Consider the following 230,534-nt stretch of genomic DNA (forward strand, 5'->3'; position numbering starts at 1 on the left):
GATGATACAGAGTTGATGATGGTTTAAAAAATTAAATAAGCTCATAAAGATCAATTCTGGTATTCAGTTTTTAGTTGTATCACAAAATCAATGTAATTTAATATTCTTTAGATGATTAATATGGTTTAAAAATAATCTTTACCCTATTTTTTAAAGACGGTGCAGAATACTGGATTCTGTTCATTGCACATGATTGGACTATATCCTGCCCAAAGAAGTGAGTGCCATAAAAAATAAAATGGTTTTGAAAGCAGTGCTAAGTATTCATTAGTGCTCAGTGATTTATATCAACAGTAACCATGTCTCTCCAGAACAAAGAGGCAGAGAGAGCAAGAGTTTCCTGTAAAACGACTGAGCTCATATCCCCTCGAGCAACACTGAATATATGATGCCAGTCATCTGCATCCAAATAAAGAGAGAAACGCCAGCTCTGTCTAAACCCATTAAGCAAATTGCCATTTTTGATAAATGCATTTGTCTGTTTATTTTGATTTATTTAAACAAATCGACACCCAGAGGGCTCCTTTCCTTTAGAAATCCCTAGATGTTGAGTGATGTCTCAGAATAGCATTGTACTTGTAGAGTTAAACGCATGCATATTCTAAACCCAACTCATGTAATAAAGCATTCTTGTTGCTCGTAGTGCTGTGGAACTTCATTTTGCTCAAATCATTTATTTCACATCTGTTCAGTGCACATCATGACTTTCATTCATTTTGACAAGGTGTATCATCTTCAATAGCTCTGAACTGTGTGCCACACTGAATTATTCCCTGGGAAAGAGTCTATTATCAAGGAGCGAGATAAAGTTGAGGTGTCGATGAAGCTGTCTGATCGTAAAATAATGCAAACAGCTTGCTCTCTGTGACTTGTACCAGTCAGTGGCAGCCTTGCCTTTATTACTCTGCTGTATTTCATTACTGTCACACCATAATGAGCACTTTTTGACCTCAGTAAACTGTGAAACCGGCTGTTTATTGTGAATTGCATCTTCAAAAAGTTGAAAAAGAGTGAAGAGGCTCATTGCAATTAAAATGACTCTAATAAAATAAAGGTCATACTCGTGAAATATGATGCGCACAAGCTGATTACATTTAGCAGATGCTTTTATCCAAATCGACTTACAAAAGAGGAGCAAAGCATTCATCAATGAGCTAACAATCATTGTATTACACAGTGCCAGGTTTATTAGACAACTAGATTAGGAAACCAGCTAGAGAAGAGAAGTAATGCAGAGGAGATTTGTTTGTTTGTGTGTTTGACAGGTGTCCCGAGGTAAAACAGAAAATGCAAATGGAGAATAATTAGCGTGGCTGCTGTTCATAACATTAAGCAAAGATAGACATGTGCAATTGATCTGGTATGAGATGCATTATGTGAACGCTTGGCTAAAGAGATGTATCTTTAATCTAGATTTAAACTGGGTGAGCGAGTCTGAGCCCCGAACATTATCAGGAAGGCCATTCCAGAGTTTCAGAGCCAAATGTATAAACACTCTCTTTCCTTTAGTGGACTTGGATATCCTAGGTACAACCAGAAATCCAGAGTTTTGTGATCTTAAAGAGCGTTGTAGGGTGATAGAAGATCAGTTAAGTACACAGGAGCTCAACCATTTAGAGCCTTATAGGTCATTAGCAATACTTTATAATCGATATAGAACTTAACCAGTGTAGAGATGATAAAATTGGTGTTATATGATTATATTTTCTTGACCTGGTAAGAACTCTAGCAACTGCATTTTGTACTAATTGTTGCTTATTTATTGAGGAAGCAGGACAACCAGATAATAATGCATTACAGTAATCTAGTCTAGACGTCATGAAGGCATGAACTAACTTTTCTGCATCAGAAACAGATAACATATTCCGTATCTTAGCAATGTTTCAGAGGTGGAAGAAGGCTGTTTTTGTCACATATGAAATATGATTTTCAAAGGACAAGTTGCTGTCAAAGGCCAATTCACACCGCCCCGACGACGGCCAACAAACGCCAAAAAACTCGTTTGTTGGAGTTTGTTGGTTTGGTGTGATACCCCTGTTGGCGTTTGTTGGCCGTTGTTGGCGTTGGTCGGAGTTGGTTTTCACCCGACTGAACATGTTTAATCGGCGTTTGTCGGGTCGTGGAATGTCTGCGCGGTGTGAACAGTTTTCCAACAGACGGCAACCAACTCTGACGTAATCTGACCTGTTAACGAACCGTTGCCATGACGATGAGGGAAGTCCCCGACAGCTATTTGATCGCGCCCGCGCCTCACACACACACAACAAAGCACTGGAAACGTGACATCACAGCTTGTTCGTTATAAAAAATAAAATACAGTTAAAAAAAAAAAAAAAAAAAAAAAAATATATATATATATATATATATATATATATATATATATATATATATATATATATATATATAAAGGTACAATAGTCCATAGTGCAATCCGTGCCATTCAGCAAGAGCAGCTGCTCCACTTCACCGAAAGAGAGAGGTAACGTTATAACCACCATGAGAGCAACGCAGGTTTACCTTCAGTTTCGTTTTTTAATAATTCGTTTTGACTTGTTTAGTTACATGGTTTTATATGCTTATGGGTCTCGTTAATAAAAAGGGTCGCGCTAAAAAAAGTTTAAAAACCGGTACCAACCGCAGCGCAATAGGTTACGATCAGATCGATGGCTACAGCGCTTCAGATTTCAGGTTAGTATTTTTGTTTTGCCTCAATACTTTAATACAATGACAATATATATGATACTATATTTTTAATATAGTAAACTAACCTGACATATTGTTAACATGGTTACTTGTGTAGTTGTGGAATTTTCCCAGTCAGACGTCACTCGTTGGTCGGTGTTTGTTGGGGCGGTGTGAACATGACAGTTTTTTCTCATAGAATTCTAAATCCAACGACCAACTTGTTCGTTGGCGTTTGTTGGTGTTTGTTGGCCGTCGTCGGGGCGGTGTGAATTGGCCTTAATATAACACCCAGGTCTCTAACTGTCGAGGATGGAGTAACAGTACATCCTTCTAAATGCAAATTGTAGTCTCAAAGATTCTGTGTACAGGTTTTTGGCCCAATAATATACAGTTTGTATAGTATAAAAATCATTATGTCTATGGAAAATCAACATAAAACATGGAAACCCAAAATGTGCTTGCGGAAGAGGTGAAAAGTGTTTGGGAAGAGGAGTGTCTTCAGCTGCTTTTTGAAAGAAGTGATGTTCTCAGCAGTTCGGGTGCAGGTTGGCAGTTCATTCCACCAGAGAGGAAAAGAAAGCATTAAAATCCCCCTGTAGTCAATAATATTATCCATTAAAACTCATCTTTGATCACCAAAATGACATTCCTGTGAAAAAAAAATTCTTCATGCCTTAAAATAGATTGAATGTAACTCTACACTCTTGGCTCATTTAGTATACACGGATCAATGAATATGCAAATTAGCCCCACCTCCACTCACTCGCACGAGCTCAGAGATCCACTCGCTCAACTTACTGAGGTAAACCTGAGGTAAACGCGGCACAGTTGAATTGCTCTTTACAACATCAGACACATAACGGTAATTAATATGATTAGCCTTTTTCATGACTATGTTATCAAACAGCTAACAATGTGTTGCTAATGTTACACAAACCATGTACCCGTTCGCCATGTCATAGTCAAACAGCAGCCTTCTAACAATCAGTATTACGAACGCTTTGAACAACTCAGAACATCAATAGAGAAAGGCATATCCTAAGTTCATCATAACATCGTAATATACACCATACACCTGCCAAATTTTTAATTTCAACAGAAAAGACTCCCCTGCTAGTTCTCTGTTAATGATATGCTAAAGCCTGCCAGCATGTTGATTGGTTAGAAGGTAAGTTTGTGACATCAGTAACACCAGCGATTTCAAACCACAGTTTTTTTAACTGCAGTTTTTAACATAAAATACTCAGCAATGGTGCTGACATATGAATTTGCACATGGTTTGTCTTAAAGCATATTAAAAACACCACATAAACATATTAACAACATTAAAAACTTGATTTTCACCACAGGGGGTCTTTAAAGTTTTGGAGAGTGACCTTTTGCCTCGTTGTGAGGGAACAACAAGGCGTCGCTCATTCAGTGACCTGATCTGGAGGGAAGGAGCATACATTATTAGTAGTGAGTTGAGGAAGCCATGTGCTGAAGTGGTCCTGAAAGCCAGCATTAAAACTTTAAATTTGATTCTGGCCACAACTGGGAGCCAATGGAGTGAAATCAGCTGCTGTGTAAAATGGGTTCTCTTTGGCTGATTGAAGACTAGACGAGCTGACGCATTCTGGATCATCTGCAAAGTCTTAGTCTTGCTGGTGGGAAGGTAGTAGTCCAGTCTTGAAATTACAAGTGTTTGGATGAGTAGCTGTGGTCTGACTGAGCATTAAACAACCAAAAAAATCAGCAAATCTTGTGTAGATGATATACTCTTTATTGTTAAAACAAAATAAACAGCTTTCTTATAAATTCACCTGAGACTTTTTCAAAAAAGCTTATGGACTTATTGATTAACAGCATCTTCCTCAGTACCTGTATGCTGAGTTATGAGTCCAGTAATTGCATTAAATGCCCCATTTTACTTTTGACAATGAAATTGATAACAAAACAGATGTCAAGGTCAGCTTGCTTGCTGATCCTCATAAAGTCAGCAGAGTGAACAGCACCCTAATGTGCTGCAAAGGAAACTTTGCTGATGGGGAGATATTTGAGACTCCTGCAAGAGGAAACCTGCAAGGATTTTCCACAACGGTTGCCATGTGCAAACAACTGAAAAAGTCAACGTGCTTTGAGAGATAAATAGTTATAATTGCCGATGCTACGTGCTCTTTATAAGAACCCTTGTGTACTCTTCTGTGCATATCCTCTTTTGTTTTGAATGTATCATGACAGTGAAATCCCCGGCTTTATCGTCTTTTAAACCCAGCTTTTAAACTGGGGTAAAGCAACATTTCACACTTTCAATTTTAAAAAGGGGTTTAGCACTGCTTTCAAGGGTTATTTTTCCCATAAGATTTTTTTAAGTCTTCATTTAGCTTAAGAGTTAAGCCGTGAACCAAACCAACCAGCTAGGTGAATCACAACATTACAAAACATTGATTTAAAGCAAAAAAAGCATTTGAAAATCAGACAAAAAGACAAAGGTACAAGACTGTGTACATAACAGCTTTAATGAGGGAAAGAACTACAAACTACCTGAAGCACTGTGAATGACATAAAGAATTAAAAATGATGAGAAGTATAAAAACATTAATTTAAAGGAATAGTTCACCCAAAAATCCATCTTAGGTGTATATGACTTCTTTCAGCCGAACACAATCAGAGTTATATTAAATAATATCCTGATTCTTCCCAGCTTTGTAATGGCATTGAATAGTGCCTGAGTTTTTGAAACTCAGAAGGCCTTTACTAACCTACTGGATTTGTTTGGATTACTTTTATGATGGATGGATGCACTTTTAGGAGCTTCAAAAATCTTTCCTTGTGCATACAAAAATCTAGCTGGATTGTTACAATTAATAGGAAAAGGAATGTCTTGAAATGCAAACTGATATTTCCTACAGACACACTATAGGAAAAGATATAAATAACTGGCTTAAAACCATTTTTTGTTGGTGAAAATACTAATGTGCCTAAGACTTTTGAATAGTACTGTAACTCTTTAAGTGTCAAAGGCTCTATAGAGTTGGTCTAACATTGCACACAATAAGTAAAATCAAACTCTTCTCCTTTTGTTTTCTTGGCAGAAACACACAGAGGTAATGCCAAACCAATGTATATTTTCCTGCAGGAAAGACAATTGCTCACAGTTTAGTGCTGCACAACATTTCATTATGCTAGACCCAGCTGCAGTGATAGGCACTTTGTAATTATGTGGTTGTAGGAGGTTTGTGATGAAGGGACACCCAGGGTCATCCTTCTGCATGAAGCATTTGAACATGTATTATTCAGCAGCCTGGCACAGAACATTTCCAGGACCCTGACAGAGCTGAGCTGCACAGCTTTACCTTTCACAAACCTCTCATTTACTGCAGGAAAAATGCATTTAACATTGAGAGAGAACAAATATTGAATGCTACTCAATACATGGTAGGTTAAATATACAAATGTTGTTCTACATGGTCAATAATAGCTTGCATTTGGTGCAGTAAGGATATAACGGCTGTTTGCATTTCATATGTGGAGTCTGAGGCCATGCATTGAACTGTGCTGGAGATATAAAAAAATAAATTCACGGTTATTTCCAATGGCAAGCTTTTTCAATTCATTGAAATAAAGTATTTAAGAGTGAGCTCCTAGAGGGAGCTGGGGTTTTTGTTGTAAGGTTATTGGAGAAAAAGTAATGCTTGACTTTCATAGTATATAACTAGTAAACAAACAGTATACCAAAAGTTCATATTTAGTATAGTTGCAATACTAAAGAAACTCTAAGATGTGTACTTAAAATTTACTACAGTTATACATAAAGTACTCTCAAACGTTAACTTTTATAAACTAAATAAATGGGCCAACTTTCTCCCAAGAAGTATTGAAACAGTACAAGTACATGTACAATAATGAAGCGTAGTGTTAGTTCTGGCAGGTCACGTCAGTCAAGCTCGCATCAGCTGACTCTCAGCTGAACAAACGACGACTATTACAGCATGCTATAAGGTCCATTCAGTATTATCAGCAGCTTTATCACGTTTCTCAGGAATTACCCTCCTCCATCCCCAGCTCCCCCTCTCATCCACAGTCATGATTGTCAATCATCCTTGACAATAGTGGTCCTGACAGAACTGTCATGTGTTTTTTACTGTATTTTGTAGCTGTTTTGCCTGCCTGAGTTCTCTAGTTTCCCTAGTTGTTAATTAGTTCCTCACACCTGTTTCTGTTCACTTTAATTACTCTCCCCATGTATTTAGCCCAGAGTTTCCTTATTTCATTTGTCTGGTATCGTCTAAGTTGAACTACTGATGTGTTTCCAAATTTGTGTGCCATATGCATCTTAAGCCAACGGTCCGTGGCCCCAGCAAGATCCTGTCCAGAATGGCACACGAGCGCCCCCTTTGCGGCCGATATGATGTATACTTTTGCAGCAGACTCATACCCAACAATCAAAACAGCATTATACGTCACAAAAGTGCGGACTCAGAGGAAGATTGTGAGGGCTTAGGTTAGGCCTGATTTGTATACTTTTGCCTGGCTCCGCACCACAAGCCTCTACTGACTGTGCTCATCTCCCCAAACGGACATGACGTTTATACTGGACATGCTCACCGTTGTTCTGTTCTTTGAAATGACAGTGGGCAACTCTGAGAAATTGTTCTCTAAATCAGCAGGAAGCAGCGGTGAGAAGAAGTAAGGTACACGTGACGATGTTTATTCTAGTAACTTACACTTCACCAAAACCACACTGCATAAAGAATCGTGTAAAACCGAGTAAATCTTGAGATTATTATTTGTGACATTAGGACAAAATATATGGATATGAGAACATGTACACAACTAAATTAACGATCTCTTAAATATTTTCTAATTTCACATTTTCATTACATTTTTATTAAACATGGACTTTTATTTTCATTAAAAGGGATTATTTCTGGTATTGTTGGCACATTTTGTAAACGTAAGCATCTAATTTAGACGCACAAACTGGGTGCTGCATTTGCCTCGCATTCGTGCATCTTCAGATAAGGAGTCGTGCGGAAAGTTACAAAATTTGCCGTGCACACCACCACGTGAAATGGGTTCACCTGCACTCAATGCACATTTCCGGCAATGATGCAATGACGTAATTTTTGTCGCACGCACCCAAGCGAACCTGCGGACGTTTTGAATATAAATCACCCTTTAGGGTTCCATTTGGGACAGAGCCCAACCACCAGAACACAAACCGCATAGCAACACACTAAACACAAATATGAGGGCAGTTTCAGAATCAGACCAGTTGTCTTTGATTGTCTTTGGGTCTAGCGTTTGTATAGGAGTCAGAAGAGCATTATGTTGCCCTATAGGTGGTCTCTCCATCTTCCTGGCCCCTGGACAGAAGGACCGATCTGGTTCAAGTGCAGTAATCAGCTTTCATTAATCAGCCACTGTTTCTCAAAAACAACCTGAATACTCAAATATTACATGGTAATTGTGGGAATTTGTTTCTGCTCTTTAATGCACTGATGAGCTTCAGGAGTCAAGAGGCTCCACTCAAGAGAAACTGAATCAGTGAAGCTTCTTCCTCAAACGTTCCAGGTTATGAAGAAGGGCAGACAGGCCCTAGAGATGAGTGCACTTCACCAAAGGTCAATGCTATGACATTTCATACAAGGGTAATCTTTTAAATGGCAGTTCTTGATTTGTGATGTCAAATTTTAGAAAAGGTATGAACTCTTCCAAAAGGGGCCTTTTGCAGTGATGCCATAGTAGAATCATTTTTTGTTCTCAAACAACCTTTCAGTTCTTAAAAGAAACATTTTTTTTTTTTTTCTTAAAGGTTTTCTTTCTTAAAGGGTTACTTTGGCAGTTTGATAGATTTGATTCATTTAGGAATGAAACTGATACTGGGCTGCTTTGAAGTTGATTCTGTTTTGACTTCATTTGAAAACTATACAAAAATAGAAAAGATAACTGCAAATTTTGTGTCCAAAATGTAAGTCACTTAGTATTAAATTTCTTGTTCTTGCTTTGTTGTATAACAGTGATATCACAATAGCAATGGTGTAATCTTGCTTCATTATGGTCTGATTCTCAAATTAAATAAGTACAGATCAATGCATTGAAACACTGAATTTATATTATCGTTATATTCCATGTGACAATCTCAAACATTCAAAAAGTTAATTCTTGTATGAAGAACCTGTCTAGCGAGACTTGACTACCTTGCTAAAGTGAGCGGAAAATATGTGGTGGACCCCTGTGTGTTAATATAATTAAGCCTGAGCTGTTACAGCTCGGCTCAGATATGCTCCAATTTCACAAGTGAATATTAATGTTTTATTAGAGACTAAATCTAAATCTAATATAATGATATTAGATTATTGTTTTCCTCTAACCTGATGACAGATGATGCCACTGTGTCCTATCCTTCAAATACTATATTCCAGCACAAACAACATTTAATATGCAGCTCTGCACATATCCTGAATTCTGTTAGACAATTTCATACATCATAAACATTGTCTGCGCAGACTGGCTCAGTTATAAATTTAATATCAAAAGCTTAGACGGGTCACTGTCCCTGGATTTGTTTATTTGTTTTGGTAGATTATGTTGCAGAGTCTTACTCGCATTTTTGTTTGCATTACGTATTGTGCATCCCATTGGAATATCCTGATGGCTTTTTCTGATATGAAATACAGCATTATCTATAATGCATTTCCCCTCTCACAAAATCCATTCTTGTAGAGGCAATGCTGGAAACACAGAGGCCAGAACTACATAATTAATGGTTACTTTTAAAATGTGATCTTACATAAATTAACATGAAATGCTAAAATCTAACCTTAAAGGGAAAGTTTACCCAAAAATGAAAACTCTTTCATTTACTCATGCTCATGTTTATCCAAACCTGTTTTGGATGAACTGACCCTGCAACACATGAAAATGTCTGCTTTTGAATGCACATCAGCCCTTTTAGATAGATCCAAATAATGCTAAAATACACTGCTCAAAAAAATTAAAGGAACACTTCTTTAATCAGAGAATAGCATCAAGTCAATTAAACTCCTGGGATGTTGTTCTGGTCAGTTAAGTAGCAGACGGGGTTGTTAATCAGTTTCCGCTGCTTTGGTGTTAATGAAATTAACAACAGGTGCACTAGATGGGCAACAATGAGATGACCCCCAAAAGAGAAATGGTCTTACAGGTGGAGGCCACTGACATTATTTTCCCTGCTCATCTTTTCTGACTGTTTTTTACTAGTTTTGCATTTGGCTATAGGGTCAGTGTCACTGCTGGTAGCATGAGGTGATAGCTGGACCCTACAGAGGTTGCACAGGCAGTCCAACTCCTCCAGGATGGCACGTCAATACGTGACATTGCCAGAAGGTTTGCTGTGTCTCCCAGCACAGTCTCGAGTGCATGGAGGTGATCCCAGGAGACAGGCAGTTACTCTAGGAGAGCTGTACAGGGCTGTAGAAGGTCCTTAATCCATCAGCAGGACTGGTTTCTGCTCCTTTGTGCAAGGAGGAACAGGATGAGCACTGCCAGAGCCCTACAAAATGATCTCCAGCAGGTCACCTGTGTGAATGTCTCTGACCAAACAATCAGAAACACACTTCATGAGGGTGGCCTGAGGGCCCAACATCCTCTAGTGCTCATTGCCTGGCACCGTGGAGCTTGATTGGCATTTGCCATTGAACATTAGAATTGGCAGGTCCGCCACTGGCGGCCTGTGCTTTTTTCACAGATGAGAGCAGGTTCATCCTGAGCACATGTGACCGACATGAAAGGGTCTGGAGATGCCGTGGAAAATGCTATGCTGCCTGTAACATCGTTCCGCATGACCTGTTTGGTGGTGTTTCAGTGATGGTCTGGGGAGGCATATCCATGGAGAGACGCAAAGACCTCTACAGGCTAGAGAGTGACACCCTGACTGCCATTAGGTATCGGGATGAAATCCTTGGACCCACTGTCAGACACTACACTGGTGCAGTGGTTCCTGGGTTCCTCCTGGTGCACGACAATGCCGGCCTCATGTAGGGAGAGTATGCAGGCAGTTCCTGGAGGATTAAGGAATTGATACCACTGAATGGCCCCCATGCTCGCCTGACCTAAATCCAATAAAACACCTCTGGGACATTATGTTTCGGTCCATCAGACGCCGCCAGGTTGCACCTCAGACTGTCCAGGAGCTCAGTGATGCCCTGTTCCAGATCTGGGAGGAATACCCCAGGACACCATCCGTTGTCTCATTAGGAGCATGCCCCCACATTGTCAGGCATGCATACAAGCACGTGGGGGCCATACAAACTACTGAGTACCATTTTGAGCTGCTGCAACGAAATTTCAGCAAAATGGACTAGCCTGCCGCGTCATTTTTTCACTTTGATTTTCGGGGTGTCTTTGAATTCAGTCCTTTGTAGGTTGATAATTTTCATTTCCATCAAACAATGTGGCATCCTTTCATTCCTAACACAATACCCAGTCCATATCAGTATAGATATCCAGCATGATATTTTTCCCCATTGAGATCTGATGTGTTTTCAAAGTGTTCATTTAGTTTTTTTGAGTATTTGAGTATTTTTTTGTGTATTTGCCTCACTGTTAAAAGGGACCTACTGTATAATACCCTTTTTCAAAGTCTTGTTTTTGGGTCTACTAGAGCAGGTTTTTATGCTTGAATGTTGAAAAAACACATATTTTACATTTTTGCAGCACCTCCTTTCCAAGTTTGTCAGTAATGCTCTATTTAGCTCTATGAAGCCTCTTCTTCTGAAAAGCTCAATGAGCTGTGATTGGTTGGCTGGACCAGTGTGTTGTGATTCATCAATAACTTGCTTGACATCACAATGTATCCTGACATACTGACTCGTCACAACTCACAACCGATGTGTCTTCAGCACTATAACATTCTCCCTTAGGAGGTAAACACCTTTCTAATCCTGGATTTACCTTCTATTCATTATTTATAGAGGTCAGTGATTTTTCTCTGCCATTTCTCTAGAGACCCCATACAGATGTCTTCACACTGATTAAGTTATGAGTAATGTGTAGATGCTGCAAATGTCACAGGGGTTTCCTTCGGCTTCTAGCCCAGATTTCCAAGATCAGCTCAGCTGCACAGTCAGAGGTGAGATAACGAGACCTCCTCCTGTAATATGTTTGTTAACGAGGGTACAATTGGCATGCTGGGTGAGTGGGCTGATTTTCAGGCTGACTCCAGTGGTGACCACTCTAGTGATGGGAATAGCTTCCCAAATGATACACTTCCAAGACATTAAGTAGCGGTCTGATGTTTGTCATAATGGCTCTATTTATGTAATACGAAACTGTTTGAATCTCTTATTGGGTACCAGCCTGTTGGTATGTAAGGATTTCATGAATTTGGCAAGCTGGTAATACCTCACCTCGTTGTAATAGAAGGCTTGGAAGGCAACAGTGTTTTGTTTTTTGTTTTTTTATCTCGCTTTGACCATTCACTCACACTCATGTCATTCAAAAACCTGTATGAATTCTTCTAAGCAGATGTTTGGCAGAAGGTTCATGCACCCCTTTTCCATACATTGAAAGTAAATGGTGACAGGTGAAATACAAGGTTTGTGTGAGAAAAATTAAGTACCCTGTTGTTCTTAAATGTCAATAGTGCGATTTGAATATGCACATATTCAAATTTGGTGCATCACACTCAGTATAAAACACATGCTGTTTGGCATTGACAGCATACCTGACATGACAAGTTATATTTGAATATTAAAGTCGGCATGAAATGGAAGTTGTGTATGGAAGTTGATGTATATCTGAGAGAAACAGCTTCTCGAACAAGAACAAATGTAGGACAGGACTTGATTTTGTACATTGTACAGTGAAAACAAGACTGTGAGGGAATACAGTGCATTCAATGGATTATATACTGTTGTTTAACAATCTGATTGTTCAACTGAAAAAAAAAATAAGTAGACAAAACAGTTTTAACAGTTGTGAGTTGTGAAAATTACGCGATCTAGTACTTTTATACAGTGCATGCCATTGTAAAGGCTGTAAATCTATCCTTCACAGCCTCATTTTAATCTGTGTTAAATTCAATATGGCATCTAATCTGACTAAGGTCTATTGCAGTGATGTCATTAGTGATGCCAGTAAACACCCCTCATGCCAGGAAACACAGAGAAGAGAAGAGATGTCACTGCAAGAGGGAGGAGGGAAAGTAATTTTGATTAAAGATCATGAGGGAAATTTAATGGAACATTGCAAAATACAAACATGATCCTCAAACACTCACATAACAATGGCCAAACTGACTCCATCAAAGGCTTCTCAAGGTTCTCAAACAGAGGAGCTGCTGCAATTTAAAAACAGAAATCCAACTCTGCATGTGCACTGAGCTCACATTATACCACCAACTCCGACAAATCAGAAAATGTGACCTCATTACTTTCCCCTGCCTTCATTCTCCACAGACAGAACGGACACCTATGAAGCGTTGAAGGGCCAGTATCTCCTGCACTAGAACAGAATAATATAAAATGGATAATTCATCTCTAAAGCCTAACTGAATAAACCACGCTCTACAATAAACACTAGTGATTTGCCAATATTTCCACTGAGAAAATTTCTTCTTTCTGTATTTGAGTTTTATGACAATATTTTCTGAGATGCTTTAGGTGCTAAAGGCTGTCAAATGCTGAAGCTCCAATCAACCAAAATCAGAGGAGCAAGTACAGATACAATCCTTCATTCATGTCCATCCTTAGACATTTTATGCAATCAGTGGTTCAGCTGCACCTTTGTTTCATCTACTGATTGAAGCTAATATTAGTTTAAGCAATAAATGTCAGGCCCTGTAGGGTCTCAATCCAGAGTCATCCGTTCCTAGTTTTTATTCATTTGAAAGCACTGACAATGAAAGGGTAAAACAAAAATATAATGCACTTTCATATTTGTAAAATCAATGTATTGCATTCATTGAGTGTTCAGGGTAATATTGGTGAAATTCCACATTCAAAGCCATTGCCTACAATCACTCTCTGTGTGTAAATAACACTCTATTCTTGAATAAACCAAGGTAAATTTGTATGTGTATGGCCCATTAACAGCAGATGGCATTCACTCACATGACTGCCCAGTGATCAGTCCCTGTCTAACCACTTTAGGGCAAAGTCACCTCCCTGCCCATAGCTAGTAAAGTTAAATTTACTGAAGAAAGTACAGCTTTGGAAGCCGTCAAGCCCAATGGTGGCAAGGGGATATATAATATCTGGAGAAAGCTATCATTTAGCATTCCCAAACATTTCCCTGGTAGCAACTATCATGAGCTGTGATGTGAAAGGCAGCAGACAAGTACACTTTAGTCTATTTTAATCATTCTGCATTTATTAATTTAATTACATTTCTATCCAAATTCAATATAAAAACCAGTTATCCAAATTTAGTTTGAATAAAGGAAAACGTCTTAACCAATTCTGTACAAAAAATGAAATTTTGACTAATATTGATTTATGGATTTTTATGTTTAGATTTTTAGACTTTGTTGTTGTTGTTAGATTGCAATTGACATCAAATATAAAATAAAAAAAAAACTTCAAAAAGAACACTTTTACTATTTAAAATGATCCTGTAATGAATGACTAAACTCAGCATGTAATAATACTGTCACATTTGGTTTTGGGTTTTGTTTATGCTTCATGTCTTTTATTTTGTAATTTGGCATAGTCATGTTTCCTGGTTTGTCAAGTGATTCCCTTGACTTTCTGTTCATTTTCATTTCAAGATTCAAGTCAGGTCTTTGTTTATTTTGTTCGTGTTTTGGTTAATAAAATGGGTTCAGCTCTGCTCGCCTTCAGTGGAATTTCGTTACAACTATATATTAAGAAGTTATATACATATTTTAAATTAATGTTGTTTGATAGTTGATGGAGACCCAATAGAGTACCTCAGAGATGACGTGTTTTTGTATGCAAAACCCAGAAGCGAGTTAGCATTTTAGGACTTACGGTTCCATCGGCCTAAAGTCTATGGGTTTTTAAAATGGGTTTTTACTAAATCGCCTGACATAAGGTCCGTGGTTAACAAAGCCTCTAAATATTTTCATGTTTTGATCTATGATATAAAACACACCAGTTATAACCCACTTATTTTTTAAACCTTTATTGTGTCTTAAAAACAGCGGTTGCTAACAAGTTGCTAAAAGGGACTACTTCCTTTGGCAGGGATTTTAGACGTCATCATTAAAAACGGGACATTTGGACAGCATTTCTTATGAAAAAGTGGATAAGTATTCATACACAGCGCAGATCATAATCAGCGAGCATGTTTTTAAATAAAGTTCTACCAGAAAGACTCGGGAGGCAAGATAACGGAACACTGATATTTATTACCAAACAGCAAGCAGAATATATAAGGTTAATGATCTTTGGCGTAGGCCCCGTCCGTAGCTCACGTCCTGAGGGTTGGAGACTCTGCATTTCCTGCCTGAAGCTGAAGGCAGGGGCGTAGCCAACCCCCGGGGAGTATGGACAGGGACCATCCTGGTGGTGGTGGGGAGGATGTAGGTGAAAGTTTGCGTCAGCATCTGCGAACTCAGACAAGTGTAAGTACCAATCTTTTATACTCCAAGTGTTAGATAATGATTGGTTAGATCTGAATTAATAAGTGACGTAACATTTGAGTCTTCCTGGCAGAACTTGCGCTAGAGCTTCATTTCTTTTAAAGTTTGAGGAAGCTTGATGGTGGTGACGTTGATCTGCGACCATGGTGTGCTGTAGTCCGTTTATAGCCTACTGTTAGCTTTTTATATCTGACGACTTTATATAGGCTTCAAAATGTATAAAAGTTGTTTTAACTTGTAAAGATTATCTTGATAGACACGTCATCTCTGAGGTACTCTATATCAAATGAAGGACCCAATGTCTCACAATGAATTCATACAATGTACTGTATTTAAGGTACCACCCAAACAAACAATCAAACAATCAAACAAACAAATATATATATATATATATATATATATATATATATATATATATATATATATATATATATATATATATATATATATATATAAATATTTTATTTTACTTTTTTTTTTTAATTACTTGTAGAGATTAATGAAAAACAGACCAGGAGCATAGCTATGCGGAAACACATTTTAGAAACAGGACATTTTGTTGTTTGGTTTTGTTTACTGAGAATTTCAGGATCTTCAAAATGTTCAGGATCTTTTGTGTGAATTTCCATCTTTGTACTGGTGTGTTTGCATTTCTCTTATAGTATTTCGGCAGACTGGACATCACTGCATCTATGTACGGATTAGTTATGGAATTCAAGATTAAAATTTCCTCTCTGACGTCTCCATCTGTTGTGCTTATTTCACTCAACAACTCAATGTCCTTTATCATCTCACAAGGTTAAAAGGTAATTCTGGACATTTCTATCATGATTTTTTTTCTCTCTCTGTGAAGGTCAGTTCCTGAACCAGTCATGTTCTAAGAAGTGCTGTAAGGTGAGCCATGACTTTGCATTTTGCTGGTATTTCTGAAGAAGATCCTGACTCATGTAAATGTTTCCAGAAAAGAGACAGTTCACATGACAGTCATAAACAGATTGAGTTACGTAGTTAACGTTAACATGAAATACATTACAAATGCTGATCGTAACTATGACATTTTCTAAACATTTATTCACATTCATTGTCAGTCTTGTGTTTTACACTGTGCGCAGTTGTCACCTTGATTTAAGATCATAATTTTTTTTTGTCACTTGTGTCATATATCTGGAAAGTTTTTTTTTAGATTTATGTTTTTTAAGCATTGTTATTTTCATTTTGTTCTTGAAAATGGTCACACCATTGGACAGACGTACTTCTTTCCAAAAATCAAGTCATTTCACTAGCAAATTCGTTTTTATCTCTGACCTAAGAGCAAATTCATCTATTCCTGCGTCATTTCTACATTTCGGTGGATTTTGGATTGAGTAGGTTTGTTGGGGAAAAAAAAAAAAGTAAAATCCAATTGTTTCAGTCTTATGGGTTGGTGGGCTTCCTATCAGCTGCCAGTGTAGGGTTACTCAACATCAGTTGAGCATCTTCTGCTCTGCTGCTGCTGCTCTTCAGCCCAGTGCTGGAGAAAAGTTTGAAGACATGACATGTTTTGCACCTTGTTTCTAGTCCTGTATAAAGATAATTTACAACAGTTTGACCAAAACATTTATTTTTCATTTTTGAACGATTTCTGCTTTGACATTCAGATGGTAGGGTCAGATTTTGGTATAAACATGAAAGCATGGATCCTGCCTTGTATCAGCGGTTCAGGTTGGTAGTGGTGATGCAATGGTGTGGGGAATTTTGGTTTCACTTTATTTTGATGGTCCCTTTAACACATTCTGTTGACTGTAAATAATATTGCACCAATATGTCTAGTTACTCTCATTAGCATGTTAGTAGAGTATTAGTAGACTGGTAGGATTAGGGTTAGAATAAGTTGACATGTAGTTGTAAAGTTATAGTCAGTTGAATGTCTGTTGGGGAGCATCAAAATAAAGTTTTAGTAGGTATTAAACAGACAGTCTACTAATACTCTAATGAGAGTTAGTTGACATGGAATTGCAAAGTTACTTATAGTCAACAGAATGTTCAAAAGAGACCATCAATATAAAGTGTTACTGGAATATTTTCTTGGCACAATTTGGGCCCCAAAGCAACTGAGCATTGTTTAAAGGCCACAGCCTACCTGAGTATTGTTACTGACCATGTTCATCCCTTTATTACCACAGTGTACACATCTTCTGATGGATACTTCCAGCAGGATAACGTGCCATGTCACAAAACTCAAATCAAATCAAATCAAGTTCAAATTTCTTGAACATAAATATGAATTTACTATACCAACATGTCCTCCAACCAATACGCCCCTAGCCTATAGGTTGTTTGTCACTTCCCTGAAATACAACCCATAGGAGCGTTTACTAAAGTTGCACCCCTATCGACAACAGGACACTTTCATTTTAATGCATTGTTCTCTTTTATCTGCGTCATATTTCGGGTTTCGCATAGTCGTTAATTAAAGGGGAAATAGGACAAATAGTGGGTAAGGGACCGTGTTTAAAAAGTCCACACATTGCATTTAAATGAACACGCATTTTGAATGTTAACAACGGTCATATGTCATTTCATGATGACAGATGTAACACGACAGTTATTATTTTTTCGCCTGCTAAAGGGCCCATGACTTTAAAACGTAAAAATAGGTCATAAAAGGATGCTTGAAAAAACAATCATCAGATCTCAATCCAGTAGAGCAGCTTTGGGATGTGGTGGAACAGGAGATTCATGTTATGAATGTGCAGCCAACAAATCTGCAGCAACAGTGGGATGCTATCATGTCAATATGGACCAAAATCTCTGAGGAATGTTTCCAGCACCTTGATGAATCTATGTAATTAAATTGATAACACTTTAGAATAATGGTCCGTCATTAATAAGCAACTATGCTTATACTAATGAGTAGTACTGCTTTAACACTTCAGCTACTACTATTAAATAATATAGAAACAAGCTTAACTAATCAGTAAGTAATATCAAATTTAGAACTAAAATAGTTCCTTATTAGCTAATCAGTAATTACAGAATGAGATTGGCATCATTAAGAACTAATAGGTAACTATGACAAATGATAAAGAATTACTACATTAAAAAACATTAAAGTGTCTGAGATGTGAGCAATTATATTTTTTTACTCTCAACGTGGTCATGAAATGCAACTGTTACATAGTCACTATGCAGGAACTACTAGCAATCTGGACCATTTTTTAAAGTGAAAAACATCTTTTTCACTTTTAAAATAATGGTCCAGGTCAATAGTAGTTCTTGAAGATTGTCCTTTTTACTCGGAACATGGTCATAAAATGCATCACTTATTACTCAAGTACCTAGTCATTCCTCAAGAACTACTAGTGATATTGACCATTATTTTAAAGTGAAAAAGATGTTTTTCACTTTAAAAAATGGTCCAGATCAATAGTAGTTCTTGAAGATTGTCCTTTTTTACTCAGAAAAATGCATCACTAATTACTCATGTACCTAGTCAAAAAGAAAGTCCAGTTCACTCATCACTTAAAAGCTATATCTAGCCTTTTAAAAAGCTTCCCTAGAGTCTCTCTAAAGCAAAGCACCATTAAGTTTAATACTGATATTAAGGGCACGTATTTGAATGGACATGACTAAAAGCTGTTCCCCTCTAGGGAAGGTTCTCTGTCTTCGTCCTGTGAATATGCTTCTATATCATTGAAAGGAACAGCATCTGAACCTGTCCTCCAGGTGTGCTGTGCCTATGAACTAAAAATCAAAATAACATCTAATCACCCTCTTTGCTACAGTTTGCTGCTCTCCCATATCCTATTTCACAGTTCAGTGAAATCTGCCATGGCTCCAATTCCAACCTAGAGGACTAGAGGGATATGCTTAAAAGTCCACATGTCTTTAGATCACACAGCTGTGGGTCTGTGGGTCAAGATATGTTTTAGATTGCAAAATATAAAACACAGTGTTACTGTTACCGTAAGATCTCGTCATGACATCTGATCTTAAAATTATTTATTGTAAACATACATAAATAACATAAATAAATAAGTCATAAAACTGTAAAAGCTGCACAGGGAGTGCGTTGAACTATCTGGGTTAATGTGCATGATGGAGAAGAGTTGGAGGGAATTGAAGTGCTTCTGTGCCATCGGACCCTCTTAAAGAAAGGAAAAAATTTACTGGACCACTAATCGTTGCCCTCATGAGAGCCACTGCTCAGTTAAAACTACCAGATGTAAGCAACCACACGCTCTTGTAAAATAAACACACATACTTAGACACAATTTATCCAATAAGAGGCAAATATTGGAAACACAATGTTGCCAGTTCCTTTGCCTATTTTTGCTTCAAAGAATTAGCCATTGCATCCCCAAACGACAAAGCATTGTTGATTATTTACTGACTGAATTAGTGTTTTTGAATTAACTGGTTGAGTGCATGATTCAATTACTCACTCATAAAGACCACCTACTGGTGTACTGATGTAACCTGTAGAAAGACTATAGTTATAACCCCAAACCTTACTCACTCAAGGTATGCTGGTTCCAAAAACGCGTCCGGGAGTAAGTTCATCCAACCCAGAGTATGTTCATGGTTAACACACAGTCTTTTATTATAGAAATACATTATAGCATAAAAAAATAAATAAAAATGTCTGAATGCAGATCAACGTTGTGTGAGATGAGAATTAAATAGCTATATATTATAATAAAATTAACATTACCTTGTTTTAATAGCACTTTATATATCGATATAACTATATATTGTAGTATCTGAGGAATGACAGACAAGGGAGGCTTCGTTCTGAATTGTTTTAATCGGAACGCAGAACAACTGCAACACACCCGCATCAGACTAACTAACTCTCTGTCCGCCTCTCTTCCGGGCTCATTAACTTCCTGCCTTAACCCTAGAACTGCGGAGCAAAATAATAAACAGCAATTTCAAAAACAATTACAAAGATTCTGTGTGCTACACTACCCTCCCCTTAAGAGACAACTGTCCCAGTGTCCATAAAAGAGCTCAGTAGCGCACAGCAACTTCTATTTGCAACAACTTTAGTCCTTCATCTGTTCTTATAAATGAGCAGCGTAACAGATGTAGTCTTGTAAGGATCTTGGCTTCCTCCGTTGTCGCTGTGGTCGTCCTTCCCCCATCGTAGCAGGTGGGCTTGCTGGGGAATACACTGTGTATGGCATTGCGCTAGCCTGTGTTGTTTCCTCTTCTGGATTCTCTTCCGAACGCTCCCTGACCATGGGCTGATACGGGGCAAGTCGATCGCGATGGAGCACTACCATTCGCCGTCGTCGCCCTCCCATCTTGACCCGGTACACAACATCAGAAATCTTGGCCAGCACTTCACATGGGCCATGCCAGTGACTGTATAGTTTCGGAGAGTAGCCCTTTTTCCTTTTCGGGGAGTAAACCCAAACTCTGAAGCGAAGTATCTGTCATTACTGTGAACATCGTAAGCCCGCTTCTGCCTGGCTGATGCAGCTCCCTGCCTGTCCCGGGCTCCCTTGTGCACTACATGGAGTCTGTTCCGAAGCTTCTGCAAATACTCCAACCCCGGCCCCCCAGGGATTTCTGGTTCGGGGGGGGGCCAAAGACCAGTTCCACCGGTGTTCGTAGTTCCCGGCCAAACATGAGCATAGCTGGTGTGCAACCCGTAGATTCTTGAACTGCTGTTCGTACCAGGGGTATGTGCCGGTCCCAGTCGCGTTGATGCTCACTGGCTAGGATAGCTAGCTGGGTGGTCAGGGTACGGTTGAAGCATTCCACCAATCCATCGCTTTGTGGATGAAGGGAAGTTGTGCACGTCTTGCGTATCCCCAAAAGTCGGCACACCTCTTGGAATACTTCAGCTTCAAAATTCCCTGATCACTGTGGATCTCGTCTGGGGCTCCGAATCGGCAGAACATCTCCTCCACCAGCTTCTCTGCCGTGGTGGACGTACTCTGGTCAGGTATTGCATATGCCTCTGGCCACTTGGTGAAGTAGTCCATGGCGATTAGGATGTAACGGTTCCCAGCCTCTGAGACCGGGAAGGGGCCCAGGATGTCAACCCCCATGCGCTCCATGGGAGCCCCGACCAAGTATTGTTGCAGCGGGGCATGGGGTCGCCGTGTGGGTCCCTTCTTGGCCGTGCATGCATCACAGCAGTGGACGTAGAGTTCGACGTCCAGCCGGCATCCTGCCCAATAGAACCGGCTTCTCAATCTCTGTAGGGTCTTCGCAACTCCAAAATGCCCCGTCCCCATTGAACCATGCACGAGCTGTAGGACTTGGCGTCGCAAGGAGCGGGGAACTAGCAACTGCAGTAAGGTAGCCTCACCATCGGGTGTCTGCCACTGACGGTAAAGCAGACCATCATGGAGAGTAAGGGTGGCCCACTGCGAGTAATAGGCTTTCACTTCCGGTCCGAAAGCCATTATTTCCTGCCGCTCAGGCCGCTGCCCTGCTGCCAACCACTCACGTAGTCTCTTTAAGACAGGGTCTGCCTCCTGCTGCAGTTGCAACTCACGAGGTTCCAGGGGGTCGCAGGCTTTATCCTCTCTGTCCACCTGGTACACCATAGCTTCGTTGATGGCCTTTTCCCGTTCTTCCTGCTTCCGACAATTTCGGCAGTCGATTACTTCGCAGGGACGGCGGGACAGGGCATCCGCGTTTCCATGTTGCCAGCCAGCCCGGTGCTGCACTTCAAAATTGTAGTCCTGGAGAATCTCCAGCCACCGAGCCACCTGACCCTCAGGATTTCGGAAACTTAATAGCCAGGTGATGGAGGCATGATCTGTCCGCAGCCGGAACTTCTTTCCATACAGGTAGGGCCGAAAGTGCCGGAGTGCCAGCACCACCGCTAGTAGCTCTCGGCGGGTAACGCAGTAGTTTCTCTCTGCCTTCTTCAGAGCCTGGCTGAAGTATGCAACAACATGTTCTCCATCGTTATCTTCCTGGGATAACACTGCGCCAACACCAACATTACTGGCATCAGTGTCAATAATGAACAGCCGGTCTGGATTAGGGTATGCTAACACTGGAGCCTTGGTCAATACTTCACGTAAGTGGTTGAAGGCGGCCTCACACACCTCATCCCAGATAAAGGGTCGGCCCTTTTTCGTTAGCTGGTGCAACGGGCTAGCAATGGTGGAGAAGTTCTGGACAAAACGTTGGTAGTATGATGCTAATCCCAGGAAGCTCCGTAGCTCCGCAATGTTCTTTGGGATAGGCCACTCCTTCACTGCTGCTACTTTTGCTGGGTCAGTGGCAACTCCTGCAGCACTCACTACATGCCCCAGGAAGGTGGTCTTTTCCCGTAGTAGATGGCATTTCTTTGGATTGAGTCGTAACCCAGCTCGGCGGATAGCAGCGAAGACCACTTGGAGGTGCTGCAGTGCTCTCGCAAAGTCTGGTGCATGCACTAACAGGTCATCCAGATACACCACGCAACAGCGGCGAGAGATACCTGCCAGGACCTGCTCCATCAACCGGGAGAAGGTGGCTGGAGCATTACAGAGACCAAACAGCATTACCCTGAACTGACATAGCCCCTGGCCGATGGTAAAAGCAGTCTTCGGTTTGGCCCCCGGAGCCAACTCCACCTGCCAGTACCCGCTCCGGAGGTCAAGGGAGCTGAACCAGCATGACCCCGCGATGTAGTCCAGGGTGTCGTCGATTCGCGGTAGCGGGAATGAGTCTTTTCTCGTGACAGATTTTAAGCGGCGATAGTCCACACAAAACCGCCAGGAGGAGTCCTTCTTTTTGACCAGCACGGCGGGGGCTGCCCACGGGCTGTTGGAAGGCTCAATTACTCCTGCTTTTTCCATCTCCTGGATCTTTTGTTCTGCTGCGGTCTGTTTAGCCAGCGCTAACCGGTGGGGTCGTAGCCGGATGGGCGGGGCTTCACCAGTATAGATGTCGTGCTGTACAAGCTCCGCTCGTCCGCAGTCCTCGTCTCGTGCCGCAAAAACATCCTGGTTGCGGTCAAGTACTTCCTGTAACTGTCGGCGGTAAGTCCTTCACTGCACCGTTGCCACAACTCTTGTACGGCCTGTACAGTCTCTTTTGACAGGGTGGGCACTGGAGCAGTGCTAACATCGACAGGGGTAGCTTTCCATGTGGGTGCTTGCTTATTCTGCCCAGCTGCTTCCCCTCCCGCTTGGCCAGAGGGCACATCAACTGTCTTTTTTCCTTTCTGTAGGGGAACGACTTCATGACCAATCTGAAGGTAAGCTCCAGCCACATTTATTCAGGCCCCACTCAGTGTCAAAAAGTCTAGTCCCATAATACAAGCATCCTCTATGTCTGCCAGCCAAAACTCATGGACGAAAACACCTTTGCCCACTGTCACCTGTAGGCACCTCCCTCCTTTGAGGGCAGCCCGCTCCCCAGTTACAGTTCTCATCTGAATCGCAGTAGCTGACCACCCAGCTGGGGTTGACCCTTCTGTTCCAGGTAGGATTCCCGGCCGAACAATGGAAATGGTGGACCCCGTGTCAATGAGGGCCTTACAGGCATAGCCATTTAGAACACACAACACATATAATCCCTGGGTGTGGCCCACTAGTGAACATTTTCCATGGAGGGTTGTAGACTGTGGTGGGAGCGGCCGTCCCTCCGCCCGACCGTTCTCTTCTAGTTTTCCGAAAAAGCAGGCTTGCAGGGCAAATGCGTAGGGGCAGGACAATCACGGGCCACATGTCCTACTTCCCCGCAACGGTAACATGGATCTCCTCGTGTAGAACGCCCTCGCCGGTTCATGGGCCGTTCTCTGCTCTCGACTTGTTGCATATAATCATCCATACGACATATCCCTTCAGTATTGTCGACATCAGTATGCTCGGCCTGGCGAACTCGGGCAGGAGGGTGGTAAAATGGGGCTGCCGCTCGTGTTGTCATAAATACAGACTCCGCTCGCTCAGCCTCTGCCAATGCTTGAGCCAGTGTTTGTGGGGCAAATAAGCGAACATGCTGTCGCAGCTTCTCCGGAAGCAGGGCTTGCAGGAATGCGTGGAGAGCCAGCTCCTCCTGGGCAGCTGCGTTGCATTGCGGGTACCCACGCCGCACATAGAACCTCACATCCGCGGCCAAAGCACCCAAACTCTTCCCTTCTTTCCTCCGTCTACCAGCCAGCTTTTCCCGTCTTTGCTCTGCTGTTTGCCGCACCCCAAAACGCTGTTCAAGTGCCCCCGTAAGAGTTTCGTAGTCTCTCTGCTCTGCTGGTGTGAGATCAAGCAGGACTTGTAATGCTGGCCCCTCCAGCGCCAATGCCAGCTGAGTCGCTGAATCCTCTTTACTCCACCCAGCACGCCAGGCTGCCAGCTGTACTTGTGCAAAATAGGGCTCAGTTGGCACAGATCCGTCATACCTGGGCAGCTTAACATGAACCCGTGCTGAGCTGCAATCAACCCTGTTCACCTCTCTTCCAGGCAGAATTTCCACTGCTGCACCCAAACTTCCCATTATGGGGGAATGGCACTTTCTCAACAATTCAAAACCAGCATATTCACTCTCACCGGCTGAAGCAATGTCCTCATTTTGGCTCACTTCCAATTCGCATGGATCTCGTGCTATTGCCTCTAAAGAGTCCATTGAGCCGTCACGGAAACGATCGCGGCACTCCCGCGGGCGGAAAGTTCGTGCACTGGCCCCAGCCACCTCTCTCTCTCTCAGCGCGGGTGTCCGCATCTCGGCAGGCGCGGTGTTTTTCCCGCCGCGGCTTCGCACGTCGTCTCGCATCTCATCCACGAGACTGCTTAATTCGTGCAGGACGCGTTCTAATTCGCGTTCCGACATCCCACTTCTGACACCAGTGTAGTATCTGAGGAACGACAGACAAGGGAGGCTTCGTTCTGAACTGTTTTAATCGGAACGCAGAACAACTGCAACACACCCGCATCAGACTAACTAACTCTCTTCCCGCCTCTCTTCCGGGCTCATTAACTTCCTGCCTTAACCCTAGAACTGCGGTGCAAAATAATAAACAGCAATTTCAAAAACAATTACAAAGATTCTGTGTGCTACAATATATATAATATTGTATGCAATCTGTCATGCCCACTAGAGCTTCATTAATAGGTCACACATGCCCTGAACATCTCTAGAGTAAACTAACCCTGGAACATCAGCTGCTCCAGAGCAGGTTATGCTCAGAGAGTAAGTTGCTATGGCTACTTACATACTCTGAAAGTTACCTCCGTTTTTGGAACCGAAAGTTGAGGTTATCCGCTTCCTTACTCTTAAAAATACCCCGGGTATGTCACATAACCTGCTTTCTGGAATAATTAATTATTCAGAAGTCCAAGTTTATAAAATGGATATTGTCATAGGTGGCTGTAGTGGAGCTCATACAACGAATGAGATAGATAACAAAAACAGTCTTTAATAAAATAAACAAAGAACACTCGGGCAATTGCAGGAGAATACAAAACACAACTACATTAACTTAGACAATGCTGTGGCCTGTTGCACAAAGCCGGTTTCAGTTGCTACCCAGGTAAGTTCAAGTCTAGTTTGAGCAAACTCAGGTTTTTCGGGCTTATGAAGGTGGATTGGTTTTTAGCAGGGTTCATTGCTATGGTAACTTACGCTACACGGCTAACCTGCTCCGGAGCAGGTTTTATTCTGAGTTATAGATCACAAACCCAAACTTGACCAATCAACTGTGAATAAAGTTATCTGTATCTGATGCAATAAAGCCACGCCCCCTGTATCTTTCGCTCCAAATTAAATCAGTTTAGAGTGAAAACATTTTAGAGACAAAATTCATGACATATTCATATAATTAGGCTATTATATTAACTGACAATATTAAACTTTGCTTTTAAATTAAAACAAATATAATACATGCATAATATATAAAGCTTTTAAACAGATTAAGCTTACATGTATTCTTTTGAGCTCTTTGTGAAACTATATTAATTATTTGTGCTATTTGTTTGATTCACATGCATTGATATAGTCAGATATTTTCTTTCAGCTGCCTTCTCAAACTTTCAAGGCATCAGTATTTATTCCTGCTTTGTAAATGCGTTTAATTTCATATTTTTCATAACGATCTCTTAATCTTCAGAAGATACATGAATTGCGCGGCTCTCTCGCGAGAAGTGAATCAAACTGACGTTCTCCTTGTGAGTGGCTGTTTGCCGCACATATCACACTTTCAGGTGCACTGGACAATGAACTGAACAAAACAGGGAGTATATATACAGAGAAGCAAACAAGGGAACTAAATGGGACACAGGTGTAATTAATCAATCAATTAACAAAGAATTAATACAGGGAATCTGGAAACAGGGGCTGTGTCCGAAAACTTAGGTAGCTATCTTGCTGCCTCGCTGTCTTATAAGAGAATGACTTGTACGGCAGCATTTGTACATGAAGGTACCTCACGAAACTGATTTCGGACAGACTTCTGAGGCAGCGTAACAGTTTAATGATCTACAGCAATATAGCGTGAGCTTTGGTGAGAACTAAACAAATATTTAATTACTACAGTAGTAATTTCTCGATAGAAATGATATCAAAATTGAAATATGTTGGTCAAAATCGTACATTTATACACAAACTGAGCAGCAAATGCAACTTTCGGACGCCATCTTTATTTTTCTAGCTCAACTGTCACAGAATGGAAAGCACAGGATTCTGGGATATCAAAGGCAGCTAAGGATACATCTATGCTTCCTTAAATAAATCGATCAGATGAAGGTATCTCAGAAAACAGGAAGTGAGGCTAACATTGGATTTGGACGTGCCTTGATGCCTTCCTACCTTGAAATGTGTCCTCAGAAGGCAGCATTTTACAGTTTTCGGACGCAGCCAGGGACAACCAACCTTCGACACAAAGCAACTAAACATAACCGTGACAGATATAGGTTATACGGTATTTTTGTTACATCAAGTCAGCTTAAATAGTGATTCAACTTATCTGAAATCACACAGCAATCTGTGATGACTCTGATATATTGTCAGAATAATGTTGTTTTGATTAAAAAAAAATCATGATTCACACTGTGAACAAACCTTCATATTTCACTGACCTGATATTCTAAGGCACTAAAAATGGATTAAACAAACAAAATCTTGTCCCAGGGCATGATGTGGCTAAAAGCTTAATGCGTGGAATCTTAAAGAAGGATTAGCACATGGTGTAGAGGTGCATTTGACAGATAAGAACATGTGGCCCCTCTCAGTGGGGAATACTGAAGTAATTTAGGCTTCATTCACATCACTGTTCATGTGATTTTTCGCCGTTCACACTTGCTAAATCTGATTGGATTTCAATCAGATATGCACAAAAATCGGATTTGGACTGATAGTCTGAACATAGCCTAAAGCCGGATGCACACTGTGCGATATTGGCCACGATTTGGTCGTCAGATTTTGAAAATCCTAAAAGATTCCTCTGATCCTAGGTTAAAATCTGTAACCTTTGGTCGTTAGTTTGACATGTTCACCGTCAACCGATTAATGACTGTTGCGATCAAATTTTACCCCTGACGAAAATCTGGCAGTGTCAGAAGATTTGGCACACAGTCCTGCAGTGTGACTTCTCCTACGACGACCATCAAATTGACTTGTTTTTCAAGACAAGCCATGATCAACATTAATGCTAGAGATTTCTTTATTTAGGTCCGGGCAAGTTTTCATGCAAGTGTCCATTTTTAAAGAGTCTTGACCGTCATACAGTCTGACATAAATGACAGCTGAGATCCCACAGTGTGACACAAGGATCATCGTACAGTCTGACAAGCAACAATTGTAAGAAATCACACAGTGTGCACCCGGCTTTAGAATAAAAGGGCAAATAACAGCCAGTTAATTTTATAGCTTATTTTTTGATCACATGCTAAAGACAACAAAACTAGTTGACCTAATAAAAAAAGACAATTATTACACATGGTTCTTTGCATCAAATTTCTTGTAAAGACCTTACATTTAAGTACTGTGGAAGATAATCAGATGTCTGATTGCATCATCTCACCTCTCTGAAAACACTTCTATTTTCTGAGTTCTGCAGATCAGTCATTGTCTGACAGCCAATTCATTGGGCACTTGTGCCTATGTAATGATAATGGAGCTCGCTGAGAAGTAAACTTTGTGACCCTGATTGGTGCTCTCTAACCCAGCGACTGCATCCCAAACAGTTGCTCTCATTATCAGTGAGCTTCTCATCTTTGCTCATTATCCTCTTCAAAGATGGCTAAAAACCTCTCAGTCGAGTAATTGCACTCAAGCCAACCCTCCAGTTCAGCATGGTCTCTGCATAAACTGAAACCATGTTAAAGAAGCCTAATATAAAGTGTGGCCCATCTTTCAAACTCTTAATAAAACTGCCGTAACTGAAAAGGAAAGAAAAACTGCATCTCAGGAGCTTTTGTAAGAAGTGGATCTCAAAGGTGATTTGATTTGTGCTACAATGTATTTTGTGCATGGAAAGTGAATTATTGATTTTTGTTCATGTTATTTATGATAATATTAATACATTTCCGTGAAATAAATTAAAAAAATATATAAATACATTTTAATCTTTAATTTTACATTTACTTTTGTTGGGTCACCACATAGTCAATGTAAACTCTGGGTTCTCAAATGAAACCTCTTGAGAGCCACTGAGTTAGAGGACATCCCTGATTGTGATGATTTCTGAGCTAAAGACTGTTTGAATCACCTCCATGTTTGCATGGGAATCCCGACAGGCAGCTGTGACTGGGCTAATGACAGCAATCAATGAATACACACACACACTTATTCACACTCTCAGGCATTATCTATCACCAAGGAAACAAAGTCTTCCATCATGGGAAAGTCCTTGATTGTTTCATTCTCTGATAACAAAGACAAAGACAATCAAAACTAATGGATCTGTTATCGTCACTAATAGAAATGACTGCAAATGATGCTATTCCTTCTACTGCAACAAGAATATGAAATACAACATGTTGCCAAACTCTGAGCTTTCCATATTCATGGAAATGAGCACCACCTAAATGATGTAACCCACAGATGAAGCTTAACATTGCTAATGTCATATTCAACTGCTCTTGTATGGCTGGAATATTGAAATGCTTCCCACTGTGTCTGTAAAACATGAGCATTGAGGATTTGTGGACATATTTTAAAATGGCAGTGGTCATGTGGGATTTTGTGGCATGATCTCTAAACCACTTCAAAAATGCCTGAAGGATGGGATGATGACACTCAATGGGATGGTGCGCATTGACATGACAACCACTCTGATCCTGGTAACCGCCTCATTTACAGCACTGCATGGGTCCAAGAGTCTAATGGCACAGGGCTGAGCTGAGAAACAAGCCAAAAGTGCATAACATCAGCATGAATCTCAGGCCCTGTGTTTGTTAATTCATCATCATTATTTCAGTAGAGTTTTATTTGATGTGCTTGAAACAGCTGCATTCCTGTTTCTTTCAGAAAAACGCTTCATCGCCTACTGTCAAAGTTACCATCAGCAGTTTGGTCCTGGTGTGATGAAGAGTGGCGAGCAGATGGAAATTTACAGATGCAGGTGTCTGGGTTTAGATTTCACATATTCCTCAATGGTTGTAACTGCAAACAAGCATTGAAATGAGAACACTGATTTGTTTTCATCTTGAAGCTTCTCCTAAAAACTGAAATAAAGAAAGCACAACAGCCATATGGATGAAATTCATATATTTACTCACACTATATGCTGTGCTCTGACAAAGATTTGATGCAGAATTTGTATTCAAAACCTGGAAGGTTCTTTTCAGTATTCTTAAAAACCTCTGATTTCAACAATAGATCAAGTTAGCCAGTGCAAGGTTATTTCCTTGTCACTGCACTTTGTGTTGAATGATGAATAGCTCTAGAATTTCTACATCCATTGAGGTAATTCACCAATACAATCATAAACTGAAAGAGCCCTGACTTGCACTGCATGCTAGTATTTTACACATTTGATTCTTCAAAATACATACAAATACATACAACTCATTAAATCACATAGATTGTAATCATAAATATATTTTCACATTGAATATTTCTTCTCTCTTCATATTAAATATTTGTTAAATGGCATATTTTTACCAAGTACTATGAATGAAGATCAATATACCAATACACAGATACTGTAGCCTCTAAAAAATGTTATTTTTATTTATTTATTTTTTATTTTTTTCATCAATACCCTGGATTTTTTATTTTGTAGAAACCATGGAAACACCAAAGACGCTTTAATATATTATGTTTTATTAGACAGGTGAGCAACTGTTTGGATATATTCATTGACAGAAAGTTAATCATTGTTATATAGCTCACCAGAGTAAGTCTTATTGTTTAAATCTCGTTTTCTTGATTTACCACAAGTACCATGTTTTACCATGCCTAATATCGATCTGGCTTACTGCAGTGCAACAAGTGTCTCATAGTAGCCACTGAGCGAACGCACAAAGTAGCATTATATCAACTTTCAACACACAAATGTACAAACCCGATTCCAAAAAAGTTGGGACACTGTACAAATTGTGAATAAAGACAGAATGCAATGATGTGGAAGTTTCAAATTTCAATATTTAATCAGAATACAACATACATGACATATCAAATGTTTAAACTGAGAAAATGTATCATTTTGAGGGAAAAATAAGTTGATTTTAAATTTCATGGCATTAACACATCTCAAAAAAGTTGGGACAAGGCCATATTTACCACTGTGTGGCATCCCCTCTTCTTTTTATAACAGTCTGTAAACGTCTGGGGACTGAGGAGACAAGTTGCTCAAGTTTAGGAATAGGAATGTGGTCCCATTCTTGTCTAATACAGGCTTCTAGTTGCTCAACTGTCTTAGGTCTTCTTTGTCGCATCTTCCTCTTTATGATGTGCCAAATGTTTTCTATTGGTGAAAGATCTGGCCTGCAGGTTGGCCATTTCAGTACCCGGATCCTTCTTCTACGCAGCCATGATGTTGTAATTGATGCAGTATGTGGTCTGGCATTGTCATGTTGGAAAATGCAAGGTCTTCCCTGAAAGAGACAACGTCTGGATGGGAGCATATGTTGTTCTAGAACTTGGATATACCTTTCAGCATTGATGGTGCCTTTCCAGATGTGTAAGCTGCCCATGCCACACGCACTCATGCAACCCCATACCATCAGAGATGCAGGCTTCTGAACTGAGCGCTGATAACAACTTGGGTTGTCCTTGTCCTCTTTAGTCCAGATGACATGACGTCCCAGTTATCCAAAAAGAACTTCAAATTTTGATTCATCTGACCACAGAACAGTTTTCCACTTTGCCACAGTCCATTTTAAATGAGCCTCGGCCCAGAGAAAATGCCTGCGCTTCTGGATCATGTTTAGATATGGCTTTTTTGTCCTATAGATTTTTAGCCGGCAACAGTGAAATGATAACTTCAAACTCTGCATTTTTTCTCTGAGAAACTCCTTTCTGATATTGCTCCACTATTTTTTTGCCGCAGCATTGGGGGAATTGGTGATCCTCTGCCCATCTTGACTTCTGAGAGACACTGCCACTCTGAGAGGCTCTTTATATACCCAATCATGTTGCCAATTGACCTAATAAGTTGCAAATTGGTCCTTCAGCTGTTCCTTATATGTACATTTAACTTTTCCGGCCTCTTATTGCTACCTGTCCCAACTTTTTTGGAATGTGTAGCTCTCATGAAATCCAAAATGAGCTAATATTTGGCATGACATTTCAAACTTTCAACATTTGATATGTTATCTATATTCTACTGTGAATAAAATATAAGTTTATGAGATCTGTAAATTACTGCATTCCTTTTTTATTCACAATTTGTACAGTGTCCCAACTTTTTTGGAATTGGGTTTGTATCTAATATGATAAAACAGTGCTCTGTTACCCCACATACACATGACCGGAAGAAGCGGAAGCGGTGACCGTGGCATAATAAAAGCTCCACTGCTCTGTGGCAGCCATGTGTTGCGCTTGTCTCTCATTAGCAATCATTCCAACGGCCTTGTTCTGCTTCAAATGCTTTCAGCCACACCCTGCTTCATACTATTGTTAATAAATCTTTAATACATTAACTCCTCCATAAATATGATTTCTGCCTAAATCCTGTCAGATTCTTTTCCACCTGCTGTAGACATGAAGACAAAACCTATGATTCCATGAAATCAAGGCATCACCAAGCTACGCATTTGTTTCAAATAAGCGACCTCTAGTGGCAAAAATTACATATTGTGCCTTTAAGTGAAGAATATTCACATAAAATCCATTATAATAAATGTTGCATTTAGCTGTACCTTTTATATGGTGTGTTTGATGTTGTTTCTGTCTCTGTCAATAGTAATAATCAGCTCTCTCTGTTTGAATGAGATCTGGCAGTTTTTCCCCACACTTTAAAGTTCATTTTTTGCATTAATTTTCACAATACAGCAATAATAAAATCACTGGTAAAACATTCTATCTATATATTTTAATGTGAGGTCTGATCCCCACAATACATCAGTATCATCGAGACAAACATGTTAATTTCTTGAGTAAATCTACAATGTCGCTCTTGATTTACATAAACAACATTCTAGACAGTCATTGTCATCTTCTTTACCGTTTGCTTTTTTAAAGACTGCTAGTTAGTTATAGACATCCCTAGTTAATTATGTTCCTATCAGTCTATTGGGTTGTTCTAACCTGACAGATCACATCCTGCCGTGACTCACAAATCGCTGCAGATTGTACTCAAAGTGAAGGAAACCAAGCAGAGAACTAACAGGTTCAGCATGCCTCAGCCAGCAACACAATCACTTATCATAACGGCTGCAAGTAGATGCACAGCATGACCCCAGACAACCTTGATTGGAACTTCCACAGCCAAAGACCATGAGCATTCACACAGTAAATGTTATTCACAGAATGTACATTTGTACCAGCTGGATTCTGATCCTGACCAAAAAAGTTTCCTGCAGTGGGTCGCAACCCACCATGATGATTTGCAGGTTTGTGACTGCAAGGGAAAGACGGAAATAATGCAAATAATCACTTTTTAAAAATATATTTAATATTAATAATTTAAAGGTGCCCTAGAACGCTTTTTCACAAGATGTAATATAAGTCTAAGGTGTCCCCTGAATGTGTCTGTGAAGTTTCAGCTCAAAATACCCCATAGATTTTTTTTTATTCATTTTTTTAACTGCCTATTTTGGGGCATAATTAACTATGCGCCGATTCAGCATGCTTCCCCTTTAAATGCTTGCGCTCTCCACCCCCAGCTCGCAACTCTATAATACATTGCAAAATCAAAGTTTACACAGCTAATATAATCTTCAAAATGGATCTTTACAAAGTGTTTGTCATGCAGCATACCCGATTATGTATTTATTTGGATGTTTACATTTGATTCTGAATGAGTTTGATAGTGCTTCATGGCTAACGGGCTAAAGCTAACATTACACACTGTTGGAGAGATTTATAAAGAATGAAGTTGTGTTTATGAATTATACAGACTGCAAGTGTTTAATAATGAAAATAGCGACGACTCTTGTCTCTGTGAATACAGTAAGAAACGATGGTAACTTTAACTACATTTAACAGTACATTAGCAACATGCTAACGAAACATTTAGAAAGACAATTTAAAAATATCACTAAAAATATCATGTTATCATGGATCATGTCAGTTATTATTTCCCCATCTGCCATTTTTTGCTATTGTTCTTGCTTGCTTACCTGCATAAAGTCTGACGATTCAGCTGTGCACAGATCCAGACGTTAGTACTGCCTTGTCTAATGCCTTGAACATGGGCTGGCATATGCAAATATTGGGGTCATACATATTAATGATCTTGACTGTTGCGTCACAGTCTGTGTTATATTGAGATTCGCCTGTTCTTCGAAGGTCTTATAAACAAATGAGATTTACATAAGAAGGAGGAAACAATGGTGTTTGAGACTCACTGTATGTCATTTCCATGTACTGAATTCTTGTTATTCAACTATGCCAAGGTAAATTCAATTTTCAATTCTATGACACCTTTAAAACAATCCTTCACTTTCTTTCTTTCTTTTTTTTTATTTTTAATTGGAATATCCCTATTCTGTTCTAGTTCATGTGTTTAAAAAAGTGTTAATTTTCTATTTACCCAATGCCATGTTAATAATTTTGAATATAGTTTGCACTTAATAGTAATACTATACTATTACTATACTACTATACTATATAATAGAAAATATTAATATTAATTTAGTTATTTAATTAAATTTAGTTATTTTATTACCGCTGAGGTACTATTTGTCCATGTTCAGTTTGTTTAGTTTTCATGGACTTTTAGTTTGTATTCTCTAGTCACATGTGTCTCCTTTGTCTTAGTTTCCCACCACTGATATGTTACCATGGACACTAACTCAATCATCACAGCTGTTAAACATTTAGTTCATTGTCATTGTGTATTTAAGTTCCTCCTTGTGCACTCTTCAGTTTTCTGGTCATGTTTACATTTAGTGTGTGTTGCCTTGCCTGTGATTTATTTATTTTATTTAAGTTTATTTAAAATAGGGACAGTACAAAGAAACATGATTCCAGTCAACACTGGAAAATATGTTTTGTACATTGAGAGTATAGCATAATCTAATTTGCATTTCAGGTCCTTAGAAAGGCTTAAAAAAAAAAAAATCTGCTAATCATAAAATAAATCTAACACAAAATAACCTATAGCTATATTAGGGATACTTCTAACCCTGGTAACATGAATAACTACAACAACAATTCAATTTAAATATGTGTACAGCTCTGGTTTGTTTTAAAACAGTGCTTTACCATCAAAGTAAAAAGACTTAATGTACTATTTTTAAATAATGTGGCAACATGTTCCAGAGTTGGGGGCCCTTTACAGAAAAGACTCTTTGCCCTTGTGTGGTTCTGCAAAAATCAATCCTACAGTTTCCACCCCCTGTACTCCTGGTGGTTCTACCTATGACATCTTGTCTTTTTATCAATTTACATAGAACAGATGGTGCCTTATTGTGCAAACATTTAAAAAAAAAAATGTATATATGATGAATTTTTTACATTTGTAAAACTAAGCATACTCCATTTTTAAATATGACAATGATGCTTAAAAAGCTGAGCTGCCTCCACTGTTATATATTGTCTAATCAGTTTAAAACAACTGAGGTTAATCCTTGCCATTTTTTATTTTTTTCATAAAATTTAAGTTGTGAGTCTAAAACAACACCTAAAAAAATTAAACTCCTCTACCTCTTCTATTTCTTCATTATGATCCCTAATTTTTACTTTTTGCTTTCTATTTGAAAAGCACATTAAAAACTGATTTCTCAACAATTAAAGTGAGACGATAATGATTTTCCTTGAGCCATATAGATATCCTTTCCATTTGTTCATTTAAGATTGCAGCAACCTTGGCAGGTGACTTAGCAGATGTATAGATTACTGTCTTATCAGCATAAAGCTGACATTCAACATCTGGGCAACAACATGGCAAATCATTTATAAACAAGCTAAAAAGCAACGATCCTCGAGGTAAGCCCATTTTGTTTCTCATAAACGATGATTTTGTTTCCCCAATTTTTACACACTGCTCTCTTAGATTTAAATACGAGGTAAACCACTCAATTGAACGTTCACTAAAATTATTCTTATTAAGACTTTGTGTTGGAACTCTAATCTTCATCTTTGTCTGTTTGCCTGAAACTACCAGTGACAGATGACTGGACCTCCAAAAATGGATCTAAATGCCCAATTTATTTTGGTGGCTCAGGACAGCACCAGTCTTTTGAACTTTATTGAAAAGTTTAGCAATCTTGCCATCACCTGCCCCCTCGACGATGAGACCCTTAAAGGGTCATGAAACACCAGAACACATTTTTTGAGCTGTGAACAGATATGTATAGGTTGCACATCATTGAAAACACTAAAGGTACTCATTAATTTTATTTAAAAGTTAAAATTAGTTATTTTTGCATCTTTCAGAGTGATTTCTGTCTTCCGTTTGAAAAGCAAAGTCGGAGCAACGTCACAAAATCTGACGTCATCGTGTACTACCGGCAAGATTCGGAGAGCTGGTTGGCTCCAAGTATAGGCTGGTCGAACATGCTGATGTCAACAGTTTCTACATTTGTTCATGACTTAAATCTCATTCAATCCAATCACTGCGCTGTAGTATGCATAAGATTATAATTGCGGTATTATGCATGAGGAAGTATCACTTCTCTCGCCTCGGTCTCTTGTCATTCAGAGACATATCGTTGTTGCTCGTTTCCTCAGTGCTACAACACAAAAATGCATTTTCCTGTGACGCGACCAGAGCAGAAGTTTGGGTGCATGTGGATTGTTTTGTTGCAATCTACCGGCACAAATGGAAAATATGTTTGCATAAGATCGCATTACAGCTAGGGCTGCACGATTAATCGCATGCTATTCTCACGCGCATTTCGTCAGTAAAGCCGGTTCCCTGATTACCGCTAAATCACCATCACCTGCTTTCAAATGAAGCGGTATTTAATAGACAGAGCCGTGGATCACGGACAAGCCACGCAATATCGCGTTCATTATCGCAGGCGATTCATCTGCGATATGAACGCGATATTGCGTGGCTTTTCAGTGATCTACGGCTCTGTCTATTAAATACCGCTTCATTTGAAAGCAGGTGATGGTGATTTAGCGGTAATCAGGGAACCGGCTTTACTGACGAAATGCGCGTGAGAATAGCATGCGATTAATCGTGCAGCCCTAATTACAGCGGAGAATCCAAATGTCAAAAAAATGCGAGTCATTCACTTCTGCCTGCTCTAGCTGCGTTCAAACACGCGAGCCGTAGGCTGTTTCCTTCAGCACAGCAGCACATGTGTTGTTTGTATTTTGCTCGCGATGCGGTCAGAACTGGAGTTTGAATATGAACACATGAAAAATGCAATTGTTATGATATACACGCCAGCGCACATATGATCGGTTTCAGCATGGAGCTTCGTGTTAACAACATTAGCCACATCGCTCATAGCTCATACAGAATAAAGTATCTGTATTTAAAGTTTTTATAGACATATTTCACACATTCATCTGCACCAAACATGAACCAGCATGGTGTATGCACATATTTCATAAAATCTTCTTCAAATGAATTATAATGTGCAAACTGGACACTGATACACTGATCTGAACGCGATGACGCGATTATTCTAATAGACAAAAGACTGATTTTGAGACTGCAGTGCTCATAAATGTAATCAAAGTAGCCTATATTATTTGCCCTATTAAATAATATTTCGCATTTCTCCCTGAAACCCATGTCTTGCATACGTCTGCGTAGTGGTTCTTGAAGCACTGACTTCAGCTGCAGTCCACTCTTTGTGAATCTCCCCCACATTTTTGAATGGGTTTTGTTTCACAATCCTCTCCAGGGTGCGGTTATCCCTATTGCTTGTACACTTTTTTCTACCACATCGTTTCCTTCCCTTCGCCTCTCTATAAATGTGCTTGGACACAGAGCTCTGTGAACAGCCAGCCTCTTTTGCAATGACCTTTTGTGTCTTGCCCTCCTTGTGCAAGGTGTCAATGGTCGTCTTTTGGACAACTGTCAAGTCAGCAGTCTTCCCCATGATTGTGTAGCCTACAGAACTAGACTGAGAGACCATTTAAAGGCCTTTGCAGGTGTTTTGAGTTAATTAGCTGATTAGAGTGTGGCACCAGGTGTCTTCAATATTGAACCTTTTCACAATATTCTAATTTTCTGAGATACTGAATTTGGGATTTTCCTTAGTTGTTATAATCATCAAAATTAAAAGAAATAAACATTTGAAATATATCAGCCTGTGTGTAATGAATGAATATAATATACAAGTTTCACTTTTTGAATGGAATTAGTGAAATAAATCAACTTTTTGATGATATTCTAATTATATGACCAGCACCTGTATACTGTAAACCTTGGAGGCAACCCAGCAGGGCGTTGGTGGAGGCATTTGACTCGGGGAGCATTTCATCAGACCAGGTGATGGGGCTGACAAAGAGTTTTTCAGAAAGGATGGGCTCTGGATTGTCTGTACTTTCCTTGGGACCATGAATACGTGACAGAGCATCAGCTTTTACGTTCTTTGATCCAGGGCGGTAGGAGATGGTGAAATTAAATCTGGTGAAGAAAAGAGCCCATCTTGCTTGGCGAGGGTTTAATCTTTTGGCGTCTCGTAAGTACTCCAGGTTTTTATGGTCAGTCAGAACCACAAAAGGATGTTTGGCTCCCTCGAGCCAATGCCTCCACTCCTCCAGGGCGAGCTTGATGGTGAGGAGCTCCCTGTTGCCGGGTTGAATTTGCGGTAGAAGAAGGCACATGGGTGGAGTCTACGGGGATTCCCCTGCTGTTGGAATAGGACCGCTCCTGCTCCTGTGGTAGAGGCATCAACCTCAATGACAAAGGTGAGTTCTGGATCAGGGTGAACTAGGAGGGGAGTGGAGGTGAATGCTTTCTTGAGGGTGTTGAAGGCTTGCATGGCGGCTGGAGTCCAGAACAGAGACTTGGGCTTGTTCTTTAGTAGATCCGTGATGGGGGTGGTGATGATACTGTAACCCTGAATTAATCTTTGGTAGAAATTTGCGAAACCCAGGAATCTTTGAAGTTCTTTGACGGAAGTGGGAACGGGCCAGTCCTTGATAGCTGTGACCTTCCACTCGTCCATGCGGATGCCACTGCGATCTATGATGTAACCCAGGAACTGCACTGAGGGCTGATGGAATGTGCACTTCTCGGCCTTGAGAAACAGATGGAAAGCCCTCAGGCGTTGGAGGACCTCCGCAACATGATGGCGATGTTCGGCCATGCTCCAGGAGTAGATCAGGATGTCGTTGATGTAGACCAGAACTGACTTGTGCAGGAACTCCCGGAGCACCTCGTGCAGGAACTACTTAAATACGGATCGGGCGATGACGATCCATCCGCGATCACAAGATATTCATAGTGGCCAATAGAGGTCACAAAAGCTGTCTTCCATTCGTCCCCCTCACGTATTCGGATGAGGTTGTAGGCGCTGCGGAAGTTGTGCTGCTCAAGCCAGGGGCTCCCTAGAATCACGTCAGCCATTGACTCCTCCAGAACCAGCAGGTGGATCTCCTCCGTATGGAGAATACTAACTTGGAGGTGAAGAGGTCCCACACTGTAGCATACTTGACGAAGAGGTTTTCCCGTTACCGAGTGCGTGGCTATCATTTTGAGTCGAAGCTGGCGGCAGAGGGCTCCGGAGATGAAGTTTCCGGCTGAGTCAATGAGTGCATTAACTGGAAGACAGAAGTTGGCAGCAGTAAGGGTTACAACAATAGTGAGTGGCTTCATCTTATTCAGCGTATGCATGATAACACTCATCTGCACCAAACATGAACCAGCATGGTGTATGCACATATTTCATAAAATCTTCTTCAAATGAATTATAATGTGCAAACTGGACACTGATACACTGATCTGAACGCGATGACGCGATTATTCTAATAGACAAAAGACTGATTTTGAGACTGCAGTGCTCATAAATGTAATCAAAGTAGCCTATATTATTTGCCCTATTAAATAATATTTCGCATTTCTCCCTGAAACCCATGTCTTGCATACGTCTGCGTAGTGGTTCTTGAAGCACTGACTTCAGCTGCAGTCCACTCCTTGTGAATCTCCCCCACATTTTTGAATGGGTTTTGTTTCACAATCCTCTCCAGGGTGCGGTTATCCCTATTGCTTGTACACTTTTTTCTACCACATCGTTTCCTTCCCTTCGCCTCTCTATAAATGTGCTTGGACACAGAGCTCTGTGAACAGCCAGCCTCTTTTGCAATGACCTTTTGTGTCTTGCCCTCCTTGTGCAAGGTGTCAATGGTCGTCTTTTGGACAACTGTCAAGTCAGCAGTCTTCCCCATGATTGTGTAGCCTACAGAACTAGACTGAGAGACCATTTAAAGGCCTTTGCAGGTGTTTTGAGTTAATTAGCTGATTAGAGTGTGGCACCAGGTGTCTTCAATATTGAACCTTTTCACAATATTCTAATTTTCTGAGATACTGAATTTGGGATTTTCCTTAGTTGTCAGTTATAATCATCAAAATTAAAAGAAATAAACATTTGAAATATATCAGCCTGTGTGTAATGAATGAATATAATATACAAGTTTCACTTTTTGAATGGAATTAGTGAAATAAATCAACTTTTTGATGATATTCTAATTATATGACCAGCACCTGTATACTGTAAACCTTGGGGGCAACCCAGCAGGGCGTTGGTGGAGGCATTTGACTCGGGGAGCATTTCATCAGACCAGGTGATGGGGCTGACAAAGAGTTTTTCAGAAAGGATGGGCTCTGGATTGTCTGTACTTTCCTTGGGACCATGAATACGTGACAGAGCATCAGCTTTTACGTTCTTTGATCCAGGGCGGTAGGAGATGGTGAAATTAAATCTGGTGAAGAAAAGAGCCCATCTTGCTTGGCGAGGGTTTAATCTTTTGGCGTCTCGTAAGTACTCCAGGTTTTTATGGTCAGTCAGAACCACAAAAGGATGTTTGGCTCCCTAGAGCCAATGCCTCCACTCCTCCAGGGCGAGCTTGATGGTGAGGAGCTCCCTGTTGCCGGGTTGAATTTGCGGTAGAAGAAGGCACATGGGTGGAGTCTACGGGGATTCCCCTGCTGTTGGAATAGGACCGCTCCTGCTCCTGTGGTAGAGGCATCAACCTCAATGACAAAGGTGAGTTCTGGATCAGGGTGAACTAGGAGGGGAGTGGAGGTGAATGCTTTCTTGAGGGTGTTGAAGGCTTGCATGGCGGCTGGAGTCCAGAACAGAGACTTGGGCTTGTTCTTTAGTAGATCCGTGATGGGGGTGGTGATGATACTGTAACCTTGAATTAATCTTTGGTAGAAATTTGCGAAACCCAGGAATCTTTGAAGTTCTTTGACGGAAGTGGGAACGGGCCAGTCCTTGATAGCTGTGACCTTCCACTCGTCCATGCGGATGCCACTGCGATCTATGATGTAACCCAGGAACTGCACTGAGGGCTGATGGAATGTGCACTTCTCGGCCTTGAGAAACAGATGGAAAGCCCTCAGGCGTTGGAGGACCTCCGCAACATGATGGCGATGTTCGGCCATGCTCCAGGAGTAGATCAGGATGTCGTTGATGTAGACCAGAACTGACTTGTGCAGGAACTCCCGGAGCACCTCGTGCATGAAATACTGAAATACGGAGGGGGCGTTGACGATCCATACGGCATCACAAGATATTCATAGTGGCCAATAGAGGTCACAAAAGCTGTCTTCCATTCGTCCCCCTCACGTATTCGGATGAGGTTGTAGGCGCTGCGGAAGTTGTGCTGCTCAAGCCAGGGGCTCCCTAGAATCACGTCAGCCATTGACTCCTCCAGAACCAGCAGGTGGATCTCCTCCGTATGGAGAATACTAACTTGGAGGTGAAGAGGTCCCACACTGTAGCGTACTTGACGAAGAGGTTTTCCCGTTACCGAGTGCGTGGCTATCATTTTGAGTCGAAGCTGGCGGCAGAGGGCTCCGGAGATGAAGTTTCCGGCTGAGTCAATGAGTGCATTAACTGGAAGACAGAAGTTGGCAGCAGTAAGGGTTACAACAATAGTGAGTGGCTTCATCTTATTCAGCGTATGCATGATAACACTCACTATGGGTCGTACGGGACGAGTGGGGCATTCAGCGATGTAATGCCCAGCGCGACCACAATAGATACAGAGGTTCTGGGTCAGCCTCCTCTGCCGCTCAGCAGGGGTAAGACGGGAAATTTCAATCTGCATGGGTTCGTTGGCTGGTTCTGGAGGGCTGACGGATGCTGGCTGGCGGAGGCAGGATGGGAATAATAGTTGGTCCTGGTGCTCATCGAGACACAGCTGCATACAAGTGGCGAATCTGATGGACAACTGGGTGAATTTCTCGAGCCCATTCAGGGTCGGCGCCAGGACATACGGAACGAGGGGGCCTCGTTGTGTCACTGGGGGGGCATACCTCCACAATACACCCACTTTTAAATGAAACAACAACAACCATCAAGTCACCATTTAGGCTACCAGACGAAACGATACAGAGCAAGAACGCTGCCTACAGCATTCTCATAAATAATAAACGGACCAGCACTGGCTATAATCAATATCAGACAAAAAAGCAAAAAACACATCTTACCTTTAGAAAAGCTGCAGTCGACGAGTGGAGGAGTTAAACTTTCTCAGAACGAGGTCTTTCCATTCGTTGCGCATTTTCTTAGTAAGGTCCCGCTCAAACGCAAGTTGCACGAGCTGAGACTTACGTGTGTGGTTCATTGCTCATCTGTTGTCCGTGAAAACGTCCTTGAGCACAGAAAATGAGTTCTCACACATAGCGGTAGAGGCCCCGAATGTGACAGCGAGTTTAAGTGTGGACAAAACACTAGGCATTGCTTTGAGAACTTTGTGATGTTCAGAGAGAAGTCTTCTAGTAGTCATCATCTGCTGGCTTTCCTCCTCTTTGATTCTGGAGATATATTGCTTTGCAACAATGCACTCCATTTCCACAATGGTAGAATTAGTTAAATCCATGATGGGCTTTATGGACTTTACATCCAAAAAGGTCTCATTTTCTGGGTCAAGAGCGGCAAGTGCTGCGGCAAACTTTGAATTACGTTCACTGAAACGCACATTAATTTCACCAAGAATATGATCCAAAGCACTGAAGTACAGCCTGCGTAGCTCCACTTTATCAATGATGTTGGCTCCAGTTGTTTCTTCAACTACATATTCAGTCAGGTTCTTGTTTACCTGTCGCCTCTGTTTTGCTGAGACAGATGTATCTTTTGTGCTCGCTGTAACGTTGTCACAGAGAATGCAGAATTCATCTTCGCTGCGGAGATTGTGCACACATTCGGCAGCTGAAGATACAAGTTTCATCCCAGTTAAAAGGTCTGTATCCTCTCCTTGCAGAATGATACTGGCAGGATTGAGCAACAAAAGAACCTTTTGGGCTTATCAGGGTGGCAACGATTTAATTAAAGGTTGTGTTAACTGAAATTGAACATTGAAGGATATCTCAAAATTAATGTTTTTTTTTTTTTGTTTGTTTTTTTGACATTTAAAAAAAATAAAAATAGGCCTAAATAAAATCAGGTTATTTAAACCCATATTACGACTATCTTTAGTCGAACTGTTTTAACTGAAAAAATGTCATCGTACACTTGACTCAGAATCTTAGACGCATTCAAGCCTGCCTTGGACAGCTCTGAAAGTATCATGTTTGTGATGGTTTGTGCATCACCCGAATTTGCGATGGTCATCACAAGCAATCGTTCTGTAATTTCCAGTGTTTTTTCATTGAAGTAGCGAATTACAATAGAAATGTTTTCCATTCCAGTAGGGTCCCTGGTTCCGTCTACTTTCACAGTAAACCACGAATCGCTGATTTCTTTCACTATTGCGTCGGTCACAATGCTGCTCATTACAGCAACGAGTTCATTTTGAATTTCATGGCTTGTGTAAGTGGCATTTTTTGGAATTGTTTTCACAATTTCAGCCAACTGGGGGTCCTTCCTGATGCTGAATTCCAGTAATGACATGAACAGTCCACTCCCACCTTCATCCATATGATCAAAGGCCTCAATTTTACCCCTCAAGGGTAATTGGTTGGACACCAGAAACTCCACATCATCAATAAGAGACGACATGTAGTATCGATTTCTCTGTATTTGTTCTGCATAGAGTAGCGTCGAGATTTCTTTACCTTTATCAATTCGGCTTACTTTTTCTTTCCACATACTAAAACAAGTCAAATGCTCTTTGGACATTTCATGTTTGCTGAATCCTTTATTTGTTTCCACAGCGTGTTTCCAGTCATGGAAGCCTTTGGTTGTAAAAGCTGGGTCAAGCCTAGTCCCGCTCTGTGGCTGCCAGATCTTGATCTGCACTTCTAGCGCTAAATTTTCTGCAAGGGTAGCAGAAGGCTGCATATGCTTTAACCGAATACTCGAGCCAATCTCTTTTCTGAAACCACGCGTGTAAAAATGATCTGTTTCTGGTGCCAAATAAGCGTATGGGATAAGAATTTAGTCTTATTTGCAAAGGCTCATCTTTTCCCAAATCATCTGGGCAAGTATCATCATCATGACTGGAAGCAGTCACACTAGCTCACCTACCGTCGCTCGGATGGGCCTCTGTCACTGGCCTGTCGACATCACTGGTGGTGCTAGTGCTAGGCATGACAGTTTTCACTGTTGTCGTCGAGGTGGTGGTAAACCATTTCCTTAAATCCATGATTGCTTGAATGATCAAGCGTGTTAGGTGTTTTAGACGAATACAGATTATTATGAATTGAATAAAGAGTAGAAGTTGACTGAAAAAAGAATATGTAACATCATGTCGTATACAGTCATATTTCAACCAATTACATACAAGCTGCTAGTGACGCAATTTAGTTAATCGCCTGTCGCGAGTTTTTCATGCAAAGTTGCAAAGCTGATTTGATTCTAGTAAAACTAAATTAATTTACAAAAAATATATATATATATTTTAAATATATATAATTATATGTCAGGAACAAGAGGGCACAGTGGAACCGTCACCGTGCCTGTTGATGAGTCTCAGCGGCTGAAATCGCGCTCCGAGGCAGGGTGGTGTGCTGACTAGAGGTGAGGGGGCACAGTAACCTAGGTGGCCGGGCCAGGCCCCCTGGGGCCCCCCCGTGGTGCCGACCCTGAGCCCGATGGTGTCCTCATATGCAGAGAGATGCAACCGCACACGGGGATCCAGGCCATGACGATAGGTGATAATAAGGGCTTGTTTGTTCCAACCACTCGCTGCAGCTAGGGTTCGAAACTGGAGAGCATGGTCAGTCACAGACATTGAACCTGGTTTTAGTATACATAATCTCTCACCGATAGATGAATCCCAGGCAAGTTTTCCAAAGACTTCCTTGAAGTGAGCAGTGAAACTTGACAAAGACTGAACTATGGGATTTTTCTGCGACCAGAGTGGTTCAGCCCAGCAAAGAGCTTTTCCATCGAGTTGAGAGATTATGAAGGCCACCTTTGCACTTTCGTTGGGATATAGGTGAGGTTGCATCTCCAAGACCAGCGAACATTGATGCAGGAATCCGTTGCAGTCCTCCTCCGAGCCAGGAAGGGCGCTGGTTTGTCCATGGTACTGGCGACCGCAGATGGCGAAGGAGATGCAGCGGGGAATGCGGAAGTGGGCGCTAGTGAAGGTGTTGTTGTGGAGGTGCTGGTGAGCGTGTGGCGAAGTACATCCACAAGGTCTTGAAATGGATCCGGAGTGCTCATCGTGGTTGTTCTGATGGTTTAGGTCTTGTCTTCTGTTATGGACAGAAGGGGATGGAGCCACAGGTAAAACGTGAATGATGTTTATTGAACAACCAGAGAAATATAGCAGAGTGTAGGTAAGTAAATGCAGATACAGATCTTAGCAGGTGATGATCAGAGGGTTGACGCTTGTCTTGATCTTTCCAGGAAACGTGGATGGCAGGCAGATGTGGAGCAGACGAGACACTGAGACACTCAGATCTTGGGGAACGCTGGAGACAGGTCGTACAAGGAGTCCTTGAGGTAAGCATAACAGGTAGGTATGTGTTAACGAGACCGGACAGTGATTATGTGTGTGTGAGTGTCTTTTGAAGTGCTCATGCTGATGAGGCTGATGCGTGTCTGATTAATACTCTGGTGAGGGAGTGTGCTGTGATTGGGTGACTGTGGAGCCTGGCATGTCTGTGACAGCCTGGCAACACAAACAAGCATTTTATAGGTGAAGGCTATACCTCATTCATTCATCAAGTGCTTTAAAAAGTTTTGAATTCAGACACATCTGCATAACTGAGCAAAGACATATTTGTTAATCATTTTAATAAATCTTTTGTTATTAGAAAAGACCCAAGGGAAATAGTTGTCTGTAGCTATAGTGCTTCCCATCAAAAAAAAAAAAAAAATGTTGCCAGGGTGACGGCCAAGGCTAATCATATGCACCAGCATTAAAACGGCCTCTAAAAGCATCATTTAATTTTCTCCACATGGCCCTCATCTCCCAGGACATTTAACAGTATCTCGCTGATAAGCCCAAGCAAATCCACAGTCAGTTTTGCATCTGTTATGTACCCAAACAGGGACACTGTTAAGCTTTTTGCATTGCTGTCAGCTCCAGAGACATTTGACTTTGAAGTCAACATCAGTTTGGCAAACAATTACAGCATGACATCAGATTAATTCAACATAGTTTTGGTTTGTTTACAATGTCAAAAACTTTAAGAATAAAATGGACCACATGGAATTTGATACTGTAGGTGAGGTTTCTGTAGTTTTTTACTAAAAGCCTTTCCTTTCCCATTCAATTTCCTTCACATGTCCGTTCCTCAGAAAAATATTTTCTGCTTTCCTTAAGCATCTAGACAAAATGGCCACACAACTTCTCTTGCTTTCCTTGTCAGACTGTAACATAACCCTAAAGAAACTGTATTCAATTAAATTTCTCTTTTTCTAGCCCTCTTTTTTTTTATTGCCATTCATCCAAGCCTATGATAATTGTGCATGTCTCTGATACACAAAACAGCATCCAGCAGCAGCGGGGAAGATTAACTCTAAACATTTTCCCCCCTTGCCTATCGGCATTAAAAATGCATCCAGCTTTTTTTTTTTTTTTTTTTTTGTTAAAAGCATATTACGCAAGACTCTAAATATACAATTCAGGGACTGCTTGTTCTCTGTCTTCAGCATGTCCGCTGTGGCAACTGCAGATTTTTGCTTTTCAACAGGGACTTGAGTACCTTTTAGTAGCTCCAATGACCCATTTGCTCTCTGCAACCATCAGCATTGTTGGTCAAAAACCATTCAGCTCTCCCTGTCCCTTCATGCAGAATAAGAGATAATTGAAATGATAATATCTGTGAATAAAGGGAAAATAGGCACAGACTTCTGAAATTGTTATATTATTATTTATTTATTATGAGACGTGCACATTTTAGTTTGTTGGAAAGCAGTGAAAAATACATTCTAAGAAAAAAACTATTGCCGGAATTAAATCCTTGAAATATACTCAGTGTATATGAGACACAAAAGTAGCTAAATAGAACACCATTAAATATAATCTAAGTATAGTTTAATGAGTTATGCCTGTAAAATTGTATTTTTAGTATTCTGTATCTATTGCTATTGGATGAAGTAAAACAATATTAGGTAAAATTGTTGATTTGACTGCACTGACAGTATTGGATGAGAACAAAACTTGAACGATGATGACACTACTGTTTTCTTTAGAGCTGCTTTAAAGCTGATTTAATTTGCAACATTAACACTGTTAGTGAACTGAATTGAATCAACATTGAACTGAATTGAGCTGAATATGGACACTACTGTCTTCTGTATAGCTGTTTATAGTTGAATTAAACTAATTTCATAATTGATTAACTTTAAACAGTTATTGAACTGAACTGAATCAACACTGAAATTACATGAGCTGAATGACAAGACTGTCTTCTGTAGCACTTTACAGCAGAATTTTAATTTGTCTTATATTTGATGAAGTTTGCATCATTGATCGTTGTTTTCCTGTTTATTAATATGAAGCTGAAACAATCTGCATTGTATAAAGCGCTATAGAAATAAAGGTGACTTGACTTGACTCAGATGTTATGTGTCAATGACATATAAGATAAATAAAGAATAAAATCTAGTTTAAATCAGAGGTGTAAAGAGTACCTGAAAACCATCTGTAAAAGTACAGATACCTGACAGCAAAAATGACTCCATTACAATTTGCAAGTCACCAATACCAATACCACCAAGTCTTAGAGTATCTGATTTTAACAGTACTTAGGCATTTTACCCATATTGAAAGTAGGCTAAAAGATGCTCTGCTCCTCAACACCGAAGAGACATGCCAGTGAAAACAAGAAACAGCTCATTTGAGAGGAGATTTGAGAATCACGTTTCTTTTCTAAAATCCATATCCAAACTAATAGAACTAAGAACTACTAAGAACTAATAGGCTACAGGATCATAATTAATATGAATAATGCATAATGTATACTTAATTCTAAAGTGAAGGTAATTGTAACCCACTAGTAATGACTGAAGTATTACCAAATCCTTCAGAAGGAAATACTAATTATTTGGATCAGTATTCTAAAGTGAAAAGCATGATAACTCTCTATTAATGACTGAAATCATTGTAAGCTTTTGATGTTTTTTTACAGTTTTGGATCCTTCCAATGGATTTGGTAACACTTGAGTCATTACTAGCGTGTTACCATGTGATCTTTACTTTAGAATACTGATCCAAATAATCAATTCCTTCTGAAGGATGTAGTAACACTTGAGTCATTACAATCCAAAGTTTACAATACCCTCAAAAGCTTACAATGATTTCAGTCATTAGAGAGTTATCATGCTTTTCACTTTAGAATTAATTATACATTATGCATTATTCACATTAATTATGAATCTGTGTATAGTAGTTCTTAGTAGTCCTGTGGGAGGTATGAAAAAAATAGTATACTGATTAGCTAATAGTGAACTATTAGCACTATTACTTACTAATTAGTTAATCAGAGTTTCTTGTTAGTTAACAGAACTAGAATGTTAATAGTGCATTACTCTAATAGTTATTCATTAATGACAGAACAGTATTTTAAAGTGTTACCCAACTAAGTTACAACTTCCATAGCATCCTGCAGGTGACAAATAAAGATGAAAGAGCAGTTTTAACTGTTTTACAACACCCGTTTCAGGCTGTTAAAAACTTCACTGTCACTGTTGTGGTTACTGCCATGGTTACTGCCAAAAAGTCATTACAGGTTCACAACACGGTGCCATGCTTGACTGATTGATATAAGAGTAAAGCATTCATTCACAGCAGGGCAGGGTTTTAAGGGGTCTCTCTGTGCTGTCGGTCTTTTTCTTTCCTTTGTCTTTTTCAGAGCAGACTTGCCTCCAGTCACATCGCATGCTGCCCTTGCCGTCCTATTAGATGAAAAGTGGCAGTAATTGCCTGTCAACACATACACTGCCCTTGACCAAATGTGACCAAAAGATAAAAGCCCTCCCCCTGTTTAAACAGGGATCCATATTTTAGTAAGAAACAAGCAAATGAGCGCTTATATTTTGTTGGGGAAAAAAAGAGAGAAATGTTCACAGTTTTCTTGATTTAGTATTCATTACCCAAATAAGTTATTTCAGCAATATCAAAAGGCTTGGCATGTAACTGAATTCACATTCAGTAGTTCAAATTTAAAGGCAATGTCATGATGTAAAAATTATTTCTCTTTTATTATTAAATTTTTCCAGTTCAAAGGAACAGTTCCCAACAGAAGCCAAAAATGAAAATTCTATCATATTTTAATCACCCTCATATTGTTCCAAACTTGCATGACTTTCTTACTGCTATGGAGCTCAAAAGGAGATGTCATGTAAGTGACACACTGATGTTAAGGTGTAATATTAACCTGTTTCATGTGTGCTCAAACAGTACAGCATGGGTTTAGATTCAGGGAATGCACAAACTGAAATGTATACCTTCAGTGCAAACTGTTTGAAAACAGTCATTAATTTTCCAATTCCCTTTGGTGCCATTTGTAGAGAAGAAGCAACACAGCTCACCTTTAAACCAGTGGTTTTGCTATGTAGTGTGAGATGAATGGCAATGTCAGGTACTGTAGTCACAGGAGGTTTATGTGACATAAGATAAAGCATGAAAATGCACTAACATCAGCCATGAATTGAAATATTGGTATGACCTTTGCATCATTAAGAGGCTTGAATGTGTAGTCTCTTCATTAAGCAAATGAGTGATTGTATGCTAATGACCAAGCAAAATCCAATTTAATGGGGATCCGTCTCAATTTAATTGAGCTTGGAAAGACCCGGACACCAGCTGCGCTGTCATGTGTAATCCTATGTTCTCGTCACAGAAAAACGCAAATGCACAAATATTCTCACCCTTTTGATCACTCTTCTCTCTCTCTCTCTTTACTTCTATCTAAATGAGGACATACTGTTTTTATAGAAAGCTAATTATAATTATTAAAGAATAACCCAAACCTTTGCATTTTTAGAATACAAGTAAATATAATAAAACATAAATTAAATAAAAATGATCCATGAATTTTTTTCCCAAGAATTTCCTCAAACAACCCAGGCTTATTGGAAAAAACTGCTTGTGACCACATATTGTCACAGTCTAGTTAAAAATAAAGGTGAGGAAAGGATCTAAATGCAGCAGTATAAAGTTTTTACTGAACTCAAAAACCAAACACTCAGGGCGCAAGAAAATAACAACCAGGGAATAACGAGACGAGAACAAAGAACTGAAAGAAACACTTCTTAAATACACAGCCAACCCAATCAATGAGGTGAACCACAGGTGTAACTCAATCAGTAACCAAGGCAACAAAAATGGCAATTAACACTAGAAAAACAGGAAAACTAGAACAAAGGAAACATGCACAAAACACAGGAAAAAATGAGCATAACCCTGACACACATGTGCAAAATGTTACTACATTGCTTCTTGTACATTTTGCAACACTAAAAGCATGTCTAGTTTTTTCCAAAACAAACAAGCATGAATGAAAATTTTATTATGTTAGTTGTTGTACATATCATGGCAGTTCAGAAATGAAATATCCTGTGAGTGGCGCTAAAAGGTTAATGCTCTATTGCATTTGAAAATAACATACCACCTACACTAAACCTAACCGATAGTGTGTGCAAGAGCAAACATGAGATAAAAATGCCTTTGCTACAGCAGCCATGCCATTTTAGCTTGAACACTTTTACTGAGTTCAACATGTCACAAAAGCCATATATATGGAGCAGGTTATGTGAAGCAAAAGTCAAAATTAATTGATTTACTTGAAACTTCTTGGAGGCCTCTTTTCAATCACCTGTTAAAAACCAATGATGAAACAACTTAATATTTAATTTTTTTTATTGTAATTTTTGTTAACCTCTGTCTTTAATTTGACCTCTATCCATTCCATGCTGGGCAAAAATCTGTTTTGATTTCCTGTGCCTGTTTGGCGTTGTCGTCAACTGCAAACACGTTTCTAACTGAAGGAGTTTTTTGTTGTTGTTTTGTGTTTATTTATTTATTTATTATTTTTTTTGTAGTCGTGTTTGTTTCTGTTATGTAATTGTACTGTCCATCTCTCTGTAAATCCGAAAATACTGCAATATATATATATATATATATATATATATATATATAAATCATGCACTATGGTAAATGTGTTTTGAAGTCACAACCAGTACTGGAGGTGATGTTTTACAAGTATTGCCAGGTAAGTAAGCAAATTATTTTTTGCAAGTGTAAAGCATTACTTTACAGATTTAAAAAATCTGAGTTACTTTTTTAAAATAAATAATGCAAGTTACTTTGTTTTCCCATTTATTGACTGATAGCTCTCTTGTCCCCATGTTGAGAGAAATCGGGAGTGAGTGCAGAGGCATAAACATGATGGTTATTGTAGTTCTAAACTATGTGAGGATGCATTTACTCATCTCACTTGTACAAAAACAGATTCAGTAAATGAATAAAAATAGTGAAATGCAAACTCAGAATATTATGCAAACCTGCAATAATTAAATATGTTAAATAATACATAATTTATGCATTTAATGTCACTTTATGAACCAATGTCTTTGCCATTGACCTTCGATGATCCAATTCAACCATACTAATAAGCAAAAATGATTTAGTTAAACATCACGTGTTTCTTTTTTTCTTTTCTTTTTTATTGCTGAATTAAGAGTGTTGAACTTTCTTCTTTTGGTTTTTGTTATTAAAAACAAACTAGCAAGCCTAGCCCAGGGTAGAAAAGTAATGCAAACTTAATGCATTACTTTCCATAAAAAGTAAGCAAGTAACGCAATTAGTTGTAGGGAGAAATGCAATATTGTAATGCAATACTTTTAAAATAACTTTTCCCAACACTTGTCACAACACAGAAAGAATCACACCAAAATAATTCTTTAGTAACTGATAATCTCCCCCTGTTGTAATCATAATTTGTGTAAAAAGGAATAAAAGTTGTTGGTCTTTTACTGCCACTAGTGTTTATTTCAGCTGGAAACTGCAGTGAATTGTATGAATAGGTACATTTTGGGTGTTTTGCAAAAATCTAGGTAGAGGGACATTTTTCCATTTGTCCTCAAATTGAGTTTTTATCTTTATCTAACTTCTGGTGACAAAATGTTGCCCAAAGTATAACTGAGTAAACACACACACGCACACACACACACACACACACACACACACACACACACACACACACACACACACACACACACACACACACACCTACACACACACACACAGAGAGAGAGAGAGAGAGAGAGAGAGAGATAGTGCTGGCAGGAGAGGCCAGTTCTGGAGCTGTGAGGCTGAAGCAGATGGGCTCTCATCTCTGCATGTTCTTTTGATGATATTCTCCATCTTGTGAGATTTGTTGAGATTCAACCAAGTCGCCTCCCTTCTAAATGGTCAGACAGATGGCTTTTTGCTCTATTTATCTGTCTCTTGTAGTGCGTGCGTGTGTGTGTGTTTAGCCTTCAGCTGTTCTTCATTGAGCTTAATATACAATGTATCATCAGAAAGGACACTGATAGACTTAACTCACAAAGGGGCTGAACAGGTGAGGTGCTGAAACACTGAAACAATCTTACAGCCAGAGAAAGGCATTGGCAATGTTCTTTCTAAGTGTGTGTGTGTGTGTGTGTGTGTGTGTGTGTGTGTGTGTGTGTGTGTGTGTGTGTGTGTGTGTGTGTGTGTGTGTGTGTGTGTGTGTGTGTGTGTGTGTGTGTGTGTGTGTGTGTGTGTGTGTGTCTGTGTGTGTGTCTGTGTGTGTGAGTGAGTGAGTGAGTGAGTGAAAGACAGAATCGAGTGTGAAGCTCTCATGGCAGTGTGCCTGGGGCAGAGGGGAGCAGGTGTAACAATTTTTGAATCAACTGTCTTGAATGAAGCTAAACCAGACTCTCTATTCATATCCAACATGAAAAGATTGTATCAAGCTATAAAAAGCTTATTTCAAAACAAAATGTGTTTAATAATTATATAGAGGCCTTACAAATAATACAAATCGTTCTTGTATCACATTGGACAAACATTCTGTTAGAAGCACTTTGGGAATATTTCAGCGCACAGGCCATTGATTAGCTGAGAAGTGCTCACAAAAGACTAAAGATCATGAACCAAAGGCTTCCATCCATGGTTAAAAGGATGCTGCAGGGGTTAGCAATGGATGGTCATGGCCGTCATTCATTTCTGTGTCATTTACCTATATCCAGGCCAGTGTCAGCATTGATTTGTCAGGAAAAAACCAAAAGAATGTGCCTCATTACACCACCAGTGCTTACCTACTGTGAAACTGAGAGCTTTGGGTTCACTTCTTTGTTCACTTTTGTGAAAATGTCCTTTCTGCAGCACAACGGCCCCCTTACATGTCTTCATGCTGCTTCATTGGTCTGCTCTCCTCCCCATGGGTCTCATTTGAGGAAGCTGCCTGCAATTGGAAAGATGTGTGCAACAGAACCGTTTGATAGGGCTGAACTAGCAGGGATCCAGTGGTCCTCTGGGCTTTCATCTGCCAAATAACATCCGGCCCACAATACTTTAACAACGAACTCGAGCCTTTATTTCCTCTCACACTTGCATGTAACACTGCTGTTTTGAGCTTTGGTGACTTTTAATGACTTAAAGAAACTCAGTAGCACCCAAAACACCAGATGTCTGCTGTTTTTGAGATGTGACTACAAAATGAATATTGGGTCTCATTAAATTTAGCATTAACAAATTATGTTTTTATTCATTTAAAACTTTAAATCTGAATGCCTTAGTATATATCAATTTAATTTAATCAATATATCAATTTAATCCTTTTTTTAAAGGATTAGTTCACTTCAGAATTCAAATTTCCTGATAATTTACTCACCCCCATGTCATCCAAGATGTTTATGTCCTTCTTTCTTCAGTTGAAAAGTAATTAAGGTTTTTGAGGAAAACATGCCAGGATTTTTCTCCATATAGTGGACTTCAACGGCTACCAACAGGTTGAAGGTCAAAATTGCAGTTTCAGTGCAGCTTCAAACGATTGGTCATTTTCTAAAGAAAAAAAAAATTGTATACTTTTTAACCACAAAAGCTCGTCTTGCACTAGCTCTATGATGCGGCAGGCATTATGTAATCACGTTGGAAAGGTCACGCATGATGTAGGCGGAAGTAACCCGGTAGGGTGAAAAACTACATCTCATTTTCTCCAAAATCGTCCGACATCATTGTTTTACCTTTTTTTGTGAAAGGCGTTTGACTAAGTCTTTGCCTGATTGCTTTGTAAACACTTTCTAGGTACTTCCGCCTACCTCACGTGTAACCTACGTAATGCACAGAGCTAGTGCAAAATGAGCATTTGTCTTTAAAAAGTATATACTTTTCTTTTTTTCAGAAAATGGCCGATCGTTTCTTTAGATAAGACCCTTATTCCTTGGCTGGGATCGTGTAGAGCCCTTTGAAGCTGCATTGAAACTACAATTTCAACCTTCAACCCGTTGAACCCTGTTGAAGTCCACTATATGGAGAAAAATCCTGGAATATTTTCCTCAAAAACCTTAATTTCTTTTTGACTGAAGAAAGAAAGACATGAATATCTTGGATGACATGGGGGTGAGTAAATTATCAGGAAATTTTAAATCTGAAATTAACTACTCGTTTAACCCAGGAAAATCCTGATTTTCCCGAGTTAGATTCCTGGATCAACATACCTTCAGAAAAATATACTGTCCGAAAATGTAATCATAACGATATCCCTACCCCTAAACCTAACCCTACTCGTAAGTTATAAAATCAGAGGGAAATGACAGGTGAATAACACTGATGGTTAACTGATAACACTAAACCCTGGTTGTAAACCTAAACTTGACATAAACTGTAAACTTGTCTCTCATATCAGGGGTGTGTTTCACATACAAAGGCGTAACTCACTGCTTAAAGGATTAGTCCACTTTTAAATAAACTTTTCCTGATAATTTACTCACCCCCATGTCATCCAAGATGTCCATGTCTTTCTTTCTTTAGTCGAAAAGAAATTAAAGTTTTTGATGAAAACATTCCAGGATTATTCTCCTTATAGTGGACTTCAATGGGCACCAAACAGTTGAAGGTCAAAATTTGTTTCACTGCAGCTTCAAATTGTTCTGCATGATCCCAAATGAGAAATAAGGGTCTTATCTAGTGAAACCATCACTCATTTTCTGAAAAAAATTGAAAATTATATAAGTTTTAATCATAAATGCTTATCTTGAACTAGCTCTCATCTTCTTCTCTATTTGAATTCCAGCAGTGGAGACTCTGCTAAGTGTATTACTGCCCTCCACAGGTCAAAGTTTGAACTAATTGTTATATACTATTGAACTAGCATATTGCATATAAAAATTTGTTCAAAACTTTGACCTGTGGAGGGCAGTAATACAATTAGCAGAGTTTACACTGCTGGAAATCTAATAGAGAAGAAGAAGATAGCTAGTTCAAGATGAGCATTTATGGCTAAAACTTATATAATTTTCTTTTTATTTATTTTTTTTGAAAATGAGTGATGGTTTCACTAGATAAGACCCTTATTTCTCATTTTGGATCGTGTAGAACAATTTGAAGCTGCAGCGAAACTAATTTTGACCTTCAACTGTCTGGTGCCCATTGAAGTCCACTATAAGGAGAAAAATCCTGGAATGTTTTCATCAAAAACCTTAATTTCTTTTCGACTGAAGAAAGAAAGACATGGACATCTTGGATGACATGGGAGTGAGTAAATAATCAGGAAAAGATTATTTAAAAGTGGACCAATCCTTTAACTGTCATAGTACAATGCATCACGATGTACGATGCATCAACTAGCTATTTTCGTTTCCTGAAAATGTATTGTCACAAGTTTGTCGTTCAACCACGTTGGTGAATGATGTCACACAGGTGATGGAGTAATAACTTCTTTTAATGAATGTGTTTGAGATCAAATTTATTTCCAGATTCAATAATAGGCTCGATCTTATGTACTAGAGCACATACGCACATGCACACAAAACGGTGCATCAAATCTCTTGACAAACTAAAAGAGGTAAATGACATTTGTATATATTGAGAATGAATGTACTGAATGTCAGCTTGCTTATTTTGCTCAAGATAAGGATTTATTAAGTCCACTTGTCATACAAACAAGCAACTATGCTTCTAACCACAGGTCAAGAGCTGTCATTCCAACCACACAACTTTGCAATGGTGTTTGTGAATGTTCGTCGGAACTATGGTTTCGAGAAACACCGACTCGTGAACTTTGCTGGTAACGACAGAATTTGAAACAATAGTTAGCTAATGATGCTTTTGGGAAATGCACTTGATTGGTTGATTGGAATGTTGTTCCAGGATTAGGTTGAAATTAGGTTCTGCTTAACCCAGCCACAGCAACAATAACTCATACTAATTCATTATACTAATTCATTTTTCATGGGATTTACATAACGTTTTTCCAACGTTTTGATGCTCTCATTGTTTGCTCTGCTTCACTGTTGTTCAGCTCCCCTAAAGAAATATGAAAAGCTTTCTGTGCCAGTGGATGCATACGGTTAGAGCAATCAAAACACTTTCTGTTCCCTGAGTTGACTGAATGAAGGTGCATGTGCTGAAACAGATGTCAAGCTTCAGTTAGAACAAAATATATGAATCATGTGCCAATATAAGGAAGTTTTATAGCCTATTTTAAATGGGGTTTTTGTGATTCAATAAACACATCAAAAATCCCAATTTCATTAATTCACAGCTCTTATCTAGTGCGTGCTGTGGATGTGCAAAAGCAATTTTTAGCTAAGCTGCATTTTGAACAGATTAAGAGTGGAGAGACAATCTCATAGCTCACAGTATTTCTGTCTATAAGTTGTCATAAAATCAATGCTTCTTTGGAGAAAATGAATGGGATTTTTACTTCCGTAAACCGACTATTGTCTTCAAGAAAGCAGCTTGGCACAGTTAATTTCAAAAGAGTTCAAATGAATAGTTTGTATATATTTTAAATGCCAGAATGAATGAGAGCATTTTTAATGTCCTAATATCTTCCTTACAACTTGGCATGCAGTTTTGTTCTATTAAGTCCATCATACTGATATATCAATCAAAGCAAGGCAAAAATGAGAGAGAATCAAATAAAAACTCTTGAAAATCCATTTCCTTTTGATTGCGCACAAAAAAATCAGCCTCGTTACATCTTGACAAGCATTTTTTTTCGGTTAAAGTAATAATTCTCTCCTCAATTTCTCTGATCCTCCAGAGTCTAACCAGCACAGCGACATCCATCTGGAATCTGTGAAGCGCAAACAGTCTTTGGCCAGTTGACACAACATCAGAATATCTCAATGGGATTACTGTGATTGTACTTAGAAATAGATCAGACACCAAGTGGAAATTCTGAGTGGTGATAATCTCCTGCTTTTGACGGAGAATTGATGATAAATGAGATTGTGTAACAGTGTGTGAATAGCCAGTGTTAAATCAGTAAACGCAAAGACAGTTGAAGTACAACTCTAACAATCTAACGATAAAACACTGGCAGCCAATCAGAATCCATAATTTAAGGGCATTCTTGCGCATTTTAAAATGGCAGAGAGAGGACATTGCGGAGAAGTTAATCGCAGAGGTCCAGAAAAAGCCACCACAATTTGACAAGTCAAACACCCTTTTTTAAGGATACTTTAAAGAAAATGGAAAACAATCGGTCATACCCTCAGAATAAATGTTGAGACGCATTAACAATGAGATAATTATGCCAGGTAGCAAACAGTGTAAAATAAAATTACCTCAGCTATCCAGCGGTAGTTTCGACAACATTGTCTAGCTTCCGTTTAAGTTGCAGTGAAAAAGACTAGGCGTTGTTTTTGTTCCACTATATTAAAGTACGGGGTATCACACACAGTTTTTGCCAATCTCATGTTAATCTTGAGTACCTACAGAGTAGTAGTGCATCCTTCATATTTCCAAAAAGTCTTTAGTTTTATCATATTTATAAAAGATAAATACGCTATACCGAGTCTTTCCGAAAACTGCCGAGCTCCTGAAGGCGTGCCGTGTGAACGGAGATAAAGAGTGACGAGCACGCGCAGCTTTTGTGTAGCGATCGTCTACAAGCTATCAATGGTCAGCTAAACAAATGTATTTAAACACATACAATACACCACTGCATTATCCCTGGATAACTTTTGAATCACTATAATGAATATAGCATATAGTGAATGATGAATAATGAATTTATGAATTCACTACATTCGTGTTGTTTACATTATGTGCACTTAGGTGCCTATTGCCAACAAAACAGACATTTGAAGCAGTTTTACTCTCCACCTGCAGTTCCGACTCATGACCAGGATCATTATCGCTTTGACCGCTTCATCTTTCAGTTTCAAACAATCTGTAAATCCAACTGGGCCTTATTTATAAAACCATAAGCGCCGATCCTGAGGGCTCGAGCAGCCACGGTAAAACATGAGATATTGTCCATTCGTTTTAACCAATAAAAAAGTGCAACTATCAGTTTCTATGGTTATTTTAATAACAAATATCGAGAGCGCATCAATGTAATGCATGAGCACAAAACTCTCAGCTCCACTTAACACTGGGTTCTTTGGGTTATCTTTCCCTTACAACCAAAAACACACTTCTTAGGTGATATTGTTGATTTCGTGAAGTCCTGTGAACTGTGCAGCGCTGCCGACGACTTCCGTAAAACCGAATGCGTGTTGATGGGCGTGCTCTTGCTCTCTCTCTGGTCTCTTCTGGGAGAAGTGCCCGTACAAGGAATTCTGACCTTCATAACGTCACATAGGCCCGTACTCAAAAAAAGACCACGAAGTTTATGAGGATTTGGAAGCGGATTTCTGGCACAAAAATTCTCCGTCATACGTCCAACTTGTGTTTTGAAATTTTGCCAATGTTTAGCATGAACAGTGTAAATAAGCCAGCATACATGAAATAGCATTAGATCCCCCAACACACACACACACACACACACACACACACCCCTAGCATGCAGTGTGAAGTATTTCACTCAGTTCCCTGATCATTTGAATTCAATTTCAGCGAGCAAAAAACACTAGTAATATGCGTTATGTATTATGTAGGTTATCGTCTCTGACAGACAGCATATTGAAGCCGCTCAGGCCGCCATTTTCTCCCTGTTCTCAGAAAGCGAAACATCCAATAGAGTGCCCCAGGGATGACGCGTTTTTGTAGGCCAACCTGGAAGTTAGCGGCGCACTGGTTCCCTTGGTTGAAAGCCTATGCATTTTTCCCATAGACTTTTGGAAAATTGCAGAAAATAAGCTTTGTGTTTAACAAAGGGTTATGTCACTTACACGTTTGTCTATCAAGATAATCTTTACAAGTTAAAACAACATAAATAGATTTTGAAGCCTAAATAAAGTGGTCAGATATAAAAAGCTAACAGTAGGTTATAAACGGACTACAGCACACCATGGTCGTGGATCAACGTCGTCACCACCAAGCTTCCTCAAACTGTATTTTAAAAACAACTTTATTTAAAAACATGCTCGCTAATTATGATCTGCGCTGTTATGAATACTTATACACTTTTTCATAAGAAATGCTGTCCAAATGTCCTGTTTGTCATGATGACGTCTAAAGTCCCCGCCAAAGGAAGTAGTCCCTTTTAGCAATTTGTTAGCAACCGCCGTTTTTAAGACACAGTAAAGGTTTAAAAAATCACAAGCGGGTTATAACTGGTGTGTTTTATATTGTAGATCAAAACGTAAAAATATTTAGAGGCTTTGTTAACCGTAGACCTCATTTCAGGCATTTTAGCAAAAACCCATTCAAAAAACCCATAGACTTTAAGGAGTTGGAACCGGAAGCCCTAAAATGCTAACTCGCTTCCGGGTTTTGCCTACAAAAACGCATCACCCCTGAGGCACTCTATAGAGTGGGTTAAACGCATACTCGCTGGACCTGCTTCTCGTAAATACTACAATGTATTGTGCATGTTATGTTTTTGACAGACATCGATGTCGTGATATTCAAATGATGTGGATATGAAAACAGATGGATCGTATAATTATTTATTTCTTAGCCGGCAAGTATTCAGTGAGATGATTGATGCCCATGAGTGTGTTGATGTTTTTAGTTCTAATATTTCCAACCGACAGCCAGCCCAAGTTTTTGACGGATGTGATAGCGTGTGCGAGGGGTGAATTATGTTGATTTTGGGGTAAATATAAAACTTGCTGGAGACATTCAAAATGATTTTTGCCTAGTTCATTACTTATTTTACAGAATTAATAAAATTAGTTAATGCAGACAGTTGAAGTACAACTCTAATACTAATAATAATACTAATGATAATGCACATTCAGTATATGCACCATTTGAGATGTTTTTTTGGGGGAGAATTTGACAAGAAACATTGCTTGATGTAGTGGATAATTTATCAACTGCATATTAAACAGTTTACTCACCCATTATATGAACATACACAGTAATGAAATACCATTTCAACAAGTTTGATGAGGTAAATTTATCTTTGTCTTTGAAACCCCAAGGTTCAGCATTGTTAATTAACATTCCAGAACTCAACATGCAAATTTAATGTCATTTCAAATAAACTAATTGCTAAACTTGAAGGTGAGAAAGTTGTTGCGGTTTTCTAGATCCAAGACAGTGAAAAATGCAAGCAAGCAGTTTGGTCTTAATTAGATGAACTTCTACAGATTTGAAACACTGCAAAATACAAAAAAAATATAATGGAGAATGAACATTGTCAAAGACTGTGGGGAAAGACGGAATGCTTTAAGAACTAGACAAACCACAAACATGAGAGAAACCCAGACAAAAACAGCTGACAGGACACAAAATAAAGTGATAAAGGGATTATCATTCCCTCCATTATTTAGGATTTCCAAACATTTTGTAACAAGAATAAACATCTTTCACTCTCAAATTTAACATTTATTAGAAGCCTGTTTCTTTTTGTCCAAAGATTCTTCATTTTGAAAATTGTTTAAAATATTTAATCTCTTCTCTTCTGTATTCAGCCCTCCACAATCACTCACACACACCCGTTTACTTTTTAAATGATTAGTCAGGTGGGCCGGGATTTGAGTGTGAAGGGAGCAGAGGGGAAATGTAGTGCCAAGCACTGTGTCATGAGTTTTATCACACATCCACCTCATTAAATTCACTCAACTGACCTGCAACTTCAGCTGTCTGTGCTGAAAACACACATCTTCTTTCCTCAAACAGGCTTTCCAATGCCTAACTAGACCTCGTCTCTTCAGCTTCAAAACACACAAATGCTGACAAACAAGGAACCATATGGAAATATCAATAAGCGGTCAGGCTTATTTAGCAAGCAATGTTCACCCAAGTAGTCCAACCTTCAGAGTAGCTGCTGCTGATTAGAGAAGAGAGAGATTTACATCAAATATGATAAATATTCAGACAACACAAAAGTGCTGAGTGAGTTGAACTGCAGTCTGTTATTGGAGTATGAATACAATATTCATGATATTCACTGGCGGTCAAAAGTGTTGAAGAAAGAAGTCTCTTCTGCTTACCAAGGCTGCATTTATTTGATCAAAAACACAGTAAAAACTGCAATATTGTGAAATATTATTACAATTTAATATAACAGTTTTCTATTTTAATATATTTTAAAATGTAATGTATTCCTGTGATGACAAAGCTGAATTTTCAGCATCACTACTCCAGTCTTCAGTGTCACATGATCCTACAGTAATAATTTTAAAATGCTGATTTGGTGCTCAAGAAACATATCTTAGGGGCCGTTTACACAACACCGTTTTCAGCTAATAATGGAAAACTTTTTATGCATTTTGGCCGTTCATTTACACGACAACAGAGTTTTTGTGGTCTAAAAAACGTAAGCTTTTGAAAACAGGTTTCAAAGTGCAAGTTTTTCAAAATGGTCTCCGTGTAAACAACAAAAATTAGAATCTGCGGAAACGATGACATCATACACATGCGCATTACATGTTAAGACTATAGTGTTTCATCGCTATCTAATGGCCTGCCAGCAGAATATAGCATTTTAGGCATTTTCACGGATTCATATGAATAGGGATCGTTCTGACAATGGTGTCGTCTGTACGCGGAAAACTCAAAGGAAAAACTTCTTAAAACACCGCTTTAACCATATAGTTGTCGTGTAAACGTACCCTTATTATTATTAATGTTATTCAAAAAGTGCACATTAAAGGTGCTAAAGAGGATGTTTTGTTTTATACATTTTTGCAATATTACTTGAAACTGTCTTTACTAACTGATAAAAGACTATTTATTAGGTGCACTGAAAGGAATAATATTAATATACATCATCTGTGCACGAGGTAGGGCCTTAAAAACATCAGCCAATCGTTTACACGATCATTGCGTAAACGATTGGCCCTCTGGCTTGTCAATCACTGCCGTGACGCTGCCGTGAGCTGCACTCTCCAGTAACTTTCCACACTCCACAGGCGCCGCATGCAATGTTTTTGTCAGGAGACAGGAGTAACAACTGCAGATTATGAGTTACCTGCGGTGAGTCCGACATAATGAATCCACAAACACGACACAGCGAATGCCGGTGGTAAACACTCGTGTTCCAATACTCGTGCACGAGTTTTGGGAGGCGTTCCCTCGAAAGGAGGGGAGCTGTTCTTATGCGCTCATTTCAAAAACTCAGTAACAGTCTTTGGATTCTCAGTGGACAAAAAAAATTCTCTCTATCACCTTTAAATTGATTGTGACAATTTAGACATTTATAATGTTACAAAAGATTTCTATTTCGAATAAATGCTGTTCTTTTTATCTCTATTTTTATCTTAATATTACTGTTTTTTATGTTTCAAAAACATTTTAAAAATCCTAATTATTTCACATTTTTTAACCGCCAGTTTATCATTGAAATATCCTGTCAGTAGCCTTTTTTCTATTATCCACATTAACAAACAGCAAAAATAAACAACAAATATTTTTATTATTTATTGTTTACAACTTTTGACCAGTTGTTGGTGCTGTTTGAAACCTCAGAGCATGATGGCTGCAAACTTGATAAAGCGTTATGAAGACACAGGCTCACGTCCTCACTTTCAGATTTGTTGGTTTTGTGCTTCAAAAGTCTAATTAGTGAGACTTCATCTAAATAAGATCTGAGCTAATTATGTTTAAAACTGGGCTTTACTCAAATCTGTTTTAAAAAATGCAGAATGAAAACCATATATGCTCTAATTTGTATGATTACATGACAAATGGTTAATTTAAAAAAGTTCTTTCATTAAGTCAAAGCATTATGAATAAACATGCCTTCCTTTATGGCATTCTTGCCATCAATTTCAATGATGCATCACACACTGAATGCAAATGGTGATGCTAGAGTGTTTGAGAGACCAAAACTGGCACCAGAAATATTGAGACTGAGCATAATCAGTCTTTTCATTGCCCTAGAGGAATATAAAACTAACAAAGATTATAGGAGCCTAACATCTAAGCATCAGAGGTAATGGCTCCTAAACACATAAAAATCTTCAGAGTGTTGGCATGAGGCACTTGAGCTTCTGAACAGAGCATGAACTGTTGTCTGTTTGGAAAGTTATTATTTAGGGGAATAAGGCTAAGGAGATGAGCTGAGGCAGAAATGAGAGAGGAGAGATAGAGAGGTAGACATTGATCATTCATCACTCACTCTTTCAGTGTTGATTAGGATTCTTCCCGAAACAGTGGGATTAACAGTGACGGTTCAAATAGGCTTGTGTCCGCTGTCTCTGGAGCTTTGCAGATGTTTGAGAGGATTCAAGAGAGCAAACAGGAGAGACAATTTGTCTCTGTCCCATGGGAAGGTTTACTGATTAGAGTTGGATTTACTAATGCTTGGAGAGAATTGTAAGAAATTGTAGTCTGCCTCGACCCAGATTCCACTCCAAAGTATATTTTAGAATGAGCTCATCCCCAAAATGGCTTAATCATCATAGAGAAGAAGAAAGTCAACTGGTATATTGTTTATGTACCATTTGGTTGATCAAATCCTGAGCAAATGGTCATCAAAAAACAAAACGATAGGTTTGTGCGAGAAACTGAACAGTGCTGAACGCAGTTGGACATAGTGGTGTTTTAGAGGTAAAAAATGATATAAATACTGTACGGTTTCTCGCACAAACCAATCGTTTCGTGTCTTAGGACATTAATGGGTCGTCACGAGCCGCAGGGTTTAATTTGTCTGCATGTTTTTTTGACTTTTATAGATGGTGTTGCCATTGCCATGCATTATAGACAGACGGCAACGGTTGCAGTTAAAAATCATCATTTTTCATTTTTGGGTGAACTATACCTTTAAAGGGGTTATTACATGGGAAATAATTTTGGCATATAAGAGGAATTTATATCATTATATAAATCTTAAAACGTCCTCGTCATCAATAAAAAAAGCATTTACACAATCAAACTGTAAAAAAGATTTGTTTGGAACAGAGGTGGCATGTGACGTCACAGGGGCACAATCATTTGCATATGACCGCCTCTGGAGCAAGACAACAACACCTACTTTTACATCATGGCATCTTTGTCCCCGCCCCGGCGCCCACTGATGTTCAGTCAATGAGCGGCGAGTGGATCTAAAGTAGGCCTAGTTGTTTACGATAAGATTGTGATAATAACAAGATTGCGACGCCACACAGGCGTTGTGCTGTTCCTGGCTGTAGAAAAACATCATCCTTGCATAAGATGCTGAAGGAAACTGATGTCAGAGAAAAATGGATTCAGTTTATTTTTAACGAACGTCCTACCAGTCAGCGACTGTTTTGAGAACTACTCGCAATACGATACTGGCTTTGCCCAAAAACTTTTTCTCAAAGATCTGGAATCAACTGTTCTGGAATCAGCAAGGATCCCACAAACTCTAAGTAACTTATTTCATTTTTAAACCGGTAATCCTAGTATTCATCTTTCAAAGAACGTTCTCTTCATAATGGCTGAAGCTGTTGATCACACAGTTGACACTTGCAAAAGCTCCCATTATAGTGACGCTCTTACACTACACCATGAATTTCTTACTGTATTTAAATTGTGTTTGCATTGTTAGTTATGGTGAAAGCATTTTGTGTGAAAATTGTGCGAAATTGCGTTGCAATGAATGAGATTGCTGCATTCATGCGATCAACAGACTGTCATCTGTTCAATGTTAATCAATGCAACCTTACATGTGATGGGAATAGATCTAAATATAATCTTTTAAGAACACTTTTCACAATTCGTTCATGACAGCAGTAGTAATAGTAAAAATGGAATAGTAAAACTGTGGTAAAAGTATTCAAAAGGATGTAGCCTAATACTTAATTCAAATGCAAAGATGTCAGCCAATCACAGCAGTGGGTGTTTACACTGAAGTCCCCCAGCAAACATGCCCCTTCAAACAGAGCGTTCAAATCAGAGGACCAAAATCAGGGTAGAAAATAGGCATTTATTTCTAAGTTATGACAATTATTTGATGTAAAAATCATATTAATGTTATTTCACCTCAGGAAACATTATAAAATTTAAAAAAAAAAAAATCCATTTGATGACCTCTTTAAAAGGTTAGTTCACCCAAAAAATGAAATTTCTGTCATTAGATACTCACCCTCATGTTGTCCTAAACACATAAGACCTTCTTTCATCTTCAGAACACAAATTAAGATATTTTTGATGAAATCTGGTTGTATCTGATCCACACATAGGCAGCAACGTCAGTGCAACTTTTGAGGTCCAGAAAGGTATTAAAGACACTGTTGAAAATAGTCTGTGTGACTACAGTGCTTCAACCTTAATGTTATGAAGCGATGAAAATACTTTTTCTGCACAAAAAACAAAATGACTTTATTAACGACTTTATTTAACAATTTGAACCGTTGTCATACACAGTTGACGTAGTGAACGCAGTGCAGGCTTCCGTGTTTAAGTTCGAACACCGGCTCAGTATTTATTTATTTCTGTGATTTGCATGCAATACATGTATGCAATTTAAAAAAAAAAAAAAAGAAGAAAGAAAAAAAGATTTGTATAATGCAGACTTTCATATTTAAATATCTAATATGCTGCATTTGTACTATTTTGATTTAGAGGTTTATAATACTATTTTATTTGCAACATCAAATATGGTTAAAAGCATTTTGCCATGGGCTTTAATTCTCAGATTTATTGGAGGGAAAATGGTTAAAATCAAGAATGGAGAGAACTGCTGAGATGCTGAAAAATGGTTGAACTAAAATAACTGCTCATTACAAAAGCTCACTGAGAATTTCACTGCTTTCTATTGAAAACCTTTTCTCTGAAGAAGAAAAAAAAAAACATTTGCTGGCCTGTACATTGATAAAATGCTTGGCATTTAAGAACAACAGTGCAGATTGAGCCCATATCAGACAATCCATAAAAGCACACAAACCAAATCACCAAAACAAGCACTTAGCACATCTGTCAAAAAACATAATCCAGCCACAATGGCCTTCCACTTATCAGCACAAAGCCCATCAGTATTCGCCGCCAGCGAGCATGCTGCTCTTTCTCATGATAATAGACTGGGGGTGGAGAGGTGATGAGAGGGGAAAACCGCCAGCGTGCCGTATTCCAGGTCAGCGTGGCACACGTCCCTGTGATGTGGAAAACCATCTGCTGAGCCCCCATCTGCACAGTCTACAGACCCATTTACATGGCACTTCATCAGCAGAGTTGTGTTTGCCAGCCCAGCCCTTCCCTCACGGTTTCCCCACTGCATTCGGCCATTCAAACACAAATGAGTCTGCCGTATTCAACTCCCTCGAGAATTTGACGACGGCCGCCGGGTTTTGTTACCATTTCATTTCCATATATTGAATGGAGGAGAAAATTGCTCAGTTTTGGATATGAGATGAAATGAGAGGGGGAGAGAGAGTCCAGAAGCACCTGTGAAATAGGCTGCTCTACATTTGCATACTTTATGGCTGGCTCTACCTTTAACGATTTCATGTGAAGCTTCAAGGAATATTTGCAACGTGTTTCTGTGAATACATGAAGTATAATTATATGCACAGTATAGGGAAGACCTGGGATTGTCAGTGAAGTTGCAAAACGGCTTCATCTTAACAGTAAGGATTTGAGCCAAATCCAGTTAAACCTTGTTCAAAACCCTCTTAAATTAGAATATTTTTTCAAGAATTAAATATAATTATAAATAAATGTTGGTTAGATAAGTGTACACAATGAAACCACACTGGTCTGGCTTTTTACTATTTTTAATTTTAAACTTTTGTGTTTAAATTTAGGGGCCATTTACACGACACCGTTTTCAACTAAAAACCGAAAAAAAATTATGCGTGTTGGCCGTTCATTTACACGACAACAGCGTTTTAGGCCCTATCCACATGGAGATGAGTTTAGCTGTACACGCAAAAAAATTTGTATCGTAGGTGTTTCGTCCAGACGGACCCGGCCTTTTCAAAAGACGAAACCGCTATTTTTTGAAAACGGGTCCCAGAGTGGATAAATCTGAAAATGACACCCTTTGCGTTTTCGTGTGTATAGTCAATCTGTATATTTTGTGAAACAATGATGTCATCACCCCACGTGTCGACCCTAGTCAGTCACCGCTAACAGCACAAAACAGCAACAACAACAACAATAGCAGACTACAGGCTTGTGTTCGTGCTGCAGAAGCTACCGAGCCTAAAGCTTGATTAAATTAAAGCTTTATTTCGAAGCTTTACTAAAGTTTGTATACAGCCCACGAGGTTTATGCACATGCTCCAAGTCTTCTCCATTTTTAGTGTATCTCTGTGGCAGAATTATAGCGCCATATACTGCTCTGGCATGTATACTACATTGTTTTGAGTCGTTTCAGTGGTTTCGTGTGTATGCAATGTGTATGCAAACTATTGAAAACAGGTTTCAAAGTTTACGTTTTTTTAAAACAGTCTCCGTGTAGACAACAAAAACGCTCTACATGTTTAAAGGCCCTTAAAAGGCCCTTCCTGGGTCACACTGCAACTTTCGTTCCATTGACTTCCATTCAAATGCATGCAAATGCGTCAGACCGGAAATGCAAGCTTGTGCAAAAAATTCGCATTTCGCCAGACATTGTATATACTGTAATAGGGAGATAAGAGGGTCTGTATCTCTTACCATTGGAGAAAGCGTAACGGCTAACTTAATCACGTGCGGCACCTCTCAGCCTATCGTGTAATGGCAGTGACGTCAGTCGCAACATTCCCTAGTCTGCCTTCTCTTAAAAAAATACATTTTTATCAAGCTAAAAACTACATATAGTTCCCAACGAAAGTATTGTTTAGTGTAAAACATGCTGAAGGTTGGCAAACAGGCTGTCGATTAATTAAATGATTAGCTATTTCCCCACAATAGTGAAGCCTCTCATCCATTGACATCCATTCAAAAAACAGCCTCTAGGCTGCGTTCCAGTTCGGTTTTAGACACGCACTCGCGAACTTCCCTAAACACTTCCCCTCGGGGGAATCCCTGCCACCATTTTGAAGTGCGTTCCACTTCGTGAAGTGGACGAGGGAAGTTTATATGGACAGACCCTCGCTCCCTCGATTTTGACCGAGGGAGCGAGTCTACTTCATATGTACACTTCAGGCAGCTCCATAACCCACAATACAACACGATTGTGACGTCGCCGCATATCGCGTTTACTTTACCCCACCACAAACAACTCTATGATAAATTGATTATTTTTTAAACATTTAAAACACACATATATACATATAGAATGCTGTATTAAACAATTTTGTAAGGGGAAAAAATAAATAATAAATCAGCTCCATTGCGGATTCCAAGTGATCAAGGGCTTAGGACGTTCCAGTTCAGCCCATACAAAGGTTCCGCCAGAAGTGGGCACTCGTGCAACGTAAGCAATGACGTACATCCGAGTCAACGAAACCGAGTGAAGTTAGCGAGGGAAGGGCATTTAAAAACCGAACTGGAACGCAGCCCTGGTCTCCTTCCCTGCATACCGCCGGGGGCGGAGCGTTAGCTTTAGCCATTACGTTTTTTTTGGCTCAAGGTTGCAGGCTTGCCTTCCAGTGGCTTTGATTTCCCTGCGTTCCAAAGTTCAAGTTTGGTGAACTCTGACCTGCGAATTCGCATCACGCGAAGACGTGCGACCAGTAGAAGATCGATTCGTCATGGCATGACCTCTTGGCTGAATTAAAAGAATTATATTTTTGCAGTTAAGTCGAGTAACGTTAGGTTCTATATTTTTACATTTTAAATGTAGGCCTATTACCTTAAGTTATGTGTTGAATTCATGTTTATAAAAAAGACGCTGTAGGCCGTGACGTCATCTCAAGACCGTTACAGCATCCGAAAAAATTTTGCACGTTCAAAGTCAAACGTGACCGCGGGTTTAGTCTATAGTGTTTCATCGCCATCTATTGGCCTGCCAGCAGAATACAGCATAGTTTTTAGTCATTTTCACGGATTCGTATGAATGGGGATCGTTTTGTCAACGGTGTCGTCTGTACGCAGAGAACTCAAAGGAAAAAATTCTCCGTTTTAAGCATATCGTTGTCGTGTAAACGTACCCTTATAGCTGAAAAGTCTATAATAGGATGTGTAATGGCAGGCTCCGTTGTGACAAATCATGCCATATAAAGGGAACAACAAAAAAACAGTTAACATGTTCAGTGATCTTTTTTTTTCCTGGGCAGTAGCCTTCTAAACATATAAGTTACTGCTCAAACTTTGGAAAATGTACAATCACAGCAACATTATACAACTTTCTAAGTGCACAATGATAGTAAACACTTCACTATGTTCTTTTTCAATACAATATGCACGTGCAAGAGATGGATTCTAAAAATATACATAAAAGCATAATAAAAATATTTTGCCCCATATTTGAGGAGATAGACTGCTTATGTCTGCCTAGCCCAATATTTATCCTACTTTCATCGCACTATTTTAGGTATCATTTCGTTTAAGCGCTTAGAACAATGAAAATCTGAAAAGCTGCTATTGTGCTGTTCTCTCATAGACTGAGTGGCTCATTTGTCACAAGTGCTTCAATAAAATGGAGTAAAACACTTCTGCTATAAACAGGCTGATTACAGATTATAGTACTTTTGTCAGGAAAAACATTCATGCATATGAATTATTCATTTTTTCATGAATAATTAATAAGCACTTCATAATAATGAGTATAAGTGAATACAATAATCAAAAACATTTGCCCCATTTAAGAAGCGCTGGGCTTGAATGGCAATGCATTCCTACTTAGCTGTTTATAAATACACAAAATTTAGTTTTGAAAGGAATTATGTGTACCCTCATTTTTAATGTTTGTTTAATATTTTTAATTAAAAAATTTTGAGGCAGTATGCAAGTGAATTATTAAAACGATGAAAGCATCTGTATTTAAGTTTATCTTTTCTTTCACAGTCAGTTATCCATAATGCTTCAGGGTCAGAAGATTTCAGGCTTGAATGAACAGAGAGACAGACAGAACACAACACTTCAAAACTATTACCTTAATCAGATTCATAGTCTCATCTGACCGCTGGAGTCATTTTCAAGAGGACACCTATGACTCACAATATTATGAATGTATTCTTACCCAGGAGGGCTAATAACACACACAGAACAATAAACATCTGTGCTACTGTCAATTCACAAGGTATAAATGAATGCAACTCATACAATTCATATCAAGCACATTTGAATATCCATTTCAGCCTTTCTTTCTCAGCAAAATCCACACATACAATTTCAATAGTATTCCTCTTCATTTGCATTGTGAATTTGACCCTGTCTCTTCAGCATTGGTTTTCCTTGAAAAATCACTGTTTATGCACGGTTAGTGTAATGAATGTCTGAATAGACTGTGGACTGTGGAGTCAGTCCATGTTGAAGAAAAACAACAACCCCCAAAAAAACAATCTTTGAGGAGAAGAGAAAAGCAATGAATATTTTACAGGGGGAGCGCAGCGGAAGGCTTGGCGGGTGACTCAGAGACATTTATGGAGCTTATCAAACCCAGATCTCCTACAGAGGTCTGCGCACGGACCACAGACTCTGGCAGCTGTTTATCAGGTGAACTATTGGTGAGTTCCTGATCCAGTAGTGGCTTGATTTACCTCAATCAGAGGGACATTATTGTTGCAATGAAGGAGAGAGAAAAAAAAGATCGTCCTTTTGAAAATAAGAATGTTCTGTGGCGGGGGATTCGTGAGATCACAGACCTCATTCGGCGCATGCGTTTCCGTGTGTGTGGTTTCATTGAGCTGACTCAGTGTGTGTGTGTGTGTGTGCTCAGTCTGGTGTGGGCTTATGTATTAAAATATTCATATTTTCAGAGGAATATGTCAACTCTGAAAAGGACACACGCAAAGCAATGTTGGAAAAGCACGAAGATGAACCTGCCATTTGATGTTCTGATTTATTTTTTTATTTTTTATGCAGCATGCATTTATAATGGGGACAATAAATGTCAAATTATGATTAAGATTGCTTGTGTGTTTTCTCTGTGTAATAGGGATAATTCACCCTCAAAGGTAAATTCTGTCATTATTTACTCACCTTTATGTCGTTTCAGGCATGTATGAATTTCTTTCTTACATGGAACACAAAAGGAAAAGAAGAATGTTCATGCTGCTTTTTTATCTTCTTTGGTGACTGTCCCACATGGAAAGAACCTATATGTGGATATATGCGCATATATGAAACATATATGCAGTGTATATGCACATATATGCTGCATATATATACTGCATATATGCGTATATATGCCACATATAGGCAAAATTGAGATGCATATATGTGCATATACAGGAAATATAGGTCTCCTGTATTGCTTCTTCATATCCACATATAAGCCCTATACATACAAGATATGTCTTCTATATAGCTAATGGCAGGATCTGGTCATTTTGTAGCTCATATCTCATTTTTGACTGTCATACATGATGCCTAGCTCATATTTTCTATTATCAAGGCAAAAACTAAGAATTAACGAAAAAAATTATGCAAGAACTTATGTATGTGCGAACACGTGAAATTGGTACCACAAGTAATTGGCATGTTATGGAATTTAACTATGGCAATATATTAACATGATATATTAACTATGATATCTACACGTTTTCCAGAAACATTTACAAGGTCAATTCTTTCTTGTATGAAGATAGTGGAAAAGAAGGAAATGTATAACAAAATATATGTAACATATATGTGTACATATGTGTACATATATGTGTATATGTATGTGTACATATATGTACATATATGTATGTATAAATATATATATATATATATATATATGTGTGTGTGTGTGTGTGTGTGTGTGTGTGTGTGTGTGTGTGTGTGTGTGCATATATGTACATATAATATAGGAAAACGGCCAATTTTATATATGTCACATATATTAAAAACCTATATCAAAACCTATATTGAAACATATATGTTTATATAGGTTTTTTCCATGTGGGATATGCTTTTGTTGTATGGAAAAGAGCAGTATAACATTCTTCAAAATATCTCCTTTTGTGTTCCACAGGAAAAAAGGGGGGTTTGGAATCATTAAATTCATTCTGGGGGTGAACTGTGCCTTTAACAACATTCTATTAGCAACTATTAGAGTGCTTAGACTAAGTATTAGTTTATAAAACAAAAGATGGTCACGCACAAGAGCAGACATAGTAGCATTAAAGGATTAGTTCAAACAAAAAAGAAAATTCTATCATTTATTACTCATCCTCATGTCGTTCCACACCCGTAAGACCTTCGTTCATCTTTGGAACACAAATTAAGATACTTTTGATGAAGTCTGAGAGGTATATGACTCCTCCATAGACAGCAATTTAACCATCACTTTCAAGGTTCAGAAAGGTACTAAAGTGAGTTAAAAAAGTGGTTCAACCTTAATGTTATGAAGTGACCGGAATACTTTTTGTGTATCTTAATTTGTGTTCTGAAGTTGAACAAAGGTCTTACGGGTGTGGAACGGCATTATTTTTAGGTGAACTAACCTTTTAAGAGCTGTCTTGAAATGCAGAGTAACAGACAGTGTGCCAACAAATATGACACCACACAAAGAAGAAATCGATCAGTATCTACTGCAGGCAATGTTTGCATCCTGACATCCACTGAGGAATGAGTGAAGCACATTGCATGCTCCGTTTTTGATACAGCAGCCTGCAGTGCAATATGAGTGTTACTTGTGAAGTCTTTGTATAACTACAAACCTGTTTCTGATGGTGATTTGGGAAAACATTATTAGAATTTGATAATAATCACAAATATCACTATTGTCATTCATACGTAACTAATTCTAAAGCTATGGTCACAGTAGTGAAATTTTGTCAGCAAAAAGGTCCATTCTCTATTGTCAATATTACAGCATTGTAAGAGACATAGCTCACACAGAAGTTAGTTTCAAACCAAGAATTTCACATTTCTGTGGTGAATTTGCGTGATCAGCTTGAACCTGTTGTGAAATCAGCATGTGGAAGTCTTTCGCCTTCATCTCATTCACATGAATTCCTATTGAAATGACTGGATTTTTCCTATGAAATTTCACTGAACACCGGTAAATGCACCGTAAGTAATAACTTGAGCACATACCTCATCCTGTTTCTGATATGCATATGAATGATTCCTCAAATTGTGCAGCATGTAAAATAAAGGTATGTTATTAGGCCTACTACATATTTATAGGAAAATAAACAAGAATGCCATAGCAACCACCCAGAACACCAGAGGAACTGAATAACAACAAACTAAATCACTCAGAACCAGTGTTGGGGGTAACGCATTACAAGTAACTTGAGTTACGTAATCAGATTACTTTTTCAAGTAACTAGTAAAGTAACACATTACTTTTTCAATTTACAGCAAAATATCTACGTTTTTTTTTCCACATTTATTGAATGACAGCTCTCCTGTTCCTATGTTAAGAGCAATAAATTGCAGAGATGTTGTGTGTGCTGTGTAAATATGATGGTTATTGTAGTTATCTAGACTAAATGTGTAATATCTGTACAATACTGTAATGCATTACTTTTAAAAGTAATTTTCCCCAACACTGCTCAGAACACCTCAATCACGATGAACAACGTGGCAGCAAGCACCACTCATGTTTTCTCCAGAAAACTTAAGGATGATTTTTTATTTATTTTTTTTATTTCATCATCCACTGATGGATTCAAATAGCACTACATTTTAGTACCAATTTAGTAACAATTTTGAAGAAAATCCTTTTTTTCTCAAGCATCTAAGCTGATTTTATGACATGGCTAGATACACTAAAATATCATGACCTTTGCAAATTTCATCAGGTTTGACATGTCCGTCGTTTGATCTGAGCTCAGGAAATACTGATTATATTATATCTAGCTTTATGCAGTGTGCCATCTGGCTGGTGTCTTAATCTGGGCAACTTTTTGTTTTAAAACTATTATTCATACTTATCATAAAGGCTGTATCCACAGAGCATGTGAATCTAAAAGTTGGAATTAAAGGACGTTTCACATATAAAGGCAATAACATCTTAAAATTAAAGGCAAAAGAAAAATATTTTTTGTGTGTATACATGAAAATTGCAAAAATATGACCTAAGTAAAATCTTTTCAGTGAGTACCATACCGTTAAAGATAATGACAGTTGAGCTAAAAGAAATCTTTATATCAAAAGACACCTTCTACTCTTTGTTAGACCTGGCAAGAGAACTGAACAATTTGACAATTATGGCCATAATTGCTGGGAACATTTATGACTAATATCAATTATAGTATATAATTTGCATCTGACGTTCATGATGTGCCCTATTCATGTTATGTGTATTGGAATAGGATTAACCTTGATGAAAATGCATTATGTCGGCACTGCAGAGGGCTTTGAATAGTCTTACATAAGTCATTTGAAAGGACAGTCATATTCAGCACTTAGAGTTAGAGACTATTAAATTATCAAAGACCAACAAAGCCTTTTCCTCTCCCAAACTACCAGGAATGTTGAACCTAGCTAAAAATAGTTAAAGCATCATGATAGGTTAAAGCACATTGCATCTGCTACTGTAGTTCCTCTGCTAGAGTATGGTGCTAAGAACACCACTGTTATAAGTTTGATTTCCAGGGAACACACATAAGGAATAAAATGTATACCTTGTCTGTTACTCTGCCTTTTTAAAAGAACATGAAAAATGCATCTAAAGCACTGACCTCTTTGGTGATGGTTGACAAGATGCCAGCTTTCAGTATCACCTCTGCTCTCTAAACTCATAAAAACAGCACTCCTTCAGAATGAGATATTCACTTAGAAGGGTCCAAGGTGGCAAATATTTCACATTTAACTTCATATACTGGTCAACTGGTTACAATATGTTATAATGTGGTAGCAGGTTTAAGACCAGAGGTGTCATTTATTTGTTGCATTTCTTAAAGTTGCACAACAAAACACTGGCCTCTATATCGCCATCAGTGGTGGAATCATAAAGTTGCAAGTTACTTACAAAGTTATTAGGTGTGTTCGACTTAAAGCGGTGCTTGTGTCAGTAGCTCTACCATTGGAAAAAGAATAAAGGCTAACTTGATTCATGTGTGCCTTGATAACCATTCACATTACAGCCTTGAGCCTTGAATTTTGGTGTTCATTAGTTGTGCAACAGTCAATCACTGTTTGCGGACCACAGAAATGAGTGAGAAGTGCCTTAAACTGAATCCTACCTGTCGCACAATTGTCTGTGATTTCTCTTATAAAACAGCATTTTTTTGGTGTAAACTCTAAAAATAAATAAATCCAAAATGAAACATGCTGAATGATTAGCAATTTCCTCACAAAAGTGGTTTATTCAGCACAGTGAAGCCTCTCCTCCACTGGCATATATATATTTTTTAAAAACGGCATCTGGTCTCCTTTCCTGTGTACCACAGCATTAGCAGATGTTAAGCTTTTTTCAGCTAAGGTTGCAGGCTTGCCTTCAAGTGGCTTTGAGCAAACGGAGCCTTTGATGTCATACACTGATCGGTCTGTGCAGCACCGCTTCAGGTTGAACAAGTCTATTGTTTGAGGCTGCATGGTTGCATGTGATCACCATAACTTACTAGCTTCACAACCCAGCAAGCAATTTTGCATTTAAAAGATGCCTAATAGTCGCCCAAACACAGCCCTGACGTCTAGGCTATAATAAGGCAAAATTTCAGTAGCTCCTCACTGCAGAACACAATATCCAGTATCCAGATCCAGGGGGTGGAGACAGGTAGGTTTAGGGATATGTAAAGTGGGAGGACTTGGATCCAGATCCAGGGAGTGAAGATTTAGGGATCAGGGGGTGGAGATAGGTAGGTTTAGGGATCAGGAGGTGGAGATGGGTAGGTTTAGGGATCAGGAGGTGGAGATGGGTAGGTTTAGGGATCAGGGGGTGGAGACAGGTAGGTTTAGGGATGAGGAGGTGGAGACAAGTTTAGGGATCAGGGGGTGGAGACAGGTGGGTTTAAGGATCAGGGGGTGGAGACAGTTAGGTTTAGGGATATGTAAAGTGGGAGGACTTGGATCCAGATCCAGGGAGTGAAGATTTAGGGATCAGGGGGTGGAGATAGGTAGTTTTAGGGATCGGGGGTGGAGATGGGTAGGTTTAGGGATCAGGGGGTGGAGACGGGTAGGTTAAGGGATCAGGGGGTGGAGACAGGTAGGTTTAGGGATATTTAGGGATATAAGGTATTTAGTTCATTTTTATCCAAAAAATCTACCAAAAAATAAACCTCCAAAAAATAAACCTCAAATATAAGATCATATGACAATGAGAGTAGAAATGTAGATCAGAGACAAATGTAAAGTGTAGCAATGTCTTTATGGGTGAAGCATTTTCCTCTACATACAATATTTCTTTTAACACAATGAGTTAATCTTGTCAGACAATGAGAGAGAGAGAGAGAGAGATGCGAAAAGAACAGATAGAGCAAATATGCAGTCTAGAAATATCACACAGTGGTTTCAATATTTTCAATAATCTCCACAATGGATTTGGAAGGGGACAGTAGTGTGCATTCATCCTGTTCCCATAGACTTCCCGGACTAGAGTGTCCATCTGTGCTAAGTTCATCCTCTTCTTCAGACTCTTCCTCACAGGACTCCAGATAATGTCCTCCCAAAGCATTGATCCCTGAGTCCTCGGAGCTGGAGGGCGAAGAGCAGTGGCCCATTTTTGGTCCTTTAACAGTCTCCTCAACTGTTTGCTTGTCTTTAGTGTGCTGTTTCTGTGCTATCAGACAAGCAGGCTTTATCTGAGGTGGGCTAATAGGGGCCTCCATGTGAACTGGAGGCCGCTGAACGTAGCACATCTTGCCGTTGATGCGTTTGACAATGTAATCATCGATGAACAGTTCAGCAATGTTGCAGTATTTCGGGGACTCGGGACAAGGCGGTGGCAGGAAACAGGGGGAGATGCGGAGGAAGCGTTCAGTCAGAGAGATGGACAGATCAATGGTGTCGGTGCAGTCAGATGGAGCAACCGGCACAGGTGTGCTGGGTAGCTGAGCGACATTAGTCATGGGCTGGTACACATATTTACCTGGGCAGACAGAGTAAAAGGAGATCATTACCTGAATATCTATTAGAAAGCACATACTAATTTGTGTACTAAAATTGTATTACATCAACAAGACTGAAGCAAGCAGTAAATTCAAATTAAGGCTTTGAGAATATTTAGGTAGCAAAACTTTAAGTATAACTGAAACAAAAAAAAAGGAGATATGCATTGCATTAAAACTCACAGGATGCTTCATTATGTTCAGTCTCTTGCAGTGCACTGCAGTATTAATGCCAGCCTCTGGTCTGAAAGTCATCATCATTTACAAATAAATCTATTTTGTTTTCATTAAAGCACACATATCAGTATCTCACATGGAGACAGTTATCCAAAAACCTGTGGCGTCCATCTACATGCTAATGAAAACTACTACCACACACCAGTTTAGTACATCTTTGGATTTGCAGTCAGAAAAGAGAGATCAAAAATCTAAAATAGTCAAGTGTAATTCACTGAAACATATTTCATTACATAATAAAAATAAACCTGTACACATAATGAGAGATAAAAAAAGGAATAATCCAAATACAAGGTTATGCTGTAATCCACTGAGGTTGTATTACAGTGCAGTAATACTACTTTCATTGAATTAATTAATGCTTATTCTACACATTGTAGCATTTCATTTTTTTTTTTTTTCATAGTTCATGTTAGTCAATGTTTCTTTTTTACATGATCATTTTCCACCCTTCGTTTGACCCTGTTACTGTAGCTTTAATTCCTCTCTCTCTCTCTCTCTCTCTCTCTCTCTCTCTATATATATGAAATGAGTAACAGCACCACTGCCAAGATGAATCACAAATGATCAAATACTGTATGTGAAATACATTATTAATCTGTTGGCTGTATGGCTGTTAATTATAAAATCCAATCAACATGAAATACAAAAATAGCAGTAAATAATGTACATATATCATATCATATATTGCATCATATAATAGAATAAACAATCTATTTGAATACTTTTACATAATTGGACGGCCTCTTATTATGTTATATTATACACATTTCTATTGTTTACCTCCACAATACATCTTAATGGAATCTCTGTTCCAAACTTTGGAGTTGGGAGTGTTTTCTTCACATTTTAAAGGGATAGTACATGTACATTTCTTTGTTCTGCTGTACACAAAGTAAGATATTTGGAAGAATGTTTGTAAAAAATCTCACTCCCCATTGACAATCACCAAATACTACTTAATATTAGCTACACATTTAACAACATGCACTGTAATACAGAACTAATCTGACAGCTATATGACATACCAAACCAGCTAGGTGGGCTGTGAATAGGATATAATGAAATATGCCACATGTGAGATATCAAATAAAAACGTTTTCAAGGTTGTACAGATAATAAGACGAAAGTTTTATCTGTTTTATTTTATAAATATGTTTAAATAAAATTCATGACATGGGCATTTTTGCTTTTCTTCATGGCATTTTATCCCTGAATCCCCCACGTGAATGTGCTCATGGCTTTGGTGTCAATAATATAATGATTTTTGAATAACTCTTCTCTGCAGCTTTGTTAAAACACTATATTTCAAAATAAAAAAAGAAAACCTTGAAGGTTTTCCATGAAGGATCCCCTTTAAATCATACTGTAAATATTATTGATTAGAATTTGAGAGAACCCAATAAAAGGAATTTTTTTTATTTATTTTTTTGTCCTATTTTTCATGTCATGTTTCAGACGGGAGCTCACTTTGTCAAAATTCAGCTTTGTTAAAAAAACTGTCAAAATGAAAAGTCCAGAGAGGGTGGGAGAGGCAGTAGCATTCAATTCATTTCCGTCTCGTTCCACACATCTGGCAGAATGCAGCCGGGGTGTGATCAGGACATCTATGACAACACTAATCCCTTGTTATAAGGCCCAGATCCACATCCACTCACTCGCTCATGGCCTTTGACAGTAAGTCTCTTGTCTCATATCTCTCTGTCTAAGGGTCTTTCTCACATGCACACCCTCCGTCTGTCTCTTTCTCAAAAGCATCCCCTGAATTATACAGGAGTCAGCTCAACAGAGATAAAATATGACAGCAGCCCCATCCATACTTCCCAGAACGGATTTATACAGGACACTTGAGAATGCATAAGACAACAACTGTCAAATATATTGTGATTGGTCCTGTAAAGATGACTATTCCAGGTTTTAACTAACTAAACTGAATTTTAAAACAGCATCAAGTAAAAAGTTAAATGACTCTTTCATATCAAGCATTTGGGCGTTCGATTCATATTAGATTCATTTAAATTCAAACCATTCAAAAACATAATTTTCAATTCATTTGGGCAGCATTTTATATCCTCGTTTGTACTGATATACAAAATAATAATATATACTGCAATAATTTAATGAAAAAATACAATATCTGCAGTAGTGTAATGAAACAGATACTACTAATACTACTACTAAAGCAGTATATTATTAATACAAAAAAATGATAAATAACTGGACATATAAATATGGAAATTTCTACAAGTAATTGAAGTTCTATAAGCAAACAATTACTGCAGCCCTGAGATTTGATATGATTTCTGTAATAAATTCGGTGGAACTTAAAGGTGCCATCGAACGTTTTTTTACAAGATGTAATATAAGTCTAAGGTGTCCCCTGAATGTGTCTGTTAAGTTTCAGCTCAAAATACCCCATAGATTTTTTTTTAATTCATTTTTTTAACTGCCTATTTTGGGGCATAATTAGAAATGCGCCGATTCATGTTGCGGCCCTTTTAAATGCTCACGCTCGCGCTTGCCTTAAACAGTGCATAAACAACGTTTACACTGCTAATATAACCCTCAAAATGGATCTTTACAAAGTGTTCACCATGAATACTGCATGCATGCGTCGGATTATGTGAGTATGGTATTTATTTGGATGTTTAAATTTGATTCTGAATAAATTTGAGGCTGTGATCTGTGGCTGACTGCTAATGCTACACTGTTGGAGAGATTTATAAAGAATGAAGTTGTGTTTATGAATTCTACAGACTGCAAGTGTTTAATAATGAAAATAACGGCGACTCTTGTCTCCGTGAATACAGTAAGAAACGATGGTAACTTTAACCACATTTAACAGTACATTAGCAACATGCTAACTAAATATTTAGAAAGACAATTTACAAATATCACTAAAAATATCATGATATCATGGATCATGTCAGTTATTATCGCTCCATCTTCCATTTTTCGCTATTGTCCTTGCTTGCTTACCTAGTCTGATGATTCAGCTGTGCACATCCAGACGTCCTGCCCTTGTCTAATGCCTTGAACATGGGCTGGCATGTGCAAATATTGGGGGCGCAAATATTATTAATACCGACTGTTTCGTAACAGTCAGTGTTATGTTGAGATTCGCCTGTTCTTCGGAGGTCTTTTAAACAAATGAGATTTATATAAGAAGGAGGAAACGATGGAGTTTGAGACTCACTGTATGTCATTTCCATGTACTGAACTCTTGTTATTTAACTATGCTAATATAAATTAAATTTTTAATTCTAGGGCACAATAAACATATCTGGCCAAGAAAAGCAAAGACAACAAAAGAAATACAAAAGCAAAACAAACTCATTACATTCTAATGAGATTCCAAACATGTCCTGTGAAGAGAGCGAACGAAGCAAATTGCAGGCGGTACCGACTATCTCAACTGAGCTGAACACAATTATTTCACTGCACTTTTCTCATGTGCAATCAACAATAGAGGTTCCACTTGTACGGTTTGGAATTCATTTACAGACTTTCTGTCGGTTCTTTGTTTTATAAATCTGTTGGACAAGGACCGGATCTCCAAGCCAGAACAGAGCTCAGAGAGGAAATCAAAGTTTGACAGCTGGAGCTGCGGGCACAGAGCCAAAAACAGGAGGCTTCCTTCTCCAACGTTTCACACATGGCCACATAACATCACTAAGCAGCACGTACACGCCTGGAGTGCAGATGCCACTCTCACAGCTTCTGCTCTCTCACCACAGCCCTGGATTTGCTCAGAGTATGACTGGATACTGTCAAACCCAAACACAGCACAGCAAAGCTGTCGGTATCATATGCAGTGTGGTGCTCTGCGAGAGCAATATTAATAAATCATCACAATGTACACCATAACACAGCGGCGTCCTGTTGGGGCTCTCATTGCATCATAAGAAGAGGTAAGACAACAACACAATAAAGACTGTTTTGCTACCCATTCAGTGCGGTCAGTTAGATTTTTTTTAAATGTTTTTACGAGAAATTTCTGATGCTCAACATGGCTGAATTTATTTGATCAAAAATATTATTATAATTCAACATGACAGTTTTCTATTTGTAATTTATTCCTCTGATGGTAAAGCTGAATTTTCAGCTTCATTACTACAGTCTTCTAATTACTGTATATGCTGCTTTCCTGCACAAGAAAACATTTTTATTATTATTATAAATGTTGAAAAAAGTTAATATTAATATTTTTAATATTTTTACTATTCTTAATATTTTTGTGAAAACCGTGATGGGGAAACTGAAATAGACATTTTTTTTTTTTTTTTTTTTGCAAAAATGTAAGTTACTGTTACCAAATTAAAGCATCCTTGCTAAATAAAAGTGTCAATTTATTTCTTTCAAGAAAAAAACAAACAAACAAACAAACAAACAAAAAACTATGCAAAAAATACTATGGAAGTCAATGGGGTCCATCAACTGCTTGGTTATCATCATTCTTCAAAATATCTTCTTTTGTGCTCAGTGGAAGAAAGAAAATCATACAGGTTTGGAACAAATTGAGGGTGAATAAATGATGACAGGGTGACTAAATGATATCCCTTTAAGTGTACATCTCCACTAAAGCAAAAGATCTGTAGATCTATCATGAAAGTGAAAAGTGCTTCCCCTGATAATGAGCCACGCATTGAATCATGAATAGCATTCACAATTTGTCATTTTAGTCTTAGTTCATGCAGTTGCGCAACAAAGCTCCAGGATTTCCATCCATGAATTATTCAACAGATCCAGTATACTAAACAATACATATCAGGGTGAGCATGTTGTGTTTGTAATTTTATGGTACATTTAGTGCTTCTCACAAAGGAGCACCATTCGGCAGTTCTCACAGGGCAAGTGTGCTGGCTGATAAACCAACAGCATGCATTAACATAATCATCTTTCTCTATTGCAATAATGGCAGATTATAGCTGTCATCATGTGCACAAACTGATAAAGGACATACACAAATAAAAAACACTGAGTGTCTCCCACTATCCTACAATCCAAATTCATTATTTTGCAATTTCATATCTCACAATGTGGATGCATGAAATCATACAAATTATAAAACTGCATGCAAATGAGGAACTGCATTTGTAGACCAGTATTACATTAGAATTTATGTTGATTACAGACATGCTTTTGTTTAGATAGATAGATAGATAGATAGATAGATAGATAGATAGATAGATAGATAGATAGATAGATAGATAGATAGATAGATAGATAGATAGATAGATAGATAGATAGATAGATAGATAGATAGATAGATAGATAAACCCTATCTGTGTTGTATAGGTAATCACAAACAACAATGGGATTAATCGAAAATATAGAAGAAACTACTGTGATGGCCATTGAGGATAATATTAATTTACTATTTGATGGCTGAACTCAATAAAGTTCAGTTCCCATGGTAGAAGTGTCATGAGAGGGTATTAAATACGGTTTGATCTGTTCACACAGTTCTAAAGGGCTCTGACATTTACCTCCCTTAAACACAATGGAAGCTTTTACAATCACTCAGGACCTGAACTCAGTCAGAGTGACGTGAACTAGAGGAAGTGAACATCCTGCTAAAGGAGCAGAGCGGATGCTTCCTGTGTGTATATGCGGATGACCGGTGGATTCAGGGTCATGTCCAGATAACGACTGGAGAATATAGAGGTGACGCCAAGGTTCAGGAAGGGTAATGTCTGCTTTGATAAAGTCAGCTATAGAGGTCTCTCACAGTGGATTTGCTGGTGAGATCTACACATCTTGCTTACTAAGAAATTCTCAAGCTTGTGCTCAGGTACAACTGAAGCCAGATAATGCTGAAAAAGCATCCAGGTGACACCAGACAGCAGTTTCTGATGACAACACAATCTCATAAATGATACCAAAACAGCTGTGACAATAAATAAGAAAAACAGGTTGCGTGATCTTACACACAATGCATAGTGTTGTTCAAATAAATGTCATATTTGAAACCCTACAATCTTAGAAAAAAAAAGTTCAGTGTGGTTCTATATTGATCCCTAGGGTTCTTGATTTAATTTTAAAGAACGCTTTACGCCAAAAAAAGTTCTATATAAGGAGAAATGTCTTGAAAGTTTGTGTAATACTTTCATGTTTAATAGGTTATTTAGATTTTTTTTAGTGACAAAGTATGTTTACAAGCTGTTTAATTCATAAAATTTAACTAAAATTAACAATGAATTAAAACAAAATTAAGACTAAATCCATAAAATGCTCCCATGATGGTAAGGATATATACTGTATATACTGTATATCCTGGAAAACATTCCAGGATTTTTCACCATATACTGGACTTCAATGTCAGTTTCAGTGCAGCTTCAAAGTGTTCTACATGATCCCAGATGAGGAATAAGGGTCTTGTCTAGCAAAACATCTAGGTCATTTTCTAAAAAACAAAACAAAATGTAGGCATAAGTACTGAGAATGTGTTTACAAACCGAAGGCTTTTCAAAAAAAAAAAAAAAAAAGATGTTGGACGACTTTGAAGTTGGAGGAGAAAATGAGTTTTTCGCCCTACCGCGTACTTCCGCCTACATCAGCTAGTGCAAGACAAGCATTTGTGGTTAAAAAGTATATATATATATATATATATATATATATTTTTTTTTTTTTTTTTTTTTTTTTTTTAGAAAATGACCCCGATCGTTTCACTAGACATGACCCTTATTCCTCATCTGGAATCGTGTAGAACACTCTGAAGCTGCAAACTGCAATTTTGACCTTCAACCCGTTGGTAGCCGTTGAAGTCCACTATATGGAGAAAAATCCTGGAATGTTTTCCTCAAAAACCTTAATTTCTTTTCGACTGAAGAAAGAACGACATAAACATCTTGGATGACATGGGGGTGAGTAAATTATCAGGAAATTTGAATTCTGAAGTGAACTAATCCTTTAAGGTTTTATATAGAACCTTTTCTTCTAAGAGTGTAGATTCATAAAAATAGTAAAGAAAATGAAAAATTATGCATGTATTTACTACATAACCTTTTTTCTCTTGCAAGATGATCAAGAGTAGACATATTTTCTGCTATATTGAATATCTGGGCAGTGATCTTAAATCATACTGTACTGCGTGAAGTGAATGACACTTTGTACCACTTCTCATTTTAGAGTAGTGCACACTTACTGTAGTGTCACATAGTGTATTTAGAATAGAATAGAATAGAATAGAATAGAATAGAATAGAATAGAATAGAATGTATCTGCATGTTGGAAGTTGACCACTTACAGTGACACCAGCCTAAATGGCAGCACCAGTGCAGTTTGAAACACTTTCCGTGGCTGTGTGTCGCGCAGATGGACAGTCCATCACAGGGGAGAAAGTCCGGTCTGCCTGCACAGCTTTTGGCCAGAGCTTGAGCTTCATCTAACTTATCACTCTTCAAAGCCTTCTGCACTCCGGTGTAAGCCATGGTTACTGTAAGAGAAGAACCATGCAATGAAGATACACTGTCAACCAGAGGGTCACCTATTGATTTAAGATACATTACAAATAGGAAGGTTTTAGTCTCAAATAATAATAAGTGTTAGAGGACTTTACAATATATGACAGGTTTTAATGATAGATTTGATATAGTGTTATATAATATTATCATGTAATACATGTACTACCATTTGTATAATGTAAAATATTACTGTATTAAAAATCAGTGATGAACAGCAGAGTGTACTGTCAAATAATAAGAACTATTTGGAGTTTGGATTTGCTTACCTTATTCAGGTTTGACCACTTACAGCTGATGATATCCTTCCATCACACAACATCTGCATTAAACTTCCCACAACATCTGCATTAAGATCCCTGAAGTCGTACTGAACATTTTTTTTCCCACAATAAACTGATATGGCTTTCGATGAGGATAATCCTTCATAGGTTTCCAGAGAAATATCAATAGAACTGAGTTAAAATATCTGCCAGATCCGTATTGAGGAACAGTCATCAATGTAAGGGGTCCTGGAGCATTCGCTATTTAAAGAGAAATAAAAGGTCAGCAAAGCAGCACAGATTGAAACTTATGCGAAACATGAGCCCGGCGGCGCGTCAGCTCCTCGTGCTGCAGTCGCAGTGGATGCTGCTGCGGGACTGAGCGCTGCTCGCACACCGACGGAAAATATACTGCACACAGCTGCTGGGACAACACTTGACCAGCAGACGGCGCTCAGAGTCATTACACAGGGTCACAATTTTATTGTAAGGAACATAATGAAACCCTTCAGAAAGATTTTCTAAAAAAATATTCTTTATTATTTTTTTCATTATTCATTAAAAATATTAATTATTCATTTTTGTTAATTTGACTACTTTTCTTTATAGGTAATTATTATTATTATTATTTCATTTGGTCTTCATAGTTTGATTCATACACCATCTTGGTCATAGTTCAAAAGCATGAGCACAGGGGTTTAGTGGCGTTTAATTAAAGAGCCTCAAACATATTTGGGTAGCAGTACAGAAGCAATAGCAATTAACTTATCCCTTGCAGCAAAGCACAAATCACATTGTACACACTACACCTAACAGACCAGCTATTCCACATAGATCATCAAAGCCAAATTAATTAAAAGTTTTCCTCAAACTGAATGCACAGCCATATAAATAATAAAACACATTACATTGTTTTTGTATATTTTTTTTATGCAAGGATGCATTCAATTGATCCAAACAATTAAATTGACACATTTCTTCTCATCAAAGAATCCTAAAAAAACAATCATGGTTCCACCAAAATATTAAGCAGTTTTCAGCATTGATAATAATAAGAAATGTTTCTTGGGCACCAAATCAGCATATTAGAATGATTTCTGAAGGATCATGTTACACTGAAGACTGGAGTAATGGCAACAGTGGGGTTTGAAACAAGAGCTGTGCAAAAATGAAAAAAAGGTAATAAGTCAAGTCAAGTCACCTTTATTTATATAGCACTTTTTACAATGTAGATTGTGTCAAAGCAGCTTTACATTGATAACTGGTACATTATTTTGGCTGCACAGCAGCTCTTAAAGAATAGCATCAATGCAGGCAGATCAAAGCATTGTTGAATATCAAATGTCAAGTGTCCCCAACTAAGCAAGGCGAAAGCAGCAAGGAACCCAAACTTCAACAGGTGACATCGGGTGGCAAACAAGTGGTAAATAGGTGTTAAAATGGAGAAAAAAAACCTTGGGAGAAACCAGGCTTAGTCGGGGGGGCAGTTCTCCTCTGGCAAACAGTGCTTTGTTACGACTCAGGTTGTTATCGCAAAAGGAAGTCACAACTACCATCCTTTCTGCCAAAAAATAGATGTCTGCTTCTAAGGAATGCAAAAATACAAGGACATTAAATCTTATTCAAGGGGAAATAATGAGACATGGATAAGAGTTGAAAAAGTCAATTCTTTATTAATAACCTATTTTATGTAGTTTTAGATAAAATAAACATATTTGGCATGTTGTGCATGGTGCTCTTAGAGATGGCTGTGCATTGTTTTGATATGCTCTCTCCATTTTTGGACAGGAGGACTGCCACAAGCCACAAGTTTTTTCAGAAGAGGACTGGGCTCCAAATGAGGCACATCAGGATGGGCTTGGTGGTAATGCTCCAACCTCTCCAGGACTCTTTGCAGGCCCACCATGCTGGCGTAGAACATGGGCCCACCTCGGTGCCTTGGAAAGCCATAACCGAACAGATAGATGACATCAATATCCTCAGGTCGGGCAGCTATGCCATCCTCCAGAATACGAAAGCCCTCGTTGGCCAGTGCAAAAAGGCATCGCTCAATTATTTCCTGATCTGTAATATTGCGCGGTTTAATGCCGTACCTGCTCCGGTACGTCTCAAGGAGGTTCTGGATCAGTGGGTCGGGTTTTGCGTTTGTACCTCCAGGTTTGTCGTACACGTACCAGCCACGACCTGTCTTCTGGCCAAACCTGCCTTGCTCACAGACCATGTCTGGAATGGGGCAGTACTTACGCCCTTGGCGCCTACGTGGGGGATTTTTTGGGTCAACGTCAGGTCCGGTCAACCCAGATTCCTTCCGGACTCTCCAACCAACATCAAGGCCTGCAAGGTCAGACATCCTAAAGACTCCCATTGCGAAACCAAAGTCCTCCAGAGCCTTGTCGATTTGTTCAGGTGTGGCCCCCTCCTCCAGCAGGAAGGTGGCTTGATCAGAGTAAGGCTTCAGCATGCGGTTTCCAACAAAACCAGGGCAGTTTCCAACTGCAACACTCACCTTTCCCATCCTCTTCCCAAGGCTCATCGCTGTAGCGACGGTTTCGTTTGAGGAACGAGGCCCACAGACAACTTCTAGGAGCTTCATGACATGTGCCGGTGAGAAGAAGTGCATCCCAATCACCAGCTGCGGTCTGTCCGTCACACCGGCCAACGCATCCACATCCAGACCAGAGGTGTTGGTGCAGAGTAGAGTGGCTGGTCTACACACCTTGGACAACTCTCGGAAAACACTCTTCTTAAGTGCCATGTCTTCAAAGACTGCTTCGATAACAAGGTCCACATCCTTCAGGTCCTCTAAGCTAAGGGTGAATTTGAGGAGATTGAGAGAGGCACTCACTCCCCGTCTTTTGGCATCTCTCTCAAGCATGCCAATCACCATCTGCCTGCCAGTCTCCAAGAGTTTCTTGTCTGACTCGACAGCAATGACAGGAATTCCCACACGTGCCAGAGACACAGCAATGCCCCTTCCCATAGTGCCCAGACCTAAAAGGGTGACAAATTAATGGTCAATACAGAGTAAAACAAAACCATCAATTTAAAACAACATAGGTACAATTAGACTTGTTAATTGGCAGATGGTGAAACTGAGCAGAGCATATAACTGTGCCAAATTTCTATGCATGATGGTTTGCACACTGCCAGCATCCTTCCTCTATGATAACAGAATATCTCTGCTTGTCTCAGACATCAAGCAAACAGATGGTTTAACACTGCTGAAAAACAACATTGGCACACTAACAACATATAAGTGTGCTGTCCAAGATGAGAATATTATACAGAAATATTTAATTTTTAAATTAACATTTTTTTTTAAATTAATATATTCTTGTTGTTCAGCAGAGAGAGAAAGACATTAGCAATGGGTTCAGTTCCCAGGGAACACAAACAATTCCAAGGTCATGGGTTTGAATCCCAAGCAAAGCAAGAAGTGATCAAATGTAAATGTGCATCTTGAATGCAATGCAAGTAGCTTTGAATAAAAATAAGTCTGCCAAATGCATAAATGTAAATGTAATACTTATAATTGATTTTATTTTTATTCAATTCACAAAAATGTTTTAATAGTTTTAGTTAACCCTGCAACAATCCATAGGTCTTGTTTGTGCACATAAAGACATTCTCTCTGGGTACCTATGACGGCTGCACTCCGGATCTCTTTGGGTTTGGTGTGATTCCATTGCGCTCCACTAGGTAGAGTCCATTTCCCAGCAGTCCTCTCAGCAAAGAAGCAGTACTGAAGAGCCCGGGCCTGGCCAGAGTGGAAAAGAGTGGCCATCAGTTCACTCTCCCGCTTTATTCCCTGGCTGTAAGGCATTGTAGCAGCTGCCCGCACTGCCTGAACACAAGCCAAAGGGGCCATCACTCCCCGAGCCTTCTTTTGAATCTGCATAGTGACCGCTTCTAATAAGGCATCCAGATTTGGAGGGCACGGTGTGGTCAGTGAGCTCAGTCTTCGGGAAGACAGCGGTTTGGCTGTAAAACATAAAGGATATGATTTCTAAGTGGACAGTTTTGAACCTGGCGTAGTTATTATAGTCGTTTTATAACAAACATGAGAATTACTCTGAATCAGTTGAATTTGCAAAAAAAAATGTTTAGTAATAGAACCGTTAACAAGATATTCCACAATATGGTAATCAGTTTCTAAAAAATGTTGGATTATTGAAAGTTCAAGTGTGTTTATCATAGCACTCAAAGCACACAAACACTAGACCTGACTTGAGTCATATTCTGTGCTTATCTCTTCATCTCTGCTGGCATACACCTAGTCACACACACACACACACACACACACACACACACACACACACACACACACACACACACACATATATATTGGGTTTCCATGTTTTATGGGGACATTCCATAGACATAATAGTTCTGTACTAACTGCATATTATATCCCCCTACACTACCCCTTACCCCTAAACCTACCCATCACAGAAATCTTTCTGCTATTTTAGACTTTCAAAATGCATCATTCTGTGTGATTTATAAGGTTTTTTCCTCATGAGGCAAAAAAAAAATGTCCTCACAAGGTCAAAATTGACTGGTATTTCTATACTTGTGGGGACATTTGGTCCCCATAACATAGGGAATACCAGGACCACACACACAAATATTCTTGTACATCTATCTTTGTGAGGACATTCATTGACACAATGATCTCTAGCTCCTTACCCTAACCTTACCCATCACAACTAAGTGCCTAACCCGAACCCTTACCCTAAACCAACCTTATCCCTAAAACCAAGCCTTGACCCTCAAACCTCAGGCCTTTAAAGGGGTGTCAGAGAGTGAGGACCAGCCAAAATGTCTTCACTTTACACTCTTTGTCCTCACTCCGATGGTCTAAAACTCAAACCAGTCCTCACAAAGACAAGTATACACACAAAACTGCTTTTTTTTATTTATTCAGAGGTTCTAGCATTTGACTTCCTGCCTCACAAAAAGGATTACGCAGGGCGGTACCTGATTCAATATAGATTCTAACTGCATTAGATTCATCTTTCTCTCTGGAATCTGGGTCACTCTGATGAGCCTTAAAGGGCCAGCAGGACCAGAAACCAACAGTTCTATCTGTTTTCTGCACTGTCCTGTTTTGAGCAATCAATAGAACATATATTGGCAGGAATAAGCATTTCAAAACAGTGTTATATCTTTCAAGTAACAAACAGAAGCATGAGTGTCCAGTTTGATGTCTAGTGTACTGTGCTATGGTGCATAATACAGATGTTGCTGTGGTTAATCTGTGATGCTGTGGGCAGGACTTGAATCACTAATGCTGTGATTTATTGTGAGTAAGTAGGGATGGGTCAGATCCTGATAGGTGCATGTGGCAGATGTTTCAGCGACTGGAAAACAAGATAAATCTCTGTAGCTATGAATGCAGAGAATGAGATTCTATGAAAAAAAAAAAGTGTTGGGCGAGTATGTGAGTAAGTGTGGCACTTTTTGTGTTTACTTTTTACATTATTTTCTGTTAAATAGCCTAAGTAAATTAATAAAATAAAGCAAACACATAATCTTGGTTCCGCAAGTAAGTTGTAAACTAAACAAACCAGCTACAAGATTTATCACATTTCAATATTTGATTTGAGGTCAATAAAAAAATACTAAATAAATAATCAGAAATCAGAAAAAAAGACATTAATAAAACTTAAATTAATTTACAAGTAAATTAACAACTCAACCAATGAAGCACCGTTAACAACGTTCCTAAATCAAAAGCAATAATACAATATAAAACTACTGAGTTACAATACAGTCATTATGGAGTATAAATTATTTGCAAAACATTCATATGTTACCATTCAAAAGTGTGAAGTCAGTAAGGTTGCATTTATTTCATCAATAGCATAGTAAAAACAGTAATATTGTGAAATAATATCATACATTTAAAACAACTGGTTTCTGTTTTAATATATTTTTAAATGTTATTTACACTATCCATCAGAAATCATTCTAACACGCAAATTTGCTAAACATTCATTATTATTAAAAACAATGCATTTACGGTCACTTTTGAACAGTACAAACACACACACAGGTTTGTTTTGCTATCAGTGAGGACTCTCCATAGATGTAATGGTTTTTATACTGTACAAACTGTAAATTCTATCCCCCTACACTAACCCTACCCCTAAACCTACCCATCACAGAAAACTGTCTGCATTTTTACATTTTTAATAAAACATTGTTTAGTATGTTTTTAAAGCTATTTGAAATATGAGGACTCATGAAATGTCCTCATATTCATGTTTACGTCGTAATACCAGTGTAATATCCATGTCATTATACAAATTTGTGTCCTCATAAATCACAAAAACAAGCACACACACGCACGCACGCACGCACGCACGCACACACACACACACACACACACAGACAGAAATGCTTTATTAGAGTGGGAGGTCTCTGCTGAGCTCTATCAATGGAGAAAATTAATGGGATTTTTACCTCTGAGACCTTACTGTCTCACAATAGCTATTAGGATCTATCGCATACTTGATATTTATCATCCAGATTAATTCTCAGCCATTCTCTTTAAACATATTCTGTGTGGTAACATTTTGAGACCAACCTGTTTACATTCTGACAGATTTGACTGATTTGGACCATTTCCAGTTTACCATTAGTCAGTAAATCAGGCACATTTGGCTGTTATCCACCATACCTATGCCACGTCTGCTCCTCAGTTCCATTTAGTTGACTGTTGCAAGGATTTGGCGGGGTTGATCTTCGCTCAGCGTGTGATCACATTGAGAGCATTAGCTTTTGTGGCCAATCTTTAATCTCCCTCCAGAGCTTATCCTGACTCTAGATGAACCCTGATCTCTCCGTAAGAGTGTCACTCACAACATTCACATTACAAGTGATCTTGCTCCCTCACTCTCAATGTGAATTTGTGGTCTCTGTAGAGCTTAATAAACAGCTGCACTTACTGTAGACCTAGAAAAGTGGCAGAATTTGACAGAAATACTTCAGCGAGCCCGGCAATCTTTTCAATGATTTAATTGCTCTCATATGATTTTTCATTACTGGAGGAAATGGGGGTCAAGCAGAAGGTGAGGAATTGGCATTCATTTTCCAGAAGCTGCAGAGGGAGTCTCTAATTGTTTTTCAGAGAGAGCACGATTCAACACGCTCCAAGCGACAGTACAAAGATTTTTGACTTCACTTGTCCCGTATATCTTTTTTAAGACCGCTGTTCTGAAAGTTTAGTCCCTAAATATAATCATTAAAGGATTAGTTTACTTTCAAATTAAAATTAGCCCAAGTTTTACTCATCCTCAGGCCATCTTAGGTGTATATGACTTTCTTTTTTCTGATGAACACAATCAGAGAAATATTAATAAACATCCTGACGCATCTGAGCTTTATAATCAGTAAGTGTTACCAAATGAGCATGAGCTCATCCACATCCATCCATCATAAATATATTCCACACGGCTCCGGGAAGTTAATAAAGGCCTTCTGAAGCAAAGTGATGCATTTGTGTTAAAAAAAAAATCCATATTCAACAAGTTATATAGTAAAATATCTAGCTTCCGCCAGACCGCCTTCCATATTCTACTTACGAAGAAAGAGTAAAATACTCGCAGTTCAAAAAGTTTACGCTACGTCCTACGCCTTCCCTATCCAACTTAACCGAGTTCCGTTTTTTCCATAACTTGAATATGGAAGGCAGTTGGGTGGAAGCTAGATATTTTACTTCATAACTTGTTTTTTACACACTTCTGAAAGCCTTTATTAACACCCCAGAGCCGTGTGGAATATGTTTATGATGGATAGATGTGGATGGAGACACTCATACTCATTTGGTAACGCTTACTGTCATTACAAAAAGCTCGGATGCATCAGGATTTGTATTAATATTTCTCCAATTGTGTTCATCAGAAAGAAGAAAGTCATATACACCTAGGATGGCTTGAGGGTGAGTAAAGCTTGGGCTAATTTTCATTTGAAAGTGAACTAATCCTTTAACATTTTGCGTTTTTTTAACTGATTCAAGCTAATATAAAGATATATCTTATCCTAAACGTAAATAACATATCTGTATTAATCCTCAAGAACTGTTTTTTTATAAAAACCAAAACACTCATAAAACATGTCATTTGTTTAAATTGTTCTCCAATGCTCAGAGGAGTCACAATTAGTATTCTAATAATGTCTGTTCCTTTTCACTTCTTGAAAAATAGATCAAAAGCACAGAACGACTCTGAAACTCGTTGACAAGGATATGAAACATTAATACCATTTGCTGTGACAAAGGATTTATCTGGTACGTCCCCCGACTCTGAAAGCCTGCCAAAGACTCTGCTTCCCTTTACTATTCAGTCTTTTAATATCCATATTTCTGCTTTGCAAGCTCATGCTGACATACCTACGGCTCTCAGGGCAAACTCCACAGCCACCTCACAAGCATTCTGTTCTGTGACCTGGTCAACGATGCCCAGCTTCAGCGCCTCCTGGGCTGACACATGGCGGCCTGCAATATGAAACAATATTTCTGCTGTTGGTAAAGGAGAATCTGAGCGATGTGGGGTGCTTTACGTGATTATTTTTCTGCTTAATATATTGTGACAATGGGTGAGGAAAATCCCATCATAACTGTAAAACAACTGAAATCTCATTGCTCAATTGTTAAAGGATTAGTTCACCCAGAAATGAAAATAAATTACTCACCCTCACAGAATTTCAATAATGCATACTGTTATTTTTTTTCCAGAGGAAAACAAATTAGAATTTTTAATGAAAGCTCTCAAAAAAGAATATGTATGTGGTCATCATGAAATGTACAGGAAAAAACAAATCACTGCAAAAAGGTTGTGTTCGACCCAAATAAATAAATCAATAAAATAACAATATATACATTTGGAATAACAGGAGGGTGGGTAAATATTACACTATTTTCATGTCTGGATGAACTGTTGCTGTTGCTGATGTCTGAACTGACGTCAGCTGAACTGAACAAAGACGATATTTTCTTTTTAGAACTGCTTTACAGCAGAATTGAACTCTGTTTGCATCACTGAATCATCATTTTTCTGTTTATCCCTGTAAAGCGGCTTTGAAACAATCTCTATTGTATAAAGCACTATATAAATAAAGGTTTGCTACAAGCCCTAAAGAAAATCAATCAGAAACAATGTACAATGCTGACACCTGGTGGGAAAACTTTTATTTATTACTGAAAACAAAATGTTGCTTTCATTTTTATCATAAAGTGCTACAGATTAACTGTAGCACTTCCCACAGTAAAGAATTATTGAATTATTTATGAAGTCTCTTTGAAAATATCAGAGACAGCAGTTATTAAGTATCAAAAAATAAACTAAAATAGGGGCTCAGCTCAGGCATTTTTAGCCTGTTGGGGTGAAATGTGAGTGTGCCAATAGGCTAAGTGTATGATTTACCAGTGGTGATTAGTTCTAAGGCAGCAGGAATGCCGATGAGCCTGGGAAGGCGCTGAGTTCCCCCAGCAGCTGGAAGGATGCCCAAAGTCACCTCTGGAAGTCCAAGACGTGCCTGGAACATTATACACTACATACTTAGTGCATAAACCACAAACCAACAACCTTTCCCCTCTCTGATAAACTTCAAATATTGTTTAAGTTCAAATATAAGTTTAACCCATTAACTACCAACATAGCAGCACTAGTCTAGACAGTATTGCACAATATTCAAGCTAGATGTCAGTATGCATGTTCAGTAGTATAAAATGGTTTACCTTAAAGTGTGCAATACGATAGTGACAGACTAGGGCTAATTCAAGGCCTCCACCTAGAGCCACTCCTTCTATGGCAGCGACCACAGGCTTCTCTCCTGCCTCTATGTGATCCAACAAGGGTACCAGAGGAGGTCCTGTCAAAGGCCCAGCAAACTCACGGATGTCTGCACCTGCAGAAAAATGCATTATCATCAGATGGTCTTATTACATAACTCAGCCAAGCAATTCAGTGAACGACTGGTGCAACATGCGCCAGCATTTGTTTAACCTGAAAACTATTTCTTTTTTTTTTTTTTTTTGGTGGATGTTTGTCTTTGATATTCTAACCTCCACAGAATCTTCCATTCTCTCCACAGATCACCACGGCCGTGACCTTCGGGTCACTCAGGGCTCGCTCCACAGTCTTTGCAATGCCATGACGCACTGCAGAACTAAGGAGAAAGAGCAGATGGACATGTTAAAATCAGTATTTTTTATGTGCACTATAATAATGCATTTTTCAAGTATACTTTGTCTTTATCTATGTGGAAGATCAGTGCAACAATCTTATCATTTATCAAAGTTTTTTTTAACTATGCAAAATTTTGAATTATAACATTGTAGTACATAATAAGAAGAAAATATATGTAGGATTCTATGAATTACTGTAGTTTGGTAACAACAAATAACAACAAACACAAATGGATTGGAAATTATGAACATGCATTATTTTATTTTAGTAAAAAAATAACAAAAACAGGTTTTTACTCACCTTAAGGCATTGACTGGTGGGTTGGTAAGAGTGATCAGAGCAACTGATCGTTTAACTAGTTCATATCGCGCCATTGTGTTGAGCTGAACTGTGTTGTTTGTGTTGTGAGCTGAAGAACTTTGGAACTTGTCCCCAGCAAACTCGGTGCGTCAATGCAATCACACCTACCATGATTTATTATTTGACCATGTGTCTTACAGCTGCTACGTGTCTTCTTCCATGACAATCATTTTTTGTGTGTGATAGTATAAACACATTGCTTTGCCAAAAAAGCTAAAGTTAATCAGATCACATCTGATCATCGCAGGAGACAACACTTCCATTCCCGGAAGCAAATTTACACGTTGTTGTACTACGGTCAAGGACAGGCTCATGAAAATTAATTTTGTGACGTGACGTCCACCCAATAGGCTGAAAGAAAAACGTCATATACAAGTTTTGGATTGTAACAAAAAAAAAAAAAAAAAAAGGAAACTAAATGTGGTTTTGAGTGGAATTATGTATTTCTGATATATTTAAATATATATATATAAGTTACTTTAAATAATACTGAAGCATTTTTTATAAAGACTTTTAGAACAGGCATAGTTAAATAAAATATTCAACTTTTCCAGGATTTGTTTCATTAAACTCTGGCATCTTTTTATTTTCAAAAAGGAAAATGTTGATAATTTCAGTTTGTTAAACCTGCAAATCAACGAAGTCCACTAAAGCGAATGACTTACTTATGAATATTAAATAGATCACGTGTCTATGTGCGTTAAGAAGGTTACCAATCAGCGGCAGCATAGACTAATTAATATTCATAAGTATGGCCTTCGCTTACGTAGGATTCGTACTTTCGTTCCCGGAAGTTATCCGCAGTGAATGAATTGGACATGCAGTATCTGCGCCCTCTAGTTACTCCGTCATGCGCTCGCTTGCTGGACTGATCGCTGTAATAGTGACGGCGACATTTTACCTTTATTTATTGTCCTCCTATCTCCCCCCTGGACCTCAGCTGCCTAAACAGGACCATGAAGAAGACACGGCAAAATCTAATGGTGAAGACAGCCAAAGTGAAATGGAGACTGCAGCCTCCAGGTGTGCCCCTTTGATGCATGTGTGATGATAACTACGGTCTGTCTTTAGCTAGATTCAGCTCGAATTGTAATTTACCAGTCTTATGCAAAACATTATGATGATGTATAGCTTGCATAGTGTAAAACAAGTGTTAAGCATTCCCAAAATGGATGCTCTATATCTTGTCCTTGTCTCCAGCTGTCATTTGTTCTTTGGCAGTGAAATTAGATCTGTACTGTTGCTGCCATGTTCATAAAGCAGAAGTTTACTCGTGAATATCCACTACTATTGTCTGCGATTCTCTACAAACTCACTTTCTTAATTTATTTAGATATTATCTTAAGAACTATTTCTTTAGGATAGCTTTTATTTGATTTTTTTTTCTCTTTATGTATTATTATTTTAATGTGTTTTCCTATGCAAGCACAGAGAAGCTTGCTTTAAAGGGTTAGTTCACCCAGAAATGAAAATGATATAATTTATTACTCACCCATGTCGTTCCACACCCGTAAGACCTTCGTTTATTTTCGGAACACAAATTAAGATATTTTTGTTGACATCCGATGGCTCAGTGAGACCTCCATAGCCAGCATTGACATTTCCTCTCAAGATCCATTAATGTACTAAAAACATATTTAAATCAATTCATGTGAGTTCAGTAGTTCTATCTTAATATTATAAAGCGACGAAAATACTTTTTGTGCGCCAAAAACCCCCAAATATAACGACTTTTAAACTATATAATGATGAGCCGATTTCAAAACACTGCTTCGGAGCTTTACGAATCGAATCAGTCATTCGGATCTCCTATCAAATGGCTAAACTGCCTGCGTGACTTTGGCGCTCTGAGTCACTGATTCGATTCGCAAAGCTCCAAAGCATTGTTTTGAAATCGGCCCATCACTATATTGTTTTAAAATTATTTAAAAAAAGTTATTTTATATTTTTGGTGCACAAAAAGTATTCTCGTTGCTTTATAATATTAAGATAGAACCACTATACTCACATGAACTGTTTTATATATGTTTTAGTACCTTTATGGATCTTGAGAGAGGAAGTACCATTGCTGTCAATGGAGGAGGCCTCACTGAGCCATCGGATTTCATCATAATTTGTGTTCCGAAGATGAACAAAGGTCTTATGGGTGTAGAACGACATGAGGGTGTGTAATAAATTACATTATTTTCATTTTTGGGTGAACTAACCTTTTAAATTGACTGTATAAAATATAATGTATTATTATGTCCCTTAGATGTTTTAAACCACTATTATTTTTATATTCATTTTTTATATTTTGTTTTGGTCCAGGTTGAAGTTCCCATCAGACCTGGAAGAGCTGAAAGAGATGGCGGAGCTGTTGCAGTTTTATAAAACAGAGCACACAGGATATGTGCTGTTACTCTTCTGCAGTGCCTACCTCTACAAGCAGGCTTTTGCCATACCCGGTTCCTCTTTTTTAGTAAGAGCACAACTTAGTTAAAACATTAAACTTTAATGTACAATTGAAAATGGCACACATTCATCCTTCCTATTGTGTTGCGGGTCAATTTGACCCACATTCGATTATTGACTGCTTGAAACACTGGTTAAAATGTATATATTTTTCTGGAAATGTTTCTTATTTAAGTTCATGAATGTGCATGCAAAGTTTCTACACGTATATGTTTTCGAAAGGCTGTACAAATTTTGGTGACTGTGATCAAATAGACTGGTTTCATGAATGACTGGACCCACTGGTTTCCATGCAGTTTGCCTAAAATCAACACAAAGAGTCAGGAAAAAAAAAAAGAAAACATTTATTGTAGCTTGTCAAATATAAAATACACGAGAACTTTGACTCATCTTCTGAATCATCTGTTTCTTCATCTATTTTAGTTTTTACAGTCAGTTGTTAGTTTTTTGGATCTCAATTACTAGACTGTTGCAACACTGACAAGAAGTTTGAGAAACCAATTTTACCCTCACAAGGCTTTGAACATTTTCACCTCAGTGTGCAAATAGTCACAAGTAATGAGAATTTTTTTTTTATTTTGTCTGCACAGCTCATTGTCAACATAACTACATGAGTCAAATTGACCCCAACACAATGAAAGGAACTAATTTCTCATGTGTTATATTTATTTTTTTGTCTCTAACAAGCTGCAGTAGATGTTAGTGTTTTTCGTAGTGTTGATTTTTAGCGAACCGCATGGAAACCAACAGGGGTCAATTTGACCACCCACACAAACAGCGTTCCCATATTATCGACAGCAGACAGCGGGAGGGTTATGTACAATATGCACATTCATATCTTTTGATCTTGACTTCTACTTCAAGCGTATGACTTTTTTCCCACAGAACATCTTGGCTGGGGCCTTGTTTGGGACGTGGTATGGTCTTCTTCTCGCCTGTGTTCTCACCACAGTAGGTGCCACTCTCTGTTTCCTCCTGTCCCAGGCGTTTGGCAAGCAGCACATTGTGAGACTATTCCCTGACAAGGTGGCCATGCTGCAGAAGAAGGTACATCTACCAATCTTGTCTTCCAGCACAAAGTATGCTAATCCTCACTTGACTTCACTGACATTTTTACTTTCTTCCAGGTCGAGGAAAACAGAAGTAGCTTGTTCTTTTTTCTGCTGTTCCTGAGATTCTTTCCCATGAGTCCAAACTGGTTCTTAAACATGACCTCCCCAATATTGAATATTCCTGTCACTCTTTTCTTCATGGCTGTCTTCATTGGTAAATACAGTTAAATAAAGAACATTTCCCTTGATATTTGTAGCATTTTTTTTCAAACATGTTTATTTGACTTTCAGGCCTGATGCCGTACAACTTCATCTGCGTCCAGACGGGTTCAATGCTGTCTCATATCTCCTCTCTGGATGACTTGTTCTCCTGGAGTGTGGTGTTGAAACTGCTCCTTATTGCTTGTGTCGCCCTGCTGCCTGGAGCTCTGATCCGTAAATACAGCACTCGGCATCTCCATCTGGATGGCTTTGAATCAAATGGACTCAGGCAAGACAAGAAGAACAGATAAGCGGCAGTGTTGGGTCATTGATCCAATCCCACTTGGGAAAAAAAGTGCTTTTTAAGAGCTCCATTTTTTTTTTTTTTTTTTTGTGGCCTAACATATTTCAAAGTGTAATTTTTACATACTCTTTACTTGGATGGCTGCCGTGTCTTTTTTGGCACAGATTGTAATGTATGTGAGAGAAAGGACCTTTTTGCTGCCTTTTGGGATGTTCTTTTGGGTCTATTTATAATATTGTTGGTCTGGAATTCTGTATCCTGCTATCATGTACAAATCAGAGATAACTATACATACTGTACATTTATTCTGACGCAAATCAGCTGTCCATAACCGGATTTTGTGATTTTTAAAGACGTGGAATCTTGCAGCAAAGTATTTGAGGTTTTCTTTTAGTACAAACTGTAATGTTATTGATATTGTGGATTTTGGTTGTAGGTTACTGTTGTGGAAATTTTACACAAGCCTTAAAAGGTGAACTACCTCACTGAGTGAGTAAATATTTTACCATGTTGGAGTACTTGTAAATATTAAAATTTAACATCAAGTTGTAAATATTCACTATGGGTTTTTTCTATATGGGAAGGCAGACATCCAAGATGTAAAGTTTTGCCTGGAAACTGAAAGCCTATCCAACGTAGTGTTTAAATGGTGAATTAAAGTAAATTCTTCTCTATGTGCCAGTGCCAATAGCAACGCTGTGAGCAGAATGCACTATTTTTATTCACCAAACACCCACATGATATGAGTAAAGCTGTTTATGATGTGATCAGTCATCTGACAATAAACTCATTCCATTAGCTTCTGTCAGGACATTTAATCACACCTGCATGCTTTTCATTTCAAGTGTAACCCCTCCTGTTTGAACCACCCGCTCAAAGCGGTACTCGAACCCGGGTCTGCCGGCATGGATGTTGGGCCCTCTAACAAAGACCGCAGTCTCTAGTGTCAGTTGCCAGAGTGCCTCTTGAGATCAGGGGAGTGAGGTTTACATGCACAGCCTACGTCCGTTACACAAGCAAGCATTCATATGTACAGTCGATGAATATTATGATTGCAGCTTTTAAATCAAAGGGAAAAAATGCCATCGCATTATGATCAGTGCATTTGTTTGACCCAATGAAACAGGGGTTGTCCAGTCCTGCTCCAACAGGACCATTTATCCTACAGAGTCAAACACACTTGAGAGGAATTTTCCAGGGCTGTGTCTGGAACATTCACACGCTTAATAGTGCTAGGGCTATACGATTTTTGGAAAGAGTCTAATTGGAAGTTCAGTTGTTTAACCCCTTAGCACTCCTGTAAAATTAGCCTAAAAAAGGCAAACCCAAAGTAAACTGCATGGTATTCTTGAACCATTTGGAGTAACTGGTACCATGGGAGGTACTGTGGAATGCTAGGATTTAAGCTAAACTCTGCAGGACAGTGGCCCTCCAAGAGAAGGATAGAACACCCCTGGCCAACAATGTGAACAAGATGAGCTTCGGACACAAGAGTTTTATAAAGAATTTTTATTGCTCAAATCCATGTTGATCAGCAGTACAGTTCGCCTACATTTCAAAACAACATGGTTGTTAGCAAAAAAAAACAAAACAAAAAAAAGATCAGCTCTCAGTCCCCCTCCCTCCCCCCCACTACCCACAATCCAGCTAAGGGTACACGGCAGGCAGTGCAGCAAGCCCAGTCTCTATTTCACGTCGCTCGAAATGAACTAACGTGAGAAGCTAGAGAGCTGCGTAGGAATGGATCTGCCGTGGAAAAGGCGCAAAGAAGTTTTCACAGCCTTTGATTTGCGTTGATTTCTCATGCATCGCTCTGATTTCCTGCTCTCATCCCGAGTTAAACACAACTAGAACGGTGTCGTCATACTGTGAGCAACTATAGATGTGTTTGTGGTCTATTCTAATATCAACCGAATATCGAAAAAACATAGAACAGCACCTACTTTCAGTCTCCGTTCACCCTAAAAGTTTTAGGGCCCAAAGCAGACCACAATGAAATTTCATGCCAAGACTATAAACAACAGCTACCCTAAACTGACCTGATTCGTTCGACTTATATAAGCTATGACTTTTGCCCTAAAGATAATGCAAAGACCTCAATTATCCCTAGCGTTATGTTACAGGATATCGTAATGGATAGCGAGGCAGCTTAATTACCAGATTACAGAGACAATATAACAGTGTGATGTTAGTTAATGCACGTATCGACTAATGCTTCCGTAAAGTTAAATACTGATGCACACCTGACAAAGCTTCGAAATACAAACTCTTTAAGAAAAGTTAACCACTGTTGAATGTTAGATAGGTGTCTATCGACAGCGTGGCGCGTGTTACAGTTACAATAACGCTTAAAAGTGAACCGAGTTATCATACTGCTACACAACCTGAACTCCATCAATGAGCAAACACCTGAGATTAAGCAGAAAGTCTATCATTCAGGGGAAACAACGGCCTCGTTTGGCTACGAGCCTTCACAGAGTCAAGAACCGTGTTTCGGCTTCTCAAGTGAAAACTTGTTAGAAATCCACAAACTTGACTTGTTCTACCAGAAACCTCTAACCTTTACTAATAGAAACACTGTCGGCATCTGACATCTGTGCTGGGCAATTTGCTTCAGTAGGTACAAAACAATTTACACAGGTCTACGGTAACACACCCCTACTGAAAACGGTTACTAAAACTACAGAGCGGGACTTCTTGCAGTTCAGTCCACAGACAACTCATGTGAATTACTGTATGAAAGCCAACCAGCTTTGCAAGTTAACATACTTGGACCTGACCGTCTACTGTCTTCCATCTCGATTTGACATAGGCCTCGGTCTTTGAGAGGTAACACGCATGTACAGTAACAGGCAACAGATCCGAGAGCGATCTGAGGCGACAAAAATACCTGCATTTGTGACTTTTGTGTGATTACAATAAACAAACACAGTGACTCTGTGAATTATTACATCAAGAAAACAGAGTTTTTTTTTTTTTATTATTCGTATCAAACCGGGTTTGTTTTGTGAAAGGCCTTGATAGAAAAACCTCAATTAAAAAATTTGGTCTTACTGCAATTCCTGAATTTGGACTCATTTTTATAAAATGTAAAGAGAAACCTGGCTTACGCGTCAGACAACGTTACGTAATGCTTTGAATTAAGCCATTCTACGTGATATTCATAGTCTTTCAACCATTTGTCATTGATCTAGACATCAGTATACAATATCCACATTCAGAACCCCTTTTCGTGCAGGTAAGTACCCCCCAGTTACACATTCTATAAATCACGAGGTTGTGATCGGTAAAAGAACGCAGTATATTCACATACAGTTTTGAAAGCTTTAAGATCCATTCTTCTTTGTCAGATGGACCTGAAGACTTCAGACTAGTCTTTTTCTTGATCTTTTATTATTATCATTAAAAAGAAAACGTTCAAAACTTTCAGTTTACAAGGCATACAAAATGTTGGGAGAAAAAAAAGGGAAATTAAGATTGGACTGAGGTACCCTGACGCCTGAGGTAGATCACAATACTGACATGCGCGCCAATCACATTCTGATACAAGTGTTGCGTTGATTCATTACTGTTCTTACTGTTAGTATACTACCAATATTCATAGTCTACTTCCAAGAAAATAAACACTTCCCTTCAGAATAACATGGCAGTGTTCCACCAAAAAAAAAGAAAAAAAAAAAAAGACTTTTTTCTGTTTCTTATTATTAGCTCTCGTCACAAAATAGGAAAAAAAAAATAGATTCATAAATATTTCTCTCTCTTTATATATATATCTATATACACACACGCATACACACAAATGGAAGCTGTGCGTATTGGCATAAACCTTGCGTCTGGAAGATGAGGCTTAGCTCTCATTGGGCGAGGGAGCTGTCTGTGATGTCATAGACCGGTGACGTTAAGGCCACAAGCTTCCATGGTCAAAAAGTTAAGAAAATAAAGCACAAAGGGATATCCATGCCTGCACGTCCTGTTGAAATAGTCGATCAATTTCCCAAAACAGCCCAAGTATTGGTAAAAAAAAGTAATATTAATAAAAAAAATAATAATTTCGCTGACCAACCAGCTCACTGAACATGACAGGGTGGTGCTCTCTCTAAAAGGCTGCTTATTGTACATTCACAGATGTCATGCCATTTAGAAAGCTCCCTGACAAAGAGATTTAAAGCCAAACGCGGTCGTGTGTGTACCACAGGTGCCTCCTCGTCCCACAATAAACCTGACCCTCCAATCACATTTTGAGTCGCTCATCTTTTCGTTTGCTTTCAGCATAGATTAAGGCAGAGTTCTTGATGCACATTCGATTTCGCTTCTGCCCGATGCCAAGCCAGTAAAGGTGCGCTGTCTTTCAGGCGCTGGTGCTTGCTTTATATTCTTTTCATACCCCCTAAAGCAAACAAGGGGTGGTGACTCCTAATCCACATCTACTACATACCTGTCTCGTAATGACTACCGCCACAAGAATGTGGAGGCAATGAAATGACAAAATGCAGAGGCCGCAAAAAACACTGGCGTTAAAATAAAAAAAGGAGTGTAAGAGCTGGATAGAAATAAGAATAAACTAAAAACGAAAAGCTAAAAAATGAAAGATATGCACAGTAAGAAATGTTTCAACTGCATCCGTTGGCAAACGCAGGCTTAAGTAACAAGGATCCATTGCGTTGGATGATGTGTCCTGAAATGCAAGCAGGCTAAGATACAAGTAAAGGTTCTGTCCTTTACAATTCCCAACATTCTCGTTCCCAACATCAAAGAAATATGAAAAACATAATGTTATGCGTATGCAACCGCATATGTGCACTACTCGGCCAATGGCTTGTGCAAAACACGAATCGTACTTCTGCTTCAGGTAACAGTATATTTGTTCTAGTGTACTGGTGAGAATACTGCTGAGGATCACTGAAATCGCAATCTGAGCATCAAAAAAAAAAAAATTTCGCCAACTGCTAGTGCACACCCACTCTTTCCTACCCAAGAAAACTGCAACACAACTCAGTCAAAATGCATCAGTGTACACGTGTTAATGGAGCGTCTTATCTTTGTTAACCCTATATTAAGCCTAAATTAAGAAGTTTCTAAAGAAATTGTTACTTGGGGTGACCGTGATGTGTCCCATCCTGATAACAGAAGCCCCATACCTATTCTATTCTCAGTCAGGGTGTGTTTGAACAATAAAAGGAACACTTGTCTTCCTTGCGCTTCCTTCCTTCCCCCCTCCCTCCCCAAGCTGGCAGTGCACTCAGAGCCCTTCTGCCTGTGGCTCCTTCATCTCCCCTAGAAAGAAGTTCTTTGGTTTTGATCCCACGGCTGCTGGTCTGCCCGGCCGGTCCCCTGCATCCGGTCTGGTCTTATTCCAGTTGGGAGGGCTACATTCATTGGCAGATGCCCGCTGGGGCTGCCCTGATGGTCACTTGGAGCGATGTGTCACGGGGGCGCCTTGCTGGTGCTTCTGCTCCTGTTGCTTCACCTGCTGGATGATCTCCCTGATTTTCCTCTGTGCAGTCTGTGGAACCAGAGGAGAGCATGTTTATAGTGGTAAATGTTTGGTACCACTCCGGTTGTAATAGGAGAGAGGTGACTGCTTGACGGTGGTGCTGTAAGACATTACAATTTCATGTTTTTGTCACTGCAGCGTTGGGGAAAGTTACTTTTAAAAGTAATGCATTAAAATTTTGCGTCATTCTCAAAAAAAAATTAACCATTTTTATTAAAAGTAATGTGTTACGTCATCTGAGTTGGGCTGTTTATTTGTTTGTTTGTTTTTATAACACCAAAAAATTCTATTTGTGGCAAATGTTAAGGTCCTTTCACACCAAAAGTGAAATGAATAAGCATCAAGCTGAAGGAAATGCAAATTCACGCCTGTACAGTAGAGGGCGCAGTTCAAACAAACAAGCCTTTCAGCTGAGCTGCTATTCTGGAATACAGAAGAATAGCAAGCAGGAGAAGTAGTAAATGAGTAAATACCTGCTCACATTTAGTCTAGAACTAGTCTAGAAAAACCATCATGTTCACTCAACACCTCTGCACTTACTCCCAATTTCTCTCAACATGAGGACAGGAGAGCTGTCAGTCAATAAATGGGAAATCAAAGTAGCTTGCATTACTTATTTGAAAAATAACTCAGATATTTTGTTGTAAATTTAAAAGTAATGCATTACTTTACTAGTTACTTGAAAAAAGTAATCTGATTACGGAACTCATGTTACTTTTAATGCGTTACCCCCAACACAGATGCCATGTATCATTGACCGATAAGAGGTGATTTTATTTACACCCAATTCAACAGCTTTTAGAACAAAATGAAGTAAAATACATTAACATTAAAAAGTTTGGGGTTGTAAGATTTTTTGAAAGAAGTTTTCAAAAACTTTTTCTTTTCACCAAGGCTGCATTTATTTGATCAAAAATACAGTAAAAAAAAGAAGAAAAAAAAGAAAGAAGAAAAACTGAAAAATATAATTTCAATTCATATAAAGTGTTATCTATTTTAATATATTTTAAAATGTAATTTATTCTTGTGATGAATTGTCAGCATCATTACTCCAGTCTTCAGCATCACATGATCCTTCAGAAATCATTCTAATATGCTGATTTGCTGCTCACGAATAATTTCCTACTTATTATCAATGATGAAAGCAGTTGTGCATGTTAATATTTTTGTGAAAACTGATACATTTTTTTCAGGACTCATGAATATAAAGAAGCATTTATTTGAAATAGAATTATAAATGTGTTTACTGTCACTTTTAATCAATTTAATCTGTCCTTGCTAAATAAAAGTATTAATTTATTAAAAAACAAACAAAAAATCTCAACTTTTGAACAGTAGTGCATAGCACTTGTTGAAATGAAATGTTGTGCAAAGTGACAAAATCATAGTCACAGTTAAGGTGAGCATTATGTTGGACCAATGAGATCTGACTGTAGACGGCCGCCCAGCTTGGAAAAATAAAGCCCAAGTGGCCGACTGTACATTTCCTCATGCAGTGCTCTTGACAGCAGTGGCTGGTTAGGACAAAACCTCATATTAACATGGAAAAAATATGCTTATTTGCTGCTGATTAGGATAGAGTGTAGCATGTTTTCAGAATTCTTTTGAACAAAACAGCAGAAGGTATATGAAAGCAAACACTGTCCATATTTGTAGTGATATATCATGTATAATTTACCTGGCTGGCAAAGAAATGCCCACTGATTTTGACAAAGACCTCATCGTTCTCGTCTGGCGTTTGGTCCCGTGGCACTATGACCTCTGCACTGGTTAGGTTCTGCAGCTCGTTAACCTGAAAGAGGTTCAGAGAAACAAGCTGATGACATCACTACCTAACAGTCATAATGCCAGTTGGGTCAAAGTGAGCCAACATTATGTGGAAATCAGACTCATAAAAGAACAAGCAGCACATATCAAGTTGCTCACTGGTAAAAGAACAATCTGCTGTTATGCCCTTGGGTAACAACTGCAACGGCTCTACTCTATAAATGATGCCCCGGTGGTTGGAGGCCCCATGAATAGAGACAAATATTTACTAGAAACAACATGTACAGCTCCTAAAACATATAACCCTGACTGAAACAGGTCACGGTGATTTAGATCAGCCTGCTCTCTTCAAGCCGTAGACCGGAAAGTAACAGTTATATAACATAATAACCAAACTTTAGACATAATAAAGTTTTTACCCTTTAAATAGCTTGAAAAAAAGCTTTCACAGACTTTTTCAGAGCAAATTACATGGAAAAATGAGTCAGGTACATATTAAATGATTATCAAAAACAATAACATTACATTTTCATAATTTGCACTGGTGGCGTGTATGAGCTCTTTCACGTACTATTCACACCACATTAACTTTGATTAATCAACAATGTTCCTATTTTTTAACAGTGAACATTTCATTGTTTTTGGGAAAGCTACTTTAAATGTTTTATGGATTCTCAGAATCACTGTTTCCTATTGCAAACCCATTTTGACTCATTTATAATGGTGCATAATGAAAGGAATATTGTCTAGTGATGAGTAAAAAGCTGTGATGGTATGTGCTACACAACAACTTGTTGTTTGAAAAGGTGTAAACATTTTATTGAGAATCAGAATCCTATATTAGGTCTGTGACATTACTCTAGCTCAGGGTAAACAGGGCTTTCAGACTCTGAAATAAATAAATAAATAAACCCAATTGAACACTTTATTTCCCCTGTTGTATTTTTTTTAAAGGGGACCTATAGTGCCCCTTTTACAAGATGTAATATAAGTCTCTGGTGTCCCCAGAATGTGTCTGTGAAGTTTCAGCTTTTTGCCTCTGTTTGGGAATGAGCAAAAACACACCGTTTTTGTGTGTGTCCCTTTAAATGGGACACACTACCGGCCGCTTTCCAGAAGAGGGCAGAGCTATAACAGCTCACGCTTCGGTTGCTCAACAACAACAAAGTTGGAGAATCTCACGCAGCCAAAATGAGGATTGTCAGCAACAGTGTTCAGTCTTACATTGTTCAAACTGGAGTCGGACAATGATGGAGAGACTCAGGAAAATATTGCAACTTTTAGAATGCAACTGGACGTTTCTGAAGGGTTAGTGGATAAATTTATGTAGATGCTGTGCAGTTGATACAACTCATCGACTAGCATGTGCCATCATGTTAATCTTTTGTGCAAATCCAGTATTGAATTGACCCTCGTTTGTGAAGCAGTCCGGAGTAAAATGACGGCATGGTAACAACACTCTACTACAACAACTCTTCTCTAAAGCAGCCCAAAACGGCCTCGCCCCCATGTTGCGTGTTCCCGGGGGCAGGTTTTATGTCACAAGCGAGGGTCAATTCAATGCTGGATTTGCACAAAAGAAGCTTGTTGTAGTCCCTACCAAAGAAAATATCTCTCTTTGCATTGACCGTTGAGTGTCGTAACTTTGCAGACGTTGTTTATGCTCTAACAGCAACATTGCACACTAACTAAAGTTAAAAAAGTAAATCACAATCAACCACCCCTTTAAATAAATTCCAAAATGAGGCCTGATGCCACATCAGCTGTGTATGCTCACCCTGTCATAAAAACCTCAGAAATCACTACCACGAAGTAGTCCTACTATATATGAGTCGTACTACAGTATATACAGCACATCACTGAATGATTCTGATCTTACTTAATACTATATTTCACCGTATTCTCACCGTTTTGCCGCCTTTCCCGATGACCCTCCCAGCTGCTGAAGAGGGCACTTTTATATGTGTCTCCAGCTTCACTTCCTCTTTTGCAGTAAAGAAATTCTCTTCTTTCAGTTTCCCAAATATCCTGCCCTGGGCCTGAAATGCAGAAGCAAAGACACTGTTCATTTTTCAGGGGCATGACAGGGTAAAACAGGGCTAAAGACCTAAAGACATTTCTTTTCAACTGTCATATACTTTGGGACCAAAATCACACTTTCATTCATTCATTCATTCTGTCACTTATTCCATTCCACCTAGACTGAATGTAACTAATTGTACTGGACTGGAAGTTTTTATTTTATTCCTTTACCTTAAACTGAGCTTCTGGCGGGCCAGTGATGATGACCATCCTCTGAGTGACGTCAGGACTCTCTGCAGGTGCAATCTGCACATGAACAACAGGAGAATTACACTATGAAAGTATTTCTGTACACACTTTTTTTGTTGTATTTACATACCAAGATATGAATCAACACTATTTTCTGAGATAATCAACAACATGCACAAACGCAGTTGACAGAACTTAATTTGCTTTAAATAATATTCCCTGTATTTCTATAGCTACATCTGAAGTGTGAACCATTCTTTCAGCTCATTCTCTTGAAGTCACATCACACAACCACCAGAGGGATCTGTTCCCAATTAATAGAGGTATACTAGTTCAAACTTCTCCATGTTCAGTTTATGATTCTGTGGTCAAGAATGCATATACTGCAGTTAAATGCACCACACTGTAAAATTACATACAACAATTCACACTTGGTGAAACGTCAGCATTTATTAAAATAGAAAACATCTATAAGCAGTTCTGTTGTTACTGTTAAAGGTCACTGACACTCTCTAAGTGTACATTGTTTCAACAATAATAAGAATTACTGTAATGAAGTATTTTTGATCAAATAAATGCATCCTTGGTGAGCATAAAAGACTTCTTCCAAAAACATAAAAAAAATCTTACCAGCCCCAAACTTTAGAACGGTAGTGTAATAGTTCACTTGCCATTAGATGTGAAATGAACTGAGGCACAAACACATATTGAACCATGGGTTGGTGAACTGTCTCACCCTACTGATTACCCAGCAACCTACAGGGCTGGCTGAATCAACAGTGAGGAGTTTACAGATGATTGGCTCACCCACACTGAGGCACTAAGCCAAATCTGACCGTGATATGGTTTCAAATTAAGGATCTCAGCAATGGGACACAGAAAACTAGATGGATAATTGTGCTTCACGTAACAAAAACATACAAGGAACCTTCATTTTACAGATATGACATGACAGCAGAGGCATTTTAGTAGGCAGGAACTCCTACCTTAATAGAGGCTCCTGCGAATCGTGCCAGTTGTTTAATATGTTGGCCCTTCTTGCCAATAATAGCACCGACAGCCTGAGTTGGGATAAAGAGGTAGACCACCTCCTGTTCAGGAGCCTGCTGTGGAGAGGGCAGAAGAAACATGCAAAATATTCCTCTAATTCAGTGTGATGCTGTAAATCAGGGATTCTCTAAAATCCATCCGAGCATGTGATCATTTTACAAAAGTGGTTTGTGTGTCTGATTACTCCATGTGGAACCCCCCACAATCCCACTCAGGTACTGCACACTTCAGCGCTGGCTGGAGGTTGAGCCCTGAAGGTTCAGTTTGCACGGAAACAAAAACACTCCATTCATCACGAACGTGATGTTGAGGACACAAACCTCTTATCTGTTTCTAAAGGACCTGACCTGCCTGACACCCATGTGTGAACCATAGGAAACCGATGACTCATTGTTCAGACTCAGACTGTAGCATGGGCAACAGTGATATATTGAAGGGGTCTCAGAGATATTTCATTCATAAGTTAACAGCCTTAGCTTGTGGTGCACAGTACTGTCAGATGGAGAAAGAGGCTGTTATTTGGTGAATAACTACTAAGTTATTTATTAAAATGACATGAGACATTGCTGTTACAGTGAAGCTGATAACTGTGTCCATTGTCCAGTTGGTTCATACTGTAGTCACTCAATCTTGTGCCAGTTACAGAGTCTACAAGTACACTGTCAATGGATAGGAAATATTTTCAATGTTTTTTTTGTGTGTGTGTGGCTGGAACACTGTATCCACCAATTATCATCTAGAAGCAGAATTGTCCAGTTTACAGGACAGTTTCAGTTCCAGTACTCACTGTGTGCTGGTGAGAGACGGCACTAGCAGGCGGCACACCATACAGCCCACCCAGCTGTGATGAGTGACCCTGGAATGAATGAGATGGATAATTTACAAATGGTTTATATCTCAAGAACATTTCACTGGCTCTTCTTTATTACACAAATAAATATTGAGAAGATATATTCGTTCAAAAGTCAGTCTTCTTAAGTCCACTTTTTTGCTCTCAACTTAAAGGGGGGGTGCAATGCTATTTCATGCATTTTGACTTATTTACACTGTTGAAGAGTTGGATTCTCATTCTAAACATGGCCAAAGTTTCAAAACATGAGTTGAGCGTATGACAGAGTACTTCTGTGCAAAACGACTACTTCCGGTTTCGGAGAGTTTTTTCTAGTACGACCCTTTATTAAGTAATAAAGTACGGAATTCCTTGTATAGGCACTTCTCCCTGATAAGCGTGCACACACACATCACCCAGAACAAGAGCAAGAGCACGCCCATCAACGCTTTTCTTTCGGGATTCGGAAGCCGAGAGATTTTTCAACAATGGCTGTGCCCCAATTCAGGGGCTGCACCCTTTGAAGGCTGTATACATCATCGGTCTCATTTAAGAAAAATAACCGTTAGATTACAACGTATTTTACACCTCACAATGAATATCAGTCAATTTTATTACAGTTACTTTCCTTAAATATGACATCCTTGATGAAGTATTCAGCCTTCAAATGCGACCTCCGAAGGACGAAGCCTCCGAAATGAGACGCAGCTCCTGTCACCGAAGGAGTGTGTTTTTGGTTGTGAGGGAAAGATGACCTTTTCAGCTTTCCAAAGAACCCAGGGTTAAGGGAACAGAGGATGAAGTTTGTTTTTCCGGGCAGCAACGTATATTTGTTTGTTCCCGGGATTTTGGTGCATCAGATATCTGTGTTTTGTTGGCAATCGGCACGCAAGTGCATATAATGTAAACAACACAAACGTTTTTGTTCCCTTTTTATTTATAATGATGTCGCAGCTAGCAGGCATCTCTGCGCAGAAGCTGCACGCGCTCTTTAGCCCCACCCACGACACTGACGGCAGGCACGCCTCCAGGAGCTCGGCTTTTTCCGGAAAGACTCGTTTTAGCGTATCTACTGTATCTTTTATAAATATGACAAAACTGAAGACTTTTTGGAGATATGAAGGATACAATTTTACTCTATGTATACTCAAGATTAACATGAGATTGGCAGAAACTGTGTGTGATACCCCCCCTTTAACATGATTAGACCACCATGAATTGTCATGCAAATTAACTGAAAAAAAGAGAAAGCTGTGACTGAATGACAGAGACAAAAACAACACCAAACACACTCTACTGTATAAAACGCAAAGCGAAATGTGACATTTGTCATAATGAAGTTTGTGTGAATATTTTTTACTTTAAAAAATAAATTAAATCAAATATTTAAAACACTGTATTTATGTTGTTTTCACATTAATTTGGAGATTCAATGTGAAAATATATTAATGTTAGGATAGGAGTGATTAATCATGATTTTTTCGCCAGCCCTACTTTAAAATTATACATTTATAAGTTATAGCTTTAAAAAAGACATTGGCCCATTCAACAAATATTGGCTCCGTTGGTAAACATGAGCAAAACTAACTGTGAAAATTTGTTTTTTTGCAATTTCTTCTCTTCTCTTTTCATTCAAAACATTCAGAAAAATCTTATCTAATCTAAGTATATATATGTATATTCCACAATTATTGCCACCCCTACTAATAAGTAAAAATCTAACTGAAGTATATTCCCATACATATGGTATGTTTTTAAATTCACCTTAGTGATCAGAAACACTTAAGTGGTAAGTCACGACTTCCTGTTACACTTGGCTCTAAATGTGTAGTGACATACCGGCCAAATTTCTATAGTCATCCATCACTATGGGAAAGACCTGAGAATACATTAATGATGTGTGACAAAATGTTGCTGAGCTGCACAAATCAGGAATTGGCTATAAGATGATAGTTTAATTGTTGGAATACTCATTTCTGAAAAATAACCGTTTAAAGTTTAAAGTCTAAAGTCATCATGAAATCAACATTGACCCTACTTACTTTGCTAATGCATATTATTAGTCTTATGGTGAACAATTAATCCGTGCAAGTTAATACACAGAAAAAAAAAATGTTTGTCATGGTAATCTTTAATCAAAATCTTAAAAGTTAGTTCTGGTCTGGAATGGCGTTCCTTCTCTGATGACATCAGTTTGACGGTTTGGGATGAAAACGCTTAAACCACTCCCCTCCAACCGTTAGTCCTGCTATGAGCGAGAGATGGAGAGGAGGAGCGCTAAAGTAAAACAATGCCCTCTATTCAATATTCTGTTTCACTTGGAAATACGTCACAACACTGGAGAAATGTTGGTTGCAACTTCCGGTTCACAGGACTTTAAATCAACTGGTGATGCAAACAATCTACCTGTAAGAGGACGTGTGTCTTTATTGGCCCCACACACACTGAGGAGGGTGGTTTGAGTCGTCACCAAATTGCAAAGATTAGAGTTGGAGAATTGCAGATGCTAGGTCTTGTGGTTAGAAAGTCTCCAAAACTATGATCATACCTCACCTATAAAAACATGACTTGTTTGGGAAGGTTGCAACACAAAAAGCCTTTAGTGACATCAAACAGCATCTCATGCACCTAGAGTTTGCCAGGCATTACTGGAACTTTCAGTGGAACTTGGTTTTATGGTCAGAAGAGACCAAAATAAAGCTTTTTGGAAAAACACCTGGTTTGGCATAGGACAGAAACATAGCCATGCGGAAAAGCACTGTGAAGTATTGTGGTTTATCTTTAATGCTGTGGGGATCATTTTCTTCCAAGAACCCTGGACAACTTGTTAGGAGACACGGTATCATAAACACCTGACTGACCCTGTCAGGAAGCTTAAACTGGGCTGTGGTTGGATCTTCTAGCATGACAATGATCCAAAGCACATCTCAAAATAAACAACAGGACAGTTCACTGACCACAGAATGAAGATTTTGCCATGGACATAGCAGTCCCCTGACCCAAACTTGATAAATAATAATAAAAAAAAAAAAAAAACAAGCTGAAGAAAAGAATTCACAAGCTTGGACCTCTGAATCTGAAGGATCTGGAGAGATCCTGTATGGAGGAATGTTTTTTTTTTCTTTCAACTATTTGACTTTAATTAAAGGTTAGATTTTTGTGAATATTTTGAATTAAAGACTAAGAGGAGAAATTGCAAAAACAAATGTTCATAGTCAGTTTTGCTCATATTTACCAATATTTGTGGAGCCCACTGTATTTAGCTTTTTTTTTTTTTGGTAACTCATAGCAGTGCTATTTTAGTATAATTTAAATATTATTTAAAGTATATAGTATATATAGTATACTTTTTATATTTAAATATATTTTCCATTTTAAAAAGTTAAAGTTTTTTAAGTGTCTATATAGTTTTTAATTTTTACTTCCTTTTATTTTTAGTTTTTTAGTACAAGTTAAAATAAATAAAAATGGGAAATAAAATAGGTTCAACTTTTTTAAAATATTAATTTTATTTCAGTTAATTTAAAGTTTATTTTAAGTAACTTTTTTTTTTATGGTTTTAGTTTTAGTTATAATAATCCTGACTCACAGTGTAACTAAGTTTTCAAAGGGTATTTCCATGTGGTTCATTTGTGAAGTTTGATAGAGAAGCTGGCTGACCAGCTGGTCGGTTACTAGCGTAACCATTTACTAGCTGGACAAAAGCATTCTGGTAGCTCTTTGCTTTTCAACAACAGTTTGCAAGCAAGATTTGTTACTGACTGTACATGCCAAGGTTTGTAATATTATGTAGAGAGCTTGATTTACCATAAGCAAAGAACTGCATCAATAAAAACCTGCTGTAACAATTTATAATAAATGACTACTCGAGTTTTACAGTACTACTGAGGATGATAAAAATCAGCGAACACTCATTCAGTAATGAGTGCCATCTCACACACCCACACACTCATTCTACCTTCATTAGTTCATCCGTGAGTCTTGTCTGACTCAACACTAAATATGAAGGGGAATCCTGCAGCACGCTAACCGACCGGAAGGATTATACAACTCAACAATGAGTAGGTGTGCTGCATTCTTAGGGGGGTACTCACTGAGAAAGAGACGATGTGTACATTGTGATCAGGAGGCTAAATGTCAAGATAGTGCACCATTTAGATTTGAACTTAGAATTCTGTTTAAAGTCCAATTTAATTCCTGAAATTGAGGTAGAAGCCAGGATGTAGTAGATAGAATAAATTCATTCTTTGTGTAAGTATAGTTTTTAAAAATGTAATTTTTTAGCATGAATTCCTCATTAAAAATGTTATCATATGCAACATATGGGTATTTACAGAAATTCATGATATTCATAACAAATGTTTTAAAGTGCAACCTACAGACATTTGTATTGATTTTAAATCTGTTTTGATGTTTGATGCACAATATTTCACTTAATACAATTTATTTTCGAGAAAAATATGTCTAATTACTTGAAAAAAAAAATATTTTAGAGGTAAAAGTATACATAATTAGTACAAATTATTTATATAATTTTGTTTTTTTTTGAAATAATGAAATTCCTTGTGTGACTACACGGATTTCTGTGTATACAGTACAGTCCAAAAGTTTGGAACCACTAAGATTTTTAATGTTTTTAAAAGAAGTTTCGTCTGCTCATCAAGGCTACATTTATTTAATTAAAAATACAGTAAAAACAGTAATATTGTGAAATATTATTACAATTTAAAATAACTGTTTTCTATTTGAATATATTTGACAAAGTAATTTATTCCTGTGATGGCAAAGCTGAATTTTCAGCATCATTACTCCAGTCTTCAGTGTCACATGATCCTTCAGAAATCATTCTTATATGCTGATCTGCTGCTCAAGAAACATTTAATGTGTACAATTGTACAAAATATTTGTGTACAATATTTTTTTTCAGGATTATTTGATGAATAGAAAGTTCAAAAGAACAGTGTTTATCTGAAATCTAATCTTTTGTAACATTATAAATGTCTTTACTGCCACTTTTGATTGATTTAATGCATCCTTGCTGAATAAAAGTATTCATTTCTTTAATTTCTTTTTAAAAAAATAAAAATTTAAATTCTTACTGACCCCAAACTTTTGAACAGTAGTGTATAATGCTACAGAAGCTTTGTATTTCAGATAAATGCTGTTCTTTTGAACTTTCTATTCATCAAGGAATCCTGAAAAAAAAAGTACACAACTGTTTTCAACATTGAAAATAATCATAAATGTTTATTGAGCAGCAAATCAGCATATTAGAATGATTTCTGAAGGATCATGTGACACTGAAGACTGGAGTAACGATGCTGAAAAATCAGCTTTGCATCACAGGAATAAATTACTTTGTCAAATATATTTAAATAATACACAGTTATTTTAAATTGTAATAATATTTCACAATATTACTGTTTTTTTACTGTATTTTTAATTAAATAAATGTAGCCTTGGTGAGCAGACGAAACTTCTTTTAAAAACATTAAAAATCTTAGTGGTTCCAAACTTTTGGACTGTACTGTATGTGTAATACACAATTCCTGTGTATTACAATTAGTCCATTCTTCCTGTTATTCCCATTCTATATCCATTTTGAGGCCAGTTGTTAAAATCTGAATTTTGCCAAGCTAAATGTAATGCATTCCTGTGGTTGAAACATCCAAATATGTTGTAGTTATAAAATGCAGTCCACATATTGTGGTTTGAACTCACAAGAAAAGGATTGTAGCCAGTTGGGGGTACGGGTGGGACGCCTCTAGGCCCAGCAGCTGGTGGCAATACTGACAGACCGGTTGAAAAGATGCCCAGTGCACTCAAGCTTAACCCGGGGATAAGGTTGGTTTGTTGCTGCAAGACAGAGAAATAACATCATAAATTATAAATGATTACTCAGTACACTCAGAACTCAAGCTATCATGTTTTTCTTGATACGAACTCTTATTCGAGATTAAAAGATATCCACAGATTTCCATGCATTTCTGAGCTGTATGAACAGTCTTAACCATGTGAATATTTGTTATAACATCTTGTAATATCGTTACTGTCACGCTAGGTGGCTCCATCAACCCGGTGCATCAGTTTATGCGGTACGCGCTTGTAGATAAGTTTTTGTGCTGTTTATCCTTGACAGAGATATGCTTGATTTGTCATGTTTAACCCATCTGATTCATCTGCTGTGCCTCTTTCATTTAAAAGGTTCTACTAACAGACAGTTACACATGAAACTGTCGCAAAAACACTTGATCCCAGCATGAATAATTTACCGTTCGTCTGACTGAGGACTGACTAATGCGTGACTATAAATGAAACTGCATAAATTTGATCTGTGTAGTTGATAGAAGCTTCTGCCTCAAAATAAATGACTCACTGAAGATGAAGGGAGGCCTCGGATCATGCAACGGTGTAAACTAGAACGATGATGCTATTGTTACAGTATTTGCACTCAGTATACGGCTTCACCTCCCTCAGGCACAGGCAGTGACGTCATGTGTGTAAACAGGGAGAATGGTGTACATGTGCGTGCATGTCTGTGTGAACGGCTGTTGACAGGATGCGTTCTCCTTATGCACGGCAGGGGATGAACTGACTCAAGGCTGTTTCCTATAAACACAGTCAATAACTGAACACAAGCAAAGAGACGAGCCATCTAAAAGCCTTGTCGTCTTTAAGACTCTGACTCAAGATTGAATATGCTTGGCACACTATAAACAGCATTTTACATAGAATATATCAGTGTTTCTTAAGTTAAATCTGAAGAATGTCATATTGATTATAACATCATCAAAAACAGTGGATTAAAAGGAAGTGTAAAAAATCCTGTCATCAAAATCACAAACACTTACGTTAATAGCAGCAATGTCATTCTCATAGGCTTCCCTCAGCTTCCTCATGATCTCCACTTCAGCCCTACAACAGGCCTCGATACTCCCCTTCACTATTATGGTTCTTTCTGGGTTATATATAGTTAAATCCTGTAACCTGTGGGAATGGACCAAGAAAGAGAAAAAGCAGAGTAAAATTACTGGGACGTATTTAAGAAACACATATTATTCCTTTCAGATCTGAGTAGTGAATTGAGGGCAATTTTAATGATTAATTATTATATTGTGCATATGATCTGACCATATTGGTATTGACTAATATTAGATTATTTGTTTAAATTATTACTTTAATCTGAATGGATAAGTATCTTTTCTATTATTCTTATTATTATGGTAACATTTTACAATAAGGTTTCATTTGTTATCATTAGTAAACTACATTAGTTAACATGAACTAACAATGAAAAATACTTTTAAAGCATTTATTAATCTTAATTTCTACATTTACTAATACATTTTTTTAAATTAAAATCATATATTAACATTAGTTAATGAACTGTAAACTTGGTTTGTAAAAAGGTTGATATATAAAATAAAATAAAAATATTGCTCATAGTTAGTTCATGTTAACTAATGCATTAACTAATGTTAACGAATGAAACCTTTTTGTAAAGTGTTACCATTATTATTTACTTTAATTCCCTTATTTACTAATAATATTATTTACTATTAATAGTAATTCATATTTATTATTAAATAATAATTAATATGGGGAGATTAATTAATTACTATTATAATTCCATAACGATCAGACCGTTATCATGTTTGGACTCGTAACAATAAAAAGTCAGTGCAGAAGCAACTTAAATTGCATTCAAAAGAGCCCCACTACTTGATTTGAAAAAGGGGAAATATTTAGGTGGGATATTATTAATTAATTAATTATTATTATTAACAACATCATGTCAATAGCAACATAAAAATAAAACAAGATAAAATAAAACATTAGTCCTGCTACTTTGATTATTTAAAAATTATTATTATTATTATTATTATTATTATTATTTTTTGTGATGTTCTTTTGCTGAATGTCATGGCAAATTCTACTGCTCTTTATACAGTCCAAATTCCTTTCAGGTGGAATCAGAGAAGAATGCAAGTTATTTGAATCGGTATTGATGAGCATTGGTAAATAAGGCTGTTTTTAGACAGACAGCTAAGCAATGACATCAGGAGTGCTGGTTAGGGTTTAATTGGGTGACTCACTTCCTATGCGATCTGTGTGACCAGCACACACTTTATTTCTGGGAAATACATAAAACCACCTGCACACTGATGCTCTGCACCAGATCCTAGCACTTAGCAGCCCATTACAAAATGTCACATCACATGTTCAGGTCGTGTTATGATCAATATCTTTACTACAAAACTTACTTATGGATACTCACGTAACCCTGGTTCCCTGAGATAATGGGAACAAGCACTGTATCTGCTTTTTAGCAAATGTTTATGGGGAACATTCCTGTTTTCTCCAAATTCTGAAGCCGATTGGTTCACATCTGTGAATGGCATTTCAGCCCACCAGAATGGGCAGGATTGACTGCCTATAAAGTCACACAGAAACGCCGCTATTTAAGATCTTTCGGCTGAGAAGCAGGTAGCATGACTCGCTGGGCAGCATAGTAGCACGGCAAGTTATGCAATCCTCATTCCCATTATCTCAGGGAACCAGGGTCACGTGAGTAACCATAACGTGTGTATTCGACATGGTTCATTCACATTGCGTCTGCTTATGGGGAACTAATCCAATAGTGCAGTGCTACAAGCATAGAATCTAAGCTGATCTTAGGGCAATAGAGGGCCCCAAGACCAGCTCTATAAGGAGAGTCTTGGACACGGTCGGAGCCTGCTACACAATCCATAAGCATCTCAAACTTACAACACATGTGGTTGAAGAGCATGGATGTCCAGGTTATAAAATCTGATAAAAGTGGACGGCAAGGACCACCCGGCCGCCGCACAGATAACTGTGATGAGATTCCGCTGGACCACGCCTAAGAGGAGGCCATATCTCTAGTGGAGTGGGCCGTGACTCCCAGGGAGCATGACAAGTCCACAGACTTATAAGCCAGCACTATTGCGTCCACAATCCTTCCGGATAATCTATTCTTTGAGACTGTAAGCTCTTTCTGCAACCTCTGAAGTAAACAAACAGCTGCTCTGATTGCCACAACTGGCCAGAACGCTCAGTATGCACTCTCAAGGCCCTTACAGGATTGAGTGGATGGGGTGCCTGCTCGTTTTCTGCGAGTGGCAGAGCTAACAGTGCTATCACCTGCATTCTGAATCAGGTGGAGAGCACTTTTGGCACATAGCCTTTCTTTGGCCTAATTCAAGGCAGGAAGGTTCCACAGATGGATCCTGTAGATCACCAACTCGCTTGACTGACGCTAGAGCCAGCAAGAGGGCAGTCTTAAGTGAGAGGGGCCGAAAGTTGGTCATCTCAAGCAGCTCAAAGGAAGGGCCTCGGAGTGCCCTAAGAACTGTGGAGAGGTTCAAAGACGTGACAGAATGAAGGCTGGGAGGATACGTTTTCCTGGAAACCTAGCGACCAGCTCATGTTTCCCAGTCGATTGGCCAGACACCAGGACATGGCTGGCCATGATGGCTGCATATACACATTGCAATATGGAGGGGGCGTGCCCACCATCCAACAGCTCTTGCATAAAATTGTTGATCATTGCTGACATCATTCTCATGACCCCATGGGGGAAGTCTGATGCAGGTCATGCAAACATGCAGTACCCACAACTCTGGTTGGGGGTGCCAAATTGTCCCCTGCACCTGAGAGAGAAGGTCTTCCCTCAGCTGTATTGGCCATGGGGGTGCTGACGGCAGCTGGATTATTTCTGGAAACCAAGGCTGTTTCTGCCAGCATGGTGTCACCAGAAGAAATGAACACTTCTCCCAGACTGAGGGGCTGCAGGAGCAGGGCTACCAGAGGGAACGCATTGAGGCGCAAATGAAGCCATCTCTGGGCCAGTGCATCCATCACCTTCGAGAAGAATGTCTGGCAGTGGGAATTCTCTTTCGTTGCGAAGCAATCCACATCTGCCCGACCGAAGGCACGCCATATCTCATTGACTGCCTTGGGGTGGAGCCTCCATTTCCCCTGGGGAGGAATGCTGCATTACAGCATGTCTGCTCCTATGTTCGAGGAGCCTGGCACATGAACCGCCCTCAAAATTACCACCATCATTTCCATACAGTTGATGACATTTCATTGAGTCACCCATGACACGAAGGCTATTCTGTTGCCGCACAAGGCGCCCCAGCATGTCTTGGAGGCATCTGTAATGATCACTTTCCTCCTGGAGACAGCCCAGCATTGTCCCTTTCAGGTAGAAATGAGGAGATGTCCAAGGGGCCAAGGCCTTGACCAAGCCGTAGGTCACCCTGAGAGTGAGTCAGCCCATGCACCATGCATTTGGCGGGACACAGACTTTTAACCAGAGCTGTAGTGGTCACATGTGGAGCAGGCCCAATGGAACTACTGAGGAGGCTGCTGAAATGAGGCCCAGTAGCTTTTGAAACCTCTTGAAAGGTAGAAGGGACCTACCCTGAATGAGGCTGCCATACTCCTGATTTTCAAGGCGCACTCTTGAGAGAGCCAAGCCTGCATTAGAGCTGAGTTGAAAACCGCCCACAGGATCAAGATGTATTGGCTGGGGAGCAGCGAGCTCTTGCTAAAATTGACCCTGAAACCAAAGTTCTCCAGATGGCTGAGGAGCAGGGATCTGTGGGCAAGTCAACGGTGGAGTCATCACTTCGCATTCTGAGGTGGCCAGAGACACAGAGTCAAACTCATTGTCAGGTCCGCCAAATGAGACCATACCACTCGTGCCAGATGACTGAAGATGATCTTTGCAGGTTAAGCTGAGGGGAGATTGAGGCATGCGGGCATTGGGCCAATACGAGTTCGTGTCTGCCTTGCTGCTCCGGTTCCAATTTTTCTTTCGCCTTGGCTCAACAGGGGAAGGAGATGAGGAAGCAGGCGGGTTGCTGAAGAACACAATTTGGGCATGCAGCATTGCAAGGTTCAGCTGTGTGAAGCTCTCAGTGTGCTCATCTAGAGCGGGCAGGGAAGCCCTGCATGAGCCGCACTTGCGGCGCAACATTTGCAACAACATTGCAAGAAATGCTCTTTGAAATCTGCTCTTAAAATTGGCTCTTTTAGTTTTCGCCAGATAGCCTCAGAGGAAATCGCTGGATCAGCTTAAGGCATCTTCTTTCTGCTGCGAGGGCTCGTTCAATGGTGAGAAGAGAGTCAAGGCTTCAGTCTTCTTCGGAGCAGCGAGATGATCTTTGTGCTGAAGGTCTCAAATACAGGCATTTCTGAGTGACTTTATAGGCAGTCAACCCTATCCATTCTGGGGGGCATTTGTCTGTGCAACTGCACAGACGTGAACAATCAGGCTTTCAGAATGCAGAGAAAACAGGAGTTTTCCCCATAAGCGTTAGCTGAAAAGCAGACGGAATGCGAGTGAACCATATCAAAAGGGAACACAGTATTACCTATTAAAACAAGAGATGTAGGGTGACTGATGTTTTAATTTTAAAAAAACAAAACATAATAGACTTTAAAATAACAGCCATAATAGCGAAATAATTATGAGCTTTCTTTGTTTTCACCTGCTGAAAGCCATCAAACGTAACAGACACTCACGAGGAGATGGTTATCTTGGTCTCTGTCTCTTCTTCAATCTTCTTCAGGTTCCTGCCCTCCTTCCCAATCAGTCTTCCGACCAGACTGTTGTGGGCCAGGATCTTCATAGGAATATCCTCAGTTCTACAGAAGCAAGATCACAAGCTGGCAATTACAGAGATGTATTTAAAGAGTGAAAATAAACAGACTTTAGAAGATTCAGACTTACACCTTCGTGTCATCGGCCTCTTTCTGCATGATGTCCATGATCATACGGCATGCGGCGGAGCAGCCCTCAGGAGTGGAGTGGATGGTGATGGGCTTCTCTGCTGCTCCCGCATTTTCCTTACGATGGATGTCCACCCTATCAGCAGGATGGGAACATGACCATTCAGCAGAGATCAAACAAAGCTTCATGAAGAGTTGTCACTGTCATCAAGCAGGCGTTTATAATCAGAGGTGCACATACATTTTTTAAGTGTGGTTCTCATGAGAGCACTGGGAGATTCAGGTTGGTTCTCACACAGCACATAGTGTGACCCATTAAATATAACAAAAAAAAAAATGAAATAATTGATAATAGCATTATTGCACTTTATTAAGTTTTTTAAGTTCAAATATATATATATATATATATATATATATATATATATATATATATATATATATATATATATATATATATATATATATATATATATATATATATATATATATAAAAAAAATTTACTGAACCCAAACTTTTGAATTGTTGTGCATATCACAATTGCAATTAATAAATTATAAATAATTATAAAAATAATAATTGTATTTATGTTAATTGAGGTGCACCAAATGAAATCTTCAGAATCTTATTAACCACATCAATACATCACTCACTTAGACTGTGTCTGTTTGGTTATGTTTTTGATTGTGAGACCCTCTTTGCCAATGATGGCTCCCACAAACTGCGTGGGCACCAGCATGCGCAGGGGGAAGTCTGGCTGCTTCTGTCGGAGCCCCAGGGAGCCTCCAGAGGTCCCAGGCTGGGAGTCCTGTTCCCGCGAAGTCCTTCCACCCCGGCGATTTCGGGTCGCAGGCAGGGGTGGAGCAGCATCCATATCCAAAATATAAGACACTTTAAAGGAGTAATCCTCAAACGTCTGTCCTGTTAACTTCTCTACAGCTCTGAAGACACAGATGGAGAAAATTATCAGTCGAATACAATGGAGGAGAGTTTTATAATGTTATTTATTTAAATGAAAAATCAGGGCTGGCAGTATAATGGTATATACCTAGTGACAGTTGTGTCAACCGGTGGAGGTTCTGCAGAAGATGTCCAATGCAGACAACTTCAATGCATTAATAACGGCTGATATGCATTTACTTTTACAAGTGTATATTTAGCTGCTATTTTACAATGGCAAACTCATAATGTGTAGCAGTTTTTGCACTAATGTCAGACAATTTTTCACAAAAAGAAAACCACAATGAAGTCTCTTTAATTTAAGTAGAAATGTCACAAAATTAAAATAAACAGACATTACTAATTGATTATGTAATATATAAAACATTTTTGGATCAAAATCTTTAGGAAAAAAATGTATATATACTATTAATGTGACACAATATTTCATTTTATTAAATAGTAATTTTATTTCACAGTAGTGGTGTATGTCAGTTTTTTATACAAGTACTTAAATACATAAATTAAAAATACGATCACCATCAAGCTTAGCAATATATACATTTAATGAAATGTCTAAAATTATATATTTTATATTAAAAATATTAGATATTTTAAAAATATTATTAAGCAAAATGAGCAAACATTACTACAATAAAAAGTTTTTTGACATACCATTACCATGATACATTTATACTGTTACATATGATACCATCCATCCATATGAAGAATAAAAAAAATAAAAAATAAATAAATAAAAAAAACTTTTATTCTTAAATTCTTACATTTTAGCCTCCTCTTTTGTCGAGTATGTCACATTCACCACTGCTGTTTCTGTATCAGTGTTAACTGCAAAAAGAAAGAGCAAATGAAATCAGGTGAGAGAGGGAAAGAAAAATCAATATTTAGAAACTGAGAGCTTGGACATATTCATAAGCATGTGAGACTGCAAGCTTTTGTATTAGATGCATAAAGACAAACAAACGCAGTTTTACACTAATGCTGTGAAGCACCGCTTGTGTGTGTCTGCATATAAAATGAGGACTACTGTGCCATGGCCACATATGTAATTCACAGGAGAAGCACAAAGCAACCCTGACGTCCATGGATCAAAGCTCTGTGTATCATCTAATACAGACACAATGAGGGCAAGACCCTCCAACTTCAAGAGCTTTTGCTGCTACACACGTCCAACTGCTAACTATAGCACCTGCGTACAGCTCATGACCTGTTAAAAGGTCAAACCGTATTATACTTTCTGAAGACTGTGGAATGGGACTAAATGAAAGCTGTGCCACATTACAAGAATTCCTCTAAGGCCATTTCAATAATTACAGACAGAAACCACTGCAGAGACAATGTGTATGTGCACAGTATTTTTAAGAGTAAAGCCTGCCTCTTTATTGATTAGATGGAGTTGTGTATCTAGAGGACTAGACGGTCTGTCTGGAGGAAGTTAAGTGGGATGGCTGGGCAGAAATCCAGAGCTTCACACATGAAGACAACCACAAAGCCTCACTATAAGGCGGCTCAAGCGTTCAATCTCAGAACCAATGAGTGTCACCAATGAAGACACATCAATAGAAAATGGGACTGTTTGGATGAGATTCCTTTTCTAAACAATTCCGGAGTTACAATTATTAACTACATTATTAAGTTATTAAATAATCATTAACCGATTTAGACTGTATTAGAATTTCTGTAGTTTTTGGTATAATGTGATGTTTTTGCATCTATCAACTTATTCAAAGTTGCTTTAAAAAATAGAATAGCTTGAATATACCACTTCTATTATGAGCATGTTTTTAATTTCTACATTTTTTTAAGGGCATACATTCACAAATGTCAGGAGGATAAGCTCTTCTGATATCATATTGAAAGAAAGAACAGATTAAAAAAAAAAACAGATTAAGTCATTTGTCATAATCATTTATTTCTTAGAAAAACATAAAATGCTTTAGCAAATTAATTTAGTGCTTATTAATAGTTTATTGTTATATAAAATATGACAAATTATCAGATGATTTAACTTTTTACAAGACAAAATTAGTTCAGTTGTAACATATCCCCAAAAACTTAATATTACTTATGAATGAATAATTCATGGTTTTTGTAAAAATGTCATTCACATATATTCAAGGTATTCTTTTAAACATTTTTAAATATAAACTTTACTTGAAAAACATTCAAAACCATTTAAAACCAACATAAATACAAAGAATGCATTTCTAAGATCTTTGCACATGTGTTTTTAACCAGTTCTTTAAAATATTTTCTCTTTATTTTAGACTCTCATTCTGGATATCACTTTTACATTTACTAAGACTAGAGTGTTTTGATTATGAACTACATAAAAGGTGTAAACTGTGTCTGATATCAACATACAATGAAAGCTCATGTGAAGCACCACTGTATCAACATTAAATGAACACACTGATAAAGTAAGTGATGTGTTTCATGAATCACAAGTGGCCACAGAAGACACATGTTAAAACCAGGTGTAAACACAATCTGTCTTAGCTGTGAGTGAGAGAGACCATAGGCGCCTACATTTTCCTCCTTATTACCATGCCGCTCCTCCCTGAAAACACACACATTTCAGCTGGAGCCTCGCCACACTCTCCCACTTCAATCCACACACTGTCGCGCTGCCACCCCGCTCATTTCAGCAAAGTTCATCCCTCTCTCATGCACTGTCTGTGACTTCCTCTCATTCACGCAGTCTCACACAGCTCATCCACCACCCCCTCTCTCTCTTTTGGGAAAGACAATTACAGAATCTCACAACTGAGACATCTCTCCACTGGCAGCATGTGTTGATGTGATTTAAGTTTGGATAACGTGTGATCTAAATGCACACATCGTCTCTGTAGTCAATAGTCCTTTACTTCTGTCTGTGGGTTTTGCAAAAAACATATTATATATATATATATATATATATATATATATATATATATATATATATATATATATATATATATATATATATATATATATATATATATATATATATATTATATACAGTGGGTATGGAAAGTATTCAGACCCCCTTAAATTTTTCACTCTTTCTTATATTGCAGCCATTTGCTAAAATCATTTAAGTTCATTTTTTCTTCTCATTAATGTACACACAGCACCCCATATTGACAGAAAAACACAGAATTGTTGACATTTTTGCAGATTTATTAAAAAAGAAAAACTGAAATATCACATGGTCCTAAGTATTCAGACCCTTTGCTGTGACATTCATATATTTAACTCAGGTGCTGTCCATTTCTTCTGATCATCCTTGAGATGGTTCTACACCTTCATGAGTCCAGCTGTGTTTGATTGTACTGATTCGGACTTGATTAGGAAAGCAACACACCTGTCTATATAAGACCTTACAGCTCACAGTGCATGTCGGAGCACATGAGAATCATGAGGTCAAAGGAACTGCCTGAAGAGCTCAGAGACAGAATTGTGGCAAGGCACAGATCTGGCCAAGGTTACAAAAAAAGTTCTGCTGTACTTAAGATTCCTAAGAGCACAGAGGCCTCCATAATCCTTAAATGGAAGACGTTTGGGACGACCAGAACCCTTACTAGAGCTGGCCGTCCAGCCAAACTGAGCTATCGGGGGAGAAGAGCCTTGGTGAGAGAGGTAAAGAAGAACCCAAAGATCACTGTGGCTGAGCTCCAGAGATGCAGTCGGGAGATGGGAGAAAGTTGTAGAAAGTCAACCATCACCAGTTGGGGCTTTATGGCAGAGTGGCCGACGGAAGCCTCTCCTCAGTGCAAGACACATGAAAGCCCGCATGGAGTTGGCTAAAAAACACCTGAAGGACTCCAAGATGGTGTCTTGTCCTTCATGTGTCTTGCACTGAGGAGAGGCTTCCGTCGGGCCACTCTGCCATAAAGCCCCAACTGATGGAGGGCTGCAGTGATGGTTGACTTTCTACAACTTTCTCCCATCTCCCGACTGCATCTCTGGAGCTCAGCCACAGTGATCTTTGGATTCTTCTTTACCTCTCTCACCAAGGCTCTTCTCCCCCGATAGCTCAGTTTGTCTGGACGACCAACTCTAGGAAGGGTTCTGGTCGTCCCAAACATCTTCCATTTAAGGATTATGGAGGCCACTGTGCTCTTAGGAACCTTAAGTGCAGCAAAAATGTTTGTGTAACCTTGGCCAGATCTGTGCCTTGCCACAATTCTGTCTCTGAGCTCTTCAGGCAGTTCCTGTGACCTCATGATTCTCATGTGCTCCGACATGCACTGTGAGCTATAAGGTCTTATATAGACAGGTGTGTGGCTTTCCTAATCAAGTCCGAATCAGTATAATCAAACACAGCTGGACTCAAATGAAGGTGTAGAACCATCTCAAGGATGATCAGAAGAAATGGACAGCACCTGAGTTAAATATATGAGTGTCACAGCAAAGGGTCTGAATACTTAGGACCATGTGATATTTCAGTTTTTCTTTTTTAATAAATCTGCAAAAATGTCAACAATTCTGTGTTTTTCTGTCAATATGGGGTGCTGTGTGTACATTAATGAGAAAAAAAAATGAACTTAAATGATTTTAGCAAATGGCTGCAATATAAGAAAGAGTGAAAAATTTAAGGGGGTCTGAATACTTTCCGTACCCACTGTATACACACACACACAAACATGTATGTATGTATTATATATTTGAGGAGCAGAAAAGAGTGTCTTAAATAGTGTGTGTTTTGGTCAAATGACCAAAATGTATGAAAATACAATGTAATGCACTTACTGCTTCAGATGCGGCCATTCTTAGGATGGACAAAGCACGATTGTCCGAATTCTCAGAAATTCGCTGCTCAGAAATGTAACCTTGTAACTTTGTAACCTCGCAATTTGAGCTTGATTTTGGTATAATGTTAATATCATGACACATGCAAGTGTCTGACCGTAACTAAAGCCACAATAATCAACATTGAAAACACAGTTTAATTATTTAAAAAATACAGTATTTTTTCCAGAAAAGTAATGGTTTTGGACATACAAGGTTTCTGCCCAACAGAGAAGAAATTAATGTATTAAAAGAAAGTGCATTTTGTATATGCTGTAGTTAGTAGGGACGTCAAAAGTCAATACTATTTGTGTGCATGCTCTGCTCATGCTTCATAGTAATGCAGACTCTTTGTGGAGAGCCTAACAGACCTGTCAGTTTCTATTGTCGTTAATATTAATCAAACAAATGAGAAAAAAAAACACACTGCACGTCACGTCACTGTTTTAATAAAATATTTACGCTAATTTTAAATAATTATGGGAATGTGTTCAATTGCATAATATATAAATTTCTGACAACCTTAATTGTGAACATTTTTTTTTAAATTCTTCACCATTGTTTACTATTTTGTCTCACTAGTTCATTTTAATGGTCCTGCAGTGTGACAAATAAAAAAATATTTAATTTTCAAATATTTCATGCAGTCTTTCAATTAATATTAGATCACAAAAGCTGCAAGCACGATAAAGAAGAAAGCAAAACAAAAAATATAGTGCACTATATATGCAAGTATAGTTATTTCATACTATGGCAAGTCTTTACCTTGTTCCACATTTTCTACAGTACCATACTCTGCTAACAGGCTGTCCAAAACCTGTCATGAGAAGAGCACAAACAGTTCAAAACAATCAGCAAAAAATATTATTCACACATAAACTGTTTTAGATAGAATACATCTATGGTACATAGACTGCTGTTCAAAAGTTTGGGGTTGGTAAGATTTATAATGTTTTTGAAAGAAGTCTCTTATGCTCACCAAGCAGAAGAAGAAGCCTAGTCATTTGATCGGGTGGGCCCACGCAGCCATTAAAGAAAGCAGCTCACAGCATCAGACATGTGGACCCTACCGGCCCACAACGACGTGAACATGGCTCAAACTGCTTAACCGGGAAGGCCCACATAGCCTCCGGTGGGAGCAGCTCGAGGTGTCGGACGGGTGGACCCTACCAGCCGATGACGAGGTGCATCGTGATTTGAGCTATCTAATGAGGGGGGTCCACGTAGCTTCCGATAGGAGCAACTCACGGAGCCGGGCCAGTGGGCCCTACAGGCCAACGACAGGGTGAACGTGATTTGAAATGCCCCGCCGGGACAGCTCTCGCAGCATCTGACGGGAGTTCAATACTCTCAGCATTGGACGGGTAAGCCTCTCCAGCAGTCGGATGGAGAAAGGCATAGTTGCTTGACCAGGAGGGCTCTCGCAGAATCCAAAGGGAGTTCAATACTCACAGCATTGGACGGGTGAGCCCCACCCAGGGTTAAACGGAGAAAGCATGGTCACTCGACCAGGGGAGATCTCGCAGCATCTGACAGGGGTTCGAAACTCACGGCCTCGGATGGGTAAGTCCCACTTGCTGTTGCCCAAAGATAGTTTAGCCAATGTGGGTTTGGTGGGCTTTTTTGATGTGGGACCCATTGGACCTGATGTAGCTTTTAAAAGCATCTGAAGAGCATTGTCTGAGAACTTGGATCTGCTGCTGGGAGAGGCCTTTTTGGTCTGCTGTGGTTGCTGCCCCGATGCGAAAAGAGTGACTGGAAAAATGGAGCCACTAGGGGTGGCTCTGAGGCATCAGTGTTTGATGGAACAAGCAGCGGTGTTGCAGTGAAGAGTGTATATTGAGATTTAGACTGAAGGAGAGAGTTGGGAGGCAGAGGAGATGGGCCCTCTATTGTTTGCAGTGGCAGCTTCACATTTGGATCAGCCCCTTGGGCTTGAGGAGGAACGTAGAGAGAGAGAGAGCAAGAGGGAAAAGGGGGAGGAAAATTAGCCTTGTGAACATGTGTCATTAGCAGAGGCAGCCTTGCGCTAGCTTCTGCTGCTGGGACTGTAGGCCACAGGGAAGAGGGAGGGGTTAGAAACAGCTGAGGGAAAGTACTGAGACCCCTGGGCCTGCAAAGCTAACGGAGGCAGCCTCACTCTCTGGAGCTGCTACAGGAGCTGGAGGCAACGGAAAGGAGAGTTGGAGGCGGCAGGAGTGAAAAGGTTGGGAGGCTAAGGGGAAGCTGGCAGGCATAGCAATGAATAGCACAATAGCTGGAGGAGCTGCAGTTACACGCTGAGTGGTAAGGGAGGGAGAGTGAGGTTTTGCAGCGCCGGAGTCTGGGGCACGACCTGATGCTCGTAGAAGGGCTGGCGAGTTTGGGGCCTTGCAGGCTTTGCTCGCTCTCTTAGCTACATTGGAGGGAATCTGACCTGCGGCACTGGCTTGGGCATGCTGAGGCAGCCTGGCACTGGTAAAAGGCCTGTTCCTCTGTTGGAGGAAGCTGGTGTTGCCTAGAGATGTGAGCTTGGGGCTCACATCTCTAGGCAACACTTGCACGGTGCCTTACTTGCACGGTTGGTTTTAGAAAAAGAATTGAAAAACTGCAGAAAAACTTACAGGTTGAATATTTCCATAAAATGGCTTTAAAATGTCCATTTCTCTATGACAGAGTGACTGAGTGGAGAAAGATGCGGTAGGCCTCTGCGTTTTGGGATGCGGTGACCTGATCAGAAGGACTAACGCCTTTGAGACGATGCTGGGAAAACAGCGGCGGTGTTAGGCATAGGATAGCAGCTCCTTAGGCCGGTGGATTGCATGGCGATTCCCTATGGAGGAAAGATTCTTCATCGGATGGGAGAAGCTCATATTCAGGCATGATGGGCACTTAGGGCGGGGCCCAAATGCTGGAAAACTCATGGAACAGACGTAAGTCTGCTGTATATATAACTCTTATCTCACTAATTGTGTTGATTAACTGAATGTGTTAACAGTGTTAAATAGGCTAATTATCTGAACGTGCTCTTGCTGAACGTTGTAAATGAATCATCATAAAATGTTATTTATAGCTGTGATGGCAAAGCTAAATTTTCAACATTATTATTCTAGTCTTCAGTGTCACTTGATCTTCAAAAATCATTCTAATATGATGACTTGCTGCTCAAGAAACATTTCTTATTATTATCAACGTTGAAAACAATTGTGCTGCTTAATATTTTTGTAGAATCAATGATACATCTTTTTCATAGAAAGTTCAGCATTTATTTGAAGTAGAAATGTTTTGTATCATTATAAATGACTTTACTGTCACTTTTGATCAATTTAATGCATCCTTAATGAATAAAAGTATTTAAAAAATATTACTGATCCCAAACTTTTGAATAGTATTGTAACTCTTGTCATTTCATAGTTTTGTTTGAGAAAAAGACTGCATTTTTTATTATTCAATGATATTCTACAGTTCTAACAAAAGTTGTCCATATTCAAAAATGATGTGCAAATGTCACCAAAATGACCTCTTATGTGTGTAGTAACTGCTTGGTATAGAATGAACACATCAATTTTTACACAGTGAACCACTAAACTCAAGAAAGCAACGCAGAATACAGAAGCACAGTGTCCAAATACACGAACGTGTGTGAGAGCGTGTAAGTGGGCCAGAGCTCACTGTGATGATGTCATCAGGATTTACAATCGGGTCACCAGGGCTGAACGCTCTCCAGACAGATTCACACGGACTGCAGAGGAAGTGTATTTGTGTGTATGGGCGGAGCTTCTCTAATGCATCGTCAGTTAGAGAATGAAGCGCTGCAGCCCATAAGAGACAGACAGAGTCCTGACCACACACACACTGTTCTCTCTGCACGAGCAGTTACACACTCACCTCCCACTGGAGATGAGGAGGAATGTTCCGGATCTGAATCTTCCGACTCCTGCAGACACAGAAAGAAAGCGAGAAAGACAATGAGACAAAAAAGAAAGAGAGAAAGGAGATATCAGAAAACAAAAGAGCAGCGATATTCAGTGTATAGGTGCTACAGTGTGAAAACACGCATAACCTGATATTGCTGAGTTCAACATGTTCCTGGAACAACATTCAAATCAACCAATCAGATTTAAGGGACAAGTTTACAGATTGTCAAGTTTAGGCTTAAAATCATGAATTGGTGCTTCTACATCAGTGTTATTCATCTATCATTTCCCTCTGATTTTTGGGATAACTTTTGGGTAGGGTTAGGTTTAGGGGCAGGAATAGGGTTAAGACTAAATTTTCAGACTAGAATGTTGCTCCAGGATCAACAAAATATGTTGATCCAGGAACGCATCTAACTCAGCAATATCAGGACGTGCATGAAAACATACAAGCTGCCTCTAAAATCAATCAGATCCAACAGGGACTAAAGAAACAGAGTGAGACAAACACTTAAGCATCAAAGTGATGCCAATGAAAATCATGATCATCTCTAAAGCGGTGTGTAAATTGGCAGAGATTGACAGCTAAAAAGCAAACAGAACCCATTCATTTTCAATTGTCCACTTACTGCGACATACGCAGCGGTAACCATATTCTTGAAATATTTTTCGATCTTACTAGCAATATAAAATAGAAAAATATTGTGAATATGGCAAGGATTTTAATGTGCCTTTTCCCTACATCATCTCACAACTAAGACAGAAATGTTATAATTGAATAATTTCTGTGAGTCAATTCTAAACTCGGAATCAATGATTCTGACGGATTCAGTGTCACATGATCCTTCAGAAATCATTCTAAAATACTGATTTGCTGCTCAAGAAATATTTCTTATTATTATTATCAATGTTAAAACTGTTTTTGCTGCTTAACATTTTTGTGGAAATGGTGATACCTTTTCAGGATTTTTTGATAAATAGAAAGTTCAATGAACAGCATTTATTTGCATTTATTAAGGTTATTTAATACATTTATTAATGCATTTATTAAATAGAATTTTTTTCATTGTCAATTTTTATCAATTTATTGCATCCTTGATGAATAAAAGTATTCATTGCTGTCTCTCTTTTTAAAATCTTACAACAAATGTATGAATGGTACCATTGTTTCCACAAAAATGTTAAGCAGCAAAAACAACACTGATACATTTTCAATACTGATAATATTAATAATAAATGTTTCTTGAGCACCAAATCAACATATTAGAATGATTTCTGAAGGATCATGTGACACTGGAGACTGGAATAAAATTCAGCTCTGTCATCACAGGAATAAATTACATTTAACTGAATAAATTTATTAAAATAGAAAACAATTATTTTAAATTGTAATAATATTTCACAATATTGCTGATTTTACTGTATTTTTGATTTAAAAAACAGGTACTGTAAAAAAAATTAGTCTGTCCCATATCGCTATGGTCACTGATATATTGTGCATCCATTTTGGAGCATTATTTTTTTAGCATTTTTAATATAGATTGTAGTATTTTGATAAATCTATTGCTATGATTCATATGAAGTCATTACCAAAGTCTTTCTGCACAAATGTAAAATTTTCTAAAATCACAAGCTCTACATTCGCTGCGGGCAAATGTCCAATGACACATGCTCAGAAGAGAGAGAGAGAGAGAGAGAGAGAGAGAGAGAGAGAGAGAGAGAGAGAGAGAGAGAAAGAGAAATGGATTAGTTAAGAGTGAGCAGGTCCCTCATTCACTACTTTGCACCAGAGGGACTCGTCTGTGTCTGTGCTCCATCATTCGTCGAGTCCGACACAAACCAACAGCTTCCAAGCGTACCGACACCAAAGCCACACAAACCGCTCCACCACAAGCTGTTAACAACTACATTAATATGAGTGGAATAGAGCTGGCCAGAGGAAAGAGATTTAAAAGAGCAGTGAGAGAGAGGCCGAACGAGATCTGCAGAGGCACTTTCACACTTAGTACATTAGGGCTCTTCCGCAGGTAGACTTAGATAAGACAAACAAAGAGTAAACACTTGGATAACAATGAATGCAAGGGGCTTACAAATATGCACCGAGCATAATCTTTCACGGTGCCAGAAAGGAAGAGATTAATCTCATTCTTCCAGAGTGCACTGAATACATAGTAAAGCTGCCCTGACTCATGTCTTTACACATTTCCTCACTCTCTGCCCAGCACACTTTGCAATAATCTTTTGAGTGAGCAGCGCTAAACGAGGAATCAAACGCTCACACATCTCTGTAAACCATGACACTTCTTCCACGCCATTCAAACCTTCTAACTGCCTCAGACTTAGCGCATCGCTTCAGCTACAGCTAATGCTGTGGCCTACTAATGGTCACGTAGCCAGATCTTCAGACTGATGGCAGAAGGTCTGGAATCTATCACAGCTTTCATTGGCCAAGGACCGCCCAAGAGGATGTTTGACTGACGTGTAACGCAACAAATCACAGTTCGTTTTGTTTTAGGGGTGTGAAAATGAAAAGTCGAATGAATAATAAATTATTATTATTCATTAAAGAACGTTGTGCAAGTTTACTGCAACAGTGAAGCCACGAACTTCACATACTTTTGAAAATCCAGCATTGATCCTGGTAAGTGCTCTTTCTCAGTTGTAAACATGGCGGCGTTCTTCTTCCAGGAGGGGGTTTGGCGTCACGGCATTTGTTTCCAGGCGGACTGTTAAAGAACGCAACACAAACGTCTCCCGGACATCCTGTAGAATTCAACCAACCAGATGACAACTTCAAAAGTCCTGAAGTGTTTTCAGTTAAATGTGTCTTATGCATCGGACGTCCAGCCAACGGTCTGTGGGCATGACGTCTGAGGCTGAGACTAGCTAACTGTCAATCCCTCTAAGCTTCATGTTGAGAAGGGGCAATTTCCCATTTCAGCACAGCAGTTCAGCTAGCTCAAACCTCCACCTCTTCATCAACTGTAATGCCGTGTCTACAGCGGACATGAGCAGCACGTCTTGATAATCCAAATTGCTCTCCTTATAATCAATTATTCTGTCTACACTGGAAGAGTCCACTGTAGCGAGTTGAGACAGACAGTGAGTTGGCAGAAGTGCTGTTTCCATTCATGATCCACTTGTAAGAGCTACTCCAGCCACACTATTATCCACATCTGTCTACAAATAAACATCTTTTACTTACAGATATTGTATATATGATTTTTTTGGCAATAAATGTAATGTTAGAGATTTTCATCATGTTTCTGGTCTCTAGTAAATATTGGCTGACACTGAACATTTTAAGCAAATCTCAAATATTATCCACCCCTAATGTATAATTATAAATTCATAAAAGGATAGTTTACCCAAAAATGAATATTCTGTCATCATTTACTCACTGTCATATCTTTCCAACCCCTGTATGATATAGCTGCATGATTAATCATTAAAAGATCTTGTTCTCGATTCATGTAATATTATTCCTAAATGACAACATTTCACCTGTGTCTATAAAACCTTCGACAAAATCACAGTGAACATTCAGATCTGCGTTGGCGCTGTCACTGATCCAGAGAGAGTTGTCGTGTATAGGTATGAAAGAGCTTCACAAACAGTCTTTTCAACCACACTGTATCATTATTTCTGTTACAATAATTAAAATGATCACAGAAGTGCTAGAATAAAAGTTTATAGTTTTGATAATAAACACTGCTGTCTAGCGATCAACATAAAAATAAACTTTTGAAAGTAAATTAAAGGGGGGGTATCACACACAGTTTCTGTCTCATGTTAATCTTGAGTACCTACAGAGTAGTAGTGCATCCTTCATATTTCCAAAAAGTCTTTAGTTTAATCATATTTATAAAAGATAAATACGCTATACCGAGTCTTTCCGAAAACAGCCGAGCTCCTGAAGGCGTGCCGTGTGAGCGGAGCTAAAGAGTGACGAGCACGTGCAGCATTTGTTTAGCGATCGTCTACAAGCTATTAATGGTCAGCTAAACAATTGTATTTAAACACATGCAATACACCACTGCATTATCCCTGGATAACTTTTGAATCACTATAATGAATATAGCATATAGTGAATGATGAATAATGAATTTATGAATTCACTATGTTCGTGTTGTTTACATTATATGCACTTAGGTGCCTATTGCCAACAAAACTTGTTTATAAAACCATAAGCGCCGATCCTGAAGGCTCGAGCAGCCATGGAAAAACACAAGATAATTTTCCATTAATTTTAACCAATAAAAATTGATTGCAACTATCAGTTTCTATGGTTATTTTAATAACAAAATGTACATCAGTGCATCAGTGTAATGCGAGAGCACAAATCTCTCAGCTCCACTGGGTTCTTTGGGAAGCAAGGTTATCTTTCCCTCACAACCAAAAACACACTTCTTTGGTGACATTGTTGATTTCATGCAGTCCTGTGACTTGTGCAGCGTTGCCGATGACTTCCGTAAACCCAATCGCACGTTGATAGGCGTGCTTTTGCTCTCTCGCTCTGGTGCGATGTGTGCCACCCCCATTGACGTCACTCAGGCCCATACTCGAAAACAAAAAAACAAAACCTGTGATGATTTGGAAGAGAATTTTTGGAACAGAAATACTCCAACTCGTGTTTTGAAACTTTGGCCATGTTTAGCATGAGAATCCCCCTTTAAGGCTTCAAATAAAGATTGTATCAATTACATTGTTACACCAGTAGATGGCGACAAGACTTTTTTTGAAAAAAAAAAATAATAATAATTGTCAGAACCTCTAGTAGTAAATGATGCTATTTTGTTTAGTTGTCTATCAGAATTGTGATCTCTATTTTAAACAAAAATATTGTGATTCTCAATTTATCCAGAATCGTGCAGCTCTTCTTCTGTGGAACATAAAAGAAGAGAAATGAGAAATTTAGAGAAATGTTTCAATGTTTTTTGCCCATACAGTAAAAGTCAATTGGTTACCAATATTCTTCAAAATATCTTCTTTTGTGTTTCAGAGAGGAAATAAAGTTACACAGGTTTGGAATAACATAAAAGTGAATAAAGAATGGCAGATTTTTTATTTTGGGGTGAAGTGTCCTTTGATGGTTCATTTACAGTTCATTTTACACATATAACCGTTTCTAATACCAAAAGATGGAAGGTAGATTTGTTTAGGACAGTGAGTTATGAAGGGGGAAAAAAGCAGTCAATTGTCCCCCCTGCTACAAAAATTGAGAAAGCTGGATTAGAGGAAAGGAAAGAATAGCAGCAACTATTCATTTCTCTGTCATGACTTGTGTTGAGGTTCAAATGCCGACAACACAACAAGTGGACGGCTTCTTTTTTTCTGTCTGCTCACACTCTCTCTCTTTCTAACCACCATAACCATCCATGTTTTTTCCCTCTCTTCTCCTCCACAATCTCTCCATCTTTCCTCCACCCTGCTGGGGTGGAAAAAGTGACAGTGCTCTCCACAACTCTTCAGGGGCTCCTCATTTTCGGCATGCCTGTGGCAGCACTGGATTCCTGGACGCGCACAGGCTCAGATGCACACGCCCTGCCCATCACAGGAGGATCCTGGTAAACCTCAGCATGGGCATCTCTCTGCCTTTCTTCTATACATTCACAAAAGACATGTATATAGGGACTTTAAGCTGTCCACTTTGTTTGCATGTGCTCAGTCTCTTGCACGGTGGTGCTTGCATAGTCAACACATTAGTTTGATTCCAACTTGCATCATTTCTTCCCGTTTCCAACTTTCGCCCTATTTTTTCCAGGTCTTTTTCTCACCGTTCCTATCAATAACCTGCCAAAATAAAGTCCAAAAATGAAATGTACTGGCACTAAAATGGTTTTCTGGCAATTTTTTTATTATTATTTTAATTTATCAGTATCATAGAGTAGATATTTAACTGTGCACGCTCATTTCGCCTAGTTTGATTACACTAATTTTAAGCTGTACATTATATGTTGTGATGCCTAAATTTGTACCATTTGTAACATTTAAAATGATTGATTACATGTTTTAGTGCTTTATTTTTAATTTATTATGACAAAAAACAAAATTTTATCATAATTTCAGTTTTACCGAATGACACTTTTGGTTATACCGAATTATGATATTTTCAAACAACGCTACCAGGCTGATATCTAGCTAGCTAGCCAGTTAGCAAAAGGAAAATCACAATTTTATATTTAGTAAAAGTTTTCGAAATATTACAACATTTTCCACGTTTTATAGAGGCTGTACCGAAAGACCTGATGTTTCAGGACATGAGCATAAGCAAAGAGAAAACATGAATTTCTCAGATAGTTAATCTGTATTTACGCCACCTCATATTTACTGGAATCTTGAGATGATAACACATGACGTTATATTCGGAGCTGTTCGCGTTCTTGAACTGGGAATTATGCGTTTCCATGGCAACACTATCAACGTCTATGAATCTACAGCGGTCAGGTGGTTCAGCGGCCAGCTTACAAGCTGTAATTACGAGCTCTACGAGGATGTGAACACTTTTTAGAAGCTAGAATCTCGTAACTACAGGAATTACGAGGCCACGTGAAAGCATCTTCAAGACAGAGGCTGCGTCCGAAAACCTAGGTAGCTGTCTTGTTGCCTTGCTATCTTATAAGAGAATGACTTGTACGGCAGCATTTGTGCATGAAGGCACCTCACAAAATTGATTTCGGACAGACTTCTGAGGCAGCGTAACAGTTTAATGATCTACAGCAATATAGCGCGAGCTTTGGTGAGAACTAAACAAATATTTAATTACTACAGTAGTAATTTCTCGATAGAAATGACATCAAAATTGAAACATGTTGATCAAAATCGTACATTTATACACAAACTGAGCAGCAAACGCAACTTTTGGACGCCATCTTTATTTTTCTAGCTCAACTGTCACAGAATGGAAAGCACAGGATTGTGGGATATCAAAGGCAGCTAAGGATACATCTATGCTTCCTTCAAAAATCGATCAGATGAAGGTATCTCAAGAGAGAGGAAGTGAAGCTAACATTGGATTCGGACGTGCCTTGATGCCTTACTACCTTGAAATGTGTCCTTGGAAGGCAGCATTTTCCAGTTTTCGGACGCAGCCAGAGTTAGTTACTTTGCTTCATGATCATGTGGTCCTTTGCAGGTGTCTGAATGATGTCACATCCTGTCACATGATATTGACCACATGACTTGATCCAAAATGGTCCCTTTATATTGGTTATTTTTCCGGACATTCTTTCCAACGACTTCTACACATAATTTTAATACCATTTTGCACTATGTTGATTTATGATGTTATAAAATCATGCCAGAATAAAAAAAATATACATTTATTACATTTTAATATAATATATTAATATAATTTTAATATATATAATATATTATATTTTAATCACAAATGAAATGGCTGTATTGGCCTTTGGCTGATTAAACCGAATGACAGTTGAGATCAAGTTGTACTACCTTACATACTTTGGATGTCATATCTTTGTTGTTTATTATTATTAAAGTTTAGTTCACCCAAAAATGAAAATTATGTCATTAATGACTCACCCTCATGTCGTTCCAAACCCGTAAGACCTCCGTTCATCTTCAGAACACAGTTTAAGATATTTTAGATTTAGTCTGAGAGCTTTCTGTCCCTCCATTGAAAATGTTTGTATGGTATACTGTCCATGTCCAGAAAGGTAATAAAAACATCATCAAAGTAGTCCATGTGACATCAAAGGGTCAGTTAGAAGTTTTTGAAGCATCGAAAATACATTTTGGTCCAAAAATAACAAAAACTACGACTTTATTCAGCATTGACAGTATATGGACATGGACAGGACATGGACAGTATACCGTACATACATTTTCAATGGAGGGACAGAAAGCTCGGACTAAATCTAAAATATCTTAAATTGTGTTTCAAAGATGAACGGAGGTCTTACGGGTTTGGAATGACATGAGTCATTAATGACATAATTTTCATTTTTGGGTGAACTAACCCTTTAAGGCCTTTGGACAAAAAAATGACCCCTCACGTCATTGACCCATTTGCAGAAAAACTATTATTTTCAACTTTCATTCTGACTCTCCATCTGAAATACATTTTAAATTGGCAGCTCCTTGGCTAACGTCACTGCATAGAAAACAGTATCAACAGCTACTCGGCATTGCACGCGAGTAAGCGTTTTGAAACATTATCCATATAGAACTGTCACTTACAGACAAAGCATTATGAAATCATTTACTTACAGTTTGTTGCAGCTGCTGTCAGATACACAATACAATTGGCTGCTTCATCTTTCAACAAAACTTTCTTTGCGATCTCTCATTACACTGTGCCTCATTTGCAAAACAAAAGATCAAGGCAAATTCGATTTCTCGTGACATGACCCCTTGAAACCATTTATCGGTTATCAGCCATAACATGAAAAAATTACCCATTTGGTATCAGTCCAAATGTTCAACATTGGTGCATGCCTAAAAAAACATTTAAAGGTGTAAAAAGTGCATACACAAAATCACTCTCATTGAATCAACTCTTGAATTCTGCATCTGTAACACTCATATACACATGTAATGCCATAAATGAGTTCACACACAAACACTGAGGATCAATTTATGATGTGCCATCAGGAGGGGGCAGGTTTATTAGCTTGTTATTTTCGAATCTCTTCAGTGAGTATTTGTTTATATTTATGTGTAATGGAGCTGAACCCAATGCCCTTTTGAAATCGGTCTCACAGACCCCTTCACCCCAGTCCAAAACCACCAGCACTAGAAGATGCAGACTGAATGCACTGCTTACCGTATGTTTGTTGAACGTAACCAAGCTGTCTGCTGCTGGTTTAGAAAAGGGTGCCAGACAACTAAATAAAAAAACACGCTTCTCAATTTCTGCCTTTGAATATCTGAGGGTGGCCACGTTCAGTTGAAAAGCTAATATTTACAGCAGCCAGATGCAGCGCACAAGCTAGAAAACCATGTCGGCGCACACGCTCGCATACAGATCCTCACATCCGCGTGGACAGTGCGAAGGAACGTTCGCCACTCGAAGCAGCGTGCAGCAGACGGGTCAGAATAGGACCATTCACCTTGGGCCAGGACCTCTCAGACCTGCTAACGACCACCATCCGATCATCCCTGTGAGCCAGGCGAAATGTTATTCACCATACATAAATCACTCAGCCACAACGCGGGCACGTGAGCAGGGGGTGGATAATTGGGCGTCACACGTGTGCAGATAGAGAACAAACTTTCAGCCATTCCTCATTGGAGAATGAGAAAAAGGTGGACCTCACTTCTCTCTAATCCCCTGGCCGTGGACACAACAAAGACAGGAAGCGGCCTCTTATCTGGATCCATGTACAGGAAATGAGAACAAAGTACCAATCAAAAAGTGGCTTGCACTTTGGTTGCAGTGTCATGTGATGAATTCATTATGGTTTTGATCAGCATGACCTCCATCTGCACCTAAAACACCTTCATTGAAAAACTACATTTTTCTTAGAAGGGGTCAAGGCTTGGATGGTTAGGATGCTCCCATTATCCCCTCCTATATGAGCCTCGGTATAAACCTAGTAAAGACCTTTGGTATCTTCAGTTCTCATACTGACCAGCCAACAGGCACAGACTGCAATAAGAAAGCAGCACTGACCAACAAAATGGCCAATGATTAGGGTTGCGGTGGTCCGGAGCGTGAAAGTCAAAGCGTGATTTCAGTAAACGAGGCTTCGTTGCGTCACAAGCGCTTCAAAATTTCAATGGTTCGCATGACTTTGGCAGTTTGATTCACGCTCCGAACCACTGATTCAAAACAAAAGATTTGTAAAGCTTCATGAAGCAGATATTGTTGAATAAAGTCGTTATTTTGTTTTTTGCCACACAAAAGTATTCTTGTCGCTTCATAACATTAAGGTTGAACCACTGTAGTCACATGAACTGTTTTAAATATATCTTTAGTACCTTTCTGGGCATTTGCATGGAGGTACAAGGAGGCCTCACTGAGCCACCGTATTTTATCAAAAATATCTTAATTTGTGTTCCCAAGATGAACGAAGGGTGTGAAACGACAAGAGGGTGAGTAATTAATGACAGAATTTTCATTTTTGGGTAAAATAACCCTTTAAACTAAACATACTAGTCTCATGAAAGGAGCAAACGTTATGATGGGTAACATCCACGGGAACAAAAAACGCACTCATGCAGAGATGAGACATAGTGGCTCCACTCCATATGGGTGGCAGGACACATACACTCACACACTCATGAGGGTGTGCAGAACTGACACCAGGCGGCAACTCGCAAGCCACAGACGGCCAATGTTCCATGTCTGTCCTATACGTCCCACAGTGTGGCCTCATAAAGAGTCAAAGAAGAAGAGCTAAGTTAGCAGTTTCAGGAAGGTTTTGCTCCTTCCTCAGATGCATGAAATGCAATCCTACTTCAAATGGCTGTGAATCTATGCAGACATTTTAAAAAGCTTCACATTCCTGGCTTTAATAGTTTTGGATGCACAGGAACTTTAAAAGCCACAATGGGTTTCCCTCAGTCTCAGGAGCCCTGTGATAAATAAGCATCTATGCCTGCAAATGTGCTGGTTTTCTGAGAATTTCACAGATTCAGGGTATTTTGGAAAAGACAGGAAGAATGTGGACATTTAATTTAGTTCTTGAGAGTCACATGACAGGATCAGAACTCACTTTGCTCTTCCTGAAGAAAATTTCAGTGCGTGGCAGTGCTCACTTCTACAACTGAAATGCTGAATGATGGTGTGGTGACGTAATTAAAAATTTGGGTGGATTACTGGTTTGTAGGAAATGACAGTAGTCTGTACTGTACTGAGAATTACCAAAATAAACGTCACGAAAAAGGCCATTTTATCAAAGTGTCAAACAATAAAGTACATATTTTTAGAGGAATAACACATTTTCATGTTCAAAATCTTCAACACAAATTTCTTTGAAAACAACCAGGGGTTTTCAACCTAGAAGTTGCAAGAGATTGCAAGAGGTTTGTCATAGTTTTATGTTTCTGTTCAGGTTTATACTTTACCATTTAAAAGTTTGGGGTTAGTAAGATTTGTTTTAAAGAAATTAATTATTACTAACTTTTAATCATTTTAGTGACTTTACAGAGTGTTTTTACTGTATTTTTGATAAAATAGCATAAAAGACTTCATTCAAAAACATCTGACAGTACTCTAATGATGATGGGTAGAAAAAGGATAATAGAAAGTGCCATTTTTCCAAGATAATATTTTACACATTTTTGGATATTTTTTTATAAAAAAAATCAAATAACAAAAAAGTGCTAAATTAGATGTCAAAAACACAGAATCAGCTAAAATTGGAAAGCAAAAAAGGTAATACTCTCAGCATTCAGAGCGCACTCAACTGAGGTTAACACCTCAACTACAGGGTCAGTCTTCTTGTCAGATAAGTTGCTGAAGATGGTGCTGCTGAGAGTCCTTTTGCACAAATGTTTTGTCTGTGTTGAGATCAACACAAATGACTTCCTCCCCACTGTTACAACTGACTGAGCTTTCAGTGTTTCCTGAAGTCACTTCAGAACGTCTCACGACAGGAACTAAAACTCAGAACTGTCCAAGTGTCAATGGAACATTCTGTGCTTTTTTAACAGCAACAGAACAGACACTTTTAAAAGAGAAAAGAAGATTGTCACCTTGAAAGTGTTTCCTCTCATAGTCACTGTATTCCAAGAATATATTCAAAGAGAATACAACTTATTTGAAGAAGCAACACATTTGTTTTGCAGTTACTAGTCATCTTTTTAGTATAAAAATTTATATTTTAAAATCCCAGATGAAGAAATGTCAATACTCAGTCTCAGAGTGTAAGGAGGCAACTAGACCAGAGATAACAGATCTCCTGCCAAATAAACATCACAGGGAAAGGCAATGTTTTATACAATGTGCTCAAATGACACCAAAGAAATTTAACATGATGAATGTGCCGTATATGACGTGTAAAACTAATGCTCAGGGATCAGTGCAGAAACCATTAGGATGGTCTGGCCATACTGATCTAAACTGTCTTCTGTCCTCTGCCTTAGACATGCAAAGACCTTAGGAGGACAAAAACACCAAATACACCCTTACCTCTCTCTGTCTTGTTTGCTGTCGCTCTCACTCTCAGAGTGAAGGCTAATGAGAATGCAGTGTGTTCACCTGCCTGGCTGAGATCCTGCAGGAGGCAGATGCTCCTCACGGGTAAATGGAGGCAGCAGCTCCCTGACAGGCTCTCTGCTGCTGTCAATACTCACTCATTGAAACCAGCAGTCAGAGAGTCGTGCTCTTAGGAGCCACTCATGAACTCCTTAACTCGGTTTAAGAAAGAAAACTTTATGCAGTTGTTTAGGAATGCTTAGTACTAGGATGTGAAGATTTAAGGAAGTACAATAAACTTATTACATTAGAAATGGGGTTTTCACTCGGTTAAAGGTGCCATCGAATTGAAAATTGAATTTACCTCGGCATAGTTGAATAACAAGAGTTCAGTACATGGAAATGACACAGTGAGTCTCAAACTCCATTGTTTCATCCTTCTTATATAAATCTCATTTGTTTAAAAGACCTCCGAAGAACAGGCGAATCTCAACATAACACCGACTGTTACGTAACAGTCGGGATCATTAATATGTACGCCTCTAATATTTGCATATGCCAGCCCATGTTCAAGGCATTACACAAGGGCAGGACGTCTGCATGTGCACAGCTGAATCATCAGACTAGGTAAGCAAGCAAGAACAACCGCGAAAAATGGCAGATGGAGCAATAATAACTGACATGATTCATGATAACATGATATTTTTAGTGATATTTGTAAATTGTCTTTCTAAATGTTTTGTTAGCATGTCGCTAATGTACTGTTAAATGTGTCTAAAGTTACCATAGTTTCCTACTGTATTTACAGAGACAAGAGCCGTCACTATTTTCATTTTTAAACACTTGCAGTCTGTATAATTCATAAACACATCTTCATTCTTTATAAATCTCTCCAACAGTGTGTAATGTTAGCTTTAGCCACAGAGCACCATCAAACTCATTCAGAATCAAATTTAAACATCCAAATAAATACAATACTTATGCGATTAGACATGCTGCATGACAAACACTTTGTAAAGATCCATTTTGAGGGTTATAGCTGTGTGAACTTTGTTTATGCAATGATAGAGTCGAGAGCTCGGGAGGCGGCGGAGAGCGCGAGCAATTAAAGGGGCCGCAGCCTGAATCGGCGCATTTCTAATTATGTCCCAAAATAGGCAGTTAAAATAATTTATAAAAAAAATCTATGGGGTATTTTGAGCTGAAACTTCACAGACACATTCAGGGGACACCTTAGATTTATATTACATCTTTTAAAAAAACGTTCAATGGCACCTTTAAGAATTCATCCCAGGTATTCATCAGCTGCTGTTTAACAATGTACATTCCTAAATCCTGGGTTAAAACTTCTTATTTGAATATTTGCGGTATCCGTGTCATTGGATGAACACAGTATGCGAGCCATTTACATTCAAGATTTATGTGAATTAACTTTTCAGATGATAAAAAGTAAGAATAAAACGGTCTCTTCTTTACTCCAATTGATGCATTTTCCCATTTAACATTTTAATCCTCAAACATTGTTTCTGTCCAAATCATGTTAATACGAGGCACACGATTGGCTGTCTGTTGTTAAACATCTGGCCATAACATTCTAACACTTTATCATTTTACACGGTACACTTTTGGCTCTGCAATGTGGGGTCAAATTGCTCCGTAGCAGGGTTTCATAACCCCGGGTAAAAAACAAGGCCGTAACCATGTCTTGAACATTGGGAGGTGGAGGGATAGGTAATAATCATTTTATTTAAAGGAATTAAATAATTAAAAGGTCTTTAAGGGAATAAAGAAAAAAAAAAAAAAGAATGATAAAAGAAGTGCAAGGTCTAATTCTAGTTAAGTAGTAATCAATTGGAACTGTTTGCAAATAATATTTTATTTTAAAATATGCACACATTAAGGCTTTAAAAATGTTTCGCCTTGTCACATTCAGTTATGAATAACATGAATCATGTAAATAACATTTTCGATTCAAAAAGCTGACATTTGTGAAAAAAAGTTGATTAACATTTCAATTGTAAAACAATTGTCAGATATTAAATGTTTAGCTACTACATCTTATCTCACTCTTTCACAGTTAAAACTGAAGCGTTATGCTGTAATTCACGTTTAGCTTCTGTGAACAGTAAGACCCGCCTTCTTTGATTTGATTGGCCATCTCAATCATTTTGACACTGACAAATGCTGTTAGACCTCTGAGGCAGATTCTGTCAGGCAAACTTTTTATCATCCAAACAACTAACCGAGTGGGGTGCATAACGAAGTTCAGCAGAGCCATAGACTAAAAAAAAGATGGAAGATGTATCTCCACTTCCTTCCAGTGTAGAAAAATTAAGCTAAAATATTCCAAAAACGGTCGTTGCCAATTTACGTCATTTGGAGCCCGACTGTGGAGCAGTGATCCTGAGGTGAAGCCGCAGTATCAGTGTCCCACCCACACTCCCACTCCCGCAGACTCAATCGCAACAACAGCTGTCAATCATGATGTTACACCTTGGTTGGAACTAATTGAAAAAAAAAAAAACACTTGAATATATGTCAGCGTGATAAGAACTACATGAAATGACAGAAAGCATCTTCAGGAAAAAAATATTTGAAGTGTAATTTGTTTTTTTAGTTTGACTCGGGTCCCATTTAATTACATGGAGAGGGCAGAGTTTATGACCTATACTGCAGCCAGCCACCAGGGGGCTTTTGTATATTTGTAGATTAACCAAAACACTATTAGAAATGCACTCTTTTAAACAACTTAACAATCAATCACAATCTACCCCATTTACAGTCCTCCCTGCAGGCAAAACTGACACTGAACAATTTAATAAATGAATATAATATGTAGCCAGTAACAGCAGTAACAGATGACAGTGTTTGCAGAGTTTTGCAGAAATTATTAATATTAATACACATAATATATCTCCCATAAAATGCATCTACAGAGAAGTGAGACAGATCTCTGTGAGACTTTGGGTTAGCTACCAGCAGAATTTATATCACTAGTACAATTACATTCTTTCATGCATCTACTCGTGCTCTTTGCAGCTACTGAAGTGTTTTAAAAAGAGCACTACCCTTCAAAAGACAACAGATGCAAACATAAGGTAAACAATTCAGTCCAATTCACTGAGACAATCGTGCTACTGCTTTACATATACACAAGATTATGTTGTTTACTACAATTTACAATGCAGTGCTCACTGCTGCAGGCGTAACTACCACCCGAGCAGCTGCAGTGCAGCTCACTCACACTCACACACATACACAGAGATCACACAGCAGCACACCGAGCAAGCGCCACCCAGTCACAGCCCCGCCCACTGACCAGCACAGCATATCAGAGAGCACTACACTCTCATCCAATGAGAGATGGAGGCGGCAAAACAGTGACAAGAGAACTGAAGCATATTATTCAGGTATATTTAATGTAAATTAATTATAATTTCATATAATTCTTGTTGTTCAATAAGAAGAAAAGAACCATTTACAGAATGGTATCACTGAAAAGTCACTAGACTAGTGACAGAAATATAAAAGAATCACTACAAGAAAGTGTTACGGAACCAGAACTGCTAAATTCCTCATGATTCAAACCCCTTGTTTTGCCACAACATTATGCAAGTCAGTGATGGGGTTTTGGTTAACTTTGACTTCATAGACAAAAAACCATGTGTTATTTCTCAAAATATTTTCTTTTGTCATATTGCTGTCATATTCACTGTTTAATGTAAATAAAATTAGTGTTAGCTGGTGTTTATTTGAAAAAATATGATTCCCATTGCACACAAACTCACTACTTTTTAGTAATGTTTTTAACAACTTCATTATTTGTGAAAAATACTATAATAGGATTATAGAAATAAGGTGTTTCTATATAAAAAATAAATTTTATAATTCTCAAGTTCAAATTGTTTTAATTAATTCATTTTCAAATTATATCTAATTCTAATTATTTCATTAATTATTATTTACAATAAATATACATTTCATTGCAGAAACCGATTATCATTATCTATTATCTTTAAATTAAATAGCATGAACTAATATATTTTGGCTTTATATTGGCCGTGAGCTATCTTGTTCTCTAATAAAAATATATAAATAAAAATCCAAATCGGTCAACTGTTGAAATCTACATAAAAACCAACATCAAGCCAGAAAAGCAAGAAAGAAATTACTACTGCATCCTGTACCCTGCAGGTACATTGTGTTCACAGTTTGCTTAAATGTTCAGCTGAAGAGATCACAGGATTTGTTGGAGGGCATTGTTAGTCCACTGATGCATTAAGTAATCAGCGTGCTGGGAGTTTGCTTTCAAATCATGGCATTCAGAGTTGTTGTTTGGCAAATAAAGGTACAGTCTGCCAGCTGTTTCTAGTCCTGCTCCATTTTATGGGTCAGCCACACACACACACACACACATATAAAAAACCCACCAACACAAATCTGCAAGTATTTATCAGTTATTTGTGCTTTCATCTTTCACGGGCAACAGTGATCTGCCTGTTCTACTCTTTGAGAAATACCTGTTCTAAATAGCAGACCCATTAGAGAAACACAAAGAGTACTTCTGGTAAGGAGCTTGTCCACTTTGCTCCAGGATATTAATGGTTGAGACGGCAAAAGACAGGAAGGAGTGTTTACATGAGGCATCCTCACTGCATCTCTAAAACTGCTAATAGAGTCCTTCCCAAAGCTTCGGTTAGAGCTTGAACAACATGGGATTATTATTTTTCAGTCTACATTACAGCTCTAAAATGAATAAAATGTTTTAACTGAGTTAATTACACAACATGCCTTAATAAATCAAATTAAAGGTACAATATGTAAAATTTTTTTAGTAAAATATCCAAAAACCACTAGGCTAGTGTTATATATTTTGTCCAGCTGATTACTAACAATATCTCTAATGTTTTCAACTACTTGTAAATAATGAGAAAATCCCCATTCTAAACAGTGACACGGGGCAGTGCAGTCGCCTGTCAATGACGTCAGTTACCCTTTGTTACCACCTTTACTGACGTAGAAACCACATGACAACAGTGCCGTGGACAAATGCGGAAGTAGTGTCTAGCGTCCAGCAAACCACTAGCTTGCTTCAAGCAGTTCCTTATTTACTTATTGCACATTTTATGGTGGATTGTGTTACTTATTTATGGAACATAATTACTGTTTACCATCTGCCACTGGTTCTGTCGACAAGGACAGCTCCCGTAAACTCATGACCGGAAAAGCGGAAGCGGCGCCGGCGACTGTGTCATAATAAAAGTCCCGCTGCTCGTGAGGCATGTGTTGATCAATCGCTCCAGCTCCTCGTTCAGCTCCCGCAACACTCGGTCCTGCTCTGCTTCATACTACAGTAACGTTAATAATCGCATCCACGAACATGAGTTCTTCCAGACTCCAATCCCTATTCTTTTGCACCGTCCGTTGAGATGGAGACCACATGTCCCAAGTTTCCGCTCTAAAACTTGGCGTCATCAAACTACGCCTTTGTTTTGAATAGGCTTCTAGCGACCTCTAGCGGAAAAAATATCACAAATTGTACCTTTAATACAATTAACAGCATATAATATTTAATGAAAAGCCTCCATCCTTTAAAAGTCAGATATTATTGTCGCAGACAAAAATAAATGCATAGAAGTTATGAAAAGTGAGTTATATAAATGTAAAAAAAAACAAAAAAAAAAACATCTTAAACAAGCCTAAGTGGATTTGCTGGTCTTAATTTGTCAGACATGTCTGATGGTTTCAGGTAGGCTAAAAAAACAGCTAAAACTAACTGCAGATTCACAAAAACAATGTTACTTACAGCCGTATATGTTTTTATGTCTCTTCAGTAATCATCCAGCAAAAGGAAGCAGCCTTAAATCTAAAAGGGTTTCTGGAAAATCCTAAATCACGTTCTGTCATAGTGTACATTAGTGTGACTTCATGAAACCAGTTCATAAGATTGAGTTACCTAATATAATGAGTAACCCAGTGCCTTAGGCTCTAATTGCTTACAAGATGCATTTATTGTTCTTCACGAAGATGTATGTTCCACTGGGTTTGATAGGAGTGTAAATAAAACTCTGAATCATGCATCACCATGAGGGAGAGAGAAACAAAATATAAAATTATACATTTAATGAAATATATACACCACATTTATTTATAGTTTTTACAGCTGTCTTTTATTACAAAATCAAATCTGATTTATAAGCCTCTGGTTTGATACTACAGCATAATAGAAATCATAAATGTTGATTATTTTCCCTGATACTGTAATTGTCATTATTTTGATTAATAGAATTATGTGACATGTCTGATTGTTTACAATGCTCAACCACTGACAAAAGAAAAAAAAAAAAACACCACGAACAGTAAATCTTGATGCAATGGGAGACCTAAATGGAATACTATAGTCAACACTTTTCACAATTAGTAACCTTGTTTATTTATTCGATTAATTGTGCAGATCTAGTCAAAAATGCCAACAGCAAAGAAGCAGAACCAAACGAAAGCTGAGAACACCAACAGTATTTTAATAAGACATGCACAAGCAACAAGGAAGTTGTAGAGGACATTTTAAAATGTTAGTGTTGACAAAACAGGGATGTGTGAGAGAGACTGGAGCTCATCTGAAACCCAGTTGGCACAGTGAACAGGCTGATGATAGCATGAACTGCCCTTGGCAGGCTTGTGGTTTTTCTGAGCCTGCTCTGGCACACAGAGACCAGTTTCTCCACTCCATAAAGTGACGTCTATCACAATCCACCTGTGCACAGAGTGTTACAGGCCTCCGGATTAATAAAAAATATATATCTATATATATCTGATTATCATATAGCAGTTTGACAGTCTGCAAAAGGAAGGAAAGTACCGTTTCCTGGTGTGTCATGAGCAGTTACAGAAAAGACCTAGTTCTACAACGTACACATACTCCAATGTTTACAATTCAAAGCTCTACCCAGCCTATGGAATATAAGCTGTAAAAACAGTTTATTAAGACTGAAACACTGTTATGATGCCAGAACTACCAGCACATTAACCAGTAGCGGCTCCTGACCGTAAATTCAGGAATGGCAGATTCTGGGTCTTAGCACTAGCATATGATAAACATTTTGTAAGCTTTATATTCTAATAGCTGAACACATGCAGACACAATTTTGGCACGTCCTTGCGTTATTCAGCGTGAGAATGTCGCTCTGATGATGACTCACAGGAACGCATAGAATGCTATCTTAGTATTGCCTTAATGTAGTATTTATTGCCTCAAAATGTTGTTTTAAATTGTTCCAAGTTGTGGAGGAATTCTAGTGAGGAAAGGAAATTCACTTCTATTCTCAGAACAACATGTTATTCACACTAGCAGATTTAAACTTTCATTAATTTGTTACTAAGAACAGACATGCCAACTAGTTACTGAGCTGATGCAGACTAATATACACACAGCTGAAGCGGATTGATATCATATTGGTCTGGAACGTGAAAATAAGCGGGGTGCTGCAGTTCCATTTTTCACCACAGATTTAAAACTGTGGGGCACTGTAGAGCTGGGGAGGACTCAAGCACCCGCTGCCCAGCTTAGTGCTCACTTTACAACTTAAAATAGTCTAGAAAATCTGAAAATATTTGTTACAGAATGCTAAACACATTTACAATTTATTATTGATTTAGTTTATATTGAGGTCTATGTTTTGGATGAATATTCTGGTGGCCAATGCCGCGGCTGACGTTAACATATGCCTGTCTACATTTATTTATGAACAGCAATTGACTCTTCATCCACTCCCTTGGGTTACTACAAGCTTTGAAAAACGTCCCATAGGACTGAATTTGAGATTTCTGTGAACAGTGTTATATTCAGTAAAAGACAAAATATTGAAGGAATAATATTCAAGGAATGAAGCAACAAAACGAAAATTGTTGTTTTCCGAATTTGTTATATAACACAGTAACGTGATTAAACATATCAGGCTTATCACTCATGTTCAACATGTTTTCGCTCTTGTTTATCACATATTCTATTAATAGTCCCAGCAGCTTCAGGATAACTTGAAGCACTAGGAGAACGTCACTGAAATACTGATTCACAAACTTCAGCCTGTAAAAGCACCAAATATCTTCATATTCAATCACTCACTGCACTATGAGCCGACACATCGTAAGTGACACCTCAATATGACCTCAATATGACACTACAGATACATCTGCATGATATCCTATTTCTCAAGTAAACATGCCAGGAAATGTATGTCAACATTTAACAATAGGAGTAATGGCACTCATCTATGGTAAGAAAACTATTTTCAATTCAAGGAGGGACAAATCGTCAGATTTTCAGACTAAACTGATGAAGATGTCACTATAACAGTAAGATAATTACCTGAATTACACATGCATAACCGAATCTACTGAACAGCACCATATGGCAGCACCAACTGCTATTCAAACAGTCTGTTCTGAGTTTTACTTTCATTTTCACCTAGAATATTCCAGAATTTAACAAAATTCAGACTTCTGTTGGTTCACTGATGTATCAGCATCTAATTTGAGCTTGAAGCTTTTGTTAAAATAAAACTTTAGTTATTTTAGTTTTCATTATATGTGCAAATTAAGTTTAGAATTAATGTAATGTATAAGTTTAGAATTAAATTAATGTATAAATATTTTGTATTTCTTTTACAGAAATTAGCTTAAAATTTTGATTTAGATCTTTTTTAATTCAGATTTAGGCTTTTGTTTAAATATAGCTTTATTTATTTATTTATTTTTTAATATATGTAAGGGTTAATCCATGACTAGATGTGCATTAAGTCCTTTTATTAAATATATTCATTAAATAATGTTAATGCACAACGTGAAAGCAATGAAGCTAGCCGTGGATCATCCAGCTTATACCATGGTCACTGGCCAGCACTGACAAGTTCAAGTTATAGATGATTGAGGCAATAACTGACCAGAAGGGTAAAAATGACAGTTATTTTCGTTGGTTAAGGTCCATTGAATCTAGCATTCTGCTTGCTTTAAATCAAACACCGAGATGAAGTAGTGTGGTGTTTAAATGTAGTAGTGTAGTATTTAAATGAATCTTTTATAGCATTTATTTTAATTAATTAATTAATTAATTAGGTGTCTCCTCTTTCTGCTAAAAATGAATTTGTGAGTTGAATTACTTCAAAAACAATGATGTTAACAGCGCATTAATATAGAATAGTAATTATCCCGACTATAACCACGTGTTTATTAAATGGGTTTAGTGCAGTTTTAAAAACAATATATGCATATGTATTTGTATATAAATATATGTCTCTCAGTGCTTTTTTTTGTCCATACGATGGATGTCAATGGGCACCAATGTAGTTTGGTTACCAACATTCTTCAAAATATCTTCTTTTGTGTTTTGCAGAAGAAAGAATGTCATATAAGTTTGGAATGACATGAGGGGCAAATAAATTACGTCAGAATTGTCATTTTTGGATAAAATATCTCTTTAACAATATATTTACAATACCTTTGCCTATATAATGTCATTTTTGTAAATATACATTTTAAGTAGAATATAAAAAAGGCATTAAAGACGATTGGAGACAAAATGACAAAAGACCCTAACACTCTGTCCTAACCAGGCGCGACACGATGCCGCGACAAACAATAAAATGTATCTTTTCCAGTAACGTTTCTATTTCTCCACGATGTCGCAGCTGAAACGGCAACACAAAGTATAGCAATGAAAATATCAGGTACTGTTTATGTGTTTTATTTAATGTTAAAAACGTCTAATGTGAGTTCGCATATCATTCTATGTTCCCAGCATTTTAGCTGTAATGAAAACAACACTGGCTAATTCACCTCAGATCTTGAAAATAAATAAATGGGCACAAGAGCGTTCAAACCGTCAACTCAATGCGAACAAACAAGTGTATTCTATGACAAAGATTGGTTCAGTCACTCCGTATGTACTTTAAACAATGTTTAAATTGTGTAATATTTATGAATTTTACTATGTACTAACCCATTTCATTGCATCTGCTGTGCTCTTGCCGAGAAAGCTCGCCCACACTCTCTACTGATTGGCTGTGGGCTTTGATTGATTTTATCGCTTCTCATCGTCCCGTCGCGTATGGTGTGTAGTCAAATTGCTCGTCGCTGGCATATTATTGCATCGCGTCTGGTTAGTAGGCCTCTATGAAATCCGTTTTATTTTTTCCCAAATTCCATTTTAATTTTTCTGGATTCAGTTTTTTCTGTTTTATTTATTTTTTGACTCCATTTTAATAGTTAAATTAAATTTTAGTAATCAAAAAGCATGTCTAATTAATTGAAATAATGAATCTTGTCCAATTTACCAACAATTTAATAAAAGTTTAACAAAAAAAAAAATACATTTTTTAATGGCCCTATGATAAACGTTTTATTCTTTCCCCTCCAATTTTATTTTTTACCAAATTCTGTTTTCCATTTTAATGGTTTAATTCCATTTTAATAATCAAAAAGCATGTCTAATTAATTTAATTCTTAAAAACAACAATATTTATTAATTAAAAAATATATTTTATGATCATTTTTCAAAAGTTCTGTTGTGTATTTAAATTTTTCTGGCAATCAAATGAACGCATACCATTTAATTTATCTTTTAATCATGAAATTAAACTTTTTTTGTCAAACAATGTGCTGCACAACAGAGCATTACTGTTCAAATTTCAAACATGGAAGAAACACTGAGATTATTGTTTAAAAATATATTTTAATAATTTATTGTTAAATTAATTTATCTAAATTCTACTGTACAACTGTTTCTGTCAAGTTAAATCGAACTTTTATTTTGACGGTTTGCCTAGAGCTTGAGTTTCTCGGTGTTTATGACGGTAGTTTTCTCAAACGAAGCGGTTAAATGCTGATGAAGGGACTTTCAGAGCAGCTCTGGAGATGAATTTGTGCATTCATATAGTGAGGCGACAGAGGATGAAAACATTGCATGTGCTTCAGCGTGTGTTTCTGAGTGTATTTGACCATTAATAAACCGCGAAAAGGAGGTTATTTTGGCACTTGTATGTCAAAGGCGGCTTCATTATGTGTCTGCGCTGTGAATAAGAGGAGGCGCGTGCGTCTCAACTCGCTGGTATCAGTGTATCGTTTCAGATATTTCAGTATCGAAACACATAGAAATATCAATATTTTTGACAACACTAAGCTGTGTACATGGCTTTTTAAAAATTACGGGTCCACAGGTGTTTCCCAACAGCGTACATCACTAGTAGCTTCTTTTATGCTGGGTTAGACCTTTTACACTCTGAAGTAGTCGTGATTCGTCTCTCACAACGTAACATGCTGAAAACACGCAGAATATTGTAAGTGGATATTTTTCCTTGTAATCGCACCTTTGAACGATGACGAAATCGTGGCATCCGTAATCGTAATCCCGATTAGAAATTCGATTAATTGTGCAGCCCTAACTCATACTCCAGTTTAAAGTCCTCAAGCTTGACTCAGACTTCAGATGAAAGACCTCTGGAAAGCTTTCAGAAGTCAGATCAGATGTCTGAGATAAGGATTAAAAAAATACTGTGTCATCTTGGAAAAGGTTATGTTCCTTCAATGAGTGAGGAAAGACTTGGACAGTCACATAAAAGAGAGTGACACATTGAACCGGAGTGGCCTTACAGCCACTTTTAAAGGAAGTGACAAACAAATGACTTACTATCATGTAAACAAGAAGTGAAAGACGGCAGCAAATATTGCATTTATTTCTAAATACGCTTTCAGTAAGTTTGAAAGACACAAACCACTCACCATTTTCAAAGCACTGAAACTCAGTGCCAACTGAAGTAATTTCGTATCCTAGCAACATGTCTGTTAGTGAACAATATCGCTGAGACAGTTAGCGCCATCAAAAGAGAGAGACTTTAACGAAGGCACAGATGGGTCAAATAAACGGAAATGTCTTTTTAGATTTCAGTTTCAACAAATTCACTTCTTCAGTCTGTCTTCAAGGCCACCACACAAGTCCACATGCTATTTTTTTCCTCAGGGGACTGAGTCAACAGCATGGCCCAATATATTCTGAATGAATCACTTTAATGAACTTGGCAGCTAAACCACAAGTCAGTACAGGGGAATTTGAGAGGAATGCATTGTCAATGTTTGTGGCTACTATTTTGGTTCCTTATCATGTTCATCTAAAAAGCTCAATGGCTTAGGCATGAAGTCGTAAGAACTGTCATCGAATAAGGACACATTGACACAGCAGCAGAATATGGAGATCAGTTCTGTATTTGAGTCCTTAATACGGTTACTTTCACACACATTTCAGTTATTTATGGGAATGACAACCACATTCTATAAACAATCTATAAACGATTTTCATGACTGAAAATACGCACGCTGTGTGAACGGAACTGGACTGGACAACTATTGTCTGTCACGTCATACAGTGTGAGAGAGCTGCTCTGCATAAACATGTGGCTACCATTTTTTGTGGGTTTCATGTTTTATTTCGTAACTTACAGTGACAGAGATATGAGCTACATGTCATCTGAAGGTTTTAGATCCAGTTACGGTTCTCCACCGGAGCACCTCCCGTCAATTTTGTGTTCTAATCACGACTCAAATGCTTCGCTCTCCACACAGATATAAAAGCTGCTGTCGGTTAATAAAAAAGTTGACGGGTGAACTCGATTGGACTCTTGTCATGTCAAAAAGTGATAAGACTTTTCAGTTTTACAGAAGTCACCATCTTTGATATTACTTTAGTCACTCTCGCTATGGTTACTGGTGAGAGAGTATGGGCTTGACTCCAGTTTTTGTTTCCTCGATGATATTCTTTATTGATCACCTGAATGTTTGTGTGTGGTATTCTTCATAACACAGCCAGACCACAAGCTTATATTACATTTACAGTTACTCTATTTATTTGTTTATAATTGTTGTAGTTTAAAATAAACAAAAATAAAATGTATTAATATTATTAGATATTTTAACCCTTTCGCATGTAAGTTTGAAATATTCTGGCTGACCCCCCAGCGTGAGTTTTTTGAAGCGACCGTTATTTAGAACGTATCACCAAAGACTATAGAATAACACAAGACATGTCACTCGTATTGTTTTGGATGGGAGAAAGTGTAACGCGCAATATGGCGGAATAAGTCCCGCCTTCTAAAGCCAAGAGCCAATCACCGACTGGTAAAGTCATCGCGTCACTTCAGCGGCCGTTAGAATCACCGGTTTCTATAGAAACAGTCAGACTCCGAAGAGACGCGCATTTAGGTCTGCGCATGCGCATTAGCTTGATCCAGCCTGAAAAAATTAGAGTTTTTTTGTCATGATTCGAGCGTTTAGAAACTAAATTTATGAGTCGGTTGTTGTTAGATTTCATTGGTGATTTCAAATATCAAATTTAATCGTAAGGTTGATGAACAGTTTTGGAGAATCTGATGTTTCCCCATTCAAAGAGATAGGAGCTGCATGATGCCCAGGATGCCCGAGAGGCGTTTCAAAGATGGCCGCCGAGTGAAATGACTTGTCTTAAAGGGACTTTGGTATCACTTTATGGTTTCCATAAAGTCATCGCTTGTTATGTGACACACCAAAGCACTGTATGAATGATAATCTGCTTTCATTTAATTTTTCCTTTGTTATTCAAAATATTCACAAATTTGTTGACTATAGCATGGAATATCTAATATTCTGATTGCCAAATATGTGAAAGTGGATGTGTTCTGCTGTTTAAACACCTTTATAACGATCCTGTTAGTTGAGCCATATGCGCGATGGGCGCCGCCATGTTAGTTTGCACCGCACAGAGAATCGGATCTGTTGGATTTACAACCTGTGAATTTATCCACTTCTCCCGAAATACATGAAAGTAAGTGAGTCGGTGAACTGGAGAAGAATAGAGTAAGCTTTAAAGTTACTTTCACAATGTGTATCTGATATGAATAAAACGTGTCGTCTAATTATAATGGAAAGGGTTGTTATTTCCTCTTCTATAGACATCATTGTGTATTTTACAAACTCTAAATATATTGTTTTGTTAGTACTCGTGTGTATTTAAATGTCTGAAATCTACAATAAACATTATTTGGTTGAAAACACTGCCTATATGTAATATATGAAAAGCGCTGCGCGCGTCCGTCTCTGGTTTAGCGCCAGCCAAAGGGCGCACGCACATTTGAATTTGGCAGTTGATCACGCGGTGCACTGAACGTTCTAATCACACCGGTGTGATCGTACGCTCCTGGGGCCAGACAAGACTGATCACACCGGTGTGATCGTACGTGTTAAAGGGATAATTAATAAGTTACGATTATATTAATAGAAATAATAATAAGTTCCAGTTATCTTATATAGTTAGTGTAGCTGGAAATTGAACAAAAACTGGTTTATATATTAAATAACCATGTAGTAACACCTGTTTTTGCATAACCCAAATACACAGTAAAAAAAATAGTAATATTTTATTACATTTTTAAAATAACTGTTTTCCATTTGAATATATTTTAAATTGTAATTTACACCTGTGATGGTAAAGCTGAATCTTCAGCATCATTACTCCAGTCTTCATTGTCACATGATCCTTCAGAAATCATTCTGATATGCTGATTTGCTGCTCAATAAACATTTCTTATTATTATCAATGTTGAAAACAGTATTTTTGTGGAAACCTTGATACATTTTTTCAGGATTCTTTAATAATCAGAAAGTTCAAATGAACAGAATTGGTTTGAAATAGAAATATTTCTGTAACCTTATACATGACTTTACTGTCACTTCTGATCAATTTAATGCATCTTTATAAGTATTTAAACCTTACTGACCCCCAAACTTTTGAACGGCAGTATATGTAACATGGGTTAAAAACAAGATTCAAAACAGTAAAGCTAACATAAAACGGATAATTAGTCAAAATTCTGTTTGGATGAGTCACATTTGAAGCTGTTGAAAAATATCCAATATGCGCACCTGTGTCAACACACCACAAGAATTCTATATTAATGAAACAAGTTTGTGATGTTGCTCATCATAAACTAAAATCGTTTCCTGCTGTTGCAAGCACCCCTTAGTAACAAGTTATTCCTCATTTTGACTTGTTTGGGACACATCGCTGTTGCAGTACATGTTTCCAAATGCAAATAAAGCAGTTCTGCCCACTGACAGATGCACAAATATAGCTACCTACAAATGTTATATAACAGTCTTTACCATGGCTTGATATACCACCAGCATATGTCCCTGCTCACAGTACTAGAGAGGTAGAGTGACATCTAGCATGTCTGAAAACGACACAGGCACTTTACCTTAAACACACTGGGTTTGTTCTGTTCAAAAGCAGAATATCAAACTCTATAAATCACCCAGTCACACGTATATTGTGGCACACATAATTAGGGCCGTATGATTTCTGCGATGTGATTAATGCAGATGGATTCACAGAATCCAATCCATTCATAAAAATGGAATTTACTGTATATCGTGAATGTCACAGTGATGCAGTGTCGTCTGAGGGCCCGAAGCTTTATAGCTAATCATGTTACAGACCTGATATCAATTAACTTAATAAGTTTTTACATTTACATTTACATTTACGCATTTGGCAGACGCTTTTATCCAAAGCGACTTACATTGCATTATACTACACATTTGTATCTGAGTATGTGCAATCCCTGGGATCGAACCCATGACCTTGGCATTGCTAGTGCCATGCTCTAACCACTGAGCTACAGGAAAGCTTAATAAGTTGCTAGATGTTCTCCCAGCTGATTTTTTTTTTCAAACTTTCTTGCTTTTTCAGCCATTTGTTGCCCCCGTGCCAACTTTTTTGAGACGTGTAGCAGGCATCAAATTTGAAATGAGCTCATTTAGTGGATAAAAGAGTAAAATTTCTCAGTTTAAACATTTATGTTATCTATGTTCTATTGTGAATAAAATATTGGCTCATGTGATTTGAAAGTCTTTTAGTTTTCATTTTATTCAAACTTAAAAACATCCCAACATTTCTGGAATTCGGGTTGTAAATAAATAAAATAAAAAATTTTATAGGGCACTATAATTGTTAATACATTTTATTGATTCGATTAAAATATTAATATTAAAATTAAACCATTAAAAAAATTTAAATAAACAGGATTTTTTAGGGTCTCACACAGAGCTGGGAAAATTACTTATGAATCGGTTACCAATTCCAAATCACATGACAAAAATTGTAGTTAGTAACGTAATCCATTACATTACACATTTAACGAAATATAATCCGACTACTTTTTGGTTACTTTTACATTACTTTTGACCAAACTCATTTATCACATTGATTTGAAAAGGATAATCTTGTACCATATTGATGTAAAAATACAAAGAGAAAAAAAAAAATATATATATATTCCATTCATTGTTATTAACAACATAAAGTGCATTAAATATTACATTACGTCAGGGTTTCCAGAACCGGGTTTGTGAGTTTAATGAAAAACTATTAAGTAATTAAATCATAAAAATGTCAATAAATCATACATTTTATCATTATTATTATTTACTTAATCTTATTATTGACCTAGTCATTACCTTAAAATTTCAAGAAGTACTTCAAGTAAATATAATAGCTGACAAAAAGTTAAATGACTCACTGGGTGATAATTCAAATAATAATTAATGTGTTTTGTCAGGAGCTGATTAGACATGTGTGATGTTGCGATGTTGAGAAAACACTCAAAAATGAAATGATTTCTGTAAATCCACTGATCAAAATCTGTGTGGGTCTCAGTTTTCACTGACTGGCTCATGACTAGTGGCTGGTTCCACAAATCTGAAAGACCATCAGAACGTATATATAAGAAGTAGGCTTTTTAGAAAGGACAATTTTTAAAGTAGTCAATGAATTATAAATAATTTACTGCCATTTGTTAGAACAACCTAATCATCTAATCAATAAAAATAAATAAATAAATAACTGTAGAGTGGTACGAGTATAAGGAACATAATCTAATTACAAGTACTTAATTTTTAGAAACTGATTACATAATCCAGATTACATGTAATCAGTTACTACCCAGCACTAGTCTCACAGTAGTGTCAGTAAAAGCTGGTTGGGATGATGAGCCAGTTTAAAGAAGATTTATGATGAGCCTGTTTAAATCGTCTACCAATGATCGCAAACCGCCTCTCGCTAGCATGATGATTTCAAGGGGTTCTTTCTCTGTGCCTGGCCTGCAGAGTCTGTGTCGAACAGGCTAAATATTTATCAGGGAGAGTTTCATTCAATGTACTCATTGACCGATTCCCACAATGAAGGCTGAGGCAGAGGCGTTTCACTCAGCAAGAGGGTGACAAAGACACACTGTCCAAAAACGGTGTAACTGAAAGACGTGGCTGACATTGTTTCATCCGTTGTCAAACTGCATCCACAACAGAATATCTATGGACATAGAGGCCTTCTGTACAATTGACTAAGCTTCTTGGCTTACTAATGCCTTTATGTATGCCATAAGCACATACTGTAGCAGGTAGACTGTTCGTCACCTCTGAAACACTGCCCTCTGCCAGCGACTCTCAGAGCCAATGCAGACAAGAACCCCGTGGACCACAATATGACTCAATGAAATTTGAACATCAACAGCAGTCCTATTTAATATCTCTGTTCATTTTTTAGTGAACAAATTGTTGACATCAACTGACTGGTACCAAATGTTTGGTTGTGTGATGACGCCTGACATTTGATGATGCATTTTGTTGCCATATTTCTAACAATAACTGCTGCTCTGCATGCAAAGAGCAGACTTCTGCTTCATTATTACAGATGCATTTTATATCTTTACAAACTATCTCGACCTGTTACAGAAGGGCCTTTATTTATGCAACGGAAAAAGTTTAATCAATTTCTAATCAAAAACTGTTTTTGTAATTACAATATTTGGGGTCAGTAATTTTTTTTTTTTAAGAAATTAATCATTTTATTCAGCATTGACGCATTAAATTCATCAAGAGTGACAATGAAGACATTTATGTTACAAAAGATTTCCATTTCAAATAGAAATCTTTCAATTCATCAAAGAATACTGAATCATTGTTTCCACAAAAAAATGAAGCAGTACAACTATTTTCAACATTGTTCATAATAAGAAATGTTTCTTGAGCAGCAAATCAGCATATTAGATTGATTTCTGAAAGATCATGTGACACTGAAGTCTGGAGTAAGGATGCTGAAAAATCAGCTTTACCATCACAGGATTAAATTACATTTTAAAATATATATAAAAAAAAAAAAAAAAAAAAAAAAAAGAATAGTCACAATATTATTTTTTACTGTATTTTGATCAAATAAATACATTTTTGAGTATAAGAGACCTGTCTCAAAAACATTACAAATTCTTACCAACCCCAAACCTTTGAACGGTAGCATATAACATTTACATTACATTACTTTTACATTATAAAGGGGTACAACTGCCACTGAGATGAATGGACATGCAAACAGATTTCTCAAGGTATTACAAACAGTCTTTGGTCGATATTTTGGACAAATGTTTCAATACAGCAGCGTATTTACATTACGTATAAAAAATCAATTTGAACAAAAATTCCAGGACCATCAAATAAAGCACACATTTCACAAACACGCTGAATTAATCATTCAAATGCCATCAAAACTCATTAACAATGTTCTCAAGTCCTGTGGATGGCTGTGATCCCTCCATCACTCTAGTCCACACAGTAAGAGCAGCCTCTTCATTCATAACAAATCACACAGAGCAAAACAATACTCAGAGTTGTGCTCAGGGAGCTGGTGGGTGCCGATTTGCTCAGAGGTCTCTGAGGACATGTTGTTGATGCCCTCTCAATCATACATATGGAGAGACAAAATGTAAATGGCCGATGCACGAGTGGGATTCATGAATAAAAATCTTACTGAAAAGTTTCTCAGTTGCGTAGGGGAAGATCCAAACACCAGAGACATTGTGCTCTAAATGCCAAATGCAGAGATACAGATGGACCATGAGGGATGGACAGTGACAGTTTAATTATTAGCAGGTTTTAAAAGGATGAAACGATCATCATGAAATTTAACAAATGACAATACAAAAATCCACAAGCTTTCTGAATAATACAATTAATTTATTACAGCATTACACTAGCAAGAAAAATCACAAATAACCATGTAATATTCCAAGTGTTTCTCCTAGAGAGCAATGAGATTAAATGTAGAGCAAATGGTGACATTATTTGTAAGTATACAGACTTTTAGTAATCTCAAGGAAGTCTTTTTTAAAAAACAAACTGCTCAGATTTGCCAGCTGTGCTCTCTACATTAATTTTGGATCAATAGAGTGTCTACATAAATTAAATGAAAAGTATTAAAAATCTAGTTAAATGTGTGTGAAGTTGATCTGAAAAAAACAAAACAAAACAAAACAAAAACTTTTACAACAAAACTAAGTGCAAATTTAATGACTAAAAATGTGGTGGAACTGTAATTTTTTTTTTTTTTTTTTGAATACCTTCAAAACAAAATCTTTTACTTTATTTTCAACACATTTTCAAATATTAACAAGCAGTGATGCAGTTTAGTTAAAATATTTTTTCTAATAAATGATAAAAGATTATGCCAAAGGATTTTGTTCATTTAAAGGGATAGTTCACCCAAAAATGAAAATTCTTTCAAACTCCTAGGTATATATGACTATCTTCTTTCAGACAAACACAATTGAAGATGTATTTAAAAATATCCTGGCTCTTCCAAGCACTATAATGGTTGTGGGGGGGACAAAAAAACCCTTCTTCATTATCAGAACAGTTGTATTACCCTGACTTTTGCTGAGTTTATGCCAAAAAAAAAAAAGAAAAAAAGTCTAAATGAATTTAATTCAGAAATTAAAAAAACATGCTCATTAGACAAAGACATGCTAAGAAGACAAATTAACAGATGTGGACAAAAATGAGTCCCATTTAAACACATGCATTAGGTGTTTTTATCCAAAGAAACTTGCATTGCATTCATGGCACACATCTTATCGGTTCATGGATTCCCCGGGAATCAACCCCATGGCATTGAAATTCTACATTCTTATATTTTTATTTGTCTGTTTTGATTCCTCCTAAGGCGTTTTAGCAGAAACTTCCTAGACAAAGTCAATATTTAAATAAAACATAACTGAACAACTTCAGAGCAAAAAAAAAAAAAAAATTCCTTTGGGCCAAAAACAAATACATGCACTTGTACAAAATGCAATGTATAATACAGGATCCTTTTCATTCATCTTTGACCTCTCAAGAAAAATAAATAAATACTCCTATCCGGTTGCCATAGTAACCATAGGATTATTCCCACTGTTGGGTATAGACTCGGTTCTGCCAGAACAGTTGGAGCACTGATAATATTTGCGAACACCGCTGGGCAAGGAAAAGCTCCCTTTAAGGGTATGGCGCACCCTCTTCTGAATGCTGTAAGACGAGGCAGTGTGCCCTTGATGCGGCTGCAATGAAATATTTACAGCCCCCTCTATATTACACATATTTCTTGTGACAGTTGCACAGAAGGACAAGATAAATGGCATCGAGTTCAACAGACTGGCATCTTCAGAGGACAACAAATGAAGCTTCGTAGTAACACAACCATGAATGGTTAGGAGAAGAAGAGGTTGTATTGGACAGGTGCTACTGACCAAGGCTGACACCATCTCACCAGCGCTAGGGGCGAACAACTGCTCCGACACACACACTCACACAGCGTTCAGTCAGAGTGAGCCAGTCAGGGCAGAAGTGCAAGACGTGGCACCTGCTGGGTTCTCAGCTGCCCGTTTCCCCCACCTGCCATGCCACCCAAGAGCATGACAAACCCCAAAGCAGTGCCACCACCGCACCATGTATGAACGCTCCTGCTGCGGCCGCTCAGCAGCACCCTGCTCAGCTGAGATATCCCACAGTCCTCTTCTGCATAGGTAGGCTTCCCTCAAGCTGAGGCTCCTGTGGATACATGCATCTAATGGAGAAATATTTTTTGAGCACATTTTAATCTGAACTTACTACTAGTTCTAAAGCATTTTATCCAAGATTTTTTGTGTATAATGTAACAGAAACAGTATTAGTTTATGTATGCTTGACAACAACAGACAACCTTATGATCATTTTATATTTGTACTGGTAATTGTTACATATTAGAGCTGAATGATTCTGGATAAATTAATAATCACGTTTTTTTTTTTTGTTTGTTTGTTTCAAACAGAGATCACGATTCTGAACAAACAACTAAATAAAATAATGTAATTCACTAGAGGTTCTGGAAAAATGTTAATTCCTGCAGTGCATTTAAAATGTTTAATTCATCTGGATTAATTTAAAAACAAACACAGAATGATTCAATGACTTTCTCTCATTAATACTTCACTCGTTAAATTACTGGGTAAATCAGCATTTTTGAACAAATCTCTTGAATGAATGATTCAATGACAAATAAATTTTTAACAGTCACTTATTGCCACCTTGTGGCATAAAGATGTAATCAAGGCAATCATTATTCGAAGCACCAAATTACTTTCAAAACGTGATTCGCTCTATTTTGATCGCTACTAGGGTTGCACGATACCATTTTTTAAGGACCGAGTGCCGATATTTTTTTCTGGTACCGATCCCAATGCCTATACATATTATTAATTATTAATCTAAATTTTCTTTCTTTTTTTTTTTTTTTTGGGTGATGTGGCAGTTTTCCAAGCACAACACAGTGAGACTAATGAATGTAGGACAGTTTCTTTATTATAACTCCAATGAAAAAAACTAATAATTTTGATGTGCTTGTCACAAACTTAAAGCGCAAATTTCACAGTGTCCAATAACCTTCAAAAGGCATAATTACCAAAGTCATAATAAAAACAAAAACAAAGTCTTTTTTAACCTGCCTTTCAAAAAGTGCTAAACTATTACAGAACAAAATTTTATAACGTAACACTGTGAACCAATGAAAACAACCTAGAGTGACCAGATTTCTCATGGTGCAATACGGTACGAGTGGGCAATATGACCATGATATGAGAAATTGTATTTCTTTCACGATAGATATATATATATACACACACACATTCATTAAACATCATTTGTTGTTTTATTAACATTAAATGGCAAATATTTAATTGGGCTATTGTCATTTTAAGACCGAATCCATGGATGTAATATCTGACACATATCCTGTTTTCACCCACCTGTTTACGTCCACGTATGCCATAACTGACTGTATTTATGTGAAATACTCCACACGATGGACATTTTGACAACTGTTTGTGAATTTGACCATTCAGACGCAATGAGAACTGATCGCACACTGTCTCAGAGAACTGGGATCCCGTGCGAGAGAGAGAGAGAGAGAGAGAGAGCGCTTCTGGTCTATGTCATTCAGTGCGATTTGCATGCAGTTCGCAATGTGTGGGTTGTCATCATTAATTTTGAAGTATCTCCACACCCCTGAGGCTGTCATTGTTTCTGCTGTGTGAGGTCACGTGAGGTATTGGTCTTTGGTATCAAGAGAATTTTTATGAGTACAAGTACATGAGCTTGGTATCGGGCATCCCTAATCGCTACCATAGACAACAGTGTTATCCGAACTATAAACTTTTATCCCAGTACTTTTGTGATAATACAAATATTTGTGACACAGAAATAATGATACTGTGAGGTTGAAAAGACTGTTTGTTAAGCCGTTTCATACCTACACATGATAACAGTTTCCTCATTCCGGTGTGATTTTGTCATAGGTTTATTAGACACAGGCGAATTTTGTGGGTGTTTGATTCGAGATCTCGATCTTTTAACAATTAATCGTGCAGCTCTATTACGTTTATCAGAATAGAATAGGGAAACACAATTTTGTTCGAATTTCTGTTTGTTTTTTGAGTGTGAATAGGACATGATAAAGAAGCAGATTAACAAGGGGTGACAGATCTTTTTTCTTTGTGATGTACATCCGAGTGAAATATCGGGCAGGGACTTAGTTCTATCTATCAGCAGATCTGCATAAAAGCTTACAGTCGATTGTAAGAAAGGGGGTGGTTTAAGAGTACTAAATGATTGGAGAAATCCGGCATACATCACCAGAGAGAAGTCTGTAATTTCACCGGAAGATTGAGTTATGATATTTTGTTTAAACATTATGAGGTCAATTTTTTAAAGAAACGTACACATGGATGAATCATGCACAATAAAAGCAATAATGTGCATTTAGAAAACATACTTTAAACCTTAATTTAAACAAACTTACAGCAGGAAATGATTGTAATTTTTTAAACCGTGTCCATTCACATTAAGCCTTTTCATGCTAACCCCTTCAGCCTTTTTCCTCATCCCAGAAAAAAATACAGACAGACCAAGATTAATCTGAAGATTAAGTGTACGAACAGGGACAGAGTCAGAGTACAGTTTGAGATTATAGCCCCACACCTTTCATGTGCTTCGTGTCACCATATGGACAATTAAACACAATAGGTATATACACAAATAACAAATAGCCAGCTAGCAAAAGAGCTACAAACGACTAACTTTCAGCCACTCAGAGGGCAGAATCCACTCCACTGAATAAAACACAACACGACTAAAACACATTACACCTGTTTACAGGTTCAACAACAACACAGAACCTCTCTCTTTAATAATACTCAACAAATGAGAAACATTATCATTAGCCCGCTAGTCTACAAACAAACACTTGATAAGAGCCAGTGAAGAGAGCAGCCAAAGCTGCTTCAGAGGAGATTACAGCATAAAAGCTTCTAAGACAATCATTCTCACATTCTTTATGATAAAATCCCTTTTCTTCCCTCTGCCCCCTTTATAGCGATAAAGGGATTAACCAATGAGGAATTATGCATTACAGTATTTTAATATCAAGGGAGGGGAGGTTACAGAGGGCATAGAATAAAACTAGAGTAAGAAAATGAATAATTTCTCATTTCTTTCGTAAGGTAAGATATTGTACTGACAAACCAATATGGGGATTTTTGTGCCTGTTGTAAACTTCTGCAAATTGAGACTCACGCTGGACAAATACAGGGTTCAAAGAGAACAAATCACTTGATATTCTATTTGAGCATGTTTTTAGACGCATTTTGAATGTGTGAAAGAAAAGGCGGCAATGAGTTTCATTCACAGAGAGTGCATTTATGAAAACAAACTACATAAGGACGGATGCTTTAAACCTAAAAATACCTAGTCATAACAAAACTGAAATGATTTTTAATATCACATTCGCTGCATACTATTCTCAGAAAAGAAACACTCAAGTGTGCATCAAACTTTGACAAGAATCTTGAGTCGTTGTAATGATCTTTTATGATTTTTCACAAATACTCCAGGATGTATTACAGGTCATATGTCTGCCATATTAAGTGACAATAAATAAAGCTGTGATGGGGGGGAGGGGGGGAGGTATTACTGAATCGACATCATCGCTGAGATCCTAATGCCCCTGGGCTTTGTGACTAGTTCTCTATTGAGAGTTCAACTTCATAACCCACTTTTCTAGCTTCCACTTTACAGTTCTGTTCTTAGCCTTCTTCATCACAATCTATTCAACTCATGAGCCAATAGAGAAAAATCATTTGAACTGGGTGGATCATTTTTAGCCATCCAGATATAGCCATTAAATCTACAGTTTATCCTTTAGACACCCTGAGATAAATGTGAGATAACTACATATTTAAACTGAAAAAAAGATAAGCAAGGTGATTGGAAATTAAAGCATAGGGGGTAACTAGTTATAAACTGCCTTTCAAGCCAGTAAAATCATGTTTAACATGCAAAAATTCTTCTGCAGAACAAATGATTTGATTGTAGGATCTATAATCATGGAAAACTCATATGAACATCACTATAATACAGTAACAATTTCACTCAATTTAAAACAAAAATCTATTACTAAATAAAATGCGTCATTATTCTGAATTTAACCAGATTTTCTGTAAACAATTTGTGTTTGTTCAATACACTAGAATTTAAATATGAATGTTTGTATTGCATGCTTCAAAATCATATTTTTTATTGTTTGTATTTGGTGAATAATCATTTTATCAGATAACAAAATGAATTATTCCTAACAAACTAGATAATTAAAATATCAGACTTGCCACCACACATAAGCACAGCAACAGGATATGACAAATGAAAATAGGAAATATGTCTAAACCTTCCCTGGTGGTTAAAAAAACCAGATTGTTTAATACATTCACAAAAACAGACACTTCAATAACAAGGACATAAATTAAAGATTTCTGGTTAATTACAGTTGTCTAGCACACACTCCTCAACTAATTGCACAGCCATAAAACAAGCTATTGATTCATATTTAAACTGTGATCACATTAAGGTGAATTTAATTATTTTGGTTATTTGGACAAAATTTCAGATGATTTTGAAACATTATCAATGAACTGTAAAATGTGTCATTTAAAACTGATTCAAATGACATCCAAAAACAATATTTTAGTAGCCCTGGAGACACGAAACTTTTTACATCTATTGCATACATGCAGCTCTGCTCTGCCCAGTATCTTGCTTCCACTCCCTTATTGCAAACACACAGGACTCCATAATAAAACATCACAGGGAAACAGGGAGAATCCTGAAAGGAGCACAGCCTGCTCAGCAAAGCACTGCTTATTGTAAGCCACAAATTTAACAATCCAAAAGTAACATACATCAATGGAAAGCACAGCTGCTATTCAAAAGATTTTGTAAACCAATAAAACCACTGCAATAGATCTTTCACAAAACACACAGAAAAAAAATTACTGGGACAAAATTACTGCTCTAAATAGATATCCAAAACCAATTCACAAAAATATCATTTTAAATAATTCTCTTACAATAATTCTCTACTCTTTATTCTCATTCTGATTATTCAAATTAGACTATTGTACAAAATGTGAAAATAAACTGATAATATAATACCCATGTCCTATTTCATTACATTGAATTATTAAACTTATATGTAACATTTAGAATTACTTAAGACAGATGACTCAACATCCAGGTAAGAGGTAAAAGTTAAAATCCTTAGTCTTGTTTCACAGCTTGTTACAGCTTATTGGTGAAAATATAAAAAAGCAAAGGGACACTGAAAACAATGGATCATAATGGTATATAATCAAACAATAGTTAATAACTTATAGATCAATATGGCAATATGGCAAAAACAATACTCATTTAAAATGTAATATGCCTATTTTTGCCATACGCAACATGTGATAATATTTCAACATTGTTGTACATGCTATATTAAACTGCATATACATATACATATTTATTTTTTAAAAAACAGACATAATATATCTACTTAAAATAATTCACAAAGAATTCAACTCTCAAAAAACATGTTTACTTTTAATTATTTATGTAAATTATAAAGTCTGTTCAGCAAATGCAATATAGAATAATAAACAAATACAATTACAATATTCATTTATTTAGGCCAATTTAGACTCTTTAATTTAATGTTATCAATTTAATCTCACCTATATCTTTTTTTTGTAAAGTCTTGCCAAACAATAAAACCAGTATAATCTTTAAGCCAACAATTCTGTAAACAAGCAAGTCATGGTATGACAAATCTGAATAATAATAATAATAATAATAATAATAATAATAATAAATATTGACTCATTCTACTAAATGCCACTTTCTTTAGGCTTAATCCTGTGAAAAATACCAGTGTTATACGAAAACATTCAGTCGTAATGCATTCACTTTTAACAGGTAGGCTATCTCTACCAAAGTATGGATATGTAAATTAAACATATAAATTAAAACAACTGTTAATAAGCACACCTTCAACTGCATTAAACACAGAATACACTTATGATTTCGTGAAATATCGATATCACCTCAAATTACATTGTGTTCAGGTTGATACAATTAATCACAACAGCAACAACAAACGGCTCCATTGAATAACCTTGTCACGTGCAAACAACATATTAGCATTACTCAGTAAATTCGAACTAAAATGCACTGTAAAATTAACACTGACGTAAATAATAACTAAAATACCTATAACCACTGGGCATAGGAGACTAAAGAACCATGCCTAACGCATAAAACGCATAAGCACCTTGTGTGTGAGGATTATATCCCGACATAAATGCGTCCAGATATCGCTCATGTGTAATTTGAGCCCCTCCAGTTCGCTTCAGATTACGTTTCTGATTCTAGAAGCACTCTAGAACTGCGTGAAACGTTCTAGAACGAGCAGCACACACACTTTCTGCTCGTGCATGCTGCTTTCAGTCATGTTAGGTTGAGTCTAGCAGCAGCATGGCCGACTCTTCCAAATCAAAGACTGGCCATCTTGACTGCGCACTTTATGCAACACGCTCCCCGAGTTACATGCGACCCTGTGAGGCGCCAGAGACCAGTATGATTGTGGTTTACGAAATAACAGCAATGGTTATTTTTCGATTTAAAGCGTTTTGAGTGACGACTTGTGTGACGGGAAGACGCCGTAAACAAGCGTACATTTGATGTAAACTATGAGTCTGTACATGTAATTTTACACAAGCCCTTAAATCTCAAGGTTGTGGGCTGTTCTCTAGCCATTTCTATGCCGCCCTCCCGTGGAACACACACGCAGGGCCTATAGGGGAAATCACGTGGGCCACGGAAGGGCCTAAACACGCGCCATGAGGTCATGCACAATGATCTTGTTCTTGTACAATTCAAGCATAAGAAAAAAGGGCGTAATTTCTGATTTCAGATATGTGTTGGGTTAAACTTTATTCCTATGTTTGCATTCACAACCTGGATCTATTGCACATAAAACACGGCGTGTTTAAGCTTTTAAAGAGGGGGGAAATGACAGCACAATTTGGGCTAGATAATGCAAGGAAACACCCAATATCAGTATTCTTTTTTTATTTTTTTAATGATTGACACATACATTCAGAGAGCGCTTTACAGTTGATAACTTTAAGACAGCGTAATTTGAGTCAAGTGTGCTTAAAATGAAATTCAAGAGCTCGTTAACCCTGACAAGAAACGTAATAATTAAGGCAATAATATGAACAGGCAAGAAAAAAATGAGTAGTTAATAAAAGTTAAGCTTGAGAAGGAAATATACAAAAAGCTAAATCTAAAAATTAAATTACACATCACAGCTTCATAAAGACAAAACACCGCACCACCAGCGTCCAAATGCAGCAGACTTCACGCTTCTTTGCATTGCAAAAGAATATAAATAAAGTGAAATTATTACCTTAGTTTTTTAGGAACAGAGTAGTCGACCTCGATGACTTTCCCATGTAATTCAACTTTCCCTGCGAGCAGGAAACAGAACAAATGACCACAATTACAGTGTGCATTATCGACAGCTGATATATTTCAGCGTTTTTATTATATTTGTAAAACAAACAACAGTGCGTGAAGCACGTAAATACGTGGGACACAATAGCACGTGCAAGTTCGTGCTTATAAATGCACGTCGGCAACGTAGTGAGTTTTATCATGTCTACATGTAAGGTGGAATATCTTAACCACATGTCCTGTTATGCCTGATTATATTATGCGAAATGCTTGATGAGCTGATACGATATGAAGAATGGGCAGCCATGCTTTCCACTCCCACTAACCACATACGAGCAATGAGGAGAGTTTGAAGAATGGGAGGTCAAAGGATAAGACTCTTCTGCCTAAATTTGTCCTGTTTCTTCAAGTCGGTTACTTTTATGTTGCATTCACGAAGACTCGCGAGCGTGCGAGGAGAATATAGAGGTGCTGTGCATCTGTTAGTGGCCTGGCGCAGCACAAAAATTGGCATCTCACCTCCGTCCCCCCCAGCTACCTGTTTATTAGCACTTTCCTCCAGACCCCCATCACCCACCTTCAAGACACCTCGTAAAAACATACCTGGACACCATAGGAACATGCATGTGACGCCTTCTGCTCGCTCAGTTCGCTCGCTTCTTTTCAATAAAATCAAGACAAAAAATAACTGAAAAATAATTATGCCTGCCACCCGAGCATCAGACCCATCCGATACATTCCTATGGGCCGTTGGCAGAGAAATAGCCCGCTTTCGGAAGCCCGGCTTGGCGAAACGAGCATGGATTAGGAGAATTCTATCATAAATCCAACTTGTATCGCGTATTGGAAGCGAGCGCGAGTGTGATTGAGCTCGCGGGCGTTCATTCGCGCACTGGTCCGCTCGCGTGAAGAACTGGAGCAGCGCGCGGCTGATGCGCGAGCGTTACTTTTTCTTTTCTCTTCCAAGAAAGTGTTTTACGTTGTCAGTCCCAGATAAATATAACCGTGACTTTCCGCGATGTGGAAAAACGCACTTACCGGATAGAGTCTCGATGGCTTTAATCGCCCAGTTCTGGTCGGGGAAATCCACGAAGGCATAGCCGGATTTGAGCAGGACCTGGTCGGTCACGGGAAGCTTCCTCTCGCTGAAGAGCTGCTTCAGGTCCTCCACGGTCACCGAAGGACTCAGATTCCCCACATAGAGTTTGTTCATGGTCTATACGAAAATCTATACGTCCAAATATATCGGCGTGCGCGCGCGTGCAATGGATTGCTCGAAGTAAGGAAAAACAAGGAGAAAATAAAATAGAAAAAAATAAAATAAATGTGCTGAAAATCAGCCGTCACCCCCCAGATGCAGCCGGACCCCCCTGCTACATATACACAACTATGTTCCTGCTCAAACTCTTTTACTGGGATTGAAAAAAAAGTGTCGTTGCGACGTTACTCTGTTGCCAACAAGCGCCGCCTCTAAATAAAACCGCTCTTAAAAATCACAAAATTACTTTTGAGGTGTTTATGGACTTAGATTGGTGTCTAGTGTTCAATTTGCCTGCATAAATCTTTGGATAAGGCATATTGATGAGACTCGGTGAGCAACACAGGAGGGCTTATAGTTCATTTAAATCCACTTACAGAGAGAGAGAATGTCTGTTCAAGTCAATATATATTTATACATTTGTAGTGAGAAGTCGTACAGCCCTTTAACTCGTGTTAATAAACGGATGTACGTGAATTTGAGTCATTCTCAGAGGCTGCTTTCATTTGCAATCGTGATTGACAGCTTGATTGACATCTTTTGGGGTGTTGTGGATTGATGGGCGTTTTCCTCGCTCCCTTGACAGGATAACCCGTTTGTTTGTTTTATATTCCTTTACACTCAACTCGAGTTTGATTCTAAATTTAATCTACGATTAATAATTAGGGCTGTAAAACCATAAAGCACAGACTCCAAAGAGAATAGCAGCTGGAAAATGGGACTTTCTCTGGGAACGCCCACGTCAATGGAAAAGAAACAGGAATGTGAAGAAACCTTATGGAATTATGATTTAGGAGGAGCATGCACGTTATATATGGATATAATGCATGGATTCCACTTATGTAGACTGTGGTAAACGTTTATCAAATATTATTCCAATGTTTGACATTTAATATTTGAGCCAAATCTTTTCACCATGCCATATCTGTGAAATTATATATACACACACAGATAATCACTTAATATTCAACATCTAGATTTCTTCCATTGCAAATGAAATATAATTGTATATTTTTTTGCTGATTTCTGTACATTTATACATCAGTGTTTCATACTCATCAGATCTTCATATCACACACTGCAACATTATACGCGTCCAAATGCAGCAGTGCCAGGTAGCAAATGTGTTAGAGCGGCTTTATCTTTACTAATACTGTAGCATAATCTGTAACTAAATTGAGGCCATTAACTGACTGTTTGTTGTGCTTAAAACACCTTGAATATGTTAGTGGCATCTTCAGAAATCATTCAAATCCCTCCAACAGCCAGGTACAGTAAAGGAAGGGAGTCCCAGATTGGTCAGCTAATGCAGACACCCAGTATACAAATTAATGCCAAATCCCTGAGTATTTTAAACTACATTTAACATGCTGGAGAAGTATTTCAGTTGATACTATTATTAACAATATGTTCTCTGAGGTAAAGAGACGTAAATTGGAACAGAGCTCTTTCAAGCACTGGTGTTCTAGCATTCCTTTTCAATAAACCTATTCATTTCTCTGCAGTTTAAGGCAAAAGCCTCAAGAGAATATTTGTATGCATTACATAAATATGTCATCCATAACTTTACCTTCCTTTTCTGATTCTCAACAACAGCTTGTAGCTATTCTCAAGAATTTAGATTCAATCCTTTAGGTTTGAATCATGCATATTTCATGTTTTGTGTGATTCAAGCATAGGTTCACACAAGGTGGGAGGTATAAAGCAGTTTATTGCAAGACCACCACTAAGCTTAAAATGCATAAAAACAAGGGAGGTGTGAGCCAGACACTATCATATTACAAAATAAACGCAAATTCTGCATCAGGTTGGAGATGGATGAGAAAAAAAAAACAAACAAAAACAACAGTTCAAAAATATTCATCCAACTACTGAAACATCCAGACCGGTCAAAGACACATGAAACCTTTAGGCAAGAAATCGAAGGGACTGAATTTAAAGTACATCCAAACTCATGCCACCAGAAATAAACATCTACGTCATCAACAATGTCATTGTCATCATCGTCTTCATGAATGGTGAGAGGAGTCGAACTTCACTTCAGTAATGACCTGTAAAAACAAACAAAGGTATTTGTTTGTCACAAATCACTAGAGCACTTACAACACTCTGGAACCATAAAACCAGGTAGACATTGCAAAGACTTTCATTCAAATTTATTGAGCAGTACTTACGAGGGGAGTAGGAGCGAGAGCGTGATCGTGACCTGTATGGTCCTCTGCCGTAGTAAGGAGAGGGGGATCTCCTCCTGCTAACAAAAAGGTGACATTTAATGAAAACGCTAGCATTTACAGCTCACAACAAAGAGGTGACATTCAAACTGCAGCATTCTGAACCATTTAAAAATGTTAAAACTATATTGTAGTGGAACAGCTGGGTAAGAAAAAATCCGATCTACTGGGCCAGGAGAGAGAAAATCTCAGTGTTGAACCATGCAGGACGGTCCTTACAAACATCACACAAATTGCTGAAAAGTAGAGGATCACCTGTATGACCTGTTGTTGTTGTAGTAGTCACGGTCATCGTAACGATCATATCCACGTTCGTAGCCTCGATCGTAGTAATCACGGCGACGACTTACGCTCGGGCCTCCGCCACTGCACATGAGGGGAAAAAAAAAAAATTATTTGGGCTCAAAATTGATCAAATCATTTCCCTATGAGAGAAAGCAATTGATATTCACAATGCTCTGAGGCCCTGTTTCCACCTAGTATTAAGATGCATTTTTGTCGATCAGATCACAAGTGGGCGACGCTAAGTGTAAACGGGGTGTAAAACGTTTTGAGCTTGTCCACTTTTGACCACTTCCAGAGGTAGTCAAACACATTTGACCAGATTGCTTTCATAATGTAAATGCTCATGTGGTTGAATGCATTCGAACAGCCACAAAAGACCATCTACTCTCAGCCTACTGGCCTAATGTGTAAACATTATGGGATGTGTGCGAGCCAGACGGGATTTAAACTCTTGACTCAAGAACCAAGTTTGGTTTGTACCAAGCACAATGTTCTCTCATCATTCCTGATTTCTAACACGCACTTACAGTGTTTGGCCGGTCTTGTTTCAGAGCAGAAACGAAGGCTGCTGCTCTCCGTATGTTTTTCCATCATCATAAGCCGCGTTTCCATTACAGATATGCGCAAAACTTTTGCGATATTTTCTAAGTATCTACTAAAAACATTGCAAAATGACTGCGTTTCCATTAACCGATGTTATGCAATACAAATGTCTTTTTTCCTCTTGCGATAAAGTCATTCCAAAAATCATGGCAACGGATGTTGGTAGGTTTACGTATATCCCAGCCACTGCACTAGCCATTATTTTTGAACAAATTAGATGTAAGCATGTTATCCAAGCATTTATGCCAAGGAAAGCCCTTTGGGAGCAGCCACGTATGAAGAGTTTCTGGGTGTTTCTCCCTCCTATCTGATTAGAGGTCTTGATAAATTCAAATTGTGGCGTTTCCTTGTCGTTTAGAGGACAGTAGTCCCGTAATACTTTTGTCTTTTATGAGTTTAATGAAGAACTCATATTCTGTCCAAACATGCCACACCCTCTTTTAAGAATGATCGACTTTTACATATGGCAGTGACCTGTAAATGTCTATTGCAGTTTTGCAAAATAATCATTTTTCAAATTGCCTGAAAAACCACCTCATACAAGCGTAAAAATATTTTTGCAATATATGGGAGTGTTAGTGAAATTGGCGCATTTTCAATTTACTCAATTTAAGAAACACAGCTAGTGGCCTGTTCATACATAAATTGTGCAAGCTCTTTTTGTCCATTCTATCGAAAGATCTGAAAAAACCCATACATTTACCCACCTATAGACCATTCCCTTGAAGAAATCAGGACAGAAGTGGTAGTCTACTTGTGATCTGATCGACCAAAATGCATCTTAATACCAGGTGTAAACAGGGCCAGAGTTTGTCATTAAAACAGGGGTGCAAAACTAAGTTCCTGGAGGGCCACAGCAGAGTTTTGCACCCCTGATCTAGAACATTTAGTTGAATCATTTGGCAAGATTGTGATAATTAGACAGTAAAGGATCAGAAACACAGAACTGAAATCAGACTTACTATGTTGGTCTGCCCATATATATTCCAGGAGTAGGTGTGTGTGGTCTCTTTGTAATCGAGTAGTCGACTCTAATTCTGCGGCCGTCTAGTTCCATACCATTTGCACGCTCTTTAGCCTAGAACCAAAACAGTCCAGAATAACCCATACTGAGCATACAATATTCTTCCTGCTTAATGCCATTAATCCCAGGTGTCGTTATTGCTGGCCATAAAATAGCTGGGGGTAAACAGTACATACTGTACTTCAATAAAATAAAATAAAATTAAAATAAATGTATAATGCAACTTCACTGCTGACAAACCCCATACAGAGAATAACAAATAGCTTAATACAATTTGAATCAAACTTTAACTTTGATTTGTTTTTTGTTTTGTTTTTTAAATTTGCAATTTCAGTAAAGGCAGAATGTTTCGTATAAACAAAACAGCCTTTCACTTTAAGTAAATCCATACAACCCATTCAACAGGACAATTCACCTCTTTTGAATCTTCTCTGTTCTCAAAGTAAACGAAAGCAAAACCCCTGGAGCGCCGAGACTGCTGGTCATAAACGATGGAGACGTCACTCAGAGGGCCATACTTGGAGAAGACCTCCCTCAGGTCTCTCTCTGTGGTGTATAGGCTCAGCCCAAACACTCCCAGGCAGCAGTTTGGGTCTGGGTTTGCCTAAAGGTAAAGAAAACATTACAGATTACATAAAAGCAGTGCAAAAACAACATGCAAAAAAAAAAAAAGCATGTATGGAACTGAGTCTTTGTCTCACCCTGTCACCAACATGGCGTCTACGGTTGGACATAGGAGAGTGGCTATGACTGCGGCGGCGATGGTATTCGCTGCTGTACGAACGGCTGCGTGAACGTCTCCGGCGAGAATGAGAGCGCGAGCGGGAACGACTGTAATGTCTGCGAGAGCTCCGATGGGAGCGAGACCTGCATAAGGATGGAGTAAAGTGAAGAAGAGCAAAGTAAAAGGCAACAGACATGCAGTCTATCAAGTTACGAACTGATAAGTCCTGTCTTAAACTCCTTAGACAGACAAGAACCTCCAGCTTCAAATTTCATTATATATCAAGTTGCTACCAACACATGTCAAATGATCAACTGCAGAGTTCTTAAAATCGTAGCCGTGGGTGGGGGGAGCATTTTTTTTTTTCCTCAAGTCTGGCCCAAACTTTGTTTCTACTTTTAACTGGAAAGCAGCAGGTGTAACTTGCACTCTTGTCAACTCGATGTACTGTGAATTCCAGTTGTAGCTGAGCCACGTGGCCATTTCAACAGTTTAAAATGATATGAAATTTTGGAACACAACCAAAAGCAAACAATCAAAAGCTACACTACTGCATCCTCAACACAAAAGAACTTCATGGCAAATGTATCAATTAACATTAAAGGGTTAGTTCACCCAAAAAAATGAAAATGTCATCATTTATTACTCGCCCTCATGACGTTCCACACCTGTAAGACCTTCAGTCATCTTCAGAACACAAATTAAAATATTTTTGATGAAATCCGAGAGGTATATGACTTTTCCATAGACAGCAATTTAATAACCACTTTCAAGGTCCAGAAAGGTCCTCAAGACATAATTAAAATAGTCCACCAATTTTGAGAATACTTTTAGCGCGCAAAAAAACAAATTTTATTCTGCAGTATCTTCTCATACGTTGTTTACGTTCAGCACTTCCAGGTTCTATGTCAGAACACAGACTCATTATTGGCCGGCTCCTGCGTCAGCATCACACGCATGCATCATGCTGATCACGTGATCAGCTTTGGCCAATACTGAGCCAGCATTCAGACGTAGAACCTGGAAGTGCTGAACGTAAACATCACATGAGACTGACACAAGAGAAGATATTGTTGAATAAAGTTATTTTTTTTGTTTTTGCGCACAAAAACTATTCGTCACTTCATAACATTAAGGTTGAACCACTGCAGTCACATGGACTATTTTAACAATGTCTTTAGTACTTTTCTGGACCTTGAAAGTGGTGACTATATTGCCGTCTATGGTGGAGTCAGACAGCTCTTGGATTTCATCAAAAATCTCTTTATTTGTGCTCCAAAGATGAACGAACGCCTTACAGGTGTGAAACGACATGAGGGTGAATAATTAGTGACAGAATTTTAATTTTTGGGTGAACTAACCCTTTAATGTAAAAATAAATAAATGCTTTTATGAATTATTTTAACCCTCTGGTGCTCTTCATTCACGAGTCACACTCATACTCCTTCTGGTCAAAAGTGGCCAAAAACCTCAAATGCAACTTTTTCAATAAAATCAATGTAATATACTTTTGTTTAATATTATGTAATATTTAGTATTTTGATGGAATTGTATGGTACCAAGTACCAATTTTTCATTTCAAGCACTAAAAGGTCTCAAAAAAATGACATGTCATGGCATCTGTCAATAAAAAAAACATTTTAATTAAAACAATTAATGACAAATAAAAATGACATCAAAACATGGAAATAAAATTACTAGAAAAATAACTGATAGATTATCAATAATGCATCACTGTTTTCAAAAAAGAAACATCTAAAAAGGAATAGCCACATGAGTTGAAGCTGAAGAGTGAATGAACACTCATTCTATAGGACACATCCTGTATGAAATTAATCAGACATCCTAGACACACAACATTACAACTTGTATCTGCAAAAGTGAACTTGAACTATGTTACATGCTACCCAGAGAGTGATTCCACACATCACTGCGTCCATCAAATCGACTTTATTTCTATACTCACCTAGTCTTGGACCTGGAGCGAGAACGAGACTTGGAGCGAGAGTGGCGGGACCCCTCTTTTGACTGAGCAGGTGAGTGATCCGGCGAGCGACTGGCTGACTTAGCAGATCCTCTAGGACTTGCGCTCCTAGAGGCCGAACGGGACTCCTAAACCAACCACATCCGAATAACGTTAAGAGCCAGAGAACATGGTCATACTGGGAATGTTTAACTAATAATTGTGTATATAGAAATGAGTTTGAGACCAATCTAGACTAGGATAATATGCAGCGATGATGGCCTTTTCACCGCAAGCATATGAACTAGTGTAAAAGCAATTTACTTTAATGCACTTACAATATAAGAATTTGAAGTTGTTTGACATGTAATGCATCAGATTATGTATGAAAATAACTAGCTGCAAAAATCTCTCATGCTACAGGACAATTGTAACTACTGCAATACAAAATGGACAACAGAAGATTTATGCATGCACGCATGGGACAAACATACTAAGATTTACTTAGCGCTGCGATCTTATCCCAGATAACTTCTGATCTTAACTTCATAACACATCTTTTCTTCTTTCTTCAGTTTCAATTTCATTTCTGACTTCATTCCTCTTCCCCCATTTCTCTCACTGCCCATAACTGCTATATGGGAACTTCTTTTGCTCCGCAATATTAGCATGCACTGAAAATTCAGCTTCAAATTATTCGCATTAACAACTTGACATTTGACTTCATCCAGATTTCTCTTCTTCCAACCTTAACCTTAACAAAAAAGAAAAGGATGAAGAATGTGTAAACACTGGACATCACAACCAAGAAAGAATCCTATTGATTTATTAGTGTGGGAAAAACATTATAGATGAACCAACAGAAATGTAAAGTGAGCTTTAATTTCCATCATGAAAAACAATTAGACTCTTTCAGATGCATCCTGAGCCTTATTCAAGCATGCAAAAACAATCTCTCACAATAACAAATGTTACGCATTTCTTGTAATATTACACATTTAAAGCAATTTGAAGAATATGAAAGGATGCATTTCAAGCCTACTATTAAATATTTTGCATTTTTTGCATAATACGATCAGCTTTAAGGCTCAGGATGACCTTCTCTCATGTATTAGCAGAAAATATATTACTCATACAAGTTATATCTGATTAATTAAACATGCAAGGAGAAAACAACACTTAGTAAAGACAGTAAAACATTTTGCTTACTAGTGAAAAGCGAACAGTGAGAAGGTATTTCTAGTATGAAAGCACGTTGTCTATCTGCTAGCACTGAAGCTGGCTAACTGAATCCTTGGATTTCGGTACAAATCCATTTAACATGTAGCCATGTCATTTTATAGAGTTTTTTTAGACATGTTAAAAAGTAAATACATCGAGTCATTGCATTTGTACATAATCAGATTTTAAAAATAAAATTTAAAAAATGAATGAAGCCTGTCTGACTGGCTAACATACAATATGGAGGCCATTTCTAGAAGAATCATGGAAGGGCGCGTGCAAAAAAGAGCAAACAGTAAAACACTACATACCCGCTTCGCGAATTCCTTCTCGGCGTCACTCATTGTTGTTTAATATATATATTGCGCTGCAATTGCAACACTGTGTGAGAAATTACAGACAACACAATACAAATAGAGCGCCCAAAAACACACACAAAAATCGGACCTCTGTTAATGAACGCCTTTCTCGGTCGTAGAGGCTTTATTTAGAAACTAGCGTTCCCACTCCTAATTGCGCTTTTAAGCAGCGTCCGCAAGAGGGCGTCAAAATACTACTCACAGATAAATGCTTTTTGACAAAGCGTGTATATTATGTATACGTTTATAATAAAGGTACACAAACATACTTTTATTTATTCATTTTGATTAGGCTACTTATCGCAGTGGGTAAACAAAGTTCAGAACCACTCAAATGATCCGGAGTGGCTGTTTTTCTTTTAGAAAGATTCTTTACTACTCAGTAAGCAAAGAGCTGATTGGTCGATCAAAAATGGCGGTTAATTTGTGCAAGACAGCAATTGGACGGCGCTGATAGTGATTCTTCCCACGTTCACTACACTCGAAAATATATGAATGGGAAATACTGCCACATATCAATCAATGAGTTTGATGAGATGGATTGTATTTCCGCGATTTTCTTCACTTGACTTTGTTTTGAGAATAGATACCCTGAACAATTAAACACTTATTTTTCTCGTATTTAAATTCCAGTTTTGCTGCTTTTGTATTGTTTTGTTACCGTAGCAACAGCTGACAAGTAGGAGTGCGCGTATATGCAAATAATGTTCAACCAGATAATAGGGAAGAATATTGCATGATAATTTATTTTCTGCAGTATATTAGCCACATTGCTCCAGACTCTACAGTATCTGTCCATGCTTTAAAGGGATAGTTCACCCAAAAATTAAATTTCTGTCATCATTTACTCACCCTCAAGTTGTTCCAAATCTGTATGAATTTCTGTTGAAAACAAAGGAAGATATTTTGAGGAAAGTTTGTAACCATGACACTTTTGGGCAGCATCGACTTCTATAATAGGGAAAAAAAATTACTATGGAAGTCAATGGTGTCCCAAAAACTGTTCAGTTTAACACATTCTTCAAAATATCTTCCTTTGTTTTCAACAAAACAAAGAAAATTAAACAACTTGAGGGTGAGTAAATGATGACAGAATTTTTATTTTTGGATGAACTATCCCTTTAAGTAAAATCATCTGCTGAATGTCAGTTAACTAGAACACAAAAAGGAAATCTTGTCAGATGTTATGATATATAACATGCCTGAAGAACACAAATGTAATGCACAAATGATTATGAAAACCACTGATTATGATGATTAAGAAAACCATGCTGAGCAAAAAAAATTTAACTGAGCAACTTTTGCCATCAATCTCAAAAGAAACCCAATTTATTTCCATGAATTCGCGCTTTTTTCCACCCAGTCAGTTTGTCATACCACATAAGTTCCGGTAGATGGCGCTTGTGATACAAAATTGTATTTTTGCAAATTGTGCTCACTGCAGAGACAAATGACGTCCAGCCCCCTCTCCTCGTCATGGGTGAAGGGATATGGTAATGAGGGGTGTGGCTGGAGCTTCTAGCTCCACCCACTACCCCAGATTACATTCAGAGGGGGAGCAGGACGTCACGCTCCACCCATTAGCTCTGCAGTGAGCAGCAACCTCTCCATTTTTGTGTAATTCATTGTAATGAGTGACATAGGTAAGTTCTGTCATCCCCTTAACATTACATTAACATTAAATATTGTAGATTTAAGCGTCTTCTAAAGACTTTCTACAATGAAATATCCATTAACACAATAAATAATCACATGCAACTACACCAACAACACATCACTGCATATGTATTAGCATAAAACAAATTATTTTGATTTGAAAATCAGTTCCCCTTCAGCCTTTGTTTCCAAGACAAGACGAATATGGCCTGCATTTCATAACAAACTCAAAAGGCGAACAAACTTGTTAAAATTAAAATGAAAAATATTTAATTTAACCGAAAGGATGCTGTGCTGGAACAACAGAGAATGACTATCACTATAGTCACTAATATAATAGCAGTATAATAGCTTTTATGGCACAGCAGAGAATCAAAACAAAACTAAAAAAGATAAAACATTGTTCATAATATGACAAACAAAACAATTAAGTTCTAAAATAAGTTATAGATGTAAGATAAAAAGAAAAAAAGATTCTGTGTGGTTTTAAAATTCTCATTTTTCATTATTATTTATCTATTATAAATATTAGGAAGATTTTATTTATTAATTGCATATACTTCGGTTTAATTTAAAGGCCTTCTAATAAAACAATGTAAATCAGTAGCTTACAAACAGTACAGTGAAATACAAGTTAAATACAGCGTCTTTGCTATTTTTCCAGTCGTTCATAAATTGCCGTAGTAGACTAGTTAGCTGCCTTCATGTGCAGAGTAATGAGTGACCACAGGACATAATGACATTTTAATCAATAAAGCATATTGATGATCTGTGTGCAAGTGCGTGCAGGTATGTGTCTTCTGAAATATGTTATTTTGTATGCTGGGAACATCATTGTGCTGTTGTCTTTCAGGAGGTCAGTAGAAGGTTTTGAATGTTAGTGTGGAGATTCATCCTTCAGCTGCTTTCAAGGCATGTCATTAAGTGCATGTGTTAAAGTGTCATCACCTTATGACATGAATGGAAGTTTTGTATAACATTTATATTGAAGAACATCTCATATGGGGTTCATTTGTTTTCCAGGTAATGCTTTGAGTTATTGTTAGCTAGTCTCCCTCCCAGCAGATCTGTCCCATGTACAGTATATGTCCAGTGTCACTAGATGGTCCTTAATTTAAGGACTTTAGAGAGAGCAGCTCTAGCACTGGAGTAGATGAGGTAGGAGCCATCGGTTGTGTTAAAAAATTCCCAGTCTCTGCAGCCATTGGTGTTCAGCCTGTGCACAGGGACAAAGCCCTCATAACCCTGCCACCTGCAGAACACACATTTATGAAGTTATTAAGACATTTTCATGAATGCAATAAATTGGTAGATCATCAATTCTTTCTTTTTTTCCCTTTCCTTTTTGGGGGGAATATTGCAGTATTTATTATAAATTATCCTTGCTCATTGAACTAAGGCCTAATCCTGGCTTAGACTAATCCCTGTCTGTGAAACCGGGCCTTAGTCTTTGCACGTTTGCTTTGTAAACACTTGCTCAGTTCCTATACGTCACGCGTGACCTTTCCAATGTGATTACGTAATGCGTGGCACGTCACAGAGCTAATGCAAGACATGCATTTGTGGTTAAAAAGTATATCTCTTTTTTTTGTCATCGTTTCACTAGACAAGACTCTTATTCCTCGGCTGGGATCGGGAAGAGCAGCTGCACTGAAACTGCAGTTTGGACCTTCAACCTGTTGGTAACCATTGAAGTCCACTATAGGGAGAAAAATGCTAGAATATTTTCTCTAAAAGCCTTAATTTCTTTTTGAATGAAGAAAGAAAGGAAAGACATGAACATCTTGGATGACATGGGGTTGAGTAAACATCAAGAAATTTTAATTCTAAATTGAACTAATCCTTTAAACACTTTTAGCATGATATTCTGAAATATATGAAATATTTTAATGTCTTTTAAGAAATGTCTGTCTCCTGGCATCTTAATGGGGTCTGCAGATCCACAGCTAAAAACACAGATGATCTACTTTTGTGGTCCATGGGTGAATGGAAGTGAAAATGATTTGAAAGTTGTCATTTTCTCAGCTTCATTTGATCTCTTCCCTATATTTTAAGGCAGCGGTTTGCACTAAGTGCAAATAGCAACAGAAAGTATTAGTGCTGCTGTATGCTAAGCACAAATAGTGGCAGATACTATTTGCAACTCAGTATATTGTAGTATATTATAAAAGTATGCAATAATAACAGCTTATTCAGTTTATATGATTATATTTTTTAAAATCCTAAATGGATGCTGCCTTATTGGGACTTTACTTGTCTTTTTCCCTAAAGCCCTATCCCTAACCCTTTCTGATAAATACTTTATTCCCACATTTAAATTCCTGTTAGGTACTTTATTCCAGTAATACTTTACAAATATTTCTTCATTTTTATTTAAAATAAACACCTCTCCAAGCTCATATGCGATAGGAAAAGAGAAAAGAATGAATTTGGAAAAAGGGGGTTTCTTGGGTTCGGTCACATCAAAAGCTAACGCCACCCACCTTACTCTCCATTTCACTTCTCCTGTTATCAGCGGGATTTCTTTTGTAATTTTGACAGGCTCAATCAGACAATGGTGGGTGGCGTTAGTGTAAATAGTGTAAAAAATTATTTTAAATGTATACTGATTGAGAGTTGTACCTGTATATAACACTATTTAGAGAGTATGAAGTTCCATCATAGGAGTTGGCGACCACCAGGAACTTGTCATCTCCCACAGTAAAATACTCCCAGTCCAAAGCACTGAAAGATCCAGACAACAAAGTGTCCCTTAAATAAAAATGTGACAGCTAGAAAGTAAAGGATTGTTGTTTTCTTATGAAGAATTCACCTGTTCGTTTCAATATCCTGAAACTTGATGAAGGTCTGAGATGCCATGCTGAGCTCATAGATGGTGGAGTTGATGGAGTACAGAATCTTGCCCTCCTCAGTTAGCATCTGGCTGTTGGCCACCGCCAGGAACACCCTGTTTTCAATCTGGAACATCTCCCAGTCTATCGCCCCATATGTCTGAAAGGATAGTGAGAGACTTAAAGGAACACTCCACTTCTTTTGAAAATAGGCTCATTTTCCAACTCCCCTAGAGTTAAACAGTTGAGTTTTATCGTTTTCGAATCCATTCAGCCGATCTCCAGGTCTGGTGGTACCACTTTTAGCATAGCTTAGCATAGTTCCTTGAATCTGATTAGACCGTTAGCATCTCTCTCAAAAATGACAAAGAATGGTGATATTTTTCCTATTTAAAACTTGACTCTTCTGTAGTTAAATCGTGTACTAAGACCGACGAAAAATGAAAAGTTGCGTTTTTCTAGGCCGATATGGCTAGGAACTATACTCTCATTCTGGCGTAATAATCAAGAAACTTTGCTGCCGTATCATGGCTGCAGCAGGCGCAATGAAAATCCCCATTTTGGAAAATTGGGGATTTGGAAAATGAGCCTATTTTCTAAAAAAGTGGAGTGTTCCTTTAAAGGTGCCATCGAACGTTTTTTTTTACAAGATGTAATATAAGTCTAAGGTGTCTCCTGAATGTGTCTGTGAAGTTTCAGCTCAAAATACCCCACAGATTTTTTTTAATTAATTTTTTTAACTGCCTATTTTGAGGCATCATTAAATATGAGCCGATTTGTGCTGTGCGGCCCCTTTAAATCTCGTGCTCTCCGCCCATGGAGCTCGCGCTTGCCTTAAACAGTGCATAAATAAAGATCACACAGCTAATATAACCCTCAAATGGATCTTTACAAAGTGTTCGTCATGCATGTGACGGATTATGTGAGTATTGTATACTGTTATATCGTTTACATTTCTGAATGAGTTTGAGGCTGTGCTCCGTGGCTAACGGCTAATGCTACACTGATGGAGAGATTTATAAAGAATGAAGTTGTGTTTATAAAATTATACAGACTACAAGTGTTTAATAATGAAAGTGCCTGTCAATGAAACATTGTTTTCCTTGCTTACCTAGTCTGATGATTCAGCTGTGCACATCCAGACGTTAATACTGGCTGCCCTTGTCTAATGCCTTTCATAATGTTGGGAACATGGGCTGGCATATGCAAATATTGGGGGCATACATATTAATGATCCAGACTGTTACGTAACAGTCGGTGTTATGTTGAGATTCGCCTGTTCTTCGGAGGTCTTTTAAACAAATGAGATTTATATAAGAAGGAGGAAACAATGGAGTTTGAGACTCACTGTATGTCATTTCCATGTACTGAACTCTTGTTATTCAACTATGCCAAGATAAATTAAATTTTTCATTCGAGGGCACCTTAAATGGGAAACCACAGTATTCTTTGTAGCCATGCTAATCATGACCCACACACAGAAACATCATTCAAAAGTTTGGGGACGGTAAGGTTATTTTTAATCTCTTACACTGATTTGATCAAAAATGTAGTAAAAACAGTAATATAACATTTGTGAATTATTAATGTGCCCATGGTGTTTTCATTCTGATCATGATCATGATCATGATGAGAGAAAATGCAATAACATAGTTTCACTCACTGTAATGGACTGATAAGGCTGAAACATCCCTCCCAGCCAGATATAGATTGTAGAATCAATGATGGTTGATCTTCCGTTGAAAGTATTTGCGACTACTAGGAAGAAATATGGGCCGATGGTGAAAAACTCCCAATCATAAGCACCAGTGGTCGGGATTGTCTGATTGACCTCAAAAAATTGGGTAACTGGGTTCCACTTGTAGATTACACTGTCAATATTATGGTTTCTCTCCCCTTTGGACAAAAAAAAAAAACAAACAAACATAAAACATAAAACCTTAAAACAATTCTTCAGTCATATAGACTATTGTAACACAGAAAGCCACATGGACTGACATGGCTCAGTTTGGATGTATTCCAACAGATGCAGGTGTATAGATGGGGCCTGTATGGTTATGAAGTGCTATGAAAGGTGTCTTTTATGCTTGCGTTTCCGCTTTGATCAATGCCAGAGGCGCACGTAAGAACTTCACACGAACGGATGAGAACAGTGTGCTTTCGTAAGCGAATAGAAACCAAATGCACAATCAAAGTGAACCACATAAACAAGGAGACCTTTTAGCCTTTAAAAGATTTCCTTGGTGGTCTTTTGTTCAGATTGTGTGCCTCAAAGACCATAGATTTGTATGAGATTTGTATGGAATTCAGTTTTAATCTTCTTTTAGAAATCATATAAATGAGCTTCCTCTCGTTATTGTTCAACAGACAAAACCTGTGGAGTTCCACAATTTAAAAGAACAACAACAGTGCCACAGGAGATGACAGACACGCATTGAGCTGTTCTGATAAACATTACCTTGCCTATGATTGGCCACAGCAAGGAAAGTTTCGTCTTGAATGTTGAAAGCCTCCCAGTCACGAGCGCTGTATGTGTTCAGAGTCTGATAGTGAATGAACTTCAGCTTCCTTGAGCTCCATTTATATATGACCGACTGCTCCTGGTCCCCTGAATCCTTACTTCTGCAGTTAGCAACAACCAGGAACTTCTGTTACAGGAAAATGGTGGTAAGAAATCATGTCTGTAGCTTCAGTGAATTAAAGGGTGCTGTGATGAAAAACAAAATTAAATTGTAATGAGTTTTGCACTTGATAATTTTCAGTACTTTCTGCATCTTCACAGGCTTTTAATTATCCCGGCTGGATTTCAAAGCCAGAGGAAAATAGCTGTACTGATGGGAGTATTTTAATTAATTGCCTCTACCTCAAAATTTCAGTTTAATGGTGCATTGATTTATCTTTTAATAACTGGTCACTGATGCCATTACAAAGGCTTCCTCCCTCTATTTCACTTTAAATTTACCATGAATCATAATTTTATCTCAGACTTCTAAGAAGAAGAACATATGGATAATTGCACTGCAGGTATTAACAGAGTCCCATATGGCTTTTCCAACTGTAATTATGCAGTAAGTTACGGTGAAGGGAAGCAGGAGGTGTCTGTTGTAAATTTTGGATACAGCATCAGACAAAATTAATTTCTGTTATTATGCACATGTGATTTACAACATTAAAACATGAGAGCCAGGTCTCCACCCCCTCTCCCACAGCAAAACCACATCAAAATCACTCTAATGTGTAAAGAACAGCTGGGGATGCGCCCCACTCAGAGCAAACAGACGTTCGTACACCGCACAATCTTCTGATAGTGCTAGCAGCTGTTCCACTTATTGGCAGCTCCATCGCTATCATAGGTTTTCATTTATACTACAGGTAGTTCCAGTCCTCAAATTGAATTGGCTTAGCTTTGATATATCAGTCCAACAGCACTAAGTGTTTGTATCACTCCACTGGTTTTGTTTCAGATATACTGTCAGTCTGTGTATTAGTATTGGAGATTTTTCACTGATTCTTTCATTTTATGAGTGAATCATTTACTAAACCAATTCATTCATTCAGGCCTTCATGAGTGAGTCATTGAATCATTCACTCAGCCGACTTGTGTAAAAACACTGGCTGAATCCGAAATCGCTCCCTATACCCTCATTCACTATTCCCTACATTAGTTCACTTGATTAAATGACGGAGAATTTGGACACTGGGTGCACCGGAAAGGCTGCCAACTTAGCAAAATTAGCAACTTAAACTTAGCAAACTGGCAGCTCTAGTAGTAAGATGAGAGGATTTATCTTGAATTCTGTCATGGAAATTATGTATAAACCTTAGATAATTTAATAATCAGTTAAAAATGAATTTCTATCTGTATTATTTCATGCTGTACGCCGCGGACGAGTGGTTTGTAAAATGAATGAATGGATGGATGATTCAGTTGTGGGCGCCATTTTCTGGCGAGATGTGGGAATTCATTCAGCGTGTGACTCTCACAGTGAATTATGGGTATTCTCTAGCCATTGAGCATACAAACAGTGCCCTATTTAAGGGTATAGGAGGCGATTTCAGACACAGGGACTGATTCAACCATGTTGTTTGGGGACAGTTGATTGTGCTGTGACTGTGTGCGGAACTATTTTTGTTGGCGGAGTAACCGGTCCAGCAATATTTTTTTTCAAACATGAAAGTTACTTAATATCTGTTTATTGGACTGTTGTACAAAAGCAATATCCCAGCTAACAAGAAAATTTCTCAGTGAAGTTTCACATTTCCTGTGATGTTTGTTTTTACGAGGTGAGAAATCGTGTTTATGACGTCAGGCGCGTTCAAGTCACTTTCGCCGAAACATGATGGCGTAAACCTTCTTTCACAAAAAAAAAAAAAAAAAAACGGCAAGGTTTTTAACTCTACTTCTAGATAATGAAGAACAAAGAATGTGAATCAGGTGTATTTTGCTTTGTTGTTTTTAATTATTTTATGAAACCACTGTAAACTTTATCATTACATATTATATTGTCATATTACAATGCTATCATATTTTGTGTAGGCAGTTAGCTTATTTTGTTGTATTCCAGGAAACATGATGTCATTGTTAAATACATTTAAGTATTGTGGTTTTCTGCCATGTTTTTCACTGACATGCCCCCAACTTGTAAAGATTGGGGCTTAAAGGGATAGTTTACCCAAAAATGAAAATTTGATGTTAGAACACAAATGATGATTTTTAACTCCAACTGTTGCCGTCTGTCAGTCGTATAATGCGTGTCCGTGGCAACACAATTTATAAGAATAAAAAAAACATGCACAGACAAATCCAAATTAAACCCTGCGGCTTGTGACAACACACTAATGTCCCATCTGCTGTGTGAGGTCTGAAAACGCGCTCTGATACCGGAAGTGATCTCTCACGTGTATATGTCAATGAGTGCGAGCGATCACTTCTGGCATCAGAGCGCGTTTTCAGACCTCACACACACACAAGACAGTTGGACATTAGAGGTAAAGAATTATTCTCCCACAAACCGATCGTTTCGTGTCTTAGGACATCAATGTGTCGTCACGAGCCGCAGGGTTTAATTTGGATTTGTCTGTGCATGTTTTTTTTACTCTAATAGATGGAGTTCCCATTCACTCCCATTATTTGACTGACAGACAGCAACGGTTGGAGTTAAAAATCATCATTTGTGTTCTAATGAAGAAACAAAGTCACCTACATCTTGGATGCCCTGGGGTTAAGCAGATAAACATCAAATTTTCATTTTTGGGTGAACTATCCCTTTAAAAAAAATCCCAAGCTTTCCACTCGTATTTATGACACTGTGGTGGCGTTCATGTGCGTTAAACTCGTGAATATGTAAATCTTTCCGCCATGACTTGAACACATCTTTCAGTAGCGTAAACATAATGTTCACTCAAAGTTATCTTGTCTCTAAAAAAGATTAACATAAAAACATTACTTACTCTAGGAACAGTTTTTATTTTGTTTTAACATTTTTAAAATGTTACTATACTTGTTTCAGAATGTTCAAAGAACATTCAAAAGTTAGGTTCCCATAATGTTTGAAGAAGGATAAAGTTGAATGTTCCCTTAACGTTTGCATAACCATTTTGAACGTTCAAAGAACATTCAGAAATAATGTTTTCCTAACTTAATGAGAATGTTAACTAAACGTTAAAACATATTTTTGTATGCTTGGATCACATTCGAAGAAGCATGAAGTCCACACACACCTTTTTGCCCACTGTGAAGTATTGCCATGCTTGTGCATCATAGGTGCTGATGTTTTGATATCGTTCAAACCTCCCATCTGTCCATTTGTATATTCCTGAACCGAGGTTGGAATCACGGTTGGCGGTCGCAATGAAAAGCCCTACAGAAGGGATGTGGAAAACTTCGATGTCAAATGTCTCAGAACTGGTGAATAAATCCTGGTGAGCCTCCACGTAATCCAGCTTCTCTTTCACTGCAGAGATGCAATGTAATAATCAGATACCATAGCTATTTCAAACTACCAAGAGCAGCTGTACTGCAACAAATTGCAGTAACAAATTACTGTTACAAAATCACCTTGCAGCATAGTGAGCCACATAATGCCATCACAGAGAAACAATCCTTTCTTCAGTGTGTTGAACCACAGCTGTCCCTCCTGGGAGTGTCCACAGGGAGGACTCGCACCCGCAGTCACTCGAACCTCTGCCTCTGTGCAAAATAAACAAAGATGTTCAGTTTAAGGAAATTATATCATCAAAATAAATAATGTTGATAACAAATATATTAACACCTTTCACAGATGGCCGGTAGGGAGCTTTTTTTTCACTATTTATTGCATGCAGTTTTTTAGAAGAACATTTATTTTTATATTATATGCTTGCAATAAACCTGTAATCAAAAGAAAAATATATGTATTATGCTTTTAGTATCCATTAAATAATATCTTTTGTTATATGTCCTGTGTCTTGTCAGGATTTTTGTTGTACTTCCTGTTTCTAGTGTCATGTTTGTAGTCTTCCCTGTAGATTCCCAAGATGCTGTTTGCTGTAAGTTGTAGATGGCTGTTCCCTATGTTCCTTGGTTCCTCCATATTTCTTGTGTTTGCTGGTTTCTCGTTTATGTTTGTTTAATACAACCCCTGCTTCTCTAGATATTATTAAAATCTGCTTGTTGCCTGTCATCTCTTCCGCTCCCTCCTTTTACAGTGGTTGAGTAGCTACTGACATGTAGTCATTATATACTGGCCTGCCAAAAACTGGATGGATAGATAATCTATGTATTATACTATGGACAGCCTTAACAGCATATTCCAGCCTACATCTATCTGTAGACTACATTACATAAGGGGAAAGAAAGCAAACATGGCCTCTCACTGCCCTCTGCCATGTCTCTCAACAGGCCCACAGTATGCAGCATAACAGTGATCTCTGCACAACTGCAGCCTGCTTTCAAACACCAGCACTTCTTCTGAGCCACAGAGAAACTCAAAGCACAAGGCTGTCAGTCAATGTCAGCGGATCAATAACAGACCTGTGAGATAGAGTTACTCACATCCCCATACAATCACAGACCTGTGTTTACAGCTAAAACACACAGCATTCCTATAGGACCTAAAGGGTTAGTTCACCCAAAAATGAAATTTCTGTCATTAATTACTCACCCTCATGTCGTTCCAAACCAGACCTTCGTTCATCTTCGGAACACAAATTAAGATATTTTTGATGAAATCTGAGGCTTTCCTAAACACAGATAGGCAGCAACGTCATTGCACCTTTTGAGGCCCAGAAAGGTATTATAGACATTGTTAAAATAGTCAACGTGACTACAGTGGTTCAACCTTAAAGTTGTGACGAGAATAATTTTTGTGCACAAAACAAAAGAAAAATAACGACTTTATTCAACATTTCTTAAGCAGTTGACCTAGTGAATGCAGTATAGCGTTTCTACGTTTACGTCTGAACACCGGCTCACTATTGGCCGACATGTGAGCACCCCGGCGCATGCGTGTGATACTGATGCAGGAGCCGGCCAATAATGTGTCAGCGTTCTGACGTAGAACCAGGAAGTGTGTACTGCGTTCACTACGGCAACTGCGTAGGAGACTGACAGGAGAGAGAAAAAATTGTTAAATAAAGTTGTTATTTTTGTTTTGTTTTTGTGCACAAAAAGTATTCTCGTCACTTCGTAATATTAAAGTTGAACCACTGCAGTCACATTGACTATTTTAACAATGTCTTTAATACATTTCTGGACCTCAAAATGTTGCCTGGAAAATCCAGCCTCACCACTGTACCAGCCGATGAGTCTGGTCAGCCATTGAATCAATTCAATTTCTAGGGCGGAGCAAATCCGAGCAAACAGGAAGCGGAGTAAACCAATCAGAGAAGGGCGGATATGACGCTAGCAAAGCGTCAAGAGAGTCAACAGCGAAAAGTAAATAATTAATGTGTTTTTAGTAATTTAAAACTGAATTCACGGATGAATAGAACAAACTCTCGGGTCTCCCGTGTGCAATCTTTGTTGATATTGAAGGGACTTTCGCACTTGAGTGACGCTGTTTGCGTCACTGAAATAAAGGAATCTGATTGCACGGTACGGTTTGGAGTTGACTTGAATCGCGACGGAGGGCGGACTGACCAGACTGATATATCTTCTAGAAGATATATCAGTCTGGCCTTGCCAGGCAACTCAAAAGGTGCAATGACATTGATGACTATGTGTGGTTCAGAAACCCTCAGATTTCATCAAAAATATCTTAATTTGTGTTCCGAAGATGAACGAAGGTCTGGTTTGGAACGACATGAGGGTAAGTAATTAATGACAGAAATTTAATTCTGGGTGAACTAACACTTTAAGATATACATGGTGGACATTATAAACCAACTACACCACCTGCACCTATTCACTTACATGCAAATGCAATCCATACATAACATTGTGGTATCGTATCATGATATGATAGTGTGTTTCTTCTTTCTACATACTTAAAATATGTGCTTTTCCATCACCAGTGAAGTACACTTTAAGTGAAAGCAACCAAAGTCCCTTTAAGACAAGTCATTTCACTCGGCGGCCATCTTTGAAACGCCTCTCGGGCATCTTGGGCATCATGCCCTATCTCTTTGAATGGGGAAACAACATCAAATTCTCCAAAACTGTTCGCCAACCTTACGATTAAATTTTAGATTTGAAATCACCAATGAAATCTAACAACAACCGGCTGATAAATTTAGTTTCTAAACGCTCGAATCATGACAAAAAAAAATTTTCAGGCTGGATCAAGCTAATGCGCATGCGCAGACCTAAATGCGCGTCTCTTCGGAGGCGCGAGTCTGACTGTTTCTATAGAAACCGGCGGCCGCTGAAGTGATGCGATGACTTTACCAGTCGGCGATTGGCTCTTATTTAGAAGGCGGGACTTATTCCGCCATATTGCGCATTACACTTTCTCCAAAACTTGCAAATTGACATGCAGCTGATGATGTTTTAGCAGACTCACCATAAGGGTGAAGGGGAAGGTCAGTGGATGATGGTTTGATTGGCAGATTTAAGAGAGCCTGAGGAACAGAGAGTGCAGACAGCCGGGGCTCAGATGAGGGACATATTCGTGAGGTAGCATCGGAACCAGGTAACAGAACTAGCTGCCGAATCAGACCCTGCAGAAAACAGTGGAATGAACATTATATTTAGACTTCTTAGTACATTGTAAATCTTAATAAAGTAATAAAAGCCTTGAATTGAGATATGTAACGTACAGAAAATAAGCCATTCCATCTCCTTCTGCTAGCAATGAAGAATGTGGAACCAGTTGTATCAATATCATCTGGGAAGGGGCTTTCAAGCACTCTGTTTGAGACAAACCAGAATAATTTATTAAATTAAATGATATATTTACAAACATAAACATTATTGCCATTTTGGATCATATGTCATTTAAAATTATACAACCTGACATCTACAGTATTCCCAAAGAGATTCTTACAGCTCGAGCGGTCTGCCACAGTCTACAGTGAGAATTGTGTAGTGTCCCGTCACTGCCAAAACCACAGTGTGCCAACGGTTATCATCCAGTCCTACTGCCTTAAAAGTGATGCGTTTCCTGTGACCATGGCCCTTCTGCAGGAAGTGGAGCTTGTTGTGGGACAGTCGCAGGCCAAGGAGCAGCTCATCTGAAACTCCCTCCAACAGTGTGAAGATGTATTCACTCTTCTACACATCAAAGAGTAAACAGTGATCGCTATCGCTATTCAGAAAGTTAAAGCATATTCTGAGGAAAAGGCTTCTGAAGAATCTTTGATGTTTTCCAACCAAATCTTTTTTTTTTGTTCTTCTTACCTCAGGAGTCATTTGTGGGATTTTCAGTGTGACAACGATGGAGAACTCGGCGGGAAAGAAGTTACAATTAATGAAGAGCTGAGATGCAGGGAAACTGAACAGCTGTGGAGATCCAGAAAATTGGAATCCACGAGAACCTCTGGACTGGACCATATGGATCCCATCTTGCGCTCTGATGGTCCCAGGAATCACCCGAGACAGGAAGTCCAATGGTAACAGATCTGTAAAAGAAATTCACATAAATTCATCATAAACATCTGTATGTTTTATACTGTTTGCTTTATATGTAAATTAATAAATAAATAGGCATAGGCATTTTGATGCAATTGATCTAGTATTGTATAATTTATTATATTATTATATCAATTTATATCTAGTAAATATTCTATTATTCTAGAGAGATACATAATAATGGCTTTTAAAAGTACAAAGCAAGACTCAATCCTGACAATCCTATACTTAAAGCCATGAATATTCCATATATTAATAAATTCAGATTCATATTGTATGAAGCCACTCAATCAAAGAGCCACATAAAAGCTAAATTAAAGTAACCCACATACCATTCAAAAGTTTGGGGTTCCTAAGATTTTATTTTTTAATTATTCTTTGGTTACAATTTTTTTCTATGGTCTCCTTTAGATATTCTCTTGATATACGAAACATTGCACCTACATGCCAACTAACTCTTATTAGAGTATTAGTTGAGTATTCGTAGACTCTTAGGTGTAGGATAATGGTTAGTAGAATAAGTTGACATGAACTTGCAAAGTTACTTGTCAGTAGAATGTCTGTTGGGGAGTCTCAAAATAAAGTGTTTGCAGATATTAAGCAGACAGTCTAACTACTTGTCAGTTAACACTCAGTATTAGTACTTATAATCAACAGAATGTCTAATGGGGACCATCAAAATAAAGTGTTACCAATACTTTTATTCACCAAGGATGCGTTAAACTGATCAAAAGTCACCGTAAATACATTTATAATGTTACATAGATTTCTGTTTCAAGTAAATGCTGTTATTTGAACTTTCTATTCATTAAAGAATCGTGAACAAAAATGTGTGTGTGTATATATATATATATATATATATATATATATATGAAACATTCAAAGGGCAAGTGCTCTTGTTTTGTTTTGATCCACTTCAGTAAATCAGAGGGAAATGGCTAGAGCGAAGAACACTTTATGGATCACATTTCAAAGACTTCAGCAAAGCAAAAGACACATTTTGGAAAGCAAACAGTCCTTTTCAAAATATCTCACATTCACGTATACAGATCACAGTACAATGTTTTCATTTTTCTGGTACAGACTACACATGATATTCACTACACAGTATTCAGTAATGCTTCATAAGAAATCAATAGGTATATGACTCTCATAACTCTTATTTCTATATGAAATAAAATTCTGCAAGATGTTTCACTTTTTTAAAAGAACATCAGATTTTTCAGTCAGATTTTTAGGTCTGATTACTAACCAAACCAGCAATGCTTGTATGGAAAAACTGTCAAAAACTGTGCCATTTATTATTCTTCAGTGTATTATGTGGAATAAAATAATATCATTATTCTATTTTAAAGCTAACTAAAGATTTTTGCCAATCTTGTTAATAGATCTGCATCTACATGTTAGCAGATTTAGTTTGCCCAGAGGGGATACTAAATCTATTCCTGTTAAGCCCCTTTAGGATTTTAAATGCCATAAATTTCTGGTTTGATGTTTTATCACAGCTTTTTGGATTCTATCCAGTATAATATAAACTGTATCAGGTTTTCTGGCCTTTTTGTGTTTGCTCTGTCATGGGACCATATCATGTTTTCAAAGAGTTTATTCAAATAAAAGCAAGAGAGTGATGAATGGTTATAAAAATGTCCCATTTTCACAGAGTGTCACTAACAAGTGAAGTTAGCTAAATACATTTAAGTCAAGCAACAGTTGCTACAAACAGTGAGCAGATATACATGGTTTAGAAATGCTCCCTAATTGTCATTCTACGGTGCATGACGTCTTTCAGATGAAACCACTGTGCAACACCAGAGGTTTTCACAGAGTGGTTTACATCAGCACTTGGCAACCACATCTAATCTGTGTCTTCTTATACACATACATACCCTGGAAACCAAGATATTCAGAGTAAACAAGTAAATAAACCAAAAACAGGCTGATTACTGACAATTCAGTAATGTGACAACTACAATTGATTGACATTTGTGTATGTGGATTTTTCATTCTTCTGAATGATCATGAACATCTGCCTTTAATTAGTTTTCCGAAATGGTTTACTGAACATAAAGCCCATAATCCAATGGCAATTCAGTAGAAAATCTGCAATAATTACAAAGTAAAACATGACTCAAATAGTGTATTTAACAACTGGGACATGTTGTGACAGAGACTGGACTTTTTTTCCAAATAAAATCTGATAAAAAAAAGGTAATTTTAAATGATTCCCATTGATTCTTCTTTCATAAAATGCTGCCAAAATATGTCTGTTTGTAGTTAAATGAGCGAGTAGGTCTGACCTGTGCATGGTCTCCATGGTCCAGACTGGCAGGTGATGATCCAGGAGAGGAGCGCACAGGCCAGCAGCAGCAGCTCCGACATCAGGCTCTCCACTCGCTCAGCTCCATTCAAACACAGCCAGACTGAAAAAAACCCATTCTCAAAGCCCAGAGACCATCCTTACATCCGCACGGCTCACAGAGCTTAAAACACAACAGATCAATGTGAGGGTGAGAAGATGTCCAGGGAACAGCTGAGGTGTCACTCCTAATTAAACTGGCATCTTATATCCTCCTGAAGATGCTGCGGTCCTCTGATATCACGTTTTACAATTGATATATGATCAAACAATATAAAATACAATGCACTTTTCTTACAAAATGCATTATCTTCTCTTGAGAGTCTATCAAAACTCGAGAAGAACTGAAGAACTTCCTCCTTAAACGGTGTCCGGCTGAGGTTGCTCTGCTTTGCTGTACATGTCAGTGTGCTCTGAAGGGGAGTGTAAACTCCACCTGTGAGTTATGAGCTGGGAGATGTGTTTTACCCCGCAGACATTTAAATGAGAATAAGTCAGCTGTAGAAAGGAGGGGTTGACGTTAAAGAAAGAGAAAGGTGGGGCGAATGAAGCACACATGAGAGAGAGGCTCATGTCTTAAAGGTTCATGAGGAATTCCCCACTGTTGTACATGTGTGTGTCAGGTTGCTCTTGCTCTAAACTGCATCGCTCTTTTCGATCGGTGTGATGAGCACTATACCCTGAGGATTCTTTGTCAAGGAAATCTCCCTTCAATCAATCGTTTCCTCACCTGCATCTCAACCCATGTCTTGAACAACACCACATGTGACTGGCTGGAGGGGAAACAAGATATACAAATGTTTACACGAAAATGCCTTTAACACTCTTCTAATTTAACAAATACATAATATAGAACAGTTCTGGTCCTCGTTACTGATAACGGTTGATTAATGGTTCAATAGTGCCGATATACAGTTTAGCAGCACTGATATTTGTTGTATGTAATGTTCGTAGCACTATATGAGTAAAAGTGGAGTTTTTGCCTGAAGCAAGAAGTGGATATTTTGAAAGTCAGAAAACAAAAACTGTAAAATAATATATAAATACTGAAATACAACTCAAAAATTACATTTTTTACATTTACATTCATAACTCTCTTCCTGCTATCTTCTAATAGACATATTAACATGTCAGTCGTATCATAAAAACACTGACATTGACAAAGAATTTATCATATTTAATGTAATGCATGAAGTTAGAATGTCACAATAACTGCATTTGAACTTTATTTATTGCTATTATATGGTGCTAATTATTGTGTCAGGAATAATGTGTTCAAAAGCTAATGGCTGCGTCCGATATCGCATACTCTCTTGAATACTTTGCGAGCACTATGTTCTATATAGTATGAATGTGTGTATGAATGTAATACAGACGTACTGCATTCGGCATGTCGTCACAATCATGTGACCTACTAGCATCAGTTGTGTCGCTTCACTGCCATTCACAAATCCTCTCCCGTGGCCTCATGGGATAGTAAATTGTCCATCGTATGTGCACTTCAGAGGTCATCAAAGTACTTTTTGCCTACTCTTTTAAGAATTTGGATATACTTCTTTTCTCTTATACTGTTTTTTGCCTATAAAGTAGAGAGGTATGCAATTTCGGACACGGACAATGTCTAAGTGGGACATATATTATAATTATTTAATGTGTTAAAGGTGCTAAAGAGGATCTTTTCGTCGACTGAGAAACCAAAGACTGTTAGTGAGTTTTTGAAATGAGCGCATGCGTAAGAACACCCCCCTCCTTCACAGCTCATTTAGAGGGAACGCCTCCCAAAACTCGTGCACGAGTATTGGAACACGAGTGTTTAGCTCCGGCATTCGCTGTGTCGTGTTAGTGGATTCATTATGTCGGACTCACCGCAGGTAACTCATAATCTGCAGTTGTTACTCCTGTCTCCTGACAGAAACATTGCATGCGGCGCCTGTGGAGTGTGGAAAGTTACTGGAGCGTGCAGCCGCGCTCGTCTCTCACAAGGAACGTCATGGCAGTGATTGACAAGCCAGAGGGCCAATCATCGTGTAAACGATTGGCTGATGTTTTTAAGGCCCTACCTCGTGCACAGATGATGTATATTAATATCAGTTTCAAGTAATGTTGCAAAAATGTATAAAACAAAACATCCTCTTTAGCACCTTTAAATCTTTTTTTATAAAATATACTCATCAGAGTATATTAATCAAATTAAGTCTTAAATGAATTTAATAAAATAATGATCACCATGCATTTCAGCCTTTCAATTGATTCAAACAATTTTTATTTTTTAACGAGTGTTACAATTGCCTGACAATGATGAAGTACTTTATAGTTGCTACCAGGAACAGTATGATTCATGTGAAAGTTTAACTAGTAATCCAGAGATTTATATACATTTAAATTGTACAAAAAAACAAAACTTGATCATAAATTTAGACTGATAAAAAAATACTGGTAAAAATGATGGGGGGAAAAAAACTTTAAAAAAAATCCAATTTTCTGAAGAAATGAAATAAAAACTTAAGAAATTCAGTCTCACATATATTTAATACAAATTGTACATCAAGGCACTGAGGCAATAATAAGAACACACGCCGTCCTTTTCACCCGTGTCATATTTTGTCTTCAATTTCCTTCATCAAAGTTGCTCAGGCTTATCTGAAAATCTGTCATGGATTCCGAAGGTGCGAAAAAACATAGATTGCACTTAAAGGAAACAAGACGAGAGCCTTTAAATGGAATGACAAAAAAATACATAAAACAAAACATTGAAGAAACGGCAAAATGTTGTGTACGAAATTGCCTTGATAAACAATGTTTAAAGGAGAATAAAATAGAAACTACAACACTATGGAAAATGATCTTTCAGGGTCGATATTTATCTGTTCTCTGTGTTGATGCTGGCTGCAAAACTCCTCACTGATTTTGTGCAGCGATGCTAAAGATAATTTCTGTTTAATCCAGCATAATGGATACAACTCTGCCATGTAAACTTATGTCAAATAGTGTTCAGTCACAGCAGTTAAACCCTAAATACTTCCTGACAGGAGACTAAAAACATAAGAGACTATTAAAAAGCAGCAGTATTGAAGCTCATTTCTCATTTTCTATAGATGTAGTGACTCTTACGTTTCTGTTTTTGTTTCATTATCAGCTTGAGGAAGAATCCTGGCATGTTTGGGCAGGTGAATAACCAATCAGTGCATGTGAGAAATGACAGCTACTGTTTGCATGTGAACCTTTGAGATTGAAGGTCCCTTTGGAGTGAAATACCCTACAACTGTTTCATTTTAACTCTATGAGATTCCCCTGCCTGATTAAAATGTATCATGAGATGTGAACATTTTTGTCTTTGACACAAAAATATAAAAAAAAAAAAAAAATGCAATATTCAATTATATTCAATGTCAGTTTGTTTAAAAAAATAAAATAAATGTAAATGTTTCTTTAAAGCAGCCTGGGAAGATAAAAATAGAAGCTAATATAATATTTTATTATTGCTAATGTTCCCATCAAATTATAAAAATGTTATTTTCGAATGTTCTCTGAAATATTTGCAAAATTATAAAATGCAATGTTCCCTTAACGTTTGCATAAAAACATTTTTAAAACATTTAAAAACTGGACGCTTTAAACGCTCAGACAACATTAAAAAATACATTTTTACTTACTTGGTGGGAATGTTAGCAAAATATCTTTTTGTTATCTGTTAGTCACAAGTCCTCCACCACACATTTTTCTTTGCATAGCGACAAAACTATTAAAAGCAAACAGTGCGTTTATTGTTCAGCCTGAGGGGTGTGTGAGGTCAGCTGGTTGTGATATTTCACTCTAATACATTGTAAAGGGGCAGCTAATAGTTGGGCGGCTACATTGACACTTGCAGTAAGCCTGTAATCAGGAAGGGAAGCAGCCCCAGTCATTACTGAGGGACAAGCTCCCTCACAGCTCTCTGCCTCAACCAGTGCATCTCACCTACTCATTAACCCTCGAACTGACCACCTGACCTCAGAAAATCCAGGGCTGCCAGGAGCTCCACACGCAACTACCCGAGCCTGACCCCATGACTACATGATGATGTCATACTCTTAGTACACAATATGAGACACAGCAGATCTAATGACAGCAGAGAAACATTTATATTGACATGCATTATAATCTTTCTTTGAAGTCACTTGGAGTACCATTACCAAATAATCTTAGATAGATAGATAGATAGATAGATAGATAGATAGATAGATAGATAGATAGATAGATAGATAGATAGATAGATAGATAGATAGATAGATAGATAGATAGATAGATAGATAGATAGATAGATAGATAGATAGATAGATAGATAGATAGATAGATAGATAGATAGATAGATAGATAGATTTCTCAGCACTTGTATCCACAGTGATACGAAGAGTAATGATGGCATCTGTTTTACTGTATCAAAGTTGATTTGCCTTTGCAGTGCAGAAAACAGCATCTTCTCAACATGACAATATGGACAACATGAACCAAACTTTCGTAGTCCTAAACTGGAAAACTGCTGAATCTATAGTTGAGGGCAGGTCAAAGCAGATGTTGTTCGCCGGCAGCCAGTTATAGGCCTGCATTACGCAAATTGTTACAAACATAGATATGTGTAGGACGTAAAACTGGAATTACTGTCTACTCGTTTCAGGCAGTTTAGAATCATATCTTACTTTTGGGAGACAATTTATCATGCACTTTGATCTTTGAAACTTGGCAGACATTTTACATTCACAAACAGCTCTATTACAGACTACATGAAAGGTAATATAAAAAAAAATAATAATAATATATATATATATATATATATATATATATATATATTAGGGGCACTTTCTGCTTTTTGCTCATTCTAATGTCAATTTTTTCTACATTTAATAGTTGTTTAATAAAGCAATAATCCCCAAAATGTCATGGTTTACAGTGATTTTAAAACAGGCGTCGTTAGGCACAACAACTGACAAAAAGAAAGTTGGATTTTTTTACAGTGAGAGATACATTTTAGACACTGCAATTATGTACATAGTTATTTAACTATTCGTTAAAATGAGAACACAATGACAGACTTTACAAAAGTTTAGTCACTTCTATAACACTTCAACTAAAATAAAATGCATGTTTTGGCACCAGTTGTGTCTATCACATACATATTCCTATATAGTATCCAGTATACAGATGGAGGGGAAATGTATCAGATATGCAACATCTCTGTCAGTGACTTCATTGTTTGATCAGTTCTTTTGTTATTCTGAGCTTAAGTGTCATCTGATCCAAAGAGCCACGAACAATCACAAACTATCAGCACTATGGCCCAAAGCCTTAGGAGAGAAAAAGATGGGTAACTAAGAAGCTTTAAAAAAGGTTCAAACAGGGTTTTACAGAACTTTTACAAGTTACATCTTTAATAAACCATCTACAGTGGCATGAAAAAGTATGTGAACCCCTTGCAGAATCTGTGAAAATGAGAATTATTTTAATAAAATAAGAGGGATAATAAAAAATGCATGTTATGTTTTTGTTTAGTACTGTCCTGAGTAAGATATTTTACATAAACATTTAGTTCACAAGACAAAACAATAGCTGAATTTATTAAAATAACCCCATTCATAAGTATGTAAACCATTGATTCTCAATACTGTGTGTGGTTATCTGATGATCCACGACTGTTTTTATGTTTTGTGATGGTTGTTCATGAGTCTCTTGTTTGTCCTGAGCAGTTAAACTGAGCTCTGTTCTTCAGAAAAATCCTCCAGCTCCTGCAGATTCATCGGTTTTTAAGCATTTTTGCATATTTGAACCCTTTCCAGCAGTGACTGTAGGATTTTGAGATCTGTGTTTTCATACTTGAGGACAAGTGAGGGACTCAAACACAACTGTTAAAAAAAAGGTTAAAACATTCACTGATGCTCCTGAAGGAAACACGATGCATAAGTGTCGGGGTGTGAAAACTTTTGAACAGGATGAAGATGTCACAATTTTTCTTATTTTGTTCAAATATCATTGTTTTTCATTTAGTTCTGCCCTTCTGAAGCAACAGAAGATACTTGCATGTTTCCCGGCAGAAAATTAAGTACAATTTACCTTGATATTTGAATTCAAAAGTTTTCACCCCTCGGCTCTTCATGCATCGTGTTTCCTTCTGGAGCATCAGTGAATGTTTGAACCTTTTTTAATAGTTGTGTTTGAGTCCCTCACTTGTCCTCAATGTGAAAAGATGGATCTCAAAATCATACAGTCACTGCTGGAAACGGTTCAAATATGCAAAAATGCTTGAAAACTGATGAATCTGCAGGAGCTGGAGGATTTTTCTGAAGAACAGAGCTCAGTTTAACTGCTCAGGACAAACAAGAGACTCATGAACAACCATCATAAAACATAAAAACAGTTGTAGATCATCAGGTAACCACACACAGTATTGAGAATCAATGGTTCACATACTTATGAATGGGGTTATTTTAATAAATTCAGCTATTGTTTTGTCTTGTGAACTAAATGCAAACATATTTTATGTAAAATATCTTACTCAGGACAGTACTAAACAAAAAATAACATGCATTTTTTATTATCCCTCTTATTTAATTAAAATAATTCTCATTTTCACAGATTCTGCAAGGGGTTCACATACTTTTTCATGCCACTGTATATGCTGGTGCTTTAAACAACCTAGAAACTAATACACTGATCTGAAAAACCTATCCACTTTATAACGTAAGATCGGGCCTGGCCATTTTACCTTGAATGTGCAAGGATTCGGATGTCAGACAGTTATTTTGTGAACATTGTTATTATTGTTAACTGAACAAAAACATTTAACTAGTATTTGGTATCATAATCATACACACACTAGTTTGTTTGCAGCGAAAATAGTTTTACCATTTTCTGCACTTTGTAACTCTTCTAGTTATCTACTTACAGCGGCTAATGAATCAAAAGTCTGGTAACTTCACACAAAATAGCTTATTTTGGGACTGTCACTGAAAATTAAGGTGGATAATGTAACATCAAGGGCCTTTTAATCTCCAAAGAGCCAAATAGCAATACAAAAACCCTCTACAGTATTAAAAAGGGTGATGTAAAATGTTCTCATGTGCCTTGTAACCAAACTCAACGTGCCAAGTTTGAATAAGGTATGTGGGTACCACAAGCTTGAGGTATTTTCATGTTTTATTCTGCAACATCTGTAATACCCTCTTGTAATTTAATTAAAGCTTTTACTTGTCTTGAAAAAGATTATGGCTAACAAGTGGCTAAACGGGAGTACAGAGGTTGTCAGCGACATTAAATGTCATCAGCCGAACAGGTAGCCAAACTCTACTCACTAGTCAGCTTTCACGGCCTCGTTGTGTTTATGATTGCACTCTTGCAAACTATTCCAAGTCAAATAAAGACTGAAAGAGTTATTGGAAGCTTGGGGATTTTGAAGTCATACAACCGTGGTGTAGTTCATTTATAGCCTACGTTTAGCTTTTGACTTCTGCCGATAGTATTTACACTTCAAAATTCATAAAAGCTGTGTTCATTTGTGAAGATTATCATGATGAACAAAATGTGTAGGCATCAAAAATTGTTAGTAACAGAGCTTATTTTTCAGCAATAATCCAAAAGCCAAAATCTTATTGGACTTTTGTTGAGGGAACCAGGGTGATGCTAACTTCCGGGTTGGCCTACAGAAATATGTCACCACTGCAGCACTCTATTACCTAAAAGAGATTTACTCAAAACTGTTGTAGGATTCTCTGAAACTGAAGTATCAACTCAAACCATCTTCTCTACTAACCAAAGATCAAAATCCATTCAGACACCAACCTACGTCAGGACATTTCAAAGCCTCTACATACCCATACCATGGACTGCAGCTATGCCATAGATGCTATCTGCCGCTCCAGTGCCCAAGGCTCTGCCAGCCTGCCTGATCTAGAGGCTGAGACACAGACTTGGGCCATCTGATAACTCCTCCAGTTCTCTGTGTCAAAGCCAGCAGGGCAGATAATGTGCTCCACTCAGGAAATACTTTATCATACTCACAGTTTCCCTGATCCCATGGCTCTTCACATCTCAAGGGCCCCTCAGTGCATGGTGGGGAAGCCAAAGAGTTACAGTAGCAGATAACCACCAGCAGCTCTGTGATGCTCTATCAAAGCCCTGAAGTGTTTTGGGCAGAACATGAAAGGGATGGGGGAAATGATTGGCTGGTATAATAGCTGGAATGATAAATGTGTAAAATGAAGTGTTGCATAACGCTGAATGAGGCCTGAGACTGTAGACACAGAAGAAAGACGCTTTTCCACCGTCATGCTGACCAGTTCTAAGAACGGTAAGGAACGGTTTCCATTACACTTTCCATTTACACGAATGAAGTCCGTTTTCGTACAGTCTGCTCCAGCCCAGAGACACGAGAGCACAGAGGGGATCATAAGTGCAAGTCGGCACAGACCACAAAATGTTTGGATACATTTGAATGTGATTTCATGGTACTAAATTATATTTATGCAGTAGTTATAATCCATTTATTCACTTTTTGAGCATAATTTCCAACTTAAACTGTCATAAATCTTGAATGTTTAGGAGCACAGACTTAAGTTTAAAAAACTTTTTTAAAAAGTTATATAATTTTACATGTATTGTTATGAAACATGCACAAAAATACTATTTTAAATTTGTATATGAAATCTATATTTTTCAAAACACATTTTACTCTAAAACTGAGAGAAAATCAAAGCCATAAATCTAAAAGTTGTTCCAATTCCACATTTGAGGTTGATATATATCGAAAAATTAGCTTTCAGTAAGATTTTGTTTGGGCGCAGTACCAAATGTTTCCGCTAGATGAAATGTGAATAGAAATGAAGACATGTTTGATATTTAGGATTTTAAATGGGGAAGATTACATCAGTTCTTTAACAACAGCCGCTGAAAGAAGTGAATGAGAGGCTTTTCAAATCGTGACCGTGAAATCAGATGTTGTTTGGGTTTGTTGGACCGCGGAGATGGCGGAGCGGCGCGTGGAAGTGTTGCAACAACACGACTGCTTGAATAACGCGTCTTCGGAAACATGACACAACCGCACGACAAAGAGAAAAGCTGGGAAGAAATCACCATGGTTTTCAACATATCAGGTGAGTGAAGAAAGCTGCTAACAATGTGAACATGACCTGTTTAGATGTCAGCGACGATCTGCTATGTTTGTTTACATCCGCTTCCCCATGAGATCACGTGAGGTGCTCTTCTGGGTCTGATAATCTTAATAATATCCTTTTAGTGTGTGCTGCGCTACAATTTTCACATCTTGTAGACTAGTGTGTGCACGTGTTTGAGATTTGCCAGAAAAAAATATATGATTCTCCTTATGTGTGTGCTGCAACCAGATTTCTCAAAACTCCAGCCCCCGGTTTCACAAACAAGGCTTAAGCTAGTCTCAGACTAAAATGCATGTTTGAGCTGTTTTAACTGAAAGCAACTTGCACTGACATATCTTAAAATATGCCAGAGCCTTTGTTTTGTCTCAAGATGTTCACCAGTAATGTTTCTTTTTAGGGTACATTTATAAAAACTACTTAAATGTCTTAATTGAACTAAGGCCTGGTTTAGTCTAAGCCCTGTCTGTGAAACCGGGCCTAGAAGAGTGAAATTCACAACACAACTTTTTTTTTTTTTTTTTTCTAATGTTCAAAGTAAATTGAACTTTAGAATTGAACTAATCATCTTTGATGGGAAATGTTGCAGTTTTTGTGGGGCATACAGAGGGAACAGACTCATTTCACAAACAGAATCACAAAAATATTAAGCAGAACAACAGTGATAATAATATGAAATATTTTTCAACATTGATAATATATTTTTTTTTGTTCAGCAAATCAGCATAATAGAATGATTTCTGAAGAATCACGTGACACTGAATGACTGATGCTGAAAATTCAGCTTTGTCAATTTCATATAACATTAAAATTTATTTAATATTATTTAATATATTTTTAATATATTAACATTAAAATATATTTCATATATTTTATATATATTGTAATATATTAACATTAAAATGTAATTCATATTATTTTATATAATAAAATAGAGAAAAAAATCTCTTTTAAAGCTCACGTTGTTCAGAGTTCTGACTGCTGTGACATCATAGTGGAGATTCCGTTCTGGAGCACTAAACTGCAGCTCTGACTCTGGTCTGCTGTTGGTGTGTTAGGAGTGAACTGATCGAAAGACTTTCGAGACTTTCTGCAGATATATCGACAAATATTGAATTCGATTGCAGCATTCAGTGTCCATTAATGGCGCTGTTTAGCAGTGTTTTTATTCGACTGTTTGAGCGTTTCGCTCACTTCTTGCGCAGAAGGGAGACACAGCCGTGTGCAGCGCAAGAATTAGCGGCGGTAGAGAAACTTCCAGAGGAGTGTGAGGCCTTCAACTTCACTGCCAATGACAGGAAGTGCAGGAAGAGACGCCGCAAGGTACCTAAGAAGTGCCAGCTTGGAGAGAAAGAGGAGGAAAGAGAGGTGAAGATCGAGGGAAAGATCAGTCATAAAGATGAGGCTGAAGAGGAGAGAGCGCCACTCAGACTTGAAAAGATAAAGATAAAGAAGAGTGGACGTGTGCATCAGAAAAAAAGAGAGATGCACAGTCTGGAAAAGTTGATGGAGGGAGGAAGTGAGCTGAGGGAAGCTGGAGAAAAGAAAAAGAAGAAGAGAAAACTGAAGCAACAGAAGGCCACAGAGCCAACGCCTCTTCTTGTGGAGGTCAAACCTCTGCATGCTCCGGTCAGATCTTCCTTCTTGAAGCCAATAGAGGAAGAGCTACCAATGCCTCCAAGTGTCTCCGAACACCTCGCTCTGCCAGCTGATCGCTTCCAACCCCTGCCGCCGGTGACAAAACCACCTGAGAGTCCTCAGAAACTGGCTCCAGCACCTCAAGTGGATCCTCCCAAACTGTTGGTGGTTTCTCCATGTCCTGATGAAGTTGTTTCGCTCCTGAACTCTTCATCCCAAGTGCGTCCTTCCAAACCACCGATGCTTCCATTGGCGGTTCCTCCGCGCCCCACTCCAGCGCCTGATAAACTGTTTTCTTCATCTCAAGGGCGTCATCCCAAGCGACTTCCTCCAAGTCCGACTCCTGCACCTGATGAAGTCATTGCTCTGCAACGTCCTCCCAGCCGGAAGCCTCAGCTGTTTACTTCTTCCCCGTTTGAGCCGCCTCCAGAACTCATGCTGATTGATATAGAGGATGAGGAGAGCGAGTATATGACCTTCTGGGCCAGTGACTTTCTCAAGTCTGAACGTCCCCAAACACCGGAGGCTGAAATGAAACCGAGAAAGATGTTTGCTTGGTTGGAGAAGGACAGCGAGGTGCAGGAGGAAGCATGGGAGTGCGAAGTGGAGGAGGTCCAGGGATTTGAGGAAGAGGATCCCAGTGAAATGGGAGACTCCAGTGCCATACAGGGCCATTCCTCTGAGAAAACAGAGCTTGATGAGCTCTCGATGAAGCTCTCCTGTGTAACCTCTCCTGACGGTCCCAAGAATGAGACCCAGCACACTGTGAACATCCAGGAAAAGTGCAAAAGAAAAGTGCCACTTTTTCTGTTCACCTGGGCAGAGGAGAAGGCCAAGAACAAGGAGGAGAAGAAAATGATCAAGGAGAAGGAGAGACGAGAAAAAGAGTTGCTGCTTGACCGCTACATGAACGATCCGAAACTGAAGCACTTGTGGATCAACAAGCACAACCGCAACTACTGCTTCTCCTAATGCGGATCATTGTCCCTCCTCACCTTTATCCTGTGTAAATAAAATCCTCTTTACCTTTAACCTGTGTTTGTCTAACATATAATATGAAGTGAATCAATTTGAACTCATTTGAATAACTGTTTAACCAGTGTTGGGGTAACGCATTACAAGTAACTTGAGTTACCTAATCAGATTACTTTTTTCAAGTAACTAATAAAGTAACACATTACTTTTAAATTTACAACAACATATCTGAGTTACTTTTTCAAATAAGTAACACAAGTTACTTTGTTTTCCCATGTATTGACTGACAGCTCTCCTGTCCCCAAGTTTAGATAAATTGAGATTAAGTGCAGAGACATTGTGTGTAGACATGACGGTTATTGTAGTTCTAGACTAAATGTGAGCATTTACTCATCTCACTTGCACAAAAGCAGAAAATATAAATCTTTAAAATTAGCAATCTCTTTATAATTAAATATATTAAATTAAACAAATATATTTTATGTATTAAATCTCACTTTATTAACCAATGTCTTTGCTGCTGACCTTCATGGTCCATTTCAACCATACTAATAAGCAAAAATGACTTTAGATACACATCACATTTTGGATCAGCCTGAAGATTATTCATTTCAAATTTGGTGTGAAAGGCCTTTACATTTGACAAAAATATAACCTTTTTGTTGTTATTAAAAAACAAAAAGCCTAGCCCATGTGAGGAAAAGTAACATTACTTTCCATAAAAAGTAACTAAGTAACGCAAGTAGTTACTTTGTTAGGGAGTAACTCATTATTGTAATGCATTACTTTTTAAAAGTAACTTTTTTCAACACTGCTATTTTTTCCTCTTGGGTCAACTTATTTACGTAAACATGACTTTTTTATGATTCTGTCTGACCCTTAGAAAATATAAAAAGGCTGTTTTTGCTACTGTGCATTCAAAACATCATCTTTCATGAGCTGCAGGATTGCAAAGCCTGCATTACATTGAGCAATCCGTGTTTGAAATATGCCTGAAATAGACTGAAATTATCAGGGACCTTGTAAACTTCAGATAGATATGAAAAAGAAGCATAACATCTGGTGGTTACAAATAATAGTATCTATACGTCTTCTTAATTCTCCTTAATTGTTGAGCGTAAGGTGGACAGAACTAGTCAATCGTCATGAAGGAAGGATCATTCCAAGAACAGCTCACTTTCAAGATTCTTTACAGTAATTAGATCAGGGTGGAGAGAGGGCAGGGATAAGAGTCTTATGATGCCAACCAACATCTTAAAGTACACATGAAATCAAAATTGACCTTATTTAATTTGTTAGTGCATATTACTTGTCTTGTGGTGAACAATTAATCCTTGCAAGTTAAAACACAGAAAAAAATTGTTTGTCGTGGTAATCTTTAATCAAAATCTGAAAAGTTGATTCTGGTCTGGAATTGCGTTCCTTCTCTGACAACATCAGTTTGACGGCTTGGGTTGAAAACGCGTAAACCACTCCCTTGCAACCGCGTGCCTGCTATGAGCAAGAGATGGAGAGGAGGAGCGCTAAAATAAAACACTGCCCTCTATTCAATATTCCGTTTCACTTGGGAATGCATCACAACACTGGAGAAAAGTCATTTGCAACTTCCGGTTCTCGCAGCCTTTAAAGAGAGCACATTAGTTCATACATCTGTGTGTGTGTGTGTGTGTGTGTGTGTGTGTGTGTGTGTGTGTGTGTGTGTGTGTGTGTGTGTGTGTGTGTGTGTGTGTATGTGTGTGTGTGTTATTAACGTCCAGGGTCTGATGCAGGTGTGAGATTGATAAGGTTGGGACAACCACAACTCCCTTTGCTTACTGCAAACAAAGGAAAAGGAAAAAATAATCCTGCTTAAAAAATTATCAATGGCAAGACAAACTTAAAGGTACAATTTGTAAGATATTTGCAGTAAAATATCCAAAAACCACTAGGCTAGTGTTATATATTTTGTCCAGCTGATTACTAACAATATCTCTAATGGTTTCAACTACTTGTAAATAATGAGAAAATTCCCATTCTAAACAGTGACACGGGGCAGTGCAGTCACCTGTCAATGACGTCAGTTACCTTTGTTACCGCCTTTCCTGACGTAGAAACCACATGACAACAGTGTCGTGGACAAATGCGGAAGTAGTGTCTAGCGTCCAGCAAACCACTAGCTTGCTTCAAGCAGTTCCTTATTTACTTCTTGCACGTTTTATGGTGGATTGTGTTACTTATTTATGGAACATAATTACTGTTTACCATCTGCCGCTGGTTCTATCAACAAGGACAGCTCCCGTAAACGTAAGCGTACGGGCCAACCAAACGACCCAAGAAGAGTTTGGGACAAGAGGAGAGAAAGAGCGAGGATGTGTTGCATTTTCTAGATGGAGAGAGCTTCGCGACAAACTTCACCTAGAAAGAGATGCCGATCTCGCTTGTGTTTTACTCGACAGGTGAGTTGTTTTGATTCGTATCTTTACAGAAAACGTATGCCATTATAACGATCAACACGATTAATATTATGGGGCATACACACCAAACGCGGGGCATCGCGTCTCTAGACCCGCGCGAGGACGCGTCTGATCCATACTCTGATCGCGTCTATGCATTGACTTTGTATGTAATCTACTCACGCAAATCGTTGAACTCGCGTTTGCTATGTATGCCCAATTATTGTGTTTGAATGTGCACGAGTGTATATATTTGTTGAAAAAGTGGTAATCGTTTTCATATCATCTGACTAAACAGTAATCAATTAATTTGATAATTTACTGTCAAACTATATTTGCTGTATTGTATTGCAATATAGCATGACGTCATCAAACCACTCGATTGTTATTGTTTTGGTAGTGCAGGTCCTACAACCTGTACCTTTAAATGAAACAAATTAGTTCAGTTAAATTTTAAGTATTTAGTATTTAGAACCTTTTTTCTTCTTTTGAGTTCACAGCACTGACATATTTCAAGTAAACTGAACTGTTTCATTGTTTTGAGTTGTATGAACTAATTTCTTTTAATTTAGATGAACTTTAGTTTAACTGAAACTGGGCTGGGATTTCTATTTCCCATCATGCTTTGCCCATGGCACTCAAAGGGAGAGTAAATGCTAAACTTAAGTGTTTAAGTTTCATGTTTTTTTTTTGTGCAAAATTAATGGTAAGGGAGATTTAGTAGTGATCAGTGTTTTGTTATGCTGATTTAGAAGAGTTGCTGTTAATGTGGGTTTTTTTGAGAGTTATCATCATGGGGACAAGTGGTGCATGCGGCTTGTTTTGAGTGCAAGAAAGTTACATGTTTTAAGTTACTGTACTTATTCAGTATGTGCTATACCATGCTATTGTTAACACGTTAGAAAATTAGAAAGTTGACATTTTATGAATTAGATTATAGCTAGCAAAATATTTATGTTGATAACCTGAATATTTTAAGTTAAATGTAGTAATTAGTGTACTCAAATATTTCAAGTTAAGAACAATAAAATGTATGAATGCAAAATAAAAATCTTTCTTCAACTTTGAGTTTCTTTACTTAAAAAATTCTCATTCAACTTTTGCGTTCTGACAACTTATTAGCGCTTACAGTGAAAGTAAATAACTTTGATTTGCAAGAACTCAAAATAAAAAAGTGAATTAAATATTTTATGTTATTTGCTATCAAAATGTATTAGTTATTTAACTCTGTACTTCAAGTTAGGAGCATTTAGCATGCATGAGTATTACAAACTCAAAACTTGGTTCTGCTTACTTAAAATTGGGAACATCGTAACTCAAAAAATGTATGTAACTGATTACCTCAAATGTTTTGAGGTATCCCAACTTATTCACATTTACAGTGTATACAATTGTCATAATTGTAATTCATTACATATTTTTTTAATCATAGACCTGTCTCTGCTTTTTACATATGTGAACCAAATAAGAGCCATGACTGCACCGTTAAATCATTAAATCATATTAAAAAATTACTGAAATGTGTAGACCTACTTTAAGCTTATTCTTTCACAAGAAATTCCCACTTAAAGCGCCTCACCATTGCACCCCTCATCCAAGAAAATATTTCAAAGACATTCAAAATAGAATTATATAAAAATGCAGGTATTCAAGTTAGTTCAGGTCTGACTCAAAACACACCCACATGCACTGCTGTTTTCTCACACTTGTCTTAAATGGCTTGCTGAATGCATGACACAATAGCTGAAATAAGGTCAGCGTGTTTATGTCTGTGTCCAGACTGATGGTTGTCTACTGACACGTGAGAAACATCAGAGCGGCGGGAGCCTTTAATCAGACCATCCAACCGCTCATCAGCTCGCACAGAGCAGCATTCCCCTGTGAGATCAGACCATGAGGTTACTCTCCAAATTACAGCAGCAGCACCAGAGACTCGGTGGGACGGTGCTGGTGGGGGCATAGCTTTCAGAGACCCAAACACAACCCTGTAATCATATCCATCTGAGTCAATAATGTGTGAATATAGAGAAAAGTTTAAGCAACATTCTTGGACTTTGAGAATTCGAATTGAATCCATTGCAAGAATTCTGTTTACGCTAGCTGATGCTTTGCACCAGACCAGCATGTATCATTAAAGTTTTAATCCTTAAAAGTGTAACAAACACCTGCGCATATCAAATAACACCATCATTCAGATGAAGGGATAAAGAATGCCATGGCATTTTCCAACATGCTCTTCAGCCCTTTAATGTGAGTCAATATCCTATTAGGCCTTGATGTGGGCTGTAAGAGGTTTGCAGCCCTTCACCTGCTGCCATTGAAGACAACTTTTATCTAATGCACTTCATCACATGGTCTTTGTCAGAAACCAGCAGACAACACGAAGACTGAAAGACCTCCGAATATGTGAACAGATCTGAACTCTGATCTCACATCCAAGGAAACAGAGACAATAGTCACTGACCTTGTGACTTTTAAAGGGATAGTTCACCCAGGAATGAAAATTCTGTCATCGTTTATTTACCCTCTTGCTATCCACGATGTATATGACTTTCGTTCTTCAGATAAACACAAACAAAACGTTTTAGGAAGATAATCCATCTCTGTTAGTCCATATAATGCCATTGAATGGGTGCCGCTTGGTTGACGCTTAAATGATTGTGACGTTAATCCATACGACCCCAATGGATGAACCAATGTCTTCTGAAGCGAAATGATCAACCTGATCTCACGGCAATGCATACGTATTTTCACTCGTACAAATATACGTTCAATCATACATTTTTTGCTAAATTGTACATATTTTACGAGTTGCCAAATTTGTATGAATTCGTACGAATTACCTACCCCTAACCTCGCCCCTACACCTAGCCGTCACTTGGGTTTCGTATGAAACTAATCGTATGAATTTGGCATGAGTGAGGTTGTACAAATTTGTACGAATTGGGCATGAGATAGTGTTGAAATGATATGTATGCGTAAGAAAAATAGTAATATTTTAAACTATATAATTAATAAATCATTGCATGCTTTCTACTGTCATATAAGCGTTCATGAGAGGGACATTGTGACATATGATGTAAGTGCGTTGTGACACTTGCTCGATCCTCTGTGCTTCTGCATTACTTCTCATGCGAACTTAACAACGCACTTATACAATTATGTCAAGCTAAACTTGTGAACAAACCTAGGACCAAGGATGGGTTATCATACATGTATCATACATGTATTTCAAATACAAAATAGTATTTTGTAATTTGTATTTGATAGGGTTGATGAAAATGGCTTTGTATTTTGTATCAAAATACTTTAGTGTTTTGTATTTTTGTAGTTTTAAAAAACTGTAAAATACTGTGAGAAGTCTACATGATGACATCATAAAAATGCAACCTCTGATTGGTGCTTACTCAATAATTTGCCCAGACTTGTTGAGTTCAGAACAGATGTTAAGTTTTGGTGTTCATTTTAGTAGTCTATGGTTTACCAATTTACATAATGTTCTTGAAAACTATTATACCGAGCAGAAGCCCCCTATATTTATGATTAACATTCTGTTGATTAATTAGTTATAAACTAGTTGCTATGAATACAGGAGCCATCAGTTGTCTTTTGAATGACTTGTCACTGAATCAGTGTTGCTGATGCAAAGTAGGCCCTTCGTTACCAAACACCAAGTAACTAAATTAGGATACAATTATAAGTCATTCGCAAACTGTTAAAAATTAAACTTCTGGTTACTTTAAAACTAACCTTCGTCTGGAAGATCACAGGGATATGTGAATATTTTATCTGTTAAATCCACAATATGTAAATTTTCGCCGCTAGAGGTCACTTATTCAGTCGCTTATTCAGTCACTTATCCTTGATTTTGTGGAATCATATAATATGTTTTATTAGACAGATGAGGAAAATATTTGGTGTTTCCATGGTTTCTACCAAATAAAACCGGAAATTGAGGGTAATGCTGGTATGGTGTCATTGATAGGTGACGTGTCCTGGTTAAAATTGCATATTTCTCTGGATTTAAACATTCTTGGAAACATTTGGGATAATGTAAATACACAAGTCAACAAAATATATAACATTGTTCTAGTGGTTTTTTTTTTATATATATATATATATATATATATATATATATATATATATATATATTTTAATCCAAAAATCCTTGCATATGTCAGATTTATTGATTGACTCGGGCAGAGAAAAGCTGTTACTATCAAACATTGTTTACTTGATCAACTGAGTCAGTGTAATGGTGAAGGGATAGATCAAATAGGCCAACTGATGGAAGGTTTGTGATGAAATTTCATGCTCCCTTGTAAAAGTATTTTTTAGTATTTTTAAAATACAAAAAAACAGTAGTTTATTTTGATACATGGTGTGGCTGCTGTATTTATTTAGATACATTTAAAATTGAGGTATTTGGTATTTTATTTTAAAATACATTTTGATGTATTTTTGCCCAACCCTGCCTAGGACAGTCTCTCAAACACCTCTTATTTCACTTCAGAAGACATTGATTCATCCACTGGGGTCGTATGGATTGCCGCCATGATCACTCTTTGCGGTTTTTCAAGCGTCAACCAAGCAGCAGCCATTCACTTGCATTATATGGACTCACAGATCTCCTAAAAATCTTGATTTGTGTTTATCTGAAAAAAAGAAAGTCATGTAGAGCATGACGGTGAGTAAACAATGAGAGAATTTTCAGTTTTGGGTGTATTGTCCCTTTAAGGGCAAAGAAGGAAAAATGCAGCAACTTTAATTTTGGTTGTAATGCAAAAGGAATAGGAATGAATCAATTTGTCTCCAGCGAGTTAAAAATCTAAAAAAGATTATCAGAGAGATTTGACTGCCATGCTACAACATTGAACTTTGTGTACTTCCATGTAACCCAAATGGGTAGAGTCATTTTATCCATCACCATTACCGTTAGCCGTCATGTTGCGGATCAAGAGTCGGATTGAGAAACAATCATGTAGGCAAAATATGTCAACATGGGATTGTGGAGAGACAATGAAGTTGAACATTTTTGAGTAAGGGAGTATTATGAAAAATCTTTGCTTTACAATGTTTGTGAAATCTCTCAATAAAAGAGATGCATGATGTTTCCAAACCACGACATTCCCACTGAATGTTTGGGATGGTAAATGTCCCTTTGTACCCTCATTGACTCTCCGCATGTACAGGCAGGTCAGGAGGTAATTCATCTGCCTTTAGAGGGGATTACTGAGTGCTTCAAGTTAAACGCTTGGGATAAACACACTTCTCTGCTCCTGCTCTCTGATCTCTCTGTTGCAAAATGTCTTAGAGTGAACGAGGGAGGTATTTTGCAGCATACTGTGAACTCACTCATTAGCACAGTGGGGCTTCTCTGTTTGAATCCCCACACAGACCGAATGTAAACACGCTGATACCAATAAACAAATGGAGCTTTGATATTAAAGTGCCATCCAAGAAGACGAGTGCAATTTGAAGTGTAAATATTTATATTGCTTTTTTAGTTCACAGCTGAACCTTGTTAATTTTGTGATTATAACATTATGTAATTGCTGAATTCTGAAATCAGGCCGTGCAAAGCTGCCATTCTGTTTTTTACAAAGGGGGAGAAAAACATGCTGACGGAAATAATCCCTCCTATCTTACTTCCTTAATAATGTTATCAATCTTCCTTATTTCTCAGTCAGGTGTCATTGCTTAAACAAATTCATATCTGTACATGAAATGTAAACACTTTCACCTTGAGGGCTGAAAATGACTGTAACTCAACCAGTCATATCTCACTTGTTTCATAATCATGCTTTTGGGCTCTGATCTCTTTTAGAGATTCATAATGAAGAAATAAAGGTCTCTTTACTTATTCTGGGCTGTTATTTCATTAGTCAAACATTTAAGACTGACACAAAACTGTAATTTAGCCTCACAGTGCAGTTTCTTAGAGCAGTTTCTTAAGCACAATCCAAAGACTTCAGAAAGAGAACTACAGTTAGACATCAGACAGATGCAAACATGACAACAAAAGTGCTGAAAAGAGTTGTGGTGGGTAGCAAGATGTCAAGATTTACACTAACCAAGTACACTGGCATGTGGAAATTGACTCGTTTTATTAAGGCAGCAGTTTATTAATAGTATTTTTAATCTTTTTATTCATATTCCATATAAATGTCTGCAGTGTACTTGGCTCAAACAGAGCATCCTATTTTTGTTGCCTTTTGTAACACGGCATTTCTTTCTAGAGATACAAATCTGATACAAAATCAGCAAAAAAAGGGTCCCTACTGTATTTTACATATAATTTTTAAAATCCAAATAAGCTTTACAGTGAAACTTAGTAAACTGGAAGTGCAGTATTAAGTTGAAAAGATTTATCTCTTCTGTCATGGACACTATATAAACCTTAATTAAACAATTGAATAATCATTTGAAAAGGCAATTTATATAGCCTACATGTATTGATATTACGCTGTAGCCACATTGGACCAGCGGTTTGGAAAATAGATTGATGAATGATTCAGCCGTGGGCGCCATCTTCTGGTCAGACGCAGGAACAAACGACAAATGGCTGTTCCCTCAAATAGTGCCCAGTATAGGGGGCGATTTCGGACATGTCCAGGGTCCCTGATCACCTGGTTGAACATCCTTTTTTTTTTTCTTTTTTTTTTGTAGTTGGGGGTTCGGTGACTTGCTCATGGTCTCACCTCAGGCGTGGTATTGAGAGTGGAAGAGAGCACTGTACATTCATTCCCCCCACCGACAATTACCCGTAACGGGACTCGAACCCACAACCTTTGGGTTACAAGTCTGACTCTCTAACCTGCTGCAGGAGGCATGAGGACTGCAGATGTGAACAGAGAATTAAACTGCAATGTCTGTAATGTAAGACACCTAAGACAGTGCTACAGGAAGGACAGCTTCCTTGCAGTGCCAAACCACATGTTCAACTAGCAAGTGTCTTGATGGAAGAGTGGAGTAACATCTCACAGCAAGAACCGATAAATATGCAGCAGTCTGTGAGGATGAGATGAACACACATCTGTTCAACGTTAGCCTAGTTCATTTAAATAATATTAAACAACTTTTGATTTTAATGAATCGGTAAATATTGAAACTAACCTTATTATTATTAAATGCTTTAGACGTAGTTTTCATTGTTAGTTCATTTTAATGTAGTTTCCTAATATTAACAAATGGAATTAAACCAACTACATGTTGATTTTTAAGAAAACCTATAGCACATGTTGAAGTGCTTGACTGTGAGGGGCCGTATAGGCCATAATTATTGAAAAGCCTCTTAAACACTAGTGAACGGGCAGCACGCAGTTACGGAGTTCGCTACACGCCAGTAAACAAATTTTCGTTGGTCATACGGCCCGGTCCATTGAGCCGCACATATGACATGGATAAGCATGCCTTTTTGTCCCACTTTCAGTGTGAATAGCTTCATACAACTCGTTAAGACTATCTGCCATTGCCTAAAAGAGTTTGTGAGTTTGCGCGCCAAATTAAACAGAAGTGCAGCCACAGCTTCCTTTCATCATCTTTTTCTGTGTTTTCAATAGTGTTTGTAGGAGTCACTTTACAGTAATGCATATGAATGAATTTCACTAAGGTTGATGAATGTTTTCACTAGTGTTTATAAGTCTTTTTCAGTAATGCGTATTGAATGAATTTCACTAGTGTTTGTAAGAGTCATTTTTCAGTAATTCGAATTGAATGAATTTCACTAGTGTTTGTAAGAGTCATTTTACAGTAATGCATATGAATGAATTTCACTAGTGTTTGTAAGAGTCATTTTTCAGTAATGCGAATTGAATGAATTTCACTAGTGTTTGTAAGAGTCATTTTTCAGTAATGCGAATTGAATGAATTTCACTAGTGTTTGTAAGAGTCATTTTACAGTAATGCATATGAATTTCACTAGTGTTTGTAAGAGTCATTTTACAGTAATGCATCTGAATTTCACTAGTGTTTGTAAGAGTCATTTTTCAGTAATGCGTATTGAATGAATTTCACTAGTGTTTGTAAGAGTCATTTTTCAGTAATGCGTATTGAATGAATTTCACTAGTGTTTGTAAGTCATTTTACAGTAATGCGTATTGAATGAATTTCACTAGTGTTTGTAAGTCATTTTACAGTAATGCGTATGAATGAATTTCACTAGTGTTTGTAAGTCATTTTACAGTAATGCGTATTGAGTGAATTTCACTAGTGTTTGTAAGAGTCATTTTTCAGTAATGCGTATTGAATGAATTTCACTAGTGTTTGTAAGAGTCATTTTACAGTAATGCGTATTGAGTGAATTTCACTAGTGTTTGTAAGAGTCATTTTTCAGTAATGCGTATTGAATGAATTTCACTAGTGTTTGTAAGTCATTTTACAGTAATGCGTATGAATGAATTTCACTAGTGTTTGTAAGAGTCATTTTACAGTAATGCATATGAATGAATTTCACTAGTGTTTGTAAGAGTCATTTTTCAGTAATGCGTATTGAATGAATTTCACTAGTGTTTGTAAGAGTCATTTTACAGTAATGCATATGAATGAATTTCACTAGTGTTTGTAAGAGTCATTTTACAGTAATGCGTATTGAGTGAATTTCACTAGTGTTTGTAAGAGTCATTTTTCAGTAATGCGTATTGAATGAATTTCACTAGTGTTTGTAAGAGTCATTTTTCAGTAATGCGTATTGAATGAATTTCACTAGTGTTTGTAAGTCATTTTACAGTAATGCGTATGAATGAATTTCATTCAGGTTGATGAATGTTTTCACTAGTGTTTTTTTAAGTCTTTTTCAGTAATGCGAATTGAATGAATTTCACTAGTGTTTGTAAGAGTCATTTTACAGTAATGCGAATTGAATGAATTTCACTAAGGTTGATGAATGTTTTCACTAGTGTTTATAAGTCTTTTTCAGTAATGTGTATTGAGTGAATTTCACTAAGGTTGATGAATGTTTTCACTAGTGTTAAGTCTTTTTCAGTAATGCGTATGAATGAATTTCACTAGTGTTTATAAGTCTTTTTCAGTAATGCGTATGAATGAATTTCACTAGTGTTTATAAGTCTTTTTCAGTAATGCGTATTGAGTGAATTTCACTAAGGTTGATGAATGTTTTCACTAGTGTTTATAAGTCTTTTACAGTAATGTGTATTGAGTGAATTTCACTAAGGTTGATGAATGTTTTCACTAGTGTTAAGTCTTTTTCAGTAATGCGTATTGAGTGAATTTCACTAAGGTTGATGAATGTTTTCACTAGTGTTTATAAGTCTTTTTCAGTAATGCGTATTGAGTGAATTTCACTAAGGTTGATGAATGTTTTCACTAGTGTTAAGTCTTTTTCAGTAATGCGTATTGAATGAATTTCACTAGTGTTTTTAAATCATTTTTCAGTGATGCACATGAATGAATTTCACTAAGGCTGATCAATGTTTTTCGTTTCACTAGTGTCTGTAAGAGGCTTTTCAATAATTAACCTTCATACTTGACTCCTTCAGTTTCAGGATTATTTTCCAACTGTCAGTTTAACAAAAATATTCTATACTGCATTTAATCTTTTTGCTGTTGCTCCATCTAGTGGCAATCCACTTCAATTTCTCTATACAACCTGAAGAACAAGACACGGATCAGTATCAAACTATATTTATTATATACAGTAGTAAATGGCCAACACAGGATCCTCTGCTCTCCCAAACACCCCCACCATTCCCATTACTCACACATGTTGAGTTATCTGTGGAGCTGCTTTTTCACCAGGATAGTGTTTAATACTCTTGATACACCACAAGGGCTAAATGAGGGATGTTACGATATGATGTATTTGTAGAAGGCAAAGTATACGACAATAAAAACAAGGGGAACACTTCATTTGTATTTCATGAAATCCAAACTTAGCAGACAGCAAACTTTTAAAGACATACGCATCAAAGCATTTAAAATTAAAAAATAATGTCAACTGGAATATGATCCACAATCTAGCTTTATCAAACCTGAGGTGTCAAACACAATGCTGCAATGTCGACAATTGAAATCGTCCATAAAAAGGGAGTCTTAAAGTTTTTTACTGCAATTACAGAAAATCTGAGACCATACTAAGTCACAAACATCCTTTCACAAAACTTCCCTCCTTGTATATAAAAATAGATGGGGGAGGTGCAAACATACGTACATAATACAAAAAACGTATATAACAGGCATACAATAAACTCTAAAGGTGGTGGTGGTGATGGTGTGGGGATAATATTAGTAACCATCATTTCCAATTCGGTTCAGGGAGAACATTGCAAAAACGGAAATGAGGTCTTTGGATGATTAAAACGAGACAGAGAGAGAGAAAAAAAAAAAAAAAAAACTATTAACTTAAACAGATTCGATTTCCAAAACCTTATCCATTTCAGCCCTGAACTGCAGTGGAAGTGATGAGCACAAATAATAATAATAAAAAAAAAAAAAAGCATCATCCACATGCGCTTCATCTTTAGCACGTTCCTCCCGTCTGCTGCTGGAATACGTCGATAGTGTCTTCATCCTCCATTTCCAGCTGAAAATTCACACGACATCAAAAGATTGATTGAGAAACATTTTAATCCAAGCTTATTAGTGCCTGAGCTCTAGGTTTTCAAATACACTTTCTTTAACAAATACTATCCAAAATTTGTAGTTCTTTGTACACATTTCAGAGACTGCATCCTCAAAGACCATTAAATATTTTACATCTGAACTAGAAAGTCACCATAGCAAGAGAGCATACATGCGTTTATAAATCGGTTATCACATTCATACAGAGACGCTCACACCTGTACCAACAAATGCAACGATAAAGTACAAACCTGTGCAGGTGTGTCCGTCTCATTGATTGGCTGACCATCAAACCGGAAACGTATTTGCCTTATGGATAATCCCTGAAAAGAGAAAGTGAATGCAAGTTATAGTTGTGCTCATCAGCGTTACGCCAAGCGTACAATGCTTCATGGTGTGCGCAGAGCTCAGAATGACTGAAGCTCAAGCTGATGTCTCACCTGTCTTTCGCAGTATGCCTTCATCAGTTTGCTGAGGGGGGTGTGCCTTTTGATTTTGAACTGGACCACAGATCCATCCTGACCTGCCACTTTCAAGTTAATGTGGTCATTTTCGGTCTTCACACCCTCCTGAAATAAAATATGTAGAGTGTAAAATATAGAGATAAATTAAAGTTTAATAATAAACACACAGTGTTGTTTTAATCAGACTGAAGGGTCTAAGTCACACACACACACACACACACACACACACCAGGGGAGTCATTTGCGCTCAAGCCACATTGTCCTTCACATGCAGCCGCTACTGTATTAAACATTAGATGTTCCTGTAATACGGAATAACACCATTTGAGATATGATTGAGGCGACAGAGAGACTTGAGTCTATATTATCTGTATCAGTACAAGCACTACTGAAAAAAAAAGAGCAGCAACGTGAAGAACTGCGCGTGTGACGCTTTCAGTGCAACTGCGTTTGGCGCAAAGTTGAAGCAACTAACGTATCCGCCATGAAAGAACGCCAATCTGAGCATCTTGTTGATGCTGAAATGAAGCGAAACACTGCCGGGTTGATTGTTAGCGTTAAGAGATGTTATAATGTGCAGTGTAGTTGGATGGATGGCTGAGGTAAATGGCCACATGCGGAAAATGCGCAAAATCTTTGTTGAAAACCTCTTTGTTTCCCTTCTAACCACATATAAAGTGCAGGATCCAGACAATCTACATTCATACATTATAATCACACACAAATATTCATCTCCATGCTGCTGGAGCTCAGAACATAAAGACATGCATATACCTTTGGCTTCTCTTCTGACATTTTTGTAGAAATGTAGGATTTTCCTGATAATGTGGATGTGACGGTAACACGAGTGCGCTACTACCCGCTTCTGTCCTCCCCGCGCTCAGCAAGAACGCGCAAAATGGATTCGCCCATTTGATTGGATCGGGTAAAACCACGTGATTCCCAGCAGGGTACGCTGGCCCGAGAACGCGCAAAATCAACTCTTCTATTTTATTGGATAGTATGAAACCATGTGACAAACCCTCATGCTCTCTTTGAGGTCCGAGGCCAAAAACAAATTACTTATTATATGATATTGTAAAAAAAAAAAAAAATATTGTGCGAATTACGTTTGCTTCATGAAAAATATATTGTTATTTTTGGGGCTTCGGGTATAAAAACATGATTTAACATTTTATGTTTAGAATTATAATTACATATAAAATAATTTAAAAATTCAATAAATTTGCACAACCACAAAATAACAAAAATAGTTTATATTGTTTTTGTAAAAACAAAAAAAATGCTGTAGTCATGATTTAGGTGAATCTATATTTTAAAAATTAAGTATGATGAATAACATTGTTGCATTATTGCAAAAAGCATTTAGTTAACTTTAAATTGCATTACTAATGATCTTTTTCTTATTTGTTTAACAACAGATAAGTACTTCCTAAAGTTTAAATAATCTACAATAATGCACAATATTGACTTTTATTCATCTTTTCTCCCAGTTTATTTGACTTTGTAAAGTGCACTTCTAAATCAACCATTTTGTAATTACGATAAGCTAGTGATTAAAACATTGACAAATGCAACTCATAGACAAGTTATAAAATATCAATTTGAAATCAAGTTGACATATCAATGTACTATTTATGCAAGACAAGACCTTGTTTAATCTGATTAAAAAGCAACAGCAGTAAATTTCATGTACTGCTAACCAAAAATCAGGTCTTGCCAATGCAGACTCAGTTATCAACACATCTTGCTGAATTTATGTTGTTGCTTATTTGGATTTGCAAAAAGTCATCAAGGCACTACATTTACAAAGCTTAATAAATACAATGTCCAACTGTGGTTTGCTTGAAGATTTGCTGAAAATCCAGGTGTGATGTGATTGAATCAAATTTCAAGCCAATACCGACAATTAATGCTTGTGTGGTCAGCTGGTAATTGGCTACTTTGGCAACCAGTTCAATCAAATAAAAATGGAGTGCTGGATATGCAAGGAAATGTGTTCATTTTTACAGTTGTGAGGTATAAGAAAAGTCAACAGCGGAGCATCATCACAAGTTTCTTAGCTGTTCTCAAATCTGGAGTACGGGTTATCCTTTGTCAAACCTGAAACAGAGTGAGTAAAGTTCAAACTCTAAAACACAGTAAACTATCATTTATTAATGCTACTTCTATTTATTTTACTTCAGGAAAATCTTACCATATTTCAGTCGCATTTCATCATGTCTCTTCTTCATCTCTGCTTTCCTGCAATGAAATGATTTTTTTTCCCTTAACACTATTTCATCAAGAAAAGACTCCGTAGTCTCCACAAGCTATTAACAAAATCAAATTTATGGAATTAATTTTCCCACAACAAATCGTACCTCTCCTCTTGGCGAAACTTTCTCAAATGAGTTTGTCTCTCCGTTCGCTCATCATTCCTCCGAGACCTTTCACATTGTTAGGAGAAATCTTTATGTTAAATGTTTAATAATTACTTATGTGCTCCAATGTGATAGTCATTTGTTATTAATAATTAATAGCAGTAAACCATTTGATATATGCGTCCCTGGACCACAAAACCAGTTATTAGTTGCACGTATATATTTGTAGCAATAGCCAACAAATACATTGTATGGGTCAAAATTATAGATTTTTCTTTTATGCCAAAAATCATTAGGATATTAAGTAAAAATCATGTTCCATGAAGATATTTTGTAAATTTCCTACCGTAAATATATCAAAAATTTAATTTGTGAGTGGATATTCATTGCTAAGGACTTAATTTGGACAACTTTAAAGGCGATTTTCTCAATATTTTGATTTTTTTGCACCCTCAGATTCCAGATTTTCAAATAGTTGTATCAAACAAACCATAACAAACCAAAAAATTGACCCTTATGACTGGTTTTGTGGTCCAGGGTCACATTAGCTGCAAATATCTAATCAGCCAATGGCATGGCAGCAACTATAAAATATTGCTTTATCATAATATTAAACATTTTAATAACAAGCGCTGAATTTCATCTTACCCAATGTTTTCACATTTACAGCAGCAGAAGCAGCAGACGAATATGGCGATGACGATCACGCCGGCGATCACAGAGATGGTAATGATGAGAGTCTGAAAATTCACTGTGATTCATACAACACAAAATTGACGTGATCATTCTTGTACAAAACTCACAGCGTTTACTCCGAAACAGACAGTATATGCAGAAGGTTAAACTTGCTTTGACTCATTTTTACACGAGTTTAAATGTAGTTCAAAGTAATAAAGTGACAATGAAGAATGTAATGAAGTTAAAGCTACCGTGAACTATGGACTATGAATGTGGCATATAAAGTTCTAGTTTTTACAGTTCAGCATACCAGTTTATATTCCCCCAGGCAGAACGGAAGATCATTATTCATTTATGTTTTATGTAGGAGGACTAAAATAATTTGAAAATATGTGTGACTTATCAGATATTCAACATTCACATTATTAAATAAATTTACACAAATGATACTGATCAAACCTGTTCCTTACTTAAATGTAAAGGGAATGTAAACTGTACATGTTCATGATAACAAATATACATGATATATCCATTAAGACAGTAAACAGATGACAAAATGTTTCTTAATGTATGTGGCTGTCAGTCTTACTCCAGCACATTCCCCATCGTGCGTCTGAGAGAGGACAAACACTATGAGATGGTAGAATGCTCTTCACTGGATAGTCAATGCATTTCTGGCTTGAGATGCACCACAAACACTGAACAAGAGATAACATACACAACCATTATGCACATTTATGTCACAGAACATTGTTTTATGATTTTTTCACCAATTATTGCTGTATGTATAATACTTTGGGGTTGTTTAGAATTGTTCTCAATAAATACCAAATTATATGCACACTGACAAAACCTACCGAAACAATCTTCAGACATTCTTCACAAGTTGTGTTGGATTTTAAAGTGCAGTCTGGGAAAAGAAGGGGCATCAATGTTACAGCTGATTTGAACCATCATTTAATAAATGATATCTAAAACATACAGTATTACTCAGAAATGAAAACATTTCCCCTAAGAACAGTTGTATTAAATATTATACCTGACCTCTTAAAACACTTGTGAAATTTTCTCTCATGTGATTTAAATATGGCGTTAGTCTCTCTGACTTAACGTCAATAAATCCGCAGGAATTATGGAAAGAGCACAAATGACATGAGCAAATAAAATGCAAATTTACCAAGGTTAAGGTTTAAAAATTACTAATAACATCAAATAAATGTTTACACGTTTTGAACAAATTTAGTCGTTTACTCTAAAAAGTCTTTCAATCAATGCATTTATGAGCCGCCGGAGTCATATGATCAGCTGCTCGAAGTCACTTTCTACTGCAGTTACACTGCAAACAGTATGGTTATACGTAACTTATTATTAAAACGTTACAATTTCCAAGAAAATACGCAGGACGATTAATTCGGGAAGTGTGCTGGCTAGACAAACGAACTGTAAAAGCATTGTCTTCGTTTCAAAAACTTGCAAGCTGCCTACCTAGACATCATTTTGGGCGTCATGCGCGCCTTACGAATCTGAGGGCTGATCCCCAAAAAGCTATTCAAGTAGAGTAACGTTAGTTCAATAGGCTATGTATTGACGTAGCCATTGTTGTTTTACAGTATATACGGTTAAACAAACAGCAGAGTGGCTGAAACTTACTTGTTACTGGACTTGTCGTCTGAGCAAAAACAACTGCAAAACTAAACACAAAGAAAAGAAAAGACAGTAAAAAAGTCCGAGTTTGGATCATGTTGGCAAATGCAGCGGATCTGTGTTGGGTTTCAGCCCTGGTCATGTGTTTTCTGGAAGGCGACTGTTCAAGAACCTCCCAGTTTCGAAATAGTGGTTTATGGTTAAGCAGGATTTGAGGCACTGATTTATAAGTTGTTTTTCTGACAGACAAAAAAAAAACAACAAAAAAAAAACGTCATGCTGGCTTCTTAAAATTATTTATATACCTAAAAACATAAATTAATATGTATTTAAAAAACGCATTTAAAGTTCACCCAAAAATGTCATTTATTACCCTCATGTCGTTCCACACCTGTAAGACATTCATTCATCTTAAGAACACAAATTAAGATATTTTTGAATAAATCCGATGGCTCAGAGGCCTCTCAAGATCCATAAAGGTACTAAAAACATATTTAAATCAGTTCATGTGAGTACAGTGGTTCAATATTAATATTATAAAGCGACAAGAATACTTTTTAATAGTATAATGATGGCCGATTTCATAACACTGCTACAGCTTTGGAG

At 37.9% G+C, this 230,534-nt stretch overlaps 8 protein-coding genes across 15 annotated transcripts; 1 reads left to right on the forward strand and 7 right to left on the reverse strand.

Moving 5' to 3' along the window:
- Positions 1-77,035: 77,035 nt before the first annotated feature.
- zgc:162707 (UPF0524 protein C3orf70 homolog B) lies at positions 77,036-86,131 on the reverse strand. The gene is made up of 3 exons (XM_067409814.1): positions 85,751-86,131; positions 85,268-85,456; positions 77,036-77,762 (listed from the first exon to the last, which is right to left on the reverse strand). The coding sequence occupies exons 2-3, from the start codon at positions 85,449-85,451 to the stop codon at positions 77,173-77,175; spliced, it is 774 nt and encodes a 257-aa protein (XP_067265915.1). The 5' UTR covers positions 85,452-85,456; positions 85,751-86,131; the 3' UTR covers positions 77,036-77,172.
- A 740-nt stretch (positions 86,132-86,871) lies between these two features.
- ehhadh (enoyl-CoA, hydratase/3-hydroxyacyl CoA dehydrogenase) lies at positions 86,872-96,703 on the reverse strand. The gene is made up of 7 exons (XM_067409813.1): positions 96,238-96,703; positions 95,814-95,917; positions 95,487-95,656; positions 95,173-95,284; positions 94,140-94,244; positions 89,384-89,725; positions 86,872-88,735 (listed from the first exon to the last, which is right to left on the reverse strand). Exons 1-7 carry the CDS (start codon positions 96,309-96,311, stop codon positions 87,483-87,485), a joined length of 2,160 nt encoding a protein of 719 aa, XP_067265914.1. The 5' UTR covers positions 96,312-96,703; the 3' UTR covers positions 86,872-87,482.
- Positions 96,704-97,102: 399 nt separating this feature from the next.
- tmem41aa (transmembrane protein 41aa) lies at positions 97,103-101,060 on the forward strand. The gene is made up of 5 exons (XM_067409869.1): positions 97,103-97,320; positions 98,608-98,758; positions 99,637-99,798; positions 99,879-100,017; positions 100,095-101,060. The coding sequence occupies exons 1-5, from the start codon at positions 97,148-97,150 to the stop codon at positions 100,313-100,315; spliced, it is 846 nt and encodes a 281-aa protein (XP_067265970.1). The 5' UTR covers positions 97,103-97,147; the 3' UTR covers positions 100,316-101,060.
- Positions 101,061-101,946: 886 nt separating this feature from the next.
- On the reverse strand, positions 101,947-174,863 carry igf2bp2a (insulin-like growth factor 2 mRNA binding protein 2a). Of its 4 annotated transcripts, none has more exons than XM_067408530.1 (16): positions 174,499-174,863; positions 173,414-173,474; positions 133,081-133,129; positions 129,979-130,030; positions 125,205-125,268; positions 124,134-124,421; positions 123,484-123,618; positions 123,276-123,398; positions 118,571-118,706; positions 117,441-117,575; positions 111,678-111,746; positions 110,827-110,943; positions 109,823-109,897; positions 109,477-109,608; positions 107,481-107,594; positions 101,947-105,811 (listed from the first exon to the last, which is right to left on the reverse strand). In XM_067408530.1, the coding sequence occupies exons 1-16, from the start codon at positions 174,671-174,673 to the stop codon at positions 105,716-105,718; spliced, it is 1,821 nt and encodes a 606-aa protein (XP_067264631.1). In that variant the 5' UTR covers positions 174,674-174,863; the 3' UTR covers positions 101,947-105,715. The 4 variants fall into 4 exon arrangements, with proteins under 4 accessions (XP_067264631.1, XP_067264629.1, XP_067264633.1 ...); XM_067408528.1 differs by having other exon boundaries at positions 110,827-110,946; XM_067408532.1 differs by lacking the exon at positions 174,499-174,863 and adding an exon at positions 174,064-174,397 and having other exon boundaries at positions 110,827-110,946.
- A 1,552-nt stretch (positions 174,864-176,415) lies between these two features.
- On the reverse strand, positions 176,416-183,270 carry tra2b (transformer 2 beta homolog). 4 transcript variants are annotated; one of them, XM_067410084.1, is made up of 8 exons: positions 183,081-183,270; positions 181,552-181,697; positions 179,563-179,728; positions 179,277-179,465; positions 178,800-178,915; positions 177,214-177,315; positions 176,893-176,966; positions 176,416-176,769 (listed from the first exon to the last, which is right to left on the reverse strand). In XM_067410084.1, exons 1-8 carry the CDS (start codon positions 183,111-183,113, stop codon positions 176,759-176,761), a joined length of 837 nt encoding a protein of 278 aa, XP_067266185.1. In that variant the 5' UTR covers positions 183,114-183,270; the 3' UTR covers positions 176,416-176,758. The 4 variants fall into 4 exon arrangements, with proteins under 4 accessions (XP_067266185.1, XP_067266184.1, XP_067266183.1 ...); XM_067410083.1 differs by having other exon boundaries at positions 176,893-176,969; XM_067410082.1 differs by having other exon boundaries at positions 177,205-177,315.
- A 2,612-nt stretch (positions 183,271-185,882) lies between these two features.
- On the reverse strand, positions 185,883-200,042 carry tspearb (thrombospondin-type laminin G domain and EAR repeats b). Its single transcript, XM_067410425.1, has 12 exons — positions 199,961-200,042; positions 197,433-197,653; positions 197,080-197,306; positions 196,853-196,943; positions 196,597-196,753; positions 193,674-193,805; positions 193,337-193,569; positions 190,074-190,263; positions 189,279-189,511; positions 187,597-187,775; positions 187,407-187,508; positions 185,883-186,036 (listed from the first exon to the last, which is right to left on the reverse strand). Exons 1-12 carry the CDS (start codon positions 200,040-200,042, stop codon positions 185,883-185,885), a joined length of 2,001 nt encoding a protein of 666 aa, XP_067266526.1.
- A 23,791-nt stretch (positions 200,043-223,833) lies between these two features.
- sumo3b (small ubiquitin like modifier 3b) lies at positions 223,834-226,175 on the reverse strand. Its single transcript, XM_067409868.1, has 4 exons — positions 226,018-226,175; positions 225,220-225,348; positions 225,031-225,102; positions 223,834-224,741 (listed from the first exon to the last, which is right to left on the reverse strand). Exons 1-4 carry the CDS (start codon positions 226,036-226,038, stop codon positions 224,679-224,681), a joined length of 285 nt encoding a protein of 94 aa, XP_067265969.1. The 5' UTR covers positions 226,039-226,175; the 3' UTR covers positions 223,834-224,678.
- Positions 226,176-226,702: 527 nt separating this feature from the next.
- Positions 226,703-230,094, reverse strand: pttg1ipb (PTTG1 interacting protein b). 2 transcript variants are annotated; one of them, XM_067409867.1, is made up of 7 exons: positions 229,329-229,659; positions 229,142-229,194; positions 228,874-228,982; positions 228,255-228,357; positions 227,607-227,672; positions 227,441-227,487; positions 226,703-227,346 (listed from the first exon to the last, which is right to left on the reverse strand). In XM_067409867.1, exons 1-7 carry the CDS (start codon positions 229,357-229,359, stop codon positions 227,303-227,305), a joined length of 453 nt encoding a protein of 150 aa, XP_067265968.1. In that variant the 5' UTR covers positions 229,360-229,659; the 3' UTR covers positions 226,703-227,302. The 2 variants fall into 2 exon arrangements, with proteins under 2 accessions (XP_067265968.1, XP_067265966.1); XM_067409865.1 differs by lacking the exon at positions 229,329-229,659 and adding an exon at positions 229,935-230,094 and having other exon boundaries at positions 226,705-227,346.
- Between the last annotated feature and the right edge of the window lie 440 nt (positions 230,095-230,534).

Source organism: Chanodichthys erythropterus, chromosome 14 (genome assembly GCF_024489055.1).
Source record: "Chanodichthys erythropterus isolate Z2021 chromosome 14, ASM2448905v1, whole genome shotgun sequence".
In the NCBI taxonomy this organism is placed as follows: domain Eukaryota; kingdom Metazoa; phylum Chordata; class Actinopteri; order Cypriniformes; family Xenocyprididae; genus Chanodichthys; species Chanodichthys erythropterus.

Coding starts and splice junctions, on each gene's coding strand:
- zgc:162707 (XM_067409814.1), bottom strand. CDS start 85,451: ATGGCTTACACCGGAGTGCAGAAGGCTTTGAAGAGTGATAAGTTAGAT. Junction 77,763..85,267: donor CCATTTAGGCTGGTGTCACT/GTAAGTGGTCAA, acceptor CTGTCTGCCCAG/GTAAATATGTGTACCAGCCC.
- ehhadh (XM_067409813.1), bottom strand. CDS start 96,311: ATGGCGCGATATGAACTAGTTAAACGATCAGTTGCTCTGATCACTCTT. Junction 95,657..95,813: donor GAATGGAAGATTCTGTGGAG/GTTAGAATATCA, acceptor ATTTTTCTGCAG/GTGCAGACATCCGTGAGTTT. Junction 88,736..89,383: donor CCGGAGTGCAGCCGTCATAG/GTACCCAGAGAG, acceptor TCACCCTTTTAG/GTCTGGGCACTATGGGAAGG.
- tmem41aa (XM_067409869.1), top strand. CDS start 97,148: ATGCGCTCGCTTGCTGGACTGATCGCTGTAATAGTGACGGCGACATTT. Junction 98,759..99,636: donor TACCCGGTTCCTCTTTTTTA/GTAAGAGCACAA, acceptor TTTTTCCCACAG/AACATCTTGGCTGGGGCCTT. Junction 100,018..100,094: donor CTTCATGGCTGTCTTCATTG/GTAAATACAGTT, acceptor TTTGACTTTCAG/GCCTGATGCCGTACAACTTC.
- igf2bp2a (XM_067408528.1), bottom strand. CDS start 174,673: ATGAACAAACTCTATGTGGGGAATCTGAGTCCTTCGGTGACCGTGGAG. Junction 118,707..123,275: donor ACCAAGATAACCATCTCCTC/GTGAGTGTCTGT, acceptor CCATTCCCACAG/GTTACAGGATTTAACTATAT. Junction 107,595..109,476: donor TCGGGAAAGGCGGCAAAACG/GTGAGAATACGG, acceptor AACCTCTTTCAG/GTTAACGAGCTGCAGAACCT.
- tra2b (XM_067410081.1), bottom strand. CDS start 183,113: ATGAGTGACGCCGAGAAGGAATTCGCGAAGCGG. Junction 179,729..181,551: donor CGCTCCAGGTCCAAGACTAG/GTGAGTATAGAA, acceptor ATCCTTATGCAG/GTCTCGCTCCCATCGGAGCT. Junction 177,316..178,799: donor TATATGGGCAGACCAACATA/GTAAGTCTGATT, acceptor CCTCATGTGCAG/TGGCGGAGGCCCGAGCGTAA.
- tspearb (XM_067410425.1), bottom strand. CDS start 200,042: ATGTCGGAGCTGCTGCTGCTGGCCTGTGCGCTCCTCTCCTGGATCATC. Junction 190,264..193,336: donor ACTTCACAGTGGGCAAAAAG/GTGTGTGTGGAC, acceptor TTCCTGTAACAG/AAGTTCCTGGTTGTTGCTAA. Junction 186,037..187,406: donor CTAAATAGTGTTATATACAG/GTACAACTCTCA, acceptor TGTGTTCTGCAG/GTGGCAGGGTTATGAGGGCT.
- sumo3b (XM_067409868.1), bottom strand. CDS start 226,038: ATGTCAGAAGAGAAGCCAAAG. Junction 225,349..226,017: donor TGTCAGAAGAGAAGCCAAAG/GTATATGCATGT, acceptor ATTTTATTTCAG/GAGGGTGTGAAGACCGAAAA. Junction 224,742..225,030: donor AGACGGACACACCTGCACAG/GTTTGTACTTTA, acceptor GTGAATTTTCAG/CTGGAAATGGAGGATGAAGA.
- pttg1ipb (XM_067409865.1), bottom strand. CDS start 230,070: ATGACCAGGGCTGAAACCCAACACAGATCCGCTGCATTTGCCAACATG. Junction 228,358..228,873: donor ACGATGGGGAATGTGCTGGA/GTAAGACTGACA, acceptor TATGAATCACAG/TGAATTTTCAGACTCTCATC. Junction 227,347..227,440: donor TGAAATGCGACTGAAATATG/GTAAGATTTTCC, acceptor ACTCTGTTTCAG/GTTTGACAAAGGATAACCCG.